The sequence below is a fragment of the Apteryx mantelli genome, chromosome 28, assembly GCF_036417845.1.
Source record: "Apteryx mantelli isolate bAptMan1 chromosome 28, bAptMan1.hap1, whole genome shotgun sequence".
Taxonomy (NCBI): domain Eukaryota; kingdom Metazoa; phylum Chordata; class Aves; order Apterygiformes; family Apterygidae; genus Apteryx; species Apteryx mantelli.
The window spans coordinates 726,309-975,000 of record NC_090005.1 but is presented as its reverse complement, the minus strand read 5'-3'; the positions used below and the strand labels follow the sequence as shown (position 1 = coordinate 975,000).

Sequence of the window (248,692 nt, the reverse complement as noted above, 5' to 3'; positions counted from 1 at the left end):
GCATGCTCAGTGCATGCATCTTCCTGCAATAAAGCTTTGGTGCTCCAGCCCCGCTGCTTGCGATTTTTCTAGGAAAAGCCTTGCTCTGCCATGGGCACGGAGAGCGAGCGGGGTCCCAGCTCAGTGCGGGGTCCCGGCTCAGTGCGGGGTCCCTGGTCCTGCTGGGAAATCCCAGCCCACCCCGAGGAGCAGAGCTGGGGCCGGCAGGATTCACCCCCCCCTGCGAAGCAGCAGGCAGGTACACGAGGGGAAAGGCCAGATGGCTGCAGACACAGCGTGCGGGAGCTGCTTCACGTGGTCACGTTTATTGGACAGGGCAGAGCCTGGGGTGAGGGATGCACAGGCGGGAGCAAACCCGCAGGCAACAGCTACGCGGAGCGAAACGCGAGCCCGGGGCCACAGCGCCCACGGCGTCGCCTGAGCAGGGGAGGCTTTCCTTCGCGCTTCTACTTACTGGGCAGAAAAAGAGTTTAAAAAGAAAAAAATTAACATTTTTCTTTAAAAGACAGCCCAGGTGCTGCCCTAGGTCCCAGTGCCCCTGAAAAGCCGTCTCATTCCCGGGCACGTGAGTCCAGCCTGGCTGCCGAGCTGGGGCTGCTGCGTGTCCCCTGGGTCTTGGCCGAGCATCGCCCCTCGCTGCAGCCGGGTGCGAGAGTTGCCCCTCGGCAGGGCCGTGGGGGAGCAGGAACAGTCCTTATTGCTACAGGGGGGCTCCTGAGACCAGTCCGCAGCCCCGCCGGCATCATCTCTGCGGCTCGTGGCATCCCACTGCCGCCAGCTGGGAGCCGGGCTGCTTTCCCTGAGAAAAACTGCAGGCGGGCGGCTGCGAAAGCTGCCCCGGCCCCGGGGAGCATCCGAGCAGCCCCGAGCGCAGCCCGAGCCCCTGCGCCGAGGGAGTCGGGGCTGCGGGAAGCAAGGCTGGCATGCTGGCCCCGGCTCCACGTCCCAGCGGATGGAAGGAGACGGAGAGGCTGGAGGGAGGGAGCGGGGGCGCGGGACACGTCTCATCCCAAGCTTGCCGTCACGTCAGCCCATCCCCGTGTGCTCCTTGCGCGTAGGATGTCTCTGCTCTGGCCACCACTTTGTCCAGCCCCAGGCGCCGCAGCTTCTCCACCAGGTTCAAGCTGAAGACGCTGCTCTGGGGCGGGGGCCGCTCCTGCCGCGGGGAGCCCGGAGCCGAGGCGGAGATGCCCTGCGCCAGCAGCAGCGTGACGAGTCCCAGTGGGGCGCCTGGCGGGCAGGGGCACGGGCCCGCCGGCTCCGGTGGGGGGCTGCCGCCGCTCAGCCCCGCAAAGGGCCCACAAGAAGGCACGACTGCGTTGTACAGGCTGGAGGGAAGAGAGAGCAAGGGGGGGAGGGGGTCAGCAGGGCAAGGTGGGGGTCAGCAGAGCCCGGCCCCACGGGGGGATGCTGCTGCAGGAGCCGGCTGGGTTCTTGCACCAGTCCTTGCCCCCAGCAGTGCAAGGACTGGCTCTCCTCCTTCCCGCACGCTCATTTACCTAACGAGCCTTGAAAGAGGCTGCACCCCCCCATGCTGGCCCCATGCCCCCCAACGCTTGCACCAGCTCCGGGTTCACCCAGGGAACGTCGGGCACATCGGGGCATGCAGCTGTGGCAGTGCTGGGTCACGGTTGCTGCCTGCAGCGTTGTGCACAAATGCAACACCTAACAGCGTGCAGTGGACGCCAGCTCACACCATCCCTGTGCTGAGGGGCTCGTTCAGGCACTTGTTCATTAAGGAGCCCCGTTTCCTTGCTCAGAGCCGCAGTGAGAGGGAAGCAGGAGGTTTGGCAGGGCCGGTGCCATGGGGGGGACTGGAAACAAGCTGCAAGCAGCCCCCGGCCGCGAGGGCAAGCAGGGAAGGGGCAGCCCCGGCCCCACGGCATGGGAGCAGCGTGCAGAGGGCAGGGTTTGCTCCTGCAGCACGTCTGCTGCTCGGGGACTGGGAAAAACTCCTGCCCGCTGCACCGGTTAAGGGAGGAAGAGGAGGAGGAGGAAGCAAAAATCCATGTCAGCTCCCAGGAAAGGCGCCTCCCTGCCAGCAACCGGAGCAAACGCTGCTTCCGCCCCAGCACAAGTCCATCACCGTCTGTGCCGAGCCAGTCCCTTCTTCCCATCAAGGCGCTGCAGCCTCAAAAGCCGCGCACCCCCCAGCTGCCGGGGACGAAGGCAGGCGCAGCTCCAGCAGCAAGGTTGGGGGCTGCGCACGTAAGGACGTGTCCGGCCTGTCAGAGCGTCGGGCGGCCCCGGGACGGCGGCTTCCTCCGGCAGCAGTGAGGGAGGCAAGGGGCGAGCGGGGCGCAGGGCCGGGGCGGTGCAGGCGGCGGCGCGAGCACCCGCCTTACCTGGGTGTCACCGTGGTGATCTCGGTGGTGGGGTGGAAGATGTGGCAGGTGGTGATGGTGAAGGTGGACGGGGTCTGGGGGAGGTTGTTAGCAGAGAGGAACACTGGAAGGGACAGGAGACAGCGGGTTATCGGAGCGGGGCGACACACGGGCGCAGAGAGCATCTCTCCGGGCGCATAGGACCGGAGCCCGGCGGGGAGCGAGCTGGCACAGCCGGCCGGGACCTGCATGCAGGGAAGGGGGAACCTGCATGCAGGGAGTGGGGATGTGGGGCACAGTCCCGGCATCCCCAGGATCCAGCTGCATTTTGGAGCGGTGCTTGCTTGGAGGAGGGTGCTGCGTTCCCGCACCGGAGCCAGAGCTGACATCCCGTCCTTTCCATGCACCCAGTCCATGGCTCGCCCGGGGTGAAAAGCCAGGCACTGCTGGGAGCGCTGCCCAGCCGGGGGATGCGGGAGAGATGCCCTCATGCCACTGCCGTGTGAGGTCGGACAGACAGAGCATGCACACGGGGGATGGACAGACAGAAGGGACAGGCCAACGCCGTGAGGCAGGACAGCGAGGGGGGGGGACGCGAGGAGCACGGGGTGCACAGGCAAAGCCGGGGCAGGAGCGCGGGGGGGTGCCAGGTGCCCGCCGCCCCCCGGCCCCGCGCTCACCGCCGGGGCGCTCCTTGGCCGTGGCGGGCGTTGAGGTAGGGAGCAGCTGGAAGGAGCCGGCATCCACGTCGTCCTCCTCCAGGTCGCCCAGGTTGTAGACCTCCTCCAGGTCGACGTCCAGCTGCCGGAAGTCTTTGGTGAGCACCCCGGGCCGCGGCACGAGGATGCCACCCAGGTCGGGCCGCGCCAGCTGCTGCCAGTGGTGGAGCGTCACGGAGCCTGGAGGGGGGGGACACAGCCGCGGGGTCAGCCGGCACCACGGGAACGCCAGCTCCGGCTGCTCCCGCACGGCCCCGCTTCTCCCCTCCAGGATCGCATCCGTCCCCCCCTCACCTTCCAGGGGCTTCACGATCTGCAGCTTGTCGGGCAGGCAGGAGAGGGAGCCCAGGGAGAAGCCGGAGCCGGCGGTGTGCTCCGAGCCGCCCGAGCAGTTGGTGCCGGTGGAGACGACGCTCTCGTTGGGGGTGAGGAAGCCGCTGGAGCTCTCCACCTCCCTCAGCCGCCGCAGCTTGTGCTCCCGCTCCGTCTCGAAGAAGGAGCGCTCCGAGGCATGGCTCTCCTGGCGTGCCGACAGCCGCTGCACCGCCGCCTCCAGGTCGTGCCGGCCCGGGGCAGCCCGGTGCTCCTCCCCGGCCTCCTCGCCCCTGCCGGAGTGCGCGGGGTTAGGGCGCTCGGCGCTGCAGTGGTTCCCCCCACCCCGCGCTGGCTGTGCCGCGTCGCCCTGCCTCCCACGCTGCCCCATCAACCCTGCTCCGCCGGGATTAACATCGCTCCACCGACCCCATGCAAAGGCCCCAGCTGCCTCCCCACACTCACCGGCCGCTCGCCGGGGGCTCCGGCGCCAGGCTGGCGCTGTCGGAGCCGTAGCAGCTGGTGCGGGGGGTGCTGGCCCCCCCCGAGGGCGCCGCCGACGGCTGCTTGGAGCCGGGCGCGTGGCGGGGCGACTCGGAGCACGACCTCGCTCTGGCCACCTGGTTCACGGCTTTCACCGTCTCGAAGACCCGCAGGCAGCTCCTGGAGGAGGGATGCGGGGATGGAGCCGGCACCTCCGCGCCGGCCCTCCCCAGGGACCCCCGGCCGCCGGCACTCACTTGTAGTCCGAGGAGGAGCCATCCGCCCCCTTCCTCATCGTCCCTTTGATCTCAGCCGCCAGCGAGTCCTGGGGACGCAGGGGACCGGTGTCAGAGGCGCGGGGGAGCCGGTGCCGCGCGGCCGCCCGCTCAGCGCGCAGGACGGGCGCCGCAGCGGAGCCCCCGCCGCCGAGCCCCGGCGCTCACCAGGGGCAGGAGGCTGGGCGCGCCGTAGCGGCCCACGGCGCTGTTGGGCAGGCTGCGGCTGCGCAGGCTCTTCACCTCCTCCCGGGCTTCCTGCAGCATCCCGCCGCACTCCGCGTACTTCTCCCGCAGGTCCCGCAGCTGCGGGGCGCAGGCCGGGCTCAGGGCAGGGCACGGCCCCCCCCCAGCCCGGTGCCCGTCGTGGGGCGGCGTGGGGGCCCCATCTCACCTCCGTTTGCAGCTGCTGCTTCATCTCCTTGGCCGCGGCCAGGTGCTGCTGGAGCTCCTCCGCCTCCGAGCCGTACTGCGGGCGGGAGCAGGTCAGGGCGCTGCGCCCCGCGGCTCCGCCGGCACGGGGCCGGCGCGGGGGCCGAGCGGGGAGGGGGCGCTCACCGTGCGGCACTTCTGCTGCAGGTCCACCACCTGCGCCAGCAGCTGGCTGATCTCCTCCTGCTGCCGGGCCGTGTCCTCCGTCTTGCGGGCCAGCTCCTCCGAGAGGTAGGTGACCTGCCGGCTGGCTTCGGCTGGGGAGGGCACGGGGGGGGCCGTCACCGCCCGGGCCACGCCGCGACGCTGGGCAGCCCCGGCCCTCGCAGGGCAGCGTGTGCCGACCCCGCGCGCTCCCGCGGCCCGTCACGGGCAGGAGATGCCCAAGCCCACGTACAGAACTGCTCCACGCAGTTGATCATCAGCTGCTGCTCCTGGTCCTCGTAGCGACAGGTCTCGGTGACAATGTTGGTGGCCTGGGAGAGAGGGATGAGGGCTGAGCGTGGCCAGCAGCTGGCACCAGCCTCCCCGGGGCCGTCGCTGGCCAAATTCCTTTGGGGCTCCCCAGCTGGCACCCTGGTCCCCTTTGCACCGGCTCCCCGCAGCAAGCGGGGCAGGGACGGGCATGGAGAGGGCGCTGGGGCCACGGCACATCCCGCCGGGTGCCCCGCATCCCCCCCTCACCTCCAGGCGAAGCTTCTGGTTCTCCTCCTCCAGGCCCTTGAGCTTCTGCTGCAGGACGTCGTACTGGAAGTACTGCTGCAGGGACGGCGAGGACTCTTGCCGGCGCAGCCTGGGGATGCGGGGAGGGTGCTGAGCACCCGCAGCGCAGCAGGATGGGGCAGCCCCGTGAGCCCCGCGGAAGGCAAGGGACCACCAGCCCCGGGGAGAGGGGCGCGGAGGGACCCTGGCGCACTCACGGCGTGGAGGCAGCAGATCCGGGCTCACTCTCCTCTGTCGTCGTGGTGTAGAAGTGGAGCAGGTCGTCCCGCATGGAGACCTCGTGGCGCAGCTGCGCGATCTGCACAGGGACGGGGTGTGAGCGCCCAGCGGATGGGCCACGCGGCCGCCCTGTGGTTCCATGCCAGCACCCCGTTACCTCCTCCTTGGCCAGCTCCAGCTGCTCCTCCAGCAGCTCGTTGCGCTCCGTCAGGCTCCGGTTCTGCTTCAGCAGGGACTGCCCGATGCGCGCCGCCAGCTCCAGGTCCCGCTCTTTCTGCGGGGGGCAGGTTTGCGTCAGTCGAGAGCCCCCCGCTTCTTGGCCCCGGTGCCCCTCGCCCACCCGCACGTCCCCACGGCCCCTGAGCCCAGGCACCCGGCGTTACCTCTTCCAGCAGGTTGGTGACAGCATCGATGTCGTGGTAGGTCTTGGTGATCCTGCCAACCCGCTCGGCACACAGGACTGCAGGAGCAAGGGCGAAGGATCAGCACCCCCCCGGCGCCCCAGCTCAGGCAGCCCTGTGCTGGGGCCGCGGCAGAGGACGGACGCAGCGAGCTGCGGCTACGCCTGCCCGGTGCCACCGTTTCCCCATCTGCCTTCGCGGTCCCACCTGGGCTTGCAGGGGAAGGACATCAGGGACGGCCGCTGCAGGCTGCACAGAGGCTCCGTGCTGCTCGCTGAGAAGGACCCTTAATTTGCACGGCAGCGGCAGCCTCGGTGCAACGGAGCAGAGACCGGGAGTGCGGCCAGAGCGGGCAGCGATGCTCTTGTGGCCCTGGGTAATAGCACGACGGCAAACGGGCCGTGCTCCTGCCTTGCCCCCCCCTCGGGGCAAGGGGAAACACGCTGAGCTCCCCTCCCCGACACCATGTCCCTCCTTGGGCACCAGCCCGGCCGCTGGACGTCACACAGATGGGAAGGAGGGGATGGAAAAACGCAGGCTGCAGGGACAGGATTGGAGGCGACATCTCCAGCAAAAGCCAGGCTGGAAACTCTGGCGTAAACAGGAATCGGTGACACTGCGGAGCTGGGCTGAGGCACTGTCGCCTCCAATCCGTCTCCAGCCTCCCTCCCCCGAATCTCCCCTAGCCAGTGCTGCCCTAGTTTCCCTACGGAGACGCCAGCCAAGGCAGAGCTGAAGCACAGGGATCCAGCCCAGCCCAGCTCACAACTGCAGTGAGTGTTAGCAGTCCTCAGCCTGGCTCCCAGCATATGAGTCACAGCATGCTCTGGCAGCTGGGAGCAAAGGGACGGGGCACGTGCGGGTTACCCCGAGAGATCCCTGCCGGCTCAGCGCAGGGCTGGATCTCCACGTCCCATGTCTTGCATCAGAAGGGCAGAGCCCAGCCCCGAAACGCTTCCCCTCGCCCAGGCTGCCGTGGCCCCATGTCCCCCCCAGCCGCAGCGAGCAGCATCTGTGGCGCAGCAGGGGCCAAGCAAGCGCCGCTGCGGGCTCTCCCCCAGCTAGAGCCCTCCCCACTGATATCTGGGTCTCTGGCACGAAACAGCGCGTGGGTTGCTGTGGCAATGCCCCCACCTGCCACCCTCCAGACACGGACGCGCTGTATACCACGGCCCCGCCATGCCAGTGGGCACATCTGCAGGGAGAGCAGGGCCAGGCCAGGTGTCACTCCCCTCCCCAACGGGGGCTTGCTCCCCGCAGGGGTCCCAACTGCGCCTCGTCAGGCTGCCGAGCCGTAATTGGAAATAATTAGAGCATGAGCATCGTTAAGGCATGAGTGAGCGCAGGCCCCCGGGAGACGCTGGCGGCTGCGGTGCTGGCAAACACGTACGCGCTGAGCGCCCTCCCAATCCCAGCCTGCGCCCCATCCGGGGGGATGCGGGATGCACGGCCCGGGCACAGCGCAACGGGGGGCCCTGCACCCTGCACACCCTGCAAGGGCACCTCAAACAGAGCAGGGGCGACCCCGCTCCGGGGGGGGGGAGGTTTGCAGGACACGGCAGGGCTTGGGCCAGACTCCCAGACCCGGAGGACCGCGGCCCCGGCCGGCACCGCCGCCCCCCCGAGCCGCAGGGCCCCGCTTCGGGGCGGAAAGGGGGTTCGCACCCGCCCCGAGGCCTCCGGAGCACCGGGACCGGCCGAGCCGGGGCCCCCCGCGCCCGCTGGGCGCTGCCTCCCACGACCTCCGCCGGCAGCCGCCGGGCGAACCGAACCGAGCGGAGCGGAGCAGCGGGGCCGAGCCGAACCGGGCCGAGCCGAGCCGAGCCGAACCGGGCTCACCTTCCTCCAGCTCGCGGGCGATGATGGGGTCGGCGCCGCCGCCCGGCTCCGCGTTCCCGTTCAGCTCGTCGTAGGCGGCGGGGCTGCTCCAGATCTCCATGGCGCGGGGCTGCGCCGAGCCGAGCCGAGCCCTGCGCGCCCGCCCCGCTTTATAGGGTCGCCCCCGTGTGCGCGCACCTGCCCGGCGCGGCCCTGCGCGGCCCTGCGCGGCCGGGGGCGGGGACGGGACGGGACGGGACGGGACGGGACGGGACGGGACGGGACGGGACGAGGAGCCGCCCCGCTCCCCCCGCAGCGCCGCTCGCACCGGGCTCCGGCTGCCCCCGGCGCCCCGGGGACACGCTCCCCATCGGGCACCCCAGGACTGGGATCCCCATTAGGGATCCTTGGGGACACGCTCCCCATCGGGCACCCCACGACCAGGCTCCCTCTCAGAGCACCCCAGGACTGGGATCCCCATTAGGGATCCTTGGGGACACGCTCCCCATCGGGCACCCCAGGATTGGGATCACCATTAGGGCACCCCAAGGACACACTCCTCACCAGGGCACCCCAGGACTGGGGTCCCCATTACGGCTCCCTGGAGACACGCTCCCCACCAGGGCACCCCACGACCAGGCTCCCTATCAGGGCACCCTAGGACTGGAATTCCCATTAGGGCACTCCAGGGACACGCTCCCCACCAGGCACCCCAGGACCAGGCTCCCCATCAGGGCACCCTGGGCACACGCTCTCCATGAGGCCACGCTCAGCCCCAGGGTGCCGGTACGGCTGGGCTCTGCGTCCCACCTCCCGGCCCAGCCACATGGGGGGACTCTGGACCTCCTGGATGGTGCCCAGCCCTGACTGTCGGGGGGAGATGCTGAGGGATCGCAGCTGCTTTGGGGGCTGCCCCCAGATGCACAGACAGCAGCTTCTGCCCCCTACGAGGGGCAAGGGGAGATTCAGGGTCCCTCACACCAAACCCAGTTCGTGCGCAGGGCTGGGGTCCACAGCTCCCCTGCCCTTCGCCTGGCCAGCCTCGCTCCTCCACCCCGAGCCTGCCCCCACATCGGGGTCTCCCCTGCCATCGTCGGCCAAGCAGGGATGGCTCTGCGGAGGAGAGGGGCTGGAGGCGGAGGCTGGGAGCTGACCCAAAAGCACGTCCCCCCGCGCCCTGTCCGCAGTGCCCTGCACCCCTTGCCTGGCACCCCCCGTTCCTCCACACAGGGGCAGCAGAAGCAGAGCGAGCTAAATAAATAATGCTGGGCTTAAATTATACAGGAGCTGGCTAGCACGTAGCACAAGCGTCACGGCGGGAGGGCAGGGGCCCACGGGGCCGGGCAGAGCCACAGTGCACCGAGCGGGTCAGTTCTCTAGTGCGACACCAGTAATGCGGACAAATACATGCTGCCCGCCCCCATCGCCTGCCCTCATCGCCTGCCCCCCCCCGAGCATTTGCAGGTTGTTATTGAACTAGTCAGAGAACTGGTGAGGCTGGGGCTGGAGCTGCCCCTCAGCGACGCACGATGCTTTATTTGCTTGCTGGACTCCCACCCGCCGGACCACACTGGCCTCCCGCAGCGCCCAGGCTGCTGACCCCACACCACGTCCTGCTGCACCCAGACCCCTCCCGGAGCCGGGGATCGGGCCCGGGAATCCTGAGCCCCAGCCCTCTCCCTCCTCCTTGTACTGAGGTTTCTCTGGGGGGGGGGTTCAAGAGCTCAAGGCGCCGGGCCCTGCACTGGCCCGGGGCTCGTGGGGAGGCGGTTGTGCCCAGCCCCGGGTCCTTCCCCGCGAGAAGCCCTGTCCCCTGCCCAGTCCCAGGCTACGTGCCCGGGTCCCTCCCCAGGGACCCCCCAAGCTCGTCTGGGCACCCACTGGCCCCCAAGGACACAAGTGCCAGGCTCTTTCTGGAAAGGCAGGAGCCGCTTCTTCCTAATCCCTGCCGGGGGATTTGCTCCTCTGTGCAGGTCCCCGGCGCCTCTGCGCAAGCAGCTTACGGGGGGCTATTTCTGACGGCAGCTTAAAGGTTTGGGTGAAGGGATGAGGGAGTCCGGGCCCCCTCCCCGGCAGCACACGCAAGCGGCACCCAGGTGCCGGGGCAGGGAGAAACGTGACCCACGGGGACGCGGGGACGGGGCAGGGTGAACTGCCGCAGCCGGCGCCAGCGGGAGGGAGGGAGCCGGACGGGGAGCCCGCGGGGGCCGCTGCGAGCACCGGCAGGGCGCCCCGGGGGTCACCCACGGGAACGTCCGTGTCCCGGCCCGGCCGCAGCGTCGGGTCCCGCAGCCGCCGGTCCCTTTGCCCTGCCGTCGGGGAGCTGGGGCTGGGGCAGCCCCTCTCCCGCGAACGGGCTGCCCGGAGCATCCTCAGCCCCAGTGCAGCGGCGGCGCAGCCGGGGGCAGGGAGCCGGGCCGGCAGCGGGGCCCCGCCGTCAGCCCCATCTGTCTCCCGCTGCCCCACTTCCAGCCCCTGCCCTCCCCCAGCACAGCCCCTCTTGCACTAATCCTGCCCCCCCCCCCATCGCACGTAGGCCAGAGGCAGGGGAAAAAGAAAATCACGGCTAATCCCGTCTGTGCCCCCCGCCAAGCCCTGACCCCGCGTTGGGAACGGGCCCTGACGCACCGCCGGGCGCCCGGGGCAGGAGCCGGCCCTCCCCGGCTGCCAGCAGCCGCACGTGCCGCTGTCGCACGCTGCCCGGCTCCGCCACGTGGCCGCAGACGGCTCTGGGTGCCCGAATCCCGGGATCCCAGAGCCAGGGCCTGTCCCCCCTGCCGGCATCTCCTTAGCTGCTCCTGGCTATCGACCTGTTTTTGTCCTGCCTTGTGGTCCAGGGAGACTGGATGTGCTCGGGACCACCCAAGCACCTCTGGGGGTCCCCTCGGCCCGGTGCTCCCTGTTCCCACCCGGACAGCTACGGCACAGTGCCCGGGGGGGGGCGCCGGGGTGGACGGGGGCTCTCCCCGAGCGTCCGGCTCAGCTCCGCAGAAGCGGCTCCCAGAATTAGCCCGGGATGTTCTGGGCGAGGAAATCCACTCCGTCAATCCCGTTAGCCCCGATTAGCCCCTGCGCCCCAGAAAAGGCGGCATGCCCGCGGCAGCCCTCCGCCCCCGCCCCGCGGCGCCGGCACTCACGGAAGTACTGCAGGGTCTCCTCCATCTGCCGGGGGGTGAGGGCGGCGGGGGCCTCCGGCGGCACCAGCGGCACGCGCAGCCAGTCGTCGTGGTCGTAGCCGAACACCGTGTCCGCCCGCAGCGTGTAGCGGGGCAGCCGCTCGCCCAGCAGGCTGATGATCTCCACCTCGGGGACATCGCCGCCGCGCAGGTCTGGGGGGCCGAGCGGCACCGCGTCACCTGGGGCGATGCCAGGCGAGCCATGGGGCGCAGGAGAGGGGCAGCCGCGGGGCTGGGGGGCACCCTAGCTCTGGAGCCCCTCTGCACCCCTCAAGCCCATCTGTCATTGTGGGGTTTGGCGCTGGTGCAGATGGGGATAGGGGGAACCCTGGTGCTGGAGCCCCTCTGCACCTCTCAAGCCCATCCATCATCGTGGGGTTTGGGGCTGGTGCAGATGGGGACAGGGGCACCCTAGCGCTGGAGCCCCTCTGCACCCCTCAAGCCCATCCATCATCATGGGGTTTGGTGCTGGTGCAGATGGGGACAGGGGCACCCTAGCTCTGGAGCCCCTCTGCACCCCTCTGCACCCCTCCGTCATGGTGGGGCTTGGCGCTGGTGCAGATGGGGACAGGGGCACCCTAGTGCTGGAGCCCCTCTGCACCCCTCTGCACCCCTCCGTCATGGTGGGGCTTGGCGCTGGTGCAGATGGGGACAGGGGCACCCTAGTGCTGGAGCCCCTCTGCACCCCTCCGTCATGGTGGGGCTTGGCGCTGGTGCACGTGGGTGAGCCCCCAAAGCCAGCCCCACGGAGCCGCTTGGGAAGGGTCCTGCTGCCACCTCCTGGCCAGCGGCGCTGGGGCCACCACGGGCTGGGGGCACCCGGCAGCCCTCGGCCCCCCGCTCCGGCTCCGGCCACGCAGCACGGGCAGCGCGAAGCAGCCGCCCCCGCTCCTCGCCTCGCCGCCCCACGCCCGGCTCCAGCCCCACGCGCCTCTCTCTACCCACCGGTGATGGTCGCGGCATCGCAGCTCCTGCCCACGGCCGGCGTGGGGGGCGTGGGGCCGTCGCGGGACCAGGCGGCGATGCCGGGCGATGCTGGGCTGGGCCGGGGGTGCTGAGCGGGCGGGTGCTCCGGCGGGACGGCGGCGTCCAGTTTGGCTGGCGTTACGTGGGGGAGCCCGCGGCCATGGGGGGCACGCGGCTCCGCGCCCGGCTCCCCGGCACGGTGCCGGCTGCAGCGCTCCCTTCCTCAGCCCGCGCCTGCGGGGAAGCAGCGGTGAGGGCAAGGTGCGGGGCTGTGGGTGCGCCGGCATAGCCCCACCGCATCCTGCCCCCCGGCCAGCCCCGGCCCCGCGGCACCGTCGCCCCTGCGCCGCCAGCCCCGGGGTGCCCGGGCACAGGGCTCCAGCCAGTGTGGGAGCCGCTCTGCGCTCCAGGCCACGACGGGTAGGGCAGGCCCGTCCCCTCCCCAGCCTGCCCGGGGTTATTGCTTAATGCCCAGCAGCAGGGCATTTTTGGGGCAGAGCCGGCTCGGTGTACCTGCTACGTGCAGCTCCGGCCACCGGGCGACAGCCACCGAGGGCCAGCACCGAAGCAAGCGCGTGCTGACGTCCGGAGCAGCGCCAGCCGCAGACGGCGCAGAGGATGCTCCGAAGGGCCCGGCAGGACCCTGCTCCCCGCAGTCCCTCGTGCACCGGCAGGAGCGAGCCACACAGCCGCTCGGCGAAGCCAGCCGTGCTCGTGCTCGTGCTCGCCCCACCTCGGAGAGCGAAGTCCAGCCGCCACCTCTGCCCCGACGCCTGCCCTCAGCAGGGACCTGCCCGCAGCATCCGTGGCAGCCCCAGCCCAGCCATAAACACATCACGGGACAGGCCGTAAAACCCGCAGGTTGCTGCTTTCCTGCGCTCTGCACCTGCGCCGGCAGCACGCCGCAGCACGGCAGCCAGTTCACGCCGGGGCGGCGCTGCCACCCTCCCGGCGTGTGCTCCTGCCCCGCCACCGGCACGTCCCTGCGCCCGCACCGCCTCCGGCTCCCCTCTCACCCCGTGGCCGCGGGATGGGGCGGCGGAGACGCCCCGACACACGCACGCAGCCCTCTACCCCGCGGCACCGGGACCGCCGGCCCAGCCCGGCCCAATCCTGCACCGCGCAGCCCCAAGAAAGGCGTCCCCAGCCCCAAACCCACAGGCTGAGCCGGCGAGAGCCTCCTGACTACCTCCCGCTCTGAGGCTTTCGGGAAGGGTCCTCTCACCCCCCAAGGCACTCCCCCTCCCCGCTTTCCCCCGGAGAAGGAAGGGGACGACGGACCGACCGTGCCGAGGCTCCGGGATCCCCGCCGGGGCGCTCCCGGGCGGCCGCTGGGGAGGGAGCCGCGGTCCGTGAGTCAGCACGCAGCGGGGCTGCCAGAGCCCTGCGTCTCCGCTTGGCCCGGCTCCTGCATTTGCATTAGCTCTGCCCGGGCAGGGGACCCTGTTCAGACAGGCGAGAGCAGCTCCCGGCACACCCAGGCCCCGCCGGCCCCCGGGCCCCGGGCCCTGTCCACGGCAGCATCTGCTGGACGGACTTACGGAGCTGCCCATGGGAAGCAAGGCGAGAGCCGGGGGGAATTGCGGGCCTGGGGGAATTGCGGGCCCGGGCCACGGCAAATGCCTCTCGCCAGCTGGCCGGGGTCCAGGAGAGCAGGCAGGGCGCCGGCGCGGCCCGCTCCCCGCTGGCACGCGCAGCCCTGTGCTCCCTGCTCTTTGCCCTCCTCCGAGAGGCCGCCTGCTCCGAACGCCGTCATGCGGCTCCTGCCTGGGCACCTCGGCCGGGAACACCCGCGACTGCGGCCGGGGCAGCCCCGCCGGGAGCGAACACCCCTGCGGGCCGAGCGTGGCACCTGGGGGAGAGACCTGTCCCCTGGGATACCCGTAGGGAGCAGCTGGGCTGCTGCAGGGCTCCTGCACCAGGGGACGGTGACGGGAAAAGCAGCTCCCAGCTGGGATCGGAGACTCCCGCTGCAACTCCCTGCTCAGCCAGCATGAACCCAACAGCAACGGGCACCTCGGGTCGCTGGGTTCACCCCCGTGACGAGGACAGCGGCCGTGTCCTCCCAGTGCCGCCTGCCCGGGCTGCCCGGGAAGCTCCCACATCCCGGGAGCAGCCTGGCAGCGAGGCTGGGGCTGGCCCCAAAGCCTGTCACCCACGGCTGGCCGGGAGGCCTCGCGGGGCAGCGCAGGGCGAAGGTGAGCGCCGCGGTGTCGATGCTCGGCAGCAGCTGAGGGGCATCACAAGGCGGCTGTGCCTGCTCCGGGCTATTTTTTCCCCTCAGCTGCTGCAGCAGGAGCCCGAGGCTGAGGACGGGAGCCCAGCTCAGAGCAAACAGTGTCCGAGCAGCGAGTGCCTGGCGGGAGGGATGGGGGAGCAGGGCCGGAGGGGGAGCAGGGCCTGGGGACCTTCCCTGCGGGGAACGGAGGCAGAAACAGCGGAGGGAGAGGATCCCGCGAGCCCCAGCCTGCTCCAAGCCAGCGCTGCCTCCCACGCCGTGGCTGTGGCTGCAGCTGGCAAGAGGCAGGTCCTGGCAGGCTGTGGCCCTGCCAGCTGGGAAATGCGTCCCCGGAGCAAAGCAGTGGGGCAGCCATGGTGGGAGCGGCACCGGGTTGCAGGGCTGCAGGGATGGGGGCTCATGCAGCTGCTGGTGACTCAGACTGAGCAGCAGCACTTGGGGGGGTCCTGGACACCCCTGGGGTGCCAAGTGCTCCCCCTTCCAGCCCATCTCGCCTGGACCCAGCTTGGGAATCGGGGGATGGTACGGGCACAGCCTGCCTCGCGTCTCTCCCAGCCTGGAGACCCTGTCCAAGCCCAGGAGCCAGCACTTCACTAAAGCATCCTTCAGGAATGGCCCCGCGCCTGGAGCCGAAGCCATGGAGGAAGGACTTTTGTTGCAGTGTTTAACCCCACGTGCTGCCCGCAGGACCAGGGCCTCGCTGCCCGTTTGAAACGGGCTCCCCATCCCCGACCTCGGCTCCCGCTCCACTGCCGTCGCTCCGTCGTGACCCCCTCGGACACCTGATACTTTAACTCTGGCATCAGATGTCACCGCGATTGAGGCACATTGCGGGTTTTGTTCAGCGGAACAGAGCGAGCCCTGTGCTCCCCTTCGGTTCGGAAATCTTCTCGGCAGCCTCAGCCTCTTCCCAAGCAGCGGGAAAATCCCTCCCTGCCGCTCCCGGGCGCAGACTTCCTGGTTCGCGCATCAGGGATCACAAAGCACGACCCGGCCCCGGCCCCGGCCCCGACCCCGGCCCCGGCCCCGCGCGGGGGCCGCTCCGCAGCCGCCCCGGGGCGGACCCGGCGCGGCGCCTCCACGGAGCCCCCCCCGCGCCGGCCCGCGGAGAGGCCGGGAAAAGCCCCCGCGAGCCGCAGCCGCAACTTTCTTAGCGAAGCGTGAAAACTCGTTAAGCCCGTCCGAGCTCACGAGACCGCGAGCCGGCGGCGGCGGCGGCGGCGGCGGCGGCGGGAGAAGCGGCCGGATTTTGAAGAAAAGCGTTAAAGAAAAGGCAAATACCTCTCGGGGCACGGATGGCTCCGCGGGGGCTGGGGCCTCGGGCCGGCGGCAGCTTAGCACCGGCAGTGCCCGGCCCGGGGCTCGGCTCAGCGACCCGCCCGGGGAGCGACGGGGGGGTCCGGGGGGTCCCGGGGCTCGGCGACACGGCGGGGACCGGGGGCGCGGGGCGGGCGCGCTCTCCGCCGGGCGCTGCTGCCGGCGGCTGGGAGGCGGCGCGGGGCCCTCGCCCATCGCTCCCGCGGCCCCGCCGATAACAAAAGCCGCTCCCCGGGCAGGTGCGGAGCGCGGCCGGGCATGCCGGGACCTGTAGTCCCTGCCCCGGCCCCGGCCCCGGCCCCGGCGGAGCCTCCCCGCGAGCGGCCCCGGCTGAGCCCCCCCGGGGCGCCCCGGCCCCGCTCCCCCCGCGGCGGGCGCCCAAACCGCCGCGCACGGCCCCCTTGCAGCCCCGCCACCCGCGGAGGTGCCCCCGGCGCAGCGGGGAGCCGAGGCCCCGTCCGGCATCGGATGCTGCAGCTCGCAGCGACCCGGCACACGTGCCCGCGGAGGAAGCATGCTGTCCCGGTCAAACGCCACGAGGAACAGCGACGGTCACCTGAGCGGGGATCCGGCCACAGCTTCTGGGCTTGCAGTCCCGCTCCTGCGGGGTGAGAGCCCAGGAAACGCCAAGGGACACATCGCTGCCACGGCCCCCCGAGGTGCCGGGTCCCACATCCACGTGCAACCCTGCTGCATGGGGCAGATGTGCGCGTGGTGGCTCCAGGGCTTGTGTGCATCTGTGGAAAAGCCAGCAGCGGCTCTTTGCACACGGAAAGTGTTCAGGGTTGCATGCTGCAGAGCTCCTCAGACGAGGGTAGGAAGCTCCAGGCGGCGTCTTGGTGGCCGTGGTGGCAGGATGCAGGGAAGGGAGGAGGCTGCAGTCAGGGGCAGGCCCTGGGCTCTGCTCTGCAACCCAAGCGACTTTCCCAGTCCCACTTTGCACTGTCATTTCATTTGCTTTGAAACATGAGCTGGGAATGCATGGCTGGAAGGATGGAGGGCATCTGCCGGGGCTTCGCCTGGACCCCCTGGGCCGGGCTTGCCCGGGAGATGCCCAGGGGCCGAGGCGGGTGGGAACGGTGGCTGAGCGGAGGCAACCTCAGCCACCCAGCCCAGCTCAGCCTAAAATCCCCAGGCTCCCGGTGCCGGCCTGCAGCCAGGGAGGGGGCTCCGAGGGCTGCTGGTACCTGCTCGGGGACGGTCTGATCCATGATCAGGAGCAGCGGGAGCATCCCTGAGCCTCGCAGCGGGGTCAGCGCGGAGAGCCCAGAGCCAGAGTGATGCTCCAGGCTTGGTGCAGCCCAGCCTCCCGCCAAGGGCACCCAAGGGCTCCCGGCTCGGGGAGCGGACGGATGCAGGGCTGCAGGCTGGAGTCCAGCCCCGCCGGGACGAGCTGCCACCAGGTGGCATCAAGAGGCTGGAGATGTTGGGCGAGATGGAGAAACGGGCGCCGGGTGCAGGGGCTCAGCCCAGGCCCCCTTGGCAGGGCCAGGGGAGCAGCGCAGCCCCGAGGCAGCGCAGCGGCCACCGCCGGCCCAGCAGCACGCTCGGGCCGCTAGGGACAGGCCAGCCGAGACCCTGCAGCTCAGCGCGTCTCCGCGGGGCAGGTGGGGAGCAGGGGCGCTCCGGGTCGGAGCAAAGGTGGGGCGGCTCGGCAAGGGGGTCTGCCACTTCCCCGGAGCCTGGCACAGACCCAGCTCCCTCCTGGGACCACAGAGGTGGGTGCCGGCTGCGGACGGGGCAGCCTGGCTTCCCAGCGTCACCCTGGGGACCTGCCCAGCTCCCTGCGCCTGCGGAGAGGCAGGTTGGGGTGCCCCAACGCTCCCCAGCACTGCAGGAGGCCTGGCCTGGCCGGCACTCGCGGGCTCTCGCCCAAACGGCAGCGGCTGCCTCCGGATGCGCGGCGGGGAGCTGCACGGGGCGCCCGCGGCCGGCGCTGCTCCGCTCCCGGAAACCAGCTGTTGTTTTGCTCGTCCCTGCTCCTGGCAAGGGCCGCGGCAGGAAGCTGGGCCGCGTCCCTGCCGCACCGGGGCTCGGCCGCCGAGCTGAGCTCAGCCGCGGGATGTCAGCTCTCCCGCGCCCCTGGGACAGCGCCGGGGCTGGGCCCCTTCCCGCACCAGCCTCTTCTGCCTTTGCCCTGGGCTCCCTCCTGCCCCAGCCCAGGCTGCTGCGGTCGGCGGTGTGGAGCAGGGATCAGGCACTCGCCTCCCCGTCCTCCGCCCCCACTTTCCTCCCCAGCCGCGGGGTCATGCAAAAGCACAAGGACAGAGCCGGGGTTTGAGGCCGACAGGGAGCGGGAACGGCTGAGCCCGGGACGGGGCCACCTCGTTTCACCCTTGCAGCCCCCCCCATGCCTGCCCCCCACCAGGTGAAAAATACACCCCTGCTTCTGCATCCAGCCCCGTGGAGACCTGCCACGGGTGATTTCCCGGCTCTAGGCTCACTCGAGGGCCTTCTTGCCCAAAAGGGTGTTGGGGGAGAGCCCAGCGAAAGCCCGGGGCGGCAGGCTGCCGGCGATCACCGTCCCCGTCCCCTCGCCTCTTTCCGGGGATGCATCCCCATGCCGAGGCCCTGGGAAGCGCCTGCAGAGCCGCCGTGGGCGAGAGGGGAGGCTGCCGCCGAGCAGATGGGCGGCCGCGAAGTTTGTAGGTAACTTTGTGAACAGACAGTTTCCATCTCCCAGCACGATCCCAGCCTGGCGCCAGGCTCCGCTTCCACGTTGCTCTCCAAGGGAGCAGCTGCCGGAGCTAGCATTTAAGTTGAGAATATTTCCTTTTGCCATCTGTTCCTGCTACGACAGCAGGGCTTCGGAAGAAGGCAACTAGGTCGGACTGGAGTAAATCACTTTTCCTAACCCAGCCTCGTGCAGCCCCCCCCAGCCTTTGCTCTACCAGCCGGCGAAGCTCACTTCGCAGCAAGCGTGTTTATCCCCTAGAGCTCATTAAAATGAGCTCAGCGCAGCAGCAGAGATGAGACGCCAGTGATGCTGCTTAATGAACAAACATCTTAATTACTGGGAGTTTTTACCTCCTGACAGAGCAGAGGAGAAGCCTGGACGGAGTCAGCATGCTAACGACCCAACGCGAGGGGCCGGGGCGAGGGAAAGGCGAAAAGCACGCTCAGGCGCGCGCCCCAACTTGGCCGTAGCTGCTGTTTTGCACCAGGGAGGCAGAGCGTCGCGTGCCCGGGACCCCAGGGAGGCCGTTTCGCCTTAGCATCGAGTCTTCCTCCCCTGAGGTCCCCCGTCCGCAGCCTCCGCCGAATCCCGCTCCCAAAGGGCCTTCGGGGACCTTGCCCGAGCCGTCGGAAGAAGAGGCTCACTGCAACACGGGGCTGGGGGGGTTATTTTATTCTTTGCTTTGGTCTATACAAAAACAACTTACAGAAATAATAAAATCTTCCACTCCTGAACCACACTCCAGTAACAGTCCATCCCTTTCCAGTTGAAGTGTTAAACCACCATCAGCTCTACAGCCTCTTTTAAAAATGCATTAGATAAGGGAAGAGGGGACGGAAACACACCACTCACCAAAAAGAAGGGAAACAGGTTAAAATGTGCAACAAAGATCAGTACAAGGACACAGTTCCTAATGCCGGAGTCACTCCTCTATTGTTACGGTTAGGACAGGTAGTTACACAAAGTCAGCTCCCCAACGGCTGATCGGAAAGAATTAAACCGCAGACATCCCGATGGCTAAAATGAAGGTCCTGGGATATAGCACCGTTTGTTTTCAGCAAACTCCTGATTGATCTGATTAAGTTAAAGTTCACGGAAAACAAAGGTTTTTTTTCCCCATGTTAGATTCCTTTTCTAGAACACTAACACACAGAACAAATATTGGGGAAGTTAGAAAGCACAAACTTAAAGACGGCAAAAGCCGTTGGCACCATATTAAAAATAAAAAAGAAATATATATTTATAGAAAAGACTATTTTGCCCGTGAAAGGTCGATAATGATGCAGGATTTGTGTGTTTTAAAGCTTCAGAAACAGTATCTTGGATGCTGGATGCGGCAGTAGGTGCTTGAAGCAGTCCCAGGAGGAAGGACCTTCTCCACGGACCCACAGCGAAGAAAAAAAAAACAAATCGAAAAAATAAAACCTCTCGTGGGAATGGAAAAGTCTGTCGTCTCAGGCACTTCTGTCTCCCAAGCCCTTCTTGCGAATGCTCAGCTCTGGGGCCACCCTCGTCCGTATAGAGGAAATACCTGCAGCGCAGCAGGGAGAGTCGCGTTACGCAGGCGAGGGGGTTCGGAGGGGGGGGCCGAGCCCTGGCCGGCCGCCCGCGCGCCGTCTCCCGGCTGGCGGGTTCCCCAGCGAGAGCAGGCAGCAGTCAGGACCACGCGGGAACGGATGCCGCCCCGCGCCCGGCGCCGTGACAGCTCGCCAGGGTCCCGAGAGCGGCTCCGACCTCGCCGTGGCCCCGCTCGTCCCGCTCCGGGAAGGAGCGCGCCGGTGACGAGCGCCCGGCGCCCCGACCGCCGCCACCGCGCGCACGGCCGCTACCTGGTGCGGGGCCTGAGGGGCAGGTTAGGCGAGCATGTGGTCGGCGAAGGGCGCCCGGACGCCGTCGCTGTAGGCGTCCATGGGGTAGTCGCCGTCCATGTCCATGTGCATGTCGATGGGGTCCAGGGGGATGTCACCCGAGTACATGGGGCGGTAGCCGGGGTCCAGCTCTGCCGGGGGAGAAGGGACACGGAGCAACCTCAGCTGGGGCTGCTGGGAGACTCTGCCAGGACTCAGCCACCCTCCCCGGTCCCCCCGCGGTGCTGCAAGGGATGCGACAGCCCTTCGCCATCCGCCTGCCCCAAACCCAAACGAAGAGGAGCGGCTGCAGGGCGCAGCTCCCCGCGGAGGGGGCGAAAGGCTCGAGCACGCTCGGACGCGAAGGCGGGCGGCAGGTCACCTGGTGCCTGCGGGTTAGTTTTAGCCCCAGTGCCCACTGCCCGTCCCTGGCTGGCCCCGTCCACCGGGACCTGGAGCCTCGCAAGCGACGGGCTGAGCATCCCGAGGCAGGCCTGGCCGGCACGTCGCTGGCAGCTGCCCAAGACAGCTTGTCGAGAGCGCTTAAAATCAGCTCGGCTTTGGTGAGAAGATGCGTTTGCCCTGCCAGCGCAGAGCCTGAACGGGGGGGGGGAACCCTGCTGGAAGAGCTCGCGCCGTACTCACCGTCTGAGTAGGGCTCGTTGATGGGGATCATGCTCTGAGCCTGCGAAAGAAGGCGACAGTTTAAGAGGGGGATGCGTGCGTACGATGCTTGGCGAGCACGTGATGCTCGGCCCCATCCCGCGGCTGCAGGAGCGCAGGGAGCAGGTACCGTGACCCAGGGCTGCTGGAGCCGAGGCTGCAGCTGCCTCCCGCCTCCGGCCGTTTGCTCCCGTCGGAGCTCCAGCAGGAGGCAGTGGCAGCGGCGGCAGCAGCTTTTAGAGGCAGAGCGCAGCTGCCCCAGGAGGCCCGTTCCCCCGGGCTGAGCACCAGGCCGCGGGGGATGCTCACCGCCTCCCAGGCTGCGGGGTCGTGCTTGAAGAGGGAGTTGGTGAGCTCCACGGACACACGCTTCCTGTAGTCGGGGTTCTTGTCCTCGGAGATTCGGAAGAGCACGGCGGCTGCGTAGGTGGCTGCGGGGGGAAGGGAGGCAGCCTCAGCTCCGCGTGCCAGGCGGCAGTGCGGGGAGCCTCGCTCCTCGCCGCAGACGGCCCAGCGATTCCCAGCTCAGCTGCCTGCTCTGCAGCTCGTTAAGGTCTGCGCCACCGCGGGACTGTCACGACGGACCCGTCCGAGCACCCCGCGCACCCTTACGGTGCGGCAGCCCCCGCGCCCTGACACCGTCCCCCTTCGTAGGCTGCTGCTCTTGCCCTGCGCCCGGGTCCTCGGCAGAGCGATCTCTTCCCCACCACCCGCTAGCGAGCTGCTCTCGAGGCGACGCCGCCCCGGCGGCGACCGAAGCGGCAGATGGGGCGGCAGCAGGCTGGGGCAGAGCCGCGAGGAGAGCCCCCGGCGCGTGGCAGCACGGCGGCGCTCACCCGTCCCCTCGTTCCTGGAGTGCAGCAGCTCCATGAGCGGAGCCGAGGCCCCCTCCGCATCGATGGCATCTGCCGCCTCCTTGTCCTGGGCCAGCTCGCACAGCACGCCCGCCGCCACGCGCTGGATGTTCTCCACCGGCGAGTACAGGAGCTGTCAGGAGAGATTAGCAGCAACATGAAGCAGCCGGCACGGCCGCCTTTGTGCTCCTGATGCGGCCCGACGCGCGCGGGCGCTGCCAGCCGAGCGCCACGGCCGGCCTGGCCCTGACCCACTGCAGATGGGAGGTGGCACGGCACGGCACGGCACCGGCCAGCGGGAGCCCGGCCCTCCCTGTCCCCAGCCCCTGACCTGCACAAAGAGAGGGATCGTGTTGAGCCGGAAGATCTCCAGCCGGTTCATGGGGTCCCGGGCCAAGATATGCAGCGCTCCTGTGCATCCCTCCACGATCTCCTCCATCTTCACTCCATCCTGCAAGGGGACAAGCGCTCAGCCACGGCCCGGAGCAGCAAGCAGGGCATGACCACACGGTGCCACCCTGAGTTTGGGGACAGGGTGACCCGTCCTGGAGGAAGGGGGCAGCGGATGGGGCTGGCATTCCCCAGCAGGGCAGGGATCAGTCACCGCATGGCTGTTTCTTTGCAACACGAGTGGCACCGGGCCGCTCGGGGCAGGCAGAGCTCCTGCGACGCGCGGATACCCGCAGGGGTGGGAGAGGAAGAGCTGCTGCAGAGCAGCACCCCGGGGGACAGCCGGCTTTTGGGGGGAGCCAGGCCACGCCAGGACTGGAGAAGAGGGGCACAGCTCGCCCGAGCCGAGGGGCCCCCCGGCAGCGCCCGCTGCTGGGACTCACTGTGTACGGCTGCTGCGTGCCTGCCGCTACGTGACGCTGGGCGTCCTGGTGAGCCTTGACCAGCAGCTGGACCAGGCGTGGGATCACGGCGGCCTCCTGGAGCGGGGCATGGTTGGCCGGACACAGGGCCAGGTTGCGGATCAGACCTATAGTAGCCTGGAGGAGGAGAGGAAGGAGAGATCCGGCTCGCAGGGGGACGGGAGCAGCGAGCGCTCCGGGCAGGACCCCGCAGGAGCTCTCAACGCCGGCCCAGCCCAGGCCCATCCCCCTCCGCGCAGCACGCGCTGACTTCAGCTTCCTGCAGCCCCGCTGCGCTCCGGCACCGGATCCGCCTCCCTCCCTGCGGAGGAGGCCGGGGGCAAATATTGATTTCAGAAAAGCAGCAGGGCACGAGCAATTTCCTCCCATTAGCTGCTGTCAAGGACGCAGCCCTGCGGAAACGTGGCTGCAAGAGCAGCAGCCAAAGCAGGCTCCATGCGCAGCACCAGCTGCAAACCCATCCCAACGGGCAGCGCACCCCCGCCACGGACCAGCAGCCCGGAGGGTCTCTCAAGTCCAGCCGCTGGGTTCCCTTCGTCCCCCAGCCCGCTGGCCCCTTACCTTGACCAGTGGCCACTGGTTGGGCTGGTTGAGGAGCTTGACGATAGCGGGGATGCCGTAGTTGAGCCGCACGGAGTTCTGCGCCATCTCGGCCTCGGGGTGCCGGCTGGTGAGGTGCCGGAGAGCGCACACGGCCGGCTCGGTGATGTCCTCCTTGTCGCCCGCCCGCAGGATGGTGTGGATCAGGGCCTCCACCCCGTTAGACTGTGTCACCAGGGTCTTGTTCTTGCTGTTGTTGCAGGTCAGGTTGGAGAGGGTGCCGGTGGCGCAGGTCAGCACGTTCACATCGTCGGAGCTCAGCTGGTTGACCAGGATCTTGAGGACGCCGTCCAGGCCCTCCTGCAGGAGCAGGGACAGGAGGTCAGAGCTCTGCCCCTCCTGGGCGTGGGGAATCAGAGCCGCTTTCCCCCTTGCACAGGGAGGACACCCTGCACCAGGGAGAAGGAGCTCCCCTTCTGCAAAGATGGCTCCTTCCATCATTCAGAGGATCTGCCCCCCCAAATACATGCTCTTCCTCCCAAACCCGACTCCGTCTCCCTTGAGATCCAGGCGCGGGTGTCTGCAGTTGTGTGAGCTCACGCAGCTGCTCGCCGCAGACCCCAGCCCCGTGCGTCCCCCTCCAAGCCCTCCCCGGAGGACACTGGGTTCCCCTCTGCCCCTGCCCCACTGCTCTGCTCCGACTGCTCGGGCCGGAGCAGGCAGCGGAGGCAGGGCGACGGCGTTTGCATCCAGCCGTGACACATGGAGATCTGCCCATCTCGGCGCTACAGTGCACCATTCAGCTGCTGACCTTTCCCTGGGAACCAGCCTCCCTTTGAGGCCCAAAAGACACTGTCGTCCGGGCCTGCAGCTTGCCAAATTTCAACACGCAGAGGGCTTGCACGATCCCACGGCCCCCAGCCGGCCCCTTCCCCATGCCAAAGGCCAACAATTGTTCGTGTCCGGGCAGGGTTACTGGCTGCAGGGAAGCCTCGCTCGCTGCAGCCTTTCCCAGCACAAGAATCCCGGTCCTCCGGGCTCGTGTAACCACGGCTATTCCTCCGCATTGTTTGGAGAGCGTGAGCGACAGGCGCTCCAGACGTGTGTAGCTTTACTTAGAGTTTAATATCTCCACCAGGTTTTCCCTGCTGGAAACACGCAGACAATACAGCCCCCAGCTGTTCAGGGCAGCGTGAGAAGCCAGCGCTCCCCGAACAACCCTGGGGTCACGGCGACAAAGATCGCAGCTGCACGGGCAGCCGCGAGCAGCGTGGGCAGGGCCAGGAAGGAGTTAAAGCGACCCGGCCACATCCTCCCCTCGCTCTCTGCGGAGCCAGGGGACCGAGTTACATGCCTTCCAACGCAAGCCCAAATAGTTTCCACGCTGCATCAGGCGCTAATCTGTGCGGAGACGCAGCCCAAGCGCTGCATGGGGAACGCATCAGGAGACGGCGAAGGGCTGGGAAGGGCGGCCCTGGAGCAGAGCTCTGGGTCGCTGTCGCAGCCGGCTGCCACCCAGCCCCTGCACCGTGTCCCATGGCTCCCACTGCATCTGTGCCGCGATAGCAGCTCCCTCGCTGGGGGAAGGAGTCAGGCAGACAGCGAGCGCCTGCCAGAAGAGTCTGGCAGAGGCTCCTGTGAGTCAGAGCAAACAGCAGCCCCAGTGATGCCGTGCTGAGCGCGTGAGCAGAGCTGCTGGTGGCCTCGTCCCCCAGCCGGGGACATGGCATGAGCGCTGACAGCGCGGTGACGCAGCCAGCCGGCGTGGGAACAGCCGTGGGCAGGGAGCAGCCTCCTGCGACTCCAGGCGATCTCCCACTTCTGCAGGGCTCGGATATGGCCCCTCTCGGCCAGCCCCAGGCAAGCATGCCGCTGCAGCCGGCGGCTCGCAGGGATTCGAAGGTGAGGACAACACTTTGGATTTGCTGGTCTGGCGTCAGCAAGCGGCTCAGCAGAGAGGGACGTACTTGGGAGTGCCCAGCAGACTGGCACGGTCCCCAGCTGCGGCCCGGAGAAGCTCTCCAAAAACCTGTGTTGAAGCACAACTCTGGGTCCTGCAGACTCACCTGTTTGGTAGCCACATCGGAAAGGTTTCTCAGGGTCCAGAGACAGTTCTGTACCAGCCTGGGGCTGGAGCTGGTCAGGTGCTTGCCCAAAGCCTGCATGCCGCCTGTCGGGAAAACGAGACACCCAGCTCATCTATATATATCCAAACATGCAAAGCTTCCCCAGCACAGAGGAAAAGGGAGCAACAGCAGGTCTTTGCATGGCAAGTGTAGGCTGGATGCCACTTGACTGATGCCTCCAACGCACAGTGTAGCCTCGTTTAGCTGAGGCTAAATACGGTGCAGGAAGACAGCTCCCTGCCGGCCAGCAGGACCAGCTCCTGCCCACGCACAGTCCCAGGGAAGCGTCTTGACAGGCTTTTAAGGCAAGAAACCAGGCCACACACGGGTGATTTTACTAGGCTGTGCAAGGCGCTGCGACGTGTCTTACACATCAGCTGCGAGATGGCACTAGCTCCCGGCCATTTGAACGAGGCAAGACAGCCATCCCTTGGACTTTTCCGTGGCCGGAGCCCCTAGGGTCTCCCCTGGCCACTCTGTGCCCATAGGGGCGGGGAGCAAACAGGGCCAGGAGGACAGTCAGCACATCGCGTCAGGGCTAACAGCAAGCACAGGCAGGGCCAGCCAGAGCCACTGCTGCAAGAGGAGAAGGTCAGAGCCCGTAGCTCTAGGGTCCTGCCCAAAGCACGCCCTGGAGAGCAGCCTCAGGGAGGCTTGACATTCTCAACCACATCATCCTTAAACCACCATCATCCTCCTATTCGCTTCACAAGGAGGCCAAAGACAGTATCTCTGCAGCAGCAGCAGCACCCCCAGTGCCTCCCTTACCAGCCTCGACGATGGCAGGCTTGTTGCTGGGGCACACCGACAGCACCTTGAGCACCCGGCTCGTGGTCCAGAGCAGCTTCTCGTAGTTGTAGCTGCGCATGATCTGCACCAGGGCTTGGGGTCCTCCATTGGCCAAAATAATCAGCTGCAAGACAAAAAAGCCGGGGTTGGGTCACGCGGCGGCTCTGGCCGGGCTCTGAGCAGGGCTGCCAGGAACGCGAGGCTGGTTTCTCCAGCTTGTGCCAGTTAGGATGCAATTCAGGCAAGAGGTCCAACTTCTGTGCGTACGGGAGCACTTCAGTTTGCCTCTAATGTGGCCACGCAGTGTCACCACATCCCCTCCTCCTCCCCGGCCAAAAGGGCCCCGTGCACGGCCATCCCCTGTCCTGCCGCCCCGGGCAGGACAGGCAGCATCGCCCCCCGCCACAGCCAGCGTCGGAGCAGGTCAGCGGGACCCAACCTCACTGCCCCATGTAGCGCAGCCAAACGAGGCTGGAACGATTAGTGTGTAGGAGGAGGAGAAACAGCCTAAGAACAAAGATAGAGATGTTGCCCGGAGTGGCGGTGGGAGAAACCCAGCTGAGCCGATTTACCGGCCAGACTGGGACAGTCTGCGCTCTCGGGGACATTCCACCTGCGGGAAGTCGGACGCGACAGCATTGCAGACAACGCAACTGCTCGGCTTCCAGCCGCTGCTGGGAGGCAGAAGGGCCGAGACGGCAGGCGCTCCCATCCCTGCCCTCCCGGGCTTTTGTCTGAGAGTTCGGAAGCACCAGAGGAGCAAGGTTGGGCAATTGCAGCCGCCTCCATCCTCCATCAGCAGCCCCCAGCGTTGCTGAGGCAGCCAGCCAGCCAAGGGAGGCCGGGCTCCCCGGGGCTCACCTTACTCTCCTGGTTCCCATAGGCGAGGAGCTGAAGGCAGTCAGTGGTGATAGCGAGGAACTTGGGGTTGTTCTTGTTGAGCAGGGGAACCATTTTCTGCAGGCCGTCGGCCAGGCGCACAGCCATCTTCGCCCCTTCCTGGTAGAGCAGCAGGTTGTGCAGGGTGGTGATGGCATAGAAGAGGACCGACTCGACCGGCGAGCTGCGGGCAGGCGGCACAGAGCCACGTCAGCACGGGCAGCTGCCTCTGGGCTCGCCGCACCGCAAGGGCAGCCCCAAGGGCCATCAAGAGCCCCGCGCGGTATGTCCCACCGAGGGACTTCCAGCAGGTCCCCACGCTCCTCTTGGGGCGCGGATGGCGCACAGCACTGCGGTGCCTCGCAGCCCCAGGGCTGCTGAGGAACCTCCCTGTGCAAGGAGCGTCTCCTCCTCGAAGCACAGCAAAGACTGAGCCCAGGTCTCTGGGCATCGCCCCATGGACAATGAAGCATGAGGGGTCACTCCCTTCCTCCTGCACCCATACCATCTCCAAATGCAGCAGACACTCGGGGCTTGCCCAGTTTAAACAGGCTCAAGGTCTCCCACGTCCTTGTTTTGGCATGAGTGGAGACAACAGACCCAGGTCTAGGTACATCTTGCTCTACACAAGCCTTCTGCCCCAGTTCATGGGGCACCCATAGGTAGTACTACCCATGGGGCACCATGGAACCACCCCTATGGGGCTCACGGCGAGGCAAGGAGGGACATCTCGGCTCTACTGTCCCCTCAGGGACACCCCAGAGGCCATGCCAGGCTCCCTGCCTGCATCCCCGCACCTGAGCATCCTGACGAGGGCCGGGATGCCGCCGGATTTGAAGATGGAGAGCAGGCCCTCGCGGTGGTGCGAGAGGTTGTGCAGGATGCTGGTGGTGCAGCGGGCTGTGTCCAGGTCGCTGGTGTTCTGCATGGTGCGCACCACGGCCGCCACGATCTGCGGCGACTGCATCAGGGCACGGCGGGACGCCTCCTTCTTGGAAAGCTGGTTCACGATCATGGCCGCTTTGCTGACAACCACCTGGGGTCGGGAGAGAAGCCGGCGGGTTGGAGGGGGTCCCGCTGCTGCCCGCTACAGCAGAGATGCGTGTCTCAAAACAGCCCCCCTGGGTGCACAAGGGTCCCTGCTCCGCCGGGCAAGACCCGGTTGGGACTGCCTTGCATCCTAGCCGCCGCGCTGGGAAAGGCGGCATTCGAGCAGCAGAGCCTGCACAGCCAGAGCGTTTGAGGGCTGCTATTTTTAACAGTCCTCATCCACACTGCTCCAGGAGCTACGCTGCAGTTAGCAGCAGCAGGCAGTGTACGGTCAGGACTACGGTACACACGCGCTCCGCAGGATGGGAAGCGGGAGGGCAGAGGGTCGGGGATCTGGAACACCGGGAGCAGGCAAGAAGCTCTCAGTATCGGTGCGAAGCCAGGGTCACGAGCGCCAAGTCAGAGCAGCAAGCGGTAGTGGACGCCAGGGAGGAAGAGAGCCTGGCTGTGGCGCTGTGGCCGGGAAAGCACGCCCCAGCAGCGGGAAGCCCTGAGACACCCTCCAGCAAAACACGCTTCCTTACCGGGTCCTCGTCGTTGAGCAGTTTGGTGAGCTCTGGGATCGCGCGGGTGGCCAGCTCCGCGTCGTCCTGGTAGTTGATCAGGTGCACGATGGCAGATTTCAGCATCTGCGAGGGCTCCGCCAGGCGCTGCACGTTGGTCTGCTGCCCCTCCATCTGGGTGGTGATGAGCAGGGAGCGATCCTCCACGGTCTCGGGGTACATGGCAGCCCGGACGCGCTGGGCCCGGGTCATGGCCAGCTGAGCCTCCATATCTGCTGCAGGGAGAGAGAGGGAGGCAGCATGAGACTCCAGGCTCTCCCTGAGGAGCGTTCCCAGCGCCGCTTCCCAATTTCAATTAGCTGAGCAAGAGCACAGCACAATGACACCGGCAACGTCAGCAGTCCCAGCACGCTCTGCAAGGAGCCAGGGCTTCAAAGTGTAAACAGATACGGCAGCACAGAGATAAGAAAACACTCAATTAGGCAGCATGATTAAGCAATTGTCACACAAGGCCCGTTAATTAAAAAATTAAGGGTATTTGCAACTTGGGACCAGATGGCATTGGGGATTAGGAAAAGGATACGGAGGCCTTCCCCCTTGAGGTTGCAGGGACAAACGAGGCCCAGAAGGGCAGAGCTGCGGTGGCCAGGAACCTGGAGCGGTTCAGTCCCACCCCTGGTGGAGACCTGCAGCTCCCACCTCCGCACGCGGAGCAGGGACCGCGCGGGGCTCAGGAGGGTTTGCTCTTCTCCATGGGGCTCTGCCTCCCCACGGGAACTGGCACTTAAACTTCCCAGGGCCCCTTCCTCGAGGGGAAACCTCAGAAGCGACTGGAGCAACTCAACCCTCTTTTAAGGGGTAAACCTAGGGGAAGCATTACAGGTTGCACCTCCCGCTGCTTCGCCCTAGCAGCAGAGCAAAGGACGGGACAGCCATTAGGGATTTACGGCATACACCAACAAGTTTGCAAGCTGCGCCGAGACAGGTTTCCTGAGCGGGCAGGTAGCAGAGCAGACGGCTGATCCGTGGGCTGGGATCAGATGTTCCCATCTCGAGCCAACCGACCGGCGTGCTTGGATGTGCGTGCACAGCTCAGCACTAGTGCGGGCTGGCTGCGCGCCGCCTCGACGCAAGAGCCTTTCAGCGCAGGGGAAGGAGGACAGGAGGGAGTGTATTTTAAGCAGCAACAACTCCCAGGGTGTGGAAGGCTCCGTGGAGGAGTGCCCAGAACGAGCACAGTAAGCACAGGCCATGGGAGAGTTTGTGGGGGAGGTGGAAGAAGGCAGGAACCGAGCAGCTGAGCCTGCAGACGGGCCCCGCGCCTGCTCGCCCCCCCCGGCCCCGCAGCCCCTACCTTGTGCTTGGCTCTGTCCCCCTCCCTGGCAGTAGCTCGTGGTGGTCTTCTTGATGGTGTACTGCTTGCCATAGACCTCGTCATCGTCCCCGATGCACTTGCTGCTGACGGAGGGCACCTGGGTGTTGACGCCGGAATGGATGCCCGAGTCATAAGTGTAGGTTTGCTGCCACTCCGTCACCTTGATCGGCTGCTCCATCATGTTCATCACCTCCATGGCTGCTCTGCGGGGCAGGGAGAGCAGAAGTTATGCCTCCGGCAAAGCCAGAGCCCGGGCTGCCGCAGGCGCTTTCCTACCCCTCTTCTCGGCGCGGACCCCAGTGCTGCGCCCGCCGCAGCCGAGCGCAGCCTGCCCCCGCGCAGCCCCCGAGCAGATCGCTATCTGCCCTCCTCCTCCTCCTCCGAGCGAGATGAAAGGCGGCACCGAGACGACGAACCCACAGCTCAGCACTTTGCCGCTCGTGTTGAGGCACGAACGGCGGCTGCGAGCGGCGCAGACCGCGCACGCCCGCCTGCAGCCGGCAGCCCGCGCCTGCCACCCGAGACCACGTCTCGTCGCCTCCGCGGCCGCCCCGCGCCGAGGGGCGCCACCCGCGCACCACCGCTTTTTAAAGAGCGGCTTCCGGAGCCGGGACCCGGCGGCGAGCCGAGGACAGCCGCGGGGCTTGGGCTCTAAGAATAAAACGAGCCTCTCCTCTCGGAGGTCCTTCTGGGACGCTCCTCGCGCAACTAAAAATAACCGGCCGAAGCCGGGGGCTCGGCTCTCCCGAGGGACGCTGCCTGGCAGGCGCGTGGCTCGGGCCCCGGGGCTCCCCGGGCTGCACCGAGCACCAGCGCCCGGGGCACTGGCTCCCGGGGATCGCCTGGGTTGGGGGGACACCAGCACAGCCCCAGCTAGGAACGGGGTCCCCACGGTTCGGGTGCAAGCCGACAGCTTGCGTTTGCACGCTGCAGGCTGGGACCTGTCCCCAGCGCGAGCGCCGGGGAAACTCGCCTCCTCCCCAGCTGCTCTAACCCGGCGCGTTTTTTCCGCTCCAAGCCCCAGCCTCGCTTTCCTGCCGACAGCGACGTCTGCTCTTCCCGGCTGCGCCGGGGGAGCACCGGGAGGCAGAGAGGTCTCTGCACAGAGCCAGCAGGCGCGTTTATTTTAGGGAGCCGCGCTCGCAAGGCTGCCAAGCCCCGCTCCGGTGGGGAGAGCGTCTATCGGGTCCCAACCCGCGGCTCCAACCTCCAGCACGAGCAGGCCAGGGCCTGGGTTTGGGGCAGCTCAAAGGAGGCAGCTCAGCCCAGGACGCGACGGCTGAAGGAGGACGTGCGGGAGCAAGGCAGGTTTTTTTGCACCGTGCCGCAGCCCTGCGGCTCTCACGCGCCTCCCAGGGACATCGGAGCCGAGATGGTTGCGATCAGGACCGAGGGCAGACGGGTTGAGATGCGTTTTAGAGGGGAACTGGGTTCTTCTTGTTTTTGTTTGGGGAATTTGGGGGAGGAAAGGGCAAGGGAGGGTTAAAGCCTACATGAGCTCACGGGGCAGGCGAGAGCTGCAGCGCTGTGAGTCACCGGCTGGCGCATCCAGGCCCCCCCGCGGCCCGTCCCATCCCATCCCGCTCTGCTCCGGGAGCCGGCGGGGGGGAAGGCATCCCAGCAATGCCCCATCCCGCATGCCGGGACCGACCTCAGGCGCCCACGCCACCTCTCCCCCGTCCCCTGCTGTCCCCCCGCGCGAGGCCCCGCCAGCCGCGCGGGGGGGGGGGGGGGGGTGGTGGAGGGATGAGTCAGAGTTTCAGGCTCGATAAGAGGTGAAGGGAGCAGCCGCCGCGTTGCAGCCGCCGCGGCTGGGAGCAGCAGCGCCGTGCGTTTCCAAACAGAGGCATAATTACCGCCTCCACCAAACACTGATTCATGCAACAAGCTGCACCGGGGCGGCCGCGGGCCCGCGGCTCTGCTCCAGCCGAGGGCAACCCCAGCTCACGGCCGGGCTGCTACGAGGCAGCGAGGGGGCCTCAGTCCCCGGCATCCTGCTGGAGCGAGCAGCGAGCCAGCCCGTGCACCCCAGGCGGGACGGCCCCGGCCAGGGAGCCCCGGGCCCCCTCGACGCCGGTGGCTGAGTCAGGGCGTTGGGTGGTGGCCGAGGACGCGATTGCGCAGAGCGGAGGGGCCGGCGCGGCACAGCGCGCACGGGCTTGGCACGGCTCGCCCCAGCGCTGCGGGCTGTTCCCAAGGAGCAGCCGAGCCCTCCCGAGCCGGCACTCACAGGGAAAAAATCCGAGCCCAGGTACAACAATTCCTTCCCAACGAGCACAAACCAGGCAGAGGTGGGGACCCAGCGAGAGGCTGGAGCGGAGCAGGCATGCACACGGAGGCGAGCAAGAGCCCGGGGCAGCCCCAGCACCGGGGCCCCGGCTGCTCCACCTCGGCTGCAGCCGCAGTCCCCGAAGCGTTGCAGGGTGCTGCTCCCATCGGCGCAACGCCGAGCTGTAAAGCAGCAACGCGCACGCTAAGTACTACTCCAACTTTAATGGGTCGTGCATAATGCATGTTTACAAGGTAGTAAAAGACGAAGAGGGAGAGACCTGCTAATGGAAGCTACTGGAGGCAGCTTATTCCCACAGCAGGGCGCGGGCTGGAGCTGGGTTTTCCGTTTGGCACAGCAGCCAGCTGGGTGACGCACGGTGCCGGGGGGCGAGCGGCAAGCCCGGCTCTGCTCTGCTCTCCGCCCCGCGCGGGGTTCAGCGAGCAGAGCCCCCGAGCCCAGCCGGGAGGTGCCACGGCCTTCGGGCAGCACCGAGCATGCAATCAGGGGTTTGCTGCACCAGTATTTGGGAAAGCCAGCCTCCATCCCAGCCACCATGGTTGAAGGAGCTCCGAGTCGTGCTGGGAGGCCTGAGAAAAGCAAGGCTGTCAAAGGTCCGCTTGCTCAGGGCTGCGCTCAGCCTGGAGACAGCCGCCCGCGATCCTCTCCCGCGGCACGGCCGCCCTCCGACGGGCAGCGAAGCTCCGGGACGCTTGCATGGCCCCAGAGCGGACTCATCCCTCTCGCTGCCACCGAGGACAGGTTTCGGTGCCTGAATCGCAAGCCGAGGATCAGGCACAGCCTGGTTTCGTGTGACCCCCTTCAGCTCTGCAGCCTGCCAGACCTGGCATGCCAGCAAGGACCCGGGGCCAGCACTGAGGGCAGGAGGAAAAAAGCTTCCCTGCCCACGGAGAGGAAAGCACCGAGGCCTGGAGCTCGTAATCCATGTTGGAGGGGAGCAGAGGACACGGCACTCTTGCCAGAAGCCGAGGCAGGTGGGGGAGCACACTGCGTTCACTGGCAGGACGCGGCCCCGCTGCGCTCCCGCGGCGTGGACAGCCGTGACGGAGGAGCTGGCACCGACGGGGCTCACGTGAGCCATCACGAGACCCAGGGCGCAGCAAGGAGCTTGTGTGCAAAGGCCTGGCAGCAGGAGATACCCATCAGGTCCCCAAACAGACATTTGGGAAGCTGCCCTGGATGGGGGCAGGCAAGGGAAGAGCAGAGCCGCGGGCATTAAAGCCTCCTTCGCGGCAGAGAGGGGGTATCAGTCCCCCCAAGGGCTGGGGACCAGCCTCCCCGGAGCGGGTGCAAACAGTACCGCAGCACCCGGGGCGCAGGCACACGGGCTGCCGCTCGCGCCGGTCCTGACACTGCACACGCTCGGTCGAGCCGTAACAGCCGCTCTGCAATTCGCAGGCATTTGACAGGCACTTAATTTTTCAAACATCCGTGAGTTCGGCTCAAACGTCGACTTTTTACACAGTTCTGCATTATGCATGAACCATCCCCCCGCCGCCCTCCTCCCCGTCTGCACCACAAGCCTCTAACAGACATCAAAAGCTCGTCGAGCTCTTCAGAGCCGAGACACGAGCTCAGGTGATCTGACCCAGACAAGCTACAGGCAGGAGAATAGGTCCGCGCTAATGAGCGCCAGCATTAAGCCAGCTCGAAATAACGGCCCAGCCCCGAGCCAGCGCCTCCGCGGCTCTCGTGCCCGGCGTGCAGGCAAGCGGCTGCAGCTCGGGAAAGCACCTTGCAAGCAGTACAGACGGGGGGAAGCTACAAGGGGGCAAAGCAGCAGCTCTGCTCCAGAGCTGTTCCTAGCCTGATGTTAGCCCCAGACCTACAGAGTCCGGGGAACACGGCCGGCAGCCAGAGGCCAAAAGGAGGTGCCGCGAGTGCATTTTCCCCAGGCCATCCCCGCTAGGCTGCGGTGCCCCACGCCAGGGAGATGGCTGGACGGGGCAAACACTGCGCACCGCGGCTACGCGTCCATATCGCTGCCTTCCTCCGGGATCCCCTGCAAGCTCACCAGGAGCCACCGAGGGCACAAACCTGCAGGGTTTTCCCACGCTTGCCCCGCCAGGGAGAGTGGGAGCAGGTTTTACAGAGCTCGGGGCAGCCCCGGAGGGCCGGCGGTCCCCACGAGCCCCCCAGAAGGGACCGCAGCACCTTGTTAAAGGCAGCAGCCGTCAGGGAGGATCAGGCTACCTTGACCCACTTTCCTCCGGAGCATCACCCTGGTGATGGGCAGCCAGCCCGACCGTGCCCACTGCGAGTTCAGTCGCTGGCGCAGGCAGGCAGCAAAGCTGGCAGCGCTCGAGGTGACGGGGCCACTGGAACAAATGTCACCACTCGCTGCCAGAGCTGCTGACATTTTGAGCCTGGTGTCAAGCATCCTATGCTCACCGCACCGTGAGGTCCAGACGCCCGCGCATGACCCTTTCCCACACCCTCCACTGCTGGGCTCTGTCCTTAGATGTCCTCCTTCCCCCCAGCAGCAGGGATCAGAGATGGACCATACCCCAGCAGAGGACAGCTGTTAAACCTGGTCTGACCTTCAGAAGGACCCGTTTGCAGCAAAGCCACATCAGCGATGCTCTCGGTGGTGGATGGATTTTGCAATGGAGCACGCAGCAGTCCAAAAGCAGGACCCCCTCTCCTTCCCCCTTAGGCTTAAGGGTCAGGAGTTAGGTGACCTAGAGGTTAGAAGTTCAGATAATGGGGAGAAGTGAGGTGCATTTAGGGCACCCACAAAGAAACCTGCTGCTCTACAGCTGTCAGCCACAAGCACCAGAGAGGCACAGGCTGCAGACCCCCTCCGCTACCTGGCGGTCATGAGGACATTTACTGCAAGAGCCTGGTGATCACCTCCCTCCCAACAGCCTGCTATTAAACCAAGAGAGGAAGCTGTATGCAAGGACAGAGCGATATCATCGGCATCACCATTGACCCACCAAGGCCCCAGCTGAGCTCCGACCTGCCGGCGCAGGGTGCAGAGCCACAACCCCATGGGGAAATTGTCCCTTCCCCACATCAGGGACTTGCAGTGGGGCAGATGTGGGGGGAGCCAGGAGAGACGGAGGGGTTGGGGAGAGCTTGCAGCCCGGCCCCTCGGCACCGCCAGCGGGAACGGGCCGAGCTGCGCGGGGTCACCGCAGGACGCGAAGCCAGCAGGGATCCAAGCTGGCAGGCAGACGAGGAGCTTCAGGCATCCCAAAAGCAGAGATGAGTTGTGAAAAGGTTAAATCCACTCCCACCCGCTTCCTGGAGTCAGGAATCCTGGTGAAAAACAGAGGAAGCTACAACTACTGTAAAAAAAACCCGACCAGAAGGCTCATCTGTCTCCAGAGTTATTTGATCAGAGTCCAGACAGCATCGTCTCTGTATAGACAATGTCTGCAAAGGAAGTCTCCAGTAAACACGCATCCTTTTGCCTGACTAGCCCTTTCCTTCTGCCTCCTCCTCCTCCTCCTCCTGCAGGGCAGCCACAGAGCCTTCAGAGCCTGCACTGATTTACAGCCAGGCTGCCCAAGAAAAGCGGCAGCGGGGAAGCGATAAAATACCGCTCCATGCAAAAATAGTTACTGCCCAGGGACTTCTCGGCTTCTTGTCACGAAACCGCCAGCGAGGAGGCTCCCGCTGCTGGGACCCGGGCACCCGTGGGGAGGGGGTGGAGGAGCCGGGCAGCTCGACGGGAGCCGGCACCCTCGGGTTGGTGGGGGGGGGGCAGCACGGGAGCACCCCCACTTCCCACGTCCCAGACACGAGTGGGCACCAGGGCAGAGGTGGTGTGAGCGGGTGGGAAAGGCCACCTGCAGCCTGCAGCCTCCGCTCCCATGCACCCCGGGCTCCCTTGGGGGCTTTTCCAGTGAATCCCGCTCACTCCGGGAATCTGGAAATCCCCAGTGTTTCACGGGTGACTTGACCTCCTTTTAAAGCATCCAAAAACAACACTCGGGGTGATTTCAGGCCAGAACAGAGCTGTCACATGCCTGGCCACGCCGCTCTTCGCGAGCGGGCTGACACCTGCGCACGCTGCTGGCTGCCGGGGCGGCGGGAGCACGCGGCACCAAGGCTGCCCTCGCACGCGTCCGCAGCACGCCGGCCTGCCCCACCGCGCAGAAGGACGGGGGAATGGCGGAGCTGTCCTAGCCCCCGGAGCAGAGCACGCATCCTCGCGAGCATCCTTCGCAGGCCCCGCGGAGAACAAAAGAGCAGCGGAGCCGGAGCTGCCTCCATTCAGGAGCCGCATTGTGTTAGGGGGTGAGCTCGGCTGCAGGAAGCACATGAGCAATCGTAATTACAGTTACTTAGGCTTTTAAGAAAAGGAAAGAGGCATTTAAGGCAATTCAATAAATGCAATGCAAGGAAAAAACCCACCATTTTAGAAGCACTTATGCTAGAGGCAAGTGATCTTCAGTCCTCCCCACCCGCCTGGAAGAGCCAGAGGATTAGTTAATGCTCGTTTAGACAAAGCAGGGAAGACAGCAGCGATGCTAGGGGAAAGCAGGGCCCGCCGCAGACAGCGGGAGAGCCGTCCTGAGGCCAGGCGCGCAGAAGGCTTGGTGCACCCAGGAGAGCAGCACCCGAGCAAAGGCTCAGGGCTGCGGCCTGGCTGCGCCGTGCACCTGCGAAGCCGCAGGGTGCAGCGGGCAGCAACCCACTGCCTGGCCGCGGTGGCCCCCCGTCATCCCGCAGCAAGGCCGGATCGTGCCTGGAGGCAGTCGGAGCCCAGAAGCGCCACCACCGTGCTGACAGCTAATGAAGCGCAGGCAGACGCTGCAACAGACCCGGCGCTGTATAAAGGCTTCAATGGATTTGAAAAGGATCCCTTGCAAGAACAAGCAGCACAAGGAGGGAGAGAAAGGAGCTTTTCAAGACTTCACCAGCATCAATGGAAAGTATTAAAGTCAGATTTCAGCTACCACAAGTCATTTCAATGAGGGCTTTACAGCGAAGGCAAGTCGAGGAATTCAAAAGGGAATGAGACCAGCTTGAAGTTTAATGAGGAGGAGATGGGCAACAGAGAACAGTGATCTTGTTAGAAAGCGAGCCAAAATAGCACAATGCGGCCCGCCAGCCTCAGCCCCGCTCCAGCGCTGCCCTCACCAGCCAGGCAAACAAAGGAGCCGAGCGCCTTTGTTCTCCCGGTGTTTGCACGTCCGTCCGGAGCGGCTCCCGGCCTCCCCGCCTGCAAGCAACAGGCTCCGAGAACTTTATTTTGAGTCACTCGGGCAGGGCGGCGAAGGGTGCGAGTGTCGCTGTTTAGACTCACCGGACTCCTTAATTGGAGGACATTCTTAAAACCGCATTTATTTTTCAGCTCCTCCTGACGAGGTTAAGTTTGAGAGCTGATGAGAGCCCGGTGCAAAGCCCCCGCTTCTGCTATTCACACGGCTCCGCGGGTACCACATCCTCCTTGCAAAGCGCAGCCGAGACCCAGGGCTCCCTGGCAGCAAAAGCCAGCCTCAGCAGCGTGTTCTCTCTGCAACAATCTGTTTTGCTCAGTTGATGCTCTCCATCAAAGCAGAGCTCCTTTTTAAGGAGCATGTTCCCTAAACCTTTTGAACCACCTTGCCTTCACCCGAATTAACAGTTCCTGACAGCTCCAGCACACACGCAAGTCCCAGCTGTAATATTTCAGTGTTTCACATCAAAGTGACAAGGTAGCATTCATTAAGAGCGTTCAGTATTCTCCCCTTGCGAGAATACGCACAACGCTGGCCATTACGATTCCCCTCCCGCAGCATGCGAGTGGGGCAGATGAGCCCTCGCAAGGGCTGCGGGGACCACGAGTCCCGGGAAGAGCTGGACACCTGGATGCTGCACTCGCACGGCGGCAGGCCAAGGTGCCCATTTGCCAACCTGCTGCACAGGCTGACCGGACAGCAGGAGCTCCTGGCACGGCAAGCGTTATCTTGCTGCCATACGTGCACAGCAGTGCTCGGCGCCAGCACCGATCCAACGGGTCTGCTGTGTCTTGGGCTGCTATTTTTCCACCAGATCAAGGTACCAGACTCTTGGGGCTGCTCTAGCACTGAGACCTTTCAAGGCCAGCAAGGGCTTGGGCGAGGGACCGCAGGACTGTCTTGGTGGCCTCCTACCTACTGCAGACCGTGAAGTCCAACCCAGTTACCCTGCATTGCCTCAGCCACCTCTATCTGGTGTCTGACCTTGCCCCGGTGACAAAGGACGGAGAAGCTTTTATTCCTTGAAACAATGCTTCCGTTAAGACAAAATCAGACAATTAGCATTTCTAACATGCAGCCTGGCTTCACCCTTCACGTTTTGTCCTGCCCATAAGCACAGTATTCCTCCTCCCCTCCTACACACTCAGCTCTCCCAGCTCCTGAGCGCTGGTGGAGCTGGTGCAAAGCACCGCAGGCAGCAATGCCCGGCAGCTGTGCCGTGCCACTGGCTCCTTCCCCTGTCCTCCTAGGAGGTACTCGCAGAGGAAAGCCTTGGCCTCTGCCAGCCTCCCCAGCCAACATCCACCACAAGCAGGAGCTGCTGCGGCACATGGAAAAACCGTTTCTCACCCCAGCCTGGCTCCAAGGAGCCCTAGCACGAGCTTTGCCAGACCTGCAGCTGGGCAGGAGAGCTTCATGCAAAGGCTGAGGGTCAGCAACTTGCGCCGCTCCTTCACTTGTGCCCCTTAACACAAGTTTTTCATTGCTATGCTAAATAAGGACATACACAACCATACACTCCCACACTGAGCTCCTTCCTCACCCCTTGACCTGTTCTCCTATTAATAAATTCAGAAGAGTCTGGTGGTGTGGAAGCCTCCAAGTGCTATTTCCATTTTGGCAAACGCTGCATGGACTTTCAAGCATTCCTGGGGATCCCAGAGACCAGCACACTCGGGATCGCAGCAGCTCCAAGGCAACGAGCCTGACCCGGCCAGCACCACATGCACCAGGAGCAATCCAGCATGGCCACAGCCCCATGGGAAGACCTGAGCCAAGGAAGGGATTTCCCAGGCACGTTCCTCCTCAAACTAAGACCAGGAGCAGAGACAAGGACGACGAAGACACAGAGCATGAGACCAGACGTTCTTGCACTTTGCAGGCAGAAGGAATTTGTCTGCAACAGGGACAAGCGACTGAGCAACCAAGCCAGGCACAGCTCCACGCAACACTCCGGAGGCGGATGCAGCAAGGACACCCTACCTAGAGGCCTCCTGCCAGACAGAGGGGGCAAGATTTCATACAGCTGCTTTAAAAAACCCACAGCAGCTCAAGCTCCTCCTCACACAGCATCAGAATGAGCCACCTGCACTCGCAGACAGCAAACGTGCCCAATTCCTGCCTCGAGTCGCAGCCCTCTCGGTGCAAACCAAGCGGGCAAGAGGAGCCTGTGCCGCTCCCAGGGACGCAGCTCCCGGCGCAGGAAGCCGCCTGCGGCGAGACGCTGCGTGGTCACAAGCTTCCTCCCCACCGGCGGCTTCCCGGAAAAGGGGCAGCCGGCGCTGCCATCGGCACGCTTTATCAGGAGGAAACAAGCACAGCGCTTGGCTCGCAGCCACGTGCCGAAAACCCGGGGCAGCAGCTTCAGCCGGCGCATCTCCGTCATGCGCTGCCAGCTCATTTTGCTAGCGTGGGAACCTGCAAAAGTATCAGGGACAGGAACAGCCACGCAGGCTCCCCTCCTCAAAGTTTGCCGTCTTGTTCAAAACATTGCTGGGAAAACTTGCCATTTGTCCACGAAAAGGAGATCTGGCAAAGTACAATTAATCACAGTAACTCCATCTGGATAAGAAAAAAATTATTTTGTTTTAAAAACGCAAAGAACAAATTGTCCTTTAAGAACATGATAATTGTAGGCTTTTAAATTTAGGCTTTGAGGCTCGCTTGCTATTTCCAGCTAGAATAATGGTGTCCAAAAATATAGGATTCTGCCACCTAGCCCCAATGCTGCCAGACGAGAGCTGAATTCGAGGGGGAAAGGAACAAGGCTGAAGATTGCTCCACCCTAGCTTAATTCCTCCATCCAACTGCATTACATCTGCAAAGTTCAAATGCTTCACAAGAAATTATCACCAACACCAGTCAGCGCCCGGCCTGTCGGAGCGAGTTAATGATTTGTCACCGGGGCTCTGCCTGTGTGTCACAGTGATTACAGCAAGGCTCTTTGCTGAGGCCAAAGGTCTCTACCACCAGCTAAGCAAATATGTTTTACCCGTCGATACACCTTCAAAAGCTGGCACCGCACCGCCCAGCACAGAGCAGGATTGCAGCCAGGCAGATGCGACACCCCGAAAGCCCCAGCTCCACCCCAAGCACCGACAGCGTCATGGGAATCCTAATTAAGGAGCAAGACTCCTTCCGACGCCAAGGAGAGGCTTGCAAAGCTCCCCCATCAGCGGGGATCATCTGGCTTATTATCCTGGAAAAAGTTAGCAGCGTCCAGCCCGCCCCGTAATGCCGGGGAGCTGGAGACCGTGCTCAACTTGCTGCTGGAGATGTTCTCCTCTCCCTCCTGTCCTCCACGGTAGGGCAGGAGTAAGTTCCCCCATTTGCAAGCTGCCGAACGGAAGTGAAGGACCTTCTCCAAGGTCACTGAAGAAAAGCGCCTGGGGTCTATTTTCAGCTCCTGACCCCGTCTCAAGCACCGGAGCATGGAGCGCTGCTCGGCCCAGGGAGGTTACAGGTATTCACTCACCTCCACAGCTTTTGGTGAGCAGTTTTTGATGACCCAGCTGCGGGATTTTTGGAAAACACTCAGCAGCCCAAGCCAGTCTATTCCACCCAGCTGCCAGCTCCGCACCCGAACCGGTGACTTCCCGCTCGGCATCTCGAAAGGAGCCCGAAGACCCACTCGGTTTGGAGTGCGACGGCAGCGGTCGCAGCACGCTGCCTAATGATGCGAACCATCTGCACGCGCGGCGCCCGTGCGAGGGGCCCCGCTCCAGCGCGAGGCTCCTGCCCTTTTCGCAAAGCGATCTCAGAAGCAAACGACTGAAGCAGTATGAAATGCCTCCAGGCCTGGCAGCATCCGCAGAAAAACCAATCAGGGATGGCAGATTTAGAGAGATATTTCGAACCGCTATCTAATTAGAAACATCTTTGTCTCCTGCCTCTCCCCCCCTATAGCCATTTATGAGAAGTACATTATTTCTGCGCGGGAGATGGGAATTGGGGAGGGAGGCGAGGAGGTTCGCCCGCCAAGGCGATTGCACGCGCGAGCCCTGCGCTGTCCTTTCACTAGGTGGGAAGATTCAAAGCCGGATTTGCAGCTTTCACAGCGAAGCGGGATATGGGTGCATGATCAGGATTAAATCCAGGGCACTTGGAGGCACCTCCGCCACGATGCAGACAGCTTTGCACCCCCCCAGACACCAACAGGCAGGTGACAGGGGCATGCAATAACCTACAAGATAATTTGCAAGGCAAAATCCAGCCCAGGGTCAAGCACATGTTGAGGACAACAGGGGCAAGCGCTGATGTGGTGAAGGTCAGGCTGAGAAGCACCTTGTGCATCCCCTTCCCGCCCCCAGACCCCAAGCTTTGGGGTGCAGGAACCTGCATTAACCAGGTCACCCCAAACCCTCTTGGATCACAGCACCCCCAGGTCCCCAAACCCACAGCCCCGAGCAGCCACCACACTTGCCCAGGACTTGCGATCCAAGACGGGCACGTCACTCAGCCGAACGTCAACAGGCTTAGCAAGGACAGGCAAGAACAGGCCTGAACACACCTGGATCAACTCGTGGTGCATTTCGGGTGATGCAGGGCTGGATCTGGCCGAGGGCAGTGGGGACAGGGCTGGTGGCACTGGCTTCAGAGACAAACCAGCCACACTGTCCCCTTGCAAAGGACTCAGTCGGAGCCAAACCAGCCCAAGCCCTCGCCAGCTGTCACCACACCTGCATTTTAACCCACCACCTTAGTGCAGTTAAACAGCCAGGCAGGCCATGGGAGGTCTGCAAGACACAACTTTTGGAGCATTTTGCCATCACTCGATTTCCGCCTGCACAGACCAGCCTGAGACACCCTGCACTCGCACGATGCCGGGACCCGCAGAGCCCCCAGCCGAGCCCAGGCTGCTGCACGGTCCCAGGCTTGCCGCATGCCCCGTCTTCAGGCCCCTCTGGGTGGGAAAGTACCAGCTGAAATAAAGGCAAAAGCTGGCATTAATGCCACAAGAAGTCTGAGGCAGACTTGTGCTGTTTTAATAGAAACTAGATTTCCTTTTAAGTGCTGCTAATTAGAAGCCAGTCTAATTTGAAATCTCAAGACTAGCGCAAGCCTCGGTACAGACACTGCAATTAGTCTCGCAAGTTCTCCGCAAAGAGCCTCTGCTCCCCCCACATGCGAAGCGGGGCCGCGGCCGGCGTCGCTCCCGAAGGCTTTGCCATCTGCAAGCAGCAGCGCGCAAGGCAGGACTGTTGTCTTAAACCCCAGAGATCGGGAAGCGCGATAAGAAGCCAAACACCATCAAGTGCTCCCACACCAAACACAGCCTGGAAAGGAAGCCATCGTCACAGGAACAACCTTCACTGGAAAAGCCTTGCAGCTGCAAAACAGTTGCCTATCCCAGCTGCTAGGTCTGATTAAGGATTTCAGGGGGGTGGAAAAAAAAACAAAACAGAGGACAGAATTAATGGGATTAGGACAGCACTGAATATTAATGCTAAAATCCAGCGCTGGGACCAGAGGTGAAATTCTTCACGCTCTCCAGCTGCAACCAAACCGCAAGCTGCCAATGCTTTAAGTCGGAAGCAGAGCCCCAGGGAGAGCCGGCTGCTCCGGACCGCGCCAGGGATGCACGCGCCTCCCCGGAGCCAGCAGCGACGCACCCAGCATAGCAGCGCCCAGACAATAGACCATAAAGTCTATTGTTCGAAAGTGACTGCCGCGTCGCTGCTGCACCAAGCAGGGTTTCCAGCAGCTGCTTTTCAAAGTATTTGAGCAGAGGCAGCTTGAAGGACCCAGGTGTCCCGCAGACAGCCCCGCATCACTAGTGTTAACGCGGCCAAGAACAGTGCATGAGCCAGTTGTGAGGGGAAAAAAGACACCTCAACCATTTAAGCCAAGAGCTTTTTGCATTCCTGTCCTAATGGCCAACTCATTTAAGCCAAATCTGCTGTAAAATGGTTTTTTCATGGCACTTTATGGAACTCCTCCAGAGTGATGAGCAATTACAGGCTTCAGAAGCGCAGACAGTTTAATTGTGCATTCTGCACTTTTACTCCAATAAACATCAACAAAGGACACGGGAAGGGACCTTCAGACCTCTCCAGATCCATTACTGGAGAATGATGCATCAAGTGAACGCCGTCCCTGCCCGTCTCCCCCCAGCGAGCAGGGCACAGGCCAGGCTGGCCCAGTCACACACCGTGTCCTGCACAGGGATGCACCAGCAACAGCCCCAGCAGCAGACCCAAAACACCAGCTGTTTCCCCTCCGAAACACTTGACAACGCCAATGCCAGACAGCATCCGGGAGAGCAGCACTTTGCAAGATTTGCTTCCCACCCTGCTCATGGGCTGTGTCCACCCGAGAGGCCCCCAATACCTGGGGAGCCTGTGGATAGCGAAGCCCAGTCAAACCCTACCGGGAATGACACAGCTGCGACCACCCCAGGCCCTGCGGGACTGGCCGAGGACAAGCAGTGCAAGCCGTCGTGGCCCTTCCCCGTGTGTCAGTGCTCACGCGCTCCTCCTGCAGCAGCGATGGCTCTCTCCAAGTTCCTCGTATGACGACCTACGTTTTTTCCTCCCCGGGCAACTCCCAGCAATGTTTCAGCATTATCCTTTCATCTGCGCTGTAAACCTGATTAATTAAGCTAATCGCTTCGCTAACGCAATCGGAGCGCTCTCTCTCTCCTCTCCAAACACCAGGCAAAATGACAGCAGAGTTTCACCCCCCTCCGATCTTCCCAGTTTCTCCGCACAGGTATCTGCTGCCAGCTCCTCGCGGGGGTTTCGGCTGGGGAAACCCGCTCCTGCCCGCGGGGCAGCGCCCAGATGCGCTGCCGGGGCCAGGCCGGGCCGAAACGCTCGCGAACACCTCGGCGCTTGCAAACCTCGGCGCCGGCGCTTGGCAGGCGCGCGGGCTTCCGCAGGGAAAGCGCTCCGGGAATATCGCCCGCCGCCCCGGGCAGCTCCCAGCGCTTCGCGCAGCGGCGCCACGCGGAGCCTCCCGCAGGAGCTCGCAGCCGCTCCCGGAGCGGGGGGCCCGGAGGAAGGGGATCGCTCCCGGGACCGGCGGGACCGGATCCAGCCGCGACACCCGCCGCCCGCCTCGCCCTTCCCCGCGGCGGCGGCGGCTCGGTCCTAAGGAAACGCGTCTCGGGCGGCTTCGCCTCCAGCGGGAGCCTCTGGCCCGCGCTCGGCGCGGGACGCACCGCCCCGGGGGGGGGGGTCCCGGCTGCCGCCCCAGCCTCAGCTCCCGGCCCGGACGCCTGGCTCCCTCCCAGCCCCAGCCGCTCCCGGACGCCTGGGTCCCTCCCAGCCCCAGCTCCAGCCACTCCCCAGCCCCGGACGCCGGGATCCTCCCAAATCCAGTTTCGGGCGAGCCGCTCCCGGACGCCCGGGTGCTCCCAAGTCCCAGCCGCTCCCGGACGCCCGGGTGCTCCCCAGCCCCAGCCGCCCCCCAGCCCGGGACGCCCCCCAGGCTCCGGCAGCCCCCGTCGCTGCCCAGGCGCAGCCCGCTACGGCCCGCTCCCGGCGCCCCCACCGCCCTCAACCCCCGCCTCGGCCCCGGCGCTGCCCGAGCGCAGCGCAGCGCCGCTCCCAGCTCCGGCTGCCCCCAGCCCCGGCCCAGCCCGGCCCGGCCTCGCCGCCCCCCCCGGCCCCGGCCCCGCCGCTCACCTGCGCTGCGGCGGCCCCTGCGCGGACACTGGCGGCCGCGCCGCTCCTGCCCGAACAAAAGGCGAGCAGCGCCCCGCGCCGCCCCGCCCCCGCGCCGCCCCGCGCCTCGCCATTGGCCCGCGGCCCCGCCCGTCTCGCCCGCGGCGGGACGGGCGCCGCCACCGCCCGGCCGTGTTTATCGGCTTCCTATTGGCCGGGACTCGGAGGCCCCGCCCTTCCCCGGCAGGCGATTGGCCAGCGGCCCGTCGCTGGGAGGGGAGGGAGGGGCGCGGCAGCGGGCGGGGAAGGGCGTGCCCGCGGGGGCGGGTGGGGAAGGAAAAAAAAAAGCACCTGTGTGACGTCAGCAAGGGGCGGGGCCAAAGCAAGGCCGGGACCCTCTCACGGGCAGGGGGCGGGGCTTGGGCAGGGGGCGGGGCCCGGGGCCCCTCACCTGGGCAGGGGGCGGGGCCTGGGGCCCCACCTGGGCAGGGGGAGGGGAGCAGGGACCCCCCCCAATCACATACAAGGGGGTGCAGGGACCCCCTCCCTCAGGGCAGGGGTGTGGGGCAGGGGGGGGTTCCCCTGGGGCAGATGCATGAGGTGTAGGTACCCCCAGGGACGGGGGGGGCAGGCAGGGACCCCCCCCCCCAAATCACGTATGGGGATGGGGTGCAGGGACCCTCAGGACAGGGGTATGGGGCAGATGAATGGGGTGCAGGTACCCGCCAGGGGCAGGGGTGGCAGGCAGGGACCCCCCCCCCCATCACGTACAGGGAGGTGCAGGGACTCATGGGGCAGGGGGGCAGGCAGGGACCCTCCCCATCACACATAGGGGGTGCAGGGCCCCCCCCAAGGAAGGTGCACGGTGCCGGGGTTGCTCCCGCTTCCCGCATTCCCTCGCCCCTGCGGCCTGCCGGTGCGCGGCCGAGCAGCCCGCAAAGCCCTGCATCGCCGCCGCCCTCCGCGAACGCAGTTTGGGCTGCAGCTGCCTCGTGCATTATTCCCGGCGTCTGCACGGAGCCAGCGGCGCAGCGGGGTCCGGCCGGGGGCCTGGAGCGTCGTCCAGCTCCGGGAAGGGTCCCCGCGCGGCCGGGATGGGGAAACCGAGGCGGGGAGGCCAGCTCGGGGAGCGGCCCCAAGCCGCCGGGGAGGTGACGGCCGCCTGCGTCACCCCGTCCCATCCCCGGCAGGACTGGTCCGGCCGGGCCCTGGCGGCGGGTGCGTCCCGTCCCGTCCCGTCCCGCCTTGCCCGGGGCGCAGCCGCCGTCACCCTCAGCATCACCGTGGATCAGGCTGGGAGGAGGCACCCTGCACCCCCCCCCCCCGCCGCCTCCGTGTCCCAAAGGGAATCCCCCCCCCCCAGTGCCCCCGCATGCCGCCAGCTGCGCACATCTGCACGGCCGCCCCCGCCCCGGCGCGCACATCTGGATGCTCTTCTGCATCTTCTCTGCTTGCTCGTCGCATCCCCCCTCCTGGCTCGGGAGCTGGCTACATCCAGGCAACCCCCTGCCCGGCCTCAGGAGCGGGGGGGGGGGGGGGGGGGGGGGGGGGGGGGCTTAAACCCCCCAGGCAGATGCTGTGTCCGCCAAGAGCGACGCTTTCGGCTCAGCGCCTGGCCGAGGCCCTGGGACAGACCCGCGGGTGCTGCAAAGGGCACGAGGTGAAGGCTCCCCCCATGTGTCCTGCCTCTCCCAGTGCATCCCTGCTTTCCCGGGATCTCCCTGCACTCCCGGGATACCCCTGCTTTCCCAGGATGTCCCTGTACTCCCAGGATGTCCCTGCTTTCCCAGGATGTCCCTGTACTCCCAGGATGTCCCTGCACTCCCAGGATGTCCCTGCTTTCCTGGGATGTCCCTGCTTTCCCAGGATGTCCCTGCACTCCCAGGATGTCCCTGCTTTCCCGGGATGTCCCTGCTTTCCCAGGATGTCCCTGCACTCCCAGGATGTCCCTGCTTTCCCGGGAGGTCCCTGCTTTCCCAGGATGTCCCTGCACTCCCGGGATGTCCCGCATGCAGCAGCAGCGGGATGACGGCTCAGGCTTGCCGATGGCCCCTGCCCCGTGGTGGCAGTGCAGCCGGGACCCTCGGGCCACCCTGCAAATTGCCCTGCAGCCGGTGGCAGCTCGGCTCCCCCGGGGCAGCCTGTGGCAGGGACATGGCTCGCTGCCTCCGGGGAAGGGTTTGCCATCGCCTTCGTCCCCTCCGTCACCCACCCAAGGGAGCCTTCGCCTGGGAGGGCTCCCGGGGAGCTGCCGAGCTGCAGCCCGCGTTTCCCCTTAGCTCTGCCCACCGGAGCTGGGGACGCCCCGGCTGGAGGGGAGCCGCATCCCGGCGCTGCATCCCGGCGTGCTGGGCAGGGAGGGTGCGGGCAGCCTCCCGCCATCCCGTCCCGTCCCGTCCCGTCCCGTCCCATCCCGCCCCAAGGGCGAACGCTATGATTCAGCCTCTCGGTTTCAGTCCTTGGAGCCAACTTCCAAAGGGAGCAAAAATGCGCCGGGCTCAGCAGGGCGGAGCGAGGCGGCCGCGCGGGCAGGCCGGGGCGCGGGCTGGGCCGCGGCACCGTGCAGCTGCCGCGCAGACGCCCCGGCCGGGGCAGGCGCGGGCTTGTCGGCGGCGCGGCGGCGAGGAGGGCAGCACGCGCGCCTCGAGCCGCCGGGACGCAGCGGGGGACGGGGGCGCTTCCCGGCTCCGGCAGCCCCGAAGCGTTACCGGCACCGGGTGCTTTTCCAGCCCGGGGCTGGGACGACTGTGCCGGCTCCAGCCCCCCCTAGGGACCCTCGACCCCAAATAACCCCCAGGGTGACGCAGGCACCCCCAGGAGCAGCCACAGGGGGATGCACACCCCCCCACACACCCCAAATAACCCCCATGCCCATGCACGGGGTGAGGTGTGCCCCCCCCCCCCCATCCCCAACGCCCCAGCCGCAGGGAGCCCCGGGGCGGAGGCAGCCGTGAAAACACCGGTCCGGATTTTATTAAAAGTTCAGCACCAGTAAATAAAAAAAGCAACCGCGCAAGGCGGGAAGTATTAAATTAACGGAGCTTAAGGCTACGGCGGGCTGGTGCGGAGGAAATCCAAGGCACACGCGGGGCATCGGCGCCGCGGCCTCCTCCGGCGGCACCCCGGCCCCCTTCCCAGCCTCCCCGAGCCTCCGGCCCGGAACGCCAGCGAGGAGAGGCCGCTCATAGCGGCTCCGGCCGCGGCTCGAGGCGAGGGCACGGGGCAAATCCCGGTGCCGCCGGCAGCCCGGGGATGGGGGGAGCACCCGGGCCCGCGGAGGCAGCTTGGAGGTGCCGGTGCTCCGCGCCAGGAAAGGGGGCTCCGCTCGGGGCGCAGCGCCCGGGGGGCCCGGCCGCAGGGGCAGCCCGTCCCCGTGAGTCCGAGTTTCCGCGCGGGAGCCCGAAGCCCGGCCGCCCGGGGCCGCGGGCCCCCCTTGGCCTCGCTCATCGGAGGGTTTCTGCAAGGAAGCATCGCCATCAGGTGCGGAGCGGCCACCCCAGCCCCCCCCCCCCGGCGCGCACCCCTCCGGCCCCGGAGCCACCAACCTTCGTCGGCTTTGTCCCCCTTGGTCTTGGGCTCCTGCCACCACTCCGCAACGAAGCCCTCCTCGTAGTCGCCGTCGCCTTCGAACTCGCCGTCCGACGGCAGGTCCTGGGCGTCCGGCTCCTCGCCGCCGTCCACCTCCATCTGCAGCAGGGGGACGGGCAGGAGGGACGGCGCCGGCCGGACCCCCGGCCACAGTCACGGCCGCGCTCCGGAGGCGCCCGCGTGCCCGCTAGGCTCTCCGCTCCGGGACGCCGCGGGAGGTGGCACCTACCTCGTCGTCAGCTTGCAGGTACTGCTGGGCGAAGTCCAGCATCTTCTTCTGTGTGGCCGTCTGGTTGTGGTACCGCACGGCCTCCTAGGGACGGGGAGGGAAGGGCGGGGGGCAGCGTGAGCCCCCCACCACCGCCGCGGGGGCCGCCGGGCTCAGCACCCGCCGCGGCGCTCACCGGCCGGGGCTGGAAGTCCTCCTCCTGCAGCTGCCAGCGCTGGCGGTGGAAGCGGTAGTAGACGAGGTTCTGCTGCATCACGGCGTCGCCGGGGTCGAAGAGCATGTAGCTGGAGACGCTCTGCACCGCGTTCCTCACGTCGTTCACTGCGCGGCAGCCAGCGCCTGCGTGGGACGGGGCCCAGGCGTCTGGGACCGCCGCCTCCCCCCCCCCCGGCTGCTCCCACCCGGGGCACTCACGCTTGTAGTAGGCAAACTGCAGGTAGTGGTACATGGTGGCCACGAACTTCTCCACGAAGTAGCCGCCCACGTTGGGGGTGAGCTCGCTCTCGCAGTCCACCTTGCACCGCAGCACGCTCACGAAGTGGTCTGGGGAGAGAGGTCAGGCGCTGCGCCCCGCGCCGGCCCCGCCGCCCGCCGCCCCCCCCCGGCCCCACCTGCGATGGCCGGGTAGAAGTCCTTGAACTCCTGCAGCTCGTAGGAGCCCTCGCAGCCCGCCAGGCAGTTCTCGTAGGCTTTGTAGTACTCGGCCAGCGCCTGCTCCATGCCGGCCGCGCTGCTCCGGAAGTCCCCGTTGTTGTACAGCTTCACCGAGCGCACGAAGATCGGCTGCGAGCGAGGGGGCAGGCGCCGCTGAGCGCCCGCCGGCGGCGAGCAAGCGGAGCCCCCCGCCGCCCCGCCGCCCCGCCGCCCCGTCCCACCTCGTACGGCTGCGCCTCCAGGTCGACGAGGTACTCGTCCACGTCCAGCATCGTCCGGTAGTAGTTGAGGTACTTCAAGGTCATCTCGTGATTGGGGTTCTTCTGCAGGAAGGTGTGCGCCGCGGACACCGCCTTCTCGATCTTGTTGGACTGCGGAAAGGCGGAGCGGGGCTGGCGGGCTCGGCTGGTGCTCGCGTCCCGCGTCCCCGGCCCCACGAGCCACCCCGGCTCCCGCTGCTGCTTTTATGGGCTTTCGGGATGCAAACTGCCAGGGGAGTGGGATCTGAACCAGCTGCTCATCGCGTGGGTTTCAGCCAGGGCGAGCAAGAGGAAAACGCATTAAGGAACTAGGACACGCTGTCCCGCGCCACTGCCAGGTGAGTGGGGCGGCCGCGCTAAGGACCAAAACGGCGCCCGCGCTGCCGGCCAGGCGGCCCGCGGCCAGCCAAGCACTTGTGACCCTGAAAACACGATTATTTCCAGCTCGCTTGGGTCTAAGGAGAGGTTCCCCCCCAGCCGGAGCAGATCCTGGTGGGAGGAGAGGCCACCTCGAACTGCACTTAGGAAACCTCCCTCCGCATCTGCACCGCGAGCCAGGGAAGAGCGGCTCCCTGACAAACCCCCCGGACACGCGTGTCCTGCAGGGATCGCGCCTGCGCCCGGACCCGGACCCAGACCTGGACCCGCCAGGCTGGGCCCGCGCGGCGCCTGGCACTGCCCTGTCCCCTGTGTCCCCCTCCTCCCGCACACGGCGGATATCTGCTCCTCGTGGCAGCCGCTGCGGAGGAGTCGGGCCAGCGTCTCCCCCGGAGCTGCAAAGGGCAGCGCGAGCGTGTCCCCGGAGCCGGCTGCCCCCTGCTCTGTCCTCGGAGCTGCCAGGGGCCGGGGATGCTTGCGGCAGACGTCGGCCCTTTCCCCCGCTCCCTGCGAACGGGGTCCCCGTGGCGCTGGCTGCCAAAGTCTGCGCTCGGCCACGGCCAGTGGACGTGGCACTTCCACCTCTCCAGCCCCCCGCCGGGGCTGCCGTGGGGAAGGGGCCGGGAGGAGGAGGAGGAGGAGGAAGGGGAGGAAGAGGAAAAGGCCAGAAGCAGCCGGCAGCGGCTCTCCCTCCGTGCCAGGCACGGCACGCGGCCGGCTGCTCCCGGCACACTGAGGAGGCTCCCGGCTGGCCCGGATCCAGAGCTGCCCTGGGGAAACTCTTTGCCCATCTCCGGAAAACCTCCCCCTCGTGAGCGGCCCCAGGGACTGGGAGCCACTGGCGCCAGCGGCAGGACAAGACCCTGTGTCAGCGGGACGCAGGGAGACCCTGGGACACCCCCGGGAGGGGCTGCGTGTGGGGGGGACCGGCGCGGCCGGGCAGCCGGGGGATGGCCGCGGCGGCTCCCCTTCCCTGGCGCAACCCCATGGGTCCTGCCTGATGCATCCCAGATGATGCTGACGTGCCACAGCGCAGGGGCAGGATGGAGGAGCCGGGTGGGGGGACACCGGATGAGGGCTGCAGGCTGGGGAAGCACAGGACAGCAGGACATGGGGGCAGGATTTGGGGGGGCTGGAGGGGGGCACAGGATGGAGATGTGCAGGATGAGGGATGCAGGATGGAGGTGTAGAAAGGGAGGCACAGGATGGAGGGGCGCAGGATGAAGGGGCGCAGGATTAGGGATGGAGGTGTGGAAGGGGAGGTGAAGGATGGAGGGGTGCAGGATGGAAGTGCTCTGCGGAGGGTGCAGAGCAAAGGGGTGCGGGATGGAGGTGCGGGACGGAGGTGCGGGATGCAGGGGCGGGATGCAGGGATGCAGGACGGATGCGCGCGGTCTCCGCGGACCCTACCCCCGGCAGGACACGCCAGACCCCCCTCCCAACACCCCCTTCCCCAGGGAAGCCGCCAGCCACGTTGCGCGGGGGCTTGCGCCGCCTCACCTTGAAGAGCGCGTAGTGCAGGTACTGGTAGGGCAGGCGGCGCTGGAAGTCGCGCAGCGTCTGCGCGGGCGGGTAGCGCAGCTGGAAGACGGGCAGGCCGCGCTTGCAGGCGCGCAGGCAGGCGGCGCGGCGCAGCAGCTGCCCGAAGAGCTGCAGCTCCCGCTCCCACTCGGCGGCCGCGGGCGGCTCCGCGGGCGGCTCCGCGGGCGGCTCCGCGGGCGCGGCGCAGCGGCGGTGGCAGTGCGCCTCGCTGTCGCGCAGCAGGCGGTGCAGGCGCAGGCTGGCCTCCAGCGCCCGCACGCTCTCGGCCCAGCGCGCCCCCGCGTACTGCGCCAGCGCCCGCGCGTAGGCGCGCTGCAGCGGCTCCAGCGCGGCCGCGGGGAACCCGCGCGCGCTGTACTCCTCGTACTGCGCCGCGCACAGCCCCGCCGCCAGCAGCAGCCCCAGCGCCGCGCCGCCCATCGCCGCCGCCGCCGCGCACTGCCCGCGCAGCGCCGCGCCGCGCAGCGCCGCCGGGGGCGGGCGGCCGGGGCAAGGGGCGGCGCGCACGGAGCTCGCAGGGTCTTAGTGCGGCTCCGCGCTCGGGGCCGCGCAGCGGCGGGGGCGCGCTCGGCGCTGCGCGATCCCGGCGCTGCGCGATCCCGGGGTGCGCTCAGCGCTGCGCGCGATCTCGGCGCTGCGCGATCCCGGGGCTGCGCGATCCTGGGCTGCGCTCAGCGCTGCGCGCGATCTCGGCGCTGCGCGATCCTGGGGCTGCGCGATCCTGGGTTGCACTCGGCGCTGCGCGGTCCGGCGTGCGTTTGGCGTTGCGCAATCCCGGGGTGTGCTCGGGGCTGCGCATCTGCAGGGGTGCGCTCGGGGCTGCACGCTGTGGGGGTGTGCTCCAGGCTGCGTGCTCCGAAGGATCCCCTCGGCGCTGCACTTTTCCAGGATGCACGTGGTGCTGCGTGCTCCCAGGGTGCCCTCAGAGCTGCACATTTGCAGGGATGCAGGCTGTGCCACACGATGCCAGGCTGTGCTCCGCACCACACACTCCCAGGGTGCGCTTGGTGGGGCGCTGAGCGCTGCCCGGGGCAGCCGGCCGGACCCCCCCCAGCGCAGGGCTGGGTTTCCCTGCTGGCTCCTGCCAAGCCAGAGGCCGCAAGACCGTGTGCCGTGCCACAGCCCGGGCCCTGGCGCTGCCCCGGCCAGCCTCGCACGCCGCGCTGGCCCCAGCCCAAGCCCTGAGCCACTGGACACTCGCGCTGAGCCACGTCCCATCCCCTGGGGCGGGAGCCAGGGCACCGCCTCGGGCCGGGCTCCTGGCTCGTGGCGCCGTCTGTGCAGTTTTCCAGCCGGGCACGCTGTCCGACGAGGCCGCGCGCGCCACCCCGCGCTGCCCAGCGTGGGCTGCACCCGCCCTCGGGAGCACGGACCCGCGTTGCAGCGAGCCGGCCCGTGCCCGGCCCCAGAGCTGCCCCTGGTGCGGAGGGAGCCGCAGGGCACCCGGGGCCGGCGCAGCCTGGTGCAGGTGGATCGAAGGGGGCTGCAGCAGGGGCGAAGCCTTGCCAGCCCCCCGCGCTTTGGGGCTCAGCACTGCCTCGTTCCCTGCGGCAGAGGGGATTTAACGGAGCCAAAATGTGAAAAGCCCCTTGGGAAGCTGAGGGGAAGGGTCTGGGCCTGGGGCGGCCGCTATTGCTGCGCTCGAAGCCTTGCTCTGCCATCAGGAGCGCCGTGCCCCCGAGATGCTGCATTTCGGCTCCGATGTACAGCCTGTTGCATGCCCTGTCCGGGCTGTGCGGGGGGCTGCCGCCGCCGCCGCGCTCACCCCTTGCGGACGAGGCCGTGGGAAGCGGGGTCGCGCGGGCGATGCGTCCGGGTGCATCGGGCCCTGCTCTTGTGGCGGAACAAGGAGAGTTTCACGTCTTTAATCATTACCGTTCAATAAAAGCTCTGTCTCCAGCAGAGCGCTAGATGCTATTAAAACAATTAAATCCTTATATTCACTCTTCCTAAACAGCAGCGTCTTGAAACTTGTGAGAATAATCCTGAATCAAGGCGGGAAAGTTCCTGCTCCGAGCCCAGGCGAGGAGGCCGAAGAGGGAAAGCGCCAGCGCTAGGACCCGCTGCGAGAGCCGCGCGCTGGGATGGGACCTCAAGCTGCACCCACTCGCTCCCAAATAGGTCGCTTCAGCTCTTCCCTTCCCAGAAGAACTGCCTTAAAAAAAAAAAAAAAAAAAGAACAAACCACCCACCCTCCTGACGTGGAGCTTTGCCACTGCCGTGTGTTTCGCCCCCCCGGGGGGGATGGCGTGGGGGTGCCGGGGGTGGGCTGGGGCGCGGAGACGCCTCGCTGACCTCAGCGCGCCAGGCCCCACTCGCTTTCCACGTTTACAGAAATTCCAGCGGCGCCGGGGCTGGGAATCGCGGGGGGGAAGAGGGCGGCGGGAGGCCCCTCCTCTGCCGCCGCCGCGGCCCGCGCCAGCCCTCTCGGCGGCCCCGCTTCCTTCCCGGCCGCCGCAGCCGCCGAGCGACATGTCCCTGGGCAGCCTCGTCTTCCTCGTGAGCCTGCTGGGGGCCCTGGGGCTGGGCGACCCCGGCCCCCTGGAAGACGTGGTCATAGACAGATACTATATCCCCAAAATCTGCCTGCGAGAAGTCCAGATGGGCGATTTCATTCGCTACCACTACAATGGGACCTTTAAAGATGGGAAAAAGTTTGACTCCAGGTATCGGCGGCCGCGGCTCTTCCCGCGGCGCGGTCTGCGTGCGTGCATGCGTGCATGCGGGGCGGCCGTGCCGCGGAGGGGCTCAGGGCGGGCGGCCGCCCAGGAGCGGGGCCGGCCCTGTCCACGTGTCACTGGCGGGTCCGAGCGGCCTCGCCGCTCCGGCCCCCTTCCCAAGCGCTTTTGTGGGGGCCGCGCAGCGTTTTGCAGCAGCTACCCCGGGCAGGCAAAGCTGGTCCCCGGAGGGCAGAGCCCCGCGGAGCCTGCGAGCCCGCAGCCACCAGCATCCGGGAGCTTTCCCGGCCGCGCGCGGGATGAGGCCATCGCTGGGATGCTGCACGCTCAGGAATGGGAATTTGCACGTACTGCAGAGAGAGAAAAAATGTGGAACGACTAGCTGAGAGCACTTGTGAGACGTGGCAGCTCGTTATCTCGCAGGCCTCGTTTCACGCTGAGCTGAGCTTTCCCAGGCCCGCGCACCGATCCTGCTTTGCTCACGCTGGTTGCAGGTCGCCGTGCGCGGCGGTGCCTCGCCAGTGGGCTCCGGTGCCGGTCCCAGTTTGCACCAACGTGAGCAAGGGCAGAATCGGGCACGCGGCAAAGGAGCAAAGACAAACCTGGGTGTGCTGAAGCTCAGATCCAACCCAGTGCAGGAACAAAAACTTTCCAGATGGGCATTTTTCAGACTGCTGGAAACCGAAGGGATTCTGCTCCTGTTTAAACACGCCTTATCCTCCTTGCAAGCATGAATAGGAGAGAAAGTAACTCAGCCGTGTGCTGCCGCTCCTCCCGCTGCAAGCCTCAAACTCAATGGGAGTCTGGGGACCTTTGCTGCTAAAATAATTCTTTGTCTCGATGCCTGCAGCGCGCTTCCAGGAGAACGCGTTAGCTGCACGTTAAACAGTGTGACGGATTTCAGTATATCTGAAATGGCCCCCAATTGCTCCTCGGAGTGTGTATTTTAAGATTTAAAAATAAAGACAAATTTGCAGTTTAAAAATGAGCCCTGGGACGACTTCTTTCCTCCCCCCCATGCATAAAGCTCCAAACGTGGCATATTGCAACTATTTGCAAGCCGCAGAAAAAACAAGCCCTTCAGAGGCCTCCGAGCCAGACTGCCGGGTGAAATTTGGGGTGGATATCCACGCATTCAGTCCCAGCTTAAAACATAGCTGCCTTCCATTGCACCGCAGGGCAGAGCTGCGTGCTTGGCCAGGCAGCCCCGGGGCTCGGTGCTCCGTCCGGCAGCCTGGTGGCTTCGGCACCACTGCCGGCGCTGCACCGTCTGCAGAGCCCGCATCCCTCCGGCCTGCCGCAAGCCTGCCCAGCTTGGTTGCTCCGTCGGCATTTGCTGAGCACCCCCAGCACCGGGGGCTTTGGGGCTGCAGCGGTACCCGAATCCCAGGGAGACGTGTGGAAACCTTGAGCTTCCGCTTAGCACCGGAAAACAGGGCTGGAGGCTGCCTCGTTATCCGCCGCTCATTAGCATTCAGGCCGTAGATGAGCCGGCTGAGCCGGAGCCCCGTAGCTGGACGCCTGGCGAAGCCGTGGTGCTCCTGGGCAGAGCGGAGGTGCCTCGGGCGAGTGGCGAGCTGCAGCCCGGGGGGGAGCAGCCCGGAGCTGGGGGCTGCCGGGGGCTGCGCAGCCCGAGGCGAGGCTCAGCCATCCGCTAAATTTGCGAGGCAGGGAGCGAGCCGTGACGGGTGCATGCCTTCGCCCCCAGCTACGACCGAGGTGCCACGGTGGCCGGCGTGGTCGGCGTGGGGCGGCTCATCACCGGCATGGACCGGGGGCTGCAGGGCATGTGCGTGAACGAGCGGCGCCACCTCATCGTGCCGCCCCACCTGGGCTACGGCAGCATCGGCGTGGGTAAGGGCGCTGGCCGCGGGCGCGGGAAGCCGGCCATCGGGGCGCGGAGACCCTCGCTTGCCAGGGCTCGGCGGTGGCCGCGGCAGTGGCGGGGCCCCACGCTGGCTCCAAGGCTCTGCATTTGCTCAGCCCTGGCGCGAGGAGCCCCTGCCCCGGGCCGCGGGTCCCGTCCCCCTCCCCGCTCTCGCCTAAGGCTGCTCTGCTCTCGCTGCCTCCCCTTTAGCGGGGCTGATCCCCCCGGACGCTACCTTGTATTTCGACGTTATCATGCTGGACATCTGGAACAAGAACGACAAGCTGCAGATCACCACCCTGTCCAAGCCGGAGCGCTGCAACCGCACCGTGGAGAACTCGGACTTCGTGCGGTACCACTACAACGGCACCCTGCTGGACGGCACTCCCTTCGACTCCAGGTATGGGCCGCCAGGGCTGGGATGCACCCTTCGATGGGGGACATGGGGCACCAGGGCTGCGATGCACCCTTTGATAGGGGTTATGGGGCACTGGGGCTGCGATGCACCCTTCAATGGGGGATATGGGGCACCGGGGCTGGGATGCACCCTTCAATAGGGGTTATGGGGCACCGGGGCTGGGATGCACCCTTGGATGGGGGTTATGGGGCACCGGGGCTGGGATGAACCCTTCGATGGGGGATATGGGGCACCGGGGCTGGGATGCACCCTTCGATGGGGGATATGGGGCACCGGGGCTGGGATGCACCCTTCGATAGGGGTTATGGGGCACCAGGGCTGGGATGCACCCTTGGATGGGGGTTATGGGGCACCGGGGCTGCAATGCACCCTTTGATGGGGGATATGGGGCACCCCCTCATCCCTCCGCTCCCTGCCCAGCTACAGCAAGGAGAGCACCTACGACACCTACGTGGGCACGGGCTGGCTCATCAAGGGCATGGACCAGGGGCTGCTGGGCATGTGCGCCGGGGAGAAGAGGAGCATCGTCATCCCCCCATTCCTGGCCTACGGGGAGAAGGGCTACGGTGAGCGGGGAAGGGCCCCGGCGCCGCTGCCGCCCGCACGGGGGGACACGGGACCCTGCCCGGGCTGAGCTGTCCCCCCCCCTCGCAGGCACGGTGATCCCGCCGCAGGCCTCGCTGGTGTTCAGCGTGCTGCTGGTGGACTTCCACAACCCCAAGGATGGCGTCTTCCTGGAGCACCTGGAGGTGCCGGCGTCGTGCAGGCGCAAGGCGATGACGGGGGACTTCGTCCGCTACCACTACAACGGCACGCTCATGGACGGGACGCTCTTCGACTCCAGGCACGCGCCGCGGCGGGCGACGTCCCCGAGGCCGCGGGGACCCTTGCCCGTCTCGTCCCGTGCCGGAGGCGGCCGGCACCCGGCCGCGAGGAGGGTCGGAGAATCGAGGGCAGAGGGCGGAGGGGAGGACGGTGACAGGCACGACGCACGCTCAGGGGGCTGCAGAGAGGCAGAAAACCCCTGTTGCTGCATCCCTAGGGAAAGGCAGGTCCCCGGCAGGGTCAGAGCAGGCGCCAGAGTAGGGCACGGTGCCGGGACGTGGGGAAGCGGGCGTCCCCCGGCCGGGCTGCCCTGCCACGGGCTTCTCTCGCTGCAGCTATTCCCGCAATCACACCTACGACACCTACATCGGCAAGGGCTACATCATCCCCGGCATGGACCAGGGCCTGCAAGGGGTCTGCGTCGGCGAGAGGCGGCGGGTCGTCGTCCCCCCGCACCTGGCCTACGGCGAGAACGGCGCAGGTGAGGGGCGCCACGGGCCCAGGGCGCAAGGGGAGGGCAAGAGGCTGAGCCGCGGGTGCAGGCAAAGGGGAGAGCGTCTACACCGGGGAAAGGCTGTGCCGAGACACGCAGCCCTCTGCGGCTCCGGGGACGCCCATGCAACCGTCCCCGGAAAGGTTTTACCAGCTCTCCCAGCAGGTCTCCACACGCTCCTCTTCCAGGGGATAAAATTCCCGGCTCAGCTGTGCTCATCTTTGATGTCCACATCATTGACTTCCACAACCCCGCGGACCCAGTGGAGATCGAGACTGTGCACCGGCCCGAGGGCTGCAACGTCACCACCCGCAACCGGGACTTCGTCCGCTACCACTACAACTGCTCCCTGCTGGACGGCACCAAGCTCTTCTCCTCGTGAGTGCCAGTGCCACGGGGTGGCCGGGCTGCCCCCGCGCGCGCCTTTCATTTACAAACCCAAATCCTGGCAGTCCACGGGGCGGTGTGCTGGGCTAAGCACGTGCAAGAGCAGGGCTGAGCCTGCTGGTGCGGCGGCTCCAGCGCTGGTGCTGGGAGCATCATTCCTTTGCAAAGGCATCGGGCATGCGGCTGCAGACCGGCAGGGCTTGCACCGGAGCGGCAGGGCTTGCACCGGGGTGGCAGGGCTTGCACCAAGGCAGCAGGGCTTGCACCGGGGCGGCAGGGCTTGCATTGGGGCGGCAGGGCTTGCATTGGGGCGGCAGGGCTTGCATTGGGGCGGCAAGGCTTGCACCAGAGCAGCAGGGCTTGCACCGGGGCAGCAGGGCTTGCATCGGGCTGGCAGCAGCCGGCGGGATCAGCCCACCCGGTCGGAGCAGGTTTCCCAGCGGCGCAAACCTTTCCGTGCCTCTGGCAGCCACGACTACGAAGCCCCCCAGGAGGTGACCCTGGGGGCCAACAAGGTGATCGAGGGCCTGAACAGCGGCCTCCTGGACATGTGCGTGGGGGAGCGGCGGGTGCTCATCGTGCCGCCGCACCTGGGCCACGGCGAGAGCGGAGGTGAGGGCAGCGGGCGCCTCGCGGTCGCGCCGGGATCCTCCCGGCTGCCGAGACGCTGCCGGTCTCCGTGTCCCCGGAGCGGGGCGGGAAGGCGCTCGGCCGTGCGGGGCCGGCGCTTTGCTGGGCGCAAGAGCAGCTGCAGCCTTCGCTCGCGTTGCAGCCCGCGGGGTCCCCGGCAGCGCCGTGCTCCGCTTCGAGGTGGAGCTGGTGTCCCTGGAGGAGGGCGTCCCCGAAGGCTACCTGTTCGTCTGGCACGGGGAGCCGCCGGCGAGCCTCTACGAGGAGATGGACCTCAACAAGGACGGCGAGATCCCCGCCGGAGAGGTGGGCGAGGGTGCCGCCGGAGCCCGGGGCTCGCGGGGTGGAGGAGCCCGGCGGAGCCCGCGGCCGCTCGCGGGGCAGCGCAGCATCTCCTCGCCTCTCCCCCTTGCAGTTCTCCGCCTTCATCAAGAGCCAGGTGGCGGAAGGGAAAGGCCGGCTCATGCCCAGCTCCGACCCGGAGAAAGTCATCGCGGACATGTTCCGGAACCAGGACCGGAACCAGGACGGGAAGATCACCGCGGAGGAGCTGAAGCTGAAGTCGGACGAGGACCAGGAGAAGATCCACGAGGAGCTCTGAGCGGCAGCCGTCCCGCCGGCCCTGCGCGCAGGACTGCCGTCGCGCTTCCCGGCCCGGAGCGCCCCGGGCAGCCCCCCCTGCCCCGGCACGTCCCGCGGAGCAGGGGGCTTTCCGATTTTTTTTTGTTTTTTGGTGTTATTTAACTGAGTTTTCTTCCATGTGTTCCTCGTGCGCAGGAGAACCAGCCAACCCCCAGCTGAAAAACCCAGGCGAGAAGGTGGGAAACACCCATGTTGCTGGGCATCTCCATCCCCCGCGGGAAAGGCAGCGCCGGCTTTTCGGAGCCCCCCCCCCCCCTCGTGCTCAGAGGCTCTGGCAGACCAGGGCGGCAGGCGCTACCCCTCTCCGAACCGGACCGAGCCCTGCCGCGACCAGACCTAGAGCCTTTGCGCGACGCTCGCCCCGGCCCCGCGATCCCTTCGCCCACGACTGCATTCCCGCGCTGCAGCCTCCCGGGTGCAACCTCCTGCCCGTGCCGGTGCCGTGCGCTGCTCCCGGGAGCAGCTGGGCCGAGGGCTCGAGCCCTGGTGGGCGGGAGCGAAGGTGGGAGCACGCGCGTCCCTCCAGCAGCTCGTCCCGCCGCCACCGGCTCCGCGAGCTCCCTTTTGCTTCTAACGGCATGGTTGTAGCTTAGGGATTTTTTTTGGTTTATATGCATCGCTCTCTAAGGGAGAGGAGAAATAAAGACGAGCTTCTCGTGCTGTTCCCGGCTGCTGGCGCAGCCTCCGCTTCCCGCTGCAACCTTACCCCGGAGCTCGCCGCCGGGACGGGAGGCTGCAGGCGGCTCAGGTTCCCAGGGCGAGACCGAAACGCCTCCCAGGCATCTGCTGTTTCGGAAAGTCTGGCCCCTTTCAGGCAGCTCGGATGAGACCTGATTAACCACGTGTCAGTTTGGAAAATGGAAAAGGCCCCGTCTCTCCCACCGCGGCCCCCAGGGAGCGGCGGGCTGGTTAGTCACATCCTCGTACTCCCGCCCTGCAGCACACGGCTGCCAATGGCAGCACCAGTCAGTGACTGAGGGGGAAAAAAAACCCAACCCCATTTTATTTTGATGCCTAAATGCAGCTAAAAGTAATTAACTTAGCGCTCTCAGGGTTGCTGGTTTCGACCAGTACATCTCCATCACCTTCCACTGGCTCTAAAGGCTCGCGTATGGTGCGGCTGTGCAAAGAGAGATAAAAGAAATGCAAGAGAAAAATGTGTAAAGGGTGAGAGTGAACCCCTCAGATGATGACTTTGACTTTGCACCAAATAAAAATAATTTCCACCGGTTTCCAAGAAGTCTGCCTTTGTGTCGGGTTACTTTGCAACGACGCGTCCACGCGTGGCCGGGCAGCAGCATGGAGCCGAGGCTCACCGCCGACCTTCGTCCTTCCTTCGAGGGAGGGCAGCGCGGCGGCAGCTCTCGAGCCTCAGCACCTGCTGTGTTGGGCTGGAGAGAAAGAAATAAAATTCAAACAGTCTCCGCTGGAAGATCTCAGCAACTCTGGAGGCCCTTCGAAGCCCTAGGATGGACGTGAGCACAGGACGGCTCCTTACAGCCCGGGTTATACAGAGCTGAGGTCCGGCGCAACCGACCTGTGCTCCAACAGCAGCGACGTCCCTGTGGCCACCGGCTCTTGCAGGGATGGGGGCGAAGCGGAGCTGGGGGAGCCGGAGACGCAGGCTGCCAGCGACAGCCCTGGGGGCGAGCGCGGCCCCAAGCCACGACTCCTCCACGCCGGGCAGCACGACGCACGCTCCCGATACAAACCGCACACGTTCCAGCTTTATCAAAACTTTTTATTCCAACACAGAGAACGAAGCCCGCACCCTTCGGAAGCTGCATTTGCTCAACCTGTACAGCGGAGGACGGCGAGGCAGCCGCGGGGCGAGGGGTGAACCCGGAGCAGCCCACGAGGTGCCACCAGGCGAACACGCAGGGGAAGGGGCTGCGAACCTGCACCGGGTCACAGCACGGCACCCCCGAGAACAAAAACACTTTCCCAAAACGGCCTTGTTGTAGTCAACACTGCAGGAACGTGTGATCCTGCCATCTGCGGCGGAGGCATCAGGGTGGGATGTGAAAGCAGCTTCTCACATAAGGGACCCGAATTTGCCCCTTGCTGAATCGGGGTCGTCTTAGTTTTGCTTTTCATTTACGTTACCAGAGGTTACACAAAAATAAGAGCGCCTCTTTCTATTGCTGCTCTGAGAGCCCAGAATCAGCCCAGCAGTTTAAGCTAGAAAGATGGTTATCTAAAATATTCCTTAAGAACCAAAGCGCTGTTAGCCTTTCCTCCCGAAACCGCACCTCCGGGCTTCACACAAGCTGCTCCAAGTCCCCAGCCCTGCTGCTGCCACTGCAAAGCTTGCCCAAACCCTACCAGCCCGGTTCTTGTTAGACAAACCTACTTCTTGCTTTATCAAGCTGTGACGGATGAGCTCCACGGAACAGCAGGAACGATTAGAAGAGCCTTTTTACAGCAAGGGCCATTGCGAATCCAATTCTGCGCACACTTCCACCTGATGGTACTGCTACCAGAAAAAAAAAACCCAGCTGATCCGCTTCCCCTCTGCCTTCACCCCCCAACAGCGACCAAACCTGCTTTTAGCACATGCAATTCCTAGAAACGATTCCACGGCAAACGACCTTTATTTCTGTACTCAGTCGCTGAAGCTAAGTACAGAAGGCCTCTACCCAAAACATCAAGTGGTCTGTTGTGGCCTCGAGGGCTGGCTGGGATGAAGTCTCGAGCTGGAGGCAGCAGAGCTGGGGCCGAGCTGGGGGAAAGCGAGTGGACTCCTTGCTTTCTCCATCTCACCCCTCCAGCTCCAGGACTGACCAAAACAACAGTTTGTAAAGTTCAGGATGGGCACGACACACAAAAGCCAGGGCAGGAAGGGAAAGCTGCCGCTGGTATTAGGATGGATTCAAGCAGGTACCAGAAGACCCACTCCGGCTTTGTAAAGGGAAGGACGTTAATTCCCCAGGCACCTTGCTGAAGGGCCGGAGTCGGGACCGGCTTCGCAGCTCATGTCTCTATTAGGATGTACCGGAGGATCCCATTGACCACATCTAGCGTCTCGTCGCTCTCCAGCACAATGTCGTAGGCATCCAGGTACTTCCCCCTCTGCTCTTCCACCTGCAGCACAGCCACCACGGAGCGGTGGGGAGGAGAGGACCACAGAGAAAGAAGAGGACTGTAAGTGTCAGCAGCTGAGAGTAAGGCACAGCACCACGAAACGTCTCCAGGGACGAAACAAAGCAGCGCTGTGGGTTTGGGCTGACGAGAGGCGCCGTGAGCAGACACCCAGCAGCAAGCAGGAGCCGCCACGGAGCACAGGTCTGCCCCTCGCAGCTCCCACAGCCCTTGCACGTCTCTTGACGCTGCAAAGAGGGGTCAATAGCCACCGTGGGGCATCCCAAAGGGTGGACATCAGTGCTCCGGGAACACAACAGACACCCTCCCAGCTCCCCTCGCAGGAACTCGAGGAGCCAGCAGCAGTCTCCGCACCCCCACGCTCGGGCAGTTGTCCGCCTTCCTCTGCTGCCACCTGGGCTTTGCACCCGGGAAGGGCCAGCGGGGAAGCAAGAGGCCTGCTCCTCACACCCACCTTGTCGTTGAGAAAGCCGATCTTGAGGATGTTCTCCACGCTGGGGACACCGTCTGCCATCGTCAGATCACCCATCGAGTCCCCCAGCAAGATGATGCTCGTCCTAGTGCTCAGCTGCTGGAAATACTCTGTACCCTGCAGAACAGTGTTGTTCTTGTTGTAGGTGTGGATGAGAGGTCCCTTGAAACACCTGAGGACTCCCTGTGCAAACAGGACAAAGAAGTTGATCCCAAAGCAACCCCTTCACTGTGCCACAGTCCCAGTGCCCCTTCTGGAACCAGCTAAAGACGGGAATGCTAACAGGGCTCCAGCTCCAATCTCCGAGACACCCCACGGAGCAGTCTGGCAACACAGCGGAGTCGGTCCCCAAGAGTCCCCTTTTTGCAGGGCAAGTCTTTCCCAGATGATGAGAACAAATGCAAAGGACTGAGATCCTGCAGATCTTGGACTGAGCTCTGTGCTCCCCGGAGCTATTGAGAGGGCCACAGGAAGCCAAAGTCAGAGGAGCTCTAAGGCAGGACACGGTCCTCCGGGAAGGCAGTACCTCTGTGCACTGTTACACTGCCCCGTGCTCACCCTGAGGACTGCCTGTCCCAACATGCCACCAGCAGGAGCAGAAGGCTTCATTGGAAAAGACTTGTTATTTTCTAACATGAATTGGGACTTTTCAGGCTTCAGTACATTTTCTGCCCACCTTACCCATTCTCTATAGCAGGGACTCTCGTTCACGCTTGACACAACTCCAGCATCATGGTATAAACAGAAGAACCTCTAACACCCTCCAGCACTAACGATCAGGAAGGCTGCTATAGTAGCAGGTAGCAACCCATAAAGTCATATAAAATCAGGGTGAGAGGGCCATGACTAGTCTCTAGGGTGTTCCCATGACCCAGAAAAGGATCAGTTCCAGGTGAAGGATCATATCTACTTAGAAATGTCAATAGACAGCTTTTAACCTAGCAGTGTCTCTGTTAAACGTTTGGCAGCCCTGAATTCATTTCTAACAAATCCCCTTCACTCTGCAGGTTCTCAGCATGTACATGATGCAGAAACTCACGTTATCATCAAAGTCCATGTAGTTGGATACTACATTGACATTTGGGTGGAAAACATTGGCCTGACGGATAATTTCTTCAAGGATGTCACCCACGCCAGCAGAGAAGATGAACAGGGGAACATCGTATTCATGCAGCTGGTCAAATAATTCATTGAATCCATCCCTAAAGCAGAAAAGTCCAAAATACAGTATTACATTACCACCTTTCAGCCCACAGTGGCAGGTGCTTTGTGTACGGTGGGGCTGTGAAAGCTCTCAGGCTAGCAACCGGGCTCATATTTCTGCCTGGGACTTCCCAAACAGAAATGCACGTGTGAACTCTGCAAAAAAGCGCCGTGCTTTTGGGCCTTGTCATATTTACTGTGCAGACGGAGGGTGTGCGGCAGAACCATCAGACTCTCCCTTGAAGCACAGACCTAGCGGGGAGCTACACAGTAACATGCAGCACATGAGTAACAAGCCCAACGTTTCCTGAAAGCATCCAGCTTCTTACATGCAGTCACAACGCACAGCACGCCCGGGCACGCACCCGTGAGCTGGGGCTACCGGCTCCTTCAGAAACAGTAGGTTACAGATCCACAACCGGTCGGACCAGCTTGCAAGGACTACCAGGCAACTGTGCAACAGCCTCAGAACCTGCCAGCACACAGTCTGCGGGCAGAAGAGGAGCTCAGGCCCACTAAAGCCTGGACATATGGTAGCTATCTCCTCTCTGTGGTTGGAAGGTCACTCAAACAAAGATTTCTCAAGCTAGTTTTAAGAAAAACACTGCCACGGCTGGTTTTAACAGCAAGTTTGAGTGCAACATTTTTGTGCTGTGGGTGAAATTTGATGCTGAGTCAAGGATCCGGATAAAGCCCATTGCTTACAGTGAGTGGAGAGAAAATCTAATCTGGAAGAGGGTAGCTGCATGCTGCTTCCCTACCCCATCCTACAAACAGCTCAGGGCTCAGAGGAGTTGTTTAGGGAGCTCCACTGATCCGCTGGTCCCCTGGCTGCTCCTTGCCAAGACACAAGGAAGCAGAAAGGAGTCGCCTGTGAACCGAGCAGCCTTTCAGAGGGAGCTCAGGTTGCAGCTTGCGGTGCTGACCTTTGGCTCTCTTTCACGATTAAAACTAAACCCCACGAAGGAAGGAAGATTTGCATCCGCCACGCTTTGGAGACTGCACGCAGATGAGAGTGAAAGCAAGCAGGTAAAATGCAGCATCAGAAACCAGCTCAGTGTCCCCCGAGCTCTCTTCAGACCTCTGGAGGACACAAGCAGGAAGTAAAGGAGAGCAATGGAGCCATCAGGGGACCTGCTTCCACAGTGACAGTGACAGCCCCGGGCAGCACGCTGAACCCCATGCCAGTACCTCAGCATCACGTCTGATTCTCTGACAATCTGGGCTATGTCGCCCTTCAGGATCTTCTGCTGCGACAGGAGGTCGTGGGCCCTGCTCCACCTAGAGGAAGGTACTAACATGAGCTTCCTGGGTCCAAACGTAAGGCAGCCAGAAAAGTAACAGCTAGAAACTTCCTGGTACTCCTGCCAATTCTAGAGAAAGTTCAGGCTTTGCACACGCAGTCCCTGGGGGCAAGAAGTTGCCCGGACAAGGTCACAGGCACCTATTCAATCCAACCTTTCTGTTCTGGTCTGGTCTGGTCTTGCGTGGCTACATCCATTCAGGCCTCAAGTCTCTTGCACTTCTTGATAGCTGCTGTGCTATTACCAAGGATGGGCTGTCGGATATGGGTAATAGCCAGTCCGCAATATCAGGCACCAGTGTGTAGTGAAATCAGGTCTCTGCTGGATATCCAGCATCACCATCCCTATATCTGAAGGCAATTATCTATTATCAATAACTATAACAAGGGAACCCCTCCTCTCTTTCCAAGAGTTTCTAGCTTTTGCTTTTTCCCCCCCGCAGTGACTTGGAATCCAACTTGCTCTTTAACTGGCCCCACTCAGCGTGGTCTAGGGCACGTTCTCCCGCAAGCCTGGGCCATGTACTTAAGAAATGCAAAGACTATGTTAAAGGGGGACCTCTTCTGTTGCACAGCAAGCTCCTCTGCGTTTGGGTTCAGGAGGAATCGTCTTTCTTCCAGTTTGCCCCTCTAATGTTCACCTTGCAGAACAAACTCATCCCATGCAACCACTCACCACTCCACCATGAGGGGGCGTTTCTCTTCCAGGGTCCGGTCAGGATCAATTTCGATGGGATAGTAATAGTGCAGCAGATCTTTTAACTGGAGTGTTGTACAGATATAAAAAGAATACACAGTGAATATCAAGTCTAAAGAGACTGTAAACAACAAAAAGTGTTTCCAAATTCCCCTAAAGCATCACACTTAATAACAAAAAACACAAAAACCTTTCACTAAGCAACTGCACCTTGAGCAAACACGGGGATCTCCGAAGGAAGAGTTAATTCTCTAGTAGCCTGGCTGACAGGCTCATCTTGGGTCAAATACTCCAGACACAGATGAATACACATATATTCACCCTCTTCTTACCAGACTGAAAATATCTATAGCTGAGCATGCAAATTAAGTTTCTCTTTTAAACTTCCCCTTCCACTATCACGGGAAACGTGCTCTGCTCTCTGTCCTGGCAGCACACACGCATCTTGCTTGAGCAGGGGGGTTGGACTAGATGATCTCCAGAGGTCCCTTCCAACCTCAGCGATTCTGTGATTCTGTGATCTGCCCTGCCATGCCAGCCAGTGCAACCTACTGATCGTGAGTGATGGGGACCAAACACACAGAGACAAAAAACAGTGTCTTACAGAAGAACACCCACCTTCTTCTTGCCGTCTTCACTAACAACGTGGCTGTTATCCAGGATATCTGCGAAGACAACAAAATTCCAGTGTTGTAGCCCAGAAACATATGGAAACAGTAAACAGGCTTTCTAAAAAGCAGCTATTTTGGGTCAAGATCTCAGAAGGCTGGCTCTTCCTGAAAATTAGGAATCTGTGGCACATTGATCTGAGCACACATTAACTGCAGGGTCTCAAAGCGGTGGCCCCTTCTGTGAATCCTAGCCAGGAACTCCACAGTGCACACACTGGTATGAAGAGCGCATTGCTCAGCAGGGACAGAGCAGAGTCAACGCTTGCAAGTCTTAGCATACAAGTATTAGTAAAAGAAGCAGCATCTGGGGGCCTCAGCTGGAAAACTGGGGCAGAAAGCTCAGGAGATCATTTCTGCAGTGAGTTTTGGACTGTCTGGAAGCGCAGAGTGGGAAGACAGCAGCCATTGCTGGAAATAGCTGAGGCCTGGAGCTGAACCGAGAGAACAAACAAGACAGTGAAGCAGTCAGACTTGGTAAAAGAGGGAGGCAGCAGATAATAGGAGGCTACAGAGACTGAAAACACAAACACAGAGAACAAACAGGATTAGAACAGTAAAGATGCAGACAAGGCTTCAACTCACTGTGTGAGGTGGGGCAGCGTCTGCCATTGCATCCAAACCTGCTCAGCGTCATGTCAAAGTCAGAAATGACCTGGAAGACAAGAGAAGACAGAATCTGTGAGTGACCTGGCGCAAATAGCTAGCCAAGGGGGTTGGTGTCCAAGCTTTGGGGTGTCTCACGTGGCAGCACGGGCTCACAACAGAGTAAAGCAGCAGCGTGTGGCCACGAACTTTGACGCTCCTGCCAGCTGTGAAGCAGATGTCCTCATCTGAGACAGGCAACACCCCTCCCACCCCCAGGGCTCTTATCAGCACCAAAAGGTATAATCCTGCTGACTTACTGCCATGGGTGGAGGGGGCATGTCTGGGGATTGGCTAATATTTATAGCATGCATAACAGGGAAGGAAAAGGCCCATCTACAGAGAGCCACCAGCCTGGGTCTTGGCAGGAAAAACAGCGTGCTCTCCCCTCTCATCCTGGGCTTTCTGCTTCCCATCTGCAAAATGGTATCCATGGTACTCCGCTGAAGGAGGGCGCTGGGAGCAGTCAGGTCACGGCTGGGGAGGCTGAAGAAGTGGTGGGCAGCAGAAGACAAGCACCAAGCAGGACGGATGTGTCACTCGCCCTCCACCACCACGACGCTGGGACAGCCCCACCGCAACCGGAGCCAAACCGGCCACGGAGCGGTACCTGCAGCTTGCTCATCCCCTGCTCCTTTATGGACCGGATTATCCCCATCACGCGCTCCGGGTGCTTTATGCGGACCGTGGCTTTCTCCAGCTCAGGCACCTGCAGCAGGAGACCCCCCCCCACGTTAGCGACGCCCCGGGTCTCCCAGGGGACAGACGCCCCCCCCGCGCTCTCCATCCTCGGCCGTGCTCCCTGTTCCCCAGGCATCCCGCTCCTTTTCCCTGTGCTCCCCGCTACCACCCCCGGGGCCGCGCTCCGCTCCCCATCCCGCCGCGCTCACCATCTCGCCGCTCGCTCCGTTCAGCTCCGTTCAGCTCCGCACCGGGCAGGGCCGCGCCGCGGCCGCGCAGCCGCGGGGAGGAGCCGCCGGGGAGGCGGCGCCGGGGACGCGCCGGGCCGGGCCGGGCCGGGGTAGGTTCAGCTCCAGCTCTAGCTCCAGCTCCAGCTCCGCCGCCCCGGGGCTGCCGCGGCTCCAGCGGGCTCCGAGCGAAGCGCTCCGGGGCAGGAAACGCCAGCGCCGGCGGTTGCGTTTTCCTCGCACCACGCGCAGGAGACGGGAAGGCGAAAGTGAAATGAGATATAAGGATTAAAAAAAAAAAAAAAAAAAAAAAAAAAGCAGCTTTCTGCACTTTGCACAGCATTACCACAAAACTCATTAAAAAAAAAAGAAAGAAAAGAAAAGAAAGAAAAGAAAGAAAAGAAAGAAAAGAAAGAAAAGAAAGAAAAGAAAGAAAAGAAAGAAAAGAAAGAAAAGAAAGAAAAGAAAGAAAAGAAAGAAAAGAAAGAAAAGAAAGAAAAGAAAGAAAAGAAAGAAAAGAAAGAAAAGAAAAGCCACTACTCAAAAAGATCCATTTTCCAAACTGCCCTGATGCCCTCATCGCAGCACCCCGCGGTGCCCCCGTTCTGCTTGCGGGGCTACGGCAATGCCTGTAGGAAGAGCGGCCGGCCCTAAGTTCAGGTAGCGTGTCAGCGAGGAGTCGGGACCGGGCTCCCATCCCCGCGCTCCCCGGCGCCTGGCTCCGCGCGGCGCCGACCATTCCTCCGGATCCGCAGCAGATGCAGGCCTGCCGATAAGGCAGTGGCACAACATTTGCGGCTTCGTCGCTGACATTTAACCAGCCTGTGCCTCAGCTTCCTCCTGTGTGGACTGGCACGAGAACGCTTCCGAAGCACTTGGTGCCTACGGTTGGGGAGCTTAATCATATTAAAGAGTTGCAGAAGAATCACAAAGGTTTTTTCTGCTCAGAGCAGGGATCAACAAGGTGTATAGACAAGGTCCTGCGTAACCTGGAATTCAAGATTGAATCAAGCTGTGCTGCTAAGGAGGGAGAAGGACTAGGGCCCTATTGACTGTGGAAGGGCTTAGAGCAATGTCTTTACACCCCACTGTACAGTGCTCCCGGCGGCTGCGGGCAGCAGAGGTTCCAGATCCTCCCCGTTTCAGTGATCTCATTATCGGGCATGTTCCAGAATCGCCAGACAAAACATAGCTTCAGAGAAGATGCAGGAGGACAAGCAGAAAGCCCTATATCACCTCAGAGAGAAGTTTCTTCCGCTGTCTCGGGCTTAGGCATGGATGACACCTCGGCGTCCACAGGGTATTCCCCCCCACACATGGAGAGGAAGATGAGTGCTATGGCTTGCACGGTCTTCAATGAACTTCGCCTGGAAGGAAAACTCTGTGATGTGATCATCAAAGTCAATGGTTTTGAATTCAATGCTCACAAGAACATCCTGTGTAGCTGCAGTCCCTATTTTAGGTCAGTGCTTGAAACAAGTCTAGAGAGGGGACAGGGACTATATCACATAATCCTAACCTAACCTCAGTGCTCACCTCAGCGCTAACCCTCTAATCTAACAGTTATGTATAGTCCTGATATCTGCCTGGATACCAGAATTAAGCCACAATCCGATATTTAGCAACAGCTCTGGAGGCGGTGTCTGACACAAATCCATAGGTGTAGTACAGGGCTGGGATGCACAACCGGTCTGCCAACCTGCCTTCATCCTCCCTCCAGGTGAGAGGTGCAGTTCCCCCACACCATTACTCTTTGGTATCCTTGCTGAAGCAAGGCGGCCACTCGCCCCATTGCTCTCTGTGCACAGCCTGAAGCTGCGGCTCATTTTTAAGACAGCCCACCAGCTCGTAAAATATTGATCAACACATCGCGTGGCCTCCCCAGCACGGCTACCGCTAGTGCCTTGAACTGGTGCCCGGGGGTCTGCCTCACCCCTGGCTCGGGGAAGAAGGGATATACGAGAAAGGGGGTGGCTTTAACAGAGCAAGGCTGTTTTTATCGCCAGCACTGCTTCATTTTTTCAGGGCTTTGTTTACCAGTGGCTGGAACAACATGGAGAAGAGAGTATATAACATCCCTGGCATTTCACCTGACATGATGAAGCTAATTATTGAGTACGCCTACACCAGGACAGTGCCAGTCACTGCTGACAACGTTGAAAGTTTGCTAGCTGCAGCAGACCAGTTCAATATCATGGGGATCATCCGAGGGTGCTGTGAATTCTTAAAATCTCAGCTGTGCTTGGAAAATTGCATTGGCATTTGCAGATTCACGGATTACTACCACTGTCCTGACCTGCGACAAACAGCCTACATGTTCATCCTACATAACTTCGAGGAGATGACCAAGGTGTCCACAGAGTTCCTAGAGCTCTCTGTCAATGAGCTAAATGACATCATTGAGAAAGATGAACTGAACGTGAGACAAGAAGACGCAGTGTTTGAGGCTATTGTGAAATGGATTTCTCACGATCCCCAGAACAGAAAACAGTACATTTCTGACTTGCTGCGCAAGGTCAGTGTTGTCGCAGTGTCGTTTCTCTTTCACTCCCAGATGGCACTGGAGAGCTAGGTACTGCGCAGCTAAGATGAGAGGTGCTTTGCTGTTCTTTTATAAAAATGGAGGAAATGACAGTCCCCGAACACTCTGATCACAAAGAAGGGAGGTCTCAGACTGCTGTGCTGTTGGTATGCTGGGCCACTGGTCAAAGATCCCGGGTTGGGGCTGTGGCACACACTCTAAGCGCATTCCTCGTGTTTAGAGCTTAAGATTGATCGCTCCTCACATCCAGGAAGGGCCAAAGATCACATGGGACAACATTATCTCTGCGTACACAAAGCTTATGAGTATTTGGCTAGACAAGCTACGCTATGCAAATAGCAGCCGTTAGAACAGTTTCGGTCTGCGTACAGGAAAGCACCATGCCAAAGAAGTAGCAGACTCCCTTCAGTGAAATCAGATTATCTATCCTTGCGTACCACTTTCTGGACTGGCTAAAAATGACACATTTAATTCTCCCTCAGCTTTAGAGGCTTGCACTAACCTGTCTGAAATCAAAACCTTCCAGAGCTGGATATATCCATGGAGGATACCAAGATGTAAAGCATCAGTCTAACCTCCTTTTACCTTTTCCAGGTTCGACTGGCATTGATGCATGCAGAATACTTCATGAACAATGTTAAAGTGCATGATTATGTGAAGGACAGCGAGGAATGCAAACCTGTCATCATAAATGCACTGAAAGCAATGTATGACCTCAATATGAACGGTCCATCTAATTCCGATTTTACTAACCCCCTCACTCGGCCTCGTCTGCCGTATGCCATCCTGTTTGCTATCGGTGGCTGGAGTGGGGGGAGCCCAACTAATGCCATTGAGACATACGATGCCCGCGCAGACAAGTGGGTGAACGTCACGTGTCAGCAGGAAAGCCCCCGTGCCTATCACGGCGCTGCTTACTTAAAAGGCTATGTCTACATTATCGGAGGATTTGACAGCGTGGATTATTTTAACAGCGTCAAGCGGTTTGACCCACTTAAGAAGACATGGCACCAGGTCGCACCCATGCATTCAAGGCGTTGCTACGTTAGTGTCACCGTTCTCAACAACTTCATCTATGCCATGGGAGGGTTTGATGGATACGTGCGCCTCAACACGGCAGAACGGTACGAGCCAGAGACAAATCAGTGGACACTGATTGCACCCATGCACGAGCAGAGAAGTGATGCTAGTGCAACCACACTGTATGAAAAGGTAAAACCACCCTGAGATTGTTGAAGGCTATTAAGGTTGAAGTGTTCCCTTCTGGTGAGCAGGACAAGGAATCAAACCTGAACATCAGTTTGCAGCATTACACAACAAGCAAGTGCCTTGTCGTTTCTTGCAACATGTATTGCGGTAGGGACTTTCACAGAGCTCAGGCTCTGGCTGGGCCACGTACTTGCATACTCAGCTACCGCCCAGAATCTAGCTAGAATAGCCCGGGGAGCTGTGGAAGCGGGGAATGTAACAAATGCTCCCCTTAACATGACAAATCATTTAAAATAAAGAGGAAAAAGGTTCATGTAAACCTTACTCATGAGATCCTGGTGCTGCAGATATCAAACTCCGAGATGCAACAACTGACTAGCAAGGTAGAGGGGCAGACAGGAGCGTTAAGGCTCCTCCAGAGCTGCTTACCACCAATAGTCCACTTGCTGCTGGATGATACTTCTCCCGGCCACAGGTCAAACACCATGTCTATAGGCTTCTTGCAGTTCAGGAAACAGAAGGTCCAAACCCTGCTGCCCTGGATAACTCACTGCACTTGTATTAATACAAACCCTGAATGACAGGTCTACTCCTACAAAAAAAGAAAAAAAAACAACATACTGAGCCAGGCCACTTTCTCCTCGGTGTATTCTCCCACTGATAATATAAATATCTCGCCCACATTTTTCTTCTTTGTGAACAGGTTTATATATGTGGTGGGTTCAATGGAAATGAATGCCTATTCACAGCTGAAGTGTATGATGCCAAAACAAATCAGTGGACCCTTATAGCACCAATGAGAAGCAGAAGAAGTGGAATAGGCGTGATTGCATACGGGGAACACGTGTACGCGGTAAGGTAGAAGTGGTACCTCTGCCAGAACAGCGCCTAGCACTTGTGGTACTCACTTTTGTTTAACATACTGAAGCTCTGCTAAGCTTCATTTCCTAGACTGATTTCCAGGCTAGCTGTTTACTTGCAAGTGAGATTTAGGGAAACGAGTCTTAGCAAGAATGGCTGAGATGTCCCCTGGGAATATTATAATCTGCACACTTTTCATTATGAAAAATCTGTGGAAAATTTTTGAGCAGTTGCAGCCAAGAAATGATTTTAACAGGAAAAAAAAAAAAGTCCGCTGCTGATTTAGTGGCTTTCTGACTCCACCTCCCAGCCTTCAAGCTAACTCCGCGTAGTTTATGACCACACAGGATTTCTTTCCCTATTCCCCAGTCTTCCTTTGCCCACTCTCCCCAACCTCCTACGCAACCTCAGTGAAAGAATGCTCTCACAGAAAAACATGAACAGCTACCAACCACATATTGCTGCCGCTGCTGCTTAGGACAGTTCAAGAATTCAATGCGTTCTTTCAAAAACACAGCAGCCCACCAGAAGAGCCGCGCTGAGACCAAACATTTATATCGCTAACCCACAATGAAATCAGACTTCTCAAATAGCAGTCTTAATACGTTGCAGTATGACATACACCAGAAATTTTGGGGTTTATTCACTTAACCTGTAACATAACCCACACGAACAACTTAAAAAGTCAAAGCTCAGATATCTAAGCAAATTAGCTTGTGAAATTGGTCATCTTCTGTAAAAGTAGCATACATAATTTAACACTGAGAAATTAATTAGGAAAAACTAATGCTAGGTGAGAACCCTGGACACTTAGTTACTGAAACATTCAGATCTCATAAGAAGGCAGACAAATTTAATTAGGAACTTACCTACCATTGTTCCATGAGGTTATGTATCTCAAATGAGAAAACTCTGTACAAAGTGTAAAATCTGACGGTTGCAAGAAGTATTTTTGCGAGCTCCAGAAAGACCAAGGGAGTAGTCCGCAATAAGCAAACAGCATTTTAATGCTTTGAGAACCTGTGCTCTCAGCAATACTCAAACTAAGTCAGCGAAACAGGACAAGTTAAAGTCTTAAATGTGTGCCGGGTGATTCGGCTACCCTAGCAGGGAGGAAAGGCCTATTTCAATTCTGTTCCCTTGACATTCACAGGTAGGAGGATTCGATGGAGCCAACCGACTTCGGAGCGCAGAAGCCTACAACCCCGTTGCCAACACGTGGCGTACAATCCCCACCATGTTCAATCCTCGCAGTAACTTTGGCATTGAAGTGGTGGACGACCTTTTGTTTGTGGTTGGTGGCTTTAATGGTTTTACTACCACTTTCAATGTTGAGTGTTATGATGAAAAAACAGATGAGTGGTATGATGCTCATGACATGAGCATATACCGTAGTGCTTTGAGCTGCTGTGTGGTGCCAGGACTATCTAATGTTGGGGAGTACGCTGCCAGACGAGACGACTATGTGGAATCATCACAGTGCGACGAAGTCAAGTACACTTCTTCAACAAGCACCCTACCTGTCTAAACAGCTCTACTTAGCTAATAAAGTCTTCTAAGCAGGAAGTGAATGTATTTACTTATTCTAAAATAAAAACAACTCATACAAGCCCCCCCAAAAATTAGTATTTAAAGCTTTCATTCTCTGGAACCTCTAAATCTGTGATTTAGAGGTATCAACTACAGCCTAAGTAGCACCTCAAAAAAAATAAAAGGCACAATGTACAACACAATGCTAGAGAAATAAAAGGTTTATTTTCATTGTCACTTATTACAATAAACTTTAGTACAGTGTATTTAATGTAAAGAACATTACAGTAGCATTTGTTTCAAACAGCCTACACACAGATATTACTTTACCTTACTGGAAGTAAGTACAGGAGTGCTGCTTGCCCAAGCAATCTGTTGAAGTCTACATTAACATTGACAGGAGAGTACAGCTGCCGTGATCCAGTGACATGGACCTAGAGGAGTATCTGACTATTAATGGTCTTCAAACATCTAGTTAGTTCTATATTTTACATTCATATTATTAATAGGATTAGATCCTCAGGAGCACCTGTATTAGCAGACTTCCACTTAGGACATTAGAGATATGATATATATTCTAACATAACAAGGACATAGCTGAAAATAAATCTAAGCCATAAAACACTTATTTTCAGCTTGCTTTTTTAAGCCCATTGAATGCTACAACATCCTGTTACAATGTGAAGTTAAAAATAACCTTCTAAAAAGTTGCTATTTGTTGTGACTCAGTTTGACAATAGTGATCAAGCTGTTCTGTGACACACAAGTCGAGGCAATAGTTCTGATTGTAGCATTTATTGTAATGGAGAAAAAAATGATAGTGAAATAGCACAGCAGAATACTTGGGATAATATTCAGAATGCATGCTTAAAAAGTTGGCATATTTTCTGTATTTCCAGAGTAGTGTCTCACTATGTGCAAGAGGAAATCTTATTAAAAAAATACATACAAAAACAGTATACTAACGGAGTATTGAGGTTGTTATAAAATATTATGTACATATATGGCACCTAGAAATGATTACATTACCAGCCTAGCGCAGGGCAGGATGTGTCCTACTTCACTAATATTTTGAACAGAAAGACAGGATATGAAACGTGCATTTCATGGCACATATTTAGTACAGTTATAGAGGTATGATTGTCATAAGGAGAAGAAACACTCCATGTTCTTTTACATTAGGAAGGCCAGAAGTCAGCCTTGTTATACTTGCTGAATACACACTAGGATCTTATTGACATTTAGCTAGCCACTACAGACACAGTGAAAGAATTCCCAGGCTTTTGCTTATAGGTGCATTTTATAAATACCCAACAAGCTATGTCAGTCAAGGGCCACAAGGAATTTGTTACATGATTCACAGGCGAGTGGGCTAAATTACTTCCACAGTCAGTAATTCAATTTCTCTGAACATCTGCATATGATTCAATGGATAGTTGGACTTGTCAGTTAAAAACTGTGTGCAATGCAATTGGTCCACTTAAAGTCAAGGCTGAAAAACCCAACTACTTAAAAATTCCATAGAACTGGCATAGCAAAAGTTAGAGCAAACAGACTATGTTCACAGTGCCCACCATTCACCATGCAAACTGAACATACAAAGAGAGATACAGTGCATCACATACAGAACCGTGGCTGGCATTCACAAGTTAAACTGTGCAGCTATGAAATTACTTTGACATAATCTTTGAAGTGGAATGTCTTTAGTAAACTATACAACTTGTATGTTAGCCAAAAGTTCTCATGGTAAGTGCAAATACCAACTTTGCTTAGAAAAAAAGAAAGACTGCAAAAAGTTTGTTCTCACATCTCTAACTTTCTTGCATACTGCCACACTTGAAACTATTTAGCTCATGTTCCAATTGAATAATCTTGATATTTCCCCCTGCAAATTGTACCAGATTTATCAGCAGACTACATAAGGGCTTTGACAGGGCTGTGGTGGTTTGACACACTACCATCCTTCAACAGCTAGTTAAAAACCCTAGAGGAAAGTCAGTGGAATGAAATATGTAAACTCTTCTCATCTGCTTCTGTGTAAAGTCCGGTATGGTATCTTAAATTCAGCTCTGATAAGTTTAGGTTAAATCAATGGATTTTGTAATGAAGCTGTGAGGCTTTTTCACACATTCCATTCACCAACTGTGCTGTAGGGGCAGTAATTCTTAAACTGCTCCAGCCAAATCTGCAAGAACTCACCTATCTGTCAAGCTCTATTGATTAACACCTTATCAATCAGCTCATGCAAGCTGTTTAGCAACAGTCACTTTTGAACGTCAGCCTTAAACCTGAACAAGCTTACCCATTTCCTCTCTTGCATTAGGCCAGCCTCACACAATTTAATCTGCCCTTGCACAGCAATCCAACAGGCAAATAAACTATAACAAGGTTACTATAGATGAGTAAATTGAGACTAAACTGTTAGATTTTCAAGATAAAAAAAACAAGGCTGGATTATTCTGTTACAACAAGGCAAGTTATTGATATAAGAGTGTCAAGTGAACTGCAAAATGGAGCATTACAGGATGTACACATTAGAGAAACCTGTACACATTATGTGGTTGAAAGACTTACCCAGTGTTTCAGATATGATCTAGGTTGCCTGCTGAATTGGAAAATGAGAAGTATCAGTTCAGAAAGCTAAACAATTAAAAAAAAAAAGTTTAGAAGTTCTTCTGCAAAGAAGCTGCCCACATCAAAGACCCCAGCAAATTAACATATGAACCAAAGACAATAAACAGCTTTTTCAACAATGTTTTATCTACACAAATTTTGGAACACCCTGGTTATTCCTCCCTTTCCCTTCCCTGATCCTGAGTTAGGCTGCAAGTGAAAACCTGGAACATTCAAATAGAGGGAAGGATGGGGAAGAAAAGGAGGTAGGAAGGAAGCACTGAATCCATAAGTAACCAAAACCTCCTGGAGCTCTTCAGACCAGGGAGAAGGAGTGTTCAGTGGGACAGTTAACTTAGAGGCAGTGATACTCTAAAGGAAATGCTCAATATGCTGTTCCTTGGGAGTATTACAGTAAGCAAACCAGAGCTAACTAGGGCACTGATTTATACAAAATCTCCTCAAAACTCCCAAAGGTATTTAAATAGCTCCGTTTTTATCACCATCAGCTTAAATCCTACAACCACACTAAGTGGGGAAACACAAACTTTTAGAGACTGTGAAAACTCAGATGCCTCTAAAAATCTTCTCCTCAGTACATCAAGATCCAGCTATCTCCCTTCAAGAGAAACACTAAGTGCTGATTTGTTAAGGAGCACTGCGGCACAGCTACTGTAAGTTTCTAGGGAAAATATACTGAAGGCAAAAAGTATTGATTGTCAAAGACAGGCTGGAAACAGGTTCATGGGGGTTCTTTTAATCACGTTTCTCACTGGAATTAAAGGAGTGCAACATTTGAGAAAGTATCTACAAGTTGCTTAGGTTTTACCATATTACTGTGAAATAATCCCATCCTTATTAATCCACTCTGACTTTAGAAGTGAACAGTCTACTTTGACAGGTGGCTACTTTGCTGTTTACACTCTTTTTATCAGGCTGATTGTTGACCAAGTTTCTAATGAAGCTGTCAAAGACAAACTCAAAGCATCTCCAGATATACCTGGAAAAATCTACTGCCTCAAGTTCTCTGTTTTAGCAAGTGTCTGATGTTCTACCAATCATTTGTTTATAAGCAAACTCTGCAGCCTTTCTACACTATACAGATACAAAATATTTAATATATATAGAAACATTCTGAAGTAATTTTATAAAGAAAGATTGTGCTTTTGTTTTCATAAACAGATATTTAACCATTGCACATGCTTCCAACTTGGGAAAGCTAAGTGCACTAACACCAATTACATGTGAAGTTTAGCCACTGAGGAGAGAATCAAAGGAATGTCAATATATAAGTGCAAATAAAACAGGTGCTTTCAGCACACACTCAAATGTAACCACTGAACTATTAAGATAGAAATTTTTGATTCTCAAAACAGAACTGTTAGACTAACTCTACACAAATCTTTGAAAACAAAGATCTGAAGAGAGAATTAACAGATTTAATGATCCTGGAGATATTTCACAGCCCATTAATAGGAAACCAGCTTTTCCCTGGGCACAATAGGTAATATGTTTGGATTCAGAGGGTTTCTTAATTCCTATCCATCCTCAACTTCTGAGCTTCTTCATTTTCAATATTGAATAAAGAGATGCTATTTTTATGCATCAAACCCAATCAAATCTTAATATCTTATAGAAGCACATCAAGCCTTAAAGGTTTAGTAAGGCTTAGTACAGTATTTGTTAAATCAGATTAATCAGGAGTGATATTCCAGAAACTAGCATTCAATCTGAGAGCGTGGCATTCTTCGTAAGCTTAGAGAGTGTCTGTGTATTTCCTGCATCTGTCTTTCCTGCATTTGTCTTATTCTATCTTTTTGCCACATCAAATTTTGTGGCATAGGATATCTTTGTGTTCCCTGCAAGCATCTGAAAGGAATTCTCACATGGCAGGCTGTTGCTCTACAGCGAGGCTGAGGCATAGGAGGCAAAAGCATCCAGCGCTTTCTCTCAGCGCAGTAACGATATGCCTCTTTCCTGTATTGCTTGTCAATATCATCACTGTTCTTCCACCCCCCAATGATGAAAACATCGTCTTTATAGTAACAGATAGCTGCCCCTTCAATGCTAAGAACCTCTGGAGGTAAACTTTCAAGTATTTCATCCGAGGCCCTGCCAGAAATCTTTATCTTAGCTTCTTCATTATCGATAGGGTAACTCTTGGGGCAGCAGGATGCTGTATGGTAAAAGTTTGTGTTAGCAACAGACATCTGGAAAGAGCAGTAGTTATCAATAAGCGGCAGAGACTCCACATCTTGCCACTGCCTTGTTTCAGCATCATATCTGATAATAACCGCCCTCAATCCATCTTCACTATCACTGTCAACTGGGGTACGAGCAGCAACATAAACAAATCGATCTTCTACAGAAACAGCTTTGACATCACGAAGAATCTTTGGCGCTGATTCCAGGTTAAGCCATTTGTCTTGCTCAGGATTATAAATGGCTACATCTTTAAAGCCAGGACTGAAATTGCCATGTCCACCAATACTGTACAAGTTTCCTTTAACTTCAGTAAGGCCGAAAGAATGCTTTCTGGTTATTAAATTTGAGACTTGCTCCCAAATATTTCTGTTCGGATTGTACCTTTCAACAGTCTTGGCAAATCCTGGTTCCATGGAGCCAGCCACGTAAACATAAGATTCGGTCACAGCAACCGCATGCCCATCCAGATGATTGTGTATGTGCGGCAAGTTTACCCACCTATCTTCATCAATGAAATACCCCACACACTCGCTCAAGTAATCTCCTCCCTCTGATACACCACCAATCACCATAATGACGTCCATATTTTGCCCAAAGCGAGGCGACGATGCTAGAGGACAAGTGGAATGTTGTAGATTACCAGACTGCAAGTTCTCAGACCTCAAGGCATGACTTTCCACCGCTTCGGACACTAACTTGACACAGGCTTCGTTGCTGGATACCAGCCTTTCGGATTTGACGTGGCGAGTAAGGTAAGTGGGTTTCATCTGCGACAACCTAAGCAGTTTAAAGAGTTCTTCAAAGTACCTCTCTCTTTCATCAGGATTCTTCTGAACCCACTTCAAGACAGTCTCGAAGAGGATTTCTTCAGAGTCCACTGTGATCTCCGAGTCCGAGAGCCAGTCCCTGATGAGGTGAAAGGGCAAAGTGTAGAACTCCTCATCCTGGATCACCCTGTGGAAGTTTCTCCGGATCATGTCCTGAGCTTTGAGGGCCAGCTGGTTCAAGGAGTACATATGGGCTAAGCTGTGAACCGCCACGCAGTTGGAGAGATTGAGCTTCTTCTTCAGAAACTCTCCGCAGAACTCTTTTAAGCGGGTCAGCAGGAACCTGCGGAAGAGAGAAACGGGGGTGAGGCTGCGGCGTGGGCCGGGGGCCCGCGGGAGGCCCGGAACAGCCCGGGCCGCGCTCACCTGTCGGCCATCTCCAGCACCTCGTGGACGTTGCCGGGGCTGACGCGGATGGTGCCGGTGTACATGAAGCCCACGACGGCCTCCACCGTGTCGGGGTCGGGGCCGCCCTCCGAGCTCCACTTCTGCAGCTCCACGCGGCCCGAGCGCGACTCGGCGAAGCCCCCCGAGAGCAGCGGCGTGAAGTACTCGGTGGCGGCGGCCAGGACGGAGCGGTGCGCCCGGTACTCGCGGGCCGACCCGGGCCGCCCGCCGCCGAAGGCCAACGTGATGTCGCAGTAGAGGCCGTGGCGCCGCTGCTCGTTCTGCCGCCAGGCCAGGTCCGCGCAGTGCGCCGGGCACCCGAACTCCTCCGCTTCCGCCTCCCCATCCGCCCCGCCGCCGCCGCCGCCGCCACCGCCACCGCCCTCCGCCTCCCCCGGCGGCGGCCCGGGGCCCGGCTGCGGCTGCAGCTGCGGGGAGGCCGCCGCCATCTTGTCCGACATGGCGGGGCGGGGGGGCGGGGCCGCGCTCCTGCGCCTGCGCGCGCGGCGGAGGGGGGGGGCGCCGTCCCCGGCGCGTGACGTCAGAGCGGCGCTGCCCCCTCGCGGCCACACGAGGCGGGCGGCAAAATGGCGGCGGGGTCGGGCGGCGCCATGGCGGGGCGAGCCCAAGCCCCGGCCCCAGCGACGTCTTGGGGCCTCGCTCCTCCGTCCCGCCCGGTCACTCCCGCCGGCCCGGCCCGCCTGCTCCCGTTACCCGAGAGGGCCCAGGGGCGCCCTGGGAGGCGACAGGCGAGTCTCCCCCCCGCCCCCGCTCGTCCCTGTGGCGGGGTCGGTGCGGCGGCAGCGCCTGCCTGAGGGCCGGGGCCGCGCTCCCTGCCCGCGCTCCTGGCCATCCTGCTCCCGCCAGTTACCGAGAAACAGGAAAAACGGGTCAAGAGGGAGGCTGGGGCCGAGGCCCGTGCTCAGGAGGCGCCAGGGCACGCCACGGGGGTGGCTCCCAGAGCTGGGCCCTGAGCCGGCACCTTTCTTCTTGCCAGCATCTCCCCGTTGCTGTGGGGCAGCTGGGGTGACAGCCCCTGCCTCTGCCCCCTTAACCCTGCATTAACTTAACCCCGCGGGTACTGTGGGCACCATCCCTCAGTGCAGAAACACCCACTTACAGCTCTTTTCAAAGCCTCAAGCTGGCCTTTTGATCATTTTTCCTCTTCACTCAGGAAAGCTTGCAGTGAAGGGACTTAACACGAGGAATACACTAACACACCTAAGGTACATATTTTTCTTGCTATGGAGCTCAGATCTTTTGTTAATTAAAGTGATCTGTACTTGTTTATTTCATGTTTACTCTACAGCATGATACTGTCCCTTAACTATTGTGTCACATTGTAGCAGTTACACAAATTTCCTTCCTACTTTTTTCTTCTCCAGGCTGCCATTTCACCTCTTGACCCATAATGAAACTTGACACAGAGTGTAGTAAACTGTACCGCCCTCCTGCTATCACTTCCTAGATCGTTAAAACAAAACAAACACTTGACAGGAATAACTGCTCTGACTTTTAGCATTTTGCTAGACTGAGCTGTATCCAGATTTGTCACAGATCTAGATAGAAACACTTTGGGTCATTCTTCAGAAGGTTAAAAAAGAGATAAGTTATTAGTGTATCATTTATTTGAGTTAGGTTACAATACACAGACAAGTAGGATGCTGAAGTTATTACCGAGATTATTTTTGCATCTGCAGATAACGTGGGAGACTGACATTCCACATACCAGCAATCTAATATTAAATGAGAAGTTGTTTGCATAAATACAGACACTGGAATACATGTAGTTTCACAGTAGTATATGTTACAACTTTACACTTTAAATTACTACACCAGAGTTTGAGTAACATTGGTTATAAATCAGCAGTGGTCCCACTATTCAGGATACGATTAGACTGTGAAGATGAACACACAGTAAGCAAACTGAATACCAACCAACAGAAAAAAAAAAAAGATCTCAAGTCATAGCTTATGGGAATGATACATGGATGTGCACTCTCCCTTTATCAGGAAAGTTACAGCTTAGACTAATGGATCTTATACAAATTCATGAGCAAAACTCCCCCCCAAAAAACCTTTAAAAACTTTTCTGGAAACACAAAAGAGTAGAAAAAAATAAAAGGATGAGAGACAGTTCAGCTGCTTCCAAGTATTAAATACAGCAGGTAACATGGAATATCACAAGTTTTGGTTTTTGAGTAAGTTTCTATTACAAGACAGTTGCTTTGCACAGTTTAACTAGGCAGCTCATAATGTCTATATACCAATGGCCTTTACGCATCAAAGTCCCATTTGTAGCTGTCCTCTGTGCAGGCTTCTGACTTCTGTAAGTGACATTCTGAGGCAATACTACTTGTTATCACATAGTCATGTGCTCTGGTAAAACATAGGATATGTCGTCCCATGGGTGACGGTAGAGACCTTGCTTCAACCTCTTCTGATCCAGGTAGTGTCCTAAAACGAAAGTGTCTTATGTGACAAGATCAAAATTTCTGGTCCTCTTAATCTTATTTTGCCTTGAAACAACTTTGATTTCTGGACCTCTACAACTATCATTGTAGAACCCCAGAGGTTCATATTAGTCTTGTGTTTGTGGTGACAGGGCATTCCATAGTAGGATGGAAGGGGGAGGAAAAATGGGAAACTTACCAATGAATCCCATACTCCTGCCTAGTACGAAGATGCCATTAAGAGCTCCTATATCAATATATTCATCTGCTTCTTCCCTGCAAAAGAAAAGAAATTGAATGCTTCGTGGTAGTGGTTCTCTTAAGGAACGAATCTAAAAAAGGCTATGAATCAGCTCTAGTGCCAGTAGCAACACTGAATTCATGCGAAAGCTTCCTCCCTGCCAAGAATCCAGGCTACATTTCCTTCACAGTGTCCTTCTGAAATCCTGGCCCCACATGAGCTGGCAGTAGGACTCCCATCATTTTGATAGTACCATAATCTGAGAGAGAAACAGCCCAATACAAACTCACCGTGTGAAAGAGCCACAATTCCTGAGTACATCAACAAAGGCAACTCCAATAAAGCCATCTACATTCAGGATAAGATTTGGTTTCTGAAGGAAATAGAAACAAACCCCCAATGAACATGATTTGCCATTGTTAACCTCTTTATCTGATAGCTTCCATCTTCTAAAGTTCAAGGGCAATTTGAAGGCTGCACATAATTGTGGGCACACAAGCCTAGTGATACAGGGGGCTGTTAGCAACTTGAGCAAGAACCATGCTTAATCTCAGTGATGGAAAAAACAGCCCCAAACAATGGGGCTGCAGCTGGTTCAAACTGCAGAGAATATTTGCCACAACCCATCATGTGTCCTAGCCAAGCTTCCAGTTTGAAGAATAGGGCAATCCCAGATATGCTGCGGACAGGACAGGTTATGGTTTTTGGTCAGTTAAGCCTTATCCTTGTGTCCAGGAAATATCTTCAGCCTTATCACAAACTGAAGTTGTACTTGTCCCAAAGCCTCCATTAGAAAAACAAAAACCCAGTAACAATTTTAACCTTTTCAATTAAAATATAATATTAAACCCTGGTCATTCCTCCCTCAAAGAGTGCTCAAAACAAGATAAATACTATCACATTTCACCTTGGAAGTTGTAATTTTTTCCACTTCAAGTGCATAGTCCAACAGTGGGGTGGCAGGGAAATGCTGCTTCACGTAGTCTTTAAGAATCTGAACTCTCATGTCTGGATTATTTATCTGCAAGTTAAGAACACGTTACATGTGCATCTTGCTACTCTGGCAAATAAAAAGGGGCATGTTCTACCGTATTCAACAAATTAGGCTAGCCCTTTTATGGAGGTAAAGGTAATATTACAGAGAGTACCCACAGGCTATGGGACAGTGTACTGAGTGCTTACTTTCTAAATTACATCTTCTGTGAATTTGTGATTTTTTTTAAGCTCTCAGAGCCATGTGGAGGGAGTATACAAAACACTGAATTGAAGATGAGATTTGTTTTACCAAAGTTTGTCTTTGAGAAACAAAAACTTGTGCCAAGCTACTTCCAGCCACTGATGATGCCTTCTACTCAGGTACTTGCCATAAGCTTTATTATTTACGGATCTAGGATTTGAGTCTTAGCTTTCCTTCCTTTTTCTTCCCCTTCTCCCCTGCCATTTAAAAATAACTCCTCCCATTTGTACCAGTAATACAGATTTCTTACCGATTTGACCCTGTGTCCGATGCCCATGATCAGTTTCCCTTCCTTCTTCATTTTATTCACAAACTCCATAGGGATAATGCCACTATCAAAGGCTTTGCTGAACATTTTAGCTGCAGCATCCAGTGCCCCACCAAACCGGTCACCCTGGGTCCAACACACAAAGGGAGCTTTAGCAAAGGACTCTACAGCTAAGCTACAAAACAAATACAAGATTGATCTTCCGCATCCTCCTTGCCTATTAAGGTGGCAATCATGAAGCTAAAGCTAGGCAGGCACCTGTTTATAACTGACTACAAGTGTCAGCAAGTAGCCATGGAGTCTCCACTAGAGACAGAAGGGGAAAATGCAATCTAACCCCCTTTTTATTCTAATTTTACTTGTCAATCTTGGAAGAGACTAAGCAACCATGCAGGGGTAGTTTTGACAGTGACTTAGCTTCTGCAAAATATTTGTAGATTCAAACATGAGATGCCAGAAGAACGCTGCTTATTAGAAAAGTGGAATAGATTTTAAACCTAGAGCAGAGAAGCTCAACTGTAAGTCTTTCCCAGTAACTTCTCACTATGATCAAGCTACTTGCCTAGCTATTAGTGTTGAATTCGGCAGAAATTCAAAGTGTGAGTGAGCAGGACACAGTCTAGGCCATGGCTCTGTAGTCATTTCAAATCCTAACTTACTATTAGTAAAACCTAAACTGGGTAATGAGGAATTAAACTGAATCTCCTGGATATTAAGTACTCACAATAGTAAGAAGGCCTGAAGTGAGACTTGAGACAAGATCTTTTCCCGCTCTTGCGCAGACAATAGTGTTGTGGGCTCCAGATACAGCAGGCCCATGATCTGCTGTTACCATCAAACACATCTCGATAAACTGACAGGCATACTTTGGCAACCTGACCAAGAGAGAGACTGAAGTCATTTATTATAAAGAAAACAGAGAATAACCTGGCACTTCCATGTTATACTGGACAGTAACTTCTGTTTTAGATGTATGTGTGAAAGAAGTAGCACAGAAAAAGTAGGGTCACAGTACCCATCACTGCATCTTATTATCTATTTGCCTTCTCAGAGACATGTAGATTTTATTCATTTTTCCATCTAGCTTTCACGGGAACTATCTAGCTCCAAAGCTGAGCTTGCACATATTCAGCTGGCTGATCAATAAGCTCTGAGGGTCCTCTCAGGGAGAACCATGAGGAAGATGGGGTTGCAGTACTGTTCATGCTGTCCAGTTGAGCCACAGATTTCAGCTAGCGTCAAAAGTGCCTCTCGTGAATGCGTGATCAGCCCAGATGAAGGCAGAAAGAAGTTTTGCTATTCAGAAGGTTCCTGTAGGCTGGTTAGCAAATATGCGTAGAACTGCCCAATCTCTCCAGGGCTGAAATATGACAGCTATAACAAGCAAGTAGTCAAAGGGTGGGAAACAGGACTAGAATGGAGTTTTACTCAGTGCATCACAACACCTGTGGAAAGTCTTCATCCAAAGCTAAACTACACTGTAAGAAGCCTTGAAGGATATAGGGATGGGCACTTACAATGAATTTATGTTCATGAAAAAAATCCTGGAGTTACTTTTGTGCTTAGATGTCTATTAAACCAAGCACAGTGTCGAGCCAAAGAATTTGGAAGCTTCCACAAAAGCTGCCTTACCTCCTTTGAAACCAGAGCAGTCCCAGAACCCCTCCAATTCCCATTTCTTCTTTGAAGACCTCAGTGATGGGCATCCCAGCATAAATCAGTTCCTGACCTCTCTCGTCACAGATGCTGGTCATAAAGGAAGCTGGCTTGCGGATCAGACCCAGCTCCTGAAATTGCAGCATAAAGACAGGATTTTAACAATCCACCCGTAAGAGCAAGGGAAACTAGGAGGCAAGTACTTAGTGACCAAGCAGGAAAGCATTAAACTTGCCCTCAGGGCAGCCTCCACAGCCCAGTACAGAGGTAGCCAATGAGCTCACATACAAAACTACAAAATATAAGATATAATTCCACAGATAACATCATTATCACTGTAAGCATCTACAGTCACAGCAAACATCCTGTCTGGTTTCCAAGGAACCAAAAAGTCAGGCAAAATGGCATAGCTCACCCTTGCCCAGGAATAATCCATTGGCACAGTTGGAGGAGGCACTTCCTCAGCTGGTTCAATCACTCGTTTGGCAACAAGATCCTGATAGACAGACCTAGGGAGAGAATTTATTAATTTAAGTCCCTTTGAGAATACAAGTGAGGTGGTCTTAATCTAGAACATAAAAACTCAGAATGAATAGAAGTAGCTTTTCTAAAGCAAGAATACATTCCCATATCAGCTTAGAGTCAGTGCCCTAACAGTTTTTATCCCCTGCTCAGAGTGCCCTGCTCATGTGACTTACTGAATGACCTCTCCCAGCTCATCAAAACTCCGGGGAACAAACACCCCAGCTTCCTTCAAGGCCTGATTCTTTGCAACAGCAGTTTCAGAAGCCTGGTTGGCACAAGCTCCTGCATGGCCAAACTGTACCTATAAAACAAAAGAAGTGATAGCAGGAGGGAATACAAGTTTGTTTTTTTTTAACTGCAGAGGAGGAAAACAGAATATAGATCTGACTAGCAAACTGTGACAGTAATACAAGTGATTGCCTATCTGGCTCCTTATTTGGGTGAACACAGAACTCTTGGTTGTAGCTGTGGTCAGTGCTGCAATATGCAGAGCGTTTGCCGATCTGGAATCACTCCAGGCTCTTCCACTGACATTCTGCCTTCCTAAATTCACCCCAATCTCCAGAGTTGCTTTACATGAAGTCAGTATCTTCCTCATTCCCACTTCTGAATCCCCACCGACTAGAATCTGTTGCATTCACTGGGATCTCTGGACTCCTTTTACATGCATGCAGAATACTTTGGAAGTCTCCAGTGACAAACTACAGAAGCATAGAAAGCTTTTACAATTTTTATTTAAAGTTCTGCATCTTAAAGGGCTACTGACAACTGTGGAAGGTTTAGGGGAGTGAAAGAAGTAGGATTTTTTCCTCCTGCCTCAGATGGATTTACTTATTTTATGCAGTTGCACCCGTTTATGCACCTACCTCTGAAGAGAACATGGTGGCACAGGTACCAATACACCAGCACACTACTGGCTTGGTAATACGGCCTTCTTTAATACCCCTGGAGATCTTATACTCTTCTGTGCCTCCAATCTGCAGAAATAAGAAGAGAGCTGACTTGGTTCAGAGCTTTGTACTTTTACAGAAACCAGTACCGAGATGCACACAGAAGCATTACTTGGATTTCCCCCCCCCTTCCTCCTTTTTCATTGAGTAGTAGCTGCAGTCTGGGAACGCAAAAATCACAGCCTTCTTACTCAATACTCTTTTTTTTTCAAAAAGGGAGACTATGCCTGCTTGTGTTGGACAGGGTCAATTTTTTTTGATTAAAGCAGCATGAAATAAAAATTCAGATATTCAAGAACAGTATGAATAGCTGCCACTCATCTGTAACTGTTATTTGGCATTCTTGCAGCTAGGTCAGATGCTCCCAAGTGACTTATGGGGGCAGGGGAACCTCAAAAACTCCAATATAACACACTTGAGGATTTCTCATATCTGAGTGATCTGGCTTCACTCACCTCTCCAAGCACTACAATCATTTTCACTCCTGGAGTATCCTCATAGCGTAAGACATGATCCATAAAAGTTGAACCAGGGTATCTGAGTAGAATACAGGGAAAATGGCAGGAGTTAAATTTGTTTTGCAAATGTTTCTGAAGGTAGAAGAGTTAACAGCCAACCTGCCTTTTCCCCTCCAAGTCACTAACAATTCAGGAAGTTTCTTCTGTTGACTGACTTAAAAAGTGGTGTCTGAAGATACAGAATCCTACCTGTCTCCTCCAATGGCCACCCCTTCATAGACCCCATCCGTGGTTCGGGAAATGATGTTGTTGAGCTCATTGGACATTCCTCCAGAGCGTGAGACATAAGCCACGCTGCCAGGACGGTAGAGTTTTGATGCTAAGATATTATCCAGCATGCCTCCTGTGTTGCCTATTTTAAAGCAACCTGGTTTGATCCCACCAACCTACAAGAAATTTAGAGAAAGATACAAAGCCCTTTAAAACATACATGGGATCTATGTACACTTCTGTAAAGCATTTTTTTCCAGTCAATATTTAGACAAATATTAGGACAGTAACAATGACCTTCAAACTGGAAAAAAGCGTGCACTTTAGCTGTATAAAGACAAAATGGATTGTAGGATATACTTTATCCTTCAGAGAAAGCTGATCTGAAGATTAAAACAGATGGGCAAGAGGAGAAAAAGAGGTCATCAGTTCTTACAGTTGCAGGCCCAATGATCGTGACTCCTTTCTTATCAGCTGTCTTGATCAGCTTGCGCGTCAGTGCCTCTGGAATGCCCTCAGCAATAATGGCAATGGTGCGGATCTGCATCGAGATAAAGAAAGTTCAGTACCTGAGCACTGCCACCCTAACAAACTCTGCAGAGCAAAGAAGTCAAACAGTTGCTCACACAGCCTGATCATGCTTCTGCCTCTCGTCAAGCCGCAGGGAGGTTATGCTGTGCAGTATCATACAGAAGGGCCCAGTGCATGGATCCACATGCTACTATGGTCTTCACAGCAGTCTCTGTATTGTTCAAGGATATTTTCTTCCCTTGTACATTCTAGAGAGCAGCACTGTATTTTGACCAGTCCAAAGAAATCCTTCTTAACAGGTACAGAGGAGCTGAGTTCCCTTTATACAAGTCTTAAAAGTCTATCCAAATAATATTGCGAGTCCAGCATTAGAGGGTCTGCTATACAACCCCAGTATCTTCCATAGAATCTACAAGGAGTTAGAATTGCGATATGTATCTGCTAAGCTGGTAGACCCCAAAGCAATTTGCTAATGCCGTCATGGTTTAAGAAACACTGGTCTCCTTGACAATTCGGGCAAGAGCTTCCTTTTTTTCCTGACCTTCTTTTTGATTCCTCACTCACCTGTGGATAGTTCATGGTTTCAATAGTGCTGTCGTAAGCAGACCGCAGAGATGCAAAGTTGATTAGAACGTCCACCTCAGGGTGCTTCCTCATAGCATCAGACATGTTCTTGTAGACTGGGATCAGGATTTCTTTGTGGCCCCAATAGAACTTCTGCTTGTGATCACCACTATGAAAGAGAAGATGAAAAAGCCACGATTCTTAAGGCTGCTGTAAAGACAAGGGGATACAATGCATGCAGATAGAGGAGTTTACAAACCCCAGTTCTCAGACACCAAGACTGACTGCAAGACACTCACTATCAAGTGAGCATACATGGGAAGGGACCATACTAACAGCAGAAGTTCTTCAGAGTATAGAACAGAGCAGCATATGGAAGGAGACGGGCTAATGGGGACAGAGGCATCCAGCAAGATGAATAAACTCTCCCACTGTGAAGTTACCAGAGCCTTAATTCTACTCCAAGCTGGAAGACAGAATGAGGCACAGAAAGAGTAATGAATGAGATGCATGCAAAGCTGCGTTACTGGACTGGAACAAATACCGGGCTGGAGGAACAGGAAACCAGTATCTGTGGTGAATAGCCAGGACAGCAATGTGAGGGCCAGCCAACTCTCCAGTTCTGCTACAATGCAATTCCACCCCCCAACACACTGAAGGGGATGCACCTGGAAAAGTTTCCCTGTAAGCTTTCATATACGATAGACTCTCCGACTGGAGCTTCATTGCTTCAGTACTGTTCAGTCATTTAAGAGCCTAGAGATATTGGCTGTCTTCTCATTCTGTCACAAATGTAACAGTGTATTTCATGGTTTTCCAGTCTGGCTTCATCCAAAAGGTCAAGCAGATACAATATTGTTCATTTCTAGCCTAAACTTTCTATCCCTATGGCCTTTTCCTCATCAAACAGCTGCCACGCTGCAAGGGGTTGCCACTCATCAATAGATGTAGCTTTAGTACCTGGGAGTATGCACTTGCTGGGAAGGGATTATAGAGCTGCAATTATCATCAGAGCTGCAGACTAACAGCACAAGGTGCTTAATGGACAACTGAGGGGAAGAATTCTCTGCATGACAGAGGTTGATTAATCATCAGTTATCCTGGATGTCCATAAATACCACAGGAATTAAACAAGCCTCCTAGCCTTGTACAGGCTCCTGCCTAGCCATCTCAGCAGCAGGCCAGGCAGCCACTCCGTTCCTTCTCGCTGCCTGTCCTGTTCAATAGGAAGGCCCCACGCACTCTCGCAGAGTAGCTCAGTACAGTAACAGAAGAGTTTACGCAGGTACCTTCACAAGAGCGATGTCCTGGAGATTCTGACTGATGGCAGTTTGAAATACTTAAGTAAATAGTCTCTCTCCACCCCCCTCCCCACCATACTATCTAGCTACGGAGACTAAGGTTAAACAAGGCAAACAGCACAAGAGAACTCTGTATCGGACTGAAGGATCTGCACGCTTCCTGCCCTCTGTAAGAAACTGCTGCCACTGTAGGACAGCGCAAACAAGGGGGGGAGGGTGGAAAGAATTTTTAATTCTGTTTGGCTATATGTCAGACAGACTACCTTCAATCCGATCAGTAGAGCTGATCTGATTCTGGCTAATATTTGGAGTGGAAAACTCCAGCTGCTGCAGGCACAAATCAATACGCTTCAGACAAGTATGCAGCAAATACTAGGTAAGTGGAAAAGACCTAATAAGGCCTTACTGCCTCTGTTAAGCCAATGGGCTATTGTAAGAAAGCCCAACTAGTAATGCCTTCCTTGCCTGTCGTATGAAGAAACAGAACTCGGACCCTCTTGGAAAAAGGATGAAATGAGACTTGAAACAGCTTCATTTTAGCCATGTAATTTAACACAGCATCTTGTAATCAATGGCTGAAGGAAACAACAGCGGCAGTCTGCAAAGCCAGTCTGATGGTAGAAGGGAGCAAGGACAAGGTGTAAAAGCAGAGATGTAGGCTAGTGCAGAGCTATGCTGAAGAGTAACAGAAATTGGAAGAGGGGAAACTAACAGAAGGATTTGAGAGAGAAGGCAGCCAGAACAGTGGTGTAGTCAAAGGATACTTACGTGAACGGATAAACCATGGCAGCTACTGAAGGTTCATCCCGGGAGCAAATATAATCGAAGTCCAGCATTCCTTGCACAGCCCGTGTCTGCATCCCCCAAATAATAGCTTTGGTGTGACGGCTGAACAGGGTTGTAGCTTTACCTGCCCAGAAAGGGAAAAACAAAACAAACACACACCCAAAATGTACATCTGTGCAAGACAAAAGCTGCAGTGTTGTGCATTTGCCAAATGTCTGCTGAAAGTCTCCCAAATAAGCATATTCCCCTCCCTCCAAACTAAACCCAACAGCTCAGCTGCAGGAGGTAGTAGCCACACTATCCAAATTAAGGAAGAAACTGCAGATGAAGCAGCATCCCCCTTCCTAGGATTCTGAACACAATAGCCAGGTTTTGGGTTTCACAAAATGGGCAAGTGCCCATGGTGTAGGGGGAGAGAGATGAGACATGAAAAAACGCCTCTTCCTCTCCTCAGATAGGTCAGTCATATTCCCCCTCAGCTGGATTTATTCTGCAAAGCTGAAAAAGAAGGGAACTTCTATTTTTATTTTTTTATTATTATTATTTTTTAAATATATGGCCTACAATCTGAGAGGACCACACAAGGTTTGCCTGCTACCTGTGTCAGGGGGTCACAGTCAGATGATAGGAAATAAGAACAAAAAGCAGGAAATGGGGGGGACAAAGCAAAGAAGCTCTACATTATTCATTTTTCCCCCTCCAATTCTTTTTGATTTTGAGAATTCAACAAATAACTGATTGTCCCAAGAATTAATGTGACCCAAAACTTGGCTTTGGGGGACAGAGTCACAGGAAAGGCAACAGTTCAGCTAGTGAAGATGGACTATTTGCTTGAAGTACATTTACATCATTTGTCACAGCAAAATGTTGAGCTCCTCCCTTTGACTCCCCGCAGAGTTTGTTTTAAGACTCTTAAGAAGTCTGAGCCGATTTCTTAATCTGAGCTGATCCAACTGCTGAGCACAACTCGGTCTACAGCTAATTTCTTTCTGGTTTTGAATCACAGGTAGACAACATTAAGGATTCAACAAGATACTGTTCTCCTGCCTTTAATAATAAATCAGTCACCGTTTTCTCCAACTCTGCACGTTCACAGTTTAGATGAACTGCCACATGGCTTGTATTTAGGAAGCTTGCCTACATCGAAAAAGCCTTTAAGTTTTTCTTGCAGGTACCTGAAAGGTGGTAACGTTCATATTCATAAGAACAGGAAAGTGCAGGCCCAGAAAGGTGATGATATTTGCCTAAGACCATACAAGGAAGAATCTGAGAGTCTGCTGTGCCCCTCTTCCTTTATTTCAAAGCACAAGGGGGAAAATGGCTTGAAACTTCACTTTGACCCTGATTCAGCAGTTCATTTTTATCCAGCACAGAGCACAGGAATGTACACTAGGTCCCCATAACTTCACTGAGCACAAGCTTTAATGGTTTGCTAAACTGATACGGCAACAAGAACATTTGGTTCATTCAGTGACTTTTCTATGCCCTTCAAGGCTCATAAGCATGGCATCTGTGTTATTTTGCTTCCCTTTAAAACAAAACGCCAGTTATTAGAAATAGTGATCCCTTCATTTTTGAAAACGCCCAAGAGAACAAAGCTTTTCACAATGTGCTGAGGCCTATTTTCTCCCTAATGATTATGGGGGGGGGGGGGAAATGTTTGTTTGAGACCTGTCCCTCCCTCCCCCAGAAATAACGAATCTCTTTATGCAAAGGAGTATGCAATCTGCACTTCAAAAACAGCTAAAGAGTTTGTATGGTGCTGACTACATATGCTGGGCAGGAGGGAAGGGAAGGACCAGACAACACTGCGAACTTTTGGAGAGAGAAAACAGCAACAAAAACAAAAAACTAAAAGAGTCAGCTGCCAGCAAGGCCAGACACATTCAGCTAGTCACACGTGTCCTACCTGGACCAGGTCTTGAAGCTGGGACTGAATCTGTTAAAGAGAGAATCACTCATGCAACAATATGACACAGTTGACTGCTGCCACCCCAGCAGCCCACCAGGGCACCTGGTGACTGGGTGCTATTATTTCCCTCCTCCCCACGGCACTCGGGGCTTTTGGTGTTTGCTTTTGTTTAAAGCAACACGTCTAAAAAAGTAGGAGACTCCAGATCAAATGCTTTTTTCTTCTCCAAGTACAGAGGAAAGGTTACAACAGTAAGCTTTTCTTTTAAATGGCTAGATTCTATGTTATGAGACAGACGCCATGCCAATGGTGCCAAGCAGTTCTGAAACCCACCCTCAACTGTGCAGTTTCTTTTTAAAATGATACCAAAAAATGCAGCTGGGGAATACCAGCAAAATTGGCTTGTACAGAAAAGAGATTGGAGCATTCTCCACTGTACTTCCTCTCCAAATGTCTGGACATCAAGCTTTGCAAATTGCCATCCAAAAGTATTTTGCTTCTCCCAAGAAAAACGCATTTCAGGCCCAGATGACAATTCCCTGCACTGTAAGCTCCACGGCTCAAATTTGTCAATCTATTTTTAAAGCACTGTTCATGCAAAATTCTGTGCACAGTTATGACAACAATATGATTTTTGTTATCTGTTTCACCAGAAACGGATCTGAATCCTGCTGCCATCATGTCAAACTGTTGCAAACAAGATCAGTATCTCCTCACGTTTAAGGGAAGAAGAGCAGGACAGTATCACATTTTCTCCCTGCCCAATTTTGCTATTGTTTTCCTTCCCTATAAGCGTGCTCTTACCCAATAAGGCTTCCAAAAATACAACCAAAAGGCTGCCAAAGCTCTTGCAAACCACCATGCCAGACGTTTCCTACACACTTAAGTACAAAAAGAATGCAGTAACCTCAGATCCTAGGTGTCTGAGGAGTAGGTCACGACTCCTTCTGAACTGACATGGTTTTCAGCACTGTTTGTAGAAGGTTCATCCAGGAAGATGCATATACCAGGAAGGACTTTGTGAATACCTACACAGTTCCAACAACATCCCATAGAAACACCTCCCAAATATTTAAATGGAAAGCAGGCCTCAGTTCAGCAACCACGCCCCAGAGACTCTAACCTATTTTCCATTGGCCTCACATAAGGAGAGATGGGAAAGCTGGAATTCTCAAATTACACCTTTCCCTTGAAAGGAACATCCCAGACCAAGGCAACTCTGACTCACCTTGCTAATAGCAAGCTAATAGCACACCAGGTGACAACATTCTAAAAGCACTAACTGAATTCAAAAAAACAAAACAAACAAAAAGACAGTTACCACAAAATTGTTTCTCTTTCTAACCAGAAAAGGCATCAGTTAAATCCCTATTTTCCATTTGAGCAGAATGCATTAGGTCATGCTCTTTTGACAACTTGCAGCAGAAGAGAACTGGTGACCATTCACAGTGCTGGACTTACCAAGAGGTGCTGTTGGCTTTGCCTTCTTGGCTGGAGCAATATCATCTGCTTTGGACTCAGAGAAGGAAGCTGTTCTGCTTGGTGCTGGAGTCTGAAAGATTTAGAAGCCAAGTCAGTAAGGAACAGTGTGGCAGAAATGGAGATTGGGAAGCCTTTTCTGGAGTGTATATGGGGAGATGGCCACTTTGGCTATACTATTCTCCAAAGAGAACCAAAGAAAATTAACTTTGGGATAGAAACATTTCAGTCGTGAGAGAGACAACTCCTAAACAATGATGTACCCAGTAGGTACAAGAGTCACATTCTCATTTCTTGTTTTTGAGGTGTCACATTTTCTGCACAAATGAGGTGGACAAATGAGGAGTGCCCTCTGGTGAACCATGCAGGGAGAGTCACTTTAGTTGTCCTAGTGATTTGGACTGTACAAATATGACAGTGACCAAGATGTGTCCTGTCATACCTAAAGGCGCTTCTCCTATAAAAGAGTGCAATTTACTATCAAATGTGAAATAAAATGACATCAGTGAGATAATGAGATTCAACTGAGCAGCGAACAGAAAGTATCATTGTTGTCTTTCCCAGTAATGTTCCTGTGTTTAGAGTCTTAATGAAAACCTGCCTTCCAGCATCTGCCACTTCAGAAACTGAATGAGAATCAACAGATTGCCATTTTGGAAAGAGAAAGACAAGGGCCTGCGCACAGTGACCTCAGATATGAATTTGTTGAACAAATGCTAAACATGTGGTGGCTGCTAATAGGATATTTCCAGATGGGAATTCCTTCATACAGTGGTGGCTTTCAAACACTGCTGCAAGGCCTTACCATCAGTAGCAGCCAGAACAATTTCTAGAACTGCCTGAACATGGGGAGAGGAAAAAAATTAAAGAAATAAAAACAGCAGCAAGCTTTGGAAGTTATCACTTGAAGCCTGACACGTTCAGAAAGGGGAAGCTCCCTTCAGAAGGTTCCTCACTTACGTCCCCTTTCACAAAGCGGGGGCAGGAGAACTCACCGAAGGGCTGCCGCTGGCGTTGAGGAGGAAGTTGGCAGTGTGAGCTGCGGCAGGTGGCTGATTAGGGATAGGCCGATGGCCAAGTGCCATGCCCACAATAGCAGTCATGTGAGTCTCTGTGCCAAAGACATGGATGGGGATCCCAGTGGTCTTCCCTGTGTATACATGCATACAAAAAGAGTCAGGTTTGGGAAAAAAGGAACAAGATGAGCTTCTGCTGAGGCCAACTATTAAACCTTGAAAAGGCACATCAGAAAGCAGGAGAAACAAGATAAGAGAACAAAACTTAAGGAACTGGATGGTTCTTACCCACTTCTCCCATGACGCGCAGTCCTTCCTGGTAGTTTGGGCCTCCCCTTCGCACAAAGATCCTCACTTCATGCTCCTTCAGAGGGCCTTGATAGTCTTTAATTGCTCTCACAATGCCCTAAGAAGGGAATATATAGGGGAGGTGAGTTGGGAGGCCCAACGTTTACCCTCTCCTCCCCATTGCCTCAAGAACTCCTGGAAGAGATGCACTGTCAGCATCAGCACAGCATGCTGTTTGTCGGGCACTGAGAATCCTCGTAACTGGCCATAGAGGGACAGCTATACAGCAGCTTGACTTCAAGCCACAAACTAGTAGAAAGTCATTTTTCCAACTCAGAAAAAGAAGTCTCATTTTCAAAGAGGAGGAACTTGAGAATCTACACTTGAAATAAGTGTTCAGCATCTGCATTGCCTTAAAATGATGAAGGCCCTAGGAGAGCTGTCAGCAGAACCAATGCAAGATTCATACTTTTGTCCAAGATGGACAAGGGAGGCATCCTAACTTCTTCCTTCTAACACTGCATTACAGGAAAGGGCCATCTCTTTGCTATCATTCTAACATGTTCCCACAAGTCAGCATTTTCTAATGAAAATGCATTTAGCCTGAATAGTGCTGCAAGGGGTGCTTTTCTTGTCCCTGTTGTCCTATACCGGGCAGCAAGCAAAAGCAGGTTTCGAGCCAGGCTCTGACACTCTCTGATGTACAGTATTAGCACAGCATCACAGCTGACCCAAGTGTGAGATGAAGCATCAAACCTAGTGCTTGAAGACAAGCCTGTACTGCTGTGGGAGGCCCAGGAGCCTTTGGAAAGAGTACCATTTATGCAATGCAGTAAATATGTTCTACCATTTCTGTCCCTAGCACACACTCCAATCTGTGCTCAAAAGACAGTTTGAGAAGACAGAAATATATCTAGCACTTGGTCTCTCTGCAGGGGAAGGAAAATGGATTGAACTGTGGAGAATGGCTTAAAGTTGCAGACAGCATGCTGTGGGCACTTGCTGATATTGAATAGTCACTTACTTTAAAAGTGGCTGCCACATTGGTGAAGTTAGCGATGCTGCCTCCAATGATTAGGATTTTACCTGAGAAAAGAAACAACAAATAAAATAACCTGTTTTAAGAACAGAGTAACTTTTAGATCATGAAGCAGTTTAGAACATAGAGAAAGTGAAACAGTGCTGTAGTTCAGACTAACCAACAGTTTTGCAAAGGGTGTATTTAGCAAAGCCTGGATAAGAGTTTTGTACCACGCAAAAAGTTTTCTGATAAGAATCTCTTGATCCACATTTGTATTCTTTGCGACATGGAAAAATACAAGTCCTGTCCCTGAAGCAAGAGCTAACAGAAACCCATTGCTATTGCACCCAGAAGGAAGCAACACATTAAAAAGCTCTTCCAGGCAGGTCTTAACATAGTAACAGCCTAAATTCGTTCAGTTTTTCCTCTAAATGCACCTTCACAGCTGAATGACTTTGAGCCATACACCCTTCCTGACCAGTTGATTACAATTATTACAGTCCAAATTCCAGTGTCTTTCTTACCTTCAGGGTGTTTCTCCCGTGTCATGAGGGAGAGAATAGTCTTAGCATAGTCATAAGTTTGTTGCTCACTTGGGGCTCCTGAGTATTCACCATAGTTAGCCAGTTCATTCACACCCCCCAGGTCACAAATGGTGTCACTGTAAGAAAAGAAAAGTCATTTAAGAGATTACTTATAATTTTCAAGTAACTGTAAAGGCCTTAATAAAGCATTCCAAATTCCTAGGAAAGGGGTACTATAACAGAGAGGTCATGCTGTCTTCTGAGTTGATGACTGCTCTCCTCTGGGTGCCAGTTGTGATTAATCCTGTTATACTTCCTAGATGTGATGGGAACTCAGTGGCTGCTACAGCAACTGCACTACCATAAACAGCCTTCAGCAGGCTTGTTTCTTTTTAAGTCAAAAAAAAAAAATCCCACTATATTTCAACCACCCAGAAGTAAATCATCATCACTAAGGGACACTATATTCCATGTCTTGGAAAGCAATCTGCATGGCATCCTCATTATGAATAGGTCCCAAGCAGTCATGACATGGGAAAGACTGCTTTAGGTGAGTCTTCATTTCAGAGGCTGCATCAATTATTTTCTCCCAGCACTGGAAATCCACCACCCCCTTTGTAAACCTTGTTTCTGGTACCTGTAAACCACAGAGGCACCACCACCAGCCACCATGGTCCAGATCCTGCCTTTGGGATTGAGAATAGTAAGTTTCAGGCTGGCTCCACTCTTTGCATCCAGGTCAGCAATGTAGGCTTCCTGCAGACAGAGCAGAACATAGTATTTAAAATTCCTTCTGTCCTTCCGTCTGGCCAATTACTGCATCCTCTTTTTGGAACCAAAGGGTTAGGGATGCTGGGCCCAACTTCCAGAGGTGTAGAGCTACCACATCTCCCCTTGATTGCAATTGGAATTACAAATGCAATTTTCGTAAGGGAAGGAGACCCAACTCATCTCTCAGGGTCCAGGACTGATTGCGTTACATGTCCTCCAAGACAGAACACTGAAATCAGACTGGATAGAGACAGCTTGCAGCATTCCCTCTGGAACAAACTCAAAGGGGAAAATCAACCTGAGCATACACTCAAATTCTGATTCTTGTTTGGCAAGATCATACCCTCCAAAGAATACTTGTTGTTTCTACAAGGCATGTTTCCCACTGTTCTGCTGGCTTGTTCCTTGCTTGTCCCAGGTGAAGTCACAAGTGATTGCTATAAATGAATTTGAAATAACTTCATTTGTAGGCGGCAGATCCAGAAGCCGAGTTTTCCTGTTTGCACATGAAAGAATTCGAAAATGCAGCTGGCTACTGGTTATGTTTCACTAAGCTGCACTGCACTGCCCTTTCCATTTTATCAGGCTCTGAAGTAACAGAAAAATGGTCTTTGCCACCACTGCTCAGAAGCTCTTGGAAGCTCCCAGCTTTCATGGCTCCACATACCAGAGTCACAAGAAAAAGGCTGTCTCCCTTCCCTGAATCAAATGTCTCCAAATTGAAAAGTCTTGTTCTGACCTTGTCTGCAGCCTGAGGCCAGAGGAAATTTAAAATCAACACACCCAAGGCTACACTCTCTGGCTGTGCTGTAGCCAGGAATGTAATCACCAAGAGAGCTGTCATTTGGCTCAACGTGGTGTTCTTGTCCCACAGTGTGCTTGCCTGTTGAAGCACTTTATTGGGAGTTCATTAAAATTCTCAATGAAGACACTGACATAATAACCTTCACAGTGACTTGTGGAAGGATGATTCAGAGAGACTAAAACTGAACTAATCCATTAAAGAGCAAATTGAGTTAAGTGTTGGCATCCAGCAAGCTACATGGAGAGATATAGCTAAATGGATTTCCTGGCCATGTTACAGAAACCTTCCCCAATTTAAGCATAATTATAATTATTAAAATGAAAAAATCAGAAGGACAAAAACCCTTCTGGAGACAGCGGAACAGTCACCTGAAGTAAGTACCAGCACAATTAAGGAAAGAGCTTTGCTTCCAACAGTCTGAAGCTGCTGGGAGCCTATGCACGAAGCAGCGTCTATGTGACTAGCAGTACAAGCCCGGGTAATTCTGAGAGAGAATGGGCACTTCTGAACTTTAAAATAAATAAAGCTTGCCTTCAGGCCTCTCCTCATTTTTCACTTTCTAGGACAACAGGTGGATTAACATCTTAACTTTTTTCTTCAAAGCTTGATTGTTGGGAGTATATTACTTGGATTAACACTCAGATATAGCTTTTGCACACAACTGGTACCCTGCTCTCAGGAATTAAACTAAAACACTGAGGAAGTATCAGCCCCACAAGCCTGCCAACAACCAGTGTTCCCCCCAAAATAATAATGCTGACAGGGAAGTAATGCAAGCAAGAACTATATAAAGATGACTTTACAAGTGCAGAGCTTCTAGCACATAATTCAATGAAGTTAATTATAAGTGCCTATTTAAAAAGAAAAGTCAGAGTTCTAAATGAAAGAGAATTCAAAGAAGATCCAAACAAAGATGGCAAGTAATTGCAGTTCAAAATGCTATTATGAGAAATACTAGTACTACACAGGTTTGCCCAAGCTCTCTGTTCTCTTTGTGGATAACAGCAGCAAGGTTCTTGAAACAAAGCAACAAAACCCTATGAGAGAGAGGATAACCTCAGTGTCACGCACATACAGCAATGAGGAATTGATCTTTGTAGTCAGCAGAGGGATTTGGGCCCGAGCGGGTTGTTTACTTGCCTCTGGGTAGGCTTCCCTGCCAAAGGGAGGGGGGAATTCCACATCCCCCCATTTCACTTTACAGATGTAGTCAGCAGTCGCATCAATCTTCGCAGCCAAATCAAGGATGTAGACACCATCTTGAGTCACAACTGCATTTGAGAAATATCAGACTTAGCTGCGTTTTGTACAAAGGCAAACATTATGGATTTGCTCATAAAATTTGATACCATACAGAGATCGTTACAAAAGCTAGATCACATTTGTTCCCCTACCTCCACCTTCGTTATTTAGTTATGCTTACCAAACCCAGAGAAGTCCCTTAAGAATCAACTTTTGACCACAGTCATGGACCAGGCTCAAGCTCAGATGCTGTTTTGTTCTGATCCAACAAAGCAATTTTGGTGTTTTTCAGTTCTGACTCAACCACAGTATCAGAAATTTTTGCTTATGCCAGGAAATTAGATAGCAGAGAACAGCACCTCCTAACTGTCCCCGTTTTGGATTCATGTAACTAAAAACTGCAGGAGGCATCACAGCCACTTTTGTACTTCTTTTGCAGGCACCACCTAATACTGTTGTGAACTACATAAACCACAGAAGAGTAAAATACGTATTTCAATATTTTAAAACAGATGAACAGGAAGTCCTGCATCTGGGCTCCAAAAAACATCAATTACCTAATGGATTGATCTCGAGGTACGTGAAATACAGATCTTCATAAAGGTTGAACAGGCCAGAGATGAAGCTAGCCAAGATACTGAAGGGAAAAAAAAAAAAAGTTAAACACAGATTCATTAAAACAGCCAAATATAAAATACAGCCTGCTCTGCTCCATTTATATTAGCGGCCAACAGCAAATCCAGTCTGTATCAATTTATTTCATTCTTTCTCATTCATCTTCTCTGGAAGAAGCCTACGTGATGACTCAAGGAAAAGACGACCTTGATGACTCATCTTAATTATACTCCACCAAACTCCTGAGAACACAGTTGCTCACAGCTATCGTATGGATGTTCAGTCTATTTAATCTCAGAGAGACAGAAATGTATCTTTGTTTCTTAATGTCAGACATGCATCTTTGTCAGATCTAAGCTTCATTAGGTGGGATGGGGAAGAGACTGGAACAAACTGCATTAGTGACAGGATACTTCAGCCTTTTATTGCCAAACAATGCCAGTCATGACTCATAAGTAGCTATAGGCATTTAATTAAAGGAGATGCAGAAGAAGTTTTGAGACCTACAGATCAATTTGCAGTAAGCTTAGGAACATCAAGAGAATATTTTCTTAGAAGTAGCTAAGTCAGGGTAAGGCACAATACATTTCTGAATTAGCAACCAGATTCACATCATATTACCATTTCTACTAAAAAAAAGGAAACTTCTATCCTGGCATGAAGGATCAAAATTCTATACATGTCTCTGACATCACACAGGTCAAGGCTTTACTAGACTGAGAAGAGTGCTCCTGTCAAGTGAAGGCTCAAAGTGCTACCAACACTTGTTTTCGGTTTTCCAAGAGGCTCAGATAATGTCAAAGAACTTGAATTTAGGACGCATGGCATGTTCTTGAGAGCAATGAAAAGGTTAGAAGAGTGACTGTTAGGGTGAAATAGTGTGAAAGGAAGTTGCACTTAAAAAAAAAAAGGGGGGGGGAAGCTTCTGAGCAACTGGCGGTGCACAGAGCAGGCACGGGTACTGGACATCCGTACTTACTCTTTCTTATTTGCTGGTGCATGCTGCAGGAGATGTTTCTTTACATCAGATTCATTCAGCTTTTCATCCACCCCCACGAGCAGCTTCTGAGCTTTGGCATCAACGTCTCCCACATCCACACCCCCTTCGTGGTGGAAGAGTACATAGTCTCCCTCGCGGGCAGCATATATGCACACATAGAACTCTTCTTCCTGCAGCACAGACCCAGGCACAAACATTAGTAAGTCACACCTAGCAAACACCCTGAAGAAGCAGCGCTCAGGTCAGTGGTCAGACTGCTAGGGAAGAGGCAACAGAGCACACTACTAAGCTTTCCAAGGATGAGTAGCATTGGAATGGCCCAGGCGCTCCCCACAATTGAACAGGCAGTGGTGGCTTGGGAGGGAGAGTGGCAGGGCCCAGAATGCTTCATCCTGGTAAAACCTGCCAGGGGGCAGCACGTTGCACTTCTAGGAAGAAAACAAACAAACAACCCCCCCCCCCCCCCCCAAACAACGCTCCTGTCTTACCCAACTGAATTACAAACCTCAGACTCTAGTTCAGCTGCCAGCATGGTCCTTTCCTGGGCACAGTGAAAGCGCCTACATCTTAGGTAATTATCCCTTCCCCAAAGCCATGACAGAGGATGAAGATGTCACTAGCGCAGACTGAGACATCTCACATCAGCAGTTTGCTCCTTACACACGGGAGCACCAGATTCAAGGAGCAGTAAGCTGCCTTTTCCCTAGCGACTGGGTCCTTCTCCTGTGATCTGCACCACTGCAAACCTCCTCCCAGCAGAGAGTAAGAGCAACCAACACAATTACTAACAACTCTTCGCAGGGACTAACGCTGCACCTCCATGCAGCTCTGACAACGTGCGCCAGCACTGTCAGCTTAATGGCACGCTCCCAGGCCTCTGCTTTCTCCACTACATCAATCTGCCTGAGCAACATGCAAGTCAGAAAAGATTTAAAAGCACTTTTTTATGCTCTAATTGGTATACGAACCTGTCTGTGGGGGACGAAGGGCTCAATCAGAAAATTCTTCAGGACTCCCTTAGCATTAGCAATCTGTAGGCAGAAAACAAGACAGACACCAATAAATGCTTGTCCAATATCTGCATTTATGACAGCATAAGGCAAGCTTCAAGACTTAATTAACACTGCTCTGACTAAAATCATTTTCTCCCAAGCATCTCTGCAACACATATCCTAGGAACCAGCACAGCAGCAAGTTCTGCTGCTGCCACACACAGTGCTCTACTAGCCCCTGCACTCCAGGATATTTTACTAACTCATGTAAACTGCAAAGTGCACCTTCCCCTTTCCTAACAGGGCAGCCGGCTGTCAGAATTACAGCAGAACAGCTCTTCACCATCTCCTGTCCCAGGTGGGGTCTTTACAGAGACACTGCTTAGCGCAGGCTGAAATGCAACTGCTTGAGCCCTGCAACTAGCAGACGCTACACACCACCACACTCACAGGACTACTGGAGGAAGAGAAAGAGATCCAAAATTTTCTTGGTGGACTCAGGGAACAGGCAGTTTCCTGAGGGTTTGATTAGCAGAACAGCCAGTTCTTGTTTTGTTGGCTCCGGGCTGTTCTGTTGCAACTGCTCTGTCAGCCTGGAGCACAGGAAAACACTGGTGCTGCTTCACCTTCAGACAAGCGCTGAGTGACAGGCTGCCAGCACAGGCCATGACCCATTTTCCCAGCAAAGGACAGCAGCTGATGTGCTGGGCTGACAGGGCAGACAGCAGTCAGCACTTGAGAGACCAAGTCCCCAGATCATTTTGGCATTGAAGTACAAGCACTGAACTGGAGCTTCTACCTGGAGCTCTGAAAAAACAACCAAGAGAAATCCTGAGCTAGACAGCGAGTGGCAGAAGCAGAGGCCTGTGCCCAGCAGTCACCCTGGAATCGGTGTCAGTGAGCATGGAAAACCCTTTAGCTTCTTCCCTGCAGGGGCAGACAGCTCCGGCCAGGGCCTAGGAGCTGTGCTGCGTGGGTGCTTTCCTGCTATCCAAAACCAAGTTTCCTGGCTGAAGGGACACTCCTTCGTAGGCAATGATAGATACTCTGCTCCTGAAGACACTGCTTTGGGAGCCAATATAATAGACTGTCCCAAGTCCTTGGCACAGTCTTTCCTTTAGATATGGTTATGCTCAGCAGTTATTTCAACATCCACCATTTTCCTGATGGGCAGGCCCACAAGATGCTGTTTCATAACGGCCTTCAGACAAGCCTCGCTGGCTCGGCTGCACAGCTCGGCGCTGGAGCCAGCAGCATATCAATCACAACAGGGGCAAAGCATCAGTCTCCTTGAGGCAACAAAGCTCCATCAGCTCCCGAAACACAGCAGTTGGGGTGGCAGGCATTTCTTTATCATTAGCATTGCAGTAGCATTCCCAGAAGAATAAATATTCCAAGCCAGCACCAAGTTAAAATAAGGACTTGAAATAACACTCGGTCATCAGCCAAAACATACTGGCTGGCTACAATGAGAGGACAATTTTATGACAGCTTTTATACTTGTCTTGTTATATCTGTCTTGGGTATTAATGTGAAGCAGCTATTCTAGTTAAAGACAGCATTTGAGCTATTAACTGCTGTCTCCCAAGTGAAACAGATTTTCAAAATGGTACTAATTCCCGCTGAGCTCCCACTGCACAAGCCCTACACGGCGCACGTGGCAGTGGATGCTAACTGGAGGCACTAAATTAACAGGGTGCATCATTAAACAGTGCTCATTTACCAACAGGAAATTCATTTGTGAGACCATTTCTCACTTGCTTTGGCATCAGCATAACATGCCTTTTACACTAATATGGGCAAAAGAAATACCTGTGCACCAGGATCCTAAGATGCAAGCAGACAGAAAAGACAACACAAAAGTCCTCAAGTTTTTGTTGCCATTTGTGGCTAGTACTCACTGTGGTTTCTTTGCCCAGACGCTGTTTCAGCCAAACCTTCACCTGATCTAGAGTGAAGTTAATTCCAACCAGTCCAAGCTTCCCACGCCGTTTTATTAGCTGATCTGGCTTCACCACTAGACGCTGCAATATTGTGCAAAAGGGATTAAGAAAGTGATTTTGGTTAGATTCCCTGCAGATGGTGAAACTAAAATTTAAGTAAATTCTCTAAAGAACCTCTGTGAGGACGTTTGCTGTAATCTCTTGGCTGGTGCCTAATGTGCTACAGTTGTTAAGCAAATGCATCTCTTGGTACAACATGTCTGCAGTTTTTTGCTCTGTGCTTCAAGAAGAGGCCTTATTTCTGCTCAGAGGTGACTGTATATCAGCACAGCCCAAGCTGACAGTTTGTTCTGCTTTCCTGGACGAACTCTGACAACAACTCTTTCAATGCAAGTGTTAAGAAGATTGTGTTTACCTACCCCCTTTCTGTGAGAACTCACACTGAACAGTGTTCAGTTTTGCAAACCATTTTTGTAAGATACATCATGAAATTAATATCGCTCTGTAAGCGGAGGCTCACAAGGAGAAATCGCTACAGAGACATGGAAAGCCAGCCACGAGCACACAGTCAGCTGCTTACGAGTACATACTCTACACATGAGACCAGCTAGAGCCAAGGATCACGCACCTATTACAAGGCTACTGTATTGTAGCCGACTGTCATTGACTCTTTTTGTAGGTACCTACAAAAAAATGTACCTAGATAAACACTTTCCCTAGCTTGCAAATACCACTTTTGCTGAGAAATGGGTGCTGCTCTCCCTCACAGCTGGTTAAATCCTGGAACTTTTGTAACTTACAGTACAGAGCCAAAACATAACGTGTTGCAGCACAGAACACAGGGATAGCGATCTGTCTGCTGAGGGGACACTGCAGCCCTTCTGACAATCCAGGAGTTTGCCTTAAAGGCTGGATACTGTCCTTGCTCTCTTCTGGTTTTCTGCAATCTTTTTAGAAGCTCTACTGATATTTTCCAGCAACCAACTCTTGCAGCTGAGTGGGAGAATTTAAATTACTTACTGTAAAGCTTCTATCAATCAGTAAGTAAAAGACTGTGAAACATTCCTGTTCTGCTAAGCAGTGACTTAATATAATTAACCACTGGAAAGGTGCCAGGTTGGACAGCTAATAAAAGGAGCTCTGGAGATATGTTCTCTGCAGAAAATGCATGGCTATGAAGCACAAGGAGAAATAAAAGATCTCAGGGAGAAAAGCAAAAATAAAGGTTTTACCTGACATTGTGTTTGGACTTAGGAAATCTAAGTAGTATACTAACTGGAGAGGGAAGTTAAAAAAAAAAAAAAAAAGTCAAAGCTGGACCAGGAGGCGGCACTCCATGAGTTCAGAAGATAAGGGTTTGAGAACACCGACTGACATCTTAAGAGCATGTGGCTGAATTAGCCTGGACTACCTTCTTTGTGGTTATCAGCAGCTTCTAGCTTGCAAACATCTCTGCTTATGTATTTCGCTAAGTCCTCAAGTGAATTTTACAATCGGGCCCCTTGGAAGGCGATACAACAGCCCTGAAGTAAGGTCTGTTTCTTCATCGGTGTTGCAAATGAACGTTGCAGAGTAGAAACGACTACTGGTCCTTCAGGAAGGTGCCAGAGCACGTCGTTCTGCACGCAACCCGCCGCAGCACAACCGGCCCCGCCTGACAGAGAGCAGCTTGGGCGCGCAGAGGTTTGTCAGGGCTCAGCCACTACAGGAAGGCAAGTCCCTCTCCTTACCTCGCTCAGAAGCCACGGGTGGTCCTGGGTGAGTCGCGCCCAGTCAGTGTCTGGGGTGACACGGGCATACTTGAAGCGGTTCTGGATAGCAGAGGATGTGCAGATATACTTATACAAGAACTCCTTCCCAGTCTGTTCAGAGATGGCCTTGGCTGACATGGCTACCTAGTCTGGATTGCAAAGCAATTCATTAAGAGGTACTCGGGAAGAGAGCACGGTTCTCGCAAATAACTCCCGTTCACCTACTTCAGTGCAAATACAAAACGAATACAGAACCTGGGCTGTGTTTCACCATTTTAAATAAGCCTATAAAATTCACCTGATCAAGGAGGAGTATCCTGCACTGCTCAAAACCTCCACCCCAGCCAGCTACCCTGAACTCTACTTCAGTCCAGTCTTGCCTGCAGGGAGAGGCACAGTCCTTGCAGCTTGCCCCACCACCACTGCACTTTTACCAAGCCCGCCTGCCTTTTTTGCCCACCAACTCTGAGCCTCCCCTCACACCTTTGGGAACGCTCGGCTAAGACAACTTGCCTCAAACTACCCAGCAGCTCAGGTTTGCTCTTGAGCTCTGTATGCAATACACCTACCATTTCTTCTAGTTCACTACGAGGGAGTGACAAGGCAACAGAATGGAAAACCCTCCCTCCCACTTATTTTCTCATGGCATGCCACATTTCCAGTCTGTACCTCTTTGAGCTTGACTACAAGCAGATTAACAATCCCCCAAATATATATATATTTTTATTTATTTATTTAAAGAGTTGCCAATATTATCAAAAAAAAACAAACAAAAAAGGACATTTACATCCTAGTTTTTGTTTCAGGATGGAAGTGTCCTGAGAGCTTCACAATCTATAAAGTAAGATTCTTGACACCACATAGGAAAACTATGTTAAGACAGGGTTTTTTGAAGAATTGTGAAAACAGAGCAAGATGTTGAAAAATTCTGATTTGTCACCTTTCGAAGAGATGGCCTTCAGTTATTTAACTGCAGTAAACATTTATTTGAAAGAATATTTCACCCTAGTGAACCTATCTGCATGTGTCAGACATCAGATCCGAGTCTTATGACCAGCAACAGGCCAGCAAGTGGATCTGATTTTTCCAAGGCGTCAGACTGCTGACAAGTGGTTCAAGCAGTGGCTTAGGCTGAAACCTGACCGACTGGAGACCACGTCACTGTCCCCCCAGGCACAGCCAGGGTGGCAGGAGACATGAAAGCATACTCAGGATGGGTTCAGGGAGAACTGCAAAGCAGAAAGGCACAACCACAGAAGAGAAGAGTTCCTCAGATTCCATCTGACAACCTGGACAGCAGAGTATTTGGACAAGTGAAGGCTGACTTTAATTAGCCGTGCTATCAGAAGATAGCTACTCCACTTCAGACCCACAAAGGGAAACAGTTAAAGATCACATACTTATTTCTTGTACCGCCTTCTGGGTAATAACCACTAGTAATCAACTGGGTTATTCATCTTCAATCTCATAAGCAAGCACACAATATGCCAGGGAATAATTAGCGAGCATTAGAAATAAAGACCTTTTTCCCTAGGGCAGAAAGAAAGACTTTAATAGATAAAGCATTTATTCCATGGAAAAAAGGGGGTGAGGGCAGGTTGCATTCTCTGTATGACTCTGGAATGAAATAGGTTGGACTAAGTACTATCATTGAAAGCAGTTAACTGGGCCTAAAAACTGGCAGTCATATTTGCTGCCACCATTTTTTCAAGTGCATTTCAAGTGTTAAAATAGAAAAGGAGAAGCTACAGAAATGGCATGAGATGCTCAAAACCAGTGTTCCTGCTTTCAGAGAAGTAATTTATTGTACATACAACTTCAACATTTTGATTAAGTGCAGCTTCCAATTTCACCCAACCTCTAAAAAGCATCAAGCAATGTTTAAGCATCTTATCTTTCTCCATATAGTTGAAAACTCCCCCTTGCCCCTATAAACTCTTGCACCTAATTTTAGTCTGCTAAAAATAACCCCACTTTGTTTTTATTACCCCAGTGCTGAAGTCAACACAGCCCAAGGAGAGAGGAGCTCTGATGAACAAGCCAAAGGAGACGAAGCACATTTTGTTTGTCTGGCCCTACAAAGCAAGATACGTGTCCCATCATGCTGGGCACAGTACAGGTAAGTGGTAAGAACTGACATCTCCAGCTGCTCAAGATCTAGAAAACAAACATATAGCAAAGGCTGGAAGAGGACATAGATACACTTCCCTTTGTACATAAATGAACTTGCCAGATTCACACAGTGAGACAGTAACAGAGCTGGAAGAAAATCCAGATACATTTCTCACATCTGCACCCCATTCAGTCCTCGCATGCAGCCCCATTTAACATAACAGCCCACACAAATGCTGCGCTGAGGCTGCTGTGTTAGTTTCATTTGCTCATTAAGGGAAATTCCTAAAAATATATATGTTGCTTTTCAGAGGTGCCGTGGGAGTAGAGTCGTCTCAGAAAAATATTGGCAGTCATTGAATTATGTCAGGTCCTGGGGCTACACACAGCCATTCTGCAGTAGCTTTAGAAGCAATCTACAGCTTCTATTGGATGTCCTTAATTACAGGGGACATGTTGACATTGAGATTGTGTAGTTATCTCAAGGTGAGGGTTTATACACTGCTATCGGGATAAAAACGATAACAGCAGCATGTACTGGAAAAGGAACTACAGCCAGTGAAGTGGAAATGCTAGGTACCAGTGGATTAACCTCAAACAGTTTTAGTTGAAGGCTTACTGCATAACCATCTTCAGTAGGCTGCAACAAACTCTGTTTGTAAGCCAAGCATGGACACTGAAGCAGGACGAATGGTCATCTCTTCTCAGTGTTAAGCCAGCATGGCTTTCTAGAAGGATAGGAATTTTGTTTGGAAGAGGAGAGGGGAGTGAACTAGCTGGGGCATAATACACAACAGTCTCAAGGGGAAGCAATCTGCAACAGGTATGCAGGAATGGCCAGGCACATCAGAAGGGAGCTAGCAGACTACCTGTGCGCGGAATGGGTTTCAGACATGGCTTCTGTGCTTCAGAAGCGACTGGATATTTGCTGTACAGAATCCCATCTGTTGCCTTTAGCGCCAAGTGCAATTTTCTGCCTCTCTCTGCTCTGCAGATGCCATAGAACTGCAGGAGTATAAGCTGTGTTGTAGCCTGCATTAAAAATTAGAATATTAGCATAGTTGTTTTGACTGCTGAATCCTTATTAGCAAGGAAGCTGCAAGAGGCAGACAGAATAGCTGAACTGCTAGGGACCAGCTAGAGTTCACTGCATCAGACTGTAAGAAGAATCACAGGTTGATTTGAAGAAATAGTTTGCACCTACCCCTTGCTAATTGCAGATTGGTTTCATGACATCATTCTGAGGCAGCTTTTTTCTCCCTGAATTATGAGGCACTGTCTGCGCAGCAGATAGTATTACCAAAAGGAATATACCAGCTTCTCTGACCGAAGGCATACAGATTTATTATATGGTCAACCACAGACAAGCTACAGATAAAAGCTATCCAAAGCCATAATAGTGGCTGTATATTGGGCTAGCAGCTGGCAAAGCTGTAAAACAAGAAAAAAAATACCACATAACCTTTTCTGCAACATGCTCAGACACATCTGATTCCCTCAAATACCACTCTGCTACCTCGTCTTCACAGCAGCACAGATGCACACTATACTAAATAATCTGTACCATACTGCTCAAAACTTTCCACTATAATTTTTGCTTTTAAGAAATGCTGTTTCTAGGAGCTACTCCCCCTCCCAGGTTTCCTACCAGACAAAATAAATACCAGCAGGTATCTGGAATACCTTTGCTTTCAAAGCCCTTAGAAGTCCATCAACTGCCTACTCTACAATATGCTAAAGGCCAGTCCCAGAGAAAAACAGTGTCACATTTCACTGCAGTAAAAGCAGATGGATAAAGGAAGGTGACAAAAATGGCAAATGCATTTCTTAACAACAAAAAAAGTATTCTGTATTTCTCTGAGGTGACATAGAGCCCTTGAACGACATTACAGATTTTCAATCCGCATCTGCAAATTAAAACAATCAGGCTCATGGTAGTTATGCCAATGACCGTGATGCAAGTGTCTGCAACTGCAGGAAACTGGACTCAGCGACCCAGGAGAACACTCACAGTCTTATTAAAAGCAGTAAAAAAAAAAAAAAAAAAAAAAAACAACAGTTGGAATAACAGTGACATAAATGGGACTGCTTAAACCTGAGGGACACAAAGCACATGGACATTCCCACACAGCAAGGCACTGCAAAGTCACTCATCTCACAGAAACCTTAATGGCCTGCTTTATTCCATCTACATTCTGCTGCTCTCTTACTTTCTCTCCCGATTTCATCACCTCATTTTTGCAATAACACTACTGGGGTAAAGAAAGAAAACCTAGAGGATTATTACAATAGGAACAGATGAAAAATGACAAAATCCTGGTGTGATGTGAACTGTCCCATGGCAACAGACCAGAAGGATTGAGGCTGTTCTGCCCTTATTTTCCTATGTTTCACTGAGACATTTCCTATACATTAGCAAGTCTTTAATCATGTCCCTTACTCAGTTCTACAGCTGCTCCTACCCTGCCATTCCCATGGGATAGAGACAGCCCAGAACAAATGCTTCAGTCTACTGAACTGTTAAGCTAAAGAGATCAGCAGAAAAAATCCATAGGGCATCAGCAATTCCTAGCTCTGTGTGCTCGTGCAGGTCCCAAGCAGGGAGGCATAATCAGAGCAGACTCCATTAACTGGTTGCATCTGTTCTTCTGCAAACACTGAGCAAGAGCACTGACTGTAGGTCAACACAGAACAGAAAGAGCAGAGATCTTCGCTGTTTCCCAAGAATGAGGCAGACTAGGACTCACATCTGTCACAGATGATCTTATTTTCTGCCACACTGAGCACCTGCAGTACCAACCAATGCGCCAATGAGAGCAGTTGATGCACCTCTAGAGGAAAATGGAGCGGGGGGGAACAAAAAAACCCCACGCAATTCCCTTTCTCCTTAACAAATACAAACTATAGCACAATGTTCTCTTCTTCTACTGATCCATTCACTGACAGACACTGCACTGTTCATGATTCATTAAGTAAAACTATGAACTGCAATTGTCTTACGACTTCAGGCCCCAAATCTTGTGAACTCTGTGTACAATGGTAGATTCTTGTTAGCAACACAAAACACCATTTCCAGTCAGCTCCAAATGCAACTCCTCTGCTGCACAAGGTTTTGGATAGGGGCAGGTAAAATTAACAGATTTCTAACCTATAATATACCTCTTTGTCTGCCTAAGATGGTTTGCTGGTTATTCTATGAGTTCTGTACTGTACTTGCACTATCGCAACCCTTTAGATCCAGTTATTAGAAATTACCCCATCTTTTCCTTTGAAGGGTGCATGATGGAAACACAATTAGTCCCTGGCCAAACATGCAGAGCAAAGGACAATCTACTGTCACTTAAAGCATTTGGTCCAGACTTTGCTACAGAATGTGCCATGAACTTTTCTGTTAAAATGCAATTGATCATAGGATCACATAACAACTCAGGTTGGAAGGGAGCTCAGGTGATCAGCTAATCCAGCCTCAAAGCAGGGTCAGCTCTGAAGTTAACCCAAGTTACATGGGCTGTTCTTGTCCTTGGAGGATGCTGTCCTTAACTACTTCTTAAGCAGAGGCAAGGAGCTCTGTTAAATGGATGTCACATACCTCGACTGTTTTGACAGATGGATCACTGCTGTAAGAATAAGTTACTTCCGGAAGCCTCACCGATTTCTGTGAATTAGTTGCGTTACATTTGCTAATTGCTCTAAAACAAAAACAAACAGCTTCCCTGCAACAAACTGACTTTATGTAATCATCCATAGCTATTTATCTAAAAAAGCACCTTTTTTTTTTTCCTCTTCCCAGCCCTCACTAGCAAGTCCAGAGCATGCAAGAGAAATAGGTTACATGTCCTAGGGCTCAGAAGCATTTGCTTCCCCAAAATGTCACCTGTCAAGTATGCCAAGAAGATTGTTCTTGGGCAAAGTTTCTCAAGTGGATTAACAAAAGAAAGATACTTGGTGTGATGGTGGCAAGCTAGACAAGGATTAAAAGGGTTGATGCTGTTGTGTTTGCTGTGACACAACTGATACATCTGCCCTAGTATATCAGGGACTAGCTAAAGGAAAACAAATACAATCCAAAAAAAAAAAAAAAAGAGAGAGAGATAGGGAAACCAGAGAAGGCAGTCTTGACAACGGAATCAGGGTAAAGTCTCCTTGACTGTATAAAGAGAAATAGCATGATGTAGCACTACTCGGTGAAAATACAATTGGTTCTGGGAAAAAAAAATAAAGACACTGAGCTAGTTTGTGCTTCTTTAAACACTCTCTGGTCACAGAGGTAAAACTGCATGAGCTTCACCAGTTCATGTTCGTAACATCTGCTTCCATGGATGCAACTACAGCACTGAGGTGCTCCCCCACCCCAAACCCTCAGGGCACTCAGAGCAGGGTGCACGTACAAGGAATTTACTTAGATCTAGATCACACTTTGGTCAGTGCCACGCTCAACTCCAGTCATACCCCTCTTCAGTATGAGCACTCCCTTTTCAGTAAAGATTTCACACCCTCCCTCCTGAGAATTATGTCAACAGAATTACACTGTAAAGCAACCTTCCTTCTCTATCCCAGGTCATTTATTAACACAGTCCAAGATCAGCCAATATTTCCAGCCCACAGCAGCGTGAGAGGTTACGTCAGCTCCCACCTGGCAAACGTGCCTGCTTCTATCAGAGAGGAGGTCCTGTCCAGAGGCCCCACAAGTGTCAGCCAGTTCTCACAGGTCAAGAAATCCTGATGCTGTGCGTTATGAAATCCCTGGCACCGTTCTGGTGTGTCACAACCATGTATCACTCGCTGAGGTGGTGACTGTGGTTGAATCCGCAGCTCTGGGGGCAGTAGGTTCCCCGCACACACAGAACCTTTGAGAATGAACCAGCAGCCAGGGAGAGAGGCAGACTATGAACTGATTTAAATTGCTTAACGGAGAGCAGCAGACAGGCTCCAAATGAGCCTAATGCTGGAAATGGGATTTTTGGAACTCCAGCTTTAAAGACCAAGTTATTTTGCAGCTTTGAGCGAGTCCATTGCTTAAGTTCTCCCCACTTCACTTGGGGGATGGACAGTAGCTGTGTATTTCTCACCTGTACGGCTGGGCAGGATTCTCAATTGTTGCTGTCACCGTTTTTCTTTCATGTGGGTTAAAACAAAAGAAAACACCTCTCAATCCTTTCCCTGTGAAATTGCATGAGAGAAGACAGCTGTCACTCACAACTGTCCTGCCTCGCGTGGGACAAGACAGCAAGAGCAGAGCTAGCTTGCGGATGGAGAGCACGCTTTCCGCGCGTTCGCGCAGAGGTCTGGTGCATGGCAAACTCTGCAGGGTTTGAACAGCAACTTTGGAAAATGGGGCCGATATTCTGAGTCCCAAACCTGATCAAGGAAGCGAAGCAAATATAAAGATTTCCGGACAACATGTTCAAGATGCACACGACCTTTCAGCCTTTAGATGCTTTGCTAGATAACAAATACAGTTTAACAGAGAGCAACTGAGTCCATACAAAAGGAAGAGAACTTTTCAAGGCAACAAAATAAAAAAAGCGGGTGCTTGCAGACAGCAAACTAAAAAAGAGACGGAAACCTGCCATTTCGGAGCTCCCGAAACCGCCACATCCATTCGCAGAAAGCAGAAGACACGCAGGGTACCTGCCCTCCTGCTCGGCTGAGGGCGCGAACGGGAAGGGGACGGGGACCGGGACGGGGACCGCCCGCAGCGCTGCCGCAACGGGATTCTTCATCCCGGGGGGGCAAAGAGGCCGCAGGCGCCGGCACGGAAGGGCTGCCTGGATGCGGGACGGCGGGCTGAGGTCCGCGGGCGGCGCGGAGCGAGCGCCGGCCCTCGCCCGCCGGCGGCAGCTGCCCCCTTCCCTCCGCGGCGGCCCGGCCCGGCCCAGGCTGCGGAGGGACCACGGGGGCCGCCGCCCCCCGTCCGCGGCGAGCAACCCCCGTCCGCGCACGCGGCGCCCCCCCGAGGCCGAGGCGCCCCCGCCGGCGCGGCGCGGCGCCGCCCCCGCACTCACCTCGGCTCGGCTCGGCGCGGCCCCGCTGCCGCCGCCGCCTTTTGTTCGCTGCGGCGCGGCGCGGCCTCCCCGGCCCATGGGGCCGCAGGCGGCGCGCGCCGCCCATTGGCCGCCGCCGCCGCCACGTGCGCCTTGCCTGAGCGGCGCCCGCGCCGCCCATTGGCCGCCGCCGGTGGGGCGCGCCCGCGCGGCCTTGTGGGAGTCGTAGTTCCGCCCCCTCCGCTCCGCTCCGCTCCGCCGCCCCGCCCCCCCCGCGGGGAGGCGCCGCCCGTGGCCCTGAACCCCCCGGCGGGGACGGGCGGGCGCGGGGCGCCGCGGGCAAACACGGCCTGACGTCAGCCGGGGCCCAGGGCCGCGGGCACCCCGCCACCGGCCCGCCACGCGCCTGCCACCGGCCCGCACGGTGTCACCAGCCCATGGTGCGCCATCAGACTGCCACCATGCCACCAGGCTGCCGCCTCCATGGTGCCACCAGCCTGCCACCGGCCATAGTGCCACCAGCCCACCACGGTGCCACTGGCCCACCACCTCCTGCCATCACTGCCCAGGCACTGGCCATGGTGCCACCAGCCCACCACCAGCCTGCTGCCTCCATGGTGCCACCAGCCAGCCTCCAGCAGTGCCACCAGCTTGCCACCAGCCATGGTGCCACCAGCCCACCACCTCCTGCCATCACCGCCCAGGCACTGGCCATGGTGCCACCAGCCTACCACCTGCCACAGTGCCACCAGCCAGTCACTGTCCTGCTGTCCACTGTTGTGCCACCGGCCAGCTGCCACTCTGCAGTTTTGCTACCAAGAGGCAAAACCTCCCCCCTGTGCTTCATCGGTGTCTCGCATCCCACCTGGACGTCCTACCTTGCTCTGGGCCTGATTGCAGGACCCCCCCCTCCCTTGGCAAACAGGTGTCTGGGGCTGGTACCCCCGGAGCGGCTCCCCCTCCTCGCCTGCACCTGCCCCTCCTGGTGCCTCTGTGCCCCGGGCCAGGCCGCCCACTCTTCCCCTCGCTCACGCCCTGCGTGCTTGCACCTGCACCCGGCACCCACCCCCAGCGCGGAGAGGAGCCCTCATGCCGACGCAGGGCCAGGCGTTTCTTCTGCAGAGCTGGGTCAGAGCTGAGAAACCTCCCACGGAGGTGGGGTGATTGCAGGAGCCAGAGAAGCCTGGCGGTGCCAGCGCTGGGGGAGTGGAGCTATCGCCCGGCGCCTGCGCGGTTTAGCTACAGACAGCGGTGCTGCTAGGGAACGGGAAATCACCGGTGTAAGGCACCAGCCCTGGAGCGGGATCCCGAAGGATACTCTTTGCAGAACTTCCTCGCCTGAGCGGGAGACTCATTAGACAGGAGAAGAGAAGTTTCTGGGGTGTTGTGAGGCCTCAGACAGAACGCAGCCATCCTGCCTGCCCCTTCGCGGCCGCCCCATTTGTCTTGTAACACCCCGGCCTCTAATGGCAGGCACCACGTCTCTTCTGCTAGTCAGAAAGAGTCACCACCCGTGATTTTTTTCCTGGCATTTCCAACCCGTGAGCAAATCAAGAATCAGCAATGCGGGGGGAAGGCCTCGGTCCAGGCGCGAGGTCCACAGAGGCACATATAACATTACCACCGGCCTGCGTGTGTCACTGCAAGGACGGCGACCGGACGATGCAGAAACGATGCTCCTGCCCATCTCGCGGGCGAGAACACGACACACCCAGTGGTGCTAGTGGGGAAAGTCTCAGAGGAAACCAATTACCAAAAGATTGTTTTAAGCTGTCTCACATTCTCTCCCTCTTCCCGGACAGAGGATTTGTCATGCTGGCCTCCCCCTCAAGGGTTAAACCGGCGTTTCTGCCTCGCTGCTCATGCATGAGCTGCCCTGCCTTCCCTCGCAAATCACCCTGCTGCTGCACGGCTGCCCCAGCCGAGCCCCACAGAGGGATGGGCCGGGGTTTGCACACCCCCTGCAAGGACCGGCCGGCTCATTCTTTCGTCCTTTCCAGAATCCAGCATTCTGCCCCTGTGATGAAGTTAAATCTTACTCTAAATCGCTCTACGCAGGAGCGTTTTCTGAGCAGGACAGACACTACCACACCCACTCTGAGTCACTTGGCTGGAACAAATTGCCTCAAACATTAATCTTGGCAGGGTCTTATCCAAGGCCAAAATAAAGTCAAAAGTAACATTTGCTGATAGGACGAGAGAACCGGCAGAATTTCTCATCCATCATTTATCCAGGAGGATCAGGCTTTGCAGTGATGCCACCAGGACCACAGACTGCCAGAAAACAGCACAGAGTCCCGAAGCAGCTTGTGCCCCCTGCGCGCTTGGTCAGGCAGCCGGTGGGGTGCCCGCACCGAACCCCTGCGGTACGCACCATCTCCCGGTCTGACCGAGCCCAGGAACCCGTCCAGCCTGACTTCAGCCGTGGCTGCGAGGCATTCACATGATGGCTTTCTGCGAAGCCGAAGTTTGAAGATTAGCCTGCCCTCCCACACCCCCTCGCTTTCAGGGCTGGGCCTCCAGCGCAGGAGTTTGGAAATGCAGTTGTGCGAACAAAAGCCGAACAAATGCCAGATCCTCTATAGCCAGACAAGTTGGGTCAGGAAAGACTAAATGAAAGGCACTGTAAGCACCCAGCATACAACACCCTGAGTGACTAGAGTCCACGCTCATTTTGGCTCAAAATATGCATTTTCTTCTCTCCAAAGCAATGCGCAACCTTTCCTCCACCCACCTCTCCTCCCACCGCCACCCACCTGCGCCACACTTATCCCTAATGCAAGATGAAAGTGCCTAATCCCAAAGCAGCAAAACCTCTTTTTGTGCCACCTCATTGATAAACATAGGATTAAACTGTGCCACACTGCAAGCCGTGAACAAGCCGGCCTGAAGATCTTAAACAGAGAAACTTTAGTCTAAGTACACAACAGGGGATAACAAGCTACCAGCTAATGCCTCATCCTGAAATGTTCTGAATGCAAGTGTTCAGCAAATATTTGTAAACAGTCAAGAGAAAGTTAAAAAAAGAAGAGAGGAAATACGAGCAGGCACAGCCGTCGCTGTGAGTGAGCTGGCTACAGCAGCGCTCGAGGAAAACTACCGCGACTTCGCAGGAATTTCTGCAGAAAACACGCGCTGCCAACACGCTGTTACAGTCAGTATCTAAATGCAGCACGACGCCTATTTACTGACATTTGGAGGAAACGCAGCAATCCCAGTTCAGCTCACATGAGCCAAGGGGACGGTCCCCAAAGCACTCTGGCTAAGGAGACATGGGGCAGGATGGTCCCCAAACCACACTGGCCGGGGGGACATGGGGCAGGACGGTCCCCAAACAACGTTGGCTGGGGAGATATGGGGCGGGACGGTCCCCAAAGCACGTTGGCCGGGGGGACATGGGGCAGGACGGTCCCCAAACCACGTTGGCCGGGGGGACAGGGGGCGGGACGGTCCCCAAACCACGCCGGCCGGGGGGACAGGGGGCGGGACGGTCCCCAAACCACGCCGGCCGGGGGGACAGGGGGCGGGACGGTCCCCAAACCACGCCGGCCGGGGGGACAGGGGGCGGGACGGTCCCCAAACCACGCCGGCCGGCCGGGCTCGGAGCGGGGGTCGCGCCGCGGCGCCAGGGGGCGCCCAAACCACGGCGGGGCGGGGCGAGGCGCGTGACGACACGGCCGTGGGCGGGGCGCCGCGCCGGAAGCCGGCCGTTGCCAGGCAGCGGTTGCCAGGCGGCGGCGGCGCGGCGAGCCGGGCCGGGCCGGGCCGGGCGGATGGGGGAGGCGGGGGCGGAGGTGCCGACCGGCACCTTCCCCAGCTTCGTGGCCGAGGGGACGCTGCTGGTCCGGCGGGGCGAGCACGGCAAGGCGCTGCCCTGCTTCACCAAGGTGGGGGGTCTGCCCGGGGGACGGGGGCAACCGCGAGGGGGCGGGGCCTGGGGAGGGGGCACCAGGGTCACATGGAGGTGGCACCACGAGGGGACGGGGCCTGGGGAGGGGGCACCAGGGTCACATGGAGGTGGCACCACGAGGGGACGGGGCCTGGGGAGGGGGCACCAGGGTCACATGGAGGTGGCACCACCAGGGGACGGGGCCTGGGGAGGGGGCACCAAGATCCATGTAGGCCTGGAGCAGGTCGCATCAAATACATGTGCTTACGTGCTTCCCGAATGTGCATCCACGTCCCCTGCGTTCCAGGCGCTGCAGCTACGACCAGGCGACAAGCACTGTCTGGTTGCCCGCTCAAAATGTTACCTTAAACTTGGAGACACAGAAAATTCCCTGAAAGACGCAGAAGCTTCTCTCCAAAATGACAAAACATTCTCCAAGGTAAATAGCAACGAAGGGGCAAGAAAGCCTGGGGTGGCCAAGGACAGGTCTTTTGTCTGTGTGAAACTCTCAGCATTGTGGGGAAACAGCTAACTCAAAAAGCAAAAGGGGCCTCATCCTGCACACTTACCTTAGTGCTCCCAGGGAGGTGGAGGTAGTTAGTCATCCGAGCAAGAGTTTCAGGATTGGACTTTACCGTATGCGTGTTGCGATGGCATAAGGCTCTCACTTCTGCCTAGCAAGGAATTTATTGAAGTCTCCAATGTCTTTAAATGTCATTTCAGGGACTTTATCAAAAAGCTGAGACCCTATATACCATGGGTGACTTTGAATTTGCATTGGTGTTTTATCATCGAGGCTACAGACTACGTCCAGAACTACAGAAATTCAGACTGGGTATCCAGAAATCCCAGGAGGCAATTGTTAACTGCATCGGAAGTAAGATGTTGCATTTCATGGAGCTTACAAGCATAGCCAGAAGCTGTCCATTTGACAGCTGATGACATATTAGCTCTGCAAATGACACAAGGACTTTGCAACAGCAGAGTCTCTTTGCTTCTGGATTCACGTGCTCAGTAGCTATTCTCAGATGAAAACAGGAACCACCAAAAAGGGCACAGCCCTGTTCTTGGTTTGGGTTTTTTTTGGGGGGGCTGAATGCCTATTCATATACAGTATCTAATAACTTCAATTGGGAAAGTAAATTATGACCTTGGCACAATTTTGATTACTACATTTCTAAAGTCACCATGAAAATATTCTAGGTAATACAGAAGAAAGCAGCACATCTACTTACTGCCCTACTGCTCATCTTTCTGCCTCCTATCCTACTGATTACAGAATCCATTCTGAGATCTTTATCCCCATATTAAAACTTCTTAATGAAATTTGCCTTGCTACCTGAGACTGACCATTCTGAGATCCTGATCTCCCTCCAATTTACATTGCATAAGACTAGTGAAACTGTTGACTATTGCAATGGAGCATTGCTTTCATAATTTCTGGCTTAGATAGAACTCCGTCCTGCAGGAGACAGGAAAGGCCAAGGACCTAGTGACGTTCAAAGCAAAGCAAAACCTTGTCCCCTTCCCCTTAGTTTTTCTCTCAGCAATGCTTTTACATGCAGACAAGCTTGGACACGATGTGCACCCACTCTCAGGCGCACAGGCACACCTCAGATGGGGCTGCCACCTTACACAAATGGCTTTATCACATGCACAGAGCAACCTGCACAGAGCTGGCAAGGCCACTGTAAAACCCGCCAAGCTAGTTGGAAGCTGCTCAGGTGGATTCCCTTGCAGCCTATCCATTCACAGAGCCAGGACACACCCTGCCTGCACACCCATACACGTAGACCCTGATCCTCAAGATATTTAGGTGCCTCACTCTCAGCGAAATCAGTTTCAAAATTTCAGTCCACCTCCAGTGCAACAGATTAACTTCATGTCACAGTTGCATCAAAGCCTGAAGCTTTTTCATATGTGATGTTCATTTAGAAAACAGATAGGGAAGATGCCAGATCAGGCTTTCTTTCCTCCACTGCTGCTGCTTTCTTAGCTTAATCCAAGTATCTAGATATCATTGCAATTCTCAGTTAAAATGCTGTGCTTAATATATTGAGCTAAGCGCTTTGAGCATCTGGACTGTAGACAAAGTGAATAGATAAAAAACAAGCCATTTTAAATCAAGCTATAGCTCCTAGATGCAGGGGAAGAAACCCCAATGAAACATATTGGCATTTGATCTGGATGTTTAAATAGTTGGGAAATGCGCATACATTAATAGGGCACATCCCCCAAACTGCTTTACTGAATCTGCTTTGCTTGGCAGATTCAGAAACACCTGCCTTCCCTGATACGCGTGTACTCACATAGCTGATCTTGGCCCAGTTGCCTTGCTGGAAGAAATACTTCTACAACAGCATTTGAAGCTCCTTTCTTCCTTCTGACCAGGCCAAGATAAAGAACTGTTTTTCACTGTTCCTGCATTGCCAGAATGCATTCTGAATAGCAGAAATGGGTGTCACAATGAAAATGAAACGGGATTTTTGCCATTATATCAGTGTACAAACACTTTAAAATAGTTCTCTGCATTGCTGAAGATCCTTATGAGCTTTTTTTCTCATTTTAAATCTTAGCTGTGATCCCTTAGAAGAACATGCCATCCTTTTGTTAATGCCTCCATGCAGGATTTAGCATACGTCTGTGTCAGAATTCTGATCTGTGATGGGTGCCCCCTGGTGCCATGTGAAAATAATAATTAAAATCCAGAGGAGATGAGCATTTATGAGCTGTAATCCCTGCTTAAAGAACATACTAACATCCATGTATTTCAAATGAAGGAGTTAGTAGAAAGCTTTATTTGAAGCAGGATAGTATAGGTCTGGCACATTTACAGCCATTTTGATTTCTAGAGCTCTGTATTGCAGTTCTTGAACACTAACAAATACGTTCTCTATATTTGCAGGTCCGTCCTCAGTTAAATTGGAGAATAAAGAGGACCTCTGCTTTTTAAGCAGGCAGGCAGAGGTACAGTGGAAGAGCTCTTGCTTTGGAAGCTAACTAGAGTTATTATAATGCTAATGTTTTCTGCAAATAGGCACTACAAGATTAATAGTTTCTGTAGCAACATGGATGGGGATATGGTTGATCTAGTGAAGCATTCTGAGCATAGGGAGCATGCTGATCCTTTATGAGAGTATTTACACACCTGCTTTTAATGGAGTTTTGGCTCAAGCTACACAAAATATAAAGGAGAAGGCAGAAGGGCAGGGAAGAGCAACCAAGAAGAAACAGAGCCTAATCTGAAATTTCTCTACCAGCCTGACTGTTGTTTCTAAAGGGAGATCACCCAGCAAAAGGTAATAAGTAACAGCACTGAGGTCAGAGCCAGAGTACATTTATCTACATTATTTACTTTGGTTTTACCTGATGTTTAAGGTTCATATTTTTGAGAGTGGACACTTTCTCAATTGCTTGCTTTTGAGGCGGTCTTCTGAAGTAGTGCCTTGTTCCTCTGAGATGCCAAGCATACGCATTTCCCTTTGAAGTCAGTGCAGTGAATGCTCATCCCTTCTTTCAGCTGGAATTATGGGTACTCAGTGGTTAGAATAATTTGTACAAAGGGGACTAAAGATAGGCACTGTAATTGCTGGGATTCTGGATGTGAAACTTTAGAAATACTCTCAGAAGCCCTGGCAGTTAAAACCTCTTTTTCTTTGACTGGGGAGAACTAGACCTGCCTATCCCACAAGTTTAATGTGCTCCCACAGCACTGGCCAGGAAGCCCTCTAGAACAGTAGAAGACACTGTGCTAAGACAGTGGGGCTCTTACTCTTACTATAACGCCCCCTCCTGTTCTTGGAAATGAGAGAGCATGTTTGGGTTCAAAATTTCAATTGCTTACAACTAAAGCAATTGGTGGGACACAGGCCTGACTTCTTGTTTTTACTTAAAAAATAATTTGGCCTATACAGAGTGTAAATAGAATTCTAAAAGCCAGGCCTTTCCTCCTAATTCTAATGTTCCCTGCTTATCCCCCCAACTTACTTGATTTTTTATTGCTATAGAGCAAAAAAGCAAAACAGAAACTCCAAATCAAACTGACCAAGGATCAAAAGCGGACAAGCAAACAGGAGCGTGTGAGAAATCCGCAAACAGAGCGACAGCTTCTTGGAGAGCTTTACGCTGACAAGGCCTACCTAGAAAAGCTGCTCAAGGATGAAGGTCTTACTCCAATGTATTTAACTAAATGTTCCTTCTATGCAGTTTCTTCCTTTTTTTCCCCTTCTTTTATATCCCTATGACTACTCTTCCCTATTTGCATCACAGGTCGCATATCATGTAAAGTATATGCAGTGGTCTTGAGAGAGGTAGATGTCTGGAGAGCACAAGTAATTTTGGAGCCAGATCCAATATTCATAACTATGTGTGAGCATGTTTCCTTCCTAATGAAATAGCAGGTTTTTCTAATGAACAGTTTAGCAACAATTCAACTCAAAGCAATCTGTGCTGATGAAATCAAAAGCAGAAACTTTATCATTACAAATTATTTCATTTCTGGCATAATGATAAAATACACTAAGGTTTGTATTAAGTGCAAGACATTGCTAATAAGATTATACCTATTCACAGTTTCATTATAAATGCTGTTAAGATCAAGATGCAGAATTCAGAAAAGTATCATATTTTAGAACTAGGTACAGAGGTGATCCCCATTTGGTCATTTTTCTAGGAAAACATTTACCCAGGAACAGAAGAATAATTAAGAATCTAGTCTATTGGCAGCTTTTATATTATTAATGACAGTAATACCAAATGTGGGCTATCTGGTTTCCAGGCATGTAAAAGCCCTCTCAATTTCCATATTGCAATCTAATCCACAACACTTTCTTGCTTTGAAGTGCCATTTAAGTACAAATGAGTCTGTCCAGGGAAACAGTTTCCCATGTAGTTGTTCTGTCCAGGAGGACAGGTGCTCACTCACCACACCTGGCTCCCGTTAAGTAGGCCTCTTCTCGATTCTGTGAGCAGGGAAGGCAGCAGCTCTAGGGGCTGGGAACAACAGTTCCAGCTCCCTAAAACACACACGGATGGGTAACAGCAAGAGAAGCTTTCTCTGACCTCTCTCTCAAAGCCACATCGGTTCTGAGGAGCACAGTTTCTGGGACTCTCTCTCTATCATAATAGACAAACATTCACAGGCACTCCCCCTCCACTGAACTGCAGCTTCATTCATCACAGACATTAATCCTCTCCTGCGTTCTACCATCTTATTTTCAGACTTGATGAAGAGCAGCACAAAGCAGGGAATCAAAGTAAAGGACCTGGTTTTGGGTGGCATTGCCTACCTGGACACACGCGCTGAATTCTGGCAGCAGCAGAAGCCTATTTATGCGCGAGTGAGGGAGCGCAAGCTCAGGCAGCAAAGGTGGATCCGAGACAGGAAACGAAAACCAGCTGAAGTTGCCAGATACATTGTGAAGAGTATGGAAGACATTGATATGTGTACGTGTCCTGCCTGGAGGCAGTAAGAAAACGATGACTGGCATATGTAATTATTTGCTGTAGTAATAACAGACCATGACAACAGAAGCAGTGCAATTATTAACAAACAGTACCAGGCAGTTTTTGAAAGTATTTGTTTTTATGTTCTTCACCTTTCCCAAGGCAATACTTTGAGGTATAGAATCCAATGCATTTTTTTTCCTCATCTTTTTCTGTACTTGAGGCCTTGCTAACTGCTTTTCAGAACATTTAAAGCCAGGTAGGCCACTGCTGCATGCTTAGCAAGTGCCCCTGGCCAGTCTGGTAATTATAAGTTGTTTTATTGAGAGATACGGAGTACTGGAGTTAATCATTTCTGTAGTTGAAAATTACCATTATAGAGAGATGAAGAATCTGAAGAACAGTGGTCTAGAAGGAAGGAGTAATTCAGCCACTTCTGTTCTCTTTCTCTCTCTTTGTGCTCTATGTTTTATAACCCAGGAAAGAAAAACTCAAACATTACTGCCCTTCAGTTCATTCCAATTACAACAGCTTGGTGCAGGCAATGACAGAACTATCCTGCAGTCTAATCCCCACAGCACTGTAACCAACTTGATGCAATCAACAACTCACCAGGAAAGTGCAAGGGACTAATTTAGGAGATAAGAACTATCTACAGTACTTAGGTTTTATCTCCAAGACCAGGCTGCCCTGCTAGAAGGACTATGTGCTTTCAGCTGTCCTTTAGACAATGGGCATCATTCTCATTTATTTAACGTGAAGTGCTACCGGAGCGTTCTCCTATCACTTGCTGTGATGAAAGTGACTGCCAGTAGTGGCAGGTGGTAGGAAACAAAGTACTGTCTCCCAGGGGCAGATGTACTGGAGACTGATGGGGAGAGCGTAGGTGATACACAAAGAGCTAAGAGCAATAACCCTTCCCAAGCTGTTTCAGGGGCCTACACAATTGCTCTTATTCTTGCTTCCCAAATATTGCTGTGTCCACACACTAGCACTAAACTTTGCTCTTTATCTCTAGTGCTGACTGGCGGCTCCCCAGAAGAAAGCTGTAAGAAAGCTGAGCATGTGCTAAAGACAATACAAGGGTGGTCAGACGATGAAGTTCCCAACAAGAATGAACTGATTGGAAACCTCCACAACTGTATTGGGAATGCTCAGATAGAGATGGGCCAGATGGATGCAGCTCTGCAAAGCCACAAAACAGATCTGGAATTTGCCAGGCAGAAGTAAGTGCTGAGAAGCTCCAATGGATGGGGAAAAGATCCAATGTGCAGAGGAAAGTACCTCTGTTCAGATGTTTCAGCATCAGGTAATATAAGTCCCACCTGGAGATTTGACAGGGCAATGCATTCAGATGCTGCCCAAGTGTCATGATCCCTAGTGATTTATTATCCTTACTGTTTAAAAATAAGGGAACTGAAGCAGATTTTTAAAAGGACCTGGCCCACATGACACATCAAAATCTATGTTTAAGCAAAGCAAAAAAAGAACGCAAGTCCCAGACTCAGCACTTTAACCTCTAGTCTGCACTTCCTTCTCAGAAAGGTCAGGCTCTGATTCCTATACAACTTTCTCCTAAAATCATTTGCATTCAAATCACGATGGTATGCATGAAATATTTATCTAAGAGGCATGAGCTACCTGCTCATACAGAAACTTTGCTGCAGCCTTTCAGCTAAAACAGAATGGAGCATAACAGTCTTAGAATTTAGTAATCTGATTTAGTAATCTTTCAACGCACATGAGAAAACACTGAATAACTGCCTGAAATTAGGTTATTTTGGTTTTATTCTTGCTGATATTGCATAGGGCTGTTAAAATGTAACTGGCTTATTGTTTATCATTTTCACAAATGACAGATGGTTTATTTTTTTACTATTGTTTTAAGACACTTCTACCTCTCTCCTGGTGATCTCCACTCCCCACTCTCCATGCCAAGCAAAGTTAAGAATTAGCAGTGGAGAGGCAGGAAAGAGATGCATAATTTTACTACTTTATCAAACTGACTGAAGGTTGTATGTAGAAGACAGAAATGCAGCAATTACTGAGGGGGGAAATCGCCCTCTGGTGGCTAGAGTTCAGGAAGGGCGAGAGGAGGCGTTCTGCTGGCTCCCATAGCCCACAGCAATGCATTTATTCTCTCCTTTCATCAGCTTTTTCATTTGTAAGGTAAGGGTAGTCAAAGCAGTTCACTTCCAAACATGGGAACGAGGACTAAATAAGAAAAAACTTTAATTTCCGCAGGCTACATTATTTTAAAAGGAGCTGCCTTTAGCATAGGGAAAAGCTCTTTCAGAGCACTGGGAGCATGGCCTGTTACCAGGAGTCTGCTGATGTGAACACCCTGCAGACACTTTCCTTGGTTCTTTCACTTTCTCCTTGGACAGGCATCAGCTGTTAGTGCTAGAGACCTAGCAGCTGATAGGGTTTTTCCATGGGATATGTGAAAGATCCACAAGGCAACAAAGGAAAGTTGAAACAAAGAGTAGTGGAAAAGACTTTCACAAAGTGCTGCCAGATTCACATAAAGAAGCCAGTGACAAAACTAAACCATTTTTCCCTGTGTCTTGCAGGATATCAGTTGCAACAGTTGTAGATAAAAAACAAAAACGTACCTTGGTTTTATGACTTTCAGTCTGACGTTGATCCTTTAACTCTGCTCCTCAACACTTATCCTGCTGTCACGTTGATCACCCAAGAAAATATATAGGGCTGAAGAAAATGCAGACTGTATCAGGTATAAGACTATTTTAGCTCCTATGATTTCTTTTTCTTTTCAATGCAGCAATCTGCCAGATGCCATATCCAGAGCCCTTGATAACATTGGCAGAGTTTATGCCAGAATCGGCAAATTCCAGCAAGCTATTGACACGTATGTAAAATTAGTAACAGATAAAAGCATAAGGTTGTATTTAGAATTAAATAGATGCTGTCTTTTCAGGTTGTTTAAATATACTGCTAGCAAGGGTGACTGAGAAAGCCAGTTGTGAAATACACGTCTTCTGCCAGGAACTCAGCTGAGGTGTACTGCTCACTGTACACAGATCACCAACAGCTCCAGATGCTTCTGGTGCTTATTGACCATACAGATTCCGGTACTCATGAGTATTGATTGCACCTTCATCCCAGCCAGCAATATAGACAGCAAAGGCCTTAAAACCCATCATCAATCTGGAGTTCTCCAGATTTTACTACTTGGTCTTTTTCTAAATACTTAGCAGATCTCAGTGTAGAATAACTTTTCATAATAGCAGCATCCAGAACCTTTTGTTTATAGAACCAATGGTTGAAATTATAACTGAAATTATAATAGCACTTAGTGAAATTCAGTAAAAGTTTTTCTCTCTTACTCTCTTCTTGAAGTTGGGAGGAGAAGATTCCAATGGCAAAATCCAGCCTGGAGAAGACCTGGTTGTTCCATGAAATTGGCCAGTGTTACCTTGAACTGAACAAAGCTGAAGAAGCCCAAAATTACGGAGAGAAGTCCCTGCAGTCAGCAGATGAGGAGGGAGATGTTGAGTGGCAACTCAATGCTAGTGTACTGGTGGCACAAGCACAAGGTAAAGATGTTAGTACAAATTTCACTTTAAGGATAGAGGCAGCCACTCTGTTCGCCATCTTAATGAGAACAACTCCATGATTTAACAACCAAAGTAACTGTTCAGATAAAACTTTTCATGGTAGATTTGCTTAATTAACCTGTTGTTTTTTTCCCGTTTGTGATCTTGGGTTAAAATAGATGTTTTTGTTTGTTTGTTACAGTAAAATTAAAGGATTACCAGGCTGCAATCATCAACTTTGAAAAAGCACTTGAGAAGGCGAAGCTTATTCACAGTGATGATGCTCAACAGGCCATTATTATTGTAAGTGGCATGTTGCAAAGAGGAGAGAAGCTTGGGGAAGCATCAATAAGTTAGTTGTAACTATTGTTCTAATGTCATGAGGACAGAGAAAATGTCACTAGACAGTTACAGCATTAGAAGGGGAGAATACAGTCTCTGAAGCAGTTTACATAATGAAAGATATGAAGGCTTCTGGCTTGGAAAACTTAATCCCTGTTTGTGAACCAGTACAACATACAGAGGAGTGAAGTCCTGGCCCTGTTTGGGTCAAGGGAAATTTTTCTTTTGACCTTCTTGGGGCAAGGATTTTGCACTCAGAATACAGTGGTATCTCCTCTGCATTCAGTTGCTAACAGCTGGAATGCAGGGTTGACCACAACTCACCCTTTTATGGCCTCTCCAAAATGTCCCAGAGAAACCACTTTGCATCAGACCATAGAAGAACATCTAGGGCACAGCCAGTGTCCCAAGCATAAAACAGCCTGCATGTTATGGCAGTGTCTTCATCGGTCTGCCAGTGAGTTGCGTGTGATCTTCCTGCCCAGGTCACACAGCACTGGGCTCACCAGGCACCTCAATCACAAGTTACAGCATAAAAACCTACCTGTTTGGGGATGTCTCATGGGTGTCCAATGCTCAAGCCAAACCTACTCTCCCGCATGAAGAAAAATGACAGTGTGTGTATGTGTGAGAGAATTTTCAGGGGAGGAGACATTTGATAAGGGATACTAACATATATTAATAATCCTTGCAGGGATAAATGAAGCATATTGTTGCAGAGAGTTTTGGGGTAGTGAAGGAGCAAGTAATGATAGCAGAAATCAAAAGAAAACAAGCTTGGACAGATCTGTAACTGTATTCTAAAGCCCTTATTAATGAGTCATATCACTTTCAGGCCTTAGATGATGTGAGCAAAAGCTTCATCAAAGAGCTGAAAGAAGGAGAAAGAGAAACGACAGCTGATTCTCCTAAAGGTAGTTGTTATCTAGACCTCTGCACCACATACATTTAAAAATTCCCCACTTCCCTTTTCTGAGGCACAGACTGAGACATGGGAACAAAGCACCTACTACCTTCAGTAAAAGGACTGCAGACCTGTCACTCAAGTTTGCTGCAGCCAGTGCCTCAGGGCCTGAGGTCCAACCAGCTCAGGTTCCTTTAATTTTCTCTGCATCATAAAACTACTGTTTTCAGCATGGTGTTCTTGCAGTGAAAATACAGATGAGGACAAGGCATGTTACTGTGTTGTCCAGAGAATAGGCTTTCACTTTGGGCAACAATAAAGCAACTGCCCCATTGCCAGATAGCAGGCATCCAAATTTCTGGGCTGCATGCATCCTCTGTACCAGTACGCTGTAGCAGGAATTACATGTGAAGCCATAACCTAGTTATAACTTGTGGCTTAGTTTTTTGGCAGTGAGGGTTTAATATTGATTGATACTTTTGTATAACCTATAGCAACTCTCATGCAAGTGAAGCCTTGCTAATGTATAATAATGAAGGAGCTTAATTTCGCTCTTCAGTGCCATCCATATAAAAGGCTGCTTCTAAAAACATTGAAAGCAGCTCCAGTGCCCAGAGTGCATAACAGTGGGCCTAGTCAGAAGCAAAATAGCATCAAAATGGGACTGTAAAAATGACTGTGAATAAAGGAGATCCACAGTGCTGAGGCCTTCAAAAACCTCAGCTGGATTTTAATTGACTGAGGGGACAACTGAATTCTTGGAACTCCGCTTCCAAGTACCACCATGCTCATCTAAGGGCTCTGTCAACTCTGAGCAGGAGATGGCAGCACTTCCCAAGTTTCCTCCTTATGCCTGCAGGGAACAAAGTTTGTGCAGTCAGACCTGCTCCGGATTCATCCTTCACCCGTATTCTTGTGCACTGCAAGTGTAGGGAAGCTTCCTCCTCAGTCAGAACAGAGCAAACTCCCTCGCACCTGCTGAGCAGTAGGAGCACTTGCAAGCAGAGTCAGTGAGGGATAGCCCTGGAGCCGTGTGCACTGCTTAATACATATATGCCCCAGACATACAGGGCTCAGGTTTAATCATGTTAAGCTTTTCTGGGTCAAATGGTGCAATTTTGAATGAACAGGGGAAAGTGCAAGCCTCCCATCTCCGACCATCACTTTCTAGCTCCACCTTTCTCAGGGTCCTCTGCTACCACCATACCTGGACTTTACCTTATGTTCATTTTGCCACAGTTGATGAACGCAGACTGATGTACCTGCCAGTACCTGGTTTCTGCTCACTTTAGATCATGCAGCTCAGCTTCTTGCATCATCAGTAAATGGAGTCTTGTGAGACAGAAAATAAAGAGGAGGGTTTTCTGACTGTGGCGAAGGAGGCCAGGAGTCTTTCTTCTTCTTTTTTGTGCCCTGTTGATTGCTCAGTGCTGGAATTTGGTTTAAAGCTGCTTTCCTGCCCCCCCACAGATGATGATTGCAGCAGTGAATGCATAGAAGACAATTCCAAGAAGAACGCAGAGAGAGAGGAAAGTGAGGAAAGCGAACAAAGCATAGAGAATCAGAGAAACGAAAAGCAAGAGGAAGATGCCGACAACAATAAAGAGGAGCACGGAAACGATAAAGAGGGAGACGAACAAGAAAACGAGGAGAGCAAGAGCAGCGAAGGAAAAAAAGAAGAGACGAGTATGGGGGAAAGAGAAGATGATGAAGAGCAGCGTGGCTCTGCATCCGAGTAGAATAGCATTTCCCGAGGAGTTAGGCGGTAGAATTAAATTTTGCGCTGCAACGTTGGTTTTACGAGCAAGAGCTCTGTCCCCTTTGCCGTGCCTAGACGGCAGCTGGGTCGCCTACATACGAGTCCAGGAGCGTGAAGACGTTCGCTTCGTGCTCTCCCCCCCCCCAGCTTGCGCTGGGGCGCTGGAAGCCCCCGGCCCGGACGCAGCTACGCGGCCTCCCGCACCGGGGGCGAAGGTGCTGCTCGCCGCAGCGGGAGGCCTCTCGCCCCGGGGGGGCCGTGTCCGGGCCGGGGGGGCCAGGCCTGGCCGCGGGCAGCTCCGCCCCCGCCGGGCGGCGCCGCGGGGCCCCGCGCTATGAAAGGGGCCGCGGCGGCGCCCGCCCCAGAGCCGCTTCCCCGCCGCGCCGCTCCGCACCGGCGGCCGCCCGGAGCCGCTGCCCTCACCATGGTGAGCGCCGCGACGGGACGGGACGGGACGGGACGGGGCGGGGCGGGACGGGGCGGCGGGGGGGGGGGACGGGAGCGCGGCCGCAGCGCTTTCGGTTTCGATTCCCGGCGGGGAGGAAGCGGCCGGGGCGGAGCCGGGCACCGGCGGCAGCGCACGGAGCGGCGGGCGCGGGGCAGCGCAGCGCAGCGCACGGTGCCGGGGTAACGCGGGGTGCGCGGAGCGGCGCGGCTCGGCTCGGGGCAGCGCAGCGCGGGGCCGCCGCGGCTCCTCGCCCGGCCCCCGGTGCTGCCTTCAACCCCCCCCCCCCGCCCTATGCGCGGCGCGGCAGGGCCCGGAGCTGCCCCCGGGAGGGAGCCCGGGACAAGCGGGAGCTTTGTGGGGCCGCGGGCGGGGACGGGCGAGCGGGTCGCGCTGAATCGCGGATTGTTCGCTCGCTCCCCCGAGCGCCGCCTCTGTAGCGCCTTTGTCCGGCGGCGCCTTACGGGCCCCGGGCACAAGGGCGGCCTTTGTCCCCATTGTCCCCGGGCTGGCTGCCGAACAATGGGGCCCGAGGGTGTTTTCTGTCATTGTTCTTTTGTTCGCGCATCTGAAAAGCGGCCTCAGTCACTGCCGCTCACCAGCAGCTGCTTTCAGCAAAACAGTTCGACTGCCACAGTCACAGGCCAAGCCCTGTGCCGAGATGCTCCTCGTCCCGCTCGGGCCGAACATCCCAAACCCCTTCGGAAACTCAACACTTACGCTTCGAGGATGAGCAGTTCCCTGGGGCGGCTTTTCTTGCGCTCGTCCATGCAAATCGGAGGAAGCCGATGTGCTCGTCCTCTTACATGATGACTTGGGAGCCCCGAGTCCCCAGGGAGGCCAGCGTAGGCGTCCCAAGAGACACGCACGCTCCTCGTTTTTCTTGGATCCCATTCCTGGGGGCAGGAATTCTGCGCCAGTCTCAGGCAGGGCCGTGCTTGGAGCTCATCGTCCCCCCCCGCAAGAGGCCTGGCTTGCTGCACAGTGAACATCAGAACAACGCTGGTGCACAGTCCTTGTCCCAGGGTGCTTCGAACCAAAAACCCACCTCCAAATTCTAGAATGAAGGGCAGAAAAAGAAGTTAATCAGTTGAAATAGTTGATTGCCATGCAATGCCCTCACCCTGCAAACAGTTAATCAGTATTTTTCTGCGATGGGCAGAATGTTTACGTAGTATGAAAATCCCCTACATTTTTGGGTCAGTGGCAAATATTGCTCTTTCAGTATCGCATCTGCGGTTTCTTGACTGCTGGCACAGAGCTCGGGTCTTGATAACAGGAGGTTGTCGCGGGCAGCAGAGCCGGGACTGGTCTGTGGCAAGGATGCAGCTGGGGAGAGAGGCTGGAAAGTTCACGTATTGACTGAAAAAATGGTTTTTCCTGTTAGCATTACCAGAACCTTAGACAAATTCCTCATTTTCATCAAATCTCAGATTTTCCTAGGTCCTACTGAGAATTAATCTTAGATACCAGTTATTGCACCTAGTGGCAAAAGGGGAAGGAGGGACAGTGCCAGCTTGCTGGTGATGCTCTTCCTGTGTTGCTTGCTGGTGTCAAACTCGAGCATTTGCTTTGGTGCTGAGAGGATGGGTTTAACTTTCAGTTCAGGAAATGCTAAGAGCAGGTTTGCTTTTGCCTGAAGCAATTTAAGTCGTTCTTCGTTACAAGACCAGCCCGAAACTCCCACCTCTGAGGCATAAAGGTGCTGCTGTTCAGTGTAGCATCCAGGCATGAAGAGAAGGCAATTCTTGACGTGACGTAGTCTCCTTGCGGGCTTTACTCTGAAACAGCCTTTCCTACAGGAGCAGAAAATCCCTAAACAGGCTTAAATCGGTTTATAGTCTTTGTTTGGATGAATCAATGACACTTGAGCAGCCGTCACACCTCCTGGGACATTCGTTTCCCCTTTTCAGGCCAAGTTCCCCCTGGCACAGGGTCTCTTTGTAAACAAGCAACCACAAGCGTTGGCTGAAGCGTCCTGAAATAAATCTGACCCTTCAACTTCAGCTTTGCGGGGGCTCATGGGCACCTGCTGCTACCGCGTGGTGGTGGTAAAACTTGTGCATCCAGGTCAGGTGGCACCGTGGCTGCCCCGGCGGCTAGCGAAGGTCAGAGCCAGAGAGGTGAGCAGGGCTGCTCCTCCTCCTCCTCCCCTCCGTCCGGTGGCAGGGAGGTGGTGGGACAACGTGGTGCCTCCTGCAGACGTGGTAGCAGCTGTGGGGGTGGTTTGAGCCAAGCAGGGCGGCTGAGGTTACTCGGAAGTGGTGGCACAGACGTGTTCCCAAAGCTGTTTACACCCCTCCGAGCACGGCTTTCCTCCCTCCCCATAAGGGTCCGAGTGGCGCGCTGTTGCGTAGTAGAAATATGCCATCTCTTGGGATTGCTGGCCTACAAAATATTTTCTTCTTGAATTTCAGAACAGAGGCTTTTCGAAGAAGAGTCACACGTTCCTGCCTAAAATATTTAGAAAAATGTCTACTCAGTCAGCAAAAGAAAGGCCTGAAAGCTTGCAATACCCATTCCTTGATGATGATGAAACCATCTCCACGGTCAAAGAATCTAAAACCTTTTTTATTTTAAGAGGCCTGCCTGGCAGTGGAAAGTCCACTCTTGCCCAGGCCATTCAAGATAGGTATAAAGATGCCTGCAAGGTGATTTCTGTTGATACCTATAAAATTGCACCTGCAATAAGAAGCACTGTTCCTGAAGAATATTCAAAAGTTGATGAGGATCTAGTTGACTATTGCAAACGAGACATCAACGTTATTGTTTTGGATGACACTCACCATGAAAGGGAACGACTGGATCAGCTGTTTGATATTGCTGACAAATACCGGTACAAAGTCATCTTTGCGGAGCCAAAAACACAGTGGAGAATAGATTGCATGCAACTTAAGGAAAAGAATCAATGGAAACTGTCAGTGGAAGAGCTGAAGAAGATGAAACCAAGCTTGGAGAAGGAATTCCTACCCATGTATTTTGGGTGGTTTTTGAGTAAAAGAAGTTCAGAGATCCTGAGGAAGGCTGGACAGGCCTTCTTAGATGAGCTTGGAAGTCTTAAAGCCTTCAAAAAGGAGAGTAAATACTGTATGTATAGAAATATCAAGTTTTTACTCTGTTGATCAAACATTAACATTCAACAAATAGAACAAACTTAGTCAGCTTCTAAAGTGACACTTTAAACAGGTTTTTTTTTGTTGTTGCAAACTTTTAGTTAAAGATCCCTATATTTTCCCTAGTTGACAAAGTTGCTCTTGTAAGTTAAAAACAAATGAAACTGAGTTTTCTTAAGAAGTCCTTAGCTCCTCTGATATTGCAGGGAGCTGAGGTAGGACGCTGGCAGTGTTGCATAAAGCAGCTGAGCATCCCACTGTTTTTTGCAGTGGACTATGGAGAATTAAGGTGACATGTCAAACAAAAGGGAAGGATGGAACAATCTTGTCCCTTAAGGGATTCTTACAACATCAGGGTTAAGACAAACCACGATGATGTGCAGAAGTTTTTCTAGTTACATCCACTATCAGCCTAGGTGTGTGTGTGTGGGGGGGACACACAGTTTTATTTACTTATCTAGCCTTCAGCAGCAAGTAAGATGAAACATTAAGGACAGGCTGGTGAAGAAAGTTTAGATGGGACTTCGGCTTGTGGGGTGATATGGGGGGGGGGGTGTCATCTTTTAGTAGTAACTTTGTTTACCTGTATTTGCAGTTGCTTCTGCTGTTGAAGATCCCAAAATAAAAACAGATCTCACCAGCTACTTTGTGAAGAGGCCGCCCGGAGTCTTACACTGCACCACAAAATACACGGATTTTGGAAAAGCGCCTGGAGCTGAGGAATATGCCCAACAAGAAGTTAGTGTCTGGGTTCCGACTCTTCCCCATGGCTCCTTCCTCCACCAGCCTCTCCCCCCTTCCTAGCAGCGTATCCACAAACCCGAGGGAGCGGGCTGGGGACGCAGCTCTGCTTTGAGGTGGGAGGTGATTTTAGAGATAGCATCTGTGTCCAAAGCACAGCAACACTTCTCTGGTGGCCTGCGCAATAGAAAAGTCACAAGTGAGCGAGACGGTGACTAGTTTCTTTTAATCCAAATAAAATACTCCTGCCCCCTCGTGCAGCCCTGACTTCCAGCATCATCTCCAACACCTTGATTTGAATGATAATGAATTAGGGTACTTGTACTTACAGCTAAATTATTTCATGCTTTAACTGATGAGTCCAAACACCCAGTTAAATATTGGAATTTATGAAGAAAAAAGGTGTAACCAGCTCTGGATTTGCGGAGCAGAAACGTCAGGCCACCATCTCCTAGTTGCATGCCCTGTGACAAGTTTGTCAAAGCGAGGGTTGCCATGATCAGCTAAGACCCTGAGCACGTGGAGAATAAAGCTAACCGCGCTGCTAGAAATCCCACCAGTTTGTGGTTCATTAAAGCTGTGTTCTGGGCTTGTTTCCCTCTTTCCCCAGGCTGTGAAGGCCTCCTACGGCAAAGGCTTTACCTTGTCCGTTTCCGCTCTGTTCGTCACAACAAAAACTGTCGGGGCTCGCGTGGAATTGAGCGAGCAGCAGCTGCTGCTGTGGCCAGGAGACACCGATAAGATAACGCCCGCAGACAACTTCCCGAAAGGCAGCCGGGCGCACATCACCCTCGGCTGCGCCAGCGGCGTAGAAGCAGTCCAGACCGGCCTCGATCTGCTGGAGTTCGTAAAACTGGAAAAGGCAGGGAACAAAGGTGAAGACGTGGGGGAGATCGTAGGAGGGAAACTGCAGTATTTTGATAATGGTATGTGGATGCTTGTGCTTTCTAAAAAGATTGATATGAAGGCAATATTCTCGGGCTACTACGGTAAAGGAAAACTTGTGCCTACGCAGAGCACCAACAAACGGGGCTCTGCTTTTAGTTCCTGCACCATCATCTAATAGTATGGGCAGGGTAGCTTGTTTGTTTGTTACCATTTATTTGTTTTTTAAAGCAAGTAACTCCTGTAACCTTTAAAATTGTAAAGAGAAATAATCGTACCTTTACTAAATAAGTCCTTTTGCCAACTCCAGTATGTCTCCAGGGAGACAGTTTATTGGCCTCAGGAAGAAAACAAGTGACTCTTGACTGACAAAGGAAAACTGTCAAATAGACCAAAACAGTCAAATAGATTAAAAAAAAAAAGTCAATAACTGAAGTGCTGAATGTTTTTTAAATGGAAGAGTTTTGGAGAGACCTAGCTGTGCTGCTCTGCTTGTTTGCTTCCTCAGAGGAAGATCTCCTATGGTCTTTTATAACTTCCCTATGAACCACAATCGTTAGATCATTACGTCAGTACTATATGATCAAGCAGTTGCAGACCAAAGCCTGTAACTGGTCTGAAGCCAGGGGACATGAACTGTATAATGTCTCCCCCTGCCTTTCCCAAAGCTGAGGGACTAATATTAGCAATACTGGTAGCTGAATTACTATGTAAAAAGCAGTAAGACCCAATTATGGGCGATTTCTACCAAGCATGGCAGTTACTACTTAGTAGTCTAGTCCCCAAGATCAAAGACTTATAGAGGACATCAGGGTATCCAAGAGCCTCGATCAGAGGCCAGCCTCTGGCGTCCGCGTGGCTGCCCAGGCCTGGGCTAACCCGGCTTCACGCTCCCCGTTAGCGCGCGAAGGCTTCCTTCATCGTGGAAAGGGACATGTGGGTGGGGGGACAGAAGGAAAGTGCATTGCCAGAAGATGTCTTAAAGACAACACTGTGGGCTAAAAGAAAAGTCACAGAATGGGAAACAAGCTAAGTATCAGGAGATATGTTCAGTTCCTGTAACATGGCTCCAGTCATTTTCACAGCACGTGTCAAATTGGGCTGAACCAAGTACTGTCCAGTGTACTTATCCCATAGGGAACAATCCTGCCTTGGCAGGGAATGGAAGAGATGAACTAGTGTCTCTTCCATCTTATTTTATAGAAACTAAAATCATGTCTGAAGTATAGAACCGTACTTCATACAAGATTTTACTACTTTTATCTAATGTACTTGAATGTTAAAAGTTAGGATGGAAGTAACATTGTAATTTAGGAAGTAAACGGAGGTACTGTAAATGACATAACTTAAGTCTGCTCAGATCTAATTTTTTTCCAGCTGGTGGTTTAATGTTCAAGCACTTCTGTTAAGTCTGTCTTACCGAAGCTTATGTTTTTGCTCTTAGTGAAACTGTTTGCCAGTTGGTCACATATTGTCATTACCTTACTATACGCTTAGCTCAACTAATGGGATTCAGGTCAGAACAACAGTTTAAGCTCATGCTATGGCTCAGTGTTTGGTATATTGAAATTAATCCAGTACTAATATGTAAATGCTTACTGTGTTTGAAAAGCATGTGCTGGGTTCGTACCTGTAAAGGAGCTGTCATGTGGACACAGCTTATCAGGAGCTGTGCACACACCGGAAACATTGCTACCAAGCCCAGCGCTGCACAAGAAACCCTTCCTCTCTGAATGCTTGAAACAAAAGCAAGGTGCGCGTTGGGGCTAATCCGGTAAACACTGTGCAAGCTTACTGGTAAAGCAAAAGAGTTCCTGCTGTTTCAAAAAAGATGGATGACAGAATAAATTCCCATTATAGCTTAAAAAAAAAAAAGGGGGGGGGGGGAACCAACAATTCAAGAAACAAAACATGTAGCCCCCCCCCGCCCCTTACCTTCAACAGAGTAAGAGTTGCTAGCTCCTGTCAGAAATTATTTGATGAAGCCACTAGAAAAGTTGCAAGTGCCTGATGCTCAGCTTTGGCCTCTTGTAGCAGAAAAATCATATATGGCTTTGTTCTATCAAAAGAAATAAGTAGCATTTTAAAGCAGCTACAGGGTAGGAGCATGCAGAATCCCCTCTCCTTTCAGTGCTCTGGTAACATAACCCAGTGCTCCAGATTACATCCAGCACCGAAATACACAGCTAGAATATCTTGTTCATTTGCCTGTTTAAGAACAACAGTGAGACTGTCGTCATTTAAGTGTTTATTAGTTTGTACATCATATACAGTTTATAATAAAGTAAACCAATTGCATATGGTTTTGCTTCAGTCTGTGATATTCTTCATATAAACACATCATTATGAATTATGCCTAATGAAGTAAACAACAAATATTCACATTTTTACTGTTCACATCCTAGAAAGGTAAGGGTCCAAAGAGGGACAGTGTTCATACTAATGTGAAGCCTGCCTTAGGGAGGATTAAGTGTTTGGCAAAGCGATCTGCAATAGTGATTGCTCCATGCAATATTCCTTTCCTCCTAATGGAAAGGTAATTTACACTGAGGTAAACATTCCTCCTAATGGAAAGGTATTTACACTGAGGTAAATGTTCAGAATTTGTCTTCAATTCAGATAAATACTACAGCACTGGGCCTAGCATCCTCTCTAAGTTGGCTTCACATCAGTGTCTGTTTTTTGTCTTGACTACTCCTTTATGTCTTTACAACAAAGCAGATATGCATGCAATGAAGGTGTTCAGTTTGCTGTTTTGCACTCAACCCCCCCCCAACATTGCTTCACACTCTATATTCTTTTTTTGAAGCATGAGCTATTAAGTGAAAGCAGGGAGTAAGATGGGGTAATCAACATAATATTGACTATGCCAGAACTACAGTCAAATTGCATACCCAGCCAGAGGCAGCATACAAATTCCAATGAGCTACTGCGTTCCTGAGCCGCCACTGGTAATACCAAAGCTTGAGTTCAGTAACATTATGTTGCAGACTACGCGCTCATCTTGGCACTCTACCTGAAACGCTTCATACAAGGGCTTTCCTCCCCAGGTCAGCCCTATGCTAGGGTGAAAAATTAACTGGTGCTAGTCAAAGAAGAAAGGATAATCCTGTCCCTGACTCCACATGCGTGGGGAAAACCAGGGGAAGTCAAGGAAGGCCAAAGCGTTACACGTTATTCTTTCACAGCCAAGCACAGGTCCTTCTGCCCTGGTGAACAGGTACAATATGGAAATCTGCTCTGGAATACAGCAGCTGCTGTGCGTGAATGGCCTCTAGGTGTAAGGAGGGTCACAGAACTGCTATCACTGCGTCTGTCACCTTTCAGCATTGGTTATAGCACTACTATAAAAGAATGAGATGGACCTTAGCACTACTTGGAGAAACTCAAGTAGGTGCAATACATGAGCTGTCTTCTTCCCTAAGGAAGGGGAGGGGAGGGTACAAGGCACAAATTTAAATGGGACGAAAACATCCGCTTGAAGAGAAGTGAGCGTTTTTAAGTTATTACTGAAACGGAGGAAGTAATTTTGAAGGAATAGCAAACCACCGTGTGGTCCAAGTGCTTTGGTCATTCAATTGGTTGAAGTCTGATTTGGCTGAGCGCAGCCATCCAGCACGAGGCTGGCTCAGAAACCAGCCCTTACGGTTGGGCACAACCGCCGAGTGAGTTTCCGTATCGGAAACAAAACAACAGTACAATAGCTTCCACTCTGTATCCTAGTCCGATACAAAAAGAGCTTCAAGGGACTTGCAATATTCCATGGATACTTAATACTGTTGTCCCTAAACCTTTTTTTCCTCCCTTCAATTTGCATTAATGCAAGTATTTACAAAACAGTCAAAAGCCTTTAACACTAAGAATCCAGCTTTATAGCAAAACTTCCAAGTTCACAAATGAAATCATGTACTTTCCTATGTAGCATGTGTAGCAGAAACAATTAGAAGAGCCTGTCAAAGTGGGCAGCCAGAAGCATCTTAATGGTTTTTACAGCTGATTTCAAGTCCAGGTTCAGTATATCTGGAAAAGACTCACACAACGCTCCCCTGCAAAAGGTGGAGCTAACAGAGCATCAGATTTGAAAAGTAAATCCACACAAGGAAAAAAAACAACAAAAAACACAACACACCCACACCGGGCTTTGTGGTCTAGAGGTCAGACGATTTACATGCAAGTATCTCCCAACACTAACATTACTGATGCATGTTTTGATTTTCAAAGCATAAAATTCCTTCCATTTTAATTTGAATGCAACTGCACTTCACTATGTGAAATTAGCCCTACAGCAGCTCAGACATTACAAGTATCATGAATTAGGCAAGGAAACTTTAGAGGGAGAGCGTAATAGTTAAACAATTCCTTATCTTTTGGCAAACGCTACATAGAATCACGACAGCTCAGCCTAACTTTACACAGGCTGCTGACAGCCAAACTCCCCATACGCAGTTTTTCTGCAGCTTACACCTTCTATCGACAAAGTCGGCAGTTACTCCATTATTCAGTTATTGAGCAGTTGAACAGCAATTACTTTCATCTTGTCTGCTAAAAGACCTCTGCGTTCAATAATAATTTGGTCTTTTAGCCACACCAACTCTCTCTTCAGGGTAGCTCCTATCGGTAGCAGGCTGGAGGAACAAGTACGAAAGATGCATCAAAGCTGCTCAACATCCACATTTCAGGTCAAGGGAGTATAACTATTTACCAGGCAGATCAGGGAGCAGAGTCTGCACGTGGGAAACAGCCCAGTGACATTTTTACTTACATTTTAGAGTTAACTATTAAGGCTCTTGCTGTCATGCCAAAAATCAACCTTTCAGTAACGATCAAGACTGACTTCCAGAAAGACATTTTTTCATTAAAAGGAGGAGCTTTACCGTCAAGCTCACCTTGTACCCTGTAGTCATGTCAAAGGGAAAGGTACACCTCTAAATTAGGCTTGATCCATGTATATCCCCCATGCTTGTGTTTCAAGAGTATCACCTACTCCAGAAAAAGCACAGGCATAATATCAATTTAAGATACTTACTAACCTTTTTGGGGGGCAAATTCCTACACCTGGTAGCCCCTATCAAGCCAAGGGAAGCCAGGGAGGCCTGTAAATGGTAGCAGCTAAAAAACAGCATTAAGGTTCCCTGTGGCTACATATGAAATACAACCCATAAATACCATTCTGTGACTAATAAGTGTGAAAGGCAATGTTTTAAACAATGCACATCCAAGCAGATTTTTCTGAAAGAAACGGTTCCGTATCTCCAAGCTGTGCTAAGACAGGATGGAGGTTCAGCGTCAATGCACCTGTATCGCAACACCCTGCCACTGTCCTGAGGTAACGGGATAGTCGCTGAATTCCATTAACATTGTAATGCGCTCCGCAGAAGTGAACATATGTTTGCATTCACTTTTAATCACATAATAGTGCTCCTTAAAAAAAAACTCTTGGCACTCACCATATTAATATTTAACTACATTAAATCATGCATTCATGTACAGTTTTATATAAATATCTGCTGTTTACATTTCCTCTCTGAGAAGAAAAGCTCTCAAAAGCATTCTACTTCTATCTTCCAAAGAACGGTCTTATTTAACATTTGGAGAGAAGGAAGCCTGTCTTTCTTAACTGGGGGGAGAAAAAAATTAATAACAACAACAACAAAAATCACTGACAAACGCAGGATACATCCCTGCACACGGTGATAAAAGATTAAGAAAATTCCAAACTGTACAGTAATATTAATACACAGACAATACATTATGAATCCAGAATGCCTCCTGAAGTAAGTCCTGTAAACTCTGATTTACGAGCGCCATGAGAACTGGAGAAGTCTCAATATGCATAGACTGGTATTTTAATTCCCCAAATATTTACCATTCCAGAGTCTAAAAGATGCTAGGACCTTATTTTGCTCTCAGTGCAATCCGGGTAAATCCATCAAGTTGCACTGGCGCAAAGGAAGTTAGAATAAATGTCGCAGAGTCTATTTTTAATTATTCAACATTGACTCATTTTTAAAGTTGATTTTTGAGTGAGTTATAAAATGCCTCCTTTGCTCTGCAGCACTAGAATTTAAGCCCTTAAATCTTCCCTCTACGAAAGCAGATTGTCAAAAATTCTGACAAAGAACAGCCACCAGACTGTAGTATTCAACAGCAGCAGCACCACGTGTTTCTATTGCAACTGTTGTAAATGAAGTTAACTTGCATTGCAGCCTAGCAACTCTGTCCAACTGAATAGGACAAGTACAGCCCTCGGAAGGAAGGAAGACACAGATATGAGCATTCAAAATAATGATTTCATGCAATGAATTCATTGCAATTTTTTTTTTCCTGCATTACTGTCAGGTTTCTCTAGGAAAAAGTCTTGCATGTACTCGAAAGAGCATCTGTTTTTTCCAGCCAGGCAAAGTTCAGCTCTCCAAACATCACTACACTCCTGCAGGTCAGTTTAAGACACTCCAGATACAGCAATGCCTCTGAAGACTCTGCCCCTGCACACTGGTGCTGCTGAGTGCTAACATGCACAAACCCTGCTTCTGCAGCGGGGTCTCCTACAGTTCTGTCAGCTCTAATGCCACACGCTAAGCTCCAGAACTCTTTTAAAGGTAATAGTTAACTTGAACAAAGCATCTAGTCAAAAAAAGATTCTCCATTTTATCTCTTCACTTCATAGAAAAAAAGAGACGAATTCTGGAAGCAGAGTCCTCCTCAACTGATATCCTGCTATAACACTACATTTACGGTGAAAAATAAAACAGCATTCGTGTTAACAGGCAGACCACCAAACCAAATCCGTTCCGAATTCGAGATGGTGCAGCTGCACACAGCTCCAGGCTTTAATCTCATCACTCCAGCATTTGTCCTGACATTGTGCAAGAGAAGCAAGTTACAGACTGTCAGTTCAAAGTTTGACTTTGCATTTTCTTGCTTCTTTGAACTAGTAAATTACTTTTACTTGAAAACTACTTGACTAATTTAACATATTTGTACAGTTCCTGTAAACGTTATGAGAACACACTGCTGCACGCACACCATTTTCAGTTAATAACCTGAATATAACTTTGCATGTCTTCAAAGCTAGAAAGAGCTCATCCACATTATGGATCAGTATGTGAAATCAAACATGAAACCATAAACTCAAGTTTTAGCACAAATATCAAATGTTCAAGTGGATTAATCAAAAAAGATACGGTGAAGAAACTCAGCCCAGAGCAAATTAAATGTTCCCTTAAAGACGACAATTCTTAGAGTGGAAACACAAAGCCCTTAATTCTAGCTGCATCACAGGGAATTCTCACATAAGCTGCCCTTTTAAATCCAAAGAAGCATTTTTCTGATATGAAAGTGTTAAGCTCACACACTATCATTTATGTTAATGCCCAAGTGTACCATTCTGGTAGAATCATGGCAAAAAAGAAATGACAGCTGGCAGGTAAAAAAAAAAAAAAAAAAAAAGCAATTGTATCAAACTTGACTGAATCTTAGCAATACTTTCAGAAGATTAAAATAACTTAGAGTTGCTACAAACCCTAGACATGCTGCCATACTGCGCTCTGGAGCCAACCAAAACAAAGCAGGAGATAACTTCACCCTCTCACCAGTCAAGATTCCAGGAAGAGGATTTCAACGAAATACTCTGTTGAGAAGCAGGAACAGTCTGAAAGTACGGGCCAGCATGGAGGGACCAAACGATTCAAAGCTTTATTTTTTTTTTTTTTAATAAAGTTAACAGTAAAACAAAATTCACAAGCCTTCCCCTCCCCGAGCTGGTTTCCTCTTCACACACAAAAGCACACAAAACAGAGGTCTCCAACCGAGAAAATGAAACTGCTCTAAGTACAATGAGACATGATGAAGGAAGGAGTCTAAGTATGTCCATATTCAAGGTTAAAATAAGCAGATCAGGTATGTGTAGGTTTTTTTTTTTTTTTTTTAGCCAAACTGGAAAAAGAAATTTCCTGGCCCAGAAGCTGAAAAAGAAAATGAAAAATATTAGCACTTTCAAAATTCTAAGACATGACTATTAAATACCACCCTGCAATATATCTTGATACCAATCAAGTACTTAATTCAAACAAAACCATTTGGACAAATAGGAAAGAGCAGATCTGTGCTATGTATTTCTAACAACCAAAAGAGTGGGCTACTGCTAACATGGGTAAAGGAGGCTTGGAGGCAGATTTACAAGGATGAAGGTAAATAACACACAAAGCATCCAAGACTTCTCAAAATTCGCTTACCAAATGGTCTTAAGGTACACACAGTTTCCTAATGGCGGTACTGATAGTAGCTAAGTGCTGACAGCTCACTCAGTGCTGTATAAAGCCATTCTACTCCATGGGGTGTGATGAAAGCCTGATCACGCATGAGGTTTGAAGGGACAACGAGTAACAGCTTTCCACTGCCTCCAGTCACTCCAAAATATCTAAAGGTAGAGGCCCTCAGAGGGATTTACAGTCTTATGAAATTAAAAGGAGACAGCTGAGTGATACATATGCACAGTACTTCTGACCAAGAACCGTCTTTTCTAGCTTTAGCATCAGCAACTGTATCCAACTTCTGGTCAAGTATTCCCAAGCAGCAAAGAACCACTTAGATGGCCAAAGCTCTCACGATCCCCTGGGTTTTGTCGCTTTTAAACATAAAGGCATCAGAACCAGCCATCAGCTGGGATGCTGTGTAGATAAGGGTATCTAAGCGCTTGGAAAGTGTTATGTAGAGAAGTCAAATACTCTTCTCAAACAGCACATCTCCTCTGGCAAACTTAGCTGTCCAGTTAAGTGATTCACATACATTTCAAAGCTGATGGAAGGACACTTCCACCTACCTTCAAAACTGAAGCCACCTGGCCCACCAAAGAAGGCCTTGAAGATATTATTTGCATCAAAGTCTACAGGGGAGGAAAAAAAAGTTGTGAGCTGAATTTAAACAGCCAGGTGCATTTTTCACAATTTAAATATTGTTGCTTAATTTTGGGCCCATAAAGCATTTTACAGACGGACAGAAAGCTATAGTCAAATGTTTGCTTTGTCCACTATAGGGCAGGAGTGCAGAACAACACTATATAGAGGCAGACGGAGGCCACTGGAAGTGACAGAAAATAGGCAAAAGGAACAGTTGCCAGAGAGACAGTTTCAGTCACAGGGCAACATACTAATTTTGGATAAGCAGCATTTAGGGACCCACAACCTTTTGATGATGTGATTTTACGCTGCTTGTGAAAGACAAAAGCTTCTGCACAATGGTACCCACAACATATATGCTGAATCAAGGATAACATCCAGCACACAATCCAGAATGTCCTGCAGCTTCAAATGTTCCGTGCAAATCTGCCACTCAAATACTTTCAGAAACTAAACCCAGTCAATTCATAGGATTATCACAAATAGGGGGCAAAAACTACCAAGCTCCTTTAGAGTAGAAGGCAGACTAAATGCTCTAATCTTTTTGAAGGCTGCCATGGTAGAATACCGTAAGAAATGCTTACCTCCCATGTTCAATCCATCCTCCTCTAGATCCTGCCCGCTGTCATAGCGAGCCTTCTTCTTGGGATCTGACAGGATGGTAAAGGCTTCACCAACCTCTTTAAATTTCTTCTCCTCTTCCTTCTGTACTTCTGCGCTTGCTCCACTGTGTCGGTCTGCGGACATAATAGGAAAGAAGCTTTCAGTTTCCAGTGTAAATGGAAAACACTATAGATTCCCAGCTACTGCAGGCTTGCATGAAGATATGGACAATGCTGAGCAGCTATCTGAATTGTTAGAAAAACATAATCAGGCAATTTGGCACACCATGTATTTTAGAAAATTGGGGTCAAAAAACATCAATTACCCAGAAATTCCACTGCCTATTTATTCCTGTTTCTGTGTGGTGGTGGGAAATCAAAGCGATGACATATGCTCTGATAAAAGACTGTTTCTGGGTACCTGGATGATGCATTAGTGCTCTTTTCCTGTAAGCCTTCTTGATCTCATCTTCAGAGGCATTTTTGTCAACTCCAAGGATTTTATAGTAGTCTTTCCGTTTGCTCTTTTTCAGTTCTACTTGTGCATTCTTTAGAAGTTGCTTGTGTTCTGGAAAGAAATGCAATGCCAAAGGAAAGCAGCTTTAGTGTCAGGCACAGTATCCTGCTCTAAAAGAGGCTGAAAGACTAACAAGGCAACCTGGGATAAAGTATCCAAATGTCTCAAGTAAATAACCCACTTCATTTAGTCAGATAGCTAATTAAAGTCTAACTGTTCATTTAATGCTGGTTCCAAACACAGGTATACATCTTAGTGCTATTAAAGCAATTTTTGTTAGACAGTGAACCATAAGTACTAAGACTACTCTGCCCATTTCATTTCAGGTACTAAAAAAAAAGCAAGAGAGGCAATTAAAACTCAGCATATTCAAAGGAACCCAGAGGAGTTTAACTAAAGACTTTGGGGGGGGATCAGCCTCTAGCTCCTCTTGGGAATTTCAGACAGCATCAATTCAATGTCAAGTTTGTTTTGCAGTGCTGCACTGTTTCTATCCTCTGGTGCATCGAGTGCATATTTGAAATATTTTCTTCTCTTTCAGCAGCCACAGTTATCATGAATATTTAAAGATCTTAAAACCAAGAGGCACAGAGTGATTAAGTAACTTGCCCAATGTCCCCCAAGGAGCCAGGGGTAGAATAAGAACTAGACCCTGATATTCTGAATAGCAGCCTAATGCTTCAGTTAGAAGTAAATTCTCTTCTCAGCATTCAATGCTGGGACAGAAACTAACACCAGATTCTGAGACAGGCATTTCAGAGTGCTTCTGAGGATTTTTCCAATATTGTCCTGCTGGAGTGAGGGGCAGCAACTCAGAGCATATCAGGCAATTAAGTGCTCACCAGTGTACCTATCTCACAAGAAGAAGAGGAGAAAAAAAAAAAGAAAGGAAAAACATTTGTCTTTGTTCAGTGGAAGCTTACATGCACAAAGAGAATGCTGATATGCTTACCTTTTGTTTTTTCTGTCTGATAAACTTTTTCATAGTCTCTTACAGCATCTTCATACTGTTCTGTGTCCATATAACTGCAAAGAAACAGTGGTTACCAAGGTATACTTCACAGAAAATAACAAAAGGGGATTTAAGTACAAGCTTTCTGGACCAACATGACTTAAGGAAGACGTGCACTGGACTGCAGAAAGAGCAACTGTTACAAGAACCCACAATTGGTCACAGCTAGACTGATTAGAAGCCCAGGCACCTGCAATTTGTGGGAAAACCTGGCACAGGATCCCGTACTTCAGGCTCCAAGCTTGGAGTGCAATCTCATTTGGCAGCACAATTTCTACTTTGACAGTCTGGTAATTATTTTATCTGGTCACAGGAATTAACACTAGCCAGCAAGAATTTAAGGAAGCTGGTGCAGAGTTATACACTAGCAACCCCGGTTAGAAGTGACAACCCTTGCATTTCGGAGAGGGAAGCGTACCTTCTATTGGCATTTCAACCTCAATCACGTGATACTAACTAATTACTGTAATTTAATAATTACTGAGATGGAGCTCAAGAAGAACATTGAGCATTAGAAGTTAAAACGAGCACACAACAGGAAGGCCACAATAATGGCTTTGGTTCACCTATAGGCCAGGCAGCTCTGCCACAAACTGGGGAATAATCAGTACTGAGGAAAGTAGCAAATAAAGTTGCAGTCAGAACAGAACTTTGGCTACTTCCCTGGTTGGTACTAAGTTACAAGGGAGACATCCAGACCCAAATATTCCGTATACAACTTGCCCAGCCTCACTGTGCTATACTACAATATTATGTATGGCTGAAATATGTACAGTCTCAGCTAATTTCCCCTTTGCGGGAAACAGGGCAGTCTGTTTCAAGATCTGCTCTGTCAGAGCTGTAAAACAGCTCTGTCCAGGTAAGATCTCCTACTCCCAGCAACCACTCCAAAAAAGCTTAGCAGAGAGGAGCTCCAAGACAGAACAATGTTCTATATTAGTTTATAAAAATAGCAAGTGAAGCCTTAAAACACAAACTTTGCCTAAATACAACAGAAAACACACAGTCCCAGATCCATGAAGGCAGGACAAACTATGCAGTCTCTCCCGTCCCCTTGGCAGCATAAGAAAGGGGAGCAAATTCAGGGCCTCTTGAGACAGAGCCTTTTACTTCAGTTAAGCTTCAAAATTGTTATCCCTGCCAGCATGAGGTTCCTACCCACAAACCTGCTCAGCATGTCCATGATAAAGGTCTACTTACCACTGTGCTCTCCTCAAGTATGCTTTGATATATGTCTCATCCAGTTTTACTGCATTCGTGCAGTCATCTATTGCTTCTTCAAGTTTCCTAAGCTACAATGACAGACACAAGTTAAGTAAATCCCAATCAGAGAACAAATTCTGATAAATAACATTATGCTTTTAGGCAAATGAAAGTCCAGGAATTTTTTCCCAATCCCCTCAAAGCACAAAGTTTTTATTCCCTACAGAGAAACTAGAAATTAGGCTAGCGAAGCAGTAAGTTCTTTACAGAACTACCTGCTGCTTCCTTTAAGAAATGCACTCGGAAACAAGGGGCTTCCTGAGAATGAGTTGAAGAACAAGTTACTCTGAGTCCAAACTAATTCCCAAGACAGGATAATAAATTTAAAAATATTTAAGAGAAAAAATAAATTAATTAAAATGTATTGTCCCTTTTCAGACACAAAGGCACTAACAATATCCATTAGTGCTGCCTCTGGCTCACCCCATTTCCTAGATTTTGAGAACAGCCCCTGCCTCTTGACCAAGTGAGGATGTCAAAAAGCCCCACTTATAGAATAGGCATCAACATACAGATAGTTTAGAAGGAAACACGTCTAGAGGAAAAGCATGGTGGAAATTTTAAGCAGTGTTACATGACTGACTTTCTCCAGATAGGGTTGCTGTTGCATGTTGGTCCTGCACTGGCAAAGGTGCCCAGAGTGTTAAAATTAGGTCAGATTATTTTAGATCAAAAAACAAAGCAAGACAGATGACCTACCAAAACCAAACAAAAATAGAACAAAACAAAACAAAAAAAACCCCACTCATCAAATCTCACCAGAAAGGAAATGAAAAAGGATGCCTAATCGCTGATTAAGCTAGGGTGGAACTACATTCCTCCTCTCCCTCCCACTCTGTGCAGTCCGAGTACTTGAGTTTTGTTTCTTCAGGAGTCAACTTCTTTGGCTGTTTGGAGCAGTTCCAATCATTGTGCAAGTACAAAAACCTGAAGCATTGCCTATAGCACTAGAATGATCCAGCTGCTCCAGACAGCCAGGGAAGTTCATGCTTTCCAGAATAATGATCTGCAATCTATAAGCTATGTGGTGAGGAATATGCCCCAAGATGAAAGACCACCTGCCAGGTGACCATTTCTTACCTTTGAATTAACTGTCCCCCGGTTACAGTAGAGTTTGGCATTTGTTTTTATGTTATTTGGATCTATTCCTAGTGCCTCTGTGTATAGTTCATAGGCTAGTTTGTAGTTTCCTTCTTTGAATGCTTTATTCCCGTCTTCTTTCTTTGCTTTAAGTGCTTTGGCATTCTGAAAGTAAAAACACCCTGGTAAGACATCAACTCAGTTTTCAGGGAGGGCCCAGCACCTTATTTTGCTGGGCTACGCTCCTCGAACATAACTGTTCTAACTTGGTTTCAGACACCATTACAGGCTACAAAAGCTGCAGCCTTGCTACAGCAGATGAAACGAGATGTAAGCATCTCGCCTTCCCTCAAAGAGAAGGGCCAAGGAACAGCCAATATCAATTACAGGCATTCTCCACAGGAATAAAGGTTGCTTAATGTTTAAGATGAGAACATAACAGTGAAGTAAACCTAGCTATTAAAAAAAAAAAAAAAAAAAGACAGGAAAGGAGCCTCATTTTTTTTTTAGAGCTTATACAACTAAACAGATGAAAAAACTTGGTCAGAGAACTACAACGGAGCTGAAAGGAGGGAGGGAGCGAGCAACCTGAAAGGCACAAATTGCTTAAATGCAAGTTAAACTGTATGCACTAACACTGACAGTCTGAAAGTCAAAAGTTCTTTAACTATATCTGATCAAGGAACAAAGAATGGAAGAAAGATCTTCTAGCAACTCACAGTTATACCTAAAGAAGCAGTAGGCTGTCTTTGGGAAATGCTTGACACACTACTTGCTACTGTAAATCTGGGGAATGATGACCTTGAGGGATGGAGAGGGGATTGTTTCAGTGAAACTCGGTTATGGGTCTGGTAAAAGACTCCTGATAGTTTTGCAGTCCCAACCCCAGCATCCACAACTTACACGGCAGGCAAGACACGCTTTCTCATGATCAGGGGCCATTCTGAGTGCCTGGATAAAGAACTGCACTGCCTTCTCAATACAGTCCTCATAATAAAGGCAGAGACCACGGACGTACAGAGCGTCTGCATTTGTTGAGTCCATTCGTAATATGTCACTGCAATGGACATACATATATTAAAAAAACAAACAAACACACACCCCTCCACCCCACACAGATGTTTCCCTATTCCAGTTTCCTTCTGAGCTCCAAAAGCATTCTTCTTCTGCTGAGCTATTTAGTTATTCTATCAAGTCTGTGGTACAGACATGCAAAAGCTATAGGCATTTGCTCAAGCAGAACTGATAGTGATTAACTGAGTCTAAGTATAGTTTCCTAGTGAGATTAAATTGAAGGGGGACAAACTCATGTACTCTTTTTCTTACCACAATTTGCATTAAGGACTATTTCCATTTTATATCCCCTCACCCTGGGGACTTTCAAACTAAGCTAAGCAAATCTCTTTTTGGCTAGAGGGTGGGGGGAATTATACGGGACTCTACACCACTTATTACTCAAATTCTAGACCTTAAAGATGCTCACCTTGCTACGGACTGTGCTTCTGGGTAGCGACCCAATAATGCTAAGCATTCAGCCTTGAGGATTTTGAACCGGTGACAAGCAGGAGCAAACTCCAAAGCACGATCCATGCAAAATACAACCTAATATGAGGAAGAAACACCAACATGAACAAAGCAAATAGCCAAAAGGACTAGTTTGAAAGACTGTACCATTACCACACTTGAGAATTCATATTTGTCTTTGAACAAGAAGATAAGTGTGCAGACACCTGTCTCCTCTGCAGCTGGAAACACTCATTTCATCAGAAAGTTTTCTCATGTGCAGTTTTTTTTTTGAAGGGCTTTCTTTACAAAGGTCTGCAGCACCTGTTATTTGGATATCAAAAAAGCACTACACATAGTTTGGAACCACACAGAAGACTCAAGGGACACCTGTAGAAGGTCCATCCCTTTAACCTTTCTGAAACTGTAGGCCCTAAAGAAAAAGCCAAGGAAGACAATTCTGCCTCTATTTCCTGCAATATCAAGATATGTGGGAGAGACAGAAATTCAATACATCGAGACAGTTTGGACTGGACAAAGCACACACAAAAAAAAAATCCTGTGCAGGGGCTGATCTTACACTGGTCTGACTGCTATGGGCAGGGTGATCTAATAGGTCTTTTCCATCTCCAGTTCTCTGGTGGGGACATCTGCACGAGAACAGGGTCATTGTTCCACCAAGGTTCATCTGCCTCCCCAGCCCATGACATCACGATTGCTCTGTGGGAAGCACTGTGCCACAGCCTGAGGAGCCCACGGCTGCTGGGTGAGGAAGGAGCAGGAGCAGCTCTCCAGAAACAAAGATCACATTTCATGCAAGACTCCCCAGTAAAGTGAGATCGGAGAAGTGAAAGGACAGATGCAAAAGTCCAGAACATGCAACACAGGCAGGGCAATTGCTACACACACAATCCAGACTGACCATACATCCCAGCTGCTCTTCATAACCAGACAAGGCAAAGCTGGGATTTACCCTTTCAAAATTTTGGTCTTAACCTAGAAGACAGCAAAACACTGAGCTTATGATGTGGTAGACAATCCCCCTTCTGGCCAAACTTGGGCCATATATGCATCCACTGAAGAGAAACAGTTGCATGAGAAGTGTTTGGTGCCTTTCAGATTTCATGCTGTCATTTCTTGTTACATCAGGTCAATACCAGCTGCATCTTGTCACAGCCCTTGGGAAGAAAGATTTAGAAACAGTAATGAGTTTGCCCCAAGTAGATCTGTAATCCTCCTTCAATGATCCTCATTATAAGACCTTTTTTTTGAGAGAGTTGAGAAAGAAGAATCCTGAGTATGCATTTTAGGAGCAAAGTGTGATCAAATGCTGCTGTTGACACAATCTGTATCAAACACCTTATCCATGGTTCTATTCACCCTGCAAAGCAAACAGTAAGAGGAGATTTGGCCTGAGCCAGTCACCCTCTTCCCTTTGCATTTGTTCAGTGCTAGGAGAACATGAGCTCTGCCACTTTTACAAATCTTACAGTTCACAAGACAACCCTGCTCCAGTAGCAAAAGTATGTTGCACAGCATCTCCCATTAGGGCCCAGCTAATGCTAGGCAGGGGAATGAGATCTGCATCTGGCTAAACTGGCCAGATAAAATATGCCAGTTTGCAATGCCACAAAAACGATCAAATAAGATTTACCTTCCTGAAATCTCGTTTCTCAAAATCCACTTCAGCTATTTTTTCATACTCAAGAACAGTACTGGCATTCTTCAGCTGCAAGACAGGAAAACATGGTAAATGTTGCAGGACAGCCACTGATTTACAACACCATCAAGTAGCATTTAAGTTGCCAAGTGTCAAAGCAAAAACTACTGCCAGGCATGGAACAATAACACAGATTACATTAATGCTTTTCGCAGGAGTAAAATCAGTTTGAAATCAAGTGACCCAATGGTAGCTCAGGAAAATATATGCCTGTGAGTGAGAGATACCAAATACAGCAGAGGCAGCAGCCTTCTACATGCTGCATCACCCGTTTCCATGCTCCCTTACCACTGTTCACCACTGTTCTTCTGGAGTGCTGGATGAAAGACCAGCTTAGCCTCCATGCTGTTCTGCTAAGAAGAGACAGTCATACAAAGAAGTAACTACTGAACCTGACAGTTTACTAAAAAACAGATATGGAGACACCATGTTATTTTTTCCCACTACGTCACGGTATGCAAACAGTCACTACTGAACTTGAATGTGATTCCACCTTGCAAATTATAAGTGAGAGGCTTACCAGTTCAATCCATTTCTTTGGGCAGTTCCATCTACTGGGAATATTTAGATTTTGAAAGCTTCTTACCTCTTGCTGTGCCTGAGTATTCTTATGATCCAGTTCTAAAACTCGTTGAAAGCAGCGGCTGGCAGCCATGGCATTCCCTAGGGAAAGATGGCACTTCCCTTCCCGTAGATGGCCCTGAAAAGACAGTCAAAAGGCAGCTGTAAAAACGGCAATAGATGGAGATGGGTATTCAGACACAAGAAATAGGAAGTTTTCCACGTACCCTTACAAAGCTATCATCCAGTCTGACGGACTGCTGAGCATCCCCCAGTGCTTCTCGGAACCTCCCCAACATCATTAGGGTGGCAGCTCTGTTACCATAATAACTGGCATTGTTAGGACAGGTATCTAGGGAAAATGTAAGAGCACTCACTGTTAGTGTAATGCAGGCAGCTCTACAGCTCGTAGAACATATTAAAAAAGCCATTGCTGGAATCAAGATCATATTCCCTCTGAATTTATAACGCATCACCTGAGTGGCTTAAGCTGATGCATGATGGTGAAGCAGCTGTTTAGAATAGCTTAGAAGAGCAAACCATAAACCTATTGCTTCTCACACTGTACACAGGAATTCATACAGAACAGTATTTTGCGGTGTTCAGCCTGGCAGCATTGTTGACCCTGCGTTAGAGGGAAATGCTGGATTGGTTTCATGTTAAGAATATTCTGGTTAGAGCAGACACAGAAAAACTGCTGCAATTATCCCACGTCAGCACTAGCTTTCATTATCTATCTGGTAAAATTTCACAAGGTAATGAAACAGGCAAAAAAAAGTTTTCACCCAGCACGTGCTGTTAGAAACCCTGCTGGTGTATTTTAAATTGATAACCAGCTTTTATTTTTAGACATGGTATTCATCAAGATTAACAGTATCACCAACTGTTCTCACCTATGGCTTTTGTGTAATAGTTGTATGCTTCATTATAATCTTTCTTGGCATAGTATGCATTTCCTTGTTCCTTGAAAGATTCTGCTTCTCTGAAAGGGAGCAAAACACTACATATTAAGAGGAGCAGATCATAAGAACACACACTGACCACAATCAAGCATCTAATCCCCAAGCTGTCTTAGTAAAACTCTTCAGTGCTTCAAAACAGATGTAGCCGGTTGATGCAAGATTTCCTCCATTTACATCATTCATGAGAAAAGAGCGCCTCATGTCCTGCTGGCTTTCAGACACTCCAGCACCTTACTAGGGCCTGAACAGGAAGTTACGCACAGGATATGACTTAGCTGAATACTACATGAATACCATAGTAAACTAAATCCACCTTTGTGTGTCCTTCCTTCAACAACATCAAATTACTTGCTTCCAGAGTTGAGCAAAACTCAAAGTTATACCTGGTTAATCAAATCAGCCTAATCTTGCAAAGTGCTGCAAAACCTCAGCAGTCATGAGAAAAAAAGTGCTGTCTATCTTTCAGAAGTAGTCTCACCTACATAAGAAACGGGGCCAGGAACAATTTCTACATTCAAAAGACAGCTAAGTTGAAGAGAAATAAGGGTGCAAGCCTCAAGTAGAAGCTTGGCACTGCCTTGGCAACAGGTCCAGAAATAGTCCTCACACTCAAGAGCAAGCATTTGCAGAGACAGTTTAGGAGATTTAAAAACATACAACATATGGTTTAGAGCAGCATCCCTTAAACTCTTGGAAGCAAACTTTCCCCTCAAGAAAATGAAACCCTTCTTTATCTTCTTCCATCCACCTTCACCATTTTATATAAGCAGCCCAAGAGGGAACTTTTATTGGCACTATTTGACAGTCATGGATAAGCCTTCGCACTCTATACTTTAAGGAAAGCTTCGTCCACAACAAATTCACCATTCACCAGGCAGAATCAGGCCCCGTTATTAAAAAAGCAGCATTTACCTCCATCCCTTTGACCACAGCACAGCAGCTTGATCATACCAAGGCCAGTACCTACACTGTTCTACAATCCTATAGGTTGCTCCAAAGCAGTATCAATGGGAACAAAATCCCCACCTATACTTGGATGGCAACAAGAAGAACACACACTGTTTTGGGGAGTTGTTAATACGTGATCTCACATCATGGTGTTGTGAAGTTTAGTTCAGAACATTCGTTTCCCCTCCTAGACAATTTAACATGTGAGAATAATGAGGCCGGATCAGAAGAGGCATCCCCCTGCTCTAAGGCACATCAGTCAATACTTGCATCGTGCTTTTGGGTCTTCACTGCTGTAGCCAGAGCAACAGCCACTGTTTGTCTGCTCTCTGAAAGTACTCGCACAACCAGAACTCTGGCCCCAGACAAAGACAAATTCTAAACACCCGAACAATAAAGACTGGCACAAAACTCCACACTTAATGGTCCCAGCAGGGACTTGGCCAGCCTATCTATGATTTCCAGCTACTCTCTCCTTTGATAACAAGCAATCTTGTACTAGAGCAGCCCAGCCACAGAGATCAACCGCACATGGGAAATGACTGCATCATTAGAAGTGCAGTTAAACTTATCACGGGTCATTTTATTCCTCTTCAGTGACAGCCAACTGATCTGAATATAGCCTTTGCTGAAGCAATGAAGCAGAGGCCAAGGAAACTAAAATAGCTGGGTGACATCCCTGTCTGCCAGAGCAGACTTGCACTCGCAGGCTCAAACATGGGTCATTTCAGGCTGTGCTGAAGTGCCGGGCTTCAGCATTTTCTTGGAAGAAGGGTCCAGCAAGATACAGAAGTGCAAGTCTCCTTGCACTACTTGCTGAAGGAAAGCTATTTACAGAAAAAAACATGGTAAACAATAACATGACAAATCAGAGTGCAGGGACAGAGAGTGAAGAGTCACAGGACTTTTTAGATAAAACTACTTCCCTCCAACTGCAGAGCAACCACAAGCTGATCAACTGCTGTTAGAGCTGAGAAGCTTTATTTCAGTGTCTGGCAGCATTACCGTAACAACCAAAGGCCTGAGTCAGAGCCAATCTTCAGTGTATCAGGTACTATTAACCCAGAGATAATTTTTACCTTTAGAAGTTTAGGCTAATAATTGCAGAAGGTATAATGCAGTTGATGTCATTCTATATTTCTGGATACCTTTACAAAATTCTCAATTCAAAAATTAGGTGCAGCGCTGGGGAAGCTTCGGGATTAGGTTTTACTCAGAGGAAACAAAGACAAAAATGACAACCATAATAAACTTAACAGGGTGCAAGTTGACTGTCTTTACTAAAGACTGTAGCTACAATGCATTTAGAAAGCAGAAAAGCAGGGGTTCCCATTGTAGGATATGCACTGATGACATCTGATTTCATTCTACACCAGTGTAAGAGGCCTCTATGAGCATGTAAAATAAAATTGACAGGAAGACTGATTAGTCCTGCATTTTAGTAAGCTGCCAAATCAGAGACCTAAGGGTGCAGATTTTGCAAGAGTCATCAGCATTTAGCACTTATATCTCAGTAGTACCTAGAAATCAGGCCCAATTTTAGTCCCTACACCTAGCAAGTCTTCTAGCCAAAGAGTCAAAGCTGAAAAATACCTTTTAACACCAAAACAGATTGGTTCATGGTTTGTAAAACCATATGTGAGAAATGCATTTATCGACTTGAAACTGCACTCACTAAGAAGCTGCCAAACCAAGGCAGACTGTGAACTCAAACAGCAGTCTCGTACAAGCCCCCCTCCACGAGGGGAACATTGCCGCAGCCCTAGAGCGTTCGCAGGGCTCATTTCAGCAAAGGCAGTGCAGGAGGCAACAGCGGAGGGGAGGGACCAACAAGAGCGAATGACAGCAATGTTCAGCAAACCCACTAGGGAAAGAACAAAGGGAATTGTGTTGAAACAAGTTAACATGTTTTTAACCTTATTCGGGCTTGCCATTGGCCATTCCCACACAGCTGCCTCATGCAAAGGGTTGTTTTCACAGAAACATCACAGTTTTGCCAGCTGGCAAAACAATAGACACAGGGTGCAACCACTCCAAGTGCCTTCAGGGTCAGGGCTAAAGTATGTGCTGTTCACTTTCATTTTTAAGTTTTGCTACCGATTACATTTGGTCAATAGACCAGATGCACCCCTGTTGTAACTCTAGTGAAGTCAAGCACGCAGCCCTACTGGCATATCTATTGGAAATAAGATGAACAAGTAACTGGGTGGCAAAGAAATGAGTTAGCGCGTGACTTCCTGTGACTGCAACAGGCTCGTAGCCCACCGCCTCAGAAGGGCCCCGCCACGGCTTCGGAAGCCTGCGGCGCGTTCCCATTGCGTCCGGCCCAGAGCCCAGCAAGTCACCAACTCCCTGGGTAAGCTGCGAAAGGGCCGTACCACCTCCTGCCCTGCCCCTCGCAAGGGGCCCAAGATCTAGAAACAGCTATGTGCTCTATTCACTTTATGGTAAGAGAAAAACAGACTTGGCCTGGTACCAAAAGCGACACGGTCTAATTTCATTACTCAGGTAACTGGTTTCAGTAGTTTGTTGGGAGGGATCTGTATCACAAGGGGTGGGACACATACTTTGTATGATTAAAAGTGCATCCAAACACAATCTCTTTTGAATATTATAGTTCAAACACTCAAAATAGAGTGAAAAAATAATTAACAAGTCTGCACTTCCAGAACCAAGGGACTAAGTAGCTTAACCAAAACTTTAGTCTCTTGTTTCCATAATTATAAACTGAAAATTGAACAGAAAATCATCGATTGTATTTAAGTATCTTCACTCAAAAGCTCTTTGTTACATAGTCTAAAGAAAAGGATGAACAGTATTAATGGCAGAACTCTTCTCTCTGAGCCCCCACTGTAACCTGCTTAGCATACCAGCCCCTGATTCATAAGTCTTTCAGCAATTTTACCTGTCATGTTATAGGGAAGCACTGTCTAATAGATGCAGTTAGAGGGCTGTGTGCCAGAACACCCTCTCTGCCAACGAACTGCTGGGAAGAGTTGAGAAAATGGAAGAAACAGATTTATATGGCAAAACAGCTTTCACAAAGCACCAGAATCTGTGTTATGAGATACTAGAGATGTGAACACAAGAATTACTATTTTCTACCCTTTTTTGACTAATTTCCTTTTAAGCATTTATTTTAATACAGACTGATATATCAACAAGTTGCAATGCCTCAGAAAGCACTAATAGAAAAGAAACACACACAGATATTTCTATTATTCACATGGTTTAAAGCTGAATGATGAAAAAAGATCATGCAAGAAAAATAAAGTTGCCTTCAAAGCACAAAGGCAAGAACAGTTGCTGGAAATGCAAGATTTGTGGTCTGAGATCCCAGAAACAGAACAGAAGCATCTCTCCCCAGTTGTGTTCCACTGACATAGAAAGCAGTTCTTGTTTACCACAGTCTCTGGCTATTACAAGAAAAAATGCAGATCTCCTGATATCACTGGTAATTGTTTCAAACCAAACAGATGCTGCAGCCTGAATGAGATCATTCTGCATCTTGCACTGATGTAGGCTGCATTCCCCACTTGCTACTTTTGAAACTGAAGAAGAATCACGCTTTGCTAAAAATACAATCGGAGCTGAATGGATTCCTTTGTTAGGAGAGGCTAGTGTCTTTTTAGGGCCTCTCCACAGTGAATCCAGAGGATAGAGAAGACAGTTGCATCAAGAATCTCAGCAAGAAGCCTGTCTTTCATTGCTTATGTGCATTGACAGCTCACAAGGAGGGATCTGTTTGGAATAACTCTCTTCCAGCAAGCTAGTCAATTTTTTTTTTCCCCATTTATAATGTCTGTCAGGACCCCTTATTTAAATTCTCTGGCTCCTGTCACCTAGCAGACCTGTCACCAACACAGGACGAAGCCATACGTCCCTGATGCTCCCCTCTCATACCCAGTCTCACAGAAGGCAGCGTGCCATGCCCACCCTCCTGCCTCCCGCCAGGGACAGCATGCACTGTCTGCCTGCCTGCCGAGAGAAGTAACCATCACAAGGCTCCCTCTATTCACCATGCCCTGCTAAAAAGCTCAGCCCATGCTCGTTCCCAGAACAGAACAGCTCTGAGAAACAGTCATCCTGCGCAACAGTGACACAATCCCACGTTTGCCTAAGAACTTCTGCCTCCTCGTCAGAGCCTTCCACATGCCGCCCCCGTCTGAGCTCCGATCACGGCTTCCACCCCTCCTACTCTAGCTCATAACGAAACAGATGAAGATCTACCTTGCAATGAACCTGATTTTCCTAACTTGTCAGAAACTTTGGGGATCTGTGCAAACAGTGTCTCCTAGATCTAGATGTGCTGGCACAGATCCTGCTCCAACACTAATATTCTATGCACATAGGTACCAGCATTTTTATCAGGCCTCAAGGACTGTGCATTAGATGACCCAGCGATCTCTTCTGGGCTGCTCAGATAAAAGAGACACATCTGTCTTTTCTAAGCAATTCTTGCAGAGATTTTTTTGTTTAATAGGATGTGGTGCTTTTTTTCCCTTGCAGTTTTCTTGCTGAAATTCCACCCAGATCTCAGCTGTCAGATGCAACTCAGCTGCTTGGGTAAAATAAGTTTGGTGATCTCAGTACAGTTTACAGCAGGCAGATGTCTAGAGCTTAAAATTAGCTGTCATATTTGCCACTGGACATACTATACTCTCCCCTCCTTTTTTTTCAGGGCTCAGAAGAGAAACCAAATACTGAATGGGCCATAGAGATTGATCTTCCCTGAATACTTCAGAGATCCTTCCTCCAGGTTAGGATTTACACTCTGTAACTGAGGATTTAGAGTGAGGGGAACATATATCGCATTAGTAGTGTTTATGCTTTCTGTCTCTAGGGCACAGAGGAAGGGTGCAGCTGCAAAAACAGGTCCCTGAAAGTGAAACACAAACCCACATATAATATATACTGTGATTTTCTCTCCTACAGCTAGACAGTATCATGCTGGCCCTACTGCAGTACAGACCTAAACAAATACAGAGCAGAACAGTACACCAATGCTACACATTTCTCTGTGCATCAGCACCCCCCACTGAACAAGGAGTGGTTTTACTACCAGCTGCAATACACCAATGAAAATGAAGATGTTTACTCATAACATGCCCCCAAACGAGGAAATACGGAGTCTACATGTGCAAATACCAGTATGGCCATTCTAAAGATTCACCAGCTGAAACACAAGACTGTAAGAGCTCCCTTGGGATGTCAAGCATCTTGCAAGAGCAGACAACAACAACATAACTGACATTTAATCAAGGAGGTGCACAAAAGATCCATACTATCCTCTATACACACACCCCAGAACGTTCCCAGTACCTGAGGACAAACTCAAATATGAAGGACCAAAAGCCACAAGAACTAAGATATGCCACAAGAAGAGAGCAGAGGAAATCAAAGAAATCAAGCACTACTACTCCCTGCAGCTGTAAATGAAAACAGCCAGATGAGGTCTGAAGTTTAATTACACAGTTACATAATATACCTTGCTAGCAGAGAGCAGGATTAACCTACTTCATAGTAATGACTTAATCATTTCAGGCAGGGTAAAATCACAGCATTCATAAAAATCCACAGAAGGGTCTAGAACCAGCCAGAGACAGCTTTTATCACAAAGACCTAAGCCAAGGAAGCCAACCAGCTGTAGGAATTACATGGTAAGACAACTGCATCTACAACATGGTTCACCTGAAAAAAAGAATGTTCATGTTAGAGACAAAAGGCTTAAGTTATAAGCACTGAACATTATTTATACCATATACAGTGACTGCCTAACTCGGAGTATTCAAATACTCTGCAAATGTATGGGAGAGTTAACATCTATTATCATAATATCATAAAGTAATTTCACATTAGTAAAACAGGCTGGATTTACAGTCTGGAAAATTCAAGTGCCCCTTTACAAGCAGAACAGGAATAGTGGAATCTTCTTCAGACTATCCCATCAACGAAGCTTATCCGCAAACAGTGCTCTTACAGCCAATTCAACCCCCATAATTCTGTCAGCACTCTCTATAAAAGCAGGCAAGTAATGACATTTATTCATGAGGAGCTTGACTGAGATGTAACTCATTTTATGCAAACAAGCAGTAGAAAGATTCTTGCTAATAATCTACACCTGACAACCTTCAGGCAACGTCTGTTGAACTCATCAGTGACCCTGCAGTTAGGTAAGGTCTGAAACATTTTTTCGACTTCTGCACGATTTGCTCTGGCGGCAAAATTTCATGTTCACTGCTTCACTGCGGTAATTATGATTTCCCACCTAGCCCACAACTCTTCTGAACTCTATAGCAAAAGCACTGTAAAAGCAACAGTTTGGACAGATCATTGCATAATGACATTTTCCAAATGATTTGAGATACCTCTTCTTAAGAGGCTTGCACATCCTCCAACACTGAAGAATGAGGAGAAAGATCCAGTCTTAAACACACACAAATAGAATCTAGAGCTGCCAGGAAGATGACAGGCAAATTATCCCTGGCAAAACTCCAGTGACCCCAAGCTCTCAGACCAGCTGGGCCAAGGAAAAACTGTTCCCATAGGCTGGAAACCTAAAAAACAAACAAACAAAAAACCACTTTTGGGGGTGGACCGGTCCCCGATTGCACCAGAACTCAGCCCCAGCCAATCAGCTGCTCCTCAGCATAGGAACTGGCACTAACGTCACCACTATCCAGCAGATAAAATTAAAGCAGCTACATCAAGTCTTTCCCATAAGGACCCCCACAATTTATGGAGCAGCAGGCAATGATTATCCTGTGACCATGGTCCATTTCTGTCCCTTAAGCAACCTGTGAAAGAGCCATTCAGCATATTTACAGCTGTTCCAGTGCATCGCAACTACAATCATTCCGAAATACAGATTTGCATTTTTGCTAATTTCTACCTTCTTATTAAGCCACAGAGAACAGAATCATATACTTAAACAGAGGTTAGTCCATAAGCAGAATATCAGTATCTTGTCATATTGTAATTCCCAAACAGAAGTACAGAACATGGAAACCCTTGATGGTGACTTATAGCAGTGATTTACAGAGTTTTCATTTATTCTTGCTGTTTTTTATAGATTCTAGCATAGTTGCACCATAACGATTGCACTATATCATCAAATTCTGAAGTGTATTCCTGTGCGTGCCCATTAATGCCCGATGCCTGCATAGCCCTTACGTGACTCAAGATGTTTTACAAACATTAGACAGCTAATTAAGTCTCCAACTACTCTCCCTAGGACAGTGAGTATCACCTTAATTTACATTAGGCCAACTGAGCCACAGAAGTTAAGCAATTTATTTAAGTCAGGACGGGCCAAAGCAGAGAAAAGGTTAACACACAGGATGTTCTTGACCTCAGGAGAATCTGCTCTGGCATGGGTGCTTAAAGTCTATGCTTTCTAAGCAACCAAAAAGAGGATAACTGCAAGTAGAATAATCACTTCCTACCTGAAATAAGTTTCCATCAGATGGCACAAACACTTGTCTTCTAATGAGATAAAAAAGTGAATACCTCAACAACAAAAACAAAACATTGTGAAAGCACCTACAAAAGCATGGAGGGACTGAAAGTTAATAACCATGAACTATGGTACTGGCCTTATCACACCAAGAAAACCAAGATCATCTAGGCTGTCTCTGTTCTTCATAGTCGAGGTTCCCCCTCAGAGCGGGGCAAGGACCAGATCCTGCCCAAGGATTCTTCTATGTCTGCACCTGTTCAGCCCTTCCTCTGAAGACTGTCCTATGCAGGACTGATTTCCAGTGCCCATCACTTCTGCAATGAAACTTGGGAAGGAGGAAGGAAGGCTAATGTTAGAGGTCACTATAATAAGATGACAGTGCCTTTAGCATGATTGTTACATTCGGATACTTCCAACATTTCAAACACCCCACTTAAATAGCCTGGGGGAAGGAATGATGTACACATAAATAGGGCTTTCCCAACTTTACAGGCCGTGCAATTTGTCGGTAGTCTACGCACAGCATCCAATTGCTTCTTCAGAAACATCTAATTTAACTAACTCTTTAGTATGACATCACCGGGAAGTCAGCATATTTCCAGTGCTGCTCTCTAAGCCTCCAAACTTGAACAGTATATAAGCAGCACAAAACACCGCAGGCCATCAATATTACTTTGAAAACAGCATTCCTCAGAGGCCACTTTCAGTTCTGTTTTCTCCTTATACTTCCATCAACTGAATAAGTCTCTGGAGCAGTTGCCCTGCCTTTTACAGAAATAGTTCTCTCCTCCCCAATTCCCCAGGAGATAACGAACTGCCAGTTTTAAATGCTGCAGAACTAGCAGAGTTTCCTAGACACTGGACTTCCCCATTTCATTCCCTGCAGAGACTGCAACACTCAGCTGCACGTGGGAACAAGATCACTTGCTCTAGAAAAGAAAATCTGTAGCCAGAAGAAAAGCGGGGACCCTCACCATTCCCAGCCCCAAATCACTGTCTATTCCCTGGGCAAGTTATACCAGATCACTTCAGAAATTAACCAGTTACAGGAACTTTAATAGCTACTTGGAGAAGCTCTTTTAACTACATCAGCATTTTCAGAACATGACCCTACCCCCATATACACCTGCAACTGCCAGTTTTCCCATTATCCACAGAAAGGCAAGGCAGAGTAAAACTTGCTCCAAATGCTATTAAAAGATTTTCAATCACAGCAGCCTGTCACAGATGAGGCAACTCAGTACAATACACTGCTCAGAGAGCAGCTATGGGGGAAGTGAAGAACACTCAAACCTGAGAGTTTGAAGCTGTGAAGACTTCCCCTTCCCCACCAGTTTACTCCTTGCCTCCTAATCCTCCACGCTAGGAGAGAGCTTTCTTCAGAAACTAGCCAGCATGGTTTCCAAACAGTAAAAATAGTTTTTATATTTCAGGGACACTCAAAATCTGATTGACTGAAGACAAGTCTATTCCACACACACAGACAGAGAAAAATCCTTATTCCAATCCTGGTATATACCCTATGGAAAGCATAAGGATTAGCAAGAGACGCGCAGCCAAGGCATCCTGAATTGAAACATCAGCTGGCAGGAAGCACAGCCCTTCACCACATGTGCTACATCACAGCCCTGGGCTGGATTACAGAGCATCTCTGCAGAGCCCTGGGTCCGTGTAGCCAACTCTCCTCTGTGGAACCAAGAAATTCGTGGCTAAAGGTGCTGCTGCACCCTTTGCCCTTATTTGCTCTGAGCAGTAACCTGGAGCAAACCCCTCCCAAGGGAAACAGCACTGCTGCTTAACACTCCTTAGGCCATAAGCTCCTCAGCACCCAAGTGCACGCTGAATCCCACCCTGCTCTCGGCTGGTGGGTGCTGCCCACTGCAGAGCACCAGATCGGCCCCCAGTGATGTGCCTGGCACCGGCAGCAGCCCTGGCCCCGCACCAGCAGCGCTCCAGGAGCCAGCAGAGACCTCCCAGGCCCAGGCCAGCTCCCGGCAGGCTCCCAGCGACGACAGGGCAGCCAAAGCACCCGTGGCTCCCTCACGCCGGGGTCCCCAGCGTCTGTGTTCTGCCACCCCCCTCCCCGCCGGGGCGCACGGCCGGCCCCCTTCCCACTCCCCACAGGGCTGCCCCACGCCCCCACCCCCAGCAAGGCTCTCCCATAACTCATTTTCTCTCCTATGGGGCTGCCCCAAACACTACACCTTAACTCTGTGGGGCTGCCCCAAGGCTCCCCTGTAACCTACTCCAAACCTGTGGGGCTGCCCAAGACCCCAACCCTGCAGGGCTGTCCCAAGAGCCCCCCATACCCTACCCCAAACCTACAGGGCTGCCCCAAGAGCCCCCCATACCCTACCCCAAACCCACAGGGCTGCCCCAAGAGCCCCCCATACCCTACCCCAAACCCACAGGGCTGCCCCAAAGCTCCCCCAAACCCTCCCCCAAACCTGTGGGGCTGCCCAACACCCAAACCTTGCAGAGCTGCCCCAAGGCTCCCCCAAACCCTAAACTTGTGGGGCTGTCCCTAGGCCCCCCCCTACCCTACCCCAACCCTACAGGGCTGCCCCAAGGCTCCCCCGCGCCCTCATCCCCCCCCTGTGGGGCTGCCCCACGCCCCCAACCCGGCGGGGCTGCCCCCTACCCCCGGCCCCAACCCGGCGGGGCTGCCCCAAGGCTCCCCCAGACCCGCTCTCCCCCTTGCAGGGCTGCCCCCGGCCCCACACCGCAACCCCGCGGGGCCGCGCCGCACCTCGGCCCTGCGGAGCCGCCTCCCCGCACCGGGCCCGCGGCCGCCTCCCCCAGCCGGCGACCCCCCGGCCCCAGCAGCCCGGCCCGGACGCCGCCCCGGTGGGAGGGGCAGCGGCCCGCGCCCTGCCCGCCTTCTGCCCGCGCCGCGCCGGGAGCGGCGCTACCTGCGCGCTTCCTCCTCGCTCTCCAGCGCGCCGGGCCCCTCGGGCGCCGCCATGATCACATCGCACTCGGCCGCCGCCGCCATCTTACCGCCAGGCCGGGCGCGGGGGGCGGGCGCGAGGCGGGCGCGAGGCCGGAAGGGGCGGGGCTTCCGCTGACAACGACGGCGGCTCCCGCGGGCCGCCGAGAGGGGTGTCGCTCCCGGCCCGGCGGGCTCGGAGCGGGGCCGGGGCCGGGGCCGGGGCCGGGGCCGGGGCCGGGGCCGGGGCCGGGGCCTCCTGCCATGGCGGGGGCCGGCGGGGGAAGCCCCGGGCGGCGGGGCGGCTCACGGGGGTAACGGGCTCGGGGCCGCCGCCGCCTCTAGGGGGCGCCGCTGCCGCGCCGGGGCTCGCCGCGCCCCTTCCGCCGCCGCCGCTGCCGCCGCGCAGGTGAGGCCCCGCCGTTCCCCCGGCCCGGCCCGGCCCTGCCGCGGGCTCCGACCCCCGGTAGCGGGCACGGGGTGTCCCCCACCCCCGGCCCGGCATCCTCTCCCCTCTCCGCTGGAGGAAGGGAGACGCTCCGTAAGGGACCGCGGTGTCACCTCGGGTCCTCGTCCCGGCCGGGGCCGCGCCGGGCGCCGTACGGGGCTGTGCGTCCCGTCCTGCCCCCCTTCCCGACGGGGCTGTGTACCCCCCTGCCTGTCCCCCCCCCCCCGACGGCGCTGTGTGCCCCCCTCCTACCCCCCGCGATGGGGCTGTGTGCCCCGCTCCTGCCCCCCTCCTGCCCCCCCGATGGGGCTGTGTGCTCCCCTCTTACCCCCCCCCCCGACGGGGCTGTGTGCCCCCTGCCCGCCCTCTTCCCCCCCCCCCCCCGACAGGGCTTGCTGCCTGCTCCTGCCCCTCCCACGGTGCTCTGTGCCCCATCCTGCCCCCCCTGACAGCGTATTTTGGCAGGCGGATGCCTCCAGCCTTGGTCCTCTGCAGAGAGCCGTGAGCCGGCATGGGGAAGAGCTGCAAGGTGGTTGTGTGCGGACAGGCCTCCGTGGGGAAAACCTCCATCCTGGAGCAGCTGCTCTACGGGAACCATGTTGTCGGTGCGTACGGGGTGGCGGTGCTGGGAGGGGCCTTCCTGCGTTCCCGGTTGCTCCACAAAGCCCCTGTGGATGTGGGAAAAGACGGGGTGGGACAGCCCTGCCCTGTCTGTGCGGGGGCCGGCAGGGCCAGACCCTATTGGGCCAGAATCGCCCCCAAAACACAGAGGTATCAGGGGAGGAGGAATGACTCACGGTGCCCTGACACGGGCCACCAGCAGCACGGCTCTCCAGGCTGCGGCAGGGACAGCGCTGCGGCCCGCTTCCCTGTGTCACCCCGGCCCATCTCCCCTGCAGGTTCTGAGATGATTGAGACCCAGGAGGACATTTACGTGGGCTCCATTGAGACAGACCGCGGGGTGCGCGAGCAGGTACGCTTTTACGACACGCGGGGCCTGCGGGACGGCCTGGAGCTCCCCAAGCATTGCTTCTCCTGCACTGACGGCTACGTGCTCGTCTATAGCACAGACAGCAAGGAGTCCTTCAAGCGGGTGGAGCTCCTCAAGAAGGAGATTGACAAGTCCAAAGACAAGAAAGAGGTGAGCAACCACGATCTCCCCAAGGGAATGGGGCTGCAGAGTGGGGTCTGCTCCCCTTGTTCACCAGTTCTCACCCAGAGACTCTCTCCTCACCTCTGGCTTTCACAAGATGGTGACAAGGTCCTCTTCCCTAAGACCCTGAACTGTAACTGGTACCATTCTGGGATGCTTTCAGGGGAGAGTATTTGCTCTGTCACCATGCTCATTCCACAGCCACCGAGCAGAAAGGCTCTGCGTGGAAGAAGGTTCACGCATCTCTTGCTAAGGGGACCAGGGCTTGCCTGTCTGCTGCTTTCGTTATTTCACAGGGGGCCTTCAGTTTCCAGGGCTGTTGATTGAGATCTCTCTTCTTCCTGCCCTTCCGGACTGGGCTCTTCTGTAGGCCACCATGGTGTTAAGCGTGCAAGTGCTCAATAGGCCCTTCCACTTTGGGGCTAGTCTGAGACACACAGTCTGAACGTGAAGGGGGAGCTGCCGGAAGGGAGCACTTGGAAACATGTCGTTTTAAAGGCCTTAGCACAGAGGAGGAATTTAGCAGCAGGACTGGGCCTGGTGCTGAGGATATTGTCAAGGCAGAGCCAGGCAGTACCGGTCAACTCTGTGTTTGTTGCCTTCAGGGATTCTTCTCACCTTTGTTTTTTTGAACAGGTCACCATTGTGGTTCTGGGTAACAAGTGCGACCTGCAGGAGCAGCGTCGGGTGGACCACGACGCAGCCCAGCACTGGGCCAAGGGCGAGAAGGTGAAGCTGTGGGAGGTGTCCGTGGCTGACCGGCGCACACTGATCGAGCCGTTCATCTACCTGGCCAGTAAGATGACGCAGCCACAAAGCAAGTCTGCCTTTCCCCTGAGTCGCAAGAACAAGGGCAGCGGCTCCATGGATGGCTGAGCCTTCTCCTTCCCTTCCTCTCCATTGCCACCTCCTCTCCCTCACCTCCCTCCTTTCCCTGCATTCGCCTCCTGCTGAGCCTGTTTGGCGTCTTGGAGCCGGCGGGAAGCATGGTGGCAGGAGGAATAGGCTTCCCAGGGCCGGGGATAGTCCTTGAGGATGAGAGAGGTGACCCATCTGCCTGGGCTGGGACAGGGCCTGCTCTTTTCACTGCCCGCGTCCTGCAGACATCTGAGGTGCTGCAGGGAAGCCCGGATTCACCGAGTGCCGCTCCTCGCCTCACAGGCCTCGTCTCCCGCTCTCAGGCACGGGCTGGCGGACCTGAGGGATGCATGCCGCTCCAGGGGGGCGCAGCGTGGGGCTAGCTGTCAGCTTGGGAGCAGCTCCATGTCCGAGCGCTGCCAGGCCAGAGGAGACGTTCCCCGGCTGGTGAGCTGCTCTGGTCTGTATCGTACCGGTACCGTGTGAGACGAGTCTATTTGCTGGCCACGCGTCCAGCGCAGCCGCTGCCAGAGCAGCGCTCCCTTGTCCTACCCCTGCCTGGCTCTGCGGGGCTGTAGCTTTGGCTCAGTACGTTACCCTCATCCCAGCAGCGTCCTCTGCTCCTGTACGTGCAGAAATGTTCAGTTCTTGGTCAAGCTGTGTGCAAGATGCGCGCCGTGCCCCAATGAGCGCGTGGTGCGGAGCAGCGCAAGGTGCTGTCACTGAGGGCAGGGTCAGGCCCCGCATCTCACAGTGCCTATATCCACCACGCTGCCGCCCTGCTCTTGCTAAGTGCAAACTTGGTCCTAACCTGGGAGACGCTGGAACCGCGCTTAGCCTGCGACACCCTGATGCTTAGGGCTGTGGCAGCTCTCCCCACCTGTCTGTCACGGTGCTGGCTCTCCTCTCAGAACCGCAAGACAAGGGGAAGGTTTCCCGCACATGCTCCCTTTGGCTAGTCTGGATCTAGGCAAAGATGACGAGAAAGCCCTGGCTTGTTTATACTTGTTCCTTTTATTTACTGAGTAACACAATAAAGCGATGAGATTTGATTATCAAAATATTTTCCTTTTTTTTTTTTTCCCAACAGTTATAGTACATCAAAAAATATACAGTGAACATTACAGGAGGGGTACTGGCCAAGTCCCTAGAGTCTGGTTATTTCATTTTTGTGGGGGTTTCGTTTATGTCTTTTGTTTGGACTCAAACGCTGTTCACATCACTCCAAGGTTATTTACAGAGGGGCACACGTTACTGAGCGCTACGGACTACGCCCTACTACCTAGTACAGCATATGCTAAGTCGAAGGCAGTAAATGCTTCGGATGGCACAGGAGCAGGGAGGGGCTCTGGCGGCAGAGCGGGGGCGACGGAGGGAGCGTGTTCTTACGCAGCTCGCTGCAGTATTATTGTTATTGGAAGGAATGGCTTTCAGGGGGTTAAAGTGCCAAGTGTAGGAGTGTATTAGGACTCCACTGGTGGAGGGGTGGTGGGAGCAGCCACCGCTGGCTCCAGCAAAGGCTTTTAAGAACAAAATGCGGGGGAACAACCCACCAGGGCCTCCTGGCTCCCGCAGGCTGGAGTATGGCTACGGCTGTGCGCTCCCCGGTTCCCCGCGCTCCTGAGGCTGGCGCGCGTGCAGGAGAGGACGTGCCGCCCTTCTCTGGCGGGGCCAGGCTGGGAAGGGCACGGTGAGATGAGCGGGGCGGAGGCTGCCGGGAGCAGCGCGGGGGCTGGAGCTGGGGTGACCTGCGGGCTGCTTGGCATTAAGACGCACTGAGCTGCGTCCCTCCCGCTACCTGCGGGGCCCCAGCCAGCGCAGACTCCTGCTGCACGCGTTCCCCCCTGGGCTGTGGGACCATCTCGCTATCCCGGTCACATCCACCGCTGCTGGGAGCCGTCCTCCCCCCGGCTGCTCTCTGAGCCGCGTCTCCCACCACCCCCCTCAAGACCATTCGGTCGTCTCTACCCCCTTCCTTCCGTACAAGCTCGCTCTCCCCTTCTCCTGCTGCTCCCGCCCCACTGCCCTCCACCTCGGTGGCGGCTGGGGTGGAGGGGAGATGCCCCGAGCAGATAAATCCTTTCCCAGAGGCTCCCTTATGCCCTGATAGCAGCAGCGCAGGTGAGCGCTGCCCATGGCTCAGACTAACGGGACCCTGCAGCAGCAGGAGCGTGGTGGCTCCGGGCAGCCTGGGGCTCCGGCAGCCCCGCTCCCTCCGTGCACAACCGCCTACTGCCGCCTGGGGCTCCCGGGTCTCTCCTCAAACTCCCAGGAAGCAGAAGATTTCGGCCACGTGAGGTACCTGGCGGCAGATTCCGGTTCGCCTCCTGTCGCCACGATCCCGTCCTGAGCCTCGGTAGCGCACGCCGGGCAAAATCCTCCTGCAGTCCACGCCTGGCTTACGGACGCAACCTTGGGAACGCGTGCTCACGGCTGGCCAGCGGCCCGATCCGAACAGCCGCTTTTCCAAGGGCTGGGGGAGAGCGTGGCCCCGCGTGCAGGGCCAGGGGACGCAGCTGGGTGTCCTTGAACCAGCACCCTGGGCTAGGGGAGGGGACGGGGCTCTAGAGGGACCCGTCTGCACAGATCCAAGCGTTCCATCGTTTTCCTTCTGCTCCAGACGACGCTCCCGGCTGTACAGACAGCATGAGCACCAAAGTAAACCGCAGCCGGCAAACGCGACGGGCGAGCTGCTCCCACTGGATTGCATAGATTTGGGGGTGGGGGGGGTCGTCACGCCAGCACAAGGTCCATTTGGGTTGCGACTTTCCTGCATATTTCTATTTACAGCGGCACAATTGGAGCCCGGAGCCCGGAGCGCCGCGGTTACAGTTTTCAGCCCAGGCCGTCGCTGGGTCTTCTGAGCACAGTGAAAAGCAGAACGAGGGCTGCGGGGTCCCTCCGAGGGCCGCGGGGTCCCTCCGGAGCTCCGGCCCCGCCGGGCAGCGCCCGCTTGCTCCAGGCCGGGGGGGGGGGGGGGGGGATGGGGGGACGGGAACGCCTTGGCTTTCTGGAGTAACTCCCGGGAAGCTCCGGATGGGGACGGGGTGGGATGACCGGCCGCGGCAGCCGGCTCGGAGCGACGACGTTGCCTTGCGCTGCAGAACCGCAAAGCGCTCGAGGGGCGTTCGGAGCCTCCCGGCGCCTCCGTGAGGTAGGGGCAGGTCGTCCCCTGCGCGGGGGGGGGGGGGACGGACGGACGGAGGCGGGGGGCACCCGTCCGCCCCCGGTCTGTGCTTGTGCCGCCAGGGCGAGGGGCGATGTGCTTCGGCGGGGGGAGGCGCGGGGCCCCGGGCTCTGCCTATCGCTCCGAGCGAGGCGGCCGGCGGCGCCGTCCATCACCCCGCGTCCCGGCTGCTCGGCGGGATGCTCTGCCGAGCGCGGCCGGGGCGGCGGGGAAGGGGCGCGCGGCCACGGCATCGTTCGCTCCAAGCGGAGGAAAAGCCTGGGTGCACGTCTACGACTACAGTTTCCCGTCAGCCGGAGCGGCAGCCCGGCCGGGAGCATCGCCCCGCTCCGCGGCCGGGTCCGGAGCAGCCGGCGGCTCTAGTAGGGCGCGAAGACGATGGGGCCCGGCGTGGTGCGGACGTGGGCCGGCGGCGTCCGGAAAAGCGCTGGTCCGAGGATGGGGGCTTGGAAGAGAGTGGTGGCGGCGGCCGGCCTCAAGGCGAGGGGGCCGGGCACGGCGCACACGGCGGCGGCGGCGAGCGGGCTCGGGAGGAAGCGGGTCGCCAGCGTCTTGGTGAGGTGCTTCTGCAACGCCAGCTTGGACTGCGGGCAGAGAGGGGACAGCGGCGAGCCGTGAGCCGCCCGGCTGCGGGAACGGGCTCGGCCGAGCCGCCGGCGCGGCGACGCTTCCCTCCAACACCAGCCGCCGGGCGGTGAGGCTCCTGCAGCATCCCTGCAAACCCGACCTCGGCCGAACCACCCCCACCCCAGCAGCTCCGAGCATCCAAAAAATCACAGCTCTCCCCTCCAGGAATTGCAAAATGGGTGGAAGAACCGCAAACGCTGCGGCTGTTTCGACCGCGGCTGCTGGGCGGCGCACGGACGAGTCCCCTGCTCTCCTTCGCGCTGACGACGGCTGGCAGCCCCTCGCCCCCGCCAGGGCAGCAGGCTGCCTCCGCTCACGGGACGCGAGAAACGGAGGCGGCAGGAAAAACGGGCGGCGCGTCTCTTATTGCAAGAGCTGGCTAAGGCGGCAACCGGCGCGTGGGGCGGCGGAGGGACGGAAAGCTTGCAGCTACCTTGAGAATACTCACTGCGAGGGCCGCGTTCTTCTGCAGCTTGTTGTAGGGGCTGTACTTCGGCTTGGGCGGCTTCCCCGCCAGCCTGTCTTTGTGCCTCCGGCTGCTCATGTGCTGCAGGGGGAAAGCGGCCCGTGTCACCCGCGGCCTGTGTCACCCGCGGCCCCCGTCACCCGTGGCCCGTGTCACCCGCGGCCCCCGTCACCCGCCTGCCCATGCTGCCAGCTCCAGCCCTGCCAGCCCCTGAACGCCGCCGAAGCGGAATTTTATCCGCATTGCACAAATCACCCCACGCTGCTGCTTTTCCTGGGGCTTTTTGCTATCAATTCATCAGCCGCTCCGCAGGGACCAGGGAGCCCTCCCGGCTCAGACCTCTGCACGCCGGCTCCGGGCTTACGCGACTTTGCAAATACAAACCCAACATCTGTTTTCTCCCCGCAGCAGGGAGAAGCAATAGGGCCTGGGCAAGCAGGTACAGACCCCCCCCCACCTTAAATCCTTAGGGAGCTAAAAGGGATGCATCTTGTAAACGCCGGTAAATCCCCCTCTCCGCAGCCATCGGGAGGGGATGCAACACCCCGGAGACCTGCGCGGAGGCGCCGCGCGCTTGCAACGAGACGCGCGCCCGTCACCTGCTTGAGCTGGGTCTCCGAGTTCACGTAGATCTCGCAGACTTGGCAGTGGAACGCCTTGTTCTGGATGTTGATGGTGCCCTTGTTGCCGATCCTCTTGGCCTTGTGCCCTGCCCGGGAGAGGAGCTTGCCCCGGCCGCGCCGCAGCTGGGCGCTGTGACCCTCCAGCATCGACTTGTGCTTGGCGCCTGGCGCGGAGGGGAGACGGGGGCGCTCGGCAAACGCGGAGGCGCCGACGACGAGCCGCTGCGGGAGAGACGCCCCGCGCGCCACCGCGAGCACCGTGCCCCCAGGCCCCCCCCTTTGCACGGCGCCCGGCTGCTCCGGGCCCCCTGCGGACGCTAGAGAGGCCGGAGGGGAAAGCCAGGCTCGAGAAGGGACGTGACCTTGTCGAGGTCGACGGCGGATTTGGGAAGAGGCTCCGGAGCTCGCAGGCGGCTTCTCGCCTGGCTGCCTCCAGCTGCTACGCAGCTATCGCCCCGCTCCGCGCTGGTGCCAGCTCACCCATCGGGGGGTCGCTGCCCCGTGCGCCCCCCCCGGACATCGCCTCACCGGCACCGCCGCGGATGGAGGAAGGGGTCGCTGGCACCCGCAGCCCGGACACGCTCGGCCGGGGCGAAGCCGCCTTCCCGGCCGTGCCCCCTGCTTCCCTGCGCCAGACCTTCGGAGAAGCTGCTATTTTAAGCACGTCCTGGAGCCCATCAGCTCGTGCCCAGGCATTAGCACGGTCCGCAGCGCTCGGCGCCGCAGCATCCGAGCTATGCCCAAGGTCACGGAGGAGCCGGCGGCAGAGCCGGGAATAGCTCGTGGGGGTTAAAGGAGGTGGGGAAGCAGGAGCCAGAAATCCCGCACACCTGGGGACGGAGCGCCCCGTCCTGCCACCGGCCGGCGCGGGCACCGCGAGCACGGGGGCGGACGGGTAATTTAAGCCATCGCTAATTCATTCTATTTTTTAAGGTGCTAAGCAAGGAGCCTGCACGCCGCGACAGCCGCAGAGGGACGCGAGCCCGCGAACATTTTGTTTGTTTGCTTGTTCTTTTTCCCCCAAATCAGCTCCTAAATTTGTAACCGGAGCTGACAAAAGCAAAAGGACACGAGTGCAGCTAAGCCGAGGCTCCGTCCTTAGCCGACCTTGGTGCCCACGGCCGCTGCTGCTGCCCCTGCGCCGGCGCGGCTGCACCTCGGAGGGGGCTTGGGGGGGGGGGTTAGTTTCCAGCTCCCCCTGAACCGAGGGAGAAAAGGGTCTTTCCCTTGAAACGGGGCCGTTTTCCAGTGCTGCACGAAGAGCCCGGTCGGGCAGGAGCTGGCACTGCAGGGACTGCAGAAGCCGCTGGAGGTCACCCGTGCCGCGGCAGCACCGGCCCGCTCCCGTCTCGCTCGCTCCCAACTCTCCCGCCCGCCGCCCCCAGGAGGCACCGCCGACGGCCGCCCGGACGCACGGCTGCCCCGGACAGACGGACGCGCTGGGCTTGCACGCTCGGGATGGGGCTGCTTCGCCGTGCACCGACGGGAGCCCAATGCCACGCGTCTGCTCTGCACGTGCAGCCTCCCACCGCTTCCCTGGGCTCTTTCCCTGGTTTTTGCCCGGGTTTGGCCTGCTTATCAGCCACCACGGTGACGGCATAGCGCCTGGCCCAGCACGGGACACTGCCGACCTCTTCGCAAGGCTTCGTGAGCCCGAATCACCGCGGAAGGATGATCCTGGGTCTGAGGGGGGGGGCACTGCCGCTGCGGGGTGCCCTCAGCTCAAAGCCAAACCCCAGCAGAATATAAACTAGCCTCCAACTGCTTGATTAAACGCACCCGAAAACGTCTTTAATTAAGCGACATGGACGATAAGGGAGCGTTTCACCCTGCTAAAACTCACTCCGCAAGCGAGTCGCTCGTATCCGCAAAGCGCCGTCAGCAGCCGTGGGGAGCAGCATCCCCATCCCCATCCCTGTCCCCATCCCCGTCCCCCGCGGGCGCCCGCCCTTACCCGTGTTGTGCGCCTCCAGCTGGGACAGGGAGTTGACGGTCACCTTGCAGGTGGGGCAGTAGAGGTGCTGCTTGCTCTTCTTGCCCTCCTTGTCGCCGTCCGGGGCGGAGGCGGCGCTGCCGCCCGGCTCAGCCGCCCGCACCTCGGCACCCGGCGCCGCCGAGGAGGCCACGCTGGCAGCGTCCGAGCCGCCCTCCGACGGCTCCGAGGCCGGCGGCGAGGCTGGCGCGGGGACGGGGCCTGGCAGCTCCGCGGTGGACGCCTCCGGGCTGGGAGCCAGCACCGGGCTGCTGCTCTCGCCCTCCGCGTCCTTGAGGCCGGGCGGGCTGCCGGCGGGAGCTGGTGGGAAAAGGCAGGAATCCACAGGGAGGGAAAGGTCCCTCTTCTTGCAAAGGTTTCCCAAATTTTGGGGAGCAACAGGACCTGACACCCCGCCTCCCCTGCTGCCCCATCCTGGACACGCTCTGCTCTGCCCAGGGGTCTCCCTGCAACTCATTGCAACCGTGCTCAGCCCCGGTGCTTGCCCTTGCCCTGGGGAAACGCTCGCTCCCGCCAGCCCGTCCCTCCCACGAGCCCTCACGGGATGCCGCTATCGGATGCGGCGCTCCAACCAGAAAACCGCGGGCACTGCCGGCCCGGCTAATCCCAGCCGGGGCGCCCGCGCCAGGCAAGCGCTCGTTTGCTAACGCGCGCAGGGGCGTTTGCGCCTTGGGGCTTAGTCCCAGCCGGGGAGCAGCCACCCACCGGCGGGCAGCGCTCCGGGGCTCGGTGAGGCTCCTGAGCACGGCGCGGCCGCATCGCTAGCGCAAGCGCCGTTGGAGACGCGGCCGGGTCCTTCGCAGCATCGCCGCCGGCTGCCGCCTCCCCGGGGAACTCGCCGTTCCTGCCCCGTACCTGCGCCGCCGCCCGCCAGCGCCGCGGGGAAGTCGCCCGGCTTGTCCCGGCCGCCCGCCGCCGCCGCTTTCTGCTTGCTCTTCATGGCCTCGATGGCCTTCAGCCGCCGGGCGTGCTTGTGGCCCTTGTAGTGCGCTTCCGCCTGGTTCTGCAGGGGCAGACAGGGGCCACATCGGTGCCATGGCCGGGGACGGATGCATGGACGGATGCACGGGCACAGCCGGCCCCACACCCCGCACCGTGCCTCGGGGCCCCTGAGCTGCGCCGCCGGGCGGCATCCGTCCCCGGAGGCCAGGGATGTCGCCTGGGTGGCATTTTGGGCCGGGGGGGCCACAAGGCGGCTTTGCTCCCCTGGCCTGCTCACGGCGCGCACGAGCGCGCTCGGGACGAGGTGTCGCTTTGCTGAGCCATCGCCGCCTTGCAGGGCCGAGATAAGGACCCTGCACTGATTAAATGCATCGCGTCGCTTCTAAAAGAAGCTTTCAGGCAGAATTTATGACTTCAGAAACCTACAATGAATTGCTAGCTGTAAAAATAAAATAAAAAACCACATTGGTGGGGAGGACACATCCCCTGTCGTAACCTAACGGGTGTCTAACATGCGATTTACATTCGGGGGCTCCTTTCTCCTGCCAAATGGTGAATAATGAAGTGCATATTGATGGGTTCACGCCTGCGTGGAACTGATAAAAACGTACATAAAAGAAAATAACCCGAACACTTGTGTACTTAGCAGCCAGGGACAACGCAGCATCGTCACCAAAAACAACCAGAGTTTAGCAATTTATGGAAACTAAATCCAATGTGAATTAAGACACTGTATTATGGAGCAGCGCGGATTAATTTGCGCGGAGTTTTCAGCCGAGGCTTCCCGTGCTTGGCGGGAAGACGCACAACTTCCCACCCACCCTCTGCTTTTTAAGGACTGGGACGAGCATCCAAGCGTTCGGCATGCACGGCCGGGTCCGTGGGAAAAGAGAAAGGCCGGGGCGCGCGCACGCCGGCGACGGAGCCTCATTAGCAAACACAACGAAGCTGCATCAGATAACGGGGTCGGGACGGGGCTGGGCTGCAGCCTAAGTAGGTCAGCGAGCGCCGCTGCCATTGCGTGTGGCCACAGACCGGCACGCGAGCGTTGGCACCGGCGCGCCGGCTCCCGCGGCTGGGGCTCGGCAGCGCTGCGGGCAGGCGAGACGCCGCTCGGAGCATCCGCCGGGAGCGCCGGCTCTGCGCTGTGTCGCCGCTGCAGGAAGGAGCCGCGCACGGAGCAGCAGCTCCTGCGGGTCCCCCGTGCTCGCGGCCCCGCTGCTTGCAACGCGCCCGTCCCTCCCTGCCACGTGCTCCGCTGGCTTTGAATGCCAGCTCCCTTCCCGACTTTTAATCAGTTTTCCCCACAAAAGATCAGCTGCGAGCAATTCATTACTGCGGGGATCAATGAGTGCTTCCCTACGCCCCTCTACAAGGTGGTTGATTTACTTAGAATAAAAGGCTGGGAAAAAAAGCCACCTGCCACAGCAGTGCTCTGGGAAGGCAGCGCAGGAAAGATTATATTCAGCTCCCAAGGAACAGATAGGAACTGTGCAGGCTGATAAAGCAGCTTAAGCACAAACACCGAGACGAGGACGGCAGGGAACAGACCTGAACAAAATGATGAGCAGCAGGAGGACAAGAGAGCCAGCGCGGCAAGCAGAGGACATGGCAGCCCGGGGAGCGCTCGGGCCCGCGAGCAAGACGATGCCAGGGAAAACACAAGCTGGGGCAACCGCAGAAGGATGGGAGAGCGGAGCTGGCAGGAGCTGTGAAATGCCCACGAGCCCTCTGCGGTCCCCAGGGCAGCACGGGTCCCGCGGGACATCCGGGGCTGCCTCTGCCAGGGCTGGGACCAGGCTGCTGCAGTGCACGGCGTTGGGTACCACCATGCATAGCATTGGGTATCGCAGTGCATGGTGCTGGGTACCACCATGCATGGTGTTGGGTACTGTGGCGCATGGCATTGGGTACCACCATGCATGGGGCTGTGTATCGCAGTACATGGTGTTGGGTACCGCCATGCATAGCATTGGGTATCATGGTGCATGGTGTTGGGTACCACCATGCATGGCGTTGCGTATTGCGGCGCGTGGCGTTGGGTACCACCATGCATGACATTGAGTATTGCGGTGCACGGCGTTGGGTACCACCATGCACGGCGCTGCGTTTCACTGCGCACGCTCAGCCCTATTGCCCCTCCGAGCCCTGGACCCACTTGCACTTCCGCCTTTCCTTGGAGCGTCCCCCCGCGCCAGCGGTGCCCCGCTTACCGCCGAGTTGAAGCGCAGGTGGCAGATGTTGCAGGAGATGAACTGCTTCTTCTTGAGCGGGGCGGGCACGCCGAAGGTGTGGCTGATCACCGCCTTCTGCACCGGGTCCATCTGCAAGGGGAGGCAAGGCACAGGGCGGCTGGGTGCCACGGCGCTCCGGCACGCGCAGCTCCCGGCAAGGGCTCACCAAGGCGGCTTACACCTGGTTTCTAGGAGCGAGGACTTAGTGAATGAGTTGGGATTTGGGCCAAGCCCAGAGCTGCCCGTGGAAGCACTCGTGCACCAACTGCATACTCTGCATCGATGCTTTTTTTTTTTTTTAAACCAAGCGGGCAGTCGCCTATTTTTGCCCACCGCCGTGGCGTCGCAAGGTGGAGGACGCTGTCGCGCTTCCCGAGCGGCTCGCGAGCCCGCGCTGCCCTGGCGTTTCGCGGGGCGCCTGCGCGGAGGACAAGCGGCTCCAGGCGTCTGCCCGCGGGGCCGGCGAGCCGGGGGCCGGCGCGGAGGCTCGGTGGCGGCGTGCGGGCTGATGACAGCCCCGGTGCTTCTGCCTCTCCCTGATGCTCAGCATCAGTCCTCAGCCGCAGCGGCAAACTTGTTCGAAAAGCCATAATTGTTTTAAACAAAATGCATTTATTAAGGGGGGGGGGGATAAGAATAACGTCTTTGTGTGAGCGTGGCTATAATCTATAATGCAAGTATTGTTCCCCTACCCTGTGGCATAGGAAGATTATCTTATCTGAGTCCTGCTGTCAGTAGAGCCTGGGGTTTTTAGGCGATCGTATTTCTCTGCAAAGCTATTTAGTTGCTGAGACAGGTGCATCAGTCTTCGAGGCACATGCCTGGACAACAGAGCCATTATCGAGACCCCAAATTCCATCGCAGCAGTGAGCGGAATGGTAATAGCAAGTGATTAATGAAGCGCCTGTTTGCTATGAAATTTTGCTCGCTTATCTGGAATATAAATGAGTGAAGAGGTGCTGGGGGTGCAGCGGAGCATCGGGGGACCCTGCGGGCGGCCGCGGCGCTGCTCTGCGCCGGACACCGAATGCCGCAGGGGCGAAGGGCAGCGGCGGCGTGCTGCCAGGCAGCAGGATGGAGCGGGGCCGGCGCTCGCTGGGAAGAGAAAAACACGCCTTTTCCGCGCAAAAGGAAGAAAAACGGCTCCAGCCTTTGCAACCGCCAGCTGCCACGACCAAGGACGGAGACGGAGCGACCACGAGGGCCCCTCGCCCCCGGCATGTGCCACTGGGTCGATCCTGGCCAGACGCTCTGCCCGCCCGGCACAACCTCGCCGTGTGCCCCCAGCAGGCTTTGGCTGCAGCGAGGGGGCTCAGGGACCTCTGTCCCCCTCAAAAACCCGCCGTTTTGACGATGAAGGGTCCTCGGCACCGCGCTCTATAGCCATTTCCACGCCTATTAATTAGCGCTAAATTAGAGCCCCTCAGGAAGCTTCGCTCTCCGTTTTGGATATGTGGGATCGAGATGGAAAAAAACATATATTTATATAACCCCACTTATTCCGCCCTGGGGCGGCTCGCGTGGGAGCAAAGGTCTCCGCGCTGCGGCGGTACGTACCAATTCCCGCGGCCGGGCCGCGGCTCTTCCCGCGAGATGCCAGCGGAAGCGACCGAGGGCGTCGGGCTCCCGCTGCCGCCGGAGAGCAGAGGCGGATTTTGGGGCACGGTGCACTCGGAGAGCAAAGATCTCGGCTTTATAGTCAGTTCTTACTGACTCAAATGACTTTCTTCATCCCTGGATGTTCCTACCGATATAAATAGCGACCTTGGCGCTGAACTTCCTGCCAGCCACCGGGGTCAGGAAGGGGAATTCGCAGGGACAGACTATCAGCTCAGATCGCGTCTTCTGCCGGGCTTTGGCAAGATGCTGCTACGTCTCGGGGATTTGCAGCATCCTAAGAGCTGGAAAGTGCCTTTTGAGCACGAAACGCGCCTTCCGTATCGCATTAGGGTCTTTTTTTTCCCCCTTCCTGTTGTTGTTGTTGTAAGTGGCAGGAGAGCTCAGTTTGGAAAGGTTTTGCTTGCTCCAGAGTAAAACATCTGCTGGGTTCATGAGAACCTTGTGACCTGCCCAAAGCGCGCAGCGCTCTGCCGGGCAGTTGCAAGCAGCTGCGGAGGGGACGACTCACACCGCAGCGCGCAGGGCAGAGCAACGCCGAAACGCATTGCAAAATGCTCACGTACCCGAACCCCCCTCTGGGGCAAACGAGGGCCCGCGGACTGCAGAGGCAGCCGGGTTCCCTGGGTCGGGCCCAAGCGTGTCCCAGGGCTCCGGGATGCTCCAAGTCTCGCACGCAGGACGGTGCAGAAGCCTCTCTGCCCTTTCCCCGCAGGTACGAGCCCTCCCTGCACCTGGGACTCTGAAAGCTTTCTCGGAGCCCTGCAGAGTCGCAGCACGCGCCTGCGGACACGTGCATCCCGAGCGGCTAAAGGGCTTAGTCCTCTTCCGGCCCGGGGAGGCGCTCGGCGAGCGGCCCTGCGAACCAGGGATCTCGCAGGGATTAGCTCCCAAACGCAGACCCCCCGCAGGGGCGGCGGGCCCGGCTTGCCCCTCGCACAGCTGTGCCGCGGGGCTGCACATCTGGCAAGGCCGGTTCCCCCTCCGCATGCACGCGCAGGAGACTCGTTTCCTAATTATTATTAGCGACATGACTTCGGAGAACACGTGCCGCGGCAGGGGCAAGGGAGACCCAGCGGCACAAATCACAGCGCCTGCTTCAAGCTCGCTGCTGACTCCGGCGGCTAAAAAAAGAAACAAAGAGCAGCAACGCTAATGGCATCAAACCCCCTTTCCTCTCCTCCCCTGCGATTCTGCTTGTTAGCACAGGGGAGAGACAGGCTAAAGCCAGGATTTCAAAGGAGCTTAAAGGAGTTGGATGTCTGAATCCCATTCAGCAGCAGCAGCAGGAATTTGGTACTTAATTTCCACGGCTGCCTTTGAAGACCTCGACGACGGTCTTGCACCTCGCTAGCAGGGCTAATCTCAAAGCCACCTCGGCAAGGCGGGCGCCGCGCGGGGCGGCAGCGCCGGACGGTCCCGCTCGCCAGGGCGGAACGGGAGCTGCGCGGCGCCCCACGCCGCCGACCGCGCTCCCCCTCGTCCCGCCGCCCGCGGTGCCGTCAGCCGGCTCCCGGGGAACGAGCCCCCGGCGTGCGAAACGCCGCGCGGAGACCCGAAGCCGAGGAAGAGGCCGGAGGACGAGGAGCCATCCTAAACTGACGCCATGCCGGGTTTTGAGGGTGGGAGGTTGGGAAGAGAAGGAGGCACGAAAGGAGGAAAATAATATTTCACGCCCGAGGTGCTCTCGTGCATCTCTGCATTTACACATCCAAGGAAAGGCGGCTCTGCAAAGATGCGTTTAATTGCATAGTCCAAGTGCTCGGTCTGGCTTCAGCCCGAGCTTGAACCACGCAAACTAGTAGAAGAAACTCTGCGACGACGAGGCTCCCCGACACCAGCTCGAGGCCACGCGCCATCAGCCAGACGCCTCGTGTCCTTATAGGTGCTCTTTTCATTTATTTATTTAGTTTAAACAAATGAACTGCTCTTCAGTTACTCTATTACTATTGATTCCCGGAGCAAAACCCAATTGAAGTTGGTTAAAACGGAGGCTCTTTTTAGTTTTGGTCTACAAGCGCGATGGGCGGAGGGGGAACCGGCCTTGCCGGATGCTTCGCTAACGCGCCGCCCCCATTGCACCCGGGGACTCCCGGTCCCTGCAAACGCGCTCGCGTGCGGCGGCTGGAGACCCCCATCAGGCGGCCAAAACTACCCGGGGAGGTTCACGGAGAAGATGCATTTTGGGGACAGGAGCAGCGCCACCCGCCTGCGCTCGCCAGCCCCCGGACTCACCGTGTTGAAGTTGGGGAAGAGGTTGAGCGGCGACGTCCCGTTGAGCCGGAAGGTCAGGAAGTGCTTGATGTCCAAGGGGGGATGGAGTGGCCGGCCGGGAATCGGCAGCGAAGCTAGGAGGGGGCTGCTGTGTCCGGACGGACCTAGGCGAGAGGGGAAAGGGAAGAAAGTTTAGGTGGACCTTGCTCGCCGCGTCGGCGGGAGGCAAGCGGGACATCCTGGAGAAGACCCTAGACCTTCACCTCTGGGAAGGTGGCCCAGGACATCCCTCCGGCTTTTGGGCTCGAAATCAACATCAAAATTAAAACGCAACACGGCCACCTTTGCGTCAGAACATCAACGCGCGGCGGATCGCGCTTCGAGCTGTCGGAAAGGTTTTTGCGGCGGTCGGAGCCCCCAGGGCTGCGGGGCCCTGGGCTCCCCAGCTCTCCCCCTCCGCTGCTGTTTGGGGTGGAAAGAGCCCGCGCCGGGCTCCCTCCACACCCAGCGCTGGCTCCGGAGCCGCCCGCGCCCGGGCTTTGCCGGCTGCTCTGCATCTTCCCCCGCGCACTAATTGCGAGCTCCGGGGTGCGATTTAAAAATAGCCTGAAGTTAATCATAGTTTTCTTTAAATAGACGGAAGCAGCCCCCTAGGAGCGAGGGAGCACCGAGCAGGTGGGATGCCCGGCTCGGCGCCCCTCTCCCACCCGAGCAGGGCTGGCGCCGGCCGGACCTTCGCCACTGGCTCCCTGGGCTCGTCCTGCTGGAAGCAGCCGGCCCCCGGCTTCCCTCCCCCTCAGGCGCTAAAAAAAAGCTAAAATAGACCTTTGCGGGAGGCAGAAAGCACCCGGCTGCGTTGGATGTTCCCACTACAGCAAGGCTCGATAGGAAGAGCAGCCGCCGGCACTGCCACGGAAAAAGGCGGCTCCTTTTTGTTTTTCTGTTTTTTTTTCCCCCCCTTTCCATTTTGTTTTAAACGACACTCATCGCCAGCAGAAACCAGGCTGATACAGGCGTTGAAATAAAAATCTGAAATTCAAAGTTCGAAAGATTTCCGAATTCCCGACTAAAAAAGCTCGGCGCGCGAGGCCCCTCCAGGCAGGAACGACCTCTTTCTGGGAGAACGGGCACAGCCACTGCTTCATCCGCGCGGGAGCCACCCTGAGTCAGCTCTGACTCCAGGGTAAAAACTGCATTTTGCTTCATCAGGCGTGCATTGATCGAATTAATTCCAAAGTCACCCAGGAGGGAAATCTGCGAAACGGCTTAAAAATAAATAAACAAACTCACAGCAGTGGGGACGAGCAAAGGAGCAAAACCAAGCAAAAAAAAAAAAAAAAAAAAAAAAAAAAAAGGGTGAGCGCTGCATAATTAACCTGCTGGGGCATGAAACGACTTCTGCATCGCATCACGCGAGACGGCCGGGCGCAGCGTCGGGGGACCCGGCCCCCGGGGACCTGCCGCCAGCCGGCAAGCGCCCGCGGCAGGGAAAGCGGCTGCGACCCAGGCGTCCGGGGCTGGAGCATGAGCTTTCCGTCAATTTTACCGGCCTTAAGAACGGTATTAAACTTAGCATCGAGAGGCACGACAAGGGTGAACGAAAGCCTCTGCCCCAATTAGCAGTAACTGAGCAGACAGGGTTTGCTGCTCAGCAGATCCCACGGGCGATGAGCACCCGGTGCCCGCAGTGGAGCGAGCCGGGGCTGAGCAGAGCCGAGGGGAAAACCCGGCTGCTGAAGGGAAGGAGCTGCAGCCGGAGAGCTCACGCCACAACTGCGAGAAAGGAAAACAGGAAAGGAAAAAAAAAAAAAAAAAAGGAAAAAAAAAGGGACGAAGTTGCCATCAGCTCCGGTCTGCCCGAACCTCGGAGAGCAGGTGCCGCCCACCCATTTCGGGGCACCTTGGCCAAGGTTACACGGCAGCACCGCATCCTCCTGTGCCGCTGCGCCTCCCCCTGCCCTCGCCACGGGCCAGATTCCGGCAGCAGCTGCGGGCCGTATTTTTAGGTATTAATTAGACACTCAATTACAGGGATTTGCTTTGGCAGCGGCGGCGGAGCCCCGGATAGAGTGACGCGACCTTATCAGCGGTGGCGGCGGCCCCAGGTGCCCGGGCCTCCCTCCGGGGAAGCGCCGCGTGCAGCGCCGTGCGCAAAGGCTGCGCGCGTCCCTGCAGGGGCTTTTCCCCCCCGCGCGCCCTGCGAAGCGGACCGCGGGAGCCGCCACGCGTGCACCAGCCTCAGAAACACCTCCGGAAGCAGCGGCGGTGGCGGCAGTGACAACGCCGCGGGGGTTTTCGTACCGCCACGAGCCTTTGCCGGGACCCGTCTTGGCGACGGCTGCCTCGGAGCAGCAGCTGGCGCAGGGGCCGCGCCGGGCAGATGGCGACGGGGGCTGTTTGTTTGCACGGAAGCAGCCTGGCTCCCGCGCAGGCGGTAGCTGCTCTCAGCAAGTTTCGGTGGCGTCTCGCATTCCTCACCCGGGGCTTTGCAGCTCTCGCCTGCTCCGGCTGAGCACGGATGGGTTTGCATCCCGCTACGTCCAGGAGACCTGCTGCAGAGACCCCAAAGGAAGCAGCGCCAGCCCCGCTCCCGGCTGCTCCGGGAACCGGCGGCGAGAGCACAGCGCGAGCGCTCTCCAGCTCAATCCTCCCCGCGTGGCATGGGCAGAAAGCAGCCGGCAGCAAGGCCGCCCAGCGCGGGATGCTGCCGACAGCGGCTTTCACCCGGTACGCTTGCTCGCCCGCCCGGCTCCGAGAGCCGAGTGAAGGACGTGGAGCGCGGCAGGCGCCTGCCAACAGCCCCGAGCGCGGCAATCTGGGCTCTCGCCGCCGCAGCACGAGTAGGTCTCCACGCTCTGGCGCGGACAGGAGCCCTCGGGCCGCAACGCCGCCGCAGCGACCCGGCCACGCGCGCCCACCGCGGAAAAGGCTTTCGGATGCTGGAGCAGCTCGGAAGAACCACGGCAGCATGGAGGAAAGCTCTGCTGTGGCCGGCACCGAGCCCGGGAGCAGCACCGGATAAAGGCGCGCTATTGCGGCGCGGACGCTTGGGTCAAACTCCGCTGGACACCGACTCTGCGTCGGCAGGATGGTGCAAACTTACCCAGGGACGGAGCCGAAGGGTCTCGGCTAGGACACGTCTCGCGCCATCGGCAGCATCTCCGCGACCGAAGAAATAAGCCGACGGCACCAGACGTTAGTGCCGGGATGTCGGTCCCAGCTATGGCCCTGCAGCAGAGGAGTCGGAGCACAGATGTCACCCGCCGCCACTGAAAGCCCGGGACACGGCTGGCAGGACACGGGCTCCCGCCGGGGAAAGCCACAGCAGCAGCGCCCAACGTCCCGCGGGACCCCGGCCCCTCTGCGCTGCCGCGACCTCCGCAGAGGGACAGGCTCTGCCCAGCTGCTGGAGCACGAGAACAACATGATGCTTCGGTCTCAGGTTTCGACTTTATTGCAAATTGAGATCAGTCCAAAGGGTCTTCGCATCCCGCCCCACAGAACTAAGGAGAACAGCTCTCCAAGAGCAAAACGACCACGGAGAAGACACCATGCAGCACCCGTCCCGGCTCGGTCGCAATGCTCCTACCCTCCGCTTCGCCCGTCCGTCACATGGTTCGAGAAGGCTTCGATCGCTCCAAGGGGAGGGAATTTTTAAAAGGAGGAAAAAAAAAAAAACAAGCAAAAAACCACCTAAACTAAACAGAACTCAAGTTTGTCCCAGAAGTCAATGTTAAAAGACTTTCTTTGGTTGCAAGTTTGCAGAGAGCTCATACTGCAAAGGGAACTTAGGTACATGATGCTATTCTGAAAAGACAAGGAATTCACTTTTCTTTTCTTTTTGGACCCCTGTTTATAATTTATTCTGTCATTGCAAAAAAAAAGTCCTTTTAGATATCTTTGTACTTTAAACATTAGGAAAGTTAAGATAGATTTTTTTTATATATATATATTTATATATATATTTATATATGTACATACACATATATACACAATGATGCATTTAAAAGTTACTATTTCCTTGGTGATTACAATATCATTCTCTAAATGACTTGCTTTCGAAATGATCATGACTTGGATCCAATGCTAAAAATATTTTGTGCTGTGTGCAAGGAATATCAACGAGACACTGCCAGGCGTTTTTGGATTTGCCACAGAGCTGGGAAGATACGCTGCCTTTTCTGCATTCCTTCTGGAGGCTCCGAGATAATAAAAATCAGATATTTTCGCAGAGCGTTAAGTAAAAGCTGCTGGGTGTCGTCGTGCAAAGGCAATGTTACATCCGAGTTCGCGAGAAGATTTGCTTTCATCCCCCCCTAGGAAAAACTCGTCATAATTTGGAATTGAAGAAGGTGGTCGAAACCGTCGGGAAACCTCCCCCAAAGGCCTTCGACTCCGGCCAAGGCAAACGTGCGTCCGGGGGGGGGGGCGGAAGGAGGGCAGCGAGCGGGACCAACGCGGCTCGGCGACAGGAGCCCGCTTCTCCCCCCCGGCGCCGAGCGGGTCGCCCTGGGCCACCCGGCGCCCGCGCCACCGTCGGGGCCGGCCGCGGCGCGCCGCCGCTCACTTCACCTGCGCCACGAGGAAGCCGGGCTCCCGCATCCGCTCGTAGTACTCGATGGCCAGCGCGAAGTCGAACTCGTTGATGGCCGGCCCGTCGATGGCGATTTTCATGAGGTCGGACAAGCCCTCGTCCCTGGCGCAGCGCGACCGCCCGCGCTTCACGAGCTCCCGGCCCCGGCTGATCTTCTCGGCCAGGACGGAGCCCAGCGGCAGGGCCAGGGCGATGGCCGCGAGCACGGCGAAGTCCGGGAAGAGCTCGTGCATCTCGGAGTTGCTGTAAACCAGCTTGACGCAGAGGTCCTTGAAGGACAGCTGGCTGAGGCTGAACACGATGCGCTTGAAGAGGGGGAAGTCGCCGAGGGCCCTCTCGCTCACCACCACCCGCGAGTAGGCCTGCAAGAGGAAGTTCAGCTCGCTGACCCCGTAGCTGCCGATGTCCTCCAGCGACTGGGGGTAGCACTTGGGGTTGAAGATAGCCGAGAAGGAGCTGACGGCCTCCAGGACGCCGCTGGGGAACCTGTCCAGCAGGTTGCCCCGCACGCTCTCCAGGTAGCTCTCCTTCAGGCGCTCGAAGTGCTTCAGGTGCCCCTCGGAGCAGTTGGCCAGCTCCACGCCCTTGTAGCAGAGGCGGCTCTCGCCCTCCCGGTCGTCCCGCGGGCGCTCGTTCATCTCGTTGAGGAACTGCTGGAGGTTCTGCCCGCTGGCGCTCTTCTGCGCCTGCAGGGTGGTGGCCGTGGCGGAGACGATGGGCTTGAGGATGGAGAGGTCGAAGTCCTCGATCTGGAAGAAGCGGCCGAGTTTCTGGAAGACGGGGAGGACGTCCAGGAGGATCTTGGTGAACGCCACGAACTGGAACTTCTTGAGCTCCTCGCAGAGGCCGAGCGCCACGGGCGACCGCTCCGCCTCGCTCTCCAGCAGCAGCACCAGCGTGGGCCACGAGGCGTCGATGGCTTCCACGGCTGGGAAGATAGAAGTCCAGTGGATGGCCTTGGGGCTCTCGAGGTCTATCTCGCAGAGGTCGAGGACGCTCCGCAGCTCCTGCAGGCTGTCGCTTCCCCCTCTGAAGCGGGAGCAGAGCCTGTACACAGCGTCCACGGTGGTCTCGTACTTCTGGAGGTACTCGACGGTGACGACGCTCTCGGCGGGCGGCAGGGCGCTCCCGTGGCACAGGCAGTGCATCTCCGCGAGGAGCGGGCAGAGGGAGGTCAGCGCGGTCCCCAGCCCGCTCCGCCGCTCGGCCGCCAGCGAGGCGCTGTCGGCGCTCAGCCAGGCCGTCTTGGCGGTGGCGATGCCGAAGGAGCGCATCACCTCGGCCACCTTGCCCGCCGCCGCGGAGGCCTCGCCGGCGGGCAGCTCGAAGCGCCCCAGGAAGGCGGCCGAGGCCTGCCCGCTGCCGGGGGAGACGGTGGTGGTGAAGACGGCCAGGCTGCGGCGCTCCGTGGCGTCCACCGTCTCGTCCACCGCCAGCCCGACGAACGGCGAGGCCTTTATCCTGCGCCTGTCCTCGTTGTGCAGGACTCTGGCGATCGCCGCCTGCGCCGGGCCGAGAAGGCGGGCGAGGGGAGGGAAAGAGAAACACCGATGAACTTCAAAGCCGCGCGGGAGGCACGCGGCGCCCGCGTTCGGAGCTCCCCGCAGGCAGCGCGAGACCCCGGGCCTGAGGGAAGCCCTTAAGCACGTACTCGGCTCCCGTCGACGCCGCTCGGACGCCTGGCGCGTTTCAGAGCCGTGAATCCCACAGGGAGAGAAGCCACTTGCTGACTTCGGAGCAAAGATCCCCCAGCAGCCAAAGGAGCTCAGATTCAAGCGCACATAAATTGCCCTCAAAACCGGATTTTAGATGTTGGCAATTTCTACTTTCTGCCCCCTGATGTTTCTTAGGAGCTGGTGAAAGTCAACGGGACATAGGCACTTTTGAACTTTATCTTCGAACATACGCCTAAAATTAAAAGTGTTCTAGCACCCTTCCCTGAGTCAAAATTCTTCCCCAAATCGTAGCTTAAAATACGGAGCCAGCCCATGGTCACTGCTGTTTGGCACCGGACTACAGCGTACCCATTTTCACGGGAAAAGGGCTAAGAAGGATATCTGTGCCGACCTTATTTAAAAGCATTAAATACTTCTACGTCCTACCACATTAGTTCAGAACTTGTTGGGTCTCATTTTTCCATCTATTCCATCAAAGTGCATAGTCGTAATACTGAAAACTACCACAAACGCCGAATAGTACGGCAACAGTATCTTATATTATGGTTGTGGCCACAGATCTCAAAAGTAATTTTGGCCCTATAATGCTGCGAAAGTTATACGTACAAGTCAGCTCCCTCCTGGAAAGTACTCTAATATATTCCCTCCTCTTTTTCCTCGCTTACATTCAAACCATCAAATTAAGGTTCAGGCTCAGGAAAGCACCAAAATCCACACCCAGCGCAAAGCACAGCTAAACCCCACGGGCTCAAGTAGGACTTAAAACACCCTCAGCTGCCAGCAGGTATTTCCTGAGCAGAACTGAACCTCTCCTCCCCCTTGGCACAGGGGCTCCCGAGACCCTGTCTGTGCTGGGAGCTAATTAGGACACCCCAAACTTGCTTCCTTAGTTATAATTTCATCAATTACTTTCACACTTCAAAAACAAAGCGTAGGTAGGAGCAGCAAGATGACATCACGGCATCCTTCTGCTTTATTCCATTTTACCCGTTTCATTAAAATGCCACTGGTTTGAGCAGAAGACTTCCTTCGCGTGCGCAACTGCCGCAAGTAGCACTCCAGGCTGAGAAATCTAATTAATGGATTTAGTCTATCTGCAGTAAAATACGGCTCTTTATATATCTAAAATGACTGGCAAACAGCCAAGATTCACTAAAAAATTAATTTGATTTTAACAGGCATGAAGCATTTGTGAAATTAAGAAAATCCTTTCTAAACTCTCTGGCTACTTGATCTTTCCGATCGCTCCGTTTAGGGCAAAAGAGGAAAAACCCACATCGCTCATGGGCTAATTGAGCTCTTGAGCTTTTATCCTTCAAATATTCATCATTAACCTGCAGCGAAGCCTGTCGCGCTCGGACAGCGGGAGGAGGGAGCGCTCCCGGGAAAGGCTGACCGTCTACACTTGCTTTCCCCAAGCCCCCAGAGCGGCGCCGAGCCCAGGGCTCCCAGCCATGAGCACGAGGCTGCCCATGATGGACCCTGTCGCCGCCTCCGAGCCCTCGGTGCTCCGGGTTTGTCAAATCAGGGAACGACACCGTATTAAAAAATAAACGTGGCATCTCGTTGGAGAAAGTTGCCTTCAGCCTCTGCTGAAAATGGCGGAAAGCGGGTGAATCACCCAGCTCCGCTGGCGGGATCAGAGCAGCCGGGTCTCCTGGACCTGGTCAGCGATCCCAAGCACACCAAAAACACACTGTAGCCTCACTGGATGTATTTGCCCGTCCGAAGACCAGGATTGAGGTCTAACCACCAGCTACACCTGATGCACGTGGTTTTGGAGCTCCCCTGAGCAGGCAGGGTGGGCGCTTGCCTCCAGGGGAGGGGAGCGTGTGCTTAAGGCTCCTATTTGCACAGGCAGCTGCTAAAACCCCCAAGCGCACGCTGGTGATGCTGGATGCAAGACAAAGCGACGCGGTGCTGCAAAGCACCGAGTCCCTCCAACCCAGGCTCCTGCGCGTGCACAGACCCCGCTTTGCCGAGTGGGTTCGCGGGGCGGCGAGGCCACGGACAGCAGCAAGGTCATGGACAGCAGCAAGGTCAGGCCCCCAAACCTGCAGGCAGACCCCAAGCAGGACAGAGCCCCCCTCCCGGCATACGCACCTGCATCTCTCTGACGCTGCTGGGGTGGTAATATTCGCTGTGCTCGGAGGTCAGCAGCGCCTGGCACAGGTTGAACTTCTGGAACTCCAGCAGAGAGGAGCACTTCTCGTCCGGGATCTCCTCCTTGGCCATCCAGTACACGGTGGTGAGGATGGCGATCTTGGCGGGGTTCACCTCCACCTTGATGACCGAGTGCAGCTCTGGGTGGCTGTGGACGCGCGCCTCGAAGGCCAGCTGCTCCCGGTTCACCGCCAGCGCCTGGCGGTGAGCGCCGGAGGTGACGTGCCGCAGCAGGGCATGGCGCTGGAAGTTGTCCGTGCCCACGGTAAAGGCGTTCTCCGCTTTACCATGCTTGTTCTTCACCAGCGCCTGGCGACACTCTATGCAAAACATGAGTTTCCTCTCATAGTCAAACTCCAGCCAGGTAAATTCTTCCTTCCAGTGCTCATTGAAATAGCGCTTACACTTTTTATTGGAATTGGAAGTTTCCCCAGCTGGCTTTTTCCCTGGAGGCACCATATTGCTGTGGCTGGGAAATCAAACACTACAGCTGAACCGAAACTTTCCTTGGAGGAGCAGCCTCTACATTTAATTTAGTAAGGAAGGTCTATTACCACTTTCCTGGATCGACTGGAGATGAAAGAGACACAAGGGGAGAGGGATTAGGGCCCTTGTAAACCCTAGTCTTTGCTGATTTTTTTATTCTCGTCTGCTAACGATGACATGATGGTGACAGGAGCGCTCAGATGAGGCAGGACCATGCAACAGCCCCAGCGTTGGGGGAGGACCTCCCACTGAGCTCCTCTTTTGCTGTCATCAGCAGCTCCAGATACCAGTGCTGGGACTAACATGGACACGTGGCCCTTCTCTTAAATTACAGGGTTGTCTACATTCACTTCCAATCAGACCAAACTTTCATGCTGCAGCTGATGTTCGGAAGATATGGAAGGTCCAAAACTGTTTTTTTGACAAAACGTCTAAAAATCAGAGTGTTTAGCCTCACGAGGAGAAAACACTTGATTCTCCAAACAGCCAGGGACAGCCAATGCATTGCATTGCAGAGACTCACTCATCATTCCCAGACTCGCTGGGGTGCAGCGGGCCCCAGACTCCCACACGTCTGTCTAGAAATCTTGTTCTAGCTAGTGGGACACGTCTGAGCTTGGAGCGCCTTGAAAGGAGGCCAAAGGCAGGTTCTCACATTGCATTTGGGTCTCTTTCCACTAACGAACGCCCCAGGGAGTGGCAGTCATTGCTGTGCATGGCTAGTGCCCAGAGGTCTTGAGCTGAGAGTGGACGGCTTAAAGGCCAAGGAACAGCTCAAGAACACATGCCTGGGGTTCGCGTGCACATGCATGTGCATCTTGTCATTATTTCCTTGCTTGTCCTTATCTCGGGAAATCGCTGTACCTAGGCTGGCTTCACAAAGGCACAGACAGTGCCTACAACCCGAGACCTACAACCTGAAATTCAACTGTCACAGCTGAAGAAGTCAAGGGAGAACTTGCACACTGAGCTCTGCCAGCAGATCCCAGGTTCATCTCCATCTGGAAGGCGGCATCCGCCCATGACCACAACAGCCACAGGGCACGGACACTGAGCACCCGCTTCGGCCAGCTGCCTTTTCCAGAACTGCAGCAAGTCCAGCATGGAAGTGCCCAAGAGCCGCTTCCAGAGACCCTCCACGAAGGAAGAGGGAAAGCCAGGACTTCCCAGAACATCTGCTGAAGCTCTGAGACTACAAAGCACGTATTTAAACCAGGTAGCTAGAGTATTTAAGCACCCACTTAACTCCATGCATACACTTAAGCCCCGCTCAGCCCGATCCTTGCATTCTTCCATGAACTGGATCGAAAGTCAAACTGCATCTTGATAAAGGCGGTGGGAGGAACCCAGCAGAACAGAGGGGGGAAGGAGAGGGAGAACTGAGAAAAGGAGGAAAAGGAAAAAAAAATGGATATTCAGCAGCAAGTCACCAATGCAAGACAGGAAATTCTCAGAGTATAACTCCCTGAGAAACTCGCAGGGGATTTGGGATTTTCAAGAAGAACAACCCCCCCCCCCCCAAGAACTAAAGCCGTTACCGCAATCATCATGAAGAAACAGAAAACCTCATGATGGAGGAGTCGGAGCAGCCCATTGACTCCCAGAGCTGCAGGGATCTGCTCCTGGGCGCCGCGGGCTCGCAGCGAGCTCGGAGCCACGCAGCACAGCACGGAGCGGCTGGGGGCATCGCGGGCATGCCGAGCGCAGCCCGGACAGTGCCCGACAGCTCGCTTGTCCGGGGCGGGAAGACCCAGGAGCACCCCGGATGGGGAGCCAGGGGACGTGTCCCCGTGTCCCCCAGGCCACGGCCAAGCCGATGGCTTCACCGGGGAGCGGAGAGACTGAACAGGCTTAAGACCTCCTGGGAGTGAAAACAGAATAACAACGCTCTGAAGATGCTCAGCTCTTTTTGAGCCAGGACCTGCTGGGTAAACTGAGGCAGGGCTGCTCGGCGGTCGAGCACCGCGAAGCGCCTGGACGGTGACGATGGCAAACAGGGGCTCCGTGGCCGTGCGGCACCGAGGGGCTCTGCCCCACGCTGGTCCTCACCTCCACGCCAGCCTGGTGCACCATGCAGCCCTTTCAGACCAAAGGGTGCTCAGCAGCACGCTTGGTCCCGCGCCTCCCCGCTCACACCAGGAACGGCAACGACCGCTCCGGGCCGGCCACGCGCGGGGCTCGGATTAACGCTCCAAGGGTCCAGCCCAAATCCCAGAGGCACCAGGCGTCTTTGGGTGCATGTCAAGGTGCCCTGGATCAGGTGCTGTCCCAGGAGCACCAGAGAGGCCGGATGAGGTTGGCGCTAGTCCAAAGCTTGGCTCCAACCAGCCAACGTTAAATGCTTGCAAGGAAGCGAAGAGAAACTCCAGCCCAGGTGGGAGTTTTCTTCCGGACCACAGGGAACGCAAAGCTTTCAAGGCTTGCAGCAGGCGTGGATTCCCTTCCCGTGCTGCTTTTACTCTCTCTAATGCAACCACGTGGGTTGCTTGCAAGAGCAAAGCCTCCTTGAGGCAGCACCTCCTCGCCCCGATGCAGCCACGAACGCCCAGGGTGCAGCGCCCAGACCTGGGGATCCCAGGCACGGCTGCAGCCTCCTCCGCAGGCCGGATCCCGGAGCCTTGCCCCGGCACAGGACGGAGCAGCGCCTCTCTGCAGCGCGTTAAGTGGGAAACCGCAATGGCTTTGCCATGCAGGAGTCCCAGCCAAGACACGTCTTGCCGAGTGTTTCCTCTGAGGTCCCAGCGCCTGCTGGATGTTCCCGGGGGAGCGCGCCTGGCACGGCACTGGCATTCCAGCACCTCTCCCAAGGTCTTCCTCTGCTGATGGCTCCGAGCGCTCAGGGCAGCCGGAGGGAAGCCAGGCCAGGGCAGTGGGACACCGCCGGCGTCCCCAGCTCCTGAGCCTCGCCAGGCGCCCGGGAATGACCCGGCACCATCCGGGGGGGGCGACCAGCTCCCTGCCCTCCCCGTGCCCTGCGAGCCACCAACTCCGCAGCCCTTCCCACCTACGACGGCCTCGGGGGACTTGCTCCATCAAAAACCGCTGCCTTGGAAAGAAAAAAAGAGCCGTTAGTCTCCTGGCTGCAGGGAGCCAGCGGGCTTGGCCGTGGTGCGGGAAGGGAGCGCTCGACCGCCCCGGCACCGCAGCAGAGCTGGGGCAGCAGTTGGAGACGGCTCATCCCGTCCTGTCCCGTCCCATCCTGTCCCGTCCATCCCGCGGGGACACCAGCCCTGCCACGGTGCACGTCTCTCCCCTTGCTCCCAGCTATGGGGAGCATCAGCGCGGCTGCGTTTCCGCCGGGAGCAGGTAGTATTCGGGGGCAAAGAGCTCGGAAGCGGGCAAGAACGTGTCGTTCCCGGTCTCCTTGGCGCACCGCTCCCCTCTGGGAGCTCGCTCAGCCCGGGCACCAGCGCTGGCTGTAAGGAAGTTTGGGCAGGGTTTATTTTTTAAGACGAGGAGCTTCTTCTCCCTGGCACCCGAGCCTCAGATGAACGAGCCCTAGCCCGGAGCACATGTCACTTAAACGCCTGCCCGGCTCCATCCCCGGGAAAGGCTCTGCGAGCGCTCGGAGCGGCGCGACATGCAGCCCCCCCGGCTCGGCGTGCTCGACCCCGCGCACCTCCCTCTCGCTGCATATACGTACCACTTCAGCGCTGCCATCAGCTCGGGGCTGAGGGGCTTGCAAACTTCCCAGATTTTTTTTTTTTTTTAAATAGGAAAAGATCAAATTACAAAAAAAAAAAAAAAAAAGGCAGCCAAAGGAAACAAAGCCAAAAAAAAAAAAAAAAATTCTCCTTCAAAAAGCAGCGCTGAGAACCCCCCCAGCCCCGGGCGAGCCGCTCGCTCGGCGCATGGGGCCGGCGCGCCGCTGCGGCCGCAGCCCCCCCGCAGCCGGGCGCCCGGAGCGGCGAGGCCGGCGCGGGAACAAAGCCTGCGGCGGGCGCCCCGCGCGCTCACGGGAGCACGGGAGCAGCCATCTTGCTGCGCGGACTGTCTGGCTCCGCGGATGCTCCCGGCAGCCAGCGGCGGCAGTGGCCACTAGCGGCGGCCGGGGACGGCAAAGGCCGCGTGGCGGTGGTCTGGCCGCGGGGGCCGGTGCGGACAGCGAGCTGCGCCCTGCAAGACTACTGCACGCTCCCCCCCCACCCACCCACTGCAACGCTTTTCCCCCCAAATCGCAGGGAGGGGAAAGGCACCCCGGCTGCCCCTCCGTGGCCCCGGCCGGGGGCTGAGCACGCGCAGCAGGAAGCGGCGCAGAGGCGGTTGCACCGGTCGGGACGGGTCCTGCCCTCGCGCCGAGCAGAGCGCGGGAGCTGGGATCAGGGTGCTCCGCACCCCTCGAGCAAGCCCAAAGCAGCTCGCCAGCTTTTTGCGAGACCCAGAGCCGAACCCAATTTAAGCCCAGCCCAGCCCGGTGCCGCCCCCACGCCACGACCACCAGCTCAGCTGCACCCTGCTCCTGGCACCCGCCTGCACCCCTGGGGCAGGGGCGCCTGCTCCGGGCGGGAGGACGCCGCACGCACGCAAACTCCTTTTAGCATTAAACTGGGGGTGCAATTCAGAGCCCCTCAACTTCTTCCAAAAAGGAGGTTTTAGACGCCACCCGTGCACTGCTCAAAAGCAGACCCCGAGGAGGCTAACACCCCGCGGGACCCCCCGCGTCGCCCCCGTCCCGACGCCACCCGCTCGCAGCGCGGCGCCAGGCCCGGACGGGGGGAACGTGCCCGGATTAGGACCTGCATTGTACCTGGCTCTGGCTGGCTCCGCGCACGGGGAGGGGGCCCCGGAGTAAATTCCTCTCTTTAGGCTTCTTGATGACATATCCTGGGGCAAGAGGCTCCTTCTCGGGCTCGGGACATTCCTGCCTGGCTCCCTGAGCTGACGCTAAGGCAAACAGGAGCTAGATGAAACCAGAGACTGGGGATTTCAAGGGCGAAAATATGCACTATTTATTCTTGTGCTAATGCAAGCGAGGAAGAGGACTTAGCGTTTTTAATCAGTTTTCTGACACGAGGCTTGTTTAGCCTCTGCTTCCCAGCTCTCGGAGCAGCTTCAAAGGTCAGCGGGGCCGGGGAGCTGGCGCTCCGGCACTGACGCAGTTTCCTGCGCCCGCGGGCAGCAGCCAGCTCAGAGGGCACTCGCCTCCCTCGCGCGCTGCGTCCCCCTGGCCCGAGCCAAGGACGCCGGGTCCGGCTGGGCAAGGCTGGCGCCTGCCCTGTGCAAAGCTGCGGGGACGGGGTGCATTGAGCGCTGTACGTCCTCCACTGCTTTCAGTAGCATCAAATACGAGCGGAGTTTCCCGCAACTCTCACGAGCCAGAAAGCCGTACAAAGAAAAAGGAAAAAAAGCCCCAAAACTGCAGCAGGGAGGCAAAACAGCTCAAGGAAAGACACGGAGGAGGAGGAAGGCAGAGCAGTGGCCTGGGGAGGATGCTGGGGAGGGCGGATAAGCATCGGTGGCGGATGAAAGGTGGCCACCGGTGCCAGGTCGCCTGCCAGCCGCTGGTGCGGGGCACCGTTAGCTGCTTTGTGAGGGGGCTCCTCCTCTCTCCAGAGCCGCTCCACAACGGATCACGAGCGGCTCTGAGCCCGGCTAACCCCCTCGCCCGGGCGCGTGGCCGCAGAGCCGCCTCGCCTGCCTTGCTGCCAAACCACAGCAGCCTGGCGGGAGCAAACCGGGAGATCGGGACTGGAGACCTCGGCAAGGAGGACACGGGTACCCCCCGGGCTGATGGGCCGAATAAAGCTCCCTGTGCTTCCCGAGGCAGAGAAAGAGCTCGGATCCGGCTACGCGCAGTCCCGAAAGCCCAAAGGCTTTGCGAGGCGGCACCGGCCCCGAGCCCCGGCAAGCGGCTCGGCCTTGCAGCAGCCCTGCAAGCAGCCACTGTCCCGGCTGCTTCCTGGGCACCGCAGTCCTGCCCGGGGTACCGCTCTGCTTCCCGGCCTCCCAGGCAGCACAGGGGTTGCCAAAGCCGCCAGTGGGATGCGCAAAGGTGCTGAGGCAGCAGCATCACCGCGCGGGCGCTTTGCTCGTTCGAACAGCAGAGGTGAGCCGAGGCAGGCGAAGGCCACAGAACTTAAAGGGAAATATTCATATTTGCTCCTCAGCAGCAACAAAAGCCTTGATCCGATTTAATCTTTGCTGTGCTTTGCCCTCCACAACGCGCCTCGGCAGCCCCGCAGGCAGGTGACCCAGCTGCACGAGCACGTGCATCATCCCGTGGCACAACGGTGCCTGCTGCAGCCACGAGCCGCAGTTTCCGTCCGCACGTGGGGCCATAGAGGACCAAACCCAGCCGGCCGGGAGCCGGGGCCGAGCTCCACTCACAGCTCCGGAGGGAGCACAACCCCAGGGCCTGGGGCTGATTTTTCCTTATTTTCCTCCGGCAGGATTTGCTCCTTGGCCGCATCAGTGTCATGAGGTGGCAGGGTCTCAGGGACCGCAGCACGGAGATGCACCCGAACGCCGTCCTCGCGAGCTCCCCGGCCCAGCAGTGAACAGCATCGTTCACCTGCGCTGGGGGAAGGGGGCCGTGATTTTTCCTCCCCGATGGCGACACCAGGACCGCAGCCCCGAGCGCAGGGATGGGAATCGCCCCAGGGCAGAGGACGCCTGGTCCTTCAGTCACCACCTGGTGCTGCAGGGAGCCGCAAACCTGATGGAGAAGGCTGAGGAGCCCTGCTGGACCCTGGTCTTCGCCAGGTCTTGGTCCCTCCCCGCGTCTGCAAGCATTGACCGCTGAGCATGCCTCCCCTTCGGGTTTAATTTTAACCCTCCCCGTGTGCCAGCAAATTATCTGAAAATGGGCATTTTGCAGTGCGCCCCCCCCCCCCCCCGGAGAGCCTCCCCACAGCCTGTCGGGCTCAGCCTTTATTCTGGGCATCGTTTAAGCCATAAAAATTACAGCCGAGTCCAATTCAGTACGGCCAGAGAGCACCTGACAAATTAAAAGGCAGCAAAGACACTCAAATTGCTGCTTTCGCACCGTTCCAGGGAACCAACCAATCTGCAGCGGATTAGGGGCTCCCTGCTCCGCCAGGCTTTCCGACTGCCTCCAAGCCAAGACGCGTTTTCCTTGTTGCCGCGCTTCCTCCGCTGGCAGGAGCCATTAACCAACTGTTCCGGCGCGGCAGCCCTCGAAGGCATGTGAGCCCCACGCATCGTCCCCCATGCAGCCTGGGGCCAACAAGAAATAAACGCGCGGGGTCTCGGGTGGACGCAGGGATGCCAACAGTGCGCGGGGAAGAGCCCCAGCTGCAAAGAGCCCGGGAGGGGGCACAACAGGGGGATGCAGCCTGGGGCTGCCAGGGAGCAGAGACGACTTCCAAACCCCAAGCCATTTACATCTTTTTTTTTCCCCCTCTAAATCTTGAAAAGGTCAAAGCCCTTTGCCGTTCCCCCTCCGGCGCCTGCTCTCTGCCAGCGACACTGCTGCCAGAGCCCCGGCGCGGGGCTGTCACGCTCATGCTGACGGCTGCAGCAGCGCGCAGCTCTCTGCTACGCCTGCCCTCAAGCTAGGCTGGTCATACTCAATGTTCGGAAGCAGACACACATCTGTCATTATTTTTTAGTTTTTTTATTTTCTACCGCTAGTATTTCATTGTAGTTTCCACCACTCCTACCCAGACCGTGCTAATGTAGTCACTCAGGGGACCAGCGAGAACAGCCAGCCTGCGTGTCCTGGCATCCCACTCGCTCAGACTAAGGAGAAAGCAGCAATCTGGTCCATACCCAGTCCCCTGTGGTGATCACAGGCTCAACAGTATCGGCGGGTGCTCGAATGGGCCACCAAGGAGCAGGTACTGGCCAAGCAGCCATCAGCAGGCTACTAGGAGCATCGCGTGTGCAGAAACTTCAAAAAAGTCCACATTGCTAACAAATATTTCAAGCAAATCTGTCACTCAAGTAAGGTGAGGGATAATCAAAAATGGTTTAAAAAAAACTGTTGGAAATTATATTCTTGACTTGACGAAGGAAACAGTAAAACCGTCTAGCCCACGTCATGCTGGAGGTCAGGATTAGGTGGCTGCTTGGTCTAAAAATATCCAGGGGGGGAGGCTGTGGGAGGGATGCCAGCTCAACAGCTTCCCCAGGATGCTCTTGGTGGTTGAAATCAGTGAACAGATGTTTTCCCCAGGACATTTCTAAGAGTAAGCCCCCTTGGAATAAAAGCAACAGCTGCATTTACAGGAAAATTCACCCCGAACGACCTCAGAAATAGCCAAGTCCCACCATCCATCTGATGAAGAGGCCCCAAAGCCAAATCCAGCAGTTAGGACAGACAGGATGCACTGCTTGTGCCAGGAATACATCCAGCTTGACTCACTACCCCATTAGAGCCTGACAATGACAGCTGACCAACACGCCCAGGTTTTTAAGGCAGCTAATCGTCTGGAAATCCAAACCAAAGCCATGCAAGGCGAAAACAGAGGGAACGGCAGTTATTGTCTTTTTGTGACATCTAGAAGCACTTGAGAAACCATTGTGTCTGCAGGCCTTTTTGCAGATGGATAGGAGGACGATTTGTGTAACGAGGTGTCGCTCTTCCGGAGACAACAAGAAGCATCACCAAGTACCCGATTAACCACGATAACCCCAAAGCAGCGCCACGGCTCGAGCACGAGACCATCCCGCGACTTGCGGCCCGGAGGCGCAGGGGCTGCGCAGTGCCCTCGGCCCCTACCGCTTCGCAGCCCCAGAAGCGAAACCGCGAAGGTTTCCACCGGCAGCGGTCCCCAGCAAGCCCAAGCCCCGAGAAGATCGGGCAGGACAAATGCTCAGCAGCCGTCACTGCACCGCCGTTGTAAGTCAGTAAAACTGCAACGATTTGACAAGCGCTAACAAAGACAAGGAATACAAAATCCTTCTTTAAAACTCAACCAACCACTTGTGCACTGGGAGGGAATTTTGAGTTTTGTGTTTATAAATTCGGATGTTAGCAGTCACACTGGGCTAATCAGGACCGTTTGCATCCAGACTGATAACCGTATTAAGGACAGGTACTGTGGAGCTACAACATCTCATGAAAATAGCATTTCTTTATTCTGAACATTTTGCAATTCAGGACATTGTAGTGCTTTCACTTTTTTTCCCTGAAGAGGTGTTTAAAACATAAGAGGAAAAAAAGACGACATTGTACACTTGCCAGAGAGCAACCAAAACACAGATACGCTTTGCAGTGGCAAACGTTCTCCTAAGCCCGGCGACAGTCCCAGGCTTTCCTCGGAGACTCGCGGCTCCCCAACGGGGTTGGCACCAAGAATGCCATTAAACTCCTCTGCATGCATGTAACACAGTATGCAACGGCAAGATTTCATTTTGAGAGATTATTGGGAAAGAATTTATTCTCATTGCTTCACCATTTGAGATGGAAGCCTGAAAACTTCCACAGAGGCAAAGGAGAAAGAAAAGAGACCGAGAAAGAGTAACGTAAAATAAAGTATTCTGCTATGACAATGGGTAGGGTTTGCATTTATATCTCTGTGCATACACATACACACACGGAAACGCATCTATTTATGTCTATGCTGCATTTTGAAGTTTAAAATTAAAGCTTTAGTGGCTTTACAACATTTCTTACATATTTGAAACCGCAAGGCTAAAAGCAAGCTTTGCTTTTTTTTTTTTTTTTTTTTTCCAAGCCTGCTTTGCCTGACAAGTATTGTAGATAAATATCCCGAGTATGGTTACATGTTCCAGGAACAGAGGGAAAGACAGCTCACGGAGAAAAGATTATGTTTCAAACTACTAGAAAAATTAAAGCGGTATATGAAGGACAGCTGACAAGCAAGGCTGGAGTTAAGAAAATAAAAGCACCTCAAACAAACCTCGGCAGATGCCAGGTTAATAACAGCCGTGATTTCCCTGGACTCGCTGCTCTCGCAAAACCAGGCATTAGCAAGCAGACGTTATAGCACGTAAACGTGTGCACATAGGCGTCTGTGAGCATATACATACTTGCACGTATGTATGTGTACGCGTGCATGCATGCGTGGAAACAGCAGCAGCCCCGTACGGCCATGCCCAGCGCTCATTGTTTGTTTGCCGGCATTAGGGAAAGGCACGGAAATCACATGAAAAGCTGTTCTCGAATGTCTCCTGCAAAGCTGTGCCATTCCTGTAACAGCGAGGGGGAAAGTTAACACTGATGATAATAAAAGCACCGAAATTACCAGCCCCAAATCTGTGCCCGAAACGGGTCTGAGAGCAAGCGTTACACTTCATTTGCTGCTGCAGCTCAACTCAATGAGCCTCAGACAGACGAGGAACAACAAAATCAACATCGACACGGAGCCCTGCAAGCTTTGCAACTGCGATTTCCTCAAAGGCGCTGCCTGCCGCCTCGCCTCTCCCCACCTAACCTCATTTCACATGAAAGGCATGAAGCGTTTACGTGGTGGGTGCAGCAGGCAAAACAGAGCCGGAGGAGGCACAGAAGTCAAAGCCGACCCCCAAACGAAAAGCAAGGACAAAATAAAGCCGTGTCAGCGTGCAACCTGTTTCCTTCTCTCTTTGCAGCCCTGGGAAAAATCAATAAGATGCAGTGAATCAAACTCAGCTTGAATCCCATAAGTAATTAGGATTAGAAGGCTGGGAGCCGAGGAAACAGGCTGCGTGCGCGGTTGGGCAGGGGAGGGACTGTTTTGTGGGGATACGATTCAAAGCAAAAGAGCAGCTCTTTAAACGGGCTTTCCAGCAGGATGGAAATAGAAAAAGCAATAAGGATCTGCTTTGCTTGAAAAGACGAAAAACTAACGCTGGCAATTCAGCGTGGCAAGGCAGCGGTGGGGCAGGACGGGGTGCAGGGGAGACCCTACAGGTGCATCGACGTTTGTGTGCTGCTGCACGTTAGCAGCCAGCCATTCCCCAGCCCGGACTCCTTCAACACCGTGCCTTTCGCAGCTCTGTCCTGGCAGTAAATAACCCGCATCAATTCTTTCCCCACTATCGAGAGTCAAGTCTTTGGCCAAAATTGCAAAGCGGAGGAAGAGACCCCTCTCTCCATAGCCTTAGCAGAGCTGCCCACAAATTAAGAGGCAATCCGATTTTTTTTTTTTTTTTTTTAAGAGCAACTTGCACCTTGATTTATTTCAAATTTCTCGGCTCGAGGAACTCCGCAAACGACCTTTGCAGCCGGCTGCTGACGCGGTTGCCCCCGGCCGCGTCCGCCGGCGCCCCGCCGCCAGCCCTCGCCCCGCAGCGCCGGGAAAACCGGCCCCGCAAACGCCTTTCCTGCCGGCGGCTCCTTCGCACCCGCGAGCGGCCCCGGGAGCCCGAGCCGCCTTTCTCTTACCGAGGAGCATTTTGGACGCGGCCGCCTCGTCTCCGCGCCGCCGCTTCCCCCCGTCCGCGGGCGCCCGCTCCGGAGCCGGCGCAGCAGCCGCGGCCCCGCGCCGGGGCCGATGCACTTACACCTCGATTAAAAGCTCAGCGCTCGGCTGCTCCGCGCCCCGAGGCGGCGAGCGCCGCGCTCCCGCGCCGTGCGCGGCCCAATCAGCGGCGGGGGGGGGGGGGGAAGCGCCAGCCGGAGCCTCCCCCGCCGCGGTCCCGCGGGCCGAGGCGTTAGCATGGCAATGGGCTGGGAGGGGGATCGCGGCCCCCTCTCCCCCCCCCTTCTTCCTCCTCCTTCTCCTCCTCCTCCCGGGAGCGACGCACCGGCGAGCGCGCTCCTTCCCGAGCCCGCCGCAAAGTAAACTCGGAGCTGCCAAGGCAAGGAAACTTTGAGCCGAGGGGAAGGAGCGCTCGCGCCCCCCCCCCCCAAAATACCGCGCCCCCGCCCCGAAAGCGAGCGGCGCAGCGCGACTCATCCTTTTATCCATTACCCAGGGGAGACGGGGCCGAGCAGCGCGGCCGGCACCCCGACCGCTCTGTGCGGGAACGGGCAGCACCGGGGGCTCTGCTGCCCCCAGGTTCCCCCCCGGAAAGACCCAGGGACGCGAGGAGACGAGCGAAGCGGCAGCACAGGCTGCAAACGTCGGCCCTCCCCGCGGGAAGCACCGCGGCCCCTTCCCCTGGGAATGAGGAACAGCCGGGAGAGCACCGAGCCCCCGGCTGCACCTGCCTGCAGAAAGCAGAGGCAGCCTGGGGGCAACCTGCCCCGGGCCGGGACCTTGCTGCAGTCCCCTGTAATTAGAGTTTTGCATAAGCCCTGAAGTGCAGGGTTTGCTTTCCTCCCCGTCATTTTAATCAGCAAAGACAGAGATAATTGAACATTCCTGAAAACATTAGCATGTTTCTGTGTCTAGTTTTTGGCCTCAGTAGCTTCCCGGGAAGGTGATGCCACCACTTGATTGCACAGGGTCTTTAAAAAGAGAAATGATTAAAAATCTGCTTGCAAAAGGAGGAAAGCAGTCTTGTCAAACCACCACATAGCCTACAGAGGAAAGGTAGGAAAGAACAGGCAGGAATTTAAATTGTTTCCCCAAGTCAGACAATTCAAAGAATCAGGTAGAAACCTGCCTCTTTCAGTTAAGAGCAAAACAAAAACAAAGATGCAGACACCAGAGTCGGGTTCCTTTCTGAGGGCCCCCGTTGGATACAGGGCTGCGTTCGGAGCAGGGCACTTGCAGCACAAATCCTAGAGTACCACTGTCGTGCAAAACGCCCAAGGTTACGAGAAACATGGTGCTGTGCCACCCAGCCGGGGCGGCTCCCGCTTCCTGGTGGCCCCCGGGGCACTCGGCCGATGCCTGGGCAACGTCGGCCCCTTTGTGTGGCAAATCCCCTCTCCGAGCCCCACACAAGCGTGTGGCAGCTACCTGCCGAGGAACCGATGCAATGGTGCACGGGCTCACGCCGACCGTGTTGGTTCGCCCCGCGCTCAGGCTTCCCCAGCCATTTCTGCCTCAAGCAAACGGGGTGCAGAGATGTTAAAAAGAGCGAAGGAGCCAGGGCTGCAGCAGCAGGAGCCCTGGCAGAGCACCGTACGGGGCTGCAGCCGTGTGCCAGCTCCCTCGCAGCAGTAAGTTTAGCCGGGACACTTGCTAATCTGGAATCGGCAGCTGGCCCCAGCCACCCATTAGCAGCCTCCCAGCAGGCTATTTAAACTTAGCATTAATTTGCTTAATGTCATCAGCTGTGTGGCATTGCTGCAAGCGGCAGAGGCGTAAAGGGCGCGAAGCGGCAGGACAGCACCGAGGGCTGCCTGAAGCCCCAGCCCCTCACTGCGGCGAGCGCCGAGACCTGCCCGTGGCCCCGTCTGGCCGGGACACAGCTCGCCCTCCCCGGCTGTGCCCCTTCGTCGTGGGCACGTGCCGCTGCTTGCACCGCGGAAACCCGGCTGGGGCAGTGGCGAGCCAGCGGGACGGGTGCGAGCCCCGGCCTGCCGCGGCCCCCCCTTCCCCGCAGGCTCCTCACTCACATTCCGGCGGAGGTGAACCCGCCATCCGCAGTTGCAAAAGGGGGGGGAACAACAAAAAGCGCCCTTGCACACCTATGAACCGCAGGAGCTGCTGGCTTGCTTCAGCATGTCTGTTCAAGACGCAGCTCGAGCGGAGGCAAGCGACGGTTCAAAGAGAAAGGAGGGGAGGAGGAGGGGAGGCATGAGAAAACCACTTGGGAGTCCTGGCATTCCCAGGGGAAACACCACGCTGCCCCATCGCTCCGCTCCCCCGGGTGCCGCCGGCTCCGGGGAGATGCAGCCCAGGAGGCAGGACGTGGCTGCAAAACCCTGGCACTGAGCAAACGCACAGCGCCCAGCACAGCCGGCGGCCACGTGGCGCTTGCCAGCCCCAGCGCGCATCCCAGCTTCGCGCCCCGCTGCCGTTTCCCGGGCACCAGCAGCTCCAGCTATGGGCTCGTTGGGCCCCGTTCAGGCACTGGCTCTCCTTAAAGTCTGATTTTACTCAGGCACTTTGCAAAGACAGATGCCATGCAGTGGGAGCCTCTCTGGAGTGTTTACTCTGAAACCTACTGAAGATAGCACCAAGATTCCTGCTGGCTATGAGGCAACTGGGACGGGCTGCCCCAGCCTTGGCTTCCCAAAGGGGGACAGGCAGCAGCCCAGCAAACCCCAGCAGAATTTGGCAAAACCCACACAAATAAGGGAGGGGAGGGAGAGGAACAAAGGCAGGGCAGGAAGCTCCCCGTCCCCGGCTCAGCAAGGCTTGCCAGGCCCTTTCTGGCTGACTTTGTTCACGGAGGATTTAGGGTATAATTTGGGGGTGAAAGATGCCAGATAGGATCAGGACCGATACACCTGAGGGAGGTGTATCGTTTTTCTTTCTGCTCTGTAATTTGAGCCGCCGTCATAAGCGGAACGGCTCAGGCGTGCAACAAAACGCCAGTGTTTGATCCCCGGCAGGCCAGGAAGCCGGGCGCTGACCTTTCATGCCCCCGAGTTTGCTCGGGATTAAGATAACATATTTTAAGGGCTGCATTTCCCCCCGGGGGGTTCCCACACAAAGACGGCAGCGTTTGCAGCGCGCGTCCCCCGGGCCCCAGCCAACGCCGCAGCCCTGCCCTGCCCCGAGACCTGCGGGGCGACGCCAGGCGAGAACTGAGATTTCACAACGAAACTCCCAAAGGCAAAGAAATCCCCCGCCCCCGAGGTGCCGCTTTTACGGCTTCGCCACTGCGCGATTGCTGGTGCATCGCTGGTATGATTAAATATTGCATCAGAGCAAATACCAGTAAATACTGGCACCCCGAGCACCCCAGAAAGCAGTAATCCTCTAAACGCAGCGTCGGTGCCCCCGGCCCGGCCGGCTGCACTCAGGACAGTTATATCGGCCCTCCGTAATCCTCCTGGCAATCCCCGGGCAAACCGGGGCCCGAGCAGAAGGGCAGAGCTAAGGATGAAACTCATCCGCGAGGGGGGATCGCCTGCGTCAGCGCGATGCGGGAGTCACCTGGGGGGGAACCGCCCCGGGCAGAGTGGGCACCCAGGGAGCAGGGCTTTAACCTCGATTTTCCCCATGAAGGAGAGGTCTGGCCTCATCTTGCTGGCTGTTATTTCGGTTCTTAGCAAACGCCTAAGTTTTTCCTTTTGTGAGCTACTTTAATCGCAGCTCTTTCGGGAGTGGGGGACAATATTGCCCTTTCACGAATGCTAATTCCCCCGAGAAGTCTCAGCTTTAAGCAGTGGCAGAAGCTTCTCAATTAAGGGCCTTTTCTGATGCAGGGTAAGGTGGGAAAACATCATTTTCCTCCTGTTTTACTAAAGATTTGCTTCCAAAAAGCAGTTTAAAGTTGCTCATATTTGTATTCTCAACATTCTCATCCTTCACCTTTATATACATGTTATATATATCCTGCTTGGCTCCGTCTTTCCCAGGGACCCTCCCGCTGCCGGAGCCCGGGAAGCGCCTCCGACCGGCATTGGCACGCAGCCGGGACAGAGGCGAGCGCTCCAGGACCCCAGCTCGGAGTGCTGGAGAAGCGACACGCTGACAACAGGCAAAACTGCTGTTCGTAAATCTGTGGCTGTGGACAGCATCGGGGTGAACTGAAATTGCAGCGTGCGCAGGTTTTCGGAAAGCAGGGACAACCCGGGGACCAAAACAGGGAAGGAAACGCAACCAAAGGCGATAATGCAGCGACCGCAGTTAAGCAGCAGCGCTGCTTTCACGACCTGCCCTTGCCTCCAACGCCCGAAGGCGGAAAGCCGGTGCAGATGGGCGCCTCGGCACTCGCGTGCTTGACGGAGACGTGGGAGCAGAGCGGCCGTCGGCCCCCGCCAGAGCAGCGATCACCACCGAGGGTGGGCAGCTCCCAGCTCCCGCTTTCCCTGGGAGCGCCGGCGAACCCATCTCCGGCTGCGGGCCGGAGGCAGCAGCGCCTGACTGCCCGGAGCATCGACCAGCGAAGCACAGCCGCAGCCGGGGGGTTTCACGGCAGTGGCCTCTTCCGAGCCCCCCCGGCCGGTGCTGCCCTCTGCGCTCCCCTCCGGAGATGGCAGAGGGAGAAGCACCGGGATCCGGCTCTCGCCCTCCGCATAAACATGCTGCGACAGCATCGTGCTATAAAAAGGAGAGATCGCCCTGAGAAAAGTGACATAAAGCCTGGCTGGGGAAGATCATCTCTTCATAGAAAATTTTATATTGCTTACGACTGACTGTCTGGGAACATAAAACAGTTTAACCAGCCGACCCTAAATCGCAGTGACAGCCCCGCGCTACCCACAAACCTCCGCTCGCACTCCTTCGGCTCGGTCCTACCTCTCTCCCCCCTCCCCACCTTATTTTTAAACCCTTGTTTCCCCCTTTGCTGCTGGAGACACGCGGGCACGTGCACACGCGTGTAAAGGAGCAGGTGAGGCAGCGGGAGCAGAGGGCACGGAGGGGAGCCCGCGGGAAGAGCTGCTGCTCCGCAGGGCTCGGCACGGGGACGGGCGGCCTCTGCCCCGAGCCCAGGACCTGCCCCTGCTGCCCGGGGCCGCGTTCGGCAGGTTGCTAACGAGCCAAAGCACATTCCCTGCTACCTGCAGCCGTTCCCGTTTTTTCCACTTAAACCCCAGGCTTTCCTCTTCCAAGTCTGCTGAGCCGATGCTACACGAGAAGCTGAAATGCTCCCCGACCGCCGGTCCCCCACTGCTCTTAATCCACTGCTAATTAAGGTCACATGTGATGTATCTCCAAGCTAAGTGGCCATAAAACGCTGTTGTTGCAACTCGGCAGCAAACGGAATGGAAGAAAATTACAGCAAAATCCAAGATTAAGGACAAGCGGGTCACCAGATATGGTGCTTATAAATAACACAAAGCATTTTCTACCAGGTTTTTGTAAAAAAAAAAGAAAAAATAAATCACTGCTGTATACCACATCCTGTTTATAAAGCGTGGGGAGACCTCTGCTTCTCTGCCTGCCTCAGCTCTTGCCAATACATCTCCACGGGCCTCGTGCAAACAGCTGCACTGGACTCCGCTCCCGCTTTCCGTATTGCTCATGCTGCCGAAGACCTGGCGAGACGGAGCAGAGTCCTCTGGGAGGCTCCAGCCGCGAGCCGGGTCCCCGGGTGCCTCCCAAGCTCGGTCCTGGGGCTCATTGCAGCTCTTCCGCACCACGTCGTTAGTTCTTCCCGCACAGCGACCACCCGCCTCGACCTTCACGCGCTTTCCCATCGCCTCCCGCCACGGCGCCACTCCTACCTCAAGACACAAGTGCGGTTCCCAAAAGCCCTGTTTTCCCTCGGAGGACCTGGTTACGCGTTCGGAAATCGCGGCTCGCTCTGCTGTTCTCCCAGGGTTATCCAGCCCCATCGCACGGAGCTACTAGGTGAGTCCCAGGCCGGCCACGCCGCGCTGCCCCACGCTCCCGGACCGGCCTTCCCGCAAAGCGCTTCTCCAAATACTTAAGTCAAGTAGAAGTTTAAACCATGAGTCATGGAGAAAGGCTTGGAAAAAGGAAAAAATATATTTACCCTACTTAAGATATCTTATCTCACTTTGTTATCTTCTGATTCCTAACTCATCCTCAAGTCACACATCTGAGCGGTTCAGCATCTTTTCAAGGTGAAACCCTCCCCAGCCGGGAGCTGCCCGCTGCAAGGGGTCTCCCCACGGGCAGCTGCCCTTAGCGCCCGGGGGATGCGGAGCGACCTGCCGCCGCCTTGCCCGGCTGCGCTGGCACATGCAAAAGCTTCTCTGCGTTGCTTTTTGGACAACAGTGAGTTTTAAGGATGTTTCTAAAAATGAACGTGTAATTAAAAAAAATCCCCCAAATCCCTGATCTGAAAGCAACGTGCAGCATGCAAGAGGCAATGCTCCACGAGGAAGCGCCGTGCAGAGAAAATCCTTCCAGCAAAAGTTAATAGCTGATCGATTTATTTTTTATTTGAAGTTACTGACTCAATAAAATCAGAGATTAATTACATTGCAGTTATTAATCCACAATGAGCTGAATAGCACGGCTTTTGTGAAGGGGTGAAAGTTAATGGGGGATTTCCAGGGGATTTGTAAAGGGAACAGTTTGCTCCAGATTAACGGACTAGCACCAGGCCAACAGTGCTAGAAGGAGGGCCGGGATTTGCACAGCTTTCGGCAGCCACCCTGCGTGCTCTTCCCGGGAGAGAGGAGCGTCTTGGAGCTGGGAAGCTGCCAGCTCTCCTGCCCTGGCCGGAGCAGAGCTGCTCTCCATCCGCACCTCCCCGCGGGGGCACGGAGCTGCTCCGAGCGTCCCCCCCCCCCCAAAAAGGGCAATGCATTTTTTTGTTATAGCAAGGTTATTTAGTGGGATGCAGCCTTTCCTTCAGATTCTCCATGATGGGGGTAAATCCCTTCTCTCGCCCTTTTCAGGGGAAGGGCTGCCGCTCGTCGGGACCCTCTAGGGACCGTCCTGATGCTGACCAGAGGGGAAGGATGAGGCCCCAAAATAACCAGGAGAACAGAAAAAGGTATAATTTCACAGCTGCGCTTCTTCAAATGACATCCGAGTGCCTGGCAGCGCTGAAGACCCGCTAAGGCGCTCGGAGCCACCGCTGGGACATTTTGGAGCCCGGCACCTGGCCCCAAAGCCGCCGGGAATTGCGGTGCCGGTGGGAACGGCTCCAGCACCCAGCACTCGACCGGATAGAGGGGAGGAAGAAAACAAAGCAAAACAAGAAAAACCCCAGGAAAACCGGAGCACAGCCCGTCCCGCCACCGTGCAAAGCCCAGGCAGTGCAACGAAGCCGCAAGGTCTCTGCGACCTCCGAACGAGGAGCGTCCCGGGCGGACGGGGCAGCGAGCAAGAGGACGGAGACGAGGGCAAGCGCGCCGCCTCCTCCTGCGAGACCCGCTTTTGCCCTTCCCCATTCGTCCGCTGCTCCTTCGCGTTCCCAACTGTTCTTTTTTCCGTGATATCTATAACTAATCCCGTCAGCCCTCGTTAGGCTCAGTGGCCCGCTCAGGCGTGCCGGGCAAGCGAGCACTGCGAGTGCATCTCACAGGCCAGCTGCACCCTTCGGTTTCCCTGCCAAATTTCTCAGAAAAGTCCCCAAAGCAGGAAGGCACCAAATTCCTGCAGGAATTAGAGGGAGCTAGCAAGGCTGGTCCCCCCCCACAGCACCCCGGGATGCCCATGTGCATTCGTCATCGCTCGGCCACGCCGGGGCTGCCGGCATGGGGAAAGGAGGCAGCTCCGGGCTGGGGCTCCAGGTTTCCGCCTCCTCCCCATGCAGGAGCCGAGACATTTTGGTCTGCACCAGTTTGCACCCGACCTCCAAACGCTCCCGACCAGCGCTGCAGAGCCGTGCCCGCGCGGGTAAGCGCGCACTGGGACGCGGCGCGCTCGTCTCCTCCAGCTCGGCAGTTAAGGTTGCTCAGCTTGTATTACAGCTGCTGAGAACATGGTTTGAGCAGCAAATGAAGCAAATCTTCAAGGCTTCAATTTGCCAGTTAGGCTATAATCCTGCATCTTTGCATGTTGTTTAAATCAATGCATTGGATTTTATTGCAGACGAAGCGCCACGGAGCATCGCCCTGTTTATTAAGGGCAATTAAATGATTCCATGCATAAAACAAAATTAAGAAAAATTAAATTGGCACCCCTTTTCTTAGTAATCAACAGCTAAAGAGATCCGATAGCAAGGAGAAGGCAGCGAGGAAGCGCTCCCGGCAGCCGACCTTTAGGATTTTGGGCGCAGGAGACACGTGAGAACGGGATCACATACGGCAATAAGGCGCCAGGCCCAAGCGCTCAAGGTCGGAGCCCGCAAACCTCCCCTCCTCCGAGCTGCTCTCCAAGCCAGGCGACTGCTTTCCCAGATGGAGCTCAGGACTTGTCTAGCGGCAGGGTTAGACCAGCCCAGGCAAAAGCACCACTACAAACCAGCGCTATTAAACCGGCGCGAGAGGCTGCAGGGAGGTTTCGCCGGCCGGCTGCAGGCTGGCAAAACCCCAGGAGCTGCGCAGAGGAGCCGCACGGCGTCCGAAGGCCGGGCACGGCCGTTCCCTTCTACGGCTTTTAATACCCGTACACCCCCCTGTTTAATACCCCCCCTGCAAGACAGGGCAATTCCCGCTGGAAACGAGAGCGTTTTCCCCGCCGCAGCCCAGGGAGATGGGAGCTGACTGGCTCCGGGTGCCTCCACCAGCAGCGCTGGAGCCCGAGCTGCTCTTCGCAGCCGCGGCTTTTTTGGGACATTAGCAGGGACTGGGCTCAGGGGCAGTGAACAGCAAGAGCAAATCCCAGGTCTGCCAGGGGTCTGCAGCGGGATCCAGCTCCTGCCCGGGCGGCGCAAACCGCTCCAAACTGAGCTAACGGCACCAATAACTCGGCCACCCTTGAAAAATCACAGGCAGTAATTAAATCACTCTTGACCCAGTTGGATGTGAACTGGCATCTGCAACACGAAAACATCTTTCATCTGTGGACGTCCAACGTGTAATTGCCGCCTGCGCTGCAATTCAGCATTAGACAACAGAAATCTATGATTTGCCTCGCAAGAAAATGCCTAATGAACAATAATTTGTTTTTTAGTCGGGGCTCTTTCTGGCATAGAGTTAATAAATTGTAATGACACTGATTATTGCATCTGTTTGCCAGCTAAGCCCCTCCATAGCTTTGCTCCGCGCAACGCGAGCGATTACGGCGTTTGCAGAAATAACTGATCACAGGAGCCAGAGGGAAAACAGACACTGCTAGATCTCCTGCGAGAGCCGGCTTTGATGTCGCTGTAGGTGTCAGCGGGAGAGGGAAGATCCCAGTTCAGAGGAACACACCATCTCCACCTAGCTCGAGTCCGTTTAATCAGCTGTTTTAAGAAAACAAACAAAATCGCCCCTTCTCCCCCCAAAGCCGCAGTCCCGATGCTTTAGGAAGGACATGCATTAGCCCGCCCAGCCGCTGGGGCCATCAGCGAGGCCGGACGAGGCGCCGAGGGGAGCTGCCCGAGGAGGGACCAACAGCTCCCACGACCACAAGCGGACTCCGCCGGGGCCGACGCAGACAGACGCGCGCTCAGGGATTCCTCGGCTCGCGCGGAAGCGCCTCCATGGCAGCCTCCCGCGGAGCCGCCCGGCCCCAGGGGGAGAAGCTGGAAGCTGCAGGCTGGAATTTATGAGCCCGGTTCCCATTAAAATAGCGGGAGATGTTTCCATCTGTCAGCACCCGATGACGAACAGAGCAGCTCCATCGCGTATCCCAGGCCTCACTCCAACAAAGCCCTGCCGGGAGCACGGGACACGGCAGGCAGGTGACAGCTGCCACGCCGCGGATTTACGGCTCCGGCCTGCAGGTCTCCCGTGGGTATTTGCACCGCGCTGGCCCCGGGATCCGCCCCGAGGAGGACACATTCCTTCGGCTTGCCATTTAACACATGCACCCTCACGCCCGAGAGGCTCAGGCGAAGGCGCCCCGTTGGTACTGCAGGTAGCGCTTGTGGGCACGCTTTGCCGCTTTTTATCTAGGGAAACCTGCAGTGATTAAATGCATGGAGATCGGCTCAGGAAAACGCCAGCAGACGGCACGGAGGGCAAGGCGTCCTTGGCCCCGCACAAGCTGCCGGCCGGCGCCAAGCCCGGGGCGCAGCAGCAGCGTTCCCGCGCGGCAGCGGCCAGGCTCTTTGCCTGCTCAGAGATTTGCCCTTGAGACATAAGAGGTGCTTGGAGGCCACTACCATTACGGCATTTTGGAAAAACAAGCAGGAAATCGGAAGCATCATTAGTCGGGTTCAGCATTAGATATCAGCATTATTATTTAGCAGAGGCTTTCGTCCAGCACCAGAAAGCCTCTTCCTTTCCTCATCTCACAGACGGACAGCGAGTTAACACGCAGCTCTTGGGGCTCTAACACCATGGAGCGGGTGTCGAGCCCGCCCGGAGGGAGGACGCCGGGCTGCCTCTTGCCAGCCACAACCACCGAGGTGCTTTATAGTAATCGGGTGATGAACAGGAGCTGCTCCGCCATCCAAAGAGATCCGCTCTCCCCAACTCACGAGAGCCGGGAAGCTCCGCGTTGCAGCACTCGGCTCCCCCGAGCGGTGCCGCTGGGGACGCCGGGCACCGCCGGAGCCCAAACCAAGATGAGCTCAACACAGCACAAGTCAAGTAAAACCCAGGCAACTCTAAGCGCATCATATCCCCAGGGTTTTAGATAAAGCTGCATGGGGGCATCCTATAGAAGACACCTTTGCATCCCAGTACTGCAATGCTCCGGGTGTGCGGCGCAGCGGATTGACCTGGTGGCCGGCGCACAGCCCCTCCGCAGAAAAACTGCGGTGACTTTTTCAGAGGACACCAGCCTTTGAGACAAGTTCTTACAGATACAAACCATCTTTGAAAACAGCACATCAGAACTTTTAAAAAAAAGTCCGCCCTTAATCCTCAGCATCACAATTTAAGCAGCATTTTGAGTCAATGGCACAAAACCGCTTGAGGACCGGCAGCGAGCAGGGGGTCGCAGTCCCTGCACTTTGGCCGCACCCGCAAGTTGCAGGCACAACGGATGCAACAGAGCATCCCCAAAAACCCGCCGAATCCCGCGTACCAAGCCCAACGGAGCAGCCGTCCCGGAGACCACCGCCAAGCGGGGCGGCCCCTCGGCAGCCTCACCCGGCACACGCGCGGCCCGCGAGTTCTTACCTTGGGCCGCCGGCACCTTGCCCTTGTTGAGCTGCTTGAGGCGCTTCTGGTGCGACTTGCCGTTGTAGTGGATCTGCGCCTGGGCAGCCGAGTTGAGCTGGATGTTGCAGACCTCGCAGAGCGTGAACGACTGGTGCTTCCTCTCCCGCTTGGAGCGCTGCTCCGGCGGGCAGCTGGCCGGCTCGGCTAGCCGGGGCCCGGGCTCGGGGCTGCGCGCAGGGCTCAGCGGCCGCTTCATGCCTGCGGGGGGAAGGACAGACTCGCCATGAGGCTTCGGGGAGCGGTGGACAAGGGCCACGGCGGCGGGGAACCTAAGCGGCAGCACAGCATCTGCGTCCCCACGAGTGACTGCACGGGGCAAGGCGACGCGGGAAGCGGCGTTCCTGGGGGCCGCGGTGTTGGAGCGGGCAGGCACGGCACTCCTTCCAGGCTCTGGCACTAGCAGAAACTCCGCATGTCCCTTAAAGCCTTTCCTAGTTGCTGCCGGACGGTGCCCAGCTCAGTCCGAGGCAGCGCCGCAACAAGCTCCACGCAGGCGAGGAGGACGCAGCGAGCCGCGTGCTGCCCCGGCGGTCCAGCCCGGCTCCTCCAAGGCACGACGGGCGCTGGCAGAGACACCGGCGCCTCCAGCCACAAGCTCTCCCTCTCCCCCAAACGCGTGCTCCTGCAGGACCGCTTTGCATCTGCGGCTCACGCGCCCCAGACTTGCGTGGGGACACACGGGGAAGAGGGATGGGATTTGGGAACACTGGGAGCTGCCCCCCTGCAGAGCCGCTGCCCCCAGCTCCTCTTGGAGCCAGACCAGGAGCTGGTGGGACACTCAAAAATCGAGGCTTGGAGAGGCGCAAAGGACACCCGAGCCCTGCGATCAGGTTACCCCTTGGAGAAGGGGCCGGGGAGCCGGCAGCTGGCGATTGCAAAAGCGCCCAAGCACGCTGCCCGCAGCGCCCGGGGCACTGCGAGCAGGGCCAGGGCACCTCGGGGCACGAGGTGCGCCCAAAGCCGCACCGCACCCACACGTGCCGGGAGCCTTGCAAAGCCTAACAGGCCCCTGCACCGCAGCTGCTCATCCACGCCGGCTCGGGCATCAGAGCTGAGAACTAGAGGCTTCAGTTCATGCAACGAGTAGCCTGAAACGCCACCGCCGCCGTCCTGCCCGACCTGGTGCAGCACCGCGCTGCAAAGCCTCATCCAGCTGTGCTGGCACCGGGGCCACAGACAACTCCAGTAGCTTCTTCCCAAGGAAAACTCGCTGTGATTCACCGCTCCAAGGAGCCCCCTCCCTAAATCCCAAGCAGCTTCCCGGCACCAAGTGGAGAACCCAGGCAGCTGGGAAGGGCCTGGAGCTGGAGCATGCTGTACCGGCACAGGAGCCCAGCGTGGCTGCTGGGTCTCCCGCAGCCCCAGGATGCCAGCCCAGAGCTGCTGCCGTGGAAGCTCTCCCCAGAGCTGCAGGCATGAGAAAATACACGGGGGGGGGGGGGGAAATAAAATAAAATAAATCAAGTAACCAAACCCTGACGCGGGGTAAAACGCACTGAGGGGGACGTACCCAGCGCTCCGGCTGGGCCGGGCGATGCAGCTCCCGCCAGCAGCCCCACGATGGCGCAGGCACTCTGCCTTTTTTTCCTCCGATACGGAAAGATAAAAACGAGCAAGTGGAGCGAGGCCGGCGGGAGCGTGCACGCAGGAGGAGCCGCTCCAGGCGACGGCGGCCGCAACTCCTAGCACTGGACTCCCCCCAAAATTCGTCCCTGGCCCCTGCTGCTGGAGGAAGGAGGGTCTCCAGGAGATGCGGGAGCAGCGGGCTCAGGGCGTTCCTCCCGCGCGGTGTTCGGGTCCGCTCCCCGTCCTTGCACGCCTTCTGCCAGCCCCAAGGAGGGGACCGAGTCGCACGGCGCTGTCGCGAGCGCTCTGCCTCGAGCTGGTCCCCACGGGCAGCGCCGTGCGCGGGAGCGGGCGGGCGGCCAGTCCCTTGCGGTAGCGCCCGGCTGGCGCAGCGGCATCCTCGCTGCGGAGCCCCGGGAGCTTCCACAAAGTTGACGGCAAGTTTTCTCCAGCCCCGACTCCCCTTCCAGGGCTCTCGAGCGGCAGAGGCTCCCGGCCCTGCGTCGCCAGCCGCTGACGAACCAAGACTGTCCGACAGCGAACAGCCCCGTCCGCGGCCGCATTCCCGCCAGGATCCCCCGCGGGAGCCGCCGTTTCCAGGCACCGCAGCCGCCGAGCTCCTTTGAACTCCCCGGAGGTGACAGCAAACATCTCCTTTAGAAGTTATATTTAGCAGCGAGGAGCAGAAGGTTTTGCAGGAGCTGCTAATTGAGCAGAGGATGGGGAGGAGGGCGGCCGCAGAGCCTGGCTGGACCCGTTAACTCTTATGCTGCAGCGAGGGAGGGAATGTGGTCCAGCCCCAAAAGGCTCCAAAAATTAAGCATATAAGAAAGGACCTAAACTTCATGTGAAAGAAAGGAGCTGGTGGCAGGGGAGGTGAAAGGGGGCTCCGAAACGGGAGCAGTGGCAGGCGAGAGCCAGGTCCGCAGCATCATGCCAGGCCAGGTCCCCCAGAGCACTTCCCCCTCCCGGTATTTTTAATGCTATTACATCAAGGGACGCAAGGCTAAAATTGGAACGTTATGCGGCCAAAATATCTCAGAGATCTCTCTAGCCTTAAAAAAAGGAACCGCTGCCACTTCGGTTAGGCGGAGGCTCCCCGCCGCGGCTCTCGTTACGGTCTTTTAAAGGTCTGCCCTAATCGCGCGCCCGCCTCATTCACTTAATTTCTCCTGAGCCTTCGGGGCCTCTTCTGCTTCTCAGGTGTCGGGCCCATAAATCCGGCGACTCGCAGCCCCGACAGCCCACGGGCGCCTGCCTTTCCGTGGCCGACAGCTACTTGGCCGAAAAGGCAAAATCCACCCAAAACGGGGAACCCGAGGCCCCTCGGGGGGCCAGGGCCAGCGCCGCTTGCCCACCTCCGCCGGCGGCCGAGCCAGCCCTTGAGGCCACCCACGGATGCTCCCCGCTTTCTTCCCTTTCCCGATCAGAATTTTGTTCTGCGATCATTCGGAATAACAAGTCGACGATGGGATTACCATCCCTGATCGTCGTCTTCCATGGTTTACAGCAGCTCGTCTTTCTCTCCTGTGCAAACAGCGCTGGGAACTGTCGGACAAGTTTGAACAGGCTCAGCAGCTACTTTATATTTTTAAGGTCAGTTTTGTATTCCTGTATCATAGTCCATAACCTCAGGTCTCTCCCTCTTTCTTTTTTTTTAATAACACCATAAACATGCGTTGCAAAGGGCTGTAAAGCAGTGACAAATGTTAGACAGAATTTAGAGCCCAGGCACTAAATGTCTGCGATAAGAAAGGGCCTGGTTTATAGCCAGCACGCGGCTGCGGAGCGCGCCTCCTTTCCCAGGAATGCCGCAGAGCAAGGCCGCCGGGACAGGATGGGATGGGACATCACCTTCGCGCGCTCCGCAAGCTCTGCAGTCACCGCCTGCCAGCACCGTTCTCCAGCCTCCCCAGTCACTCCACAAGGCTCCTGCTTTCCCAAAAACAGTGATTTTGCTCCCCAGAGGGAGGCCACGTGCACGCGTACCAGGGACGGGGCAGCAGGACTCCCCGTTCCAGACCCGACACTCTCCCGGCGCCCCGTGCTCCGGGGCAGCAGCAAAGCTTAAACCGAGGTCCCAGCCCTGAATTAGCTTCAGGCTCTGCAGCAATGCGACCGGCACCCCAGCACCTTGGGATGCACACGACAAGGGTATCCCACGTACCGGGGGGCAGAAGGTTTTCTAAACATTTCCAGACCTCGTCTGGAGACGTGAACAGAAAGTATTAATTAGTGCCTCCAAGCAACTAAGACAGCTTAGAGTCCACAGCGCCCTTTCAGTGGTCCTAGATCAGAGTCCAAACCCAGCAGCAATAACGCCTAAAAACACAATTTCAAAACAGAAACGCAAGAAGCCACGGCAGCTGCCGGGGTCCTAGGTGGACCCGGTCCCCTGCCAGGAGGAACCCTCTGACCATGCCTCGATACCACACCTGACCATTGCTTTAGGGCCCGGCACTATACTTTACTCGGTCTTGGCCAACAAAGATAATGACAGGCAAGAAACGTGAAGTGTGTTTCACTCTGCCGAACTCCCCATCTCAGTCACTCTGGAAATACCACATAACCGCAGCAGAAGTGTTGAGCTTGATGCAGATGTTCCTGCACGACTTCTGCAAACAGTTCTGTCTGTGAAACCACCTGTGGCCATCGGAAGAGTCCCTCCTGGTGCTGATATTTGCCAGCGAACATGGGAAGCGAGTTGCTTGTGGTCACTCAAATGGTCTGTGGTAGCGCTGGGAACCTAGCCCAGATCTCCTTAGTCCCAGACCAACGCTAACCACGAGCGCGTCTTTTTTGTGAAGAAACGCAATAAAAACGAGTGCTCGCTCTCATCTAGGTCACCCGCTTGAATAGCAGCCAGCTGACTTGCAAATGGAAGTTTCCACCAGCTGACAGCTTTCTGCAGCATCGCGGTTTCTGCTTCCAGCCAGGGGAGACACCACATCCCAAGCCCACCACAACCACACCAGATGGTCAACGTCTTCGTGGCCAGCCTGCTTTGGAGGAACCTGGGGCACCCTGCCCCGAGGTCCCGTTCTCAAGAGACCTCTCTTGGCTGATCGCTGCCGCCAGCTGCTGAGCTTTTGAAGCAGCCCTGTGCTAGGACATCTCCTACTTCAGCTCCTGAACAGGAATCGCACTCTTCAGGGGGGAAAAACAGCTTCATGCAAATGTCCCAGACACCGAAAAGCCAAGTCCATACTAATGCCCTACTGCTGCTTTGGGTGCATGCGCAGACGCGTGCCCATCTGCGGGGGAGACGAGGAGGGAGCGCGAGGCAGTAACCGGTCACGGACGACCACAACAGCAGCGCAGCCGCCAGGAAGGACTTGGAGACGAGGCGCTGGCTGAAGGAGGGTCAATGCTGCCGGCAGGGAACCTGTCTATGTTTCCTCCTACATTCAAGGAAACATGACTTTATATTCTCTTCTTAAAAAAAGATGACTGAATCGAAGAGACACCTGACAACATCAAAACATCCCTCCAGCCTGCGATGCCCTCAATTTTGCAAGAGCTCAAGTCCAGGGCAGGGCTCCTTTCTGCTGAAGAGCAGGATGACCCAGCCTAAGGCTCGCTAAGAGCAGCCCTGCTCCCGCACGGACGCCTCGGCATCCCGGGCCCCAGGGTGCCCGAGCATGACATTAAGAGCCGGAGGCAAGCGGGATGCAGCATCCCTCGCCACTGCGGCCAGGCGAAAACAAAGCCGCAGGGAGCGCCCTGATCTCTGCCAGTTTAACCAAAAAAAAATGACTTGTCCCATGCAGACCTGCAGACACCACGTGAAGTTTGACCTGTTCTGCTGCTGAGTGGCTTTGCCAGCAGCTTATGGATAAATTACAGTCCCTGCCCTCCAGCCGGGTGGAGGGAGGGAAATTAATAAAGGCAATACCAGACATCTGCAGCGTCCTGACACATTTATGCCCCTGAGCTTGTAAATGGCAAGCTGGAGCACAGGACACATGGCAGAGATGTTACAGCCACCCACCCTCCAAGCTGAGGGCCCCTAAGATCTCCAAATAGCTGCCTTTTTAGCCCGGGGAATAGACCTTGCACACAGAAAAGCAGTTGAATGAATATGAGCTAAGTCACTGAAAACATAGGATCCTGGCCAAGATATTAAGTACTTACGAGAGAAAGGAGTCAACAGACCGCTTGGTCCCTTGCCTCTGTTGTGATGTTCTGATGTTCAAGGACAGATCTAACAAATTTAGGGCAAGAAGTCCAAAAAAAGGATCTGATTTAAGTTCACACAATTTCATAGCGCTGAATCTGTTTTCTTTATCTGTGGTTGAGTGCGTATAACAACATTAAATAAAAACAGTGAAAGCAGAACTAACATGAAAGTAGCCACCAACAGCTGTCACAAGACTCACTTAAAAAACCCCAAAGCAAGAGACCTTATTTGAAACGACCCTCCTTGTATTTGCAAAGATCCACAGGAAAGCCAGAAAATACCACAAGCCCCTACCCAAATGCAACTGAAATCACTGCTTTTTGCTGGTTCCCAAGTTTGTGCTTTGCTACTTAAAAACCACCATTAGAGCTCATAGAGTTTTCCCATTAAAGTTAGTTGCATACGTTAATTAGCCAACAGCTATGCAAAGCCTGAAGATGTAAATCAAGGCAGACGTCCATGCAAAGTATTCTAGAAGCTCTGTGCGCTTGCACGGAGGCTAAGGGGATGTTCCTGCCGGGAGCAGGGGGGCCGGGAGCCCCCGCTGCACCGCTCGCTCCCAGCCCCTTCGGCTTTACCGTCACTTCGCTCCCGGAGCAGCTTTTGCAGCCGACACAGCTGACATTTCCAGCCAGTTCACCGCGGCCCCGTTCGGGACATGGAGACAGCGGAGAGGCAGCACGTTGCGCCCCCACCGCAGCTGCTCTTACCTGGACGCGGCAGCCAGAAAGCCGTGCCGTGCCGGTGGCCCCGGAGCCCTCTGCTCCCGCGCAGGGTGCAGAGTCAGGGTGCCGCGGATGCCCCTATGCCGGCAGCACTCCCAACACGCAGCTCGTATTTCACGGAGCGCTTCAAACGCCTTCGATCGCCACGAAATCGGCGCTGCTCAGCAGCCTCTGAGCAGGAGCCCGGAGGGACGCGTGGAGATCGGCGCCGGCTTCTCAGCAAGCTTCCTAAAAGCCCCCGGCGTCACATGGGGGAGCAGGTGCCAGCTGGCAGCAGGCTGTAACCGTAGGAGCCACCTTGGGCCAAGAGCGGGGCGAAGGCACCTGACATCAGCCCTGTTAGCGAGGGAGGCGACGGGGAGCTTCCTGGGCCGGCTCCAAGGTCAGACCCAGAAGATTCCCGGGCCGCTGTCGCCAGCCCTCTCGCCTGCCCCATCCCTGCATCGGCACATCGCTGCTCCCGAACGGCAAGGGCACGAAAGCCGGGAACGACGGAGACGCCGGGGAAAAGCGACGCTGCCTCTCTGCAGCAGAGCTGGAGAACATGCCCAGCTCCCCCAGGAGACAGAGCAGGGAAAACGCTTCCAACTTTTTATCCAAGGCTTCCTGCAATCCTTTAGCTTTAATTCCATGCTTGGAACAAGCCAGTTAATCTGCTTCACCAGGGACCAAAAGGAAAAAGTAACTGGGCAAAGAGAGATGAAACGAAGCGGTGGGAGAGGCCAGGCAGAGCCCAGGGGACTTTTCAGGATGATAAACGAGAGGAACCCGGGTCTGGTAAACGCGTGCTGCTGCCGTGTGCACAACAGCTTGTTCCGGCACAGCCGGCGGGTCCCGTTTCTCCCTTGGAAGTGGTTCCTGGCAGGCGAAGCCGGATCATGTCTGAGCTTCCCGTGGACCAGAGGCGACCCGGCCCTCTCCCAGCAGCGGGAGCAAACGCACGCAGGAAGCATGACATTTTGTCCCCGGGGGTTTAGCTGTAAACATTAGCGCAGCACAGGAGAGCGCGATGCATCGCCCTGCTCCGGGGTGCACGAGCACAAAATCCTCCAGCGATCAGCACGACGTTAGAGCAGAGCTGCCTACGGCAGAGCCCGCAGGCGCCAAGCTCCCCCGCGCCCCAGAGCCGCTCCGGCAGGGCGCCGCGTGGGACAGGCGCCCCGGCGCTCCCGTGCCTGCTCCGACCAGGGGCTTCGGTGCACAGTGGTGCCAGCGAGGGCCCCGCCGCGGTGCTCAGCGCCCTCCCACCCGCAGCAGGTTTTATTTAGCAGCGTGACTCAGCCCTTGCAGCAGGGGCGACCGCAGCCGCGGCACGCGAGTGGCACCCGTGACCTGGGATCCGGAGCGTGACGCCAGCGCGGGAACGAAACGCGCGGCTCCGCGAGCGCTGGGGGGAAGCGGCCGCTGGTCGCAGGGCTTCTGCTGGAGGAAGGGACGGCGACGCCGGCTCCCTGCACCCCTGCCCCTCGCCTCCCGAAATAGCCAGCCCCCACCCTCCTCCGAGCCCCTGCCCGGGCACTGCAAGCAGGTTTCCAAATCCCCCTGAAACCAAACCCAGATGCCAGTCGCGGGCGGCGATGCCTGCGCTGGACGTGGAGCCACGGTAAAGGCTTGACCTTCAGGGCAGCACGTGCATAAATCCGTGAAGAATTAGGCAACAACGTGCCGGCACTGGGTGCTCTCGCTCCCCAAACCTGCTGCCCCAGCAGGACCCACCGCTTTGGCCCCGGGAACGGTGCCAGGGCCAGGCTTGGCCCCAGATTTCCCAAGGGGATTGAACTCGCTCCAGCAGAGTGCGGGGACGGCAGCACCCCGGTGCCGCTGTGGTTTCCAGCTCGGTTGCCGCATGGTTTCTGCTAGAGGCCACGGCGCAGCCCTGCAAAGGCTGCCGATGCCCCTCTCCACTGCCGGCTGCAACGCCTCGTCCCGACGATGCCGGGGCTCGAGGCTGGCCGGCCGCCTCCGCCCTCTCCCGGCTCTCCGGAGAGGATGCAACACCTGCCCGGCCACCGCAGGAAGCAGCCAAGATTGCCGCGTTAAACTAGAAGTCTCAGTTCAGGGGTGCGCACTCCTCCTCCTTGCTAAACGGAGCCCCTACTGAATTTAATGACAGCTGTTTTTCATGCTAAAGCTGCTTAAAGAGAGAAAGCAAAGCTCCAGGCCTTGCCAAGCAAGCAGCTCGGCGCGCTGCTTCCCGAGCGCGGGAAAGCCCTTTCCATGGGGTCGGCACCAGCGGGGCGAAGCGGGACCGGCTCCCCGCGAGCCGCCGTAACCCGAGATGGCCGGGCGCTGCTTGGCGGCCCCCGGGCGATGACGGACGCAGCGAGCAGCGGCGCTCGGGCTCTGCCCACAGCCGGAGCCGCGCGGGCGCCGCGGGGCGGATTTGCAGCCGGAGGGCGCGCGCCGAGACCCCCCACGGCAGCAGCTCACGGAGGAGCCCCAGCACCCGCCCGCGGCGAGAGATGGGGCAGAGCCTCTCCCCTCACGCCTGCGTCGGGATCACCAGCTTTTTGGGGCAGAAACCGGCTTTTGAGCATGTTCACGCGTAGCTGCTGACTAATACAGGAGGCCTCCGATTGACGCTGGCGCTCTTGCCGGCTATTGTAATACAATCTAAATTAAATATTTCACAGCGCTAAGCAAGTGACATTTGAAAGCCAGTCATGGCAGTGGTATCAAGTAAAGATATTCATGATGGGATCTGCTTAAATCCATGTAATGTTTTGAGTCAGCCCATCAAAACGAGCCCCTTGCCTTATTGGAATAAAAGACATCAAACACCCAACCTTCTGGACCAAGCACTGAAGCATATGTGGGAGAGCTCAGGGTTTCAGGCTACCTAGAGTAAACAAGCAGCGTATTGCTGACCCATGAGTCAGCCATTAAAATAACTTTTAAAGCTATTTTCATTAAGAAGTTAAGAATAGCAAGACACTTCGCGTTATTTCCACCTTCTGATTTTTGAACCTTTCGTAACCATATACTGTGCTTTTTGGAAGCACAGGGGCTGCATTAAAACACCCGTATTTTAGCAGAGATTCTCCCAGGACACCAGGATTCCTGGAGCCAGGGCTTAAAGCAAGCACAGAGACCAGCCTAAACGCGGGAGGCGAGCACAGGGCTCCGGCACCACCGAAGCCAAAGCAATTTCTTCCCAGGGTCAGGACGTACCAGAGCTCCACGGAGGAAGGTGCTGGCAGAGGACAGAGCAATTCCCACCCGGAGAGCAGGCCGGCACACAGGAGCAGAGCCACTGCAGGGAGAACAGGCTCCCAAACCAGCCCCAGCTGCTCCCTGGCCCTTCTTATACGCGCTGCAAACCCATCGCAGCTGAGCGGTAATTAAGGGGGCAGCATCCATCAGGGGGAGACGTTGACAAGGGGATTCACAACACCCCAGAAAAGAAAATTCACTAAATACTCGCCAAAAATGAAATCCGTTTCCAAACACATCTCTCAAATATATTTGTTAAAAGAATCATCGTAAAGCTGTTAAGTTCTGACGAATGCCTGCTTTACTTCCCCAGTTAATCAATATAACTGCGCACTCTGAAAATGAAAGTTTGACAAAATATAATCAAGCTACTTTTATTAACTTCCCTAAAAAAAATATAAAAAGTGCCTGGATTTAGTGTCAAGGTAAAGGCTGGAGTAGGATTTTCTGCATCAGTCACAGCACATATAATGTAGAGAGAGTCCAGGCAGCAGGATCAAGCTTAACTGTGAAGAACATGAATATTCAAGGACAAATTGTGGGAAAATCCGCTTACAAGCATGTGCTCCAGTGTGAACTAAGCACCCAGCGAGTGCTCTTCCACCGTGACTGCTCTCCTGTCCAGCCCCGGGGCACTTGCGTTGGCTACCAAAAACCTGGGTTTCTGGAGAGGAAGGACCAAGTGCGAAGCTCTGATTTAACTTAAAACGAAGCATAAAGGACCACTCCTCTGCCGATTTACCTGGGCACGGCCTGGCCTAGATCTGCCACGTCTGGGATGAGCCTGAAGCTCCCGGACTTCCCGGCTGCCAGGCAGAACTTGAAAAAGAGGCTCGAGCCGAAAGCCAGGTGACGAACACAAGGAACCCGAATTCATTGTTTTTCAGAATTTAGAGCGGGAGGCAGGAAAACGGGACGACCCATGATTTTTTAATGCCCACGGTTGGCAGTTCCATATTTAACGTGACAGCATCCCTTCAAGAAAAATATGTTGGCTCAAAGGAAAGAGAATAAACCAGCAAAGCAACGTGCTCCCAAGGCTGCCGGTCGCCCCAGCCCTCGGCCGCAGCGCGTCCTCGCCGAGCCGGCACGGCGCCGCCAGCCCTGGGCTCCCCAGCGTCGGCCTCCGCCCTCCCTCCGGCTGCCTGGGCTTTCTGCGTCCGTCCGTCCGAGCCGAGCAGCGGCGGGGTTTTGCGCCCATCCAGCCGAATCGCGGCAGCTCCCAGGCTGCGCCGGACGGGCTCAGCCCCGGCGCCAGGCGCGGACCCCGCGTGCAGCCGGGCGCACGCTTAAACACGTCCCCATCCCGGGCGGGACGAGCGCGAGGCGATCGCGGCTGCAAGAACTTAATCACAGATCTGCAAGCCTGGGGAAACCGCGCCGTAAGATCAATCCGTATCTGACGTGCTTTAAACGCTGGCTTGTCTTTGAACTACTACGGAGCCATCGCTGATGGGCAGGGAAATTAAACGGGGCAGATGATAATTAATTGTCCCTGTCTTTCAGAGTCTCCTGGATACGGACTAATAAAGTTATACATTACTCTCCAGCTAGAGGACAGAAGGGAGAGAAAAAGAGTTTTAGACCTCGGGTTTAATCAGTTTGGTGATGACTCCAGCCCAAATTAATCGCCGGCTCTTTGCCGCCGGTCCCGGCTGTCTCAGGCGGTTCCCGGGGCGCCCGCAGCTCTAGGCAGACGGCTTTGCCCAAATCCCCCGGTTTTCCCGGCAGCGATGCAGAACTTGCAGGAAGCTGGTCACCGCGCTGGGAGCCCTCGCAGAGAAGCACGTGTGTCCGATTAACTGACGAACCTCTGCTTGGAGAAGGCCAGGCGGGAGCCAGCGTTAGCCGGCAGTGCAGGTGGCAGCACGCACGGTTATTTGGGCAGCACCGTTAGCATCGTTTAACGAGCTCCAGTAGGTCAGCTTTCCCGTTTAGGGGGAATCTGTAAGCGGCTTCATGAAAAGTTACTTGTCTCCCCGCCACGGAAAACAGGCGGACGCCGGCTGCAAGGAGCCGGCACCGAGCAGGCGTAACCGCGCGCTGCACGGGCGGTTGCAGGGGGTCTGCACGGCTCTGGGACGCCCAAAGGAGCATCACGTCGCTCAGCCCGGAGCGAGCTCAGCCCCTGGCCTGGCTCCTGCCTCCCTCCCGCTCGGCATCGCGGAGGGGATGGAGAAGAGCTGCTGCTGCACCGCTCACCTTCCCGCAGCCCCAGCAGCGCCGCAGCTGCTGCCGCTGCAGGCGACGGTGCCTCCGACGGCCGGACCCCGGGGGCGCGTGCCGCAGCTGCGAAAGGCTCGTCTCCGCCGGCAGCCGGCTCCGCCGAGAGGCCCTTCCCAGCCCTTCGCCGCGGCATGGCACGGCTCGCGCCCGCCCGGCTCCGCGCTGCGGCGTCGCTCCGCTCAAACCGCTCCCACTCGGAGCGGGGGCTGGGGAGGCGCCGTGCAGCGATGGGGCCGAGCTGCCGCGACCGCCCCCGGCGCCGTCCTCCTGCCCCGCCGGCACCGAGCACCGACCCGCCTTGGCACCGCGGAGCCCGACCGTCCACCGGCGCCGGGAGCTGCGTGCGCGGCGGCGGCGGCACGTTGTCTCCTCTGGCCGCTTCTACCGAACGCGACTCGGACGTGGTTTGTGCCCCCTTGGCAGCAAAGTTAATTCCCGTTTAGGAAAGTCGGTGACTAAAGCAGCGGCTGAATGAATGATTAGTGACTCAGCTGATAATTTTGCTCATCTTATGGCTTTTTTTAGCACCGCACGGACAGACCTCGCGTTGCAAACCCTCGCAAGGCACCGGCACTCTACCCGGGCTCTCCTTCGGCTTTAATCTGCCTGGCTTTGCAGCCCCGGCTCTCTCCCCCCGGAGCCGGCCGCCCACCGGCATCCCGGACGGAGCCACGGCCGCGGCCGGCGGGCGGCAGAGCTCATCGCCGCCAAGGCCGCGGCAGCAAGGACCGAGCGGTCCGCGCTGGCCATGCAGCTGCCGCCGCAGCCCCATCGCAGGCAGCGGACACCAGCGGGCGCAGGGCACCGCGGCCCGGAGGCGCCGCTCCGATCGGAGCTGCCCGCCAGGGCTGGGGGCTTTCTGAGAGGGCGCAGCAGCATGGCACGGTCATCCTTCGGAAAATGGGCCGTGCCACAAGGAATCAGACACGGCCGCAGGCTTCTGCTTTTTCTGAATTCTCCCGTTTATTTTTTCTTTTTTGACAGGGCACCGTCCCGGCCCAAACCGCGCCGGCTCCCGGAGGAGCGCGGGAACGCCGTGTCCCGGGGCTGCCAAAGGTGCAATGAATTCCCGCGTGTCCTTGCAGACAGGGCAGCTATGGGAATGCCGGGACACGCGGCCCGAGCCGAGGCGGCCGGGGAATCGTGCTCGCCTGCGTGCCGCAGCTTCGTTTCCCCTTTCCCTTTAATGATTTCCCAGCTGCTTCCCTGTTTTAACTGATTATGGGCCTTCTCTGCCTGCCCAGGTCTGCGAGTTGCTGCCTTGTTCGAGCTGGAGAAAACCAATTCCCGTCTCGCTCAAGTCTTTCCGAGAGAGACGAACCGAAAACCTCGCCTGCCGGAGCAAAACATTTATTCAGCCTGGGAGCAGATTCACTTTTGAAGTTTCTGCAAAATACAGCCGAGGGCGCTGATTTAATCCCTTGCCGGGAAACTTAATTTCATTTGCTCCCTGTTTTTAAGAAAGCCTCCCTTTTCCAGCAGGTGAAAAACACAGAAACGCGGCTCCCCTGGCCGGCAGCGGGAGCGGGACGGCGGCGGCGGCGAGCACTTCCCGCGGTGGGAAGGGGCGCGCGGCCCCCACGCAGCCCCCGCGCAGCCCTTCCTCCTATTCACCGGCTTATCCAGGGGCCTCGCGGGCGGCCGCGGGGCAGCGGGGCGCGGAGGGAGCCGAGCTGCCAACAGAGGCGCCTTTGTGGCCCCGCGCCGCTTCCCCGCGCCGCTTCCCCGTGGGGCAGGGCAAGGCAGGGCCCCACAACCGCGCCTCTGTCTCGGCGGCGGTGCTCCCCGCTCCGACACTCCGGCACTCCAGCGCTCCCGCCCCGCCGCCGCCGCCGCCACAATCCCTCCCTTCAGCCGGCGCATAAAGAGGGCTCTGAGCGGCGCGGCGGCGCTTCGCCCCGCTCTCCCGGCCCCGAGACGCACCCCGAGCCGCGGGCGCTCGGGGCGCCGCCAACCCGGCGGGAATTCCTTGCTCCGCGCCGGAGACGCGGCTGACGCCGCGGCCCGGCCCGGTTCCCCCAAAATGCCGCCGCACTCCCGCTCTCCACCCCGAAACACGGCCGGGGGCACGGGAAAACCTGCAGCCGGGACCCTCTCCCCGGCGGATCGAGCGCTCGCAGCACCCACCTGCGAAACGAGCTTTACGCTCCGCTTGCTAATTACTATTAAAACGGGCCGGATCTGTTTTAGAGCCGCAGCTGGCGACGTGCCGCGAGCCGGCGCCTCTCCTCCCCTGCCTTCCCCACCGCGATAATTCGCCGCGTGGGAACGCGCCGAGGCCTCGGCCCCGTCCCTGCCTCCCCTGCAACCCGGCTGCAACGAGCCGCCTCCGTCCTGCCCCCGCGCGCCTCCATCCCGCCGCTCCGCCGCCAGCCCCCACGAACCCTCTCCCCGGCCGGGGCTGCCGTGCATCCCGGCTCCTCCGCGCCGCCGCCGAAAGCAGGAGCGCCACCGCCATCCGGGTGCCGGAGCGCGGTCAGAAATTGCCCCTCCAAACAGCCCGGTTTGCGCGAGCGGGGGCGACTCCGCAAAGAGCGAGCCTGCCCGCACCGTTCGGAGGGGGAACCTTCGCGGGACGGATCGGGACGTTTTTCCACCTGTAAGCGGTGGCCGCACTGGGGCGCCTGCTGGCCCACGGCCGGAGCCGGGCTTCGGTGCTGCCCGGCAGTTTCCTCGAGCGTCCGTCCGCGAGCGCGGGTGGCGCGGGGCTGCTGGAAACCCTTTGGACTCGTCCACCACCTGAAGCGGTGCTTCCGTCCCGGGATGGGAGCTTCCATCGGAGCAACGCGTCACGCTCGAAAAACGAGCTGGAAAGGGGCAAGCCGCTGCCAGGGAGCCCCGGCCGGTGCCACGGGCACTCGCCCCTCCGCACGCCGCCGGCAGAGGAGCAAACCCCCCGGAGAGCCGCACCAGGGCTTTTTCCTATATTCACCTCTAAAAGGAGGCCTGACACCTCCGTACCTTGAGGAAGGAGAGCTCCTCCGAAGGCACAGCACGCCACGCGTCACGAGTGGCTTCCTAATCTGACGCACGCACTAAATCGCTATTATGCTGGTTTGCTAATTACCTCCTTGGGAAACGGGAGAGGACGGAGGTCTGACACTGAGCCGCGGGAATTCAACCCCCTCAGCGGAGCTGCTGGGGGCCCGTTTGCAGCCGGAGAGCGACAAGCCCGAGCGGAGCGTGGCCACTGCCGTGGTGGGACAGGACGGGACGGGGGCGCGAGGAGCCCAGCCGAGCCCCCGCACCGCCTGCCCGGCTGCAAACCGCCCTCGCAGCACCGGCCGCCCCGAGCAAAGATTAAGCCAAGTGGCCTTTAATCCCCTGAAGCCCTTTCGTAACGATGCTCAGAAATAAGCCTAGAGAGTTCCTAATGCTCCTCGGAAAATTCGGGACTGGGATGTTTATAGGTTTTGCCCGTGCGTGGGACGACGGCACCCAGCGTGGGTGCGGAGCCCAACCTGCACGGGGCACCGGCGGCTCCATCTGCCACGAAACACGGAGCGGGAAGCAACGCTCTCGCAGAGCCCGGCTCCGGCCCCGGCACGGCGGCTGGGGGCAGCGCGGGCAGCCCCCTCCTGCGAGCCGCCTGCTCCCCTCCGCCCATGGGAGCTGCCGGCTGCAAAACAAGCGTCTCCTGTTTGGGATTTTTTTGGAAAGCATTTCAGGGTGCCTCAAAAGAAACTTCAACCCTATAATGCACAGTAAATCTTCTGTGCTGAAACACTCTCAGCAGTTCAAACGGATGCAAAGCAGCAGCGGTCCCGACCAAAATAAACAGTGTAGGTATACGCGCCTTCCTGCAGCGCGTTCCTTCAGAAGCTGAGACCGGGGCGCGAGGGAGAACAGATGACGAACGTTAACGAAAAAAGTGACACTTCCAAAAAACAAATAAAAAGGGCCTTGATTCCCCGAGAGCCTCATCCAAGCAGCTCCATCTGGGATACAGGAGTTTCTTTTCCAAACACATAAATAACCTCTCCGCAGGCTGCTGCGGGGTGTGTGTGTGGGGGGGGATGTGCAGGGCCGGACTCGGCAGCTCCCGGGTCGCTTTCCAAGAACGCCCGGCCCAAGGTCACATCCCCGGGAACGCCGCGGCCCTGATCAGCATCTTTTCCGACGGGCTCAGCAGAAGGGACGAGAACCGAATAGGTCCTCGAGAACCGATCCCCCTCGACAGGGTTATTTTTAACCGGGCAGGGGATGAGCTCAGCAGTCGGGCGGCCAGCGGAGCTGCCGCGCTTCCAAGGACAACAGCGATGCCGGGGCGTCGGGAAGCGCTAGCCTGCAGGCGGAGGCCGGCCTCTCCCTCTTTCTTTTATATACCTATTTGCGACCTGCTGCCTAAAGGAGGAGAGAGCAGAGGATGCTTTCGGTGATGCACGAGGCAGCGGCGCTAAGCCAGCCAGCGCTGCTCCCGCAGTTAGCGTTTGTGCCGTGAGTTATTGCCGGCGCTCGCAAAGCGTTACTGAAGCAAAGCCAGGCAGGGACCAAGCGCCGGAGCTCTCTGCAACTTCAGGTGCCAGCAGTTACTCCCATCCCCGAAAAGCCAAAGCAAGCGGTTTGGCGTGGGCCGCCGAGAACCGTTTGCACGCAGAGCCTTGACCGAGCCGAGTCCTCCTGCCGGGGCCGTGAGCGCGGCGCTCGGGCAGGCGATGCAGGCGCTCGCAGCTGCGCGTGCTCTGCAATTGCAAACGCGCTTCGTGGCCTCCAGCCAGCCCGCTCGGCGCTGGGACCTTGTCGCGGCTCGGGCTCCGAGCAGCGCCCGGCTAGACCCACACGGGACACGGGCTCCCGGCAGGACCGGGGGAACCTCGCGCTCCTCGGCCACGCAGCTGCCCCAGCTCCGGGGCGGCAGCAGCCTCCGGGGCCCGGGAGGGGAAGGGAAGGCGGGAAGCAGCCACTGATCTCATGCCAGCAGCCGGGCTGCATCTCCCCCATCCCTCAGGCGCCTTTCCGAGAGCAGCCCTGGCTCATCCCCTGCGCGGGAGCCGTGGGAGCTGCGGGAATCGTGGGAGCCACAGCGCTTGCCCCGCTCCGCTGAGCACCGTCCGAGCCGAGAGCGAAGCCAGAGCCATAAATCCCTTGCATTTATTTCCCTCCCAGCATGGCGCAGCTGTGCCGACGGAGCCACGGGCGCCGGGGACGAGACTGGCCCCAGGCCCCGCAAAGTGCAAAATGCCCGACCGGCCGCCGAGGCAAACCAAGCAAGAGCCAGGCTTGCTTCATTCCGCCAGGATCCAAAGCGCCGGCAAAAGGGACCCGGCTGCTTTTCTGCGGGAAAGAGCCCTGCGCAAACGGCTTGTTCAGCCCTTCCAGGCGTTCGCGCGGAAGGACCAGCTCCATCTCGAGGCACGTGCGGGCACGCGTTAGGACTCAACCTCAAAACCTTCCCCTTGCAGTTTCCAAGTGATCTTTCTTATCAACTAATTAAAAAATGTCCATAATTAGGCCAGGGAAATCAAGACTCAGGAACGTTCCCATTTCAAAGGAGGGTAAATCTATCCCAGCCGAGTTTAGGGATCGCGGCGTCCTTCTGCCCTAGCTGAGCTCCCCTTCCCGCTGCAGCCGTCCCGAGAACGCCCAGCTGCGGGCCGGAGCTTGGGGCTTTAAACCCCTCCTCGGCTGCGCCTCCGCGGGAGCAGGAGGCTTCCTGGCCGCGGGAATAACCCCTGCCAGCCACCCGGGGGGAAAAAGCTGGGTTTGTCTTTTATTATTTTAATTTCCCTTTTTTTTTCTTTTTTTTTTTAACATCAATGGCCCTCTGACAGCACTTGGGACCCTTCCCTGCCTTCAGGCCCTGGGAAGGCGGCAGCGCTGGGAGCTGCCCCCTGCGTCGGGGCCTTTTGAGTCTTTCAAGGCTCCTTAAACATATAGGCTTCCTTTTACGACTCGCAAGTAAATTGTTGTGGTTATAATAAAAAATGAGCGCTTGTTACCATGCAGCCGCAGCCTGAATTTCCTTGAGAGCAGAGATATAATTCTTGACAGGGGCTTCTTGACATAGAAATTATGACGCTATTTTGGAGGCAATCTAAGAACATCAGGCTAAGAAACAGCCTTCGTACATCACAATATTATTCCTAAATTGACAAATAGACCCTCGTGGGCTTCATTATCCTGCTCTGGGTGCACGTTTTTGCATTTTTATTTTCACTAGGAATGATTAAGGGCCTGTAGAACAGCGGGTTCTGGGTTCAGAAGCTTCAAATACCAGCACGGCATGAGCCGAGAAACAAGAAAAACAGCTTGATAGGATCCTGGGCTGGGAGGGGGGCTCGGGATCGCTGTGATTTCTAAGACTATCATGCTTCGGAGACTGGATTCCAGTCTCGGGAATCCAGCAACGTAAAGCAACTCTGTTAACATTTTCCATATGCTGTTGAGAGCATCTACACAAAAGTCTCTGTTTATTCAATAACAGGCTTATACTGTGCACTTTTAAAAATATGTACATCTTTGCAGGGATGCCAGATAAAAGCCAAAGAAAGGGGAAAATATCCAGGAAAGCAAGACTTTTCTCATCAGCTACTCACGTGCCAAGTAATAGTCACAAGACCTCGTGTTCCTTTAAAGGCCCCAATTTAATATTCAAGCACACCTTGGGGCACCGCTTTCGGGGGGGGGGGGGTCTCGGTCCGAATTGCTTTGCACAGCAGCAGCTGAGGCGGCGACGCGAGATCCCGGCCCCGTCGGAGGCTGGCAGGGATCACGGCTTGGCCGCTGCGCGGGAACGGCTCCTCGGCACCGGCCCGCGGAGAGAAACGTGGCGAAGCCGCCTCGGGAGCGCCGGCGACCTGAAACGCAGCCCGAGCACGAGCACTGACGGCGGTCCTGTGCCACCGGGTTGGCATCGCTCCTCAGCTTCTGCACTAGTTATACGCTTTATCAATATACTATCAATACCAACATGTACATTCTCAACGATATCAATATGTATATTATCAATATATTTTTCTTTCTGGGTTATTAACCCGATCTCCAGATTTATTGGCACCGGAGGCTGGCTATTTCATCCCAGCACAATATCCAGCAACCTCACCAGCCTGCTCCGGAGGCCACGGTGAGCACAACGTGATGCACGCGCTAAGTTGGTCTCGTCCATCAGACACACAGCAGCACGTCACAGATCAGCGCAGCGTAACCGTCCCGAGAATTTGTACCAAAGCTTCGCACATTTACGTACACGCAGAGATCCACATTCAGGATTATACGAATCTTTTTTTTTTTTTTAACGCGTGTGGCGGATTACAAAACAAGCAAAAAAAAAAAAAAATCCCACAGCGCACATTATCGCCAGCCCATTTCCAAACTCTACATATGGCAGGAGAATTTATCGTCCGCAGAGTTACGCTGGGAGCTGCGCAGGGAGCGGAGCGGTTCCTCTCAGCTCCCCATAGAGCTGTTGCAGACAAGTGACAAACATCATTCAGACAAGCCGCCACTCGGCTGGATGGCTCCACTGGAAAACACCTGCAGCCACTTAGGGGAAAAAAAGTACGTAATCATGCGTTTGACTTGCATTGGATGGAGAAACTCATGACCAGGCTGCAAACCTAGGACAGAGCCCCGTTTATTCGAGGACTGGTACGTACGGCAGCACTTCCCATTGATGCTATTTTCAGACACTGTGCCCCACATGCGGACACAGCGGCTTATCCAAACGTCCAAACTCCGTATTCAGGCACTCCGGATAACCACTGGGACGGGCTGATTTTTGCGCAGCACGGAGCAGCACAAGGGCAGCTCCTCTCTCACATAGTATCTTTACAGATCTGCTGAGAACTGCTCCCGCAGGGGACTTTACAGTGCAAGGAGTCCTGTCTCCTTGCAGCACGAGGTCAAGCCCTTGCAGGAGCAGGCAGTTTGAGCAAAGCGGCTAACGGCGGCGGTGCTAATCCCTTTCACACCCGTGAATTTAACCTCGAAGCCCCCTGATGCCCCCAGGCCCTGGCTCTCGCCTTCATGCAGAATCATTTCCAGTATTTAAGACAAACTTTCAAGTTTTGCTCTGAAAACAAGACCCAGCCACCCATCTCCGAGAGAGCGAGGAGTTTAGATTCAGTGTGAGAAGCAGTTTTTTTTCTGAATGCGAATGTGAGCTGACAGGCATTCAGCGCTCCCTGCTCTGCCGGCTCACGCTGCCAAGGGCAAGCCCTCGGCACCCACCTTCTCCTTGCAGCCCGCGGGAGCCACGACGCAGCAGAGCGGAGCCCCCGGCCTGGCCCACCCCAGCGCTTGCACAGTCCTCCGAGCGCTTCCGATGTAACGCGCCGCTGCTTCAGGTTAGTAGGAAAACACTGATAACAGCCGAGACGAGAGCAGCCAGAAACAGCGCTCATGGCCCAAATCACTAACAGAAAGCACTTTTGTGAGGCTTCAGCAAAAGTCCTTTCCTTTAAAAGCTGAGTACCCCTTGTGGAGACAGCTAGAAAGCCTCAGCTCCATTTCCAACCCAAACCTCTCCGTGCCTCAAGCCAACCCAGCGATGCGAGCAGTCGCCTGCACCCCACCGTGGGATGCGCAGGTTGTGCACCGCGCGCCCCGACTGTGCGCGAACACCTCGACAAACGCAGCCGCGGCACAGGCGATGCCAGCGGACACAGCCGCACACCCCAACACCAGGGGACACAGCCGCACACCCCGACACCTCGGCAATCACAACCCGGCACAGGCGACGCCAGGTGACACGGCCGCACACCCGCACGGGCTGCATGCTGCACACCCCGACACCTCGGCAATCACAACCCGGCACAGGCGACGCCAGGGGACACGGCCGCACACCCCGACACCAGGGGTCACAGCCGCACGCCCCGACACCTCGGCCGTCACAGCCCCGGCCCAACCCAGCGCTGCCGGGGGAAGGGGCCGCCGCCGCCGCCGCGAAGTTCCCCGGCGCGAGTTTCCCCGTGTCCCGCCGCCCCCGTGGAGGCCCCAGCCCGGCTCGCCGCGGCGCCCGGCGCTGCACCGCGCGGTGCTCGGCGCTGTGCACAGCGCAGAGCCGGGGGGCCGCGGCATCGCCGCCCGGGCCCGGCGGGGCATCGCCGCCCCCCGCCCGGCTCCTCGGCGCATCCCCCCGCCCTCGCCCCGCCGACAACTTTGCCGCGGCCGCAAGCGCAGCGGAGCGGCGCCCCCGCAGCCCCCCGCAGCCCCCCGGCGCCCCCGCAGCCCCCCGGCGCCCCCGGTGCCCCCGCAGCCCCCGCAGCCCCGGGCCCCGCCGGCGCCGCCGTACCTGCCCAGCTCGGCTCCGCCGCCGTTTGCAGCATCCTCCCGCCGGCTGCTCGCTCCCGGCTGGGCGAGCGCGCTCCCGGAGGAGGAGGAGGAGGAGGAGGAAGAGGAGGAGGAGGAGGAGGAGGAGGCGGGGGGGGATGAAGGCAGCGCGCGCGCCGCCGCGGCCCCCCGGTGCCGTGCGGGGGCGCGTCCCGGTGCCGCGGCCGGGACGGGGGCAGCTCTGGGAGCGGGGGGAGAGGGGACTTGGGGAGGGGAGAGGGGACTCGGGGAGGGGAGAGGGGACACAGAGGGGAGAGGGACCGGGCAGGAGAGGGGACCTGGGAGAGAGGGAACCTGGGGGGCAGAGAGGGGACCCCAAGGGGAGAGGGGGCCCGGCGGGGGGGAGGGACGCGGCTGAGTCCGCTCTCGGTCCTGCCCTCCGCGTTCCCCCCATCCCGGGGCGCTGGGACGAGGCTCTTGGCTGCCATAGCTCCGAGCGGCACCAAACCCGACTCTCCCGGGCTTTGGGCTCAGCGACCAACCGAAGCGGCACGACTGGCGGGAGCCGGGGGCCGTGCTGGGGCTCGAGGGCTCTCACTACGGCCCGTGTGGGCTATGGCCAGCGCGAACGGCAGCTCGCAGCACGGCTGGGACGTTGCCTCCCATCCGTGAGCTGGGGCCGGACTGCTGGACCTCTCCAAAAGAGCTGGAGGGACCCAACATCTCCAGGAGGATGAAATGGAGCCGGCACAGGAGGGACGGGGGAGCCCTTGCGCACTCTTAAGGGGTTGTGAATGGACGGCAAGGCGCCACGAGGCAAAGGTTTCTTTGCTGATGTACAGCTGGCTTGTGCTAACATCCACGTTTTTTTAACTGCAAAAGCATGTGTTTTTCTCTCGTTGTTGCTCCAGAACCCCCAGGCAGGGCCGTACGGCGTGCACATCGCAGCGCAGCTGCAGAAGAGACCCCGCTCCCAGCCCCAAGAAACGCGCCGTCTAGGCACGTTCTGCAGTCACGTCTGGCCTCCTCCAGGACGTTTCGCGGAGGATCTCAGGGCACTTCGCAGGCTCCCAGCCGAGCTCTGCAGCCCTGCTGGGGGGAACTGCTGCGCCCCGCGGGCGCTCCGGCCGAGAGCACTGTCAGACACAGCGGGCATAGCCGGGGCACTCGTCTGCTGCTGCTTTGCTTCCACTAAAATCAGAATCGGTGCCAAGATGGAAAGGGCTGATCAGCCCCGCAAAGCTGCTGCAGAAGTGATGAGGACTGTGAGCAGGTCCCGCGGTGGCCGGAGGGCGCCGGGCCATGGGGACGGGCACAGGGAAGCCCCAGCGCCTGCAACATGGAAACCCGGAGCAGGGAGGTTCAGCCTCTCTCCAGCAGCTATTCCTAGGCCTCTCGCCTAGGATCCCGGCTACACCTAGGTGGCCCAGCAGCCCCAGACCAAGAGCCCCCTCCGCTGCTGGGGCCGCTCAGGCCCTGAGGAACAGCAGTGCCGCGCTGCCCAGCCTCTGGATGGCTCTGATTATAAAGAATTTCATTCTTTACGAATCCTCTCTCAAAACCTTGGAGCATTTATTTGCCGTGAAATCTGATTTTTACTATGCAGGGTATTTTTTTTTCCTCCCTATAAATAATTGCAGGCGCTCTAATGGCTCTCAAACCTTGCATTACCTTAGCTGTCAGGAACCAGACGATTACGGTGTAGCCGTCCTCTCCAAGGAGCAGAGGCAGCAGCACCTCCTCGGAGCTTTTCCATTTTACGTTAACCCTTCCAGCCGCCTCCCGCCCCGCGCGGCAGCTCCTGTGCCCATCTTGCAGGCACGGAAAGCGAGGACCGTGGGGATGAGGCCCCTCGCCCAGCCCGGGTCTCGTGGTGCACCAGCACGGGGGCACAGCCGGGGGGGGGGAGCCCCGAGGAGCAGCTCCCCTCCGCTGGGATCGCCGGCTCCCCCGGCTCAAAAGCAGCCGCTCCAGCCACTTGCAGGCTAATGCAATAACCTCCTTGCCATCTTTTCCATCCCCTCAAGATTTCATGGTGTACGTAGGAAGTCTGCACGCAGAGATTTGTTAATCAAACTGATCTCTTCCATGGCCGCTCCAGCCTGCCCCCGTTAAGAAAGCGAGCGGGCGCCGCGTCGCTGTGCAGCCGGAGCCAGCCTTTGCGCTCTGCTGCGCTCCGAGGCATTTTGCTCATTGGCAATGAGTTGGGCTGAATGCACCAGTGCGGCACAGCCTGCGTCGGAGCAGTCTCTGCTACGGGAACCAGCAGTCGCTGCGCCGGAGAACACCCTTGCCCTAGGACACCATGATGTGCATGCATGGCATTGCAAAGAAAATTGCAGCCTAGCGCTAAATTTGCACAAAATCCAGTTGGAATTTATTGCCTTAATTCACCAGCGTGCAGGAAACGAGGACGACAAGGACCAGAGCAGTCCGGCATAGCTGCTAACGGGATGACAGAATAACAGACAGCAGAGCCGGAGCGGCGCGGAAGTAGGCCATCCCGAGGAGGCACGCTGCCGAGTGAGGCGTCAGACCGCAGCATCGCGCCAGAGAAAACGGGATCCTCCGGCTGTGGGCGATGGCAGCCCCTGCCCCATGGACTGCACCGACAGGGAACGCGGGCTCCTCCCGGCACATCCGCGCGTCGCTCCGGGCGCTTCACCGCTCCTGGAAAGCTCCTGGCGAGGCGAGGCAGCCCGTTAGCAGGATTCCCGCCTGCAGGGACAGGCAGGAACACAGCCATGCCTGGTGCCCGGCTCTGCACGGCGCCCGGCACGCAGCCCGGCACGCAGAGCAAGATCCTTCCAGGAAAACCTGCCCCGCGGCCAGGAGCATCGGAGCAGCTTGCACCCTGCTACCACGGCCAGTTTCCAGATGCCCTTTCCTCCCCATGCCAAGATCCAAGGCGGAGCTGTCGGGAGACGCCGGAGCACGGGGTGCTTCCACGGCATCGGCAGTCGTGAGCACGGAAGGATGACCGCAAATCATCCCGCTGTCCCGGCTTAGTGAATTATGCTTTGCCAGCTGCACCCCGGCAGGTTACTTGCAGCAAATGCCCCATTTAGCCCTTGCAGAGCTGCAAGTAAAATGCATTAATTTAAGTAACTGTTGTTGCGGTGCAGCCCGGGTGCCTGGAGGGCCTGTTAGGGTGGCTCAGCTAACAAGTGTTAAATCACTACGTGGCAGTAGCTCGTCACCTGCCCGTCCTCCCGGGTGTCTCTGCAAGAGCCTCTGGCTGCTCGTTCAAGCACATGCCTGGAGCCAAGCAATTCCAGGAATCCACTCGCCTGTGGGCACGGAGGCTTTGGATGCCTGGGCTCAGCTTCCTTCGAAAATCTGGCTTTCTAACAAGTAAAAGCATCTTCGCTCTTCTCCTGCGATGTCCCACCTTTTTGTAAGGATTTGAGCTTTTTAATTAAATACATCTAATAAGGGGTGGATGTGGAAAAGTTACCTGGAAGTTTCCAGTCCTAAAACCCGATTGGAAAAGCTGGGTAGAAGAGAGTTGTTCCAAGCCAGACCGTCACATCGCATAACTGCTTTTAACGATGCGACCCTGCAGGTCCGCACCAAGGGAGCTTTTGGGCCTCTTTAAAAACCCTTTATTGACATTACAAACACACAACCGTGCCCAGCCCTGCCCCTCGCCCGCCTCCTTCCCACCGGTACCCACGGCCCCCGCCGGCTCAAAACACACCCCACCATGGTGCAAACAAGCTTATTTTCCCATAAAGCACATGGCGCAAAGGGAAAGGGCAGGCAATGAATCCGATATGCATCTCGGCACGGCGAGCCAATCCTCCTGGAGACACCGCTTTCCCTGTGCTTGATTCTGCTTGTCCCTGAGACAGTATTTGCACGGAGCCAACAGAGACTTGTCGCCCTTAAACCTCCTGGTTTGCTGCAGAGATTTCTAAAACTGAAGACAAATCTCTAAACAGAAAGCAAGGTCGTCTCTCCCGCGGCACCGCACGGGATAGAGCTGCAGCGCGAACCGAGCGGCGCAGCCCAGCCCTTTGCGCGGCTGCGTTTGCTCGCGCGGGGTCTCCGCACCTCCTCGCGCACATTTCTTTACAATAACTTTTTGCAGCCAGAAGACAAAAGAATTAATCTACAATGGGAAAAACCTTCTGCGAGTCGCGAGGGTGATGGCTGGCCCGGCTGCACCACGCAAACCCGCCAGCGCTGCCCTAACAGCCTTCTCCAAACTATTCCTTTGATCCCTGTTTCTCTCCGCAGGCTCAGCCCAACACAACATTTACTTTTGGGAACAGGCACTCCGCAGAGCTAAAACTTCGCCTTTCCTCATGCACGCGGTGTCCAGCAGCTCCACCTTCAGCAAACACAACCAAGCTTTACGGTTAAACCGGCAGCCAGCATCGCAGCAGCAGCGGGGAAGGGGCTCCGGAGGCGCCGCGCTCCCGCACCGGGCTGAGCCGTGCCGAGCGGCTCCCGCGGCCCTTCAGCAGCTGCTAAGCCTCTAATTGCTCCTTGAGTCATAAATACTCTTTTTTGGTGAAAGCAGCGCTGCCAGGGAATTAACATCTTTGCAAAATCCCGTAAAGGTTCCGTAAACGTTTCCAATCCAGATCAATGAGGTTTAGTGTCTCCGGAGCCCGGTGAGAGGTGGCAGCGCAGGGCGCCGGGGGCAGAGTCCCGTAATGATCCAGTGGGTTAAATGTGCCGGGAAGCTGAGCTGCAGCCGCCCGCCCGCCTGGCACGCGGGGCATCGACTGCCCCTTGATGGCCCCGGCTCGGGGGCCGTTTCTAATAGATTCCGGGTTTTTTTCACCATAAATGACTGCAGTACGAGTACCTGAGTTAGCAAATTACCTGGCTCTCGGCAGTGACCAGACTCGTGAATTGGCACAGAAGGGGTGGGGATGCGAGCTTGAGATAGAAAGCACGTGCTAGCGAAATGTTTGGAAAACCAAATGGCAACACGAAAATGCATGATCTAGCATTTAAAAAAAGTGAATTTTGAGCCCATTTCACGATGCCATGGAGCTGCGTTTACGCGTTTTGGACATCCAGGTGCGCGGGGCCTCGCGGGACTTTGCAGAAACAAGCAGCGGCCGCAACCGAGCCGCCGCGGGACGCCCCGTGTCCGGAGGGTCGCCGAGCCCCGCTCGCTCCCGCCGGCTCTTCTCAGCGCACGCCGAGCCGCCTTCGACCGTCCGTCCACCAGCACTGCCAAGCGCCGGCGAGCGCGGGCATCTCGGAGGCTCCGCGTGGCAAGGCCCCTCCGGAGCGGCCCATTCCCGCAGCCCGCGGCGCTGGAGCCGCCTCGCTGGCTGCTGCCCGGCGGGAACAGGCACCGATAACTCGTCTTTAGTGGAGACGCTGCCGTTATTTTATGGCTGTTGTTCTTTCCTGTCTGTCGCAACTTTTAATTAAAATCTACAAAAGGCAAGATAACTAGTCCCTCCGCATAATTGCGGAGCGTAAATTTTATTGTATAGAAAAGCGGCTTTAATTTTTAATAGACTTTCATTTTTAAGGAAGAGCAATGCTTTGAAGGGAGCTGTGAGCCCTGGTAACGTTATCAAAGGCGAGGAGAGGAACAAAGAAGGGATCGTTGCGGGTTCCCTATAAAGCTGTTATTTTGGGGGAGTTTCGCGCTTCCTCCTGACGAGAGGTGAACTGCAGGGGTTTCCCGCAGGGAATGCCGCAGGGAGAGCACCCGGGGCCATCGCCACCAGGGTGGGGGGACGCTCGGGTCGCTGCCACAGGGAGATGGCGCCCGGCCTGGGGAGCGCGGCAGCTTCCCGGGGCAGCCGGACGAGGGAGCGGGATGCTCCGGAGCAGCCTGGCACAGCCTCCCCCTTCCCGCCTGGACCCCGGCCGCTGGCAGCTCCTGTGCCAGCTGGTACGTAAGGCCACTGCCGCTCAGGGGGGAAACTGAGGCAGGGAGGCACCTGCCACCCGTTTTTCCTTGCCGGCTGCCCGAGCCGGCCGCGTGCCAGCCCCGCTGCCGCTGGCATGTTTTATTACCGCACTTTCCTGCCTGCTAACGCTACGCGCGCGCCAGACACCTTCCCGTAACAGCCATAAAGCACGGCGAGCGGAAGCAGCGCTCGGCGTTGGTGCCAGGCAGCGTTTTTTTAAAATAAATAAATAACAAGTTTGGAGAGCGAGCGCACAGCCCTCGGGCGGCCGGGTCTGCCTCGAGAGCGCGGGGTTTCTCCTGCCCGCGCCCGCCTGCCCGCCCGTTCGCCGTCACGGGGCGCGCAACGCGGGACGCCGTTATGCACAAAACCCCCTGCTTTGTACAAAAAAGCCGACGGCCAAGCGGCACAAGATGCCCCGCGGGGGAGCCGGAGCGGCGGCAGTTCGCGGGCGGCCGCGGCGGGTTGCACATGCCGGGGACCCCCCGTGCCCACGGCAGGACAGGACGGGACGGGATGGGATGGGACGGGGCAGTGCTCGCCCTTGGCAGCGCTCCGCACGGAGCCCTCGCCAGCTCAGCGCAGCCCGGCGCGCTAACCGCCGCGCTGCCTAGCGCCCGGCTTCCCATGCGGGTTTTTAGGGCCAAACCGCACGTTTTTCAGGTCAGGATCGCACTGGGCTGAGCTCTGCACGGGTTCCGGGGCTGCCTGGAAAAAAATCCGTGCTAATCCTCCGCCTCCAACGACCACGCGCGTTCCCGCCTGCCGAGCTGCGGGATGCTGCAGCCCCCGGCTGCCCCTTGGCAGGGCTCTGCCGCCGGCGCCGTCCCTGCTCTGCTCTCCCGGCGCGCGGCCGGCAGCGGCGGGTGCCGGCGCAGGAGTTGCCGCAGGGTCACCTTCGGCATCGCCGCGCCGCACCGCCCGCGCTCCGCGAGGGGAGCGGTATCTCATTTCTTCCTCAATTAGCTCCTGATTATCAGTGTCCCAGGGCCCCTTTCCAGCCTCCGTTTAATGCACCATTAATAATTCATTTCTCAGATAGCAGCAACGCGGCGCGAGGTTGGGGCTTTGTGACTAATAAGCGCCAGAGCAACCCCCATTTCCAAGGGACAAATGAAGGGAACCAAACTAAAGAGAAGGAATCAAAGATAATATGTTCTGCGGCCTTTAATCAAACACTGGATAAAGAGTTTGATTACTCAGGTGAAAAACACACATGGGCGCCTGCCCTTTGCGGCCGCTGGCTGCGCGGCTCCCACACCTCGCCTGGCCCCGGCCCCGGCTCGCCGCCTTCCTGGCAGCATGGGGAAACTGAGGCACACGAGGGGAAAGCTCGGACGGTCACCAAGCACGGCACACACTGCCCACGCTCCGTCCTGCGGGATCTGCACGCAGCTTAAATCCTGTCCTCTTCCCTCAAGCTGCAAGAGCCCCCAGGCAGCCGGGTTTGGTTGGTCCCTGAGCTAGAGAGAGGAAAAAAAACGGCAATCCTGGCATTTTCTGGGAAAATCTGCCAGGTTTTCCCAGGCGGCCTCGTGCTGCGCAGGGGCTGCCAGCTCGGCAGGGCCGGACAAGGAGGGCTCAGTCCGGGTAACCCGAGCCGGGAGCCGGGAGCCGCTCCCCGAGGCGGCGCTGCTTCCCAGCTGGATCCACGGGATCAAAGCGCCCGGCCCCGGTCCCCGGCGAGGGGAGCTGGCAGACCCATGACCTCCTGGCCACGTGCCGGTGGAGTTGCAAGGGCCCACTGTGCACGCGGGGGCTTTGCGCTGCGCCGGGGCAGCCTGCAAAGCCGGGCAAAACGCACACTTTCCTCCCCCAAAGCTGCCGAGCGCTCGAGGCTTCGGCGGCAGAAAGAGCAAATTAGAGCTGCCCGGGTGCATCGCTGGTGCTCTGAAGTCTCCCTGTTGCACACTCTGCCTCTCCTGGCGAGCGCGGCGGCCCTGCCCCGAACGTCATCCCCTTGCAGATGGCATGAAAAGGACCTAAAAACCCGTTAGCAAGGTTTGCTATAACAGCTGAGCAGCGTGCGGCCATCACCGCAGCGTCAAGGCTGCTCCCGCGGGCAGCGGGACGCGGGGCCAGGGCGGCGCTGCCCCTGGACCGAGCCAGACCACCTGTGCCCGCAGCAGGAGGGAAGGAAAGAAAATAATTAATAAAAACTGTCAACGAAAATAATCGCAACTTTAGAAGGAAGGTTGGTGTGGGAGGTGCGGGAGCCGCTGTGTCCGCGCTGCCGCAGGGCGGAGAAGGAACCACGATGCTCCAAACGGACACGACACGGAGGAGAGGCGCCACCAGCCGCAGGAAAGGCTCACCTGGGCCTGCAGGAAACCCTGTTTTTCCTTTTTTTACTCAAGTCCTTTATAAACGAATGCTAAAGCTTCTGGAGGTGAGTTTTGGGGAAGGACGCACCATACCGAAAAAGCTGCGAAACTCTGCTCGCACGAGCACATGCAGAGCTGCCGCCTTTCCCCACGGGAACCCGCAAGTGCGGACGATGATAACAGCGCCGGGCAGGGGACAGCGCGGTCCCGGGCCGCCGGTGCGGACGCCTGGGCTTCGCTTCTGCAGCGAGGGACATGTCAGGACACGGCTTTCCAACCAGCTGGAGGCTCCCAGGTCGGGACACGGCTCCGGCACGCGGCCGGGGCAAGGGAGAGGGGAAAAGCCCGGCATCAGCCAGGACGCACTGGGAGCGGCAGCGCGCCTTGTTGACAGCTGCACATTAAGTGTGACGGATTTCTGACAGATCCAATTATAAAGCCAGGTCTCAGCAGAATCGCAGCCCTGATATTTAGTGCATGAAATTCGGCTTCAGATTTTTTCGATATTTTAACTTGTGTTGCTTGTCCTCTCCGGGGCCCCGGGCAGTGGAGACAACATGTACGGTTGTCTCCGGCTTCCGGACCCGATCCGTGCTGCGTGCCCTCCCTTCCCGTGTCCTAGTGAAGCTCAGTCCAATGCAGAGGAGTCTATTAAAAAAAAAAAAAAAAGGGCAAGAATAAAACAGGCAAAACCCTCAAGACAGAGCAGAAGAAGAAGGGGGATACTTGCAGCTTGTCTGGTTTTTGATTGACCGCGGAGGTGCCCAACTCCTCGGTGCCAGGTCCCAGGCGGGACCTTGGGGACGGAGGGCTCGGAGCTCGCGGGGTCACCGGCACGCGCGGGGACGTCAATCACCGCGACCTGGCTAGCCCCATCGCTGCATAGCGCCAGCGCGGTATTTTTAGCCCGGCTTCCTAGAACCCCTCGGCCAACTTTGGCCAGACTGACCCAGGACTCGGGGCACGGAGGTTCCCACGGGTTTCCTTAAAAGCGGTGCCCAAGGAGAGGCGGGAGACCAGCTCCGGCAGGAAGGAGGCGAGCGGCCGCTCTGCCCGCTGCCTTCCAGGCCGCCGCCGCTTTGCCAGGCAGGTCTGTCCTTGCCGGACAACCAGCCCTTAGCTGCCCTGGAGATGCTCCTCCAATGCCAGCAACCGGGTAACCTCACAGAGATTTAGGCCAAAAAGGAGGCAGGGAGCCGAAGCAGGCTGACCCACCAGCTCCGCTTTGGGCCAAAGCGGCGGCGAAGCCTCGCACTGTGCTCTGGGCTGGCTGCAGGGCCCCTGCCGTGAGCCAGAGCTGCGCGAACTCCCTTTATGAAACACATACCTGGGATTAGAGATTTTACTTTGTTTTTTAAATAGCAGCTGAGAGGTCAGCGCTGTGCCCTGGTGCTGACAGCAGATCCTGTGATCGCAGACGAGGAGGGAACTTGTGATAGAAGCTGGCAAGTTTGCAACGCCGCAGCAGTCGGCTCAGGGTTGCATCATTGTCCCCTGGCTCTGAAATGTGGGAGCTGCTGGGAAGACAGATTTCCTTTTGCACCTGCAAAGCTGTTTCATCCTCTGCTGTCCGCAGCTGAGCACCGGCACGCAGCAACAGCAGGGAGGAAATTGCTAGTAGTTGCTTGGTTGCTTCCCTTGCAGAGCTGGGAGCCTCCCCCGCTCCGGCTTCGGCTCCGTGCCCTCCTCGGGGAGCGTTTGACAAGCGGCTGCAGCCCCCGCTCGCCAGGTCTCAATCTCCAAGAAGGAGCAATCAGGAAAGGGAAAAGAGAAGCAGAGATATTAAATACGGACAACCAATTTTCTGGGCCAATCTTACAGAACCGGCAATCCAAATTTGCCCTGAGAGCCGGCGGATCAGCCCGTGGGCTGGAAGGCTGCCGCATTGCAAAGGGAATTGCTGCCTCCAAACAACACGCGCGTCTCATGTCTGGGATACGGATAGGCCTGATCCTGCGGTGGCGGCATGACTCCCACTGCATGCCGCGGCGGCGAGGCCAGCAAAACCGGTGGGGACACCCCGCCGCGCCTGCCGGGACACGAAGCCCCGCTCGTGCCCACGCATCCCCGTGCCACCGGCACCACTGGCATCACCCCTCCGCTTGCCAGGCAGCTTTCTTAGCCCGATCAGAATAAAACTGCCGCGATTATGCAGCCCAGCTCCCCACTCGGGGCGGGAGGGAAACGGTTTGATGCTAATCCCCTTGTTTAATCCGCCGGCAGTCTGCCACGCCAGCAGCCGAGCTCCCCTCCCGGCGGGAATCGTCAGGCTGCAGTGGCTGGCAGCGGGACCGCGGGGCGGAGGAGGACGAGGATGCTCCCGCTCGATTTACCCCCCGCCGGCAGCGCGCGGGGCGCCCAGCTCTCCACGGTGGCTGCTCTCGGCGGAGGAGGAGAGGGGAAGATCAGCGCCGAGCAAAGAAAGGGCTCTTGTCTCTCAGGACCGGGCTGCTCTGCCCTGCGCCGTTTTTGCCGGGCTGGAATTCGGTGCCCCCCTCCCCTTTGCCCATCGGTGCTGCCAGACTCACCCTGCTGCTGCCCGAGGCCGTGTCCGCCGGGGCCGGAGCCGCACAGGGCCGGAGCACCGAGTCCTGCTGCCGAGCAGCGGCGCCCGGATGGGAACGCCGGGCCACGCTCCCAGCGCGACCCTCTGCTCACCCACGAGCCGGCCGCCCTCCGCTTCGGCAGGCTGCTCCCAGCAGGATGCTCCAGCCGCCGGACACACATGACATGGACACACATGGGCACCAACGTCCACCTTCCCCGGCGCGGAAGAGCCACATTTCTGAGCGCAGAGGCGGCTTGCCGAGCCCCTGGGAAGGGTCTTCCAACCTCGGCACGATCCCTGTGCCCGGCCAGCACCCCTTCCCCTTCCCCTGCAGCTCAGCCACGGCATCACCCGGGAAAAGCACCCGAAACGCTTTCAGGGACCCTGCTCCAGCAGCTCGTCGCCTCCCCATTAGAGAACCGCACCTAATTTTGAGTTTCAATCTGCCTCACTACCTTCAAGCCTTCAGTTCTATTATTCTTTTCTTAGCTAAGTTAAAGAGCCCTTTAATACCTGCCAGTTTTCTCCCTGGGAAGGTACTTGCACACTGTAATCAAGTCACATCTCAGGCTCCTTTTTGATAAGCTAAACAGATTGAGCTCTAAGTCTCTGTTAAACACCCAGCCTCAGGAAAGGGCCAATTTGAGGCGTTTCCAAGCAGAATGGATCAGGGTTTGCTTAGCTGGTGCATTTGAAAGGTGAACAGTCGATTTCTGATGTGCTGATGATAAATGAAAGGGGTTGCAGAAAAATAAATTGCTGCAGCGCCCTGGCTCTGGAGAGGTCCGTGGGCACGTGCTGCCGTGGGCGGCACGCGGGGGGAGCAGGACCCCGGCGCTCCGGGGCCGTAAACCCGGCCCTGCCCCAAGCCTCTGCCCGTCGCTCTGCAGGAAGCTCACCCGCGAAAGAGCAGGGGGAAAAAACACCTTCCCGGCGCTTTTACCAGCCAAAGCTGCTGCAGCAGCGGTTTGCTCCCGGTCTAATGGTGCCGTCTCTGCTTACAGGCAGGGAGCTACGAGGGCCGGGAATGTAAGTGCTTCGGGGAGCTGAGATAAGCAGAGACGCTGCGAACCCAGACTTAAATCCCGAGGTTATTGAGCAGGGAGGTGCCAGGGCGCTAGCACTGCTCCAGCAGCCCTTGCTAATGCATGTTTATCGACAGGGCAATCGGAGTGATGAAGTGGGGCTCTCGCTCTGTTTTAATCACAGGACAAGGCAGCCCGCCGCTGCCAGGGGGCTGGGGGGCGCCTGCTGCCCCGCACGGAGCCCCGGCCAGGGGGGCGGCCGCAGGAGCACACCGGTCCCTGGAGAAGGGGCAGTTTGGATGAACGGTGCAGAAATTTCGTTCTGGGGACCAAAGGGGCTCGGGTGACGGCCGGATCCGTCCAGGCTGGCATGAGGTCACAGCAGCCGGCACGCAGGCACCCACCAGGATAACCTGCAGCCTGGATTCTCCGAGCACAAATCAGGGCAATTTGAGCCTAGTAAAACTATCTGGGGTCCCAGCAGGAGGGCTTTTGCCTGGGGAGAGGTAGGAGAGGCCATCGCAGCCCACAGCAAGCTACAAATAACTCAAACGGCCTCATTACCTACTTTCTGATGAGCAGGAGTTGGGTTTCATGTTTCCCCCGGGGCTAACTCCACCTGAAACTGGGCTATGCCTCCTTACGGCAGAAGCCGCTGCCTTCAAAGTCGTGCAAGAGCGGCACGCTCGCTCCGAGCGCCCATCCTCGCTGGAGATCTGCCGGCGGCTGCTGGCGGCGAGGAGCTGCTGCTGCGCACTCCCTTCTCCCGTCGCCCTTCTCCCCTGTGCCAGACCCCCCTCCTCAGCAGGGTGTGCCGGCGCAGCCCAGCCCAGCCAAACTCCTGCCCTCTCAGGAGCTTATTGCTGCCTCCCCACCCCTCCAAACAGACCCCGCGGGCGACGGCGGCGACCTGCGGCAATGTCCCCCACCTGCTTATTTCCAAAGAAACAGGACGGCGCCAGCGAGGTGGGTGCGGAGGGCTCTGCATTTGGGTGAGAATCAGGGTCTGCAAGCGCAGACGGTTCCCAGCGACCCTCAGCTGCAAGGGCCCCGTGCCAGCAGCGGAGCCGGAGGAGCTGCGCGGCCACCGGCACGCGTCCCCCGCGCTGCCCTGGCTCCATGGGCAGGGACGGGGCTGCAGGGCTCGCCAGCAGCCCGTGCTCGAGCGCTGCTTGAAGGAGCAGCTGGGCTGAGCCCGGGGAGGCACAAAGCCCGGCTGGGGCGACCTGGCTGCGAGCCACGGTGCCCTGGTACGGCCTTCCCAGGCCGCGCCGGTGCGGAGAGGGACCGAACCTCAAACACAGATCCCCCTGCCTGTGCCAGCAATCATTGCAACCCAGTTTAAGCTGTTCTCCCTCCTCAGGAGGCTCCTGCCTGGACAACAGGACGGAGGCTGGAAGCGGCACGTGCACTTGCCCAGGGCAGGGCTCGGTACCTGCCCACTCCGGTTCGGCTGCTGCCGGCCTGCAGCGTGCCAGGGTGGATGCAGGTCCCCCATGCTCCCTCCGCACCCTGCAGCTCCTGCGCCTTCCCCCGGCCACGGAGCCTCGCTCGGCCGCCGCATCCCTCCCCTGCCGCCCTCGCGCCGACGGCGAACCCCGAGCCGGGGAGCCGAGGGGACGTGGCGGGTGGGAGAGCTCGGGGCCGGCCACCCCGTCCCCAGCGCTGCTCCCGGCAGCGGGTCCGTGCCCGCTCCGGTGCCCGTTGGACCGGGCTGAGCATCCTCGCGGCAAACAGGCTACGGGACCGGCCGGCCGGCCGGGAGTTCCCGGGACCGGTGCGCCTGCTCCCGGCCGGGCTGAGCCCCCGACCCGGCCTGGGAGGAGACGCGTCCCCCGGCCCCCCGGGGCAGCCGCACCAGCCCACCCCGGGCACAGCCGCGGCCGAGCCGGCGCCGGGCAGGGGCTTCCCTCTAGCGACTCGCCGCGGCAGCGCATTCCCGGAGAAGGGCCGCCTGCGCCGGGCTCCTCCGCAGAGCACCGGGCGGATGCAGCCTGCCGGGGCCGGCGGGAGCCCCCGAGCGCCGCAAACGGAGGGCACGGGAGCGCCCCGAGCGCCGCAAACGGAGGGCACGGGAGCGCCCCGAGGCGCCTGCCGTGCTCAGGGACCCCCCAGCTGCAAAGCGCTGCCGCAAGCGCCGCTGCTCCCCGCGGCCTCGCAGCCGGGCCCGAGGCGCCTGCGGGCTCGTGCTCGGGACGGGGCGCAGCCGGCTCTGCCCTCTCCCTTCCCCCGGCCCAGCAAACCTCAGCGGGCTGCCAGGCAGGGCGCCCACCACGTGCACCTTGCTGGACTCCCCCTTCCAGCCTCGGCAGCCCGTTC

The 248,692-nt window shown here is 55.7% G+C and overlaps 14 protein-coding genes across 21 annotated transcripts; 5 read left to right on the top strand and 9 right to left on the bottom strand.

Moving 5' to 3' along the window:
* Positions 1-288: 288 nt before the first annotated feature.
* On the bottom strand, positions 289-14,813 carry HAP1 (huntingtin associated protein 1). Its single transcript, XM_067311773.1, has 17 exons — positions 14,762-14,813; positions 11,828-12,070; positions 10,844-11,035; positions 5,871-5,947; positions 5,645-5,761; positions 5,466-5,566; positions 5,230-5,338; positions 4,943-5,021; positions 4,672-4,802; positions 4,508-4,582; positions 4,282-4,419; positions 4,096-4,163; positions 3,856-4,018; positions 3,338-3,638; positions 3,005-3,223; positions 2,346-2,448; positions 289-1,328 (listed from the first exon to the last, which is right to left on the bottom strand). Exons 1-17 carry the CDS (start codon positions 14,811-14,813, stop codon positions 1,022-1,024), a joined length of 2,475 nt encoding a protein of 824 aa, XP_067167874.1. The 3' UTR covers positions 289-1,021.
* A 3,921-nt stretch (positions 14,814-18,734) lies between these two features.
* On the bottom strand, positions 18,735-44,739 carry JUP (junction plakoglobin). Its single transcript, XM_067312052.1, has 15 exons — positions 44,672-44,739; positions 29,559-29,782; positions 28,226-28,479; positions 27,449-27,687; positions 26,634-26,835; positions 25,752-25,896; positions 24,924-25,027; positions 22,879-23,217; positions 22,279-22,434; positions 21,777-21,896; positions 21,428-21,578; positions 20,901-21,022; positions 20,574-20,613; positions 19,911-20,080; positions 18,735-19,612 (listed from the first exon to the last, which is right to left on the bottom strand). Exons 2-14 carry the CDS (start codon positions 29,773-29,775, stop codon positions 19,935-19,937), a joined length of 2,235 nt encoding a protein of 744 aa, XP_067168153.1. The 5' UTR covers positions 29,776-29,782; positions 44,672-44,739; the 3' UTR covers positions 18,735-19,612; positions 19,911-19,934.
* P3H4 (prolyl 3-hydroxylase family member 4 (inactive)) lies at positions 41,413-51,750 on the bottom strand. Its single transcript, XM_067311772.1, has 8 exons — positions 51,260-51,750; positions 49,343-49,492; positions 49,079-49,250; positions 48,882-49,010; positions 48,643-48,788; positions 48,468-48,551; positions 48,146-48,337; positions 41,413-41,517 (listed from the first exon to the last, which is right to left on the bottom strand). Exons 1-8 carry the CDS (start codon positions 51,719-51,721, stop codon positions 41,413-41,415), a joined length of 1,440 nt encoding a protein of 479 aa, XP_067167873.1. The 5' UTR covers positions 51,722-51,750.
* A 1,894-nt stretch (positions 51,751-53,644) lies between these two features.
* On the top strand, positions 53,645-60,481 carry FKBP10 (FKBP prolyl isomerase 10). The gene is made up of 10 exons (XM_067312080.1): positions 53,645-53,967; positions 55,688-55,833; positions 56,057-56,246; positions 56,685-56,830; positions 56,919-57,108; positions 57,425-57,570; positions 57,771-57,960; positions 58,439-58,581; positions 58,742-58,905; positions 59,015-60,481. Exons 1-10 carry the CDS (start codon positions 53,774-53,776, stop codon positions 59,198-59,200), a joined length of 1,695 nt encoding a protein of 564 aa, XP_067168181.1. The 5' UTR covers positions 53,645-53,773; the 3' UTR covers positions 59,201-60,481.
* Positions 60,482-60,968: 487 nt separating this feature from the next.
* Positions 60,969-68,529, bottom strand: NT5C3B (5'-nucleotidase, cytosolic IIIB). Of its 2 annotated transcripts, XM_067312120.1 has the most exons (9): positions 68,222-68,529; positions 67,942-68,040; positions 67,272-67,341; positions 66,637-66,683; positions 65,998-66,083; positions 65,210-65,299; positions 63,855-64,017; positions 62,798-62,998; positions 60,969-62,325 (listed from the first exon to the last, which is right to left on the bottom strand). In XM_067312120.1, the coding sequence occupies exons 1-9, from the start codon at positions 68,222-68,224 to the stop codon at positions 62,215-62,217; spliced, it is 870 nt and encodes a 289-aa protein (XP_067168221.1). In that variant the 5' UTR covers positions 68,225-68,529; the 3' UTR covers positions 60,969-62,214. The 2 variants fall into 2 exon arrangements, with proteins under 2 accessions (XP_067168221.1, XP_067168222.1); XM_067312121.1 differs by lacking the exon at positions 67,942-68,040.
* Positions 68,530-68,771: 242 nt separating this feature from the next.
* Positions 68,772-74,701, top strand: KLHL10 (kelch like family member 10). Its single transcript, XM_013946410.2, has 5 exons — positions 68,772-69,701; positions 70,265-70,754; positions 71,376-71,993; positions 72,694-72,843; positions 74,005-74,701. Exons 1-5 carry the CDS (start codon positions 69,403-69,405, stop codon positions 74,377-74,379), a joined length of 1,932 nt encoding a protein of 643 aa, XP_013801864.2. The 5' UTR covers positions 68,772-69,402; the 3' UTR covers positions 74,380-74,701.
* Positions 74,702-74,803: 102 nt separating this feature from the next.
* KLHL11 (kelch like family member 11) lies at positions 74,804-80,874 on the bottom strand. The gene is made up of 3 exons (XM_067312229.1): positions 80,393-80,874; positions 76,956-80,309; positions 74,804-74,815 (listed from the first exon to the last, which is right to left on the bottom strand). The coding sequence occupies exons 1-2, from the start codon at positions 80,872-80,874 to the stop codon at positions 78,713-78,715; spliced, it is 2,079 nt and encodes a 692-aa protein (XP_067168330.1). The 3' UTR covers positions 74,804-74,815; positions 76,956-78,712.
* A 1,145-nt stretch (positions 80,875-82,019) lies between these two features.
* ACLY (ATP citrate lyase) lies at positions 82,020-119,316 on the bottom strand. The gene is made up of 29 exons (XM_067312226.1): positions 119,266-119,316; positions 106,992-107,161; positions 105,220-105,342; positions 103,295-103,357; positions 102,306-102,496; positions 101,269-101,348; positions 100,610-100,740; positions 98,531-98,649; positions 97,894-98,030; positions 97,373-97,434; positions 96,349-96,466; positions 96,040-96,194; positions 95,027-95,117; positions 93,563-93,592; positions 91,636-91,777; positions 89,567-89,735; positions 88,908-89,012; positions 88,451-88,647; positions 88,199-88,280; positions 87,660-87,770; positions 86,967-87,094; positions 86,684-86,777; positions 86,245-86,399; positions 85,337-85,487; positions 84,595-84,738; positions 84,015-84,128; positions 83,398-83,480; positions 83,066-83,142; positions 82,020-82,870 (listed from the first exon to the last, which is right to left on the bottom strand). Exons 2-29 carry the CDS (start codon positions 107,148-107,150, stop codon positions 82,776-82,778), a joined length of 3,306 nt encoding a protein of 1,101 aa, XP_067168327.1. The 5' UTR covers positions 107,151-107,161; positions 119,266-119,316; the 3' UTR covers positions 82,020-82,775.
* Positions 118,861-131,157, top strand: ODAD4 (outer dynein arm docking complex subunit 4). 4 transcript variants are annotated; one of them, XM_067312217.1, is made up of 12 exons: positions 118,861-118,995; positions 119,305-119,436; positions 119,721-119,874; positions 121,903-121,964; positions 123,005-123,161; positions 124,218-124,442; positions 125,461-125,668; positions 127,228-127,314; positions 127,806-128,002; positions 128,205-128,305; positions 129,180-129,258; positions 130,719-131,157. In XM_067312217.1, the coding sequence occupies exons 1-12, from the start codon at positions 118,882-118,884 to the stop codon at positions 130,985-130,987; spliced, it is 1,785 nt and encodes a 594-aa protein (XP_067168318.1). In that variant the 5' UTR covers positions 118,861-118,881; the 3' UTR covers positions 130,988-131,157. The 4 variants fall into 4 exon arrangements, with proteins under 4 accessions (XP_067168318.1, XP_067168319.1, XP_067168321.1 ...); XM_067312218.1 differs by lacking the exon at positions 130,719-131,157 and adding an exon at positions 130,488-130,709; XM_067312220.1 differs by lacking the exon at positions 129,180-129,258 and having other exon boundaries at positions 130,719-130,823.
* A 222-nt stretch (positions 131,158-131,379) lies between these two features.
* On the top strand, positions 131,380-138,080 carry CNP (2',3'-cyclic nucleotide 3' phosphodiesterase). 2 transcript variants are annotated; one of them, XM_067312224.1, is made up of 4 exons: positions 131,380-131,434; positions 133,870-134,539; positions 135,161-135,303; positions 135,917-138,080. In XM_067312224.1, exons 1-4 carry the CDS (start codon positions 131,432-131,434, stop codon positions 136,367-136,369), a joined length of 1,269 nt encoding a protein of 422 aa, XP_067168325.1. In that variant the 5' UTR covers positions 131,380-131,431; the 3' UTR covers positions 136,370-138,080. The 2 variants fall into 2 exon arrangements, with proteins under 2 accessions (XP_067168325.1, XP_067168326.1); XM_067312225.1 differs by lacking the exon at positions 131,380-131,434 and adding an exon at positions 131,607-131,634.
* Positions 138,081-144,097: 6,017 nt separating this feature from the next.
* On the bottom strand, positions 144,098-165,726 carry DNAJC7 (DnaJ heat shock protein family (Hsp40) member C7). Of its 2 annotated transcripts, none has more exons than XM_067312222.1 (14): positions 165,628-165,726; positions 154,240-154,328; positions 153,574-153,698; positions 153,372-153,485; positions 152,720-152,794; positions 151,046-151,164; positions 150,466-150,619; positions 149,563-149,727; positions 148,420-148,511; positions 147,160-147,233; positions 146,112-146,258; positions 145,673-145,825; positions 145,013-145,075; positions 144,098-144,155 (listed from the first exon to the last, which is right to left on the bottom strand). In XM_067312222.1, exons 1-14 carry the CDS (start codon positions 165,708-165,710, stop codon positions 144,118-144,120), a joined length of 1,491 nt encoding a protein of 496 aa, XP_067168323.1. In that variant the 5' UTR covers positions 165,711-165,726; the 3' UTR covers positions 144,098-144,117. The 2 variants fall into 2 exon arrangements, with proteins under 2 accessions (XP_067168323.1, XP_067168324.1); XM_067312223.1 differs by lacking the exon at positions 165,628-165,726 and adding an exon at positions 160,774-160,811.
* Positions 165,727-165,911: 185 nt separating this feature from the next.
* On the top strand, positions 165,912-169,164 carry NKIRAS2 (NFKB inhibitor interacting Ras like 2). 2 transcript variants are annotated; one of them, XM_067312128.1, is made up of 4 exons: positions 165,912-166,053; positions 166,558-166,697; positions 166,992-167,233; positions 167,882-169,164. In XM_067312128.1, the coding sequence occupies exons 2-4, from the start codon at positions 166,604-166,606 to the stop codon at positions 168,119-168,121; spliced, it is 576 nt and encodes a 191-aa protein (XP_067168229.1). In that variant the 5' UTR covers positions 165,912-166,053; positions 166,558-166,603; the 3' UTR covers positions 168,122-169,164. The 2 variants fall into 2 exon arrangements, with proteins under 2 accessions (XP_067168229.1, XP_067168230.1); XM_067312129.1 differs by lacking the exon at positions 165,912-166,053 and adding an exon at positions 166,084-166,185.
* Positions 169,165-171,108: 1,944 nt separating this feature from the next.
* On the bottom strand, positions 171,109-213,661 carry ZNF385C (zinc finger protein 385C). The gene is made up of 10 exons (XM_067311771.1): positions 213,440-213,661; positions 196,319-196,357; positions 195,529-195,535; positions 182,028-182,170; positions 178,155-178,265; positions 175,855-176,002; positions 174,961-175,299; positions 172,983-173,170; positions 172,351-172,464; positions 171,109-171,874 (listed from the first exon to the last, which is right to left on the bottom strand). Exons 1-10 carry the CDS (start codon positions 213,659-213,661, stop codon positions 171,650-171,652), a joined length of 1,536 nt encoding a protein of 511 aa, XP_067167872.1. The 3' UTR covers positions 171,109-171,649.
* Positions 186,497-194,669, bottom strand: C28H17orf113 (chromosome 28 C17orf113 homolog). Its single transcript, XM_067312065.1, has 3 exons — positions 194,569-194,669; positions 190,380-191,009; positions 186,497-188,102 (listed from the first exon to the last, which is right to left on the bottom strand). The coding sequence occupies exons 2-3, from the start codon at positions 190,896-190,898 to the stop codon at positions 186,570-186,572; spliced, it is 2,052 nt and encodes a 683-aa protein (XP_067168166.1). The 5' UTR covers positions 190,899-191,009; positions 194,569-194,669; the 3' UTR covers positions 186,497-186,569.
* Positions 213,662-248,692: the final 35,031 nt, after the last annotated feature.

What these genes read in the sequence shown, in the direction of transcription:
- HAP1 (XM_067311773.1), bottom strand. Translation starts at nt 14,813, where the DNA reads ATGGGGAGCCCGTTTCAAACGGGCAGCGAGGCCCTGGTCCTGCGGGCA. An exon ending in GGAGACCCTGCAGTACTTCC is followed by an intron (nt 5,948 to 10,843) that starts GTGAGTGCCGGC and finishes TTGCTCCTGCAG; the next exon opens with TCCTGTGTGCCGAGCGGGTT. An exon ending in ACCAGAAGCTTCGCCTGGAG is followed by an intron (nt 5,022 to 5,229) that starts GTGAGGGGGGGA and finishes CCTCTCTCCCAG; the next exon opens with GCCACCAACATTGTCACCGA.
- JUP (XM_067312052.1), bottom strand. Translation starts at nt 29,775, where the DNA reads ATGGAGGTGATGAACATGATGGAGCAGCCGATCAAGGTGACGGAGTGG. An exon ending in GGGACAGAGCCAAGCACAAG is followed by an intron (nt 28,480 to 29,558) that starts GTAGGGGCTGCG and finishes CTCTCCCTGCAG; the next exon opens with CAGATATGGAGGCTCAGCTG. An exon ending in GCCTGCCATCGTCGAGGCTG is followed by an intron (nt 25,028 to 25,751) that starts GTAAGGGAGGCA and finishes TTTTCCCGACAG; the next exon opens with GCGGCATGCAGGCTTTGGGC.
- P3H4 (XM_067311772.1), bottom strand. Translation starts at nt 51,721, where the DNA reads ATGGGCGGCGCGGCGCTGGGGCTGCTGCTGGCGGCGGGGCTGTGCGCG. An exon ending in TGCACTACGCGCTCTTCAAG is followed by an intron (nt 49,493 to 51,259) that starts GTGAGGCGGCGC and finishes GCCTTTCCGCAG; the next exon opens with TCCAACAAGATCGAGAAGGC. An exon ending in ACCTGCAAGCTGACGACGAG is followed by an intron (nt 48,338 to 48,467) that starts GTAGGTGCCACC and finishes CCCCTGCTGCAG; the next exon opens with ATGGAGGTGGACGGCGGCGA.
- FKBP10 (XM_067312080.1), top strand. Translation starts at nt 53,774, where the DNA reads ATGTCCCTGGGCAGCCTCGTCTTCCTCGTGAGCCTGCTGGGGGCCCTG. An exon ending in GGCACCAAGCTCTTCTCCTC is followed by an intron (nt 57,961 to 58,438) that starts GTGAGTGCCAGT and finishes TGCCTCTGGCAG; the next exon opens with CCACGACTACGAAGCCCCCC. An exon ending in GCGAGATCCCCGCCGGAGAG is followed by an intron (nt 58,906 to 59,014) that starts GTGGGCGAGGGT and finishes TCCCCCTTGCAG; the next exon opens with TTCTCCGCCTTCATCAAGAG.
- NT5C3B (XM_067312120.1), bottom strand. An exon ending in GTGAAGACGGCAAGAAGAAG is followed by an intron (nt 66,084 to 66,636) that starts GTGGGTGTTCTT and finishes ACAACACTCCAG; the next exon opens with TTAAAAGATCTGCTGCACTA. An exon ending in CGCCCCCTCATGGTGGAGTG is followed by an intron (nt 65,300 to 65,997) that starts GTGAGTGGTTGC and finishes ACCTTCCTCTAG; the next exon opens with GTGGAGCAGGGCCCACGACC.
- KLHL10 (XM_013946410.2), top strand. Translation starts at nt 69,403, where the DNA reads ATGTTCCAGAATCGCCAGACAAAACATAGCTTCAGAGAAGATGCAGGA. An exon ending in AGCTGCAGTCCCTATTTTAG is followed by an intron (nt 69,702 to 70,264) that starts GTCAGTGCTTGA and finishes TCATTTTTTCAG; the next exon opens with GGCTTTGTTTACCAGTGGCT. An exon ending in CAACCACACTGTATGAAAAG is followed by an intron (nt 71,994 to 72,693) that starts GTAAAACCACCC and finishes CTTTGTGAACAG; the next exon opens with GTTTATATATGTGGTGGGTT.
- KLHL11 (XM_067312229.1), bottom strand. Translation starts at nt 80,874, where the DNA reads ATGTCGGACAAGATGGCGGCGGCCTCCCCGCAGCTGCAGCCGCAGCCG. An exon ending in GTGCTGGAGATGGCCGACAG is followed by an intron (nt 80,310 to 80,392) that starts GTGAGCGCGGCC and finishes TCTCTTCCGCAG; the next exon opens with GTTCCTGCTGACCCGCTTAA.
- ACLY (XM_067312226.1), bottom strand. Translation starts at nt 107,150, where the DNA reads ATGTCAGCCAAGGCCATCTCTGAACAGACTGGGAAGGAGTTCTTGTAT. An exon ending in ACCCGTGGCTTCTGAGCGAG is followed by an intron (nt 105,343 to 106,991) that starts GTAAGGAGAGGG and finishes ACAATATTGCAG; the next exon opens with CGTCTAGTGGTGAAGCCAGA. An exon ending in AATTGTGGCTCTTTCACACG is followed by an intron (nt 83,143 to 83,397) that starts GTGAGTTTGTAT and finishes TTTCTTTTGCAG; the next exon opens with GGAAGAAGCAGATGAATATA.
- ODAD4 (XM_067312217.1), top strand. Translation starts at nt 118,882, where the DNA reads ATGGGGGAGGCGGGGGCGGAGGTGCCGACCGGCACCTTCCCCAGCTTC. An exon ending in ATGACAAAACATTCTCCAAG is followed by an intron (nt 119,437 to 119,720) that starts GTAAATAGCAAC and finishes ATGTCATTTCAG; the next exon opens with GGACTTTATCAAAAAGCTGA. An exon ending in AAAGCTGCTCAAGGATGAAG is followed by an intron (nt 123,162 to 124,217) that starts GTCTTACTCCAA and finishes TCTTATTTTCAG; the next exon opens with ACTTGATGAAGAGCAGCACA.
- CNP (XM_067312224.1), top strand. An exon ending in CAAAAAGGAGAGTAAATACT is followed by an intron (nt 134,540 to 135,160) that starts GTATGTATAGAA and finishes CTGTATTTGCAG; the next exon opens with TTGCTTCTGCTGTTGAAGAT. An exon ending in AGGAATATGCCCAACAAGAA is followed by an intron (nt 135,304 to 135,916) that starts GTTAGTGTCTGG and finishes CTCTTTCCCCAG; the next exon opens with GCTGTGAAGGCCTCCTACGG.
- DNAJC7 (XM_067312222.1), bottom strand. Translation starts at nt 165,710, where the DNA reads ATGGCGGCGGCGGCCGAGTGCGATGTGATCATGGCGGCGCCCGAGGGG. An exon ending in TGGATGATAGCTTTGTAAGG is followed by an intron (nt 153,486 to 153,573) that starts GTACGTGGAAAA and finishes CTGTCTTTTCAG; the next exon opens with GGCCATCTACGGGAAGGGAA. An exon ending in GGATGGATTGAACATGGGAG is followed by an intron (nt 145,076 to 145,672) that starts GTAAGCATTTCT and finishes CCTCCCCTGTAG; the next exon opens with ACTTTGATGCAAATAATATC.
- NKIRAS2 (XM_067312128.1), top strand. Translation starts at nt 166,604, where the DNA reads ATGGGGAAGAGCTGCAAGGTGGTTGTGTGCGGACAGGCCTCCGTGGGG. An exon ending in CTACGGGAACCATGTTGTCG is followed by an intron (nt 166,698 to 166,991) that starts GTGCGTACGGGG and finishes TCTCCCCTGCAG; the next exon opens with GTTCTGAGATGATTGAGACC. An exon ending in AGTCCAAAGACAAGAAAGAG is followed by an intron (nt 167,234 to 167,881) that starts GTGAGCAACCAC and finishes TTTTTTGAACAG; the next exon opens with GTCACCATTGTGGTTCTGGG.
- C28H17orf113 (XM_067312065.1), bottom strand. Translation starts at nt 190,898, where the DNA reads ATGGTGCCTCCAGGGAAAAAGCCAGCTGGGGAAACTTCCAATTCCAAT. An exon ending in GCAGCGTCAGAGAGATGCAG is followed by an intron (nt 188,103 to 190,379) that starts GTGCGTATGCCG and finishes GGCCCGGCGCAG; the next exon opens with GCGGCGATCGCCAGAGTCCT.
- ZNF385C (XM_067311771.1), bottom strand. Translation starts at nt 213,661, where the DNA reads ATGAAGCGGCCGCTGAGCCCTGCGCGCAGCCCCGAGCCCGGGCCCCGG. An exon ending in GCTGGCGGGCGGCGGCGCAG is followed by an intron (nt 175,300 to 175,854) that starts GTACGGGGCAGG and finishes TTTTCCCACCAG; the next exon opens with CTCCCGCCGGCAGCCCGCCC. An exon ending in GCTGGAGGCGCACAACACGG is followed by an intron (nt 173,171 to 174,960) that starts GTAAGGGCGGGC and finishes CCTCCGCGCCAG; the next exon opens with GCGCCAAGCACAAGTCGATG.